We start from the raw sequence: 288,358 nt of genomic DNA, 5'->3' as shown, positions 1-288,358 counted from the left end.
CGAAGTAGTCCCCTTGGCTGTCTATACAAAGCTGCCAACTCTTCTTGCGGTCTTGGAAGCAACCTGGGAAATTTTCAAGTGCGCTGCTTGTAAGCTCATTTGTCACAGCCTGTTGGATGTCTTCAATATCCTGATGAAGCTTTCCCTTCAGTCACCTTTTCACTGGCGGAAACGAGAAAAAATCCCAAGATTGGGCGAATATGGCGGATGTGGGATGGCGGTAACAGAATGTCAGGCCAGATACTCGGTAACAGATACAGCAGTATGGGGCCTAGCATTGTCATGCATAAGAACCAGTTCTGAGAAGGCCAAAAACCAGGACGGCGATGTGGAATTATTTGTCGCAAACGTTTCAAGGCTTCCATGTAAAGAGTTTGGTTCAGTGCTTGACCTGGAGGAGCATACTCATGGTGAACTAATCCTTTACTATCAAAGAATGGATCAACATTGTCTTTGTTCTCGAAGGTTGTCTTTTGACTTTTTTCGAGGCTGGTGATCCAGGACTCGTGAGGATCATACTGGTAACACCAACTTTCATACCCAGCTATAATCTTTGCAGAAAAATGGGATCTCGTCTGCCTCTATCCAGAAGTTCAGTAAAAACTCTCGGTCTTTCCTCCTCCTGTTAGTGTGTGAGAGACGAGTTTTGCAACAAATTTCCGTTTCCCTAAATCTTCGCGTGAAGTCTTATGACACACATATGTTGTTGTTGTTGCGGTCTTCAGTCCTGAGACTGGTTTGATGCAGCTCTCCATACTCTATCCTGTGCAAGCTTCTTCATCTCCCAGTACCTACTGCAACCTACATCCTTCTGAACCTGCTTAGTGTAGTCATCTCTCGGTCTCCCTCTAAGAATTTTACCCTCAACGCTGCCCTCCAATACTAAATTGGTGATCCCTTAATGCCTCAGAACATGTCCTACCAACCGATCCCTTCTTCTGGTCAAGTTGTGCCTCAAACTTCTCTTCTCCCCAATCCTATTCAATACCTCCTCATTAGTTATGATTCAAATTAAGTTGTTCTGATTTCGTACGCACACTTCTTACAGTAACTGCCTCACACGCTTCACGTTTGCGCCGATATGTGCTATAAATGGACGGTCAGTTCTCGTATCGTCTTCCACTGAATGTCTGCCTTCAAGAAACCTTGTGCCACTCGAAAACACGACTTTCTGGAAATGTCTCGCCTGCATTTGCTCGCTTAATCATTGTCCTCGTTTCATTAGGAGTTGTCCCGAGTTTAATAGAACTTACTGTTCGCTCTTCACTCACAATCAGGATTCATTGTGTCACCGTGACTAACACGCCAATAACCCAAACAATGTGTTGCTTAGTACAGCCTTGACACCTATTGAGTTTGCACGGAAACATGGCCAAAATCATTTCAAGGACGCACACCTACCAGGTAACATAAAAACAACATTTGTTCCTTTTTAGCATTGCAACCTAAAAAATAAAAAAAAAAGTATCTGTCCTGGAACTTTTCTGACAAAGTTGATATACAATTTGAACAACAAGGGTCCCAACACACTTCCCTGGGGCACACCCGAAATTAATTTTAGATGTGACCACGACCTTCCTTCCACGATAACCCGCTACGCCCTCCTAACCACAAAGTCCTCAATCGAGTCACCAATTTCGCTTAATACACCATATTATCGTACTTTTGACAATAAGGGTAGACGTGTTATTGAGTTTAGTGTTTTTCGAAAATCAAGAACTAGTAACACCTACCTGACTGCCTTGTTCAGTACGTTCAAATGGTTCAAATGGCTCCTCTGAGCACTATGGGACTCAACTGCTGTGGTCATCAGTCCCCTAGAACTTAGAACTACTTAAACCTAACTAACCTAAGGACATGCCCGAGGCAGGATTCGAACCTGCGACCGTAGCAGTCGCACGGTTCCGGACTGCGTGCCTAGAACCGCGAGACCACCGCGGCCGGCGTTCAGTACGTCAAGAGAGAAAAGTGAGAGTTGGATTTCACATGATCGGTGTTTTCGGATTCCAAGCTTGTTGGCATGGAGGAGATCATTCTATTCTAGATACCTCATTATGTTAGAGCTCCGAATATGTTCTAAGATTCTACAACAAATTGATATTAAGGACAATGGACGGTACTTTTGTGGATCATTTCTACTGTCCTTCTAATATACTGTTATGGCTTATGCTTTCTTCCAACTACTGGGAACGGTTTTTTGTCCGAGTGCTGTACAATAGATTAATGCTTGAGGGATCTGCAACAGATCATTGTTAGAGTTGGGGCTAACTCAGCCGCAAATTCAGTATACAATCTGATAGGAATTCCATCGCACCCAGGAACTTTGTCCAGTTTTAACGATTTCAGCTGTTTCTCAACGCTACTGACACTAATATTCATTTCATTCACCTTTTCAGTGGTACGAGGATTAAATTGGGGCAATTCTCTTGGGGTTCCCTTTGTAAAGGATTATTTGAAGATGGAGTTAAGCATTTCGGCTTTTGCTTTGCTACCCTCAATTTCAGTTTCTATCTCATTGGCTAGGGACTTAACATTAACTTTGGAAGCACTAACAGCCTTTACGTACGACTAGAATTTCGTTGAGTTTTGTGAAAGATTGCTGTTGTTGTGGTCTTCAGTCTTGAGACTGGTTTGATGCAGCTCTCCATGCTACTCTATCCCGTGCAAGCTTCTTCCTCTCCCAGTACCTACTGCAACCTACATCCTTTTGCAACCTGCTTGGTGTATTCATCTCTTGGTCTCTCTATACGATTTCTACCCTCCACGCTGCCCTCCAATACTAAATTGGTGATCCCTTGATACCTCAGAACATGTCCTACCAACCGATCCCTTCTTCTAGTCAAATTGTGCCACAAGCTTCTCTTCTCCCCAATCCTATTCAACACCTCCTCATTAGTTATGTGAACTACCCATCTAATCTTCAGCATTCTTCTGTAGCACTACATTTCGAAAGCTTCTATTCTCTTCTTGTCTAAACTATTTATCGTCCATGTTTCACTTCCATACATGGCTACACTCCACATAAATACTTTCAGAAACGACTTCCTGACATTTAAATCTATACTCGATGTTAACAAATTTCTCATCTTCAGAAACCCTTTCCTTGCCACTACCAGTCTTCATTTAATATCCTCTCTACTTCAACCATCATCAGTTATTTTGCTCCCTAAATAGCAAAACTTCTTTAGTACTTTAAGTATCTCATTTCCTAATCTAATTCCCTCAGCATCACCCGACTTAATTCGACTACATTCCATTATCCTCGTTTTGCTTTTGTTGACGTTCATCTTATATCCTCCTTTCAAGACACTGACCATTCCATTCAACTGCTCTTCCTAGTCCTTTGCTGTCTCTGACAGAATTACAATGTCATCGGTGAACCTCAAAGTTTTTATTTCTTCTCCATGGATTTTAATACGTACTCCAATTTTTTCTTTTGTTTCCTTCACTGCATGCTCAGTATACAGATTGAATAACATCGGGGAGAGGCTACAACCCTGTCTCACTCCCTTCCCAGCCTCTGCTTCCCTTTCATGCCCCTCAACTCTTATAACTGCCATTTCCTTTCTATACAAATTGAAAGTAGCCTTTCGCTCCCTGTATTTTACCCCTGCCACCTTCAGAATTTGAAAGAGAGTATTCCAGTCAACACTGTCAAAAGCTTTCTCTAAGTCTACAAATGCTAGAAATGTAGGTTTGCCTTTCCTTAATCTATTTCCTAAGATAAGTCGTAGGGTCAGTATTGCCTCACGTGTTCCAACATTTCTGCGGAATCCAAACTGATCTTCCCCTAGGTTGGCTTCTACTAGTTTTTCCATTCGTCTGTAAAGAATTCGCGTTAATATTTTGCAGCCGCGACTTGTTAAACTGATAGTTGGGTAATTTTCACATCTGTCAACACCTGCTTTCTTTGGGATTGGAATTATTATATTCTTCTTGAAGTCTGAGGGTATTTCGCCTGTCTCACACATCTTGTTCAGCAGATGGTAGAGTTTTGTCAGGACTGACTCTCCCAAGGTCGTCAGTAGTTCCAGTGGAATGTTGTCTACTCCCGGGGCCTTGTTTCGACTTAGGTCTTTCAGTGCTCTGTCCAACTCTTCACGCAGTATCTTACCTCCCATTTCGTCTTTATCTACATCTACATCCTCTTCCCTTTCCATAATATTGTTCACAAGTACATCGCCCTTGTATAGACCCTCTATCTACTCCTTCCACCTTTCCGCTTTCCCTTCTTTGCTTAGAACTGGGTTTCCATCTGAGCTCTTAATATTCATACAAGAGGTTCTCTTTTCTCCAAAGGTCTCTTTAATTTTCCCGTACGCAGTATCTATCTTACCCCTAATGAGATAAGCCTCTACATCCTTAAATTTATCCTCTAGCCATCCCTGCTTAGCCATTTTGCACTTCCTGTCGATCTCATTTTTGAGACGTTTGTATTCCCTTTCGCCTGCTTCATTTACTGCATTTTTATATTTTCTCCTTTCATCAATTAAATTCAATATTTCTTCTGTTACCCAAGGATTTCTACTAGCCCTCGTCTTTTTACCTACTTGATCCTCTGCTGCCTTCACTACTTCATCCCTCAAAGCTACACATTCTTCTTCTACTGTATTTCTTTCCCCTATTCCTGCCATTTGTTCCCTTACGCTCTCCCTGAAACTCTGTGCAACCTCAGGTTTAGTCAGTTTATCCAGGTCCCATCTCCTTAAATTACCACCTTTTTGCAGTTTCTTCAGTTTTAATCTACAGTTCATAACCAATAGATTGTGGTCAGAGTCCACATCTGCCCCTGGAAATGTCTTACAATTTAAAACCTGGTTCCTAAATCTCTGTCTTACCATTATATAATCTATCTGAAATCTGTCAGTATCTCCAGGCTTCTTCCATGTATACAACCTTCTTTCATGATTCTTGAACCAAGTGTTAGCTATGATTAAGTTCTACCAGGCGGCTTCCTATTTCATTTCGTAGCCCCAATCCATATTCATCTACGTTTCCTTCTCTCCCTTTTCCTATTACTGAATTCCAATCACCCATGACTATTAAATTTTCGGCTCCCTTCACTATCTGAATAATTTCTTTTATTTCTACATACACTTCTTCAAATTCTTCGTCATCTGCAGAGCTAGTTGGCATATAAACTTGTACTACTGCAGTAGGCATGGGCTTCGTGTCTATCTTGGCCACAATAATGCGTTCACTATGCTGTTTGTAGTAGCTTACCCGCATTCCTATTTTCTTATTCATTATTAAACCTACTCCTGCATTACCCCTATTTGACTTTGTATTTATAGCCCTGTGTTCACATGACCAGAAGTCTTGTTCCTCCTGCCACCGAACTTCACTAATTCCCACTATATCTAACTTTAACCTATCCATTTCCCTTTTTAAATTTTCTAACCTACCTGTCCGATTAAGGGATCTGACATTCCATGCTCTGATCCGAAGAATGCCAGTTTTCTTTCTCCTGATAACGACATCCTCTTGAGTAGTCCCCATCCGGAGATCCGAATGGGGGACTATTTTACCTCCGGAATATTTTACCCAAGAGGACGCCATCATCATTAACCATACAGTAAAGCTGCATGCCCTCGGGAAAGGCCAGATCAGTCAATCAGCCAGACTGTTGCCCTTGCAACTACTGAAAAGGCTGCTGCCCCTCTTCAGGAACCACACGTTTGTCTGGCCTTTCAACAGATACCCCTCCGTCGTGGTTGCACCTACGGTACGGCCATCTGTATCGCTGAGACACGCAAGCCTCCCCACCAACAGCAAGGTCCATGTTTCATGGGGGGGGGGGGGGGGGGGGGAGGTGTGAAAGATTATCTGACAATATTTGCTATGGTACTCATTGAAGGCTTAACGTATTACTCTCTTGATAGCCAAACACCTTTTATTCAGCATCGCTCTATTTGTAGTCCTATGCTCTGTTTTGCATCTATTATGTAGTACGCTGTGGTTCTTTAGAAGTTTCATTACAGTGACTGTTACCATGGAGGTTTCCTCCCATTATGAACTGTTCTACGCTGAGTACACATCTAGTCTTTTAAACTTGTGCCGTAGTTTCTCTATATGCTCCTGCCCTGTGCCGAACGTTTTATGTTCCTCATTGAAATATGAAACCACTAATGTTTTATCTAGTTAACTGAACATATATATCTTTCTGCTTGTTTTAGTTGTCATTTGTAAGTTGGTAACTATTATTGCCACAACCGCGTCATTGCCATTGATACCTGTTTCAATATGAACTTCCTCAATTAAGATCATATCTATTTGTTGCCTTTAGATGCAGTGTATTTCTATCATGAGTGGGATTCCGAACTGTCTGTTCTAGGTAGTTTTCAGAGAATGCATTCATTAAAGTTTCACAGGATGTGTTATAATTCCCATCACTAATAAGACTGTATTTTACCCAATTGACTGTTGGACGATTAAAGTCTTCACCGATGACTGCAGTATGATTGGGCAGCTTACCTAAAAGAGAATTGAGGTTTTTTCCTTATGTTCTCGGTTACATCAATAGATGCGTCAGATGGGCGATAGATGGATCCTGCTACCATTTTTTGTCCACCCCTGATACTGATTCTTGATGAAACGTTGTCTACTGTGATAAAATACACCGGCTCCATTTCCCATTAGCCTATCCTTTTATGTTGCGGTACTTGACTCGCCTCCGTTACTGCATCTCGATCGACACAATACAACCTCTGTGAGGCGCGACAACGCGCGGTGAAGCGCCTCAGGGCTCATCAATGAACTTCACGGCTGCTTGTTTTTAAGCGAACGCCACCGTTTCAGTCGTTATAAGTGGAGTCCACAGGTGTGGGAACACTCGGTCGCAAGGACCGCAGAAAAAGGCCGGCCAGAGGAAACATCGGAATGGTTGCCAAGTAGTATACTGAAAATTACGGACGGGTATCGGAAGAATATTGGACAGTAACCTGCAAGTAGGGAATGTGATTCAATATTGAAGCATCCATGAAAGTTTTCTTCTAATCTCGTGGCATGAATTCTTACTATAATTCAATAATAGTTTTCGACAAAGAGCGTAATAAACTAACACTATCTCAATCGGTTGTGCTTAATGAACTTTACCGGACCAATCATGAAATAATTCTAATGCTGAAACATCCCACAGTCGACAATGAGGTAAGTAATTATTAACATCAACGAAATGAGCAAGCAATAGCGCTTATATACTACAGTAAAAAAGGATGATTCCTTCCAAGTACCGGAAATCACAGGCGTCCGATCGTATCGACAGCTCACTAAGCCGCTCACGGCGAGACACGGCAGCCGTACGTCTTACTTACGAACTGCACCCATGACAGAGGGAGTGCTGCTCACAACATGCCCACACGGAGCCAGAGGCGAGCACTTGGACGGGCACTTGGCCGTCTCTTTCACATGGTTTTATAATTAATACAATAGCGGGAATGTATGACTGAATTGGTTATCTTTTATGTTTATCTTGACAAAACAGAGCGGCTGACGGAGTCAGACATGAAATTTTCATCATCAGACGATAGTATTCGTTTTATACACTGAAGCTCCAAAGAAACTGATGCAAGCATTCGTATTCAAATACAGAGATATGTAAACAGGCAGAATAAGGCGCAGCGGTCGGCAAGCCGTATACAATACAAGTGTGTCTGGCGCAGTTGTTAGATGAGTTACTGCTGCTGCAATGGGAGGTTATCAAGATTTAACTGAGTTTGAACGTACTGCTATAGTCTATGCATGAGCGATGGGACACAGCATCTTCGAGGTAGCATTGGAGTGGCGATTTCACCTTACGACCATTTCACGAGTGTAACGTGAATATAAGGAATCCAGTAGAACAACCAATCTGCGACATCGCTGCGGCCGGAAAAAGATCCTGCAAGAACGGGAACAACGACGACTGAAAGCAATCGTTCAACGTGACAGAAGTGCAACCCTTCCGCAAATTATTGCAGATTTCAACGCTGGGCCATCAACAAGTGAGAGCGTTCGAACCATTCAACGAAACATTATCGATATGGGCTTTCGGAGCCGAAGGCCCACTCGTGTACCCTTGATAACTGCACCTCACAAAGCTTTACACCTCGCCTGGGCCCGTCAACACCGACAATGGACTGTTGATGACTGGAAACACGTTACCTGGTCGGACGAGTCTCGTTTCAAATTGTATCGAGCGGATGGACGTGTAAGGGTACGGAGACAATCTCATGAATCCATGGACCCTCCATGTCAGCAGGGGACTGTTCAAGCTGGTGGAGGCTCTGTAATGGTGTGGGGTGTGTGCAGCTGGGAGCGATATGAGACCCCTGATACCTCTAGTACTACTCTGACCCGTGATACGTACGTAAGCATCCTGACTGATCACTTACATCCATTCATGTCAATTGTGCATTTCGACGGATTTGGGCAATTACAGCAGGACAACGCGACACCCTACTCGTCCAGAACTGCTAAAAGAGGCTCCAGGAACACACTTCTGCTTGTGCCCACCAGACTCCCCAGACATGAGCATTATTGAGCATATCAGCGATGTCTTGCAACGTGCTGTTCAGAAGAGATCTCTATCCTGTGGTACTCTTACGAATTTATGGACAGCCCTGCAGGATTCATGATGACAATTCTCTACAGTGCTATTTCAGACATTAGTCGAATCCATGCGACGTCACGTTGCGGCACTTCTGTGTGCTCGCGGGGGCCCTTTACGATATTAGGCAGGTGTACCAGTTTCTCTGGCTCTTCAGTGTATAACTCCACCGTTCCATTTTACACGGTCTGATGTGGTGTTCACATCGGTGATCAAGTGTCATTATGATCTGATATAAAAATTATGTATAAGACATAATTGTGAAGCACAAGAGCTCACCACGACCCTTTCGTGTATCCCGATATGACGCATTTCTCTCACACTGCCAGCTAGCGGTCTTTTAACAATGGCACAGAATTTTGCATATAGGTAACACTCACAAGAATTCATTTGTTCGTTAAAAAGTGCTCTGAGTTATTGTACTGCCGACTGGGAGGAGGCTTTAGGGTAGAAAGCAGTTGCAGTTAGCGCTAGTTAAAATAATTTGGGTAAATGATATACACCACCTGACAAAAAAAAGTGTAGCAGCGAGAACGGGAGGAAGAAACAAAGTGAATGTTCACAGATTGAGAGGGAGTGTGATATTATTTCAGTGATTACAAAAATCGAGTTACGTTGTAAGGCGGTCATGTCATTTTAATTTTGTATGTTATCGATGTGCACGTCAGAGAGAACAAGTTACGTTGCTGTTTAACACTCTTTGGTATTGTGGTACAGTTTTTACATCTATAGTCTTAGCTGAAATGTGGTAGGTGATGGACGTATTCTGTAGCGCTGCTTTGACTTGGGATTGTATCTGCTAGATGAAGATAGATTGATGGTGAAGGACAGCAAGGATGAATAAGATGTATGTATTAGAAAGCGAAAAGGATATAGATTTTGAATAATGTTGTTATTTTTGAAGAGAAGTAGTCTGAGGTAAGACTGCAGCACTGCGCAGCTAGGAATGATTATTGTCAGCTATTTAACTTGCCCAGAGCTGAGAGAAAGACTACCCCACTTCCCTGAGTCATGCATTAACATATTAACTGATTAAGCTGTTTGATTTTTGTAGAAATTCTCTGTTAACTCATCGTTCACTTTTTTAAGCATAGTATTCTTCACGCACATGTTATGTCTTTTTGAACATATACTTCATTCTGAAATTGTTGTCTTGGAATATCATTTCATAGGAGTAGTTACTCTCCACATCCCACTGTTTATTATTACGCATTATCACACCTCAAAGTTTGAATATAGTTTGGAAATTTTATTTAGAAACAGAAATCTAGCTTAGCCGTTGCCTGCTTGCTGTCTGCTGTCGTGCTTTCGAGAAACCTGCAACAATATTGCCAAGAAGCGAGGTAAGTGGAAATTTTGATTAGGGTCAGATAATTGTTTTACTACCGCTGCGCATTTAATATAAAGACAAGATGCATTCAGATCAGTTACAGTTCATTTCAAATTAGGTAGTGTTTAGTCAAGCGTCAGCATACGAGTTTTAAGTTGTATAACAACCTGTGGGACATAGTTTTGGTAATACGTAGACTCTTATAGAGTGGGAGGTAAAGTTGGGCTAAATTTCAGACAGAAACAAATGTATTGGAGAGGTTATAAAATTTACAAAGAACTTGACAATCTGAGCCCACTTGCCAGTACGGCTTTGCATTTTATCCTTTCCTGAGGATATCTGTAACTCGTCCTTGATATCGTCGATAGTGGCACTGGGACAGAGTTGAGGCCCGAGCTGGAGTCACACACCTTCTGTCGGCGACACACCTGAGGGTGTTGCCGGACACGCAGACATTTCGTAGAGACTTGTGCCGTGTGTGGATGACCATTGTCCTGTTGAAAAATGGCACGACGATTCTGTCGCGTGAGCGATAACACATGGTAACGCGGGATTTTCGTGACGTATCGCTTTGCCGTCAACTCCAGGAGTAAAAAGAAAGAGTTAAACAATGGGACCTGTTTCCAGGTCAACATCGTACTCACGAACGGTGGTCATCCGGGTCATGGCAGAACCGCGATTCATCGTTAAACAACTGCGACACCATACATGTATAGTTCACGGTTTCCGGTCACGAAACCACTCCAAACGCATCAGTTTCTGTTGTGGTGCTAACGCAGGCTATGTGTGAGGCGGCAATTTCCCAGTCCGGGTGCTGTTAGTCTCTGACAAATAGCACGAGATGACACTAAAGCAACAGGGAGTCCATTAGTTGTTCTCTGGCGTACAAGTGAAGGTGTTACGACGTGTTACGTGCACGATACGGTGATCCTCTCTTGTTGTGGCCAGAACGCGTGGAGTGCAAACTTAACGACGGGTATGCGTGCCCTCACATTCTCATGCAATCGGGACACTGTCACACCGAAATCCGCAAAAAACTGAATCCTGCACGATTCGACCAGCTGACCAAATGGAGACCCCGAATGAAGCCACTCTGAAATTCTCTCAGGAGCTGATAACGTTTTCTCACGTGAATACGCGGCATCTCCGTGTTCTTCACAGTGATCACTCGACGTCTGACGTTGGCATGTCCCTTATAAATCCTACCAGGCCTGGTAACAACACTATATATATACGCCAACAGCGTACAATGCAGAGAGATTAGCTCCATGCCACCAAGGTGCGCGCTCATAAAGTGCAGCGTGCCCAGAAAACGATGGAGAGGTGGGTGCTGGACGTCACTCTAGGACGGAACTTAAACGGCGGGAAAACACGGCTGACAGGTGGACAAGGGAGAGACGCCAATCTGAAGTGACAGAGAGCCGCTCAGGTACCGTGGCAAAGCTCGCTATAGGTGGACGCACAAAATCCTTTCCCGGAGAGATTAAGTGTACAAATAAAGCATTACAGTACCCTACAAGAGATGACGTCAAGAAGAGAGCTGGAACACGGTGAATCAATACTCATATAGAACCTAGTGACATGCGACAGAATGAAACAGGCTTTAATTCAGCAGTGAATGGGTCACGCTAGAGAACAATACCCTGAAAATGTGAGGATCTGAAATGTAAATCCCAACGGCAAGAACTAATCCATAATGGGTAATTGTAAAGTTTTAATTATCAGTTCGAAGTAACGAAGTTATGGAATCAATACTTTGTTTGGTTTCAATTACAGGTCCGTAGTCCTGTTGCATACAGAAATTCCTGCATCATAGTTACCTCGCAGCACGCCGTTAGACCAGAAACAAAATCAGATGACAAAAGTCATGGGGTAGCGATATGGCGGTAGTATCGCATGCGTAAATTATAAAAGGACGGTGCATTACTGGAGCTATCATTTGTAGACTGGTGATTCATGTAGAAGGATTTCTGATGTGATTATAACTGCATGACAGGAATTAACAGACCTTGAACGTGGAATGGTAGTTGGAGCTAAGCGAATGGGAAAGTTTGTTTCGGCAATCGTTAGGGAATTCAATATTGCGAGATCCACAGTATGTAGAATGTGCCGACAATACCAAATTTCTGGCATTATCTCACCACGGAGAACGCAGTGACTGACGACGTTCACTTAACGACCGAGAGCTGCGGCGTTTGCGTAGAGTTGTCAGTGCTGACAGACAAGCAACGCTGCTTGAAATAGCTGCAGAAATCAATGTGGGACGCACAGCTATGGCAGCAGCTAGTAAGAGCTGATGGTAGAATTCGAGTGTGCCGTAGACCCCACGAAGCCATGGACCCAGATTGTTAACAGTGCACTTTGTAAGGTGTTGGTGGCTCCGACGTGGGTTGGCATTTACATGGAATGGACGGAACCGATCAGTGACTGGAAACGGTTATGTCTGGCTACATGGAGACCATCTGCAGCCATTCATGGACTTCATGTTCTCAAATGACGTTGGAATTTTTATAGATGACTATGCGCCATGTCACTGGGCAACAACTGTCCGCGATTGGTTTGAAGAACGTTCTGGACAATTCGAGCGAATGATTTGGCCACCCAGCACTCCCTAAATGAATCCCATCGAAGAGTTATGGGACAAAATCGAGAGGTCAGATCGTGCACAAAATCCAGCACCAGCAACACTTTCGCAATTATGGACGGCTATAGAGGCAGTATGGCTCAATATTTCTGGAGTGGACTTACAACGACTTGTTGAGTCCACGCTGCGTCGAGTTATTACACTACACCGGGCAAAAAGAGCTCCGACGCTATATTAGGAGTTTCACCCTCAACTTTTTTCACCTCAGTGTAGAGACAAGCTACGCCGTTACGTTTTCATTCCCGTAGTGCCGACTACTGAACTGAAGCTGAGGGATTTCAGTGTGCACTGTCAGTGTAGACAGTCAAAATATTTATTACATGACTGTTTTTTTTCTGTGTGATGACTAAAACTTCGTGAGCTTCTGTAGTTGATGGGGATGTGGCTTGGTGGCATAGAGGGATCAGTGAGTCATAATAATTTATCAGTAATGGAAGGCAATTAGCTTAAATGAAAATATTTTGGATGTGTAATTCTGTTATTGAAATATTGATCAATAACTAAAGCACACGATACTCGCGCAAAATTACCGGTTTCGGGTGTTACCAGAAGTCGTCCCGGGAACATATTTCCTAGGCTGTCCACTAATAGATACTTCAATACTGAAGTCATATTTCCTCCAAATTGGAACATCCTGTTAAGGTACTGCCAAGGCATATCCTGGATCTTTAAAAATAGCTGCTTCAACCACAATAATGTCAATCACAGTATTATATGCACGACGCATTTCTCGGTAACACGCTGCAGTCATCAAGCAAATCCCATACCAAAATCTAAACAGACTTCCACAAAATAAATAGCAAATGTAAAATAAGACCTGATTTCTTATGCTGCGACAGGACGGATTTTAAAAAAGAAAAAAAAACTTGACAAAAGCACGATCCCCCATCCAGTAAAAATTGACAGAATTGAAATGCAGCAACACGATCTGAACTTTTTATCAACTGTATGGTAACTATGTGGCTTAGGTAGGGAATATGCAATACTTTGAAATATACCAAATCATGATTGGTTCGTTGATTGGTTGACTGATTTCATGTTGCATGGATCATTTATACAATTAATCGTAGTGATGTGAAACGAGTCATTTTACATCCACATTACACGTTAATGTGTAAATATGGCTACAAGCTCACAATTTATATGTGGCTCTCCCTCCCAGTCTCTTCATTTTAATATATTCGGATATGAGTGTATAATTCCTACCCATCACCTTTCACACATTACAAAAATTTTAATTCTGCTATGGAACAGGAGGACTTGTGGAAGACAAAGTTTTTCAGCTTGCTATCTGCGAGGCATTTTTTTGTCACTGGGTATCCAGTTAAAGATTCTGGTGGCAGTACTCCACATCCCTTTTTGGCCTGAAGACATTCATAATGTGAAACAGTGAATGTCATTTATCCATATGGTATTGTAATTATGTACATCATTGCTCCTTTTGACCTGTAGTGGATTATTTACAATTAAATTCATGAGGGAATAAAAATATTCCCGCGATGGTCTGGTTCTGCGTTCGAGACAGTTTCACGTTATCGCACAGAGAACAAAATATGTGCGTACAGGATAAAGGACATCAGACCAGATGATCAACTAAATTAAATGAAAATTTTTGAAGGAAATGCGATATTGTACTCGTGTACGAGTAACCTTCACTGCACACAGTACAGTGGCTTGCTAGTGTATTTATGCAGATATACCTGTTTATTCTGTTTATTCTCTCTCTCTCTCTCTCTCTCTCTCTCTCTCTCATATATATATATATATATATATATATATATATATATATATATATATATATATATATATATATATATATATATCCGCATTCTGTAACTACTACATTCGAATACTAACCATATTACGGAGATGACAGCAGAACTTTTTGTGATGGCCACCATGCTAGTGCGAGCGTGGAGAGCGTCCACTCCCAAGAAAAAAATTTCCTCCTTCCACGAGACATAACACGATCTTCTCAGGAATAATTAATATTCAAGTGCGATTTACGAATGGGAAACGCTTTCCTTTTGTATAGAATATATATGGCGTTGTTCCCTCCGTATGGTCTCACTGAAATATTGATCATCTGCTTACCGGAGCACCTCATGCAAATTTGACATTTGTAAAATTACGCCTTCATCGTGTCGCAATTTTAATGGCCAGTAGCGTATTTATTACTGCTGTGAGCTCACAATGCATGTGTAAATTGAATTGCAAAGACATTCTGAAATTACGAGAAACAAATTTAACCAGCAAATTCGGAAGAATGATATAGAAGCATACATCTGTATAATTTTAACAAAGGAAAATTTCAGATCAGTAATAAGATTCAAACCAAGTGGGGACGTGATAAAAATTGAAAGGAAATCATGTAAAGCTTTCATTAAGCAATGAAATATGATACAAAAAGTTAAGACTCCAAATCTCGGGCCACTAAGCTTGCGTAATATCGAATTATAGCTTACTACAGAAACTGAATTGCCTTCTACCAGAAAAATAACTAACGTCAAACATTGTGGCTCTCTTGAGGGTTGTGACATATACAAATATACCTGTTGGAGATAACCAAAATGCTGTAGATCAACTTGTGTTTAACAGGAGGTCGAAGATGTCAATGCTCACAGTGAGACAGTTGTTGAGCAAAAAAACACAGTTCCTGATATTGATAACAAACAGTTCAAATGTTTTTTTTCTGCAGCAAATATTGATTGGATCATTATGCTTCATATAAAGACACACAAAATTATGAAAATCAAACGCAAACGATTCAGTATTTGCTAACCACTTACCCGACGGACCACTCGCAAAATAAGCGGGAATAAAAAAACTGATCACACACTGAGAAATATTTTTCATACATAGGTCGTAGTTTACGGAAACATACCGTTAATCACAAGAAAAGTGCTACAATTTCTTTCGTTTAAACTAAAATACCTACACTTCCAAATAAACTGCATATCTGGCGCTCGATGCACTTTTGTTTTCCCAAAATACACTGTACTTACATGCACGGGGGGAACAACCAAATACACGTTAATAGCTGCAAAAATCGTCGAAACAAAAGACCAAAGACAGCAGGGTTTCTTAAGCACTTGCACAATTGTACACAAATCACGAAAGGGATAAAGAGGCAGTTAATTGCAGTTATTTTTCAACCCCCTGACTAGGATGTAATTGGGAAGTATGGATAGACAGCCGAAGGTATTAAAGACTTGACAAGTACTGTAAGCTACACTACACTTTTTTCAGGACTCCTCCGAATAGACGCGATGCTTATTTTGTGGCAGTCCCTTCATCTCAGAGTAACATTCCCAGCCAACATTTTCTGTTCTCTGTCTTACCGTACAATTTATATTCTCTATCGATCCGTCTAGCACCATGGAAGTTTTTCTGTGACACTTCACATATGTCACTGTATTCTTTGCTGTGGTTATTCTTTTCCGTATGTACCTTTCTTCATCGATTTGTCGTAGAACTTCTGCATGTACCTTATGAGAAACCTAATTTTCAGCAACCTTGTATACCACTCTTCAAACGTTTTCATTCTCTTCTTTTCCGGTTTTCCCACAGTGTGTGATTAACTTTCACACACTGTTGGGCTCCAGGTTTATATTCTCGACAATTAAAGCCTTTGTTTGATGCTAATATACTTCCTTTGGGGCGACTGCGCTCTTTTTCTGTGCCAGTCCCATTATTATATCATAATACCTTCCTTCGTGGTGCGTTGTTTTTTGTTTCAGAAATAGCAGAATTCCTTCGTTTCATATTCATTTGATATTAAGTTTACCGTTAATCTCTTTTCTGTTGCTTCCTTATACTGCCGTCGTTCACTGTTTTATTCCCAATCCATTTTCTGTGCTCAGTAGACTGTTCATCACATTCTACGGGTTCTGCAATTGTCCCTCATTTTCACAAAACAGAGCAATGTCATCAGCGAACTTTATCATTTATATCCTTTCATCCTTCATTTTAATCCCTTTCCGGAACGTTTTTATTACCTGTATTTCACTGTACTACGCTTATCGCATACTCGCGGAGAATTAATGATACGGGGCGCCCCTGATAGTCAGTGGACTGCTCCTACCAGAGTGTTTGGCGTGCAGCCTACACGACCGCTGCAGGGGATCTACAGCGAAGTGGACAAAGGCCGGGAACACGCGGCACTCTCTTTACTGAGACTCACTTGTTGCGAGTGATCGCTTTGGTTGCACCTAGTCGCCAAAATTGCGGATGTTCAGAATGCAGTGTGCTGTGCAGTATGGCGGACATATTTTTAGTGTTGTTCAAGGCTGCTGGCTGTCGCTGTTTTACACCTATATCTACTTTATTTATGTGCGTGCATTTGCATACAACATACTCCATTCTGAAACTGCTTAACACTATGTTTTTCGTAAAACATGTGACAGTAGAACTGCTTTTACAGAATTATTTGCTGTGTTATTAATTATGGAGAATTTTTTTTTTACAGGTGTATGAAGAGAATAGGACCACATAAAGCACCCTCTGAGAAGACTCTTGGCTAGATTGCTGTCCTAATGCAGATTTAACAAAGATGCTAGCATGTGGAATAGGTTCCCAGATAGGTGAGTGGTTCGAAGGCTTCGTAAGTAATAGAACCCAGTATGTTGTCCTCGACGGCGAGTTTTCACCAGAGGCAGGGATATCGCCACGAGTGCCCCGTGGAAGTGTGATAGGACAGCTATTATTTTCTATATGCGTTAATCTTTTAGCAGACAAGGTGGGTAGAAATCTGCGGTTTTTTGCTGATCATACCCTGGAGTACGGGAAAATTTCGAACTTGAGTGGTGGAGGAGGATACAAGATGACTTAGACAAAATTTATAGTAGTTGTGGTGAATAGCACTGTAGAAAAATTTAAGTTAACGCAGGTAACAAGAAAAAACAAACACCTAATGTTTCGGATACATCATCAGTTGTGTCTTGTTTGACACAGTGACGTCATTTAAATATCTGAGCGTAACGCTCCAAGGCGGTATGAAACGGAACGAGAGTGTGATGACTGTAGTAGGGAAGGCGAATGATCGACTTTGGTTTATTGGAAGAATTTTGGGAAAACATGGTTCATCTGTAAAGGAGACTACATACAAGACCCTAGTGTGACCTGTTCTTGAGTACTGCTCGAGTGTTTGGGATCCGCACCAGGTTTGAATAAAGGAAGACATTGAAGCAGTTCAGAGACGAGCTGCTAGATTATTACTGGTAGGTTCGAACAAGATGCAAGTATTACGAAAATGCTTGGGGAATTCAAACAGAAATCCCTAGAAGGAATGTCGCTCTTTTCGAGGAACACTACTGAGAAAATTAGAGCACCGGCATTTGAAGTTGACTGCAGAACGATCCTACTGCCGCTACCATACATTTCGCCTAGGGACCACGAAAATAAGATACATCAGGGCTCATAGAGAGGCGTGTATTATACGTTGTTTTTCCCTCTATTTGCGAGTGGAATAGGAAAGGGAACTTCTAGTAGTGGTTCCCGGTGCCGTCCGCATCGCACCGCAAGGGCAAGGTGGCTTATGGAGTATGGATGTAAATGTAGATCACTGGTGACAAGTCGATGTTCTGCTATAGTGGATTTACTCGGCTCTTGTCAGCGTAAGTGACAATGCTCAATAGACCTGTCCTTATGGTATAACCAATGTATGGCAGATCACAAAAGTATGGGATACAATAAAGATCCGTCTTACAAATACTAGAAGGATCCCTTAGTGACCCTAAAAGGGCCCTAATCTTAGATAGTTATCGCAAAAACTACTTCTCTTCGTGTTTCTGCAGGACACAGGCTATCCAGTAGGAAATGCTTCCTGCGTAAGAGGTAACGTGTTTTATCGGCTACTGTGGGAGTCACCACGGACACAGACGAAGGAAGGAAGGAAGGAAGCTGCAATGACCAGCGGTACGAATCCAAAATTATCTGTACAAAACACTTTCTGATGAATAGAAAACTTTATTTCTGTTAAGGAAAAAAAGAAATAACTTGATTCCTGTGCCTCCTACGTACTAGTACTTTACACTCTATTACTACTCGCAAAATTCAAGCCAAATATCAGATTCGTAATACTCAAAACTGATGCTCTCGAAATCTGCTACCGAACTGGGCCGACGAGCGATGCGGCTGGTTAAATTAGTGTGGACAGGGTGTGCTGAACTTATCTTCCTGGAGGTGTGGCACTGCTCGCTCTTTTCATTGGCGTGCAAGTCAGCGCCTTCTTGATGCAGTTTCGTGGCGCTGCGCTGCTCCGTGTGCAGTCGATGCTGTAGGACCGCACATAAGGGCCGCAGACTTGGGCGCCAACTCGTTATTTTCATCACTCAGCCGGCTCACAGTCGGTAGATAGTGCGAGAAGCATCTGATTTGTCTTCCACTGTAGCCATCCTGCCGAAAGTTGACTTCGAGGTGGGCTAACTGACCTGTCGCAATACATACAGTTCGAAAATGGTTCAAGTGGCTCTGAACACTATGGGGCTTAACTTCTGAGGTCATCAGTCCCCTAGAATTTAAAACTACTTAAACCTAACTAACCTAAGGACATCACACACATCCATGCCCGAGGCAGGATTCGAACCTGCGACCGTAGCGGTCGTGCGGTTCCAGACTGTAGGGCCTAGAACCTCTCGGCCACTCTGGCCTACAGATAGTTATTGAAGACCTCACCCTGCTGCATTCCCTAAGTTGTTTGAATATTGTTTATGTCACGAGAAGTTCATGTTTCATAGTGTAAGTGATCAGTTGTGCAAATTCAGTGGATGTCAACGAAACTTAGTTCATACACATGGTAAAATGTATGTCACTGTAAATTTGACAATGAAGGAGGGGAGAAAGATTAGGGTTTAATGTCCCGTTGACGACGAGATCAGCAGAGGCGGAGCACAAGCCCAGGCTAGAAAAGAAATTGGCCGTACTCTTCCAAAGATCCCCTCGGCTTTCGTATTGGAAGGTTTAGAGAAATCACGGGAAAGTTAACTTTGCATGGGAATTTGAATAGTTGTCTTCTGGTTGGTTGGTTGGGTGTGGGATTGAAGGGACCAGACTGCTAAGGTCATCGGTCCCTTGTTCCACGATAAAATCACACGAAATAAAAACTGTCAGTCGTTAAAAACGGAGAACTGAGAGAAGGGACGACACAATACAAGAAAGGCAGACAAAGACCAGACAGACGGAACTAAAATCGCACCGAGTGTGAAGGTGGTTGGCCGACCATGAAAATAAGGAAAAGCCAACCACCAAATGACATTAAAACCCACAGTTTAAAACCACAGGCCAAAGGCCCAAGTCAATACAGGAAATAAAAGGACAAATACTCAAATCATACGATAAAAACCCCCTGCCCGAATAAAACAACACGAGGTCCGCCATAGCATCGTCATCACATAAAAGGGCAGGGAGGGTATCAGGCAGCGCAAACGTCTGCCTGAGTCCTGTTAAAAGCGGGCAGTCCACCAAAATGTGGACCACCGTCAGAGCTGCCCCGCAGCGACATAGCGGTGGGTCCTCCCGGCGCAACAAATGGCCGTGCGTCAGCCACGTGTGGCCAACGCGCAGCCGGCAGAGGACGACAGAGTCCTTCCGAGAGGCCCGCATGGAGGAGCGCCACACACGGGTCGTCTCCTTCACCGCCCGAAGTTTGTTGGGCGTGGGCAGGGTGCGCCACTCGTCACCCCAGGCACCAAGCACTTTCTGGCGCAAAAGCGACAGGAGATCACACTCCATAAGGCCGAGTTCCAGAGCCGGTGAACTCACTGCCTGTTTAGCCAGCGTGTCAACCCGCTCATTGCCCGGGATGCCGACATGACCTGGGGTCCAAACAAAGACCACGGAGCGGCCGCAACGGGCAAGAGCATGGAGCGACTCGTGGATGGCCATCACCAGACGGGAACGAGGAAAGCACTGGTCAAGAGCTCGTAAACCACTCAGGGAGTCACTACAGATGACAAAGGACTCACCTGAGCGGGAGCGGATACACTCTAGGGCGCGATAGATGGCAACCAACTCGGCAGTGTATACACTGTTCCCGGGTGCCAGCGACCGTTGCTCACAATGATCCTCTAGAGTAAGAGCGTAACCAGTGCGACCAGAGACCATCGAACCGTCGAACCGTCGGTATAGGCCACGGCAGATCCGGGAAACTCGGCAAGGAGAGAAACAAAGCGGCGGCGGAGGGCCGGAGGAGGGACCGAGTCTTTCGGACCCTGTGCCAAATCCAGCCGAATGCATGGTCGGCGCACACACCAAGGGGGCAGACGGAGATTGGCCCGGAAAACAGGCGGGAGAGGAAAAAACTCAATCCCACACAGTAGAGCCCGGATGCGAACCGCGATCGTACACCCTGACCGGGGCCGCCTGTCTGGAAGATGGACGATCGAGTGCGGGAACAGGAGACGGTAGTTGGGATGCCCTGGCAAGCTACAAACGTGGGCAGCATAAGCGGCCAGAAGTCGGTCGCGCCGGATCCGCAATGGAGGAACACCAGCCTCCACAAGTAAGCTGTCAACAGGGCTTGTCCGAAATGCTCCTGTGGCGAGTCGGATCCCGCAGTGATGGATGGGATCCAGCAATTGCAACGCTGATGGCGACGCCGAACCATAAGCCACACACCCATAATCAAGGCGGGACTGGATCAGCGCGTGATACAGCCGGAGAAGGGTGGACCGATCGGCACCCCATCCGGTGTGGCTAAGGCAACGGAGAGCGTTTAAATGCCGCCAGCATGTTTGTTTAAGCTGCCTAATATGAGGCAGCCAAGTCAGCCGGGCATCAAATACCAGTCCCAAGAACCGATGCGTCTCTACCACAGCAAGAGGTTCACCGTCAAGGTAAAGGCGTGGCTCAGGGTGAACCGTGCGACGCCGGCAGAAATGCACAACGCAGGTCTTAGCGGCCGAAAACTGGAAGCCGTGCGCTACAGCCCACGACTGCGCCTTGCGGATAGCGCCCTGCAGCTGGCGCTCAGCAACTGCAATGCCAGCGGAGCTGTAGTAGAGGCAGAAATCGTCTGCATACAACGAAGCTGCGACGGACGATCCCACCGCCTCAGCGAGCCCATTGATCGCAATTAAAAACAGGGAGACACTGAGGACAGACCCCTGTGGGACCCCGTTCTCCTGGACCCGGGAGGAACTATGGGACGCAGCAACTTGCACGCGGAAGGAACGAGACGACAGAAAATTCTGAATAAAAATCGGGAGCGGGCCCCTAAGACCCCACCCATGAAGTGTGGCCAGGATGTGATATCGCCAAGTCGTATCGTACGCCTTCCGCATGTCGAAGAAGACGGCAACCAGATGTTGGCGGCGTGCAAAGGCTGTACGGACGGCAGACTCTAGGGAGACCAGATTATCGACGGCAGAGCGGCCTTTGCGGAACCCACCCTGAGACGGAGCCAGAAGGCCTCGAGATAGTTGTCTTCTGAAATACGAGGTCACTGTCTTACTTGTGCGATACCTAACTTGGTTAACTGAACAGGGGAAAATTATTGAACAGGGGAAAATTATTGAACAGGGGAAAATTATTGAACAGGGGAAAATTATTGAACAGGGGAAAATTATTGAACAGGGGAAAATTATTGAACAGGGGAAAATTATTGAACAGGGGAAAATTATTGAACAGGGGAAAATTATTGAACAGGGGAAAATTATTGCCATCACGAGGTCAGTTACACATGTCAACGTTAGTAAAACAGTTTTAAGCCCATATGGAATCCTTTTGTTGCCCGTCTACTGAGTGATTATACTTTTGAAGAGCACTTTTCGATACCTTTTTTATGTTTCTACACATAGGGGTGGTGGTTGTTGTTGTTCAAGATTCCAATACACCATTTTATTCCCCACTCTTATGGCTACAAAAGATTTTACTTCCTCAGCAACCTCCCGCGATTGCATCCTTCGTTGGACCAAACAAATGGCAAATGTTTCTCTCGGGTGCGCCGACTGGTGTGAGACATTGCGTTGTCACGGAGAAGTTCGTCTGCATTTTAATTGCGACGAACATGCTGATGTTTCTTCAATTTCCTGAGGATAGTACAGTAGACTGTTGATGCCTGCGCCATGAGGGAGGACATCAAACAGAAAAATCCCATCATTGTTCCAGAAGGCCGTTGCCTTGACTTTCCCGACTGAGGGTGCGGCTTTTTAACTTTTTCTTCGCAGGAGAGGTGCCGTGGCGCCACACCATGGATTGCCGTTTTGTTTCGCGTTCGATGTGATGAACCCATGTTTCATCGCCTTTTGTCACAATAAGCCTCGTAACGCACAAGGAACTCCGCACAGATGGTCTTGTGTTAGGCAGCTAGGAACGAATGGGTGCACACCTTTGGGTAACCCACCTGATGGACGAGTGTGTCGGCACTACGAACACAGACGTCCAGTTGCGCAGCAAGATGTTTGATTGTGATCCGTCGATCACTTCGGATGACAGTACTTTACATTGCAGGAGTCACAGCTTTGTTCCTCCGGTGATACGCGGGAGATCGGGAGGATTGCAAGATCTTGTTGCGATGACAGACCCGACCCAACAACTCACCGTGCTTTTGTTTACTGCCAGGTCTCCGTAGACATTCCGCAAGCACTTATAAATATCTGCGGTGCTCTATTTTCCCACGCCGTTTTGATTACGTATAGCGCCTCCACCTATTGCAATTTCATGAAACTATATAGGCTCACGCAAGAAAGTACCACGATGTCACACAAGTCCCACATTTTTGTCAGCCGAAATTGGCCGAGAAAATTGTGTTGCATTACTTACTGAACAACGCTCGTAGAAGAACTACTTTTACCGAACACTGTTGTTATCTGCATTTTGGTCACTTTTTTGTACCTGGAATATATAGCAGCCTCTATGTAATGCAGCAGTCATACTTTCAAAATATCACTGTGCACAGAGGGTGTTGGACTGTTGTCCTGGCCAGCACATTCTCCACACCTGTCGCCCAGTGAAACACTCTGGTAGCTCGCCACCATCGGCCAGCCACTACGACAGATGAACTGCGGCACTGTGCTGAAGCACCATGTAACGACGTAACCGTGTCTGTCATCCAAGGTCAGTTCGAACCGATGGACAGCCAGGTTAGAGGCGTTGTTTATGCCAGAGCTGACAGATCGGTGTACTAAATTTCGAAACATGAGGACCCCGAAATCATCTACAGATATAATCATACTCTGCTCTCTGTACTGCAGAAGCACGATGAGTAAACTGTTCATATTTTATACTCTTCCTGGTGTTGCTCTTTTAGTGACAAGCAGTGTACGTTAAATGGCTTACCAGGTAGTAAACAGCCCTAAGATTGGTAGATAACGATGCTGTCGTTTACGTCTGCTGTCGAATGAAGCACAGACGATTGTAAGGGAATGTAAAATGACTTAGACCATTGGTCGTCAACTTTTTGGCTCAAGAGCCAAAATTGACATCGTAGGTCAATATCTGGGGGCCGCTTATGTGCCGCTCTCATTATTAATTGATAACCTATATAAATTAGAACGTTATGATCCCACAATAAACTAGCAATAAGGATGGCGCGATAAGTTGGCTGCCAGGCCCGCGAGTACAGATCGCTAAATGTCGGGCACTATTCGGAACATTTCGGTCGACTGTCTTTGGCGTCCCCAGCAACCACGAAGTTGTGATTCTGTAACTGCCTGATGTGGTGGTGTGTTGTTTGCGTGAGCGGATGATTAATTAATAACAGTAACTGTACTTACATTTATATGCATTATACGAGACATCACAATGTTTACTAAATGTTTTGAAAGTCATTCTTCTTCTACTCATTGCGTGTTATTACGACGGCCTTAATTTATTTTTACATTCTTTGCTACAAATACGTACCGCATTTGAAGAAGACTGTGCCTATAGCGCGCATTAAGAAATCTTCTGCTTGAAATTTATACCGTAGCAACTGATCAGAACGTGTATCGCACATCCGTGAGTTGACAGAATTCGAATAAAACGTTCTCTCTCTTTAGCTCACTGTCGAATCCGCCAACGCCAATCACAATTAAGGAAATCTTACAACATTACTGTCTCTAAATATTTTTGTTTGTTACTGACAATGAACAGGTAAACTACGCTCTTATGATCTAAACGTTAACTAATGTCTTTGGATTTGGCTGTTAGTTTCTAGATGCGTATTGGTATAAAATATGGCTGAGAACTACTGCCCGCACATTGTAGATTACTGACTTAGGACGCGTATCTACTTTATGTTCTGAATGGCAGCCTACTTTCATTGTGGAGAAGTAGAATAAAATGTCTATTAAAAAAAAAAGAAAACTTTCAGCACTATGCGAATAGTTATGTAATGGTATGCGAATACTGCGTCAGTATTAGGGAGGCGAAAATAATCCATACATTTGTTGCGCTTGTAAACGAAACCGCTAGTGCGACCATCTGTTTCAGGCTTCGGAATCTCTATCAACCAAGCATGACGGCAGACATCTAACGAATTGAAACAACCGCTGCTTGGATCTTAACATGACGATAAAGCCAATACGAAGGTCTTAATGGAGATGTCCAGCAAAATAAAATGGGAATTTTGGAAAAAAAGATGACTTCCTTCTCGTGAAGCCTTGTTGGATAACTTCAGAGGGCTCCTCGTTCTGGTGGATGAGGCGCAAAGTCCATGAGAATAGATTGAGTAAGGGATGCACATGAGGAAAGATGCAGCCATTTTTTTTCTAGCACCTTACACGAATGGAACAGGCTAGGAAGTCGTCAGTATTCGTGTGAAGTATCTTTAAGCATGCATTGTACAACTCATTGCGGAATGATTATGTAGACATGCTGTGAAGACCATTTGCAAGTAAGGCACATGACAAGAGTACACTTACTAGCAGCAGTTACAACATTGAGCAAACCTGTTACCTCAAATGTCTCCACAGCCTACATCCGTAAGGCCCGAGGACATCATTCATTCTGTATCAACTGCTATTACACAGATCACATTAGTGATCATAATGATTAAAATACTGTAGTAATGTTTGCATTCCTGCTCGTGTGGCTTGTCCTGAATATCTGTAAACCCGAGATGAATTGTTCAAATTCACTGTCTGAGCGGCAAATTATAACTACTGTGTACAAACACGAAATGTCTGCCCACATACAATTAATGTTAAACACACTGCTACCACATAGTCTCCACAGTGCACATAATCAATATTGTTGCCAGGTTTTATTACGCAGGAGGACGCCTTAAAGTGACCTACTGCAAACTTCTTCAATGGAATCACCATGGATGAACCTGTACACCCAGAGAATATCAAACATCAAAATAGAAATTGGCAGCAGACATGGCAATACACTGAAAATCTGCAACTCACCATGGACATACGAAACAGATAGTATGAATTGACATACAATACAAACAAATGAAACATATTTGAAAATTAAATTGCCTGATTCAGTATGTTGTGTCACAGTGTAGAGGTAATATTTATTCATTTGTGTCAAAATGTATACAAATGACTCCAATGTCATAGACTGTCTCCAACCAGCCTAGTGGCCCCAAAAACCAAATACAACACCAATATTGGCCTTTTTCTATTATTTTTTACATGTAACCTCCATCTCAACTTCAGTCCCGCCCTTGTCCCTACCCTTGCTGCATTCCAGTTGGTGAAATGTGATTTGGACTGTCATCATCCAACCTAGAAACTGTGGATTCAACACCAAATAATTGTCATAGGGAATGTTCTTTTGTAGATGTGTGGGCTTAGCCACTATGAATTTCTTGGAAGAAGTCGTTTTCCTGCGCATGCTTTTTTATTGTTGAATTATTTATTTTATTTTATGATATAACAATTAGCTAATTTCATCCCCCTTGGACATTTCAAGCCACGTGGCAGCAAAACAATTCAGAGGTTACAGCAAAAGAGGAAATGAGAGTTAAATCAAAAGTATGCATATATAAAACTTTATACCTCTGTTACTAACATTACGGAAAAAAAATATTGTACTTGTGTATCACTGGGCTGGAGAGTTCACAATTTTGTTTTATCATGTGCATGGTAAACAACAACTGATGGTGGTGTTAAAATAATTACTTCCTGCAACCATGATAGGTACAGGCACAACCTGTGTATACTCTGTGCATCACTATTTAGCAGCATAATTCAAATAAAAAATATAAAAATAAGATTTTCATAAGATATTACTGTCAAGTGACATTACAACTTACTACTTCACATGTGAGGTCCACACGTAAAAGAGAAAAATGGTCCCTCACACAAGTTTTTGCCACTGTGCCTCCATACAATACTTTAAAACATTTTGGTGTAGCACTTAAAATGAAACTATGCATGGTGTGGTCAACATTTTAAAATCAAATGGACCGAATGTCAACAAATTTAACAGCAGAATGTGTCAATAAAGATTTAAAAATGACTTACTGCATATGTTAAGGTTTATGGAAAATCTTTTAAGTTAATCATAATTCTGTCAAAGACATTTGGAGCTTAAGAGTGAGGAAGGATAGAGAGAGTACAATTTTTTGATTATGTACATGGAGTGTAAAATACCAGCCAAATCACAATAAAGACCACCACACAATAAAAATACTAGAGGATAGTTCAGTCATGAAGCTGTCATAATACGTGTTTGGGACAAAGGTTTGTGTCTTCCAAGTCTACACCCAACTTGGCACAAATAGAGAGATAATTTTAAAAATTAAAAAAGGGGCCTATGCAGAAAATGGCTTCCCCCAAGTAAAGTGATTCTAAAGTTTCTCCAGTAATACGTAATCTAGCAAACCTCATCTCCAAAATGAGAATGTTTTCTCCTACTTATACACATTAGTGCTACTTTTCTTTGATATGCAATAGTGTGCCTTAATTGTATATGTTAAGCAAGTTAACTGTGCTGAGCATACGTTAAGTGTAATATCAAGCATGTATTGTCTTATAATGTAGGTTAAATTCTAAGTTGGACAACTTATTTCTATCGAAAGACATCTACAACATGATGGGTTTGATGGCATTGTCACTGGCCAAAACATCAAAAATAATGTGTTACACCCTTACTCTGTAAGGCGCTGAAGATCTTTTCAAGGAAGGAAGATCAGGGTATAATAATCTGCCAAAACCAAGACCATTAGAGACAGAGCACAAGCTTGGATTGTTTCGAGGATGTAGAAGGAAATTGGTCGTGCACTTTCAAAGGAATCATCCTGGCATTTGCCTGGAGTAACTTTGGAAAATAACAGAAAAACTAAATCTGGTTAGCCGGATGCATGTTTCAATTATCATCCTCCCAAATGTGAGTCTAGTATGTGTATCACTGCTCCACTGTACTTGGTGAAGATCTTTCCAGATTTTGATAATGGAATTTCTGTCTATTACTAGTATTTAGAGTTATCCTCTGTACGTGAAAAGCTTCTGCATCACTGCAGTTTCACAGCCTTGGCCCTGATGAAATATACTCAAGTCTTGCAGAAGTACTGTGGAGAAAGAAACAGCAATACACATGAAAACTAGGTATCCAGGAGCAAAATGTAACTAAGAAAACAATGAAATTATTGAAACAGATAAGACACATTTATTTGTTATTTTATTATTGCCTAAGTATTGCTATTTGTTTCACATAAAATATTATCCTGAAGTAAATAGACCAGATAACTACTGAGAGGATACGCTTGTGAAGTCATGTCAAAATTACAAGTACAACAAATACATCTCTGCAAAAAAAAAAAAGGGGGGTTGTAAATTGATATAGATAAAAGTATGTAGAGGTAAAGCTGTCCACAACTTGAAGATGCTTTGAGCACTGCTATGCTTTATGGGTATAGTGCTTTTGGAGGTGGTATATTTTTGCTTTTCTATGACCTTTGAACTCAACTCACCAAGCCAGTTACTGGTGATCTTCAGTTAAAAATATATTGCAAACCATAATGCAACTTGACATTATTCACACTAACAAATCAATGCCAGAGGCAAAAGCAGGAATAAGTGTCGGAAAAAAGTTCTGAGACTTAATGGAATCAAACATCAAATCTTTGAATCATGTAGCACGCCACTTAACCAAGTCACCATGCATTTATTTACTTTGATAAAGCATTGTGAGGAATTTAATTGTGCTCAGTCACAGTGAACCTTACAAATGTCAACTCATGGAAACTAAAGCAAAGCAATAATGGAAGTGAGAAACTTCTGACTTCCTGAATGACAGACAGTACAATACAGCCCAAGATTATGTTGGCCCCTAATAGATATTTAAAGCACAGATGTTGAAATGTGACACAAATATATGTTTCTGTGCGTTACTACCATTAAGGAACACGATCATGTTAAGCGAAAAAGCCATATATATAAGTACCCATATCAGATGAGATGTTGGCTACAAAAAATTTATTTTAATAATAGAAACAGAGATAGATTAAACTGGTAATGAAGGCAGAAGAAAAACTGAGAGAAATAAAGTTACAAATAATTTAGTAATACCATATAAATCAGTAAGTAGAAAGAATTCCAAGTACGCAAATAAAGAGCAAAGCAAAACAAATACAGACGGATGAAGTCTACATTAAAGTAGGTTGTACGTTGGTATCAAAAGAGGAATAAAGAAATAACTGACAAGAAACTGGTGGAAAGATTAAAACGAAATAACTGGCTAAACCAGCTGTCACAAATAGGAAATATCATACAGTGCACATTCAGAGTGTCCTTCAGGAAACTGTTAATTATAAAGTATGTGCGTTAGTAATACCTAGGCTTAACGTATGTCTGGGATTAGCCTGGACAGCCCTGGTCATCTTGTGCTGTCCAGGGTGATGTTCAAGGTTGCAAAAATGTCTACGGTTTGGTAATTTTATGACTGGTGAGGTTTTTTTAAATTTTAGACCTGTATGTTTGACAACACATTTTTAAACATTCGTCATCTCTCAACTGACATTGGAGGAAGCATTGATGGAAATACTGGAGGAAGCATTGATGGGGAGGTGTGGCTACTGGTTCTGCCATAACTTTTCACTTGCCAACACAATTGGGGCAATGTGTTTATGTTATTTTCAAGGGCAAAGTACCTTATCTACATGTATTTAACCATTTTTCTTCTATTCATTTCTTGTCTTATCATTTAGGAATGGGCAAAAGAAAGAGGGTGTTTAATGTTAACCTGCAACAGGAACACAAACTTTTGAAATTGCGTAATGACAGTAATAATGCGCACATTTGTTGCGCACTGTGTACTGATACATTTTCTGTTGCACATAAAGGAAAGGGCGATATTAAAGATCATGTGAAAACAGCTATACTTAGGAGTGCTATTAATGCTACTACTTTATGAAAGGCTGGATAACAATTCTGATAAAGTTAGTAAGTTTCAGTTGATAATTTATCAACTGAACTTGCCCTGATTGATTTAGAAGAAAGTGCACAAATTATTAATAAAACTGTAAAAGATCAATAAATACTGATTATGTGTTTCGTGAATGTATGTTGTTGAACCATATAATTCCAAAACAAAAGGTTTGATTGCTATCCAAGTTCTGAAAAAGTACCAGATACTACTGAAGAAATGTGGTAAACCATTCTTAATGAGTTCCAAAGAGCTGATATTTCACGTTCAAATGGTTGAGTCTGCATTGTCTTTTCCCAGGACATCTGGTTCAGTTGAGAGAGATTTTTCAGTTACTGTATGGTGAACATTTGATCTGCAGCAAGAGAGAGAATTTCAGTCTCATCTTTTAAACATCTGCTAAATGTTAAAATTAATTCTAAGCTTTATTGTTGTGTATTTTACTATGTAAGTGAAAATAAACAAAAGAGTCATGTCTAGTGAAAAATAAAACTGAATGAATGAAGTTTAATGTTTCAGTAAACTCTTAATAATTTTTAGTAATTTCAAAAATATGTTCTTGGTTGTATCCAAAAAACAATACAATAACATGTTCTGGCTTGGACCAAAAAATGTTCTGGCTTGGACCAAAAAACTATGGTAAGCCTATTAATAGCAAATGCAGAAATTCTCCTGAACACAGTGATCAACTGATGAACAATAAGTAATGTACCATTTACTTACAGTCACATGCAATGTTATTCTGAAGTACTTGCAGGGTTTTAAAACACAACTGCAGGAAAACTACAAGACATACAGAGAGAGACACATCAGCAGACAGGGCATTTCTCCACATTCTTAATTCACAATACAGGTGCTCAATACAGGCAGTGTTGTGACGCAGAAAACATCAGTACGTGCATGCAAAATATCTGTGTGTGTGATGACAGCAACTTTGGAAATCTGTTCACAGGGTTATCTATCTGCAGGTGTGAACTAATCCAATGTGCATCATCTGTCTAAGTATTTCAACACACATGCCCTCTAGTGGTGCACTCTGCTACTACATCACAGTGCATATTATGTACCGAAATTTGGAGAGATGCTATACTCGGCAATGTGTGTCCTTTTATGTATGTCTAATAATTCTTGTGCAGTCTCTGGAAGTACTTTGAATAACCCAGTGTAATTTCAAAATTTCAGAACCATTTCAAAATGACTGTATGCTAAAGGGGTTCTCATCAGATAATTTAGTTCTCTTGAGGACCACATACTTGATTCAGTACTCATCTGAACACTGCAAAGTTCAGAAAAAATATAAAACCGATTGAGGTGACACAGTGGTTAGCACAATGGACTCACATTCGGGAGGACCACGGTTCAAACCCGCATCTGCCCATCCTGATTTAGGTTTCCTGTGATTTCCCTAAATCACTCCAGACAAATGCTGTGATGGTTCCTTTGAAAGAGCATGGCTGACTTCCTTCCCCATCCTTCCCTAACCTGATGGGGCCAATGACCTCGCTGTTTGGTTCGCTCCTGCAAATCAACCAACCAATTCAGCAATTCAGTCTAGGTGAGAAGAAAATTGCTCATATGTGTACACTATTTTCCATTTTCTGCCCTACAAGGATTACTACAGAAAAGCAAGCAAAGGCAGCATACAGCTAATTTCAAATTCAGTGTATGATACTGCAGTGGGTGAGGAATATTGTCCATCATATTATGATAAAAAAAGTATAACTAATGATTTTCAGCTCAACAAAGAGCTACATATTCCCTGAAATTTGGGAAAGAGTTCACAATTTATCTTCTGTGTTTTATTTGTAACAAGTTCCTCATCTGTCGAGCACAGGAGTGTCAGGATAAAGGAGGGAGAGGAGGTTGGAGAAAAGTATGAATGTGTGTCTCTTCACTTAAGTCCTGTGAATGGCTTTTGCTATGGTCACGGCCATGCTATGCCATTCCATGCAATTGTGGGAAGTTTCATTCGTGCTCAAAATCTACACACACTCAGCAACATGCGGCGCACAAAACAAACTGGGCGACATGCTGATACTGCATGGCTGATACTCAAAGAAATGTTTACAGTTGGACTTGGGTCATTCCTAAACAGTACAGCAGTTCGAAAACTATCTTAGGAGGAGTTGACAGCCTATGGCAAAAGAAACACAGTTAAAATATTAATTATTCCTATAGCCTATCAATGATTGATGCACTGCAGCAATCTAAACACTTTTTTGAAAGACCCGAAGACCTGACACAAAATTGGAAAATATACACTGATAACAATACACTACCTCCCATTGCTTCTTTGCGACTTCTACAGGCAATCTCCACAAGAATAAAACAGAGTAATTGTTCAAAGCACTGTAGATCAAGAGTCACACTAAATATTTACAGTTTCCATGGAAACAAAGGTAATGTATTAGCTTAATTAATACCCACCAAGAGCATCACTTCAATTAAATCACCACTACCAGCCATTTTTATGTTGCTGTCTGAGGAATCAATGGCAAGTAATTAATGCAGTGCGTAATAAGCACATTGAATATACCAATAAATGCAGGAATAAAAATGAGACACACAAAAAATGAATCACACGATGCAGAAAAATACGAGGGGAGACAGATGTGTATGGGAGTGAGGAAAATAAAATTAAAATATAAGGAGAAATAAAAGGGAACTTTAGATAAAAAGATGATTTAAAGTTTTTATCTCATTATAATATCTAGAATCAAGGATTGAAAAACCATTTGTCAGAAGGTACGGTAACTTTTAAAACTGCATTGTTCATATGGAGAGCTGTTTATGTTACTTCACATGCTTTGTGTCTAATATTGCACTGAGTGGCGGCTTTGACATACAAATAAGTAGTGGAAGTACTAAAGAGAGGCACTTTTATGAGACAAATAGCTATGGGCTGTTTGTAGCAAACCAACTCCCACAAAGGAGTGATGCCTGCCTAGACATAGTTATCACCAACCTCAATACGAGGTATTATAATATCACTGTAGTAAAACAAATGATTGCAGATCACAGGGCATTAGTAATGGAAACCATAAGAGTAAACTGCAACCAATCACATGGCATTCAACTTGCAGTTATACAGTAGAAGTCACACAAAGGTATTTAAATCTGAAAGCTTTTGGAGGAAGGAAGAGGGATGAATGAAAAGGACTTGAGGTTGAGGGGACTCATCTGTGTATACCAGGGGAAACCTTGAAAAGATTGTCAGGTTTCTAAACAGTGTAACTAAAGAATAAGGTTTATAAGCCCATATAACACATTCCGTCTTTTAAGACATCTTTTGGGAAAATTTTTATTTATGAAACACAGCTTTAGCTCTGACTTTTTTAAACTGTATTTCTTGTTGCACATGAAATAAACCACACTAATTATTTATGTACATCATAGGTACAAATTACTTAAAATACAAACAAAGTAGAAGGTTTTTTTCCCGTAAGTTCTTTACACTATAATCTTTAAAGCAGACTATTGAAAAAACGGTGCTGTCATAAGTTATGGCAAAAAAATTTTGAAGTATAATTATCAAACATCTTGGAAAATACACTCCTGGAAATGGAAAAAAGAACACATTGACACCGATGTGTCAGACCCACCATACTTGCTCCGGACACTGGGAGAGGGCTGTACAAGCAATGATCACACGCACGGCACAGCGGACACACTAGGAACCGCGGTGTTGGCCGTCGAATGGCGCTAGCTGCGCAGCATTTGTGCACCGCCGCCGTCAGTGTCAGCCAGTTTGCCGTGGCATACGGAGCTCCATCGCAGTCTTTAACACTGGTAGCATGCCGCGACAGCGTGGACGTGAACCGTATGTGCAGTTGACGGACTTTGAGCGAGGGCATATAGTGGGCATGCGGGAGGCCGGGTGGACGTACCGCCGAATTGCTCAACACGTGGGCCGTGAGGTCTCCACAGTACATCGATGTTGTCGCCAGTGGTCGGCGGAAGGTGCACTTGCCCGTCGACCTGGGACAGGACCGCAGCGACGGACGGATGCACGCCAAGACCGTAGGATCCTACGCCGTGCCGTAGGGGACCGCACCGCCACTTCCCAGCAAATAAGGGACACTGTTGCTCCTGGGGTATCGGCGAGGACCATTCGCATCCGTCTCCATGAAGCTGGGTTACGGTCCCGCACACCGTTAGGCCGTCTTCCGCTCACGCCCCAACATCGTGCAGCCCGCCTCCAGTGGTGTCGCGACAGGCGTGAATGGAGGAACGAATGGAGACGTGTCGTCTTCAGCGATGAGAGTCGCTTCTGCCTTGGTGCCAATGATGGTCGTATGCGTGTTTGGCGCCGTGCAGGTGAGCGCCACAATCAGGACTGCATACGACCGAGGCACACAGGGCCAACACCCGGCATCATGGTGTGGGGAGCGATCTCCTACACTGGCCGTACACCTCTGGTGATCGTCGAGGGGACACTGAATAGTGCACGGTACATCCAAACCGTCATCGAACCCATCGTTCTACCATTCCTAGACCGGCAAGGGAACTTGCTGTTCCAACAGGACAATGCACGTACGCATGTATCCCGTGCCATCCAACGTGCTCTGGAAGGTGTAAGTCAACTACCCTGGCCAGCAAGATCTCCAGATCTGTCCCCCATTGAGCATGTTTGGGACTGGATAAAGCGTCGTCTCACGCGGTCTGCATGTCCAGCACGAACGCTGGTCCAACTGAGGCGCCAGGTGGAAATGGCATGGCAAGCCGTTCCACAGGACTACATCCAGCATCTCTACGATCGTCTCCATGGGAGAATAGCAGCCTGCATTGCTGCGAAAGGTGGATATACACTGTACTAGTGCCGACATTGTGCATGCTCTGTTGCCTGTGTCTATGTGCCTTTGGTTCTGTGAGTGTGATCATGTGATGTATCTGACCCCAGGAATGTGTCAAAGTTTCCCCTTCCTGGGACGATGAATTCACGGTGTTCTTATTTCAATTTCCAGGAGTGTAATTCAGGGTTTTTCTTAAAAAAAAAAAAAAAGAAAAAAAAAAAGAAAAAAAAAAAGAAAAACCATGTTACTTTCAAAGTTAAGTCATAAGAGTAGTCTACTTTTTAGTTAAGCATGTTTTAAGGCAGTATACAAAAATTTAGCTCTCTATCTTTATAGTAGTTTTTAGCCGAAGTGTACCAGAACATGAAGAAAGTTAAAGCTTGCTTTTTCTATTAAACTTGCATTTCACTAATGCATCTTGTTTCCTGTGTCGTTCTTCCTCCTTTCTCTTTTTCGCACTTCTTCTTCTTATTCCTGCTTCTTTGGTGGCTTCCAAAACTGATTTTCTGTTTCGAAGAGTCTCCTTAGGTAAAGGGCTATTAGAGCTCTATGCATATTTAGTCCACCAGGCACTTCCGTCAGCTCCATAACACTAAGCCTTGACACTGTACTGCCATTGAAACACAGAACAATGTCTAGCACACCTATTTTCAAAGTATTTAGTTCTGCTAGGACAGTTTTTGGAATCCGGTCCCATATACAATTGTTGAAACTTTCATTTGGATTTTGAGTAATTGTTGTTGTTGTCTTCAGTCCTGAGACTGGTTTTATGCAGCCCTCCATGCTACTGTATCCTGTGAAAGCTACTTCATCTCCCAGTACTTACTGCAACCTATATCCTTCTGAATCTGCTTAGTGTATTCATCTCTTGGCCTCCCTCTACGATTTTTACCCTCCACGCTGCCCTCCAATGCTAAATTGGTGATCCCTTGTTGCCTCAGAACATGTCCTACCAACCGATCCCTTCTTCTAGTCAAGTTGTGCCACAAACTCCTCTTCTCCCCAATTCTAATCAATACCTCCTCATAAGTTATGTGATCTACCCATCTAATCTTCAGCATTCTTCTGTAGCACCACATTTTGAATGCTTCTATTCTCTTCTTGTCCAAACTATTTATCGTCCACGTTTCACTTCCATACAAATACTTTCAGAAACGACTTCCTGACATTTAAATCTATACTCAACGTTAACAAATTTCTCTTCTTCAGAAATGCTTTCCTTGCCATTGCCAGTCTACATTTTATATAATCTCTACTTCGACCATCGTCGGTTATTTTGCTCCCCAAATAGCAAAACTCGTTTACTACTTTAAGTGCCTCATTTCCTAATCTAATTCCCTCAGCATCACCCGACTTAATTTGACTACATTCCATTATCCTCGTTTTGCTTTTGTTGATGTTCATCTTATATCCTCCTTTCAAGACACTGTCCATTCCTTTCAACTGCTCTTCCAAGTCCTTTGTTGTCTCTGACAGAATTACATTGTCAACGAACCCCAAAGTTTTTATTTCTTCTCCTTGGATTTTAATACCTACTCCGAATTTTTGTTTTGTTTCCTTCAGTGCTTGCTCAATATACAGATTGAATAACATTGGGGAGAGGCTACAACTCTGTCTCACTCCCTTCCCAACCACTGCTTCCCTTTCATGCCCCTCGTCTCTTACAACTGCCGTCTGGTTTCTGTACAAATTGTAAATAGCCTTTCGCTCCCTGTATTTTACCTCTGCCACCTTTAGAATTTGAAAGAGAGTATTCCAGTCAACATTGTCAAAAGCTTTCTCTAAGTCTACAAATGCTAGAAATGTAGGTTTGCCTTTCCTTAATCTATTTCCTAAGATAAGTCGTAGGGTCAGTATTGCCTCACGTGTTCCAACATTTCTACAGAATCCAAACTGATCTTCCCCGAGGTCGGCTTCTACTAGTTTTTCCATTCGTGTGTAAAGAATGAACATTAGTATTTTGCAGCAGTGACTTATTAAACTGATAGTACGGTAATTTTCGCATCTGTCAACACCTGCTTTCTTTGGGATTGGAATTATTATATTCTTCTTGAAGTCTGAGGGTATTTCACCTGTCTCATACGTCTTGCTCACCAGCTGGTAGAGTTTTGTCATGACTGGCTCTCCCAAGGCCGTCAGTAGTTCCAATGGAATGTTGTCTACTCCAGGGGCCTTGTTTCGACTCAGGTGATTCAGTGCTCTGTCAAACTCTTCACGCAGTATCGTATCTCCCATTTCATCTTCATCTACATCCTCTTCCATTTTCATAATATTGTCCTCAAGTACATCGCCCTTGTATAGACCCTCTATATACTCCTTCCACCTTTCTGCTTTCCCTTCTTTGCTTAGAACTGGGTTTCCATCTGAGCTCTTGATGTTCATACAAGTGGTTCTCTTATCTCCAAAGGTCTCTTTAATTTTCCTGTAGGCAGTATCTATCTTACCCCTAGTGAGATAAGCCTCTACATCCTTACATTTGTCCTCTAGCCATCCCTGCTTAGCCATTTTGCACTTCCTGTCGATCTCATTTTTGAGGCGTTTGTATTCCCTTTCGCCTGCTTCATTTACTGCATTTTTATATTTTCTCCTTTCATCAAACAAATTCAATATTTCTTCTGTTACCCAAGGATTTCTACTAGCCCTCGCCTTTTTACCTACTTGATCCTCTGCTGCCTTCACTACTTCATCCCTCAAAGCTACACATTCCTCTTCTACTGTATTTCTTCCCCCCCCCCCTTCCTGCCATTTGTTCCCTTACGCTCTCCCTGAAACTCTGTGCAACCTCAGGTTTAGTCAGTTTATCCAGGTCCCATCTCCTTAAATTCTCACCTTTTTGCAATTTCTTCTGTTTTAATGTACAGTTCATAACCAATAGATTGTGGTCAGAGTCCACATCTGCCCCTGGAAATGTCTTACAATTTAAAACCTGGTTCCTAAATCTCTGTCTTACCATTATATAATCTATCTGAAATCTGTCAGTATCTCCAGCCTTCTTCCATGTATACAACCTTCTTTTATGATTCTTGAACCAAGTGTTAGCTATGATTAAGTTATGCTCTGTGCAAAATTCTACCAGGCGGCTTCCTCTTTCATTTCTCTCCCCTACTCCATATTCACCCACTATGTTTCCTTCTCTCCCTTTTCCTACTCTTGAATTCCAGTCACCCATGACTATTATATTTTCGTCTCCCTTCACTACCAGAATAATTTCTTTTATTTTTATTTTTTTTCGTAAACATTTCTCTAATAAGCTTGTGTCATTAGGATTCCTTTATATAGCTTTTATAACTTCCATTATAGCAAATGGCAAAGAATGTGTATGGTTGTGGGTGTCGCCTTGAGTAACAGCCCTCTGGTAGCCACAGCATGAATCACTGCCAGGTGGGTAGAGTGAATGACATGGGTTGTCATCTGTGGAGGCCCGTACTGCCTTTTTTTACTCCCTCAAGGTCATTTTTATATTGTCTTTTGGCTTGTTCATAACAATACTGCAACCTGTTTATTTCTTCATCTAAGCCGATCACATCCACTAATGCACATACCATCAGCTAATCTCTTTCCCTTCAAATTCCTTAAATTTGTACCTAACCTTTACTGGACATGTCCAACACATTCCATTTTTGTGTCAGCGTAAGGTCTGGATTCACAGACTTTTTGATACCCTTTTGAGTCTCTATCTCCTATGTTTGTTGTATACATCACACCTCATTTCTCCACTGACCTGTGAAATATATTTACACCACCTTCAGATTCAACTCCTCCACTATAACCACTAAAATCAAACAAACATTTATGATTTTCAGTTCCACTAGTACAGCTGTGACAGTATTTGGTAATAAATTACACATCAGTGACTTACCATTGTTCAAGAGGGTAGCTGTCACTATACAATTTAGGGAACTATGGCCTCTTCATTGCCAGGATGCACCACGGCTGCAGACCTACATGTATTGCTGTCATTCGTGTCTGCACTTTCCTGAACAGCATTTTTCAGACTATCATTTGCTACTTCTTGTAAAGTCTGCACAATAATCTTATTGTACCTGTCAAACCTAGGAGGAGGAGGAAAGTCCATACAGGCACATAAAATTTGTGCACTTCTGTACCCTTTGCCTATACACCTCATAGCGTAAGGAAGTTTAATATTTGTGTTATACACTCTCTGTTTAGTTATGCCACAAGTGTAACCACATTTGCTTAAATCACAAAAATTACAAATGGTTTTTAATTTTGATGCACAACCTCTTCTAGCAAGTATCTCCACAACTACCTTCTCACCACTATTGACACATTCCTTACACTGCAAAGCTTTAGTTGTTAGTCCAGATAGAGCAGAGAGTTCAACAATAACACAACCTGAATTAATAGTTGGTGTCTATACGATCAGCATTAATACTGTCAAGCCCACTGTCAAAATATTTCAGTTTTAGCTCCGAAGTACTTCGAGTAGCTGAACCTGATTCAAGTGTTGTATCACATTGTGTTTCAGTATTAGCAGAGTTAATCCTTTTGGTGAACTGACTACCATAAAATTTTATTGTTTAACACCGAAATTTATAATTCTTCCCATTGCTTTCAAGTGGAATAAGAAACCCATGCAAACAATAAGAAAAACACACACACACACACACACACACACACACACACACACACACACACACACACACACACACAGAGTTGCTTCACTGCAAATAAAATATTTGCACGAAAACAACAGCAAATAAGGATTAAACTCTCTGTATAAACAAAAGATAAGGAACTGTAAAGCTTTCACAAGTTAGCCAGCTTAAGGGAGTGAAAAGTCATAAAAACAGAACAAATGAGAGCGAAACTTGATTTTTAACAGAGCCGACTGTGTGCCATTGGGACGTTGTGGTGTGTGCAGCCACTTTTAAATCCCTCTAATTTTTGTACTTCCTGTGGTCCATTTTCCTGGAAGTAAATTTTTCTTGTTCAGAAAACTTTATAAGACAAAAAATAAAAAATTAAAATTTTTTTTGAGCGTTATTCAGATAGAAGTCCTCTGAAGGAAATGGGAAGAGTTCGAGAAAGTTGGCCAGAATCCTGAGCTAGGGGATACTTATTGGATGAGATGAGAAGGAAAGTGATTTTTGGCGCACTGCAACTGACAAGATTTGAAAATCTGAGATCTTAAAGATGGAAGATAGGGTAATATGCAAGACAGTGATTACTACCAAAAACATTGTGCACGAGTTAATAAGCATGAAGAGGTAACTGCATTGTTTATTATAGAGATAGATGGTGGAGGGGGGGGGGGGGGGGGGAATACACTGGTTAGAAAATGAATGACGTAGAAAACTAAAAGAGAATGAGGAAAGGGATTGTTACTGTGAAGAAATGCTGAGAACACAGAAGTTAATGTGAATTAAGGGCAGATGGATGGTGATAACCAAACTTGTTGTAATGCCAATTCCTACCTGCAGAGTTCAGATAAACTGATGTCTGGGAGGAGAATCCAGATGGCATGTGTGGTGAAACAGCCACGAAGGTCATGACTGTTATGTTGTAGAGCATGCACTGCAACAGGCTATTTTGTGTTGCCATTAGACACACTGTCTATGCCCATTCATTGTAACTGATAGCTTGCTGGTAGTCATGCCGATGTAAAAGGCTGAACAGTATTTACATAACAGCTGGTATATGACAATGTCATTTTACAAGTGGCACTTTCTTTGATAGATAGTATATGTCGTGCCAGTTACAGGGCTGTTATAAGTGGTGGTAGGAGGGTGCATAGCAAGGTCTTACTGTGAGATGGTCACAGAGGTAGGAGCCATAGGATGGGGAAATTGATGCAGGAATGTAGAGACTGACAGGGACACTGCGGAGATTGGGAGGGCGACAAAAAGTTATTCTAGGTAATGAAATTTTAAACATTTTATTGGCTGTGCTCCAGCAACTGTACACTGTTTTATTACAGAACATATGTACAGCCACTACGGTTGCAGAAAATTCTGTCAACTGACCATAGTTTCGATTGCACTAGGGCAATCTTCATCAGATTAAAAAGTTACATGAATACATGTAATCAGGGGCACCGTGGTTTAAAATGTCTGAGTAAAAGTGCTCTTGTCAAACAGAAATGTCATTGAAATAAAAGCTAAAATTATTATATGTTCTGTAATATTCTAGGTATGGTGTGCAAAATATCAGAGTGAACTTCATTTCAGTGCATGATTTTAGGAAGTCATACCCTTGTCAACGTCACTGATTAATACATTACAGATCAGTATAATACAGAGTGTCAGGAGGTCTACTCCTAAGTTGGTTTTTGGAGGGATCAGCAGTACCAGGAGTGGATGTGATGGCCCCACAAATCTACTAGACTGGTGGGGTAATTACTTCCAGTGAAGGCTGAGATGAGAATGGCACTGTATTGCTGTAAAGAGTCTGCATATGTACAAATACATTTGACTCAAATGCCAAGGCTGTATGGGAGGGAATGTTGACATAGGAAGCAAGGCACAAAATGCAATTAACTTTCTGCTCTTATTAATTTGTGCATAACGTTTTGGCAGTAATCTCTGTCTTGCGTATTTGCATGTTACCATATCTTCCACCTTTAAGGCCTCAGGTTTTCATATCTCATCTTGCACAGTTACAAACAACCACTTTCTTCGCCCCGTCCGGTAAGTCTACCCTGACCTGGAATTCTGAGCAATTTTTCTAAACTCTCCCCGTTTCCTAAATGTCGCCAATCCTTTTTCCTCACCCTATTCCTTCCCCTTCAACCTTTCTGCTAGAGCCGGCCAGAGTGGCCAAGTGGTTCTAGGCGCTACAGTCTGGAACTGCACAACCGCTACAGCTGCAGATTCAAATACTGCCTCGGGCATGGATGTGTGTGATGTCCTTAGGTTTAAGTAGTTCTAAGTTCTAGGGGACTGATGACCTCAGAAGTTAAGTCCCATAGTGCCCAGAGCCATTTGAACCTTCTGCTACATAGAGGCTCTGGCTCCAAAAGCTTGCTAATTTAAGTATCTTTATGTGTGTTTCTCCTGCCACCACTTGATGAGTAGATTTTTCAACTCTCCAGTACATTATATTTTCCAAAAGTTTATTATTTGTGTTAATACATTCAGCAGAAGGATTATTCAAGAAGAGAGACTAAATGACCTGAAAGCAACAGTGTCTGGTTTAAACTGGCAGCACAAAATTGCAGAATGGGGGCCAGTGACTCATTTGAATGTCTGTTGCAAACCTTAAGAACAAAATTTGATGAGATGTTCCCAACAGTCCCCAATAAGAATCCTGTAGACAAATCACAAGGCAGGAAAAAACAAATTAAAAGAAAGATGTGTAATATGACTGAATTTGATAAATTAAAATGTGCTGTCATAATGTTCAGGGACTGGATGAAGACAGCTTTAGATCTTTCACCTAAAGAGCTTGTAATGCAGCAAGTTATTACAAGGTAACATTCATTGCAGTAAAGCATGCAGCTATGTAGCAGGATTGTGTCTTTGCTATGATTTACAGCACAACTGATGCTACAAGCTGAGAGAACGGCCTCCGGTAACATCTATTAGGAATGTTAATTCATACTCCCTATCAATCTAAATAAACCATAGTAATTATCATTCGATTTTGCTCAAACTTGGTATACCATTTTTTGTTATTAAGGAGAAGAACTTGTCAAAATTTCAGAATTTTATCTATTATAGTTACAGAGACTGAGAAAATTACTTAAATGTCAAAACTCAGTTAGAAACAATAACAGTTTGTCTTATCACCACCTAAAGACGTAACTTGATAGCAAATTTATGTGCGTCCTTAAGAATAAAAACCAGTTTACTAAAATTTCTGAAGGCTTACTGCAGGTAAACTGCATTTAGCCAATGCCCAAAATTTGTTAAAATGAACTTACAGGAATTGGTTCGCAACTTGAGTTATGTGGCCTCTGTATGGTAGGTATTAGGTTGTGGTTTCATCAACACTGCTTTACACATCTAGTGAGTGAGTACTAGTGCAGAGTGAAGGGACATCATAAGGAAGCTGTGCTGAGGTAGGTGGACGATGAAAGAGAGTGTGTGTGTACAATCGAGTATTGACGACAAACCCTGCCCCGCCGCAAGCTGCTTCATTGCAACTGCTTAAGAGCCAAGGGAATTTACAGAAAGGGAGTGGGGGACTTAAAAAAGAAATACAATGGAAGGTTTGTAAAAGAGGCTCACAATTAATGTAATGCAGCTTGGAATCTGGTAAATAAGCATACGCAGAAGCATACTTCTACCTTAAATTCCTTTAGTTCTGATGTCTTCAATCTGTACTTTGTCAGGGTAGTGAAAAATACCGTAAGTGAAATACCGGTCATGTTTATATCCTACACCTCATATAAAAAATATGCAAGCTATTACACTACTAAAAACTGGAATGAAGTGCACCCTAAGGACATTGCAGAAATAGTGAATTCGTATAAGCATTCAGAGAGTGCAGACACAGTATCTATGGCATATCCTGCATAGCCTGGAAGAAAATTATTCCAGAGCTTGCTCAGTCAGTAGCGACAGTAATCAACAAATGTTCACTCTTTGTCGTCTTCCCAGAATTCCTGAAACTTGTACGGACAGTATCAGTAAAAAAAAAAAAAAAAAAAAAAAAAAAAAAAAAAAAAACCAACACACACTTAAGTGTACAGTTTTAGTCTAATTTCAGTAATCCCAGTTTTAGCTAACTTATGGAGTCTGATCAACACCTGATACTAAGTTACTTTGAAGACAAACTCTCCTTGGACACACAGCACAGCTTTCACAAGGAAAGTCAATGGTTACAGCAGTATTTGACTTAATTACAAAGCTAAGGCACGTGTTTGAAGGCAGAGAAAGTGTGGTACTAACACTGTGACCTTAGCAAGGCACGTGACTGCATGTTGCACAAGACAATACTTGATGAACTAAAGTGGTGTGGTGTTTGAGGTGTTGTTCTGGCAACTATTCAACGTTATCTTGAAAACTGAAGGCAGGCAGTATCAGTCTATGGAACACTCTCCCAAGAAAAAAAAATTGGAATGTGGCGTACCCCAAGGATCTGTCACAGGACCCCTCCTGTTTCTTATTTATGTCAATGATATAGAATGTAACAACCACCTATTACAGCTTTCAGATGATTCCACCTTTTTTGCCACAGGAAAATCTGATCAACAAGATACAGACATACCTTTTGAAAGGTTCATAAAAAATAAAATGAAGATGAACAAAGGAATAACACCTCATCTGCTGCTGGATGCAGGATAACGTAAGGCTATCAAACTGCTGGGTTTTGCGGCTGACAGCAAACTAACAATGAATGAGCACACAGTGTATGTATGCTCCAAACTCTCCTGAGTAACGTACATTCAGAGGACACTAAAGGGTATTATAACTGACAAATACTTCATAATAGTGTATTATGCACTATTTCATAGTCACATTAAATATTGCCTGCTGTTATGGGAACACTATTCAGTTTGCAGCAACGTGTTATTCCTACAAAAAGAAAAAAGCTGCCAGGATCAGCAAGAGATTGGAGCACTTCAAGCCTATATTCGCCCACATAGGAATAATGACCATTTTCAGCTGTGTGTGTTTTTGTGGCTGATCAGTGCAAAAGAAAACCAAGGCACTTTCAGCATGAGGCACAAAATTCAAAATTATGACATCTGCAATGAGAGTGACATTAAATACCAAGCTGTCAGCTGTTAGAAACACAAGATATTTTTCCAATGGTTGCTCTAAAAATGTTCAACACACAGCATTGAGAACTGTAAAGTCTGCCACTAGGGCCATTCCAAAGGAAAATTGTACAGGACTTGAAACAGCACCCTTTATTCTCCAATGGAGAATTTTTCAACAGTGACCACAGTAACTGGACAAAATAATACTGTTTTCATCTGTTATACATTTCCTTACTGTGAACAATTTTGTTCATATGTTATATGGAAAATTGTGAAAATTTATGTACGTATGTGTGTTATTTTGATTCAGTCTGTCCAGTCTTGACTGGTAAACAATGAAGATCTAGTAATATAAGTAATAAGGTATGACAATTAGTAGTGCATTGCAAATGGGACTCTGGGTTACAGATGAAGGTTTTGTCTGATATGTACCAATGTATTTACAAACTTCCAGAAGGAAATGCACAGTAGTTATTTAATATAAAAGAGGTATCAGCTGTTTTTATCAAAGTAGTTTCTCTCCTGCTTATTAACTGGTGGAAATGGAAATAATAATAAAGAGTATAGAGGCATTGCAGGCTGGTCCATAGGTGTTGAAGCATCCTTCTAAAATGAAACTTTATTATGCAACATGACACCCAGCTTGGAAGCTGCCATCTGAGATGCAACTCAATTTTCAAATGGAAATGAAGCAAGTAGTGTATCGGACACACAGAGAATTTTGCAAAAAACAATGTGATCTTTCATTTGAATTACTGATGGACTGCAATTTATCTAGATCTAAATCTACACTCATACTCTGCAAGCCACCTGACTGTGTGTGGTGGAGTGTGCCTTGAGTAATTCTATCTGTTCTCCCTTCTATTCCAGTCTAGTATTGTTCGTGGAAAAAAAGATTGTCGGTATGCCTCTATGTGGGTTCTAATCTCTGATTTTATCCTCATGGTCTCTTCGCAAGATATACGTAGGAGGGAGCAATAGACTGCTTGACTCCTCGGTGAAGGTATGTTCACGAAACTACTTCAAAAGCCCATACCGAGCTATTGAGTGTCTCTCCTGCAGAGTCTTCCACTGGAGTTTATCTATCATCTCCGTAACACTTTCGTGATTACTAAATGATCCTGTAACAAAGTGCACTGCTCTCCGTTGGATCTTCTCTACCTCTTTTATCAACCCTATCTGATATGGATCCCACACCAGTGAGCAGTATTCAAGCAGTGAGTGAACAAGTGTACTGTAACCTACTTCCTTTGTTTTCGGACTGCATTTCTTTAGGTATCTTCCAATGTATCTCAGTCTGGCATCTGCTTTACCGACGATTAATTTTATATGGTCATTGTGTTTTAAATCACTCCTAATGCCTACTCCCAGATAATTTATGGAATTAGCTGCTCCCAGTTGCTGAACTGCTATATTGTAGCTAAATGACAAAGGATCTTTCTATGTATTCGTAGTACATTACACTTGTCTACAATGAGATTCAGTTGCCATTCCCTGCACCATGCGTCAATTCGTTGCAGATCCTCCTGCATTTCAGTACAATTTTCCATTGTTACAACCTCTCAAAATACTACAGCTTCATCCGCAAAAAGCCTCAGTGAACTTCCGATGTTATCCACAAGGTCATTTATATATATACTGTGAATAGCAACGGTTCTATGACTCTCCCCTGTGGCACACCTGAAATCACTCGTACTTCGAAGGACTTCTCTCCATTCAGAATGACATGCTACATTCTGTTATCTAGGAACTCTTCAATCCAATCACACAACTGGTCTGACAGTCCATATGCTCTTACTTTGTTCATTAAACAATTTTGGCGAACTGTATCAAACGCCTTGCGGAAGTCAAGAAACACGGCATCTACCTGGGAACTCGTGTCTATGGCCCTCTGAGTCTCGAGGACTAATAGCGCGAGCTGGGTTTCACATGATTGTCTTTTTCGAAAAGTCCCAGAAAAGTCATTATACTCCAGCACAATACGTGTTCCGAAATTCTACACTGATCGACGTTAGAGATATAGGTCTATAGTTCCACACATCTGTTCGATGTCCCTTCTTGGAAATGGGGATGACCTGTGCCCTTTTCCAATTCTTTGGAACACTACGCTCTTCTAGAGACCTACGGTACACTGCTGCAAGGAGGGGGGCAAGTTCCTTTGCGTAATCTGTGTAAAATTGAACTGGTATCCCATCAAGTCCAGCGGTCTTTCCTCTTTTGAGCGATTTTAATTTTTTTTCTATCCCTCTGTTATCTGTTCCAATATCTACCATTTTGTCATCTGTGCAACAATCTAGGTAAGGAACTACAATGCAGAATTCTATGAAACAGCTTTGAAAAAACACATTTCACATTTTGGCCTTTAGTCTGTCATCCTCTGTTTCAGTACCATTTTGGTCACAGAGTGCCTGGACATTATGTTTTGATCCACCTACTGCTTTGACTTAAGACCACAATTTCTTAGGATTTTCTGCCAAGTCAGAACACATAACTGTACTTTCGAATTCATTGAATGCTTCTCGCATAGCCCTCCTCACACTACATTTCACTTCGTGTAATTTTTGTTTGTCTGCAAGGCTTTGGCTATGTTTATGTTTGCTGTGGAGTTCCCTTTGTTTCTGTAGCAGTTTTCTAATTCTGTTGTTGTACTACAGTGGTTCTTTTCCATCTCTTATGATCTTCCTTGGCACATAGTCATCTAATGCATATTGTATGATGGGTTTGAACTTTGTCCACTGATCTTCAACACTATTTGTACGTAAGATAAAACTTGTGTTGAGCCATAAAGTACTCTGAAATCTGCTTTTTGTCACTTTTGCTAAACAGAAAAATCTTCCTACCTTTTTTAATATTTCTATTTATGGTTGAAATCACCGATGCTGTAACCGCTTCATGATCGCTGATTTCCTGTTCTGCGTTAACTGTTTCAAATGGTTTGGGTCTGTTTGTCACCAGAAGGTCTAATGTGTTATCATCATGAGTCGGATCTCTGTTTAACTGCTCAATGTAGCTTTCAGATAATACACTTAAAAAAATTTCACTGGATTCTTTGTCCCTGCCACCCATTATGAACGTTTGAGTCTCCCAGTCTATATCTGGTAAATTAAAATCTCCACCCAGAACTATAACATGGTCGGGAAATCTACTAGAAATATTTTCCAAATTTTCCTTCAGCTGTTTTGCCATGACAACTGCTGAGCCAGGGGGCCTAGAGAGACATCCAATTGCCGTCTTTGAGCCTGCTTTAACTGTGACATTCACCTAAATTATTTCACATTTTGGATGTCTGTCAATTTCCTCTGATACTAATGCACGTTTAATCGCTATAAACATGCCTCCCCCTTCACTGTCCAGCCTGTCTCTGCGGTATACATTCCAATCTGAGCTTAGAATTTCATTACTGTTCACATCTGGTTTCAGCCAACTTTCCGTCCCTAATCCTATGTGGGCATTGTGAGCATTTATTAATGAGAGTAGTCCTGGGGCCTTTCTATACATTTTCAGTATCAGTATGGATTAATCATGATTTTTTGAAACTGTTGCTAATGTGTGTGAGGTCACAGTACAGGTCCTAAGTGACATCTCAAGATGTTAGTAACAGTTAACATTACAACAAAAGGGCGTTCATAGATGGAGGGACACTCACACCAGCAAGGTATTATGGTGTGCAAAACTTTAAATATATGTCTTGAATTACGCATGCCTCGCAGCAACTTTTTTATTTTTACTTCTAAGTACAGTACATGCTCAAATCTTTGTGTTCGTTTTCACCTGTTTTGACTGCAGAAGTAAAATGTGTATATGATTCACATTTTTGTTTCAGCAGTCAAGACAGCTGAAAATGGACATATCCTTAATTTTAAGTAAAAATAAATAAAGTTACAACAGAAGCACAAGGACTGCGTTATGCAAATAAACATTTACTTTCACCGAACTATATTAAAAGACATGCAAAATCGACAATATGAGAGTGTTGAAAATTCCTACAAGAAAAGCCAGAAGGAAAAAAGATATAATTTCAAACTTAAAAAAATTAAAAACAGGGGAAGAAACTGATTGGTCTTGGTAAGTTATCTGCACAATATTATAATATTCAAGAATACAGAAAGATGAAGATACTTAAATGCTGAAAGCAGATGAGCAACATGATAGTTCTCTACATAAATTCGCGAAATACCCACTCGTTACTCTCTTATACAGCCCAAGGTAATCTTGACTGCACTCCAGAAAACTGGTTGTCGTATTTCTGGTATATGAAATCAACTTCACTGTACAGGGCCACCAACGTTCACCTGCAGTTTTCATTTCAATAATGGTCCAAAGACACCTGTGGGCTCGTCTATGATCAATCACAGGCCAGAGACAGCCTTGGAACTACAGTTTGACCAATTGTGAACTAGAGCATCTAAGTACAATAAGTAAATACTTGATCTGTGGAGTATATAGTCTTTTTCATACTATCTGAAAACAACTAATAAGCTTACACATAAAAAAGCAGTTCATCATCCGAGTGACATAGGATGTCCAATGAATCTAAATGTAGTTCAACGATTATACACAGAACAGAATAAAAACTGAACATTTGACATTGGCCACAAGTAATTATAAACATGAACAATCCCGATATGCTTGCATCCCCAGATCAAATGGAACTGTGATAAAAATTCTCTGATTTCAAATAACTCAAAAACTGAAAGAAAGCTGATGGTATCAAAAGTAAAATTCGTCTGAGGAAACTATTAAATTATTGATAGAATAACCAACCAGTCCTTACCTCCAGGAGGCAAAGTATCAGTACTGATCAAGCATCTTGTTTCTTTGTAAAAATATACAAATATGTACATAATGGAAAATGACATACATCTTACACATAACAACAACAACAGGCCTCTTTACTGAGAAGACAACATACGATCTCTCATACTTAAGGGGAGTTGGAACGCCTTATCCCGACAATGTTAAATTTAGTGACTTGGCTTACCTATATTTCAGGAACTACTGTAGCCATTGAAATGAAACTTTTACAGGACATTAAACTGTATGTTCCGAGTCTAATGAACTACAATAATTGCATTTCAGCCACTGCTTTTTTCAATTACACAGTTAACATTTTGTGTACTTTTTTGTACATTATCCTAAATAATTTTAATTATAAAAAACATTATGTTCTTTTAGTCCAGTGGACTCAGGATATGTATGTTATTACTTCCTGAAAATCTGAATACTCTACTTTAAGTGCATTCTGAGATTTAGGGGAAAATGCAACAAAAAATGCAAATTTTCAGGTATGGCTTCAAAAAAAAAAAATTAACTTGCTTAATACATACTTATTAGATTTTTTTTCGTCACTTAGAAGCAGCCTGCACCATACTGTGCATCATCCTCTTTATCTTTTTCTATGTTTTTCTTCCCCTCCTTTTCTTCTTTCTGGACTCCTTAGTGGCCAACTGCGCTGCACACTTTGATTTATCAATGTGAACCTTGTCCATCTGTTCAAGTTCTCTTATGCAGTTTGCTTAAGGATTAATTCCCATATGCTTTAGCCCTTTCACCATACCAATGTTGCCATCACTAAAAGCGCAATAACAGCATCACTGACACCCCATTTTAGTGTCTTCATTCCAACAAAAACATTTGTTGGTAAGAGAATCCATATAAGATTATTGAATGACTCATTGGAATTTGGAGTCTGACCATGCAGACACTTCTGTAGTAATTCAGGATTTGCCAGGTCTCTTTAAATAGGTTTTATGATATCCATGACTGCTGCTCAGATGGACTGTTTATGGCTATATGAACTGCTTGAGTACTGGGCATTGCGTTTATTGCACCATGAAGCAGGTCCAGGAGGGCAAAGGTGGTCTACTGGTCTTTCATCAGTTGACAGTCTGTGGAAGAAGGTAGCCCATACTGCCTGCTTCATTTTCAACAAATCCTCAGTATTATTTCTAATGGCAATCCCATAATACTGCTGTAGTTCATCATTCATTTCATCTGTCAGCCTGCCTCTTGTGGTTTTACCATCCGAATGTTTCTTGTCTCTCAAACTTTGTTTCAACTTCTTTAACCTGGTGCCCATCCTCTTCTGGACATGACCAAGACATTCTAGTTTTGTGATAATCTTCTTACCATAAGGTTGAATGGCTATTACACTTTTATACAGTTTTCAGTCTTCTTCACCTAAGAACTTAGTGTAACACACTCACCTTTCATTCACAGATCAACTAAAAATTTCAATAGCTGCAGAGGCCTCCATACCACCACTTGTTTCTTCATAATTTCTGTCACAGATATTCCCTGATTTACACTTATAACAATGGTTGGTTAAAATCTGGAAATCTATTACCTTTCCAGTATCCGCACAGGACTCCATAGCAACAGAATTCTTAGAACTGTAGCCACACTTCTGCCAAGTGCCATCAAAAGCTACTGGTATGTCAGTCATACCATTGTTTATTTAAAGAGCTTCATTTGCAGCACCCTTCATTGACTCATGCATCAGATTCAACAGCAGCGCTAATAAATCCTGCATAGTAGTTGTTTTTACAAGGTGGGTGTGGCATATTCATCACGGCATACATTCTTTCTGCTGCAATGTGTCCTTTGCCATTAGCTCTCAATCCATAAAACCACCTGACATTTACATAAAATAATTATATTTACACTTATCAGAATTCGAAAATGAGTGAGTATATTTACAACTGGCATAAATAATGATAAGTTTCCTGCGTAGTCCATTTGATACCTCACTGTCTTCAACTAAACTAACTGGCCCTCCACACATTTTAGAACACACACATTCACCTAACATCCTTGTTAGGATGTGTAAATCTATCAGAATATAACCTAACCTACCATTGCATCACCTTTGTTTTGAGAAAACTGCATAACACAATGTTTTATTTTAAGCTTCAAAGCACTAATGAGTGTTTCTCTAGATACTGACGAGTTTGCCTGTATTTCAGTGTATGTAATTTCATACGCCACATGTTGAACACAAATGTTTTCCTTTATTCGAAAATCTATTACCACGAAACCCACCTTTCTTAAAAACACTTTGTTTTGGCATCATACTTTACTTTTTGAGCAATTTACCAATCTATTAATCACTTTTCCTTGGAAAAATGTTAGCACTTCGACATACAATGTGTGTTTACACTATGAAACTATATGATATTGTTTTTGACAGTGCTACCAATACAAACAAGTACTTTAACCTTAATAACACAGCAATCCACAGCCTCCTATATAAAAAATTACTGATTTTTATTAGATCTTGAATTAATGCACATAAATTTTTTTAATGTTTTCAACCGGTGTAGGTTATATTTAAAAAAAATAATCATTTTATTCAGAAAATTGGAAATTTTATAATCTGATAAAAATCCGAAAAAAAGAAAAAATTCTGTTCTAACTCCCTTTAAGTCTAGTAGAGCTAAACAAACATATTACCTGTTCACATATTCTGATATCTTACCAATGCCCTTGATTGTGTAAATCATAAAATTCTTCTAGAGAAATTAAAATATGCCTTTTCCTTGAATAGATTAAGTCATATCTTATTAACAGACAAGAAAGGTCCACCTTAGCAAATGATATGTCAAGAATAGGATTCAGTGCAGAGTTGGAAAACATTACATATGCTGTGCCAGAAGTTTCAGTGCTTTATCCATTCTTATTCCTTGTCTACATAAATGATTTATCCAAGATATTGGAGGACTCTTCAAATATTGATAAAGGGAGCAAGCACTAATGCCAGACACAGTTAGGAGAACAACACAATATGCTTACAACTGGTCAATGGCCAAAAGCTTTACAAAAAGTCATGTTACATAATTCAATACAAATAAAAGTTACTTACAGGTACCAGCAGTAAAGATCAATGGTCATACACTAGATGAAGCTCCACATGTAAAGCTCCTGCTCATCCAAATGCATAATAAAGTGAGGGGACACCAGCATGTGGACACAGTAACCAAGAAACTCAGTCCTACCTGCTTCACATTCACTTCTGTGCTGTCAGTCTTCTGGGGTTAAAGGAAAAGTATTTATGCTACATAAGGAAGCAGTAACAGTACTGCATCAATGTCGATAACCAAGCATTTTACACAAGCCTTTTCATGGCCCTAGGAATTTTTACATTCAGGTGCAGAAGTCTGCAACAGGTTACCAGCATACATAAAGCAGGAAATCTAAAATCTGCAACAATTCAAAAATAAAGTAAAAGAACACCTTTTTAGCCACTGCTTCTACAATTTATTACAATACCTGGGTTCCAATGTAAATTCTGGATAACCAATATTTGTTGTAGATACATCCTGATGTTATCACTATATAGATGGCCGATATATTTGTCTGTGTAAAGTAACCTGAATGCTATGTTTGAAGCAACATAAAGAAACAGTGTTTGGTGTTGCTCATGTTTCCTAGTGTTAACAGGCTCGGTGGGGGTGTATAAAGGTTATGAATGTTACCAGATATTGAGTGATCATTATGAAGGACAAGGAGATAATGCCATCTCTCATGAGTATACAGTATCAACACTAACTGTTTCAATGGAGCCTCACTCTGGGTCTCTATTTGGCTGTCTGGTAGAATCATGCAATATCCAGATTTGGGGGCATTCAGATGTGACAGTGGTCCAGTGTTCAACTGCTTGGGAACATGGGGGCAGGCATACCCCTCATCAAGGATCTGTTCAATCATCACAAAGGAGTAGCTGGACCAGGTAATTATGTTCTCCAGCCTGGGCTGTCATTAATACAATGCAAGTGGCTGCGTTTAGCATGGTGCTGTGACTGGAAAGCATGGGCACTGGAGAGTAGCATCCCATTGTGTTCAGCAGTGGATCACAATTTTGCATTACCCCATGTGACCTGCATCAGCAAGTATGGCGGCAACCAGAGGAGCGTTATAATTTTTCTCCAGTTTTGGCAATGCACAATGATGATGTGGGAAACCACTAGACATCACTTTATATAAAGGCTGATAGTGGCTGAGAACTGACATCACAACAGTGAATCACAGGCTTGCTGCGTCCCCATACGTTATCTCTCATGCAACAGTATAGTGGTGCCATGTTTTAACAGGACAATGCTTGCTCACATGACACGGGCCTCTATGAACTGTTTGCATGGTTATGAAGCACTCGTGTGCCTGGCAAGATGACCATATCTGTGCCTGATAGAACCTATAAGGGACTGGGGCTACCTCAGACATCAACTCCATTGCAGCACTAATATTTAGAATATCAAGGACCATTTATAACAGTTGTGGACCAGGCTGCTCCAGGAGAGGGATACAACAGCTTTATGACACACTTCCAGCCAAATCAGTGCATGCATATGGGACAATGGAGGCGAATGTCATACTGATAAGTGGACTCATACTGTCAATTTCTTTGTAAATATGACTCGGTTTTACAGTCACTGAAATAACATCACATACTCTATGCGTGAAGTTTCATTTTGTTTCTTCCCCTCCTTCTTGGTGCTACACTTTATCAGACAGTGTTTAAAAAGTAATCAGCTAGAAATTATGCTATTGATTAATTTGAGTGATTAGCACTAGTAAGTTTGTTGGTAGTATACTTTACAGAAGCAGCCAGGAGTGATGATTCTGCTCGGTAATGCATTACTTGACTCATATCACACCACTGAAGGGCCTCTTTCAAGATAACATTTATCAAACACTGTGTGATTAAATGAATGAATGAATGAATGAATGGGAGAGACATTCAAGTGTGTTGGTGTTATGAAGATTTAAATGAAGTACAATGAAATCAAAGCGCTGCATCAGTCATATTAGGACATATGCCAGTGTTTTAAATTATTCTGCTCATAAAATATTTGGTGTCCCAGCATTTTTAATTTTTTAGTAATGAAGAATTAGCTGACAATCCTTTCACTTATGGAAAATGCATCAAGAGCAACAGAAACTATCTAGAATTACTGTTTTGGAACCAGAAACAGTGTTTCATTAGGAAAAACGAATTTGATACCTGGTTGTTAACAAGGTTGTGATAAGTGTGCCATTCACTGTTTTATCCGGCAATAATTACTATTTGTCAAAGTGTAAATAACTTAACAATAACGTAAGTACATAAAAAGTGTCTAATGTAAAACAGACACCACAGTGCCACGAATCAGAAAGGAAACTTGTTAAGGGCATTCCAGTGATAGACTGAGGATGGTAGCTGGAGGGGAAGGACTACATCCTGAAAAAGGTATCTTTGTAAACCGAACTTACATCCTCCCCACCACCACACACACAAATGTATGTTAGTATCAATCAGAACGTGTAACATACAATGACTAGTAGCAAGCACACTCAGAGCAATCTACTGTGAAGTCTCGAAACTATTTTGTCATTCATTGCAAAACCAACAATGACCTTAACAAAGCACCACCAAATGTTCCTGGGGGGCTGTGATGAACATGTTGCCACATGCCATACATTTTAAATGGGCAACTAGTCACAGAGGCAGTGGTATTCACAGAAAAGGGCTTTGATACTTTTGTTTCTTGCCACAAATGACAAAGCAACATCCTGCAGAGAAATCATATGTGAAGTAGCCGAAGGAGGGGCAGTGCCTCAGGCTCTAAAATCTCCCTTACATACCTTTTGCTGTTCCAACTAATTTCTACATGAAGAATTTGATATTTAATGCTGTATCCAATGTCACCTCACATGTAGTTCAACAATGGAGGCTTTCAGACAGATGTCACTACAGTAACCTCTGATTACGCAGGCAACAGCATGAGAATCTTTGAAACAGGACTTTTGTACAAAGACTACATTTTCCCTTGCAGATGATCAGAAATGGGGTTCACAGGCCCACTGCAGTCCAATACATTTACCGTTCCCGGACAACAGACGCTAACACACCACACGCTTTTCACGAGTACAATCTGCAGTAAACAACACTGACCTGTATATAGACACAGTGTTATACCTGCTACTGAGATAACACTTTTTTTTCCACACTGCAAGATCCAATATGTGCCCACTTTAGAGCACAGCTCTTCTATTCACAAATTTTACACATGCATCATACACCACTGTCACAGATAATTGCTCTATAGAAATGCAAACATTATGGAATAACAAATCCATTTTTCCTGGAGAACTACAGTTCTGCCTGTTTTGAATTTTCCCACAGGCTGAAACTGTGTCTAGATACTTAGGAGATGAACTTCCATTTGTGATAAAGCCTCCATCTTGTTTCAACAGGGCCTCAATGGCTGAGCTTTACTTAATGTTGATCAAGAAGTGATGTCAATACTAGATTCATCTTAATAGGATGTGTGTAAATTAGCTTGTAGTTGAACATGCAGTTATAGGTGACAGAGTTTCTTCCAAAACATGTTTAGGGTTGATTTGTAATAAATTATTTTCAAGCTGTGCCCAAAATTTTAATAAAAATCTTCAGCATAAAAAGCAACAAAGTTGTGGCTTCTGCAAAAGATGCAATATTTTTTTTCTTTTATATTTGATATGCAAGCAGTTCTCCCTGCATGTTTTATGTTGTTGTTGTTGTCTTCAGTCCTGAGACTGGTTTGATGCAGCTCTCCATGCTACTCTATCCTGTGCAAGCTGCTTCATCTCCCAGTACCTACTGCAACCTACATCCTTCTGAATCTGCTTAGTGTACTCATCTCTCGGTCTCCCTCTACGATTTTTACCCTCCACGCTGCCCTCCAATGCTAAATTTGTGATCCCTTGATGCCTCAAAACATGTCCTACCAACCGATCCCTTCTTCTAGTCAAGTTGTGCCACAAACTTCTCTTCTCCCCAATCCTATTCAATACCTCCTCATTAGTTACGTGATCTATCCACCTTATCTTCAGTATTCTTCTGTAGCACCACATTTCGAAAGCTTCTATTCTCTTCTTGTCCAAACTAGTTATTGTCCATGTTTCACTTCCATACATGGCTACACTCCAAACAAATACTTTCAGAAACGACTTCCTGATACATAAATCTATATTCGATGTTAACAAATTTCTCTTCTTCAGAAACGCTTTCCTTGCCATTGCCAGTCTACATTTTATATCTTCTCTACTTCGACCATCATCAGTTATTTTACTTCCTAAATAGCAAAACTCCTTTACTACTTTAAGTGTCTCATTTACTAATCTAATTCCCTCAGCATCACCCGATTTAATTTGACTACATTCCATTATCCTCGTTTTGCTTTTGTTAATGTTCATCTTATATCCTCCTTTCAAGACACTGTCCATTCCGTTCAACTGCTCTTCCAAGTCCTTTGCCGTCTCTGACAGAATTACAATGTCATCGGCGAACCTCAAAGTTTTTACTTCGTCTCCATGAATTTTAATACCTACTCCAAATTTTTCTTTTGTTTTCTTTACTGCTTGCTCAATATATACAGATTGAATAACATCGGGGAGAGGCTACAACCCTGTCTCACTCCTTTCCCAACCACTGCTTCCCTTTCATGCCCCTCGACTTTTATGACTGCCATCTGGTTTCTGTACAAATTATAAATAGCCTTTCGCTCCCTGTATTTTACCCCTGCCACCTTTAGAATTTGAAAAAGAGTATTCCAGTCAACATTGTCAAAAGCTTTCTCTAAGTCTACAAATGCTAGAAACGTAGGTTTGCCTTTTCTTAATCTTTCTTCTAAGATAAGTCGTAAGGTCAGTATTGCCTCACGTGTTCCAACATTTCGACGGAATCCAAACTGATCCTCCCCGAGGTCTGCATCTACCAGTTTTTCCATTCGTCTGTAAAGAATTCGCCTTAGTATTTTGCAGCCGTGGCTTATTAAACTGATAGTTCGGTAATTTTCACATCTGTCAGCACCTGCTTTCTTTGGGATTGGAATTATTATATTCTTCTTGAAGTCTGAGGGTATTTCGCCTGTCTCATACATCTTGCTCACCAGCTGGTAGAGTTTTGTCATGACTGGCTCTCCCAAGGCCGTCAGTAGTTCTAATGGAATGTTGCCTACTCCGGGGGCCTTGTTTCGACTCAGGTCTTTCAGTGCTCTGTCAAACTCTTCCCGCAGTATCGTATCTCCCATTTCGTCTTCATCTACATCCTCTTCTATTTCCATAATATTGTCCTCAAGTACATCGCCCTTGTATAAACCTTCTATATACTCCTTCCACCTTTCTGCCTTCCCTTCTTTGCTTAGACCTGGGCTGCCATCTGAGCTCTTGATATTCATACACGTGGTTCTCTTCTCTCCAAAGGTCTCTTTAATTTTCCTGTAGGCAGTATCTATCTTACCCCTAGTGAGATAAGCTTCTACATCCTTACATTTGTCCTCTAGCCATCCTTGCTTAGCCATTTTCCTCTTCCTGTCGATCTCATTTTTGAGACGTTTGTATTCCTTTTTGCCTGCTTCATTTACTGCATTTTTATATTTTCTCCTTTCATCAAACAAATTCAATATTTCTTCTGTTACCCAAGGATTTCTAGCAGCCCTCGTCTTTGTACCTACTTTATCCTCTGCTGCCTTCACTACTACATCCCTCAGAGCTACCCATTCTTCTTCTACTGTATTTCTTTCCCCTATTCCTGTCAATTGTTCCCTTATGCTCTCTCTGAAACTCTGTACAACCTCTGGTTCTTTCAGTTTATCCAGGTCCCATCTCCTTAATTTCCCACCTTTTTGCAGTTTCTTCAGTTTTAACCTACAGGTCATAACCAATAGATTGTGGTCAGAGTCCACATCTGCCCCTGGAAATGTCTTACAACTTAAAACCTGGTTCCTAAATCTCTGTCTTACCATTATATAATCTATCTGATACCTTTTAGTATCTCCAGGGTTCTTCCACATATACAACCTTCTTTCATGATTCTTAAACCAAGTGTTAGCTATGATTAAGTTGTGCTCTGTGCAAAATTCTACTAGGCGACTTCCTCTTTCATTTCTTAGCCCCAATCCATATTCACCTACTATGTTTCCTTCTCTCCCTTTTCCTACACTCGAATTCCAGTCACCCATTACTATTAAATTTTCGTCTCCCTTCACTATCTGAATAATTTCTTTTATTTCATCGTACATTTCTTCAATTTCTTCATCATCTGCAGAGCTAGTTGGCATATAAACTTGTACTACTGTAGTAGGTGTGGGCTTCGTATCTATCTTGGCCACAATAATGCGTTCACTATGCTGTTTGTAGTAGCTTACCCGCATTCCTATTTTCCTATTCATTATTAAACCTACTCCTGCATTACCCCTATTTGATTTTGTGTTTATAACCCTGTAGTCACCTGACCAAAAGTCTTGTTCCTCCTGCCACCGAACTTCACTAATTCCCACTATATCTAACTTTAACCTATCCATTTCCCTTTTTAAATTTTCTAACCTACCTGCCCGATTAAGGGATCTGACATTCCACGCTCCGATCCGTAGAACGCCAGTTTTCTTTCTCCTGATAACGACATCCTCCTGAGTAGTCCCCGCCCGGAGATCCGAATGGGGGACTATTTTACCTCCGGAATATTTTACCCAAGAGGATGCCATCATCATTTAATCATACAGTAAAGCTGCATGTCCTCGGGAAAAATTACGGCTGTAGTTTCCCCTTGCTTTCAGCCGCTCGCAGTACCAGCACAGCAAGGCCGTTTTGGTTAATGTTGCAAGGCCAGATCAGTCAATCATCCAGACTGTTGCCCCTGCAACTACTGAAAAGGCTGCTGCCCCTCTTCAGGAACCACACGTTTGTCTGGCCTCTCAACAGATACCCCTCCGTTGTGGTTGCACCTACGGTACGGCCATCTGTATCGCTGAGGCACGCAAGCCTCCCCACCAACGGCAAGGTCCATGGTTCATGGGGGGGATGTTTTATGTAATCCAGCATTTATCGCAAATCAACTCATACAGAACTATATTTGTAGGCCACAAGTTGCCATCATCCTGCGCAACTTGGTAGTGTCCTATGCTCTTTGGTGCATAGAGCACATGTAGTCTCACATGCCGACAGTCTACCTGCTGAGCTAAAACACCTGAGAACGGTATTCCAACAGAATGGCTATTCCGATAGGCAGATACGCCATGCATTCCGTTCCAAGCAATCTCAAAGCAGGGATGTAAATGAAGATACGAAGGCACCCACTGCAACAGCGTTTTTGCCCTATTTTGGCGGCATGTCTTTGAGAATAGAAAGAATCCTCAAAAAGCACGATGTCAAGTACGTTTTTCGGCCACCAGCAAAACTGAGGAATTTGTTGTTCTCAGTCAAAGACGACCTTGGCCTCAGGAAACGTGGTGTGTATAAAATCCCATGCCAGTGTGGAAAATCTTATATGGGACAGACATGCCAAACTGTGCAAGAACGTTGCGTCGAACATCATCGTCATACATTCCTGGGGCAACCTGATAAATCAGCGGTAGCGGAGCATTGCCTGGACACGGAACATCGTATTCTTTACGAACAGACGGAAATTTTATCCCCAGCATCATCTTTCTGGGACTGTGTTATTAAGGAGGCCATACATATCTGCACAGCGGACAATCTTATTAACAGGGATGCAGGTTTTCAACTGAGCGCCGCCTGGAATCCAGCACTGGCTGCCATTAAATCAAAAACAGGGAAAACAAGAACTTACGTTTCGTCAAGTGACGCAACGCATAGTTGAGATTTAGTTCATACTTTAACCGCAGGAGTGCCCGGCAGCACAGTCATTGCCCATAGCACTCGCGCAGATGGCCTTTCTGTGGCTCCCAGCAGGGGGAACCAGAAGCGCTGCTTTCCTCCATCTACGAGCGTCTTCCCGCGCACGCGTATTGCCTGCTCCCATCATGATAAATTCCGACGCTGCCACGTGATTATCATCAGTCGTGCCTTGCAGCAGTGACAGCAGCAGCTACCACCACCTGATCATGTCGAGCAGTTGCATTGAAGAAATATTGTGCGATTTACAAAATACGAATCGGCGGCAAACCCGAGAAGCGTATTTGTAATCCATAATTGTTAACTGAAAAGTTGAACATAGCCAAATCAAACATTAAATAGCATTTACACTAGGACATGTTAGATGTTGTCCCTAAATACCTTAGGCTGCATGATGCTCCATGTGTTTGTCATTCTCCTTATTGCAGAGTGCTACAGCTATACCATAATGTAATTCCTGTCAATTTTAAGAAATATCTCAAATGGAAACAGTAGTGAATATTTATGACAGAATTTCAAATAAAATGCCAAAATACAGGATGCAAAATGTTGCTGAAAACTTGTTGCAACAATAGCTGACAAGCCTTCCCTACAAACTTTATGAGAATGAAAAATGAATATTGCAGTAACTGCTAAAGATAAAACTTGTTTAAATAGCATTTTAATATTACAAATATATGTAAAAAGCTTTTCACTGTTTTTTTAAGAGCATCAACTCATGGTCACTTAGAAGACAGAATATGAAGGACTTATCAACTGATGAAGATACATCATGGACTGAAATTAAGTGAAGTCTACACTGGGACATTGCAGAAAACGGTCCCATACACTATTGAAAAAAGCATGCAAGATGTAAATGGAAGAAACACATGAGATTAGCGAGAAAGAAGTAAGGGTAATGTGGCAAAGAGTCAAGAAAAAGACAGCCTGATATGTGAAAAAGATCATAAAGGATTGCTGGTGTTAAATAACAGCTTTCCATGAATGTAAAACTAAGAAGGGAGGCAATAATAACCTCATTCATAAGCATAGCAACTATCAGTATTTGGAAGGATAAAGATGAAAAAGGAAGAGAGAAATTCAATCTCTATTAGGATAGTAGGCAAAAATGTTCACTCAAAACAAAGATTACAGGGAAAAATCTCAAAGCAACTTTAAATTGATATAATGTGGAGGAAACAATGGTGTACTCCATAAATTTATTGACAAGAAATGTATGAACAATATTCAAAGCACATTATTATCTGTGCTCATATAGTAAGTATTCTAATCTTATTATGGCTGTCATTTTTCTCACTGCAGTTGCTAATGTGCATATGCCTACACTTCAACCCTTAAATCAGTCTTGCAATTCACCGTGTACTTTTTCTTTGACAAAGATTTGTGTTTTTTGAAGTCATCAAGCCCCAACAGTGATTTCTTTGCATTATTTTGCTGTCCTGATACAAATAGTAGTTTAAATTTGTTTGTCCAAGTCTTGGTTTTTTCCTTCTCTCTTATATACCATTTTACTACTTCTCTCTTATACATACCATGTCGTGATTCATGCCTATGTTCTGAACAGATATCCAATATATCTGGAATGAATACATGATGACAAACAATGAATTTTTTGTTATGGAATACATGGTGGTCAACAACAGAAATGTGGGATTTCATGAGCAGCTTACAAACAAAATATTTATTGCTTTAATTACTTCAAAATATAAAAATACAATCTATATAGCAGCATGCTGCAATGCTATAACAATTATTTAAGACACTTTTATAATTTCAATTGACTGCTGTACACATCTCAACCATTACAGAATTATTGAAGTTGTATGACACAACTGCCCAATTTTGGGCAAAAGATGGAAAAGTAAGAACTTACAACAAAGTATGTTATTCATACTTTCTGTCAGTAGTAGAAACATATTAGGTACAAATAAATAAATTTAAATATTCAATTGACTGTGCATTTACATATACTCAACTACGAAAATAAATTAAAAGCTACACAAAAAAAATAAAAATAATTCCTCAATGTGTAAACAGAATTAACATTATAATTTAAAAATCTATTCTGTTATTAGAATTTTTAAGTCCTCAAAGCAGTCTTAAATGAAGCATCAATTCATATGAGATTTTTGCCAACCACGGCTGCTGTAAAATTAAATGCAATAACAGAATGCAAAGAAATGAGGGTAACAAGAATAGTGTAGAACAAATAACATCCACACAAGAAACAGAAACATGCATTTGTGTACAAAGACTTCTGATGTTGGATGATTACACCAACTTCTGTACTTTTATCTGGAAGCACTTAATTTATTACAATTGGTTCCCAAAGTGAAGTAGAATGTGGCAACATGAAAAGCTTGTTACAAACTGCAAAGCTAACTGTGCCAGCACCAGCTACAAGGATTACTCTGCAGCTGACAGCTCCTCAATTTTATGTGCTTCTTCTGAGGGAGGCTGCTTCTCACCGTCCTCTGCAGGAAGCTGAGGGGCAGAATCAGACTCTTGCAGCTTACTCTTCACATTCTCCTTGTCTCCACTGTCATGCTGATCACCATGTACCACACTCTCTTCTACTGGTAGTGTAGAAGAAGATGATGGTGATAGCTGCTTTTTATCTTCATCTTCAGAGGAGGAGTCTGACCTAGATAAACGCTCAGACTCACTGTCTGTGGGACCCTCAGACGAATCGGCGGTATGAGGTGGAGGAAGTGAGGGGAGAGTTCCAGGGGCAGCGGGTGGACGGTCGATACCATCAATACGAGGCGGTGACAGGCGCACTTTGCGCGCTGGATTCATTGCATAACAGTAACAGCAGCGGAATGCAACAAACTCGAACTCCTCTTTGAGAGCCAAGCCATTGTGCGACTGGCACTGTTGACATATGAGTGCATATCGGTTGCTTGGGCCATCAGCTATAAGAAAATCAACTAGACGGTCAACAACCGATCGCTCACGAGGTGCTATTGGCCGGGGCAATGGCGGGCCAGGGGCAAGCCTACTCTGGCCAGTATAGCCACCGGGATAGCGACCACCCATTGGTGCAGGGAATATAGGTGCTGACTGCAGAAGAGTGGGAGAGCGACCCCTAGGAACAAGAGATGTCTTTGGTGGCTGGAAAAGTTCTCGTGACTGCTGCTGCTGTTGTTGTTGTTGTTGTTGTTGTTGCTGCTGCTGCCCCAGAGGACGGCGTCTGAGATCTGGCGCTGATGAAGATGGGGAGATATTATCAACCTTCTGGTTGGAGGCTGATGTCTTTGCAGGCAGTGGTGACACCACAGCCAGTTCCTTTTTTGGTGCAAATCTCTCTAAGATCTGTTTGGCAGTCTTATAAGTTTCTTTGTCCATCACTTCTTCAAGGATATCTTGCTTCTGTTTTTCCATTTGTGCCAACTTTGTCTCACTGTTCGTTATTTGTCGCTTGAAATACCACACGATTCCACGTCTCAGAAGTATCACAATCAATGGGAAGACAAGCAATGGTGTTATATAGAAGATTTGTTCACTGAGAGAAGCTGGGAAGAAAAAGAAATAGAACACTAATGCTGCAATAATATAGGTGCCAACTGAATACAGCACGAGACGACCGATAACGACGCGATGTGTCTGCTCTGTACTGGCACGTCGCTTTTCCATTTCCTTGATACGCCTGTCCAGATCCTCCAAAACTTCAATCGTTGTCCGCTTCTTGCGGAAACGACCCAGCACAATCCCCATAGTGGCTGTATGGTGCCTGTTTTGTCTCTCAGGAGTCAGCTGGTGATTGCAAGCATTCTCACCTGCAACAACGAAAAAGGGATATATGTTACTACACACACACACACACACACACACACACACACACACACACACACACACACACACACACACACAGAGAGAGAGAGAGAGAGAGAGAGAGAGAGAGAGAGAGAGAGAGAGAGAGAGAGAGAGAGAGAGATTAAAACACGTGTGTAGAGGAATTTTTCATTTAAACACTTAAATTCTCACTTCTTTTACAGATGGAGCATGAAAAAAAAGAAAATTCTTCTAGAAGATCTGCAAGTAAGTTACTGAGACTAGAAAAGGTGCATCCCATTTGTGGACACAAGTCAATATTACAGGCACATCCAGGATGACTCTGAACTCAGAGTTAAAGTGGGCCAAGATGGGTTGGGTTGTTTGGGGGAAGAGACCAAACAGTGAGGTCATCGGTCTTGGGGCCAAAAACTGATTAAAATGTCAAAAGATTCAGATCTTGTGTGATCTAACCACTAGTTAATAGAAAGATTGTTTGGGAACAGTTTAAGTATACTGACATCAGCAATCAGTAGAGTTTGATAAATTGATTTGAATGATGAAAGGTTCCAAAACATTACTCTGTATACAAAGCAGACACCAAAAGGGGGAAAGTGGAGTCACTGAGTGACATAAGACAGATGTATAACTGAGTGCACAGTAGTATTAATTTTGGCATGCCAATGTATCAGCCTTTTAGTCCATTACATTACCACCAATTTCAATTTATGAGAAAGAGTACTTTTACTGCTGTTTTAAGAAATATGCAATAACCTGTCTGTTGAGGTACACTGCATTTGTTTTTTCTTTTACATTGTACCTGATACTGTATAGTACAATACTGATTTTATACAGTCATACTGTATAAATGTTTTCTAGATGTGAAGATGGTAACATTGATTTCAAAAACTGGTTATCGAGTATAACAATATTTATTATTGATCTTGACAATAAGTCAATCTTTTCTAATGTGCCATCACAGATCACTCTTTGCAGCTCAAAATGAGTAAACTAAAGGGGAATGAGCTTTAAGTACATGCAGTTATGAGTTTTTGATCACCAGTGTGTTGTTCATATTGAATTTTTATCCTTCGATAGTAAATCTACAAGGCTGCTCACATGGGACAAAGTATTGTAAGGAGTCATTTGTAACAAGTCCTTGGAATAATCACGTTATTCCTTTCTGATGCACCGCTCAGGGTAATGTAGTGTTTTCTATAAATCTGAAATCCGTTGCCTCAACCGTTAAATTTGAGAAATTATAAGCATACAATGTAAATGTGAAGACATATTATCTCAGTCCAGACTTAGCCAAGCATTGCAGTCCCGGTAGTTTTTGGTAATTGCTGGAAACACTAATTAGATATCGCAACATCTATTGTCTTTTTACTAATGCTGCTGGTCTAGTATCCAACCCACATCTGGGTTAAGATGTGTATTTACAGAACTTTTATATTCACATTTTATGTTATAGTCACTGGTAGTTACTCTTAACAGTGACCAATTATATTAGAAGCAAATGTTTAATTAACCATTTTTATGTCAGAATTTTCTATCCCAGTCCTATTATGGTACACAATTTAGCATGTATAGGTTAAGTTTCTGTATGGTTTCTTATAAAAGGATTCCTCAGTCATTGGTTATCCAACTGTACCACATTGTATATTTAGCACTTTTAGTATTTGCACCTTTGATCATGGTAAGGTTTTACTTTTTGACCAGTATAAACCATTCTCAAACTATCTGTGAAGGAGAAATAGAATGGCAGAACTGCAATTAAATATTCATTAATTAGCACAAATCCACACGAGTTTTACATCAGTCGTGGCCACATGCATACAAGATCTAGGCCATAATACAAGATCATTTTGACAAATGGGCCCTGAGAGGATAAATAGCAAATAAGGTCATATGGACTTACAGCCAGAAAGATATTGCAAGTTAAAAAATGTTGACAGTGAGGGTTCTAAAGACAGAAAGCACACATGAGAAAACACCAATCAAGTGGGAATGTTCTGTCTGTACTAATGTTTCAGTGGTATGGTGGCAATGAACCATCAGCACAAGTTTGGCTTCAATGCATGGGCAAGGATTATTGGCAACCACTTCAACAGCCCAACAATCCTTCCACAATGCCTCACAGGTGAGGTATAACTGCACTTCCTCTGGCTGACCTGCCTCCCCTGCTGAAAGATGTGCCTCGAGTGGTATAAAGGGTACGGTGACTACTATACGATTGTGCTACAGCTCACTTCCGACATTTCTGTGCAGAGGCATCTCGACAGCATCTACAACAACCACATGCTGAGGATGAACTAGTGCTGAAGGTTCACTGCTACTTTACCACTAAAACATCAAAAACATCAGTACAGACAGAATATTCCCACTTGCCTAGTAGGTTTTCATATATGCTTTCAACTACTGAAACCTGCACTGTCAAAGATCTTTTGTCTCCACCTTCAAGTGGGTGTACCTCCTTGGGAACACATTTCCAGCCCTATGTCCACTGTATCCGTTTTGCGTCTTATTCTCAAATGTTTGTTGACAAGCTTGCAACTAAATAACTTTAAATAATTATCTTTTCTATTAGTACTAAAACATGTAAAATACTATTTACTGCAAGAGTAAATGGAAGCTTCAGCTGCTGAGTCTTGCGAAGATTTTGTAGTCACTCTTGATCAACAGTGAAACACATAGAAACCAATGACTGTTAGTGAATTTGTGGGAAGATGAGGTACAAATGGCATACGTTTTCATTATTTACATGTTTCTTGCATGGCAGAAGAAGCAAATGGGCAACTTGCTGCAACCAAGTACAAAGCAAATGGAGCTGCACAGCACTGTTTCCTCCGAGATTATAATTGCAAAATGGTTTAAACAATAATGTCGAATGGCTAGGTTCAGATGCCTGGTACAAGAAAAGGGTTTACTTAAATCCAGGTGACTGTTCTCTTAACTTTAATTCTGACAGTTCCTAAGATTATTTCTTGTTCGTGTATTTAGGACTCTCAAAGGTGAGTTTATGCACACCCTTCAAATAGTTAAGAGACAAATGTACTTAAAATATGTAAAATTCGAAAATGAATATGACACATTCTTACTTAAACTCTTACATTTACACACAATCGATCAGTCACATCAATTGTTCACAATGTAAAACTGACTACATTGATTTTATTCCAATATCTGCTGAAAATAAATAGATTTTGATAAAAAAGGGTATTAAACATATTCAGGAGCTAGATACCTAGGCAAAACACAAAATTTCCTCACCCATAACAGCAACAAACTTCAAAATATTATCACATTCATGAGCTATACAGTATGTCTAGGAGTAAAATAACATCTCTCCTTTCTTACAAACATAAAATTCAATGTTTTAAACTATGGGGTACTGAAATATATATATTACAAGCACCAAATGCTGACAGATCCTTTCACTGGAAAAGGATCATTTTGAACAGCAGTGTCCAATCTAGAGGCATTGTAATAATACTTTATTAAGCTTCAGAAATTGGAAGATGCAACAACATGGCCATAAAGTTAGCTTCACCCAGACTTAGCTTCTGATCTACACTTACTGCTTCTCCTGCTACTCACAGGAAACCCTGTGCCTCATGAGCAAGGTTACTGCATGAAGGCGTCTTTACACTTTGCTGTAGCAGGTACTATGCTATTATCTATCTGCTGTGTGTGTTATTTCACTATCCCAAATTCCCACTAACCCTGGTAGCAAGCAGAAGCCCATCAGCTTCAGACGGAGTCTTCCCCGTTATTGTTCCTGGTTAAGATTGATTTTGCACGAGGTCTGTGACTGACTACTGCACATGTGCATTTCATTGTGTACTGTGTAATGGTTATGTTTTGAAGTGACATCTGGACAATGACATCTGTGGACTCCAAACAAAGCACTCTAGAAGCATGTTTGACATGCCTTATCTTTCAAAGTTTTGAACATAATTTTGAGATAATATGCCCTCAATATCTAGTAAGGCGTGGAATTGTCAGGAACTAAAAATAAGATAAAAAGTCTACGGCCATGTTACTGTAAAAAAGACTAACTCTCCAGCTATAAAAACAAAGGAGGAGCAGCTGCCAGCAAATTTATGAAAATTGTATGTGAAAACTGTGGATGCACATTCATCATTTGGTGAGTTAAAAGACCAATAACTGACGAGACTGACATCAGTGCAACAGAAAAAATATGCCATAACTGGAGCTCCTAAGCAGACTACTAGAAACTGTGATGAAGGAACTGAAGATACAAAAAAATTGCAAGTTTGGAAAACACAGCCTCCATCATGTTGTATTCTAGGGCCTATGACATTCTTGAATTTGTCTCGTTCAAGGATGATTATCTATAATCTTTGAGTGAAGTCACATCAGTATTTTTTTATAAAATAAATAAAAAACTAACTGGCTTCTACAGACGATTTTACAATATTTTCAGAAAATCTGACAAAATTAGTCACTCAAATTTTCTGGAAAAAACTGCAAACATTTATCAAATTCTTGATAAATATAAAAAATCCTCTCCAAAAATACATATAAATGCATAAAGGGAAAATACAGCAAGCTAGTAAATTTAAATATATTGAAGAAACTTTACAGCTGAATGAATCAGAAAAATCAGTTGTAGATGCAATGGGTTACAAATAGTACATGGCCAGGAAGAAAAAAAAAAATCAACAAGAAAAACATATCTATGGAACGAACAATGTTACAGTGGTAAGATCAGAACGTATATATGCACATGAATGCTTAATGATTAAGCATAAGCTGGACACAATAGAGGACTTCGAAAGACTGATTATTAGCAACATAATGTCTGCAATACAAACCCCAAATGTTTGGAGGATGAGAAGTAATTAGGAAATCTATGAAAGTAAAGAGAAAAGTATCAGAAGTAACGGCAATGCGAAGACTGATCTTATTTGCACAGATTACATTCTACGACTAAAAAACACACAACGCACCACAAAGGAATTATCTGAATGAGACAGGAATCAGTAGATCGTGATGTACATGTACGACAAACAAATTATTACAGTTTCAAAAAACTGGACGATCTGTTCAAGAGAAAGAACTTTACAAGCTGAGCAGGTCAGTAACACATTGGTTCACCTCTGGCCCTTATGCATGCAGTTATTCGGCAGACATGTTGGGTATCCTCCAGAGAGATATTGTGCCAAATTCTGTCCAACTGGCGCAGTAGAAACGCTCTTCACAAGTGGGCAGGCTTTACCTTTCTGAAATGTAAGCCCCAGGATAGCTTGACATAAATGGCAATAAAACGGAGTGTAGAATATCATCGAAATACCACTGTGTTGTAAGGATGACATGAATGACAACTACGGGGTCGTGCTATGAAATGAAATGGCACACCAGACCATCACTGCTGGCTTTCAGGCCTTACCCAGACTGAATGTGCCTGACATCACTGCAGACGGCCTTCTTGGTGTTTAGTGTGCCAAAGCTTACAATTTTGCATTTTTCCAAAACTCCATCATGGTGTGCCTCTTTTTTTTCTTTAAAAAAAGAAGAGTGTAAATGAGAACAGCTCAACTAAACAATTGCTCCCATATTACCGGAAAAATAAAGCAACAGCACCATGGATTGTAGAAATAAGAAAAGAAAATAACAGAAAGAAACCTTTTTAAGAACGAAATACTAAATTTAGATGGCTTTCACGGCAGAAGAAACAAGAAATTGGGAAAGATTTGGATAAAAGAAAGGAAAAGACAAAATGGGGAGAAGATGAGGGAATGCCTGCAAAGCAGGAAACAACAGTAAATAGAAGAAGAAATATAATCGTTACGTGATCCTAGTTTGGTCAACAGGAAGATAAAACCGTACAAATGACGTAACGAAAGCCAACCAACATTCGTATAACCATTAACAACATCTGTTAAGTATTTCCAGGTTCCTGGCATAATCACTGAAATTCTTTGTAAGGATATACGAAATAAATAACTCAAACTGGTATACAAGACGCCGTTTGACAAATAACGACATATTATTGTCAGCCTAATCGCTGCATAACGTGTAACATCTTGCCTAGAGAAGTCTGTTTCCAAAAACGAAAATCAAAATCCCGCTATGAACTATTCCTGAAATTTGGAAACAAAGCGTCGCCGTCACTTTGCATTTGACGCATTAGTACCTCTGTTCTTTAGATACTGTTGTACCTATAATGCCTTAGTGTTTTCTTTTTCTGTCGCATTTCATCACAATAAATGCAGCATAAAGTGCTGAGCAAAGAATTGGGAGTACAACAGGCTATTTTAACGATCAAGCAATGTATGGCCACGAGAACTCCCATGCGTGCAGCAGACTCTTTCCACTGATTTTTCTGCATGCAGTTCGTTCCCATGCGGCTGCCATCATGTGGACATTACTTAACGGCTGCGTTCACAGTGACACCGACAACGGTCGCCTGAAGTCGTCAGATAACATCAACGGACTGCTTGGTCACAGCGCGTCCGACTGACTCATCCGTCAGTTTCTGGCGGGATTAAGGAGGTTACAATCTGTTTTGTCACGGAGGTTAGAATCTATTCTAACTTTTATGTCTCGAAACAAACGTGCAAGTACTGTACTCTCTTTCCTCAGCTATTAGAATAACCAAACAAAGTTTTACGAATCTATGAGATGATGAAAGAAACGTTCTGTTACGTACTGGAGGTGATCGTGATGACATTGAAAAGCAGGATTACAAACATTCTGCACAATTTCAAATAAATTCATAAAAACAAATATACGCCAATTAACCTTCCATGGATGTCATTCAGCATACGCGAGAGAGGCAGACGAACAGTTTAGAAAAGATACATCACATTTGCAAACCATCTCATGAGAGAATAACCATTCTACTGGCATAGAAACACCAGTAAGCAGTAATAATAATTCGTAGACAGCTAATGCCAACCTACCAAAACCCTACTACAGTAACATTAAGCATGTAAATTGATATACGCCCCGTTTCTCACTTGAGCACACACTTTCTTGTGGCTATAATCTAGACCTATGATTTTCGACAGATTTTGTTCGTGTTGCATGTGATATGCTGCGTTAAGTACACGCACAGAAAATGCATACTGTAATACAAGGTAACATTCAGTTAGTTGTTATTAAATTTTTACATTCCTCGGAAGGTGTTATTTCAAATAAAGTAGCGGTCTGAGATATAGATTCCGAGGTATATCCTATTATGGTATTTCTCGTCCTCAGCATGTCACAAACTCCTTTCTTCTATAAGTATTGGATTCGGGAACGTCGGCAGACTCGACTGAAGAAAAACTGGTATGAATTCCATCGAGCATCGTCCGAAGTCTACATGCTCGTGCGTGACATCTGTTGCATAGTGACCGTGCACGCACTGGCGTTCTGCTTTGAAAAGATCAGCCGACTTCGGCGAAATCCGCCTATGTCGGCGCCACTGCGACCGCAGCCTAAGAGTAATACGGACGTAACTTATCAATAGGAACAACGATTCAACCTTTCGCGGATGTCTACTTTCTGCATCAAATGCTTTGTTATGATGAAAGGTATGCTATGAAGTTCGACGAACATACCTTGCTAAAGTCGCGTGGCTTTCCCTCCCACCTAATTTCCACCTGCTCGCGGTTTATTGACAATAGTAGTTTGTCAAATCTTCCATATACTGAAGCGACTTTACACCAATAACATTAAAAAATTCTCCGTTAACGAGGTTCTACGAGGTTAAGATGTCGGAGACCAAAAATAGTGGGTGCTGCAGTTGTATTAGCTACGGCTTGCAAGCAACAGTAAACAGTAAAAAAGAGAAAATGTGCACCAGAATGTTTTTTAAAAAAAGGAGGGAACTGGTCACATGTTAATTTACTGACAAATCAGAACCACGGACCGAAAATATTTTACCAAATTATTTCCCGATGAGTCAAACATCGTGAAGCAATCGCACCAATGCTAATAGGAGATAAAATAGAGATACGTTAATGAGGGAGGCTATCGGTGTCTACGAGAGATTCGGGGCAAGTCAGATTTTTGGTGACAGGCAGATCTTTCAATTGTTCGTGGTTTTGTTCTATAATATCAGCAAACGCAATTAGTAAAATTCTACGGAAACCTGTGATGCTTTCAAAGCTTCCTGAGAAGGATGTCCAGGTAATGAGTGTAAAACGTCTTTATTGCCGTACAAAACGTAGAAAAATTTGGTGAAACTAACATTTATTTCATTGACCTCTTAGTACTATAGGAGAAATTTCCCGAAGTCGAAGCAGTTTTTCCAAGCTGCTGTGTAGCTCACCAAGGAAATTTGAAAAATTTAATCCGAGATGTGATATGCGCAAAGGCGAACTGAAAACACGAACTGTGCACACCAACGCCATGTGGCTGGTTCGTGAAGCTCTCTCAACAACTAAATAGAGAATGTTTTCAAACCGTCAATACTTGACATCACACGTTCAGTATGTATGGACAATACTGAGAATATTTTCAGGGCCATCAATACCGCATGTCAATATTTCTAGTACTGACAGTACTTCAATATATTGGTTTGACAATATTACTGAACGCGTGAGAGACACCTTAAAGGTACGTAGGGCAAATAGTGGGCGTAGTGAGTGAGCGAGTCAGGTGCGGGGGCCGGCAGCGGTCACCGCCGTAACCGGCACGGCGAGTCACACACCGTGCCGCATACCGCGGAAGGCAGGCGCGGCCCTTGCGCTCGGCCGTCACGGTTACGGCTCCACCAGCAGTTAACCAGCCCTGCTCGCTGTGCTCTAACCAGCCGGGCATCCAGACGCTTAACGCTTTCTCAATAAACCCAACAACTCAGACGACAGTAACATGAGCACTCCCACAATCTGTGATTACGTATCTTCCTAGATCACGCGGAAGCGAACAACCGGACGATTCAGATTGAAGCGAAACTTCATGTTATCAGTCTTTCACTGTCAGTTAGGCAGATCGGACAGAAAACTGGTCACTCCGGACACATCAAAAGAAAACCGCGTCGCTTCTAGCTTTGAAAATGGCCTCAATTCAGAATTTGTTCAGGTATGCTGGAAAGCATTTGCAACGTTGCCCTAGTGCAGATTTAACGAAGGTGCGAGCATGTGAAATAGGTTCCCAGATACGTGAGCGGTTCGAAGACTTCTTAAATAATAGAACCCAATATGTTGTCCTCAACGGCGAGTGTTCGTCGGAGATGAGGGCATCGCCAGAAGTGCCCCAGGGACGTGTGATACGAACGCTATTATTTTCAATATACAGGAAAGATTTGGCGGACAGGTTGGGCAGCAATCTGCGGTTGTTTGCTGATGATGCTGCGATGTACACGGACGTATCGAAGTTGAGTGACTATAGGAGCATACAAGATGACAGACAAAATTTCTAGTTGGCGTGATGAAAGACAGTTAGCTCAAAACGCAAGTTAATGCGGATGAGTAGGAAAAACAAACTCGTAATGTTAGGATACAGCATTTGTAGCTCTCTCCTCGAAACTGTCGCGTCGTCTAAATATCAGCATCTAATATTGCAAAGCCATATAAATTGGAACGACCGCTTGAGAACTTGTTGAGTAAGCGAATGGCCGGCTTCGGATTATTGGGAGAATTTTGGAAAAGTATGGTTCACCTATAAAGGAGACGACATATAAGACGCTAGCGCCACCTGTTCTTCAGTACTGATGGGGTTTTGGGATCCAAACCAGGCCAGGTCAAAGGAAGATATTAAAGCAATTCAGAACTGGACTGCGAGATCTGTTACCGGTAGGTTCGAACACGACGCAAGTGTTACGGAGATGCTTCGTGAACTCAAATGGGAATTGGAGAAACATTACATAGAAATTTGGGAGAACCGGCATTTGAAGCTGACTGCCTGAACATTTCCGTTGACGCCAACATACATTTCGCATAAGTACCACTAAGACAAGACAAGAAATTAGGACTCATACGTAGGCATACAATCGTTTTTCCCTTAGTCTATTTGCGAGAGAAAAATCAAGGTACAAGGTACCCTCCGCCACCCACCGTGCGGTGGCTTGTGGCGTATGTACGTAGATGTACATGTCTTATCCAGATGAAGCCATACACTGATTACATCCTTTATAGCTGTCAAACTGCGGGGATGTAGAATCTCGTTTCACCAGCTTTTCCAAATAGTGCCACAAATTTTCTACAGTAATACGACTGGGTGTTTTACGGGAGCGGTCAAGGTGCGGCATGCCCTACAAAAATAGGAACATGTGAGTCATTTTGGATCATGCGAGTGTCCACTTCATATTCATCATGAAGATGTAAACGAAAGGGCAAGGGGTAATCGAGAATGTTGAAGTAAACATCCTGGTTCATGTAACCAATGAGTGGGCCAAAGTCATGGTACGGGAAACACTCCCAAAACATCGCAGAACCACCTCCGACTTTAACTACACGTTCTCATTTAAGAGTTCTTTTCACTGCATACTTGTCGGATGGTCTTTGTAGAGTTTAAATGGTTCAAATGGCTCTGAGCACTATGGGACTTAACTTCTGAGGTCATCAGTCCCCTAGAACTTAGAACTACTTAAACCTAACTAACCCAAGGACATCACACACACCCATGCCCGAGGCAGGATTCGAACCTGCGACCGCAGCGGTCGCGCGGTTCCAGACTGTAGCGCCTAGAACCGCTCGGCCACCTCGGCCGGCATGTAGAGTTTTGTCACTGGTTATATTCAAACGAAAATATCAATGGGGTGAAGAAACATACGTGTCCCACCGGTCTTACTGGATGGGACCAAATGTTTCATTGACTTCTCAGTAGGGGATGAAAGAATAGCCAGTAGTGCACACATTACTTTGGAAAAAGATGTAAACAATGTATATTAATATAAAGTTCATCGTGTTTATGTGTGATAAGGCGTAAATAATTTTTTGCACAAATTGTTTTGGTTCTTTCTTCAACCTTAGTTGTTGCGCATATTGTACACCGTCTCCTTGTATCTTCGATGGACAAATGGTCAGCTACATTGTTACCTCTGATGGGTTACCTCTTTCTCCCACATTGTTTTACATGAGTATTTTGTTTCCCATTCGCAAATATTTTTTCAGCGAATGGGACAAGAAACTGCAACAACCTTGCATTCTTTCTGGTGATTTCAGTTAACAGAATCTGTCACACAAGCCTTTAAAACCACTGCAATAGTTAAGAAAGAGGTGTAAACAGATGTTTTCCTCCTCACAAAAACCCAAGTCCTCCCACCCATGAGAACTTTTTCAAACTAAACATGTGTTAGGTTCTGAGAACCAGTGGGACGACAACCTGTGAGGTCTGGATTAACTTTTATCCCGTTGGCACGAACACTCTCCTCATGGGACACATGCTGATTTAACCCTTTCACTACAATCGCGCTTCAGAGGCCCGTCTGTGTTTTTTTATCTCCTCTGTTAGTAACTATACATTTTAATGAAATTTTAGAACTTTTCCTAATTAGTCTTGTTACTCATAATTTTGCAAAATAATTATAAAAAATACCTATTGCTTTGTGTTAAGGTTTTGGTTCACGTTTCCTCCCGCACGGGCCTCGCAAACTCGCGCGGTTAGATGCAATTTTTGAGCAAAAAGGTGTCCATCTGCTCAGGGTCTTTTAAGTCATTTTCTACTGTTGACTCGCGTTGTGATTCTTTCAGTGTTTAACGGTTCTCCTTGTTATAAACACATGTTTATTTTGGTGCATTATTTCATAACAGTTGTCTGGTCTACAAACTGAAAATGTTACGGAGGACACAGTTGATAAGATAAGGGAATTAATGGAGCAGTCACCTCGAAGTGAACTTGAGTTTTCCAATGATAATGAGGTAGACGTCGCTGAAAACTCAGAACATGACGACGATGAATACCTTTACGAAGAAGGAAACGAACAATTTAGTGCGAATTCTGTTAAGTGCGACTTTCTATTTTCTCGCAGTAGGAATGAAATATGGGCTCAGTCCCTCAGGGTGTAATTTCTGGTAGGCAGAACGAAAAGAATATATTAAAGGAAGACCAGGGGTCTACAATGTGTTCCATTAAGAACTGTGATAATGAGGAGTCTCGTTTTACGTTGTTCCTTCCGGTACACTTCATTGAGAAAGAGTGTATTTGGGCCAACAACGAAGGTCGAATGATTTACTAGGACTCCGTATATAGATTTGTATGAAATGAAAAGTTCCTTGGTGTTCTAATACTCACTGGTGCTTACAAGACAACAAATGAAGGTATCAGTCACCTGTGAAGTGATGAGAATGGCCGACCACTGTTCGATGAAATTATGTCTAGTAACCGCTTTTGAGGGTGCTTTGAAAATGTAGCAACCCGACGTAAACATATTGGCCAAGTGACAAAATGGAACCAATCTGATAAGTTTGAGATGCGGGAAACTACCCTGAGGAATATCCAGGTTGGTGCAGACTGCGGATGAACAGTTGGGCACATTTCCAGGCCTGCATTCACTGACAGTAGCAATTCCTGCCGGGTTTGGAAGAGATTGTCATTGACAAGGTGCAACACTCGCCTGCGTGTAGCACATCATTCCTCGTAGACAGACTTTGTTAACACATTAACTTCACTCGCTGTGTGTTCATGGGCACGTCCTAACATGACTGTTCCTTCCTGACCTCATGTCAGGTCTCCACGTCGACCCGTCTTACTGCGCTGGTTCCATACAACTGACTGCAAAGACACACACAGACACACACACACAGACACACACACACAGACACACACACACAGACACACACACACAGACACACACACACACAGACACACACACACACAGACACACACACACACAGACACACACACACACAGACACACACACACACAGACACACACAGACACAGACACACACAGACACACACACACACACACACACACACACACACACACACACACACACACACACACACACACACACACACACACACAGACACACACAGACACACACACAGACACACACAGACACACACACAGACACACACAGACACACACAGACACACACAGACACACACAGACACACACAGACACACACAGACACACACAGACACACACAGACACACACAGACACACACAGACACACACAGACACACACAGACACACACAGACACACACAGACACACACAGACACACACAGACACACACAGACACACACAGACACACACAGACACACACAGACACACACAGACACACACAGACACACACAGACACACACAGACACACACAGACACACACAGACACACACAGACACACACAGACACACACAGACACACACAGACACACACAGACACACACAGACACACACACACACACACAGACACACAGACACACACACACAGACACACACACACAGACACACACACACAGACACACACACACAGACACACACACACAGACAGACACACACACACACACACACACACACACACAGACAGACACACACAGACACACACAGACACACACATTCATTCATTCATTCATTCATTCATTCATTCATTCATTCAGGGTTCAAATGGCTCTAAGCACTATGGGACTTAACATCTGAGGTCATCAGTCCCCTAGACTTAGAACTACTTAAAGCTAACGAACCTAAGGACATCACACAAATCCTTGCCCGACGCAGGATTCGAACTTGCGACCGTAGCAGCAACGCAGTTCCGGACTGAACCGCCTAGAACCGCTCTGCCACAGCGGCCGGCACTTCATTCCATCACTTACGTCAGTGATGGAGGGCCGTATGACCGCCTGGTACCTGTTCAATAACGTCTACAGCACTCCAATCAGTGTGCTCCTTTAGGGGGAGTGACTAAGATTTTGTCCCGTGAACTTAATTTCGGGTTAGTGTACCTCGTTAGGTATAGTTACATACGCATGGTTACAGAAATAAAGAAACCACCGTTTCTGCAAAGCTTTATGTTTTGTAATGCTAGGTTCTGTCACATTAATATGACCATTTGTTAGAGCCTCAATAACCACCTTTCGCAGCACGAACAGCTGCGAGACGTAGAGGAAGAGAGTCAATGAAGTTGTGGAAGGCACCGATAGTGATGTGCAGCCACGTCGACTGCAGTGCCGTGTCCAGCTGCGCTGGGTTTCTCGGCTAAGGACCCAAGGCGCAAGCAGCCCGATCGAGGTGGTCCCTTAGATTCTCGATTGGGTTTAATCCGGTGAATCTGATGTCCAGGAGAGTACGGTAAATTCATCCTGGTGCTCTCGAACCGTGCATGCACAATGCGAGCCGTGTGACAGTTACACTCTCCTGATGGTAGATGCTGTCGTGCCGAGGAATAACGAACTCCATGTAGGGGTGGACATGGTCCCCAAGGATAGGTGCATACTTTGATCCACTGTGCCTTCCACAAAGAGATCATCCAGAGAACGCCAGGAAAACATTCCCCAACGATTGCTGCACGGTATTTGCTTCCAGACATTTCAAGTAGTGACGCCAACGGCTATCCGATGGAGCGTACATCTACATCATGCTCCGCAAGGCATCTATTAGTGTGTGGCGGAGGTTACTTTCGATACCACTATCTGATCCCGCCAACTTGTTCCACTCGCGAATAGTGCGTGGGAAGAATCATTGTCGGTAACACTCTGTATTGGCTCTACATAAGCCTCTTCTTTCGTGGATGAGTTACATTTCCTTAAGATTCTTCCGATGAATCTGAGTCTGGTGTCTTGCTTTTCTGCTTTTCCCACTATCTGTTTTATATGGTCATTCCTCTTGAGGTCGCTCTGTATAGTTACAGCTGTTTGTTATCAATAGTGTATCAGCATAATAGTGGGTTTCTTTTCCTATATATGCGCGCAAAAAGTTACGTTTATTTACGTTCAGGGTCAACTGCCAGAGTCTGCACCATTCATCAGTTCTCTGCAGGTCGTTCTGCGAATTCTTACTATTTTCTGGCGCTGCTATTTTGGTAGAAACAACTGCATCATCTGTGAATAGTCTTAAAGAGCAACCGACGCTTTCTACTAGATCATTTACATATATTGTTAACAGCAACGGTCCTACCACACTTCCCTGTATTACTCCCGATATTACCTTTACATCTGTCGATCTAGTTCCGTTAAGAGCGACGTGATGAGTTCTAGCTGCAAGATAGTCTTGAATTCAGTCGCAAGTCTGGTCCGATACTCCATAAGCTCGTATTTTTTTTTCATTAAACGGTAATGCGGGAGGGTGTCAATCACCTTACTGAAATCAAGTAAGTACGGCATCAATATGAGCGCCGTTGTCCACTGCGCTGTGGATCTCATGGAGGAACAGAGCGAGCTGAGTTTCGCAGGATCTCTGTTAGCGAAATCCATGTTGATTTTTATAGAGTAATGTTCCTTTTCCAAGAACGTCAGAATTCTTAAAGCGTGATTTATCTGAAGAGGCCAGCAGTCGCCACTCAGTGCGACTGCTGCTGCGATACTAACTTGCAAATTCCAGCCTTCGTCGCCATGAACAGCAGTCAGCCTGGATGTATGAACCAGTTGTCTGCTGTGGAGGCCCACATGCAGCAACGTTCACTGAACGGTCGTTGGACAGACGCTGTTGGTAGCCTCTTGGTTCATCTGGGCGGTCAGTTGTTCAACAGCTGCACGTCCATTTGCCAGTACACATCCCCGCAGCCGTCGTTAACTCCTGTCATCTATGGATAGCATCATTTCGCCATGTACGATGTACTTTAACCAAGGCGGGACAAGAAAGTTTCGGAAAGCCTCCACTCTTGGCCCGAAAGCCAATGATCTTGGACTTTTGGACATCAGGTAAATCGCTGCGCTTCCACATTACGACGACTGCACTATTTTCCGCGTCCCCCCCCCCCCCCCTTACCCCGCGATACGCTTTATGTACCCTACACTGCCAGTGGTGCCACATGCCGTTTATGAGTGGCTTTTGCACGCTGACGTACTTAGGCGGATGTCACATTAATGTGATTTAACGTTATGTTCTGGGCTCTTGGCAATACACTTGCATAACACAAGAGAGCGATCAATTAGAATATCTAAAAAGAAGTTATTCGCTTACTGATGCAATAAGCTAGTGGAAGTTCGTGTTTAGTGTAAAAGATTTATGAGTGTGTGTTGCCTGAAGCTCTGCTTACCTGTCTGTAAACGCTAATTACCAGTGAACGGAGGGAAATATGTCCTCGATTCCAGATTTCGAAGTGTTACATGCACTTCTTTCTCCAGAAATAACGTGTCAGCGGTATATTTTGCAACTCAATATCGGTGCGATGTGGTGCAACTTTTGTATAGTCAACATTTTAGCGGCAGTGAAAAGAAGCTGTGCGTCATAGGGAGGTGCGTAATACTTCCAGTGTATAAAGGAAGGGTACTGTAAACGGTTCCGACGTTTTCCAAGACTATTTTCTGGCATTTAAAATTGTCAGGGTCAACGTACAATGGTAACGTTCTCTGACGTTACTCCAGAGCATATAAAACACCACACACACACAACTTTATAAGGTGATAATTTCTCTCTCCGATTGTTCTCTGCTCTTAACTCTGTGAAATTTATTTATTTATATTTTTTTCCAATTTTCATTACATCGGTTGTTGCTTCTGGCAGTCACCCAGGCGGATTTTGATGTTTCGGCAGATATTTGCAACATCGTTTTTGCAAGTGCAGCTGGAGTCATCCCAAACAAATACTGCTCTTCATGTGTCCAAGTGTCGACGGAAAGTTTCAGTTTGTTTCCCGTTACAAACAAAAATGTTTAAAGCGATTTTACGTGTCCGTTTGATACAGCCGTCCCAGACCGGTCTAATATGATATTTGTTTTACCGATATGCATTAACAGGGACAGAAAAACACCAAGAATAACCGGTACTTCAGTAGTGACTAAGCAGCGCTGGTGCATGGCGATAGCAGGCAGCATGAGGCCAGTGTGGTGCTGTCACTGCTGGAGTACTGGTTATTCTTGGTGTTGTACTATCCCTATACTCATCGGTAAAACGAATATCGCACTACATTAATTTGGGACCGTCTATCGAATGGGCACATAAAATTCCACTTTAAAAATACTGCTGCTTGTAACGGTACCAAATCGACGATTTTCGTCGACAATCGGCCTCGCATGAAAGATGAAATGAGCAGAATTTGGTTGGACTTAGTCCAGGCCAGGCTCATTTTGCAAAAACTATGTTGCAAATACCCGCCGAAACATCAGAGAAAATGAGCCTGACAACTCTTACGAGGGCCCAAAAATGTACACACTCTAACGTCTCATTTTTGGTAGTGTAATAGCTTTTTGTTCTAACAATGAAGTGCGACGCGGGTTGTCTTATAGGGGTTCGATTGGGCCGTTTTTCTTTGACGACACAGTTGCCAGTGAGGTGCACCGAGATAGGCTGGAGAAATCTATTTTACCTGCCATCTGTGAGTTGTATGGAGACAAAAGGGTTCACCTTCAAGAAGGTGATGCCCTATCTTACCCCATACTTATGTCAGGGAGTACCTCAATGAAAATCTACCTGCTCAGCGATTAGGCCGAAGAGGTGCCGTCGAGTACCCATCAAGTTCTGAAGACTTAAAGCATCTGGTTGGTTGGTTGGTTGATTCGGGGGAGGGGACCAAACAGCGAGGTCATCAGTTCCATCAGGTTAGGGAAGGATGGGGGAGGAAGTCGGCCTGGTCTTTCACAGAAACCATCTCCGTATTTACCTGAAACGATTTAGCGACATCTCGGAAAACTTAAATCAAGATGGCCTGACGCGTGTTTCAACCGTCGTCCTCCCGAATGTGAGTCCAGTGTGCTAACCACTGGGCCTCGCTCGGTTTCAAGCATCTGGACTTTTAGCTATGACGGACACTAAAAGAGTTTGTTTATTGACATAGACCATGCACATTGGATGAACTTCGAGAATGCATCAAAAAGTTTTCTACAGCGTCGTTTCCTATGCAAACAATGAGTAACTAGCGACCGAAAAGACTTTCACGTTCTTCAGCACACATCAAACATTTTTTCACTAGCAAGCCAGCCCCCCCCCCCCCTCCCCGCCCCCAGCTAAATTACCTTTGTGGATTTTGTCATTAAAAAAAAGTAATTATGTGATAATTGTAGTCTTAACAAATGAATGAACTCTTTTCGTAAAGGTATCTTTTGTGTGTCTAAGAAAATTATTTCCAATTATTTACATTGTTTCTTTGACAGGTACGTTTGTGTACAGGTGCCAGCTTTGCTGTCTTAGGCATCAGAATGTTCTTTACGCAGTTAATTAGATCGTAAATGTTCTCAGCCGAGTATACTCACTCATGTTCAGAAAAAAACATAACACCTTGAACGACATGTACACTAGTATATTTTGCAGAAATAATTAGCAGTTTGGCGTGTGTCCTGTTGCTTAGTAGGCACAAGGTCCACCATGGGCCCTGGTTACTTGTTCCATGCTTGAGGACATCGACGCCTATACGACGCGAATGGCGTCCAGTGGTGTAGCCATCCACGCTGCATTCACCTGGTTCCGAAGTTCGGCTGTGGTGGTTGGCACTAGGTCAACGCTGCACCCGTCGTTTCACCATATCCCGCAGATTTTCGATTGGCGACAGGTCTCGTGATCTGGTGGGCCTGGCTAAAACACGGACGTCCTGTGACACCAATAACGGAGGTGTTGTGCAGAAAGGGTATGGCTACGGATCGCAGGATGTCATTCACGTAAGTCACACTGGGCACAGTGTCCTGGACATGCACCAACTGTAACTTGTGGTTGTACCCAACAGCACCCCATACAATAAGGCCTTGAGCTGGCGCTGCATGTCTTGTGCGAATGAAGTCACTGTGATTCCGCTCCTTCCTATTTGCGGCGAACCAAAATGCGGCCATCGATTTCAAACAAACAGAACCTGGATTCGTCCGAAAACACTTCCTGATGCCATTCCTGTCCCCAGTGACGTCGTTCCATACACCACTGCCATCTAGTTTCTGCACATTCATCAAAGGTACGCAGAGAAGTGGACGACGCGCACGTAACCCGTGTCGTAATAAACGGGGTCGGACGGTTATCACTGACAGTGTACGTTGTGTTACAATATTTCACTGTTATGCCAGAGTCGAGGAGGTCGCAGATTTGCCTGCAATGTCATTCGGGTAAGGTGTTTATCTTCTCGGGGGGTGGTCAGGGTGGTGCGACCTGACCCATTCCGTCGTCTTCGACGGCCTTCCGTGAACCTTTCTGCAGACACCCATTGCACTGCCGAAACAGCAGTTTCCCGGATGGCTGCATCACATTCTCTCATGCCAATATCGGCCCTCTTTGAAACTCACTGATTTGACGAAACGGTTCGCGCACACGTTTGCGAGGCATCCTGCACGTCTGCTCAAATCACACTGATCCATTACCTTCGGTTTAGAGCGATAACGGGAGCCGCAGGCACATTTTACCGGTTGGTGATGTTACACCGCGATATCGATGTTGATCTCGAACTCACGGGCCGACATGGTTCAAATGCTAACCTGCAGAACATATCAATGTACAGGTCCTGTGATTATGAATGTGGTATCTCTAGTCGTTCGAAGTGTTCTGTTTTTTTTTCTGAACATGAGTGTACCTTCAAATTGCTGTGTGGTGCGAGGAATCTGATCCAGTTTTCTGCTGTTTTGTAAGATGGACTGCTCTGACAAGTTACAATATGCCATACCGGGCAACTTAAATTTGTAATATATATATATATATATATATATATATATATATATATATATATATATATATATATATATATATACGCGCGCGCGCGCTCAAGTAGGCCACATGGCGAATACTGTGCTCCATCTGACCATCAATGAAGTTAAAAATGTGTGCGCTATAAATACAAATGCAAAACAAGGGGCAACAAGTTGCAGAATAAAAGGACATCTAACTATTAATTAAATATTAATGTACAAGTTGGGAAAGATATTGGCTACCGAAATTATGTACAGGGCTCCTGTAACGTTATATGTGCAGTCGAAAAAACCCTACTACTGATGAAGATATAAAATGTATTACACCTACTGAAAATCGGTCAAAAGCCGAAATACATCTTAGGGCATATATCAAATTATATAAAAAGTGGCTTGTGCTGTATTTCACGATATTTAAACCACAGCCATAGAGCGCAGCCACAATCATCATGCATAAATTAATTTTGACACTACTTCACCAAATACTGGCTAAACCACAGCAACAGAGTGCAGCCACCATCACCATGGGTAAAGTGACGTTAACATTATCTCGCAAAGTAGTAAGTGTTTTATACACGTTCAGAAAGTGTGTGAAAGGAGTTATTGCCCAAAGGTTCATCAAAAACTACGAGAAAGTGATTCCGAAATATATCAAAGTGAAATCACAGTTAGGCAAATCAGCAAAAATTGCTAAACAAATAGATTTTGTGATTCCAATCAGACATTAGAGAACAGCAGAAAAGAAAATAATCTGAACCAATAGTTTTATACAATAATCAGTTTACACTACACAATCAAGCCAAGATCTACATAAAAATATTACAGACCGAATTGTAGTCACTATAACAGCCTGTGACACAGCCAAATTAAGCTAGATTGACCAGATTGTCACAGGCTACAAAGAGAACAAATTCATCACTAAAGAAACAGAAAAATAGTAAGAACAAGATACCAGCCCTGTAGTACTCAATAATTAATTTAAACTGAGTAATAATAATGCTTTAACGGTCAAATAAAATAAAGTAAACTCTACAGGTGAACCACAAGGAAGGGCCAAAATTCGCGGATATGACAGGAAAGATCATTCGAAGCGAAAAAAATGTACTAAACATGTGCTTTAAAAGTCATACATTAAGAGCTACGAGCACTTGTACTGTAGAAGAGACATGCTTCACAGTATCGAAGATGAAGTGCTGGCAGCTCTTAAGGGCAGATGTAGGGCAAAATTGTGAAAAACTGCAATTATTTTTAATTGTGTAGTTTATTAGATTGATTCTTAATAGAATTCTGGCTAGAAATATGTTTCAAAAAAGTTTGTTTATGCATCTACACATGCCACGCCCACTCTTTCTATGCTGTGATCCACACCTTTTCTACCCTAGAAATTGTGTGTGTGTTAATTTTTCATTCACACAATCGAAAAAAACTGCAGGTGAGTCGAATAAGCTGAGAGAAAGATTATCTTCGCTTGTTCCTATGTTTACAATGTGGTTTTTAGAAGATGGAAAGCTACTGAGAAGTGTTAACAGACTGACAGACTTTGATTTCCTTAAATTCACACTTTACAAATATATTATGGAAAAGCTTTCAGGAATAACTTGCATAGTGTGAAAATAAATAATGCAGCAATCCGTGTGGGTAATCTTTTTTCACAAACTTTCCACAGGTGATAACCCTCAACATTCTCTTTGTGACATATCGTGGTCAAATATCTTCAGGCAGAAGCCAGTGGAAAGCCATACGTCCCAAAACATGATTAGCCACTTGCTCGTTCAGATATTATAAAACCAACTTTCAGGTACCTATCCAATGATGAAAAAATGTGTACATGGGAAACACAAATACAAATGAGAGCTACAATCACCTTATTTGGATGCGCTGTCCAAAACAGTATTTTTGTCCTCAGTTGTTGTGAAGAAGAGTGCATATGACGCCTGTCTAGTGTTCAATAGTGGAAGTGTATACCTACATACATAAGTTCATACACAGATTAGGCCTCCATCCAAGTGCAATCACACTGAGTATACTCAAGAGGCATCGATGAAGTGGACTGGACAAAGCTCAGGCGCAGAAGGAAAAAAAATGCAAAAATTAGCTAGGCAAAGGAGACGGAGGAAGAGATTGCTACAGAAAGATGAGGAAAAGAATAAAGAATATGGATACGGACAGCATTAGTCACTTGAGGTATAGCACAATTGTCAAAAATTGAAATAAAAATGTTAAATGTTAAATGCTAATTGCCATAAACTGACTTTTTTTATCTACAACGTATCTTTTCTCAGGAACTATAAAAGCTAACATCCTAAAATTTGCCTTATTTCTTAAGAATTACTTACTGCACAATCCTTTGCAGCACTTTTCTACTAGCTTTTCTCTGAGAAAAGATCTTTAAAATTTGAGAAAAAAAGAGCAGTCTCGGGTAACACAAAACTGAAAAATTAATTTCAAAGCAATTATGACCTTAAACAAAAAACTATACCATATATTTTATTAGCCTCTTATGCAGATGTAAACTGTGAAATTCCAGTTTTATTGCTTGATTATTTTACAAGGAAAGGTACATTACAGAAACAATGGTAATTAAAAATTCAAATCCTTATAAAATGTTTGTCGATGCACATTTTCAGACAAAACTTGGACAGAATATCAATCAATATGTTGCACACAATAGTCTCAGACTTTACAGTTTTAGCTGTAATATTTTTGGAGATTATATATAATAACAATAATACATTTTGCCCATGTTTACTAGATTTTTTCGCTTCCTGTCATATCCATGAATAATGACTACTCCTGGCACACCCTGTATAATTGTAATGTATCATAGAGAACGTGTCAGAAAAATCAAAGAATTCTTCAACAACATAATAAAAATGGAGTCCGCTCCTTCTTCCACACTGTTGTGTAAACCTAAAAATCTGATGCTGACGACTGACTTCTTCGTAACTGCAACAAACATATATGACTGCATCGTGTTTACTGGTTGTGTCCAAAATCCACAAACCGAGAGCTTAATGTGGATCTCTGGGAGAATCATCTGAAATACGATCACCCGCAGGTTCTTTTGCGTCTATTCGTCAAGAGCCTTAGCATACAGAAGTCTAAGCTATAATGCTTACCCTATTGCACTAATAAAAGTCATTACACAGTGCTTCAGGCGCACGCCACGCCGTTCGACACTCATTTGTTTTTCTGAGACCGCTCTGTTACTCTGTGAAACGCACATTCTCTGTGTTTTTAAACGCTCGCCGGCGATCGAACTCGTTATAAATCGCAGCGCAGCATCAACAGTACTTCAGAAGCAGCTTTGAGTCGAGGCAGAAGTACGTGTAACAATACATCTCGTAGCATCTGGAGAAGAGGACTGGGTATCGCGCATAAAAATGGAATCAACAAGTCGGATTAACACCTAAGAGCACACTATTAATCAAGGATGCTGAGAGAACCCTAGAGACTGCGTGCAATCTACTAAACCGTGTGATTTCGCTTAATGTTTTAGCGATAAATCTATATCTGACGCGATAATACACTAGCATATTCTCAGCAGTACTACGGTGGGGTGAATAGAGTACAAGAAAGATTCTTATGGCATCGTTTGCTGTCAGACCCCGACTGGTGGGTGAAATGTTTAATATGGAACATATTTACTTTCTTCACACCCAGTTACGTCTTATCTTAGCGAAGGTCGAGAGTTGTGCCTTCCGTGTGTCCGTTGACTCTCTCTCTCTCTCTCTCTCTCTCTCTCTCTCTCTCTGTCTCTCTCTCTGTCTCTCTCTCTGTCTCTGTCTCTGTCTCTGTCTCTGTGTGTGTGTGTGAGAGAGAGAGAGAGAGAGAGAGAGAGAGAGAGAGAGAGAGAGAGTCGTTTGCTGATGAGAGAAGGTGAGGGGGTGAAACGAGCAGCTGATAAACAACCTGTTCTTATCGAAAGAGGTCGGATCACCATTAACAGTGTCACACCGCCTCACTTCATGAGATAGCGGAGTTTGAAATTACATCTAAGACACTGACACTAAGTCTAGCGATCAGGAACAAAGCACTACCGCTATCTTTCTTGATCCTCAAGGGCACATAAGTCTGCCCCCAGTAGCTGAGTGGTCAGCGCGACAGAATGTCAACCCTAAGGGCTCGGGTTCGATTCCCGGCTGGGTCGGAGATTTTATCCTCTGAGGGACTGGGTGTTGTGTTGTCCTAATCATCATCATTTCATCCCCATCGACGCGCAACTCACCGAAGTGGCATCAAATCGAAAGACTTGCATCCCGTCGGGAGGCCCTAGTCACATGACATTTATTTATTTTACAGGCAATTAATAGCAGTAAAACAAGATTCGAACGGGTTATTTCAGGATCGAATGCAACGCACGCACAGACGTGCGTTAGCGATGTCTGCTACGTAGGGCGCGTTCTGAACAGAGTGAGGCTGCACTATGATTAAAATACTGGATTAGCAACATTATGTAGGATCACTGTTATCCAGACTTATCTTTCCGTGGATTCTCTACACCACTTTAGCGAATAATTAAATGGTTCGTTCGAAAGGTCACGGTAGATTTATTTCGCATCTTGTTCAATCCGATCTTGTTCTTTGTCCCTAATGACATAACAGATTGGACAGGAACCCTTATCTACCTTTTACGGGTGTGATAATATGGCGCGAGGTTTCTGCTGGTGCCTCGAAATGGAGACAAAGATGCTGAACATAGCACACTTGCAATTTTGCTGTTACTGTAGTAATAATATTTACGATACGTGGCCTAAGATGAAGAAAACCACGTCATCTAACGTACTGTGGTGGGTGACATAGATCGTGACTGTAATACTGTGTAACATAGAAACAACGCAGTGACTCAGACATTTTCTCGACATCCAGGTATTGTCCATGTGCGTTAAGTGCGCGCATTCGTGTCGAGCAGGTTTGCTGCAAGCACTCACCCAGACAGCTTTACTTGTACCGACGCTGCACGCACAGAATCGTGCGCCACGACTGTCCCTCTGTACACAAGGACACGCGTCACGAGTCGATCGCCACTCCCACGAGTTACATACATTTCATTGTGTGTAAAGCTGTCCGCCCACCGTCCTATCTTATTCATCACATCGCTGCAGGCATTACTACCGCCGGTATGCCGAATGTGATACTCCTTTCAGCCCTCTTGCGTACTGTACTCATTTGTCTTCTTACTCCACCTTTGCACCATAAGATTTGGTCTGCTCCGGGCTGATTTACTATTGGACACTATTTGCCGCACCATTGCAAGGAGACAGACAAGCACGCCAAAGTAGTGAACAGGTTTAACTAAAATGCTCAACGCCACTAAATTACAGACGTATGTACAACATGTTGCTTACTACAGGTAAGATCTGAATTGTTCCCACTGCAGCAGGAGCGATAGCAAGGCTATAAATACTGGAACAGTTATATTTTTTATCTACATCTTTAATCTGCTTAAAATTCTTACAATGGAGTTCAGAATTAGCCCATCAATTTGTTAAACCCTTGAATTTACAATAGATTATATGTATAAGTAACATTCAGAACTACTAAGGATTTAGCGCATCTCTCATTTGCTGACAAATTCTCTGCGCATTAAGAAACTGCTTCCCGAGATCGCAGCAATCCCATGAGCGTGTCATGAAATCATTCTAGTCAAAGTGTTGGGACACAAGGCGATTACTCAAGTGCATCAAACGGTGGAAATCATTTGAAGGCAAGTCCAGGATAAGGGGAAATATTCAAACACGTCCAATTCGGTATGACATAAATTATTCTTATGTCGGCCAAAATGATTGGCAAACTAAGAGACACAAAAGGTGTGTTCATCTTAAATAGCGTCGGAATTGAAGCTGCCAGCGACCGTTGGTTGGGTTAGAAAATTTTTTATAGTAAGCGAAAACACTGCAAAAAAAAAGAAGAAAGAAAGCAGTGCCTGTGTTATTAAGAAGTACACTATGTGATTAAAAGTATCCGGACACCTGGCTGAAAATGAAGTACAAGTTCGTGACGCCCTCCATTGGTAATGCTGGAGTTCAATATGGTGTTGGCCCACCCTTAGCCTTGATGACAGCTTCCACTCTCGCAGATATACGGTCAGTCAGGTGCTGAACGGTTTCCTGGGGAATGGCAACCCATTCTTCACGGAGTGCTTCACTGACGAGAGGTATCGATGTCAGTCGTTGAGGCCTGGCACGAGGTCGGCGTTCCAGAAAATCCCAGAGGTGTTTTGTATTATTCAGGCCAGTCCATTACAAGGATGTTATTGTGTAACCACTCCACCACACGCCGTGCATTATGAACAGGCGCTCGATCGTGTTGTAAGATGCAGTCGCCATCCCCGAATTTCTCTTCAACAGTGGGAAGCAAGATAGTACTTAAAGCATCAACGTAGGCCTGTGCTGCGATAATGGCACGCAAAACAACAAGAGGTGCAAGCCCCCTCCATGAAAAACAGGACCACACCGTAAAACCACCTCCTCCGAATTTTATTCTTGGCACTACACACGCTGGCAGATGACGTCCACCGGGCATTCGCCATACCCACACCCTGCGATCGGATCGCCACATTGTGTATCGTGATTCGTCACTCCACACAACGTTTTTTCCACTGTTCAATCGTCCAATGTTTACGCTCCAAGCGCGGCGTCGTTTGGCATTTACCGGCGTAATGTATGGTTTATGAGCAGCCGCTCGACCATTAAATCCAAGTTTTCTCACCCCCCGCCAGACTGTCATAGTGCTTGCAATGAATCCTGATGCAATTTTGAATTCCCGTGTGATAGTCTGAATAGATGTGTGCCTATTACTCATTACGACCCCCTTCAACTGTCAGCGCTGTCTGTGAGTCAACAGACGAGGTCGGCCTGTACGCTTTTGTGCTGTACGTGTCCCTTCACGTTTCCACTTCACTATCATATCGGAAACAGTGGACCTAGGAATGTTTGGGACTGCGGAAATCTCGGGTACAGATGTATGACAAGTGACACCCAACCACCTGACCTCGTTCGAAGTCCGTGAGTTCCGCGGAACGCTTCATTCAGCTCTCTCCCGATGTCGAAGGTCTACTGAGGTCGCTGATATGGAATAACTGGCAGCACAACGCATTTAATATGAAAAACTTATGTTTCTGGGGGTGTCCGGATACTTTTGATCACGCAGCGAACAATGCAATGTGAGGAGCACTGTATTGTAATTGTTAATAATAATATAGGCACTCGTATTTCGTATTTATTCGTCAATACCAGGCCCCTGGCTCACAATAAATATGTCCTTCCTATATGGGAATACACGTAACGTATAAGTGCATGTTGTGACACATGAACAGCGACATATGGGAGTTTGGGTCTGGCCTTAATTCGCGGGCAGAATGACGAGGCGGTTAAAGCCGGAAGAGTGCGGTTCAGGCACAAATTTTAATTGTCATTCCAATATACAGCCGATGGTAGTTCACATTCGCATCTACGAATACACTTTCTAAAACGTTGCATCTAACTTCCGCGTTAACCACACCTCAATGATGCTCATGATAACGCCAGGATGGGTTGCTCTAAACTGAGGTGCGATGACGTCATTTTCAGTGTCGAGAGCAAGTTTAACTGGGGCGAATAGAATCAATTTTAGTACTACTTACAAGATTTTCCTTTGGTGGACGTAGTCCACACCAGCAGAAATAATCTGACAAATGCTTACCCTGGATTCACAGCTGACCCGAGTGAATGAAGAATTTGGCGATAGTCTAGTTTTCCAGTTTTGTAACACTACCATTCACGTGTAGATGAATACGAAGGAATGTCTCGACAGAAGGAAATCCAACTCAAGACACACAAAGCTGGATGGAAGGAATTAAAATTAAGTTTTACCGCCCCGTAGTGAATGAGGTCATTAGAACGAGTTCAAGTACGGATTGGAGAAGGGCAGCGAAGGAAACCAACTGTGACCTGTTCAAACATCACACATCATAACTACGGTAACCGTACATAATGTTTTGACCTCAAAAGATTAACGGAAACCACGGAAAACGTAGCGCTGGATAGTCGGACAGAGGTTTGGACCACCACCCCCCCAAATGTGAGTCCAGTGCCTTACCACTGCGCACCCTATTTATGTGAAGCAGCTCGAAGTACCGATTCAAAACCCAGTAGCGTATCTAAGGGATTATGGCATGGCGTATATGACGCAATTGACACTAATCTGACATTCTGTCTCAATTGAAAAATTCTATTCGGAAAGAGCAGGGTGAGTTTTCAGCGGATAACTAACATCCCCATACAATCAACTGCGTAGAGAATATCTCCACTGATACAACAGAAGTTCTAGTAAATACTAGAACTCTAGCGTGAAGTTTATAGTGGTTCTTAACTTCTTCCTGTGCTACTAGTGCCTTCACAACAGTTTCCACCTGATAAAGGGATTTTGTTCGCTACCATCTCATATTCTAACACGAACAATATCAATATACACGAAGTGACATATTCCCAGTAACAGTACGTAATATTTGACAATTACGATGTACAAACAAAACATCTTGGCCGTGATCCAATGTCTTTATATTAATTCCTCTACAATTTACAAATCTGCTACAACATTTCTCGTTATTATCCATATCGTTCTTATCTAGTTTACGAATGAATACGATAACCAACGGCCTAATAGCAGCTCAGATTCTGCCTTTTTTTTTAAGCAAAGACAAAAAATGGCCTCGACCATCTCTACCGATGATTATAAAATCACAGTAGAAAATTCAGTCTGTGCTATTTGTGCCCTTAATCTCGTCATAAAGAACAGCATAAAATTCTACAATCTGTTTCCTTACTCAGAGTGTTTCAGCTGTATCTAGCGACGTCGTTTTATGCGACCCACCAAGTTATATCTGGCCTTCATAAGCCACGCACGATGTTTTCATATTCCATCGCTCGCTACGCGTAAACTACAACTATTATAGAAAAAAATGAACAGGGCCTTTTTATAGGAAATATAATGTAGTTAAATTTTGAGCCGGGATACGTTTCCGCTGAAGGTCAAGGTTTTTGAGTTATTCAAGGAAAACGTGCAAAAGTGACCTTCAAACGTACCTCTAACAACACTCTCCACGTCACCAATCAGGATTTTTAGTATGTTGTTCGTAGCACTCCCTCCTCCCATTGTACAAAAATTTCTGATTATAGGAATGATCACCAATATTTGATCGTTTTTGGTCTCTATTGATTGGGCCATGACGCCAACAACATAGTCGGCTATTTCGTTAACATTATTAATTTAAAAGTGCACGCTAGAGTAATGAAGGAGAAACGGCATTAGTAAACGTTGCTCTGTAAATAGTTACGTTAACAGTTCGATCCAAACTTAGCCCTTAGTCCAAATACCTGATGAACACAAAGATGCAATTTTTTTATTTTGTGCTGTTAAAATTCACTCAACTGTTCGACAAAATTTACACACACGTCAACTTCATAATTTAAGTGCTGGACTAAGCCGCTGGCGTAATAAGGCCAATCAATGAAGGTCAAATGTGGGAAATAATTCGTGCTGTCGCAAATTTTTGTACAGTTGTAGGAGAGAGTGTCATAAATAAGATAAAAATCCTGAACGGTGCAAGCTGACTGTGGGGGTGCATATGAAGATCGCTTTCGTACCTTTTTTCTTGAATAAGTCTACAACTACGGCCTCCAGCGTAAACGTCCCCAGAACAAAATTTAACTAGATTAAATTTCCTACAAGAATGCTCTTTTTTCTGTACGACTAAAAGTTTGCGCTTAGCAAGCAAAGGAATATGAAAACCTCGCGGGTTTTTGAAGGCCCGACATAACATTGCGGATTTCGTAAGATGTCATCGGTAGTGGCAGTTTTATCACCCTGCTTACTGTGAAAGCATTAGGCCTACAGTACTGGAAAGTTTAATTTATATTTCCCCATCGACATAAAACGTATACCAGGAGACTCCAGGTCTGAGATGTACAGACCACCTGCTGTATACGTATTAGAAAGCGACACTCATCTATATAAAAATCGGTAGTTATACTATTTTGTTTCCTAAACGGTTTCGTTTAACCAATAAAATTTACTGATGTTCCATTACTGTAACATTATTGTTGTAAAATACTTTTTATAAATGTTTTTCAAATATTTTTATCTAAAAAATATTTTTATCTTAAATCGTTACAGGTCGGAGGTGTGTTGCCTAATGTATATTTACGATGGTTATTAAAACGATGTTTCTTCTTTGTTCTAAGTAACTGCTTCTCATTCTGTACCAAAATTGGTTCTGTTCAGTGAAATACCCTAAATTGATGAATAGTCAAGCTGCTATTAAGTCAAAACAAATTACAGTTCCTAAGTAGCAACATAGGAGAAGAGGTAGCGCTACCAATTTCAAACGTGGCGGTACAGCGAAAGGGCAGTTTTCTGGCCTCCGCCCAGATTTGCCAGCAGACTGCTCCTTAAAATCTGGCGGTTCTTTATTTGCGGCGGGCAGACGGCCCCGTTCTGGCGATAGCGGCAAGGCATGCCAGGCGGCGTCTGGCCGGCGCTGGCGCTCATGTAAATCCAGACATTGGGCGTGTCCTGCCTGTATTTATAGGAACAGCCCGGACTCGAGCGAGGCCTTCAGGCGCCTCCGCGGAACGATGGCAGGCTTACCGCCACGCCGTGCTTCTAATTGTACTGCGGCATTTCCCCGCTGTCGCGACAGTCCAGCTACAGCCACCCGATTTTCCCTGGCCCTGATAATTCCCTCCAAATAAATTCCTAACTAGTAGAATGTGCCCCCGCACCCCCCTCCCCTCCAAAAGTAATACAGTAAACAGCTTTCCCCAACAGCATTCAGTCCAGCGTACGCACTAAAGAATATTACAACCGAATATTACAACCTCCATGTAACCACTGATGCTCCTCTAGGTAAGGAATGAAAGATACGTATAAGTGGAGTTACAACATATCAAAAAGTTACTACTGAAACGCGTTCCCTTCTTCAGTTGTGATCCACACGCAGCTGTGTTCACTTTGAGGCACGGCCGTTGCGTACAGCGTTTACAACCAGTGAAATCTTCGTAGTCAGATATAATCTGATTCGAAGGACCAACTCTGTAGTTGGGATTTCGCAGATAGCACACACCACCAATAAACCAACGAGGTTTGGCATTGTCTCCTTTCACTGTGTTGCCACTTCCACTGAACAAACCATTGCCCTTGCGCATCCTGAAGTGCGAAACTTTACAGAGCACGAAAAGTTCTCCCATTTCAAGAAAAAGCGCAACTACTTTCCTAAATAAATTAAGGAAGAGATTTTCGACATGCTCAAAATGTTAAAATTATCTATAACATACACGAATTTACGTGGCTATTATAGGAGATATTCATACTCAAATTTCATACGTATTACGAGTTAATTTCTAACCGAATAGTAAAAAAAAGAAGAGTCCTCTTTAGCTTACAGATAGCAAAGTCCATTGTAATCTGCAACTTCGGAAAGCTCCGTTGCCTTGCGAAATTCTTAGGATCATCAACGGAAAAAGCATTTATTGAGTTCAATAGTTCTAGACGTGTGGTGTGGTAAGTTCGAGACGTTTCCAGGACGTGAAAATTCCACTCATTTCAGAAAAATTAAACTCACTCCTGCCCTAGACAAAAATTATGATTTTTTACATGGTTAGAGAGGGAATGTAAATCTATATCACATGTAAATTTTATATTTTTCGTATGATCTTTATAGGAGACAGACCTCTAAGCGATTTTCTGTCGCCATGGACAGCGGAACGCAGCGGTGGCCGCCTGCAGACCGTACGTGTCGCGGCTACGTCGCAACTTTGGATGTCAACTCATTTAACTCAGATTACAGTTATCCGGGTAACGTAACCCTTAACAAAACATTATGCAGTTTTCTCCCGCCCTGTCCAGTTCCGAGATCGCAATGTTTTAAGTTGAATCAAAATCATATCGTGGGCTCACATTCTGAGCTTACCCAAAAGAAATAACGCGGGACGATCACGCAAACTGTCATACAAATACAACCTGAAATTTAAATTAGCGATAAATTACTTCTTCGGTTTTTTAACGAATTTATAAATATCTCTCTCTCCCCCTCAGCTTTTTATTTTTATGCTGTTTCGTAAAGATATTACACTGAGATACAAATGGGAGGCTCCCAGTTTATATTCAATAAATAATCTCTTAATGTTTTGTGGCTGAAAGCATCTTAGACGAGTTGGTGCAGAATAACGTCACTAAAGGTGGATATTGATAGTTATACTAAAATGCAGCTTTGCTTATTCGCGATTAGGTTTGATAATTGCGTGTTTCTAATCTTTTGCGCTTGCTAACAACGTGAGAACACAATGTCTATTTTGCGTGGAGATCGGTAAACGCTTTTTTCCCTCTATATCGTTTGTTGGCAGCTCTACTGGTAGCGTTCTGTTTCATAAGACAATGCGGCATTATTCTGCTACTATACGCCATTTATCATATGCATACCTTAAAAGCTACGAGAAATTTTTCATCTTCGATACTGAGAAACAAATCTCTTCTACTGCAAGTTCTTTGCTTTCCATATTTTGGGAACTGGTAGTATGGACCAAAACAAGAAATAAAAGTCCAGGAAACATGTGCTCTAAAATGCATTCCTTAAGAGCTATGAGCATTTGTTCATCTTTGCTACTTTGAAACAACTCGTCTAATGATCAAGTGCTCGTAGCTTTTAAGGTATGCGTTTTAGAGCACATGCTTGCTTGACATTTTTTTCTTCTTTCGGTCCATACCACCACTTCCCAAAATATGGAAAGCAAAGAACTTTGTTTCACAGTATCGAAGATGAAAAATTGCTCGTAGTTCGTAAGGTATTCATTTTCGACCCTATGTTTACTGAGACTCTTTTTGCTTCTAGTATCGTGTACTTTCAAATGTATACGTTTATGTCATTAAGTATAATACACCCTATATATACGTAAAGGTCGCAGTCGATATAAGAATGATGGAACGCGCACAACAGGAGAATTTAGAACAGCGGTGTGACAATAGAAATATATCTATTATTGTCACGCCGCTGTTCTAAATTTAATGTCACCGGGGACACAATTTTGTTGGCACTGCATTGGCATAAGAGTTTAACCGTAAATAGTGATGTGTCATTTTGCGTGCAAGATTTATTTCCATTTAAGTTTCAGTTACCATCTAGCAGAGTAAATTTTCCTCATTCGTAATTCATACCATATCACTGTCCTGAAAAACAGTTTGCAAAATAGCGTAAACGAGACCTAACTAACAATTCTTATTCGCTTCATTCTAGCATGAGGCAATGTGGTCGTGCGAGTGTTTCACGCTTCCTTTCTTGTACTTGTGGAAGTTCAGAATTTTCCAAATTAGGTGTGGGAAATGGTCTCATCTGTAAAGCATGGCTTATTTCATCTGAAAATCAATCATTTTTAAAGGAAATAGTGCGATTAGGTAGCAGGTATTTGTTTACTAGCACTGAAGGAGTACTTTAAGCCGTATGCCTTCAAACACGCCCCCTTTGTGTGAAATTTCAGAGTTTCCGTGATACGAGATTTAAGTCAGAAATTATTATACAAGAAATGACGCCCAAAACACAGTTCTCACTGCCTGAAGAAGGTAAGATTATAACTCACCACAAAGAAGGATGGAGGTAGTGGCAAAGCTTTCGAATATACTGACAGTCCAGAAAAGTCCATATGTAACATTACTGGAACAAGAACAGTATAGATCGAAAAATATTCAAAACAAGAACTAACAACGAAGTGATCGAATTCCGGCGAGTCAAAATGTTATGTAAGTAGAAGATCAATTCGCTGCATATATAGCCTCATAGCGAATGACCGAACTAGAAAAGAAATGATCTGAAATATGAAGGTGAGGGAGCTATGGATTTGAACTTAATCGATGTCTTGATAGCATCAAAGAACAATGGTACGGGTTTAAAGACACATATTCTGGTTAATGCACTGAAGTACAATTTCACGAAACTTTCGCTCATCCAGCTTTGTAAGGATGCATAGTATTTACACAACAAAGATAACGCATTTGACGCCGTCTTCTAAGAGTTATGTCGATTTATGTCTATCTGCTTCAGTTCTTTCGTACTTTAATCATTATTAACTTTAAATCCCTCCTCTTTCGATTACGCGATAAGTCACACAAATTTGAAGACTGTAAATTCAACTAAATACTTAGGGATTACAATTACAAATAATATAAGTCGGAACGATCACATGGATAATGTTGTGGGTAGAGCAAACCAAAGACTGATTCATTGTCAGAACACTTAGTAGATGCAACAGGTCTACCAAAGAGACTGCTTATACTACGTTGGTCAGCCCTATTCTGGAGTACTGCTGTGCGACGTGGGTTCCGCATTAGGTGGGACTGACGGATGACATCGGAAAAGTACAAAGAAGGACAGCGCGTTTTGTATTATCGCGAAATAGGGGAGATAGTGTCACAGACATGATACGTGAATTGGATTGGCAATCATTGAAACAAAGACTTTTTCGTTGTGACGGGATCGTCTCATGAAATTTCAATCACCAGTTTTCTCCTCCGACTGCGATAACATTCTGTTGGCACCCACCTACATAGGGAGAAATAATGATCACGATAAAATAAGGGAAATCAGGTCTCGCGCAGAAAAATTAGAATGCTCGATTTTCCCGTGCGGCGTTCGAGAGTGGAACGCTAGAGAGACAGCTCGAAGTTGGTTCATTGAACCCTCTGCCAGGCACTTCACTGTGAATAGTAGAGTAATCGAGTAGATGTAGACGTAGATGCAGGTCGTCTTTCTGCTGGTAGTTCTCTTTATCTGTATTTACTTTTACCGCACTCGTCTTAAATTTTTGGCTTTAAGTACTTCTGTTTTGATTACTTACCCTGCTATCACGTTGTTCTTCCCATGGAATTTTGTTAGTGTGAGGTACAAGTACACTGTATTCGTTATTGCTTAATTGGGGCAGGTCCGTTCCTTGTTTAGTAACGCTTGATCTTTCCGTAGAATTTTATGTTACTTTTGTTCATCTCACAAAAAGCGAGATTCAGAGTCTGCAGTGTGGCAAGATGTGGACTCACGTCGTGGTATAACGTCAAGTCACGCCACCGGCAACTGTTCCAGTGTGCCTCTCTTTACTCGAAGCTACAACAACAATTAACGGAATTTTCGTACCGTATGTGGTAGAGATTTTCCCATTATGTCTACCATATACGAGTGTTCCATACACCTCACAACTCCTACTGGCCTCCCGAGAATCAGATGATGCCGTGCAACAAGCACAACAAATATGTTAAGAGACTTACAAAATGAACTGGGATAATTTTTAACTTTGCGTTCTATGTCCGACAACAGCGGATGCACTGAAAAAACTTTTACTTACTGACTTTCGACGATACAACAACAAATCCTGGATTATGTAGGTGACTGAAAATTTACAGCTCAGTGGAAAAGTCTCATGGCGACTACTTTAGCCTAGCTCGACACATATATCCATAGAAGAAGAAATACCAAAAATAAGGAAGTTTGTTTACTTCTCCGACCCGCGACATCTGACATACTGAACAGGGTTTGGCAAGGAAACAAATTGAGAAGGGTTGGGCAAGGAAACAAATTCAGGAGAGGTCCCGTATCAAACCTTAAAAACCAAAAGAGTAAAAACAATGTATATTGCTACAGAATGACGCCAGAAACAGCTCCTTGGGCAGTCACAACAAATTTATATCCAACTGAAAATTTGTTAAGTCTGTACTGAAGCGTCCCAGGTTACTCACGGCAAGAACCACATGCTTCACACGTTAACGAGGAGGTGGCTGGGGTTGTGGCTGGTAATGAAATAGGAAGAGCCAGGAGTCGCTGCAAATGTGCTATTAACCCTGCATAATGTCATTACACGTAGTATTGCTTCTATATGAATAAGTTAAACTGCTATTTAACTATCAATTACGGTCATTGCTCACATACGACTACTGAGACGTAAAACGAAAATTCTATAGGAAATATTAGCGTCTAACGGTTCGCCGAGAAGCAGTATTTAGAGACTATATGGGAACCACGAAAAACGTGAAACAGGATAGTCGGACGGAAATTCGAACACTGTAACTCAAGCCAATGGCTTAACTGCTGTAAAAAGGATCTGGCTGAGAGAGCTGTTGCACAATGACAAGTGCAGTTTATCAGAGACCAAACAGCGAAAACTTCACACACAAAATAAAGTTTCTCAGGGGCACACAGAAAAGTAGTTTAAATTTTTACCGCAACTTAAACCACTTGTAGTTAAAGTGGTGCAATATTACTGAGGCTATGGTACAGAAGGAAAACGAAAAAACTGTCTGGGGAACAGTCAGGAACATCTGAAACGTAAGGTCTGTGACTGTATTCCGGCGACGATGTTCAGCATACAGCTCAGATTTCTATTACTGCCAAGAGCCGACTATTGCTTTCACTTAGGCACGGTGGCATGAGAAGACTAGCTTTTGCTTAACTTACGTAAATGTAAACAGGCAGGGCAGTGACTGTAGTCGTTATCGGTTTCTCCCAGGGAGAATCATAGAAATTTTGTACTTGCTGAACCTGATGCACAGTTTACAAATATATGACAAAAGTTTTAGGATGTAACAACACACTACGAAAAATCTGCTAACAGAAAATCATATACATGTCGAACAGCACCCTGGAGGCCAACAAGTTTAGTGCCTCCCTCTGCAGAATTAATCCCCCATAACGCATATGACGCAACCCACTTCGATTTACAGTGAAGGGCTGCGTTCACAAAGGCACCGACAACGCTCGTCAGACGTTATTGCCAGAGGTCGCCCAATAACTTCGGCCGACAGCTTGGTCACAGTGCGTTCGATCACCAATTTTGGACGGGGTCGTAGAGGTTAGGTTACAATCCATTCTATGTATGAAGCAAGTTAGATTTTAACCTCCTAGTGTTGGGTGGATACCATGACGGCTCTCGTCTTGGAGACGAGAGCTTATTGTGGCTTTAGTTATTAGAAAGTCGTCAAATGCATGTGAGTGAGTTACACCTGTCTCAAAAAGAATGTGGCGACCACTGTACAGTGGAATTAGTTATCAGAATAACCAGATAAGTTTTACGAATATGTAAGACGAAGGGTGAAACGTTCTGCTACATGCTCGAGCTGATTCGTAGTGACCTCGGAAAGCAAGATTAGGCTATAAACACACCGTTTGCTGTATTTATTTGCAACTGTGCACGCATAACTCAACCTTCAATGACTGTCATTCAGCATACGTGTGAAAGACACGCATTAAGTTTAGAGTAAGATACTCTAAACACCTAAAGCACTGAACTGTGGAAACACATACACCACGTCTGCAAACGGCTTCACAAAACAAAAAGACTACCCTACTGGTATAAAAACGACAGTAAACAGTAATAATAATTTGTACACAGCTAATCCCCACTTATAGCCACAAAAATTTCCACTAAAGGGACTTAAAGCGTAAGATCCACCACCATTCTCACTTGAAAATAAATAAATACATATTTTAGGTTTAACGGTTTAACATTTCTGGTAAAAGTTTTGCCTACTTTTCGTTTCCAGTAAACTGGCAATTTCAGTCCACAGGTTCCAAATACATTCCGATGATTTCTTTCCTCTTCAGGATGCCATAATCTCACTTTTTCTTGGGCTAAACTTACCAGTTTCTCACAGTCTTCGGTCAATGTCGGTCATCGTCGGAATCCACCGATATCGGTACCGCTGTGACTTATAACGTTTCCTGGTAAAACATGCTTTATAGCTATGCAATTACAATTTTATTTATATGTATGCACTGATCACGTCTGTGGACTCTGAATAATAATAGAAATAGAGACAACTGAGTTATATTTTGTATTTGTAAAGAATTCAGTAGTGGATTTGTGAAAAAATATCTATGCCGGAGAGTTCTGAAACCGCCACAGAAAAGAATTAATAAAGAAAAACTAATCAGCCATTGTATAAATAGTAGTGTAAGAATAATAATGTCGTTGTCTTCTTGGAGTCACGTAGAGAGGAGGAACCTGTGACGCTGTTTAACGCATAGGTAGCTTTCATTTGTCAAGATTGTAAGCTGGACGCCATTAGGAGCTAGAAGGCGCTTTAGAAAGGTGTGTGAACTTATTATTAGAGTTTTAAATATAGTTATTTAATGAGAATTCGTATGGTATTATTAGAAAGCTTGCCTGGTATTTTACCCATATATTTAAGACATTCCTAGCTTTTTAAGCAGAGTTCGTGGTGTAGAGCTGGGACACGGCGGAACGAGCCGCCGCCGCGGCAGATTCAAATCTGATGATAAAGGCAATCATGCCGCGGTCAGGTAAGAAGTGAATTTAAAAATAATTTCTTAACAACAAGCAGCAGATTTTACGTTGTGTTTCACATGCGGACGCGGGCTGCTAATATTGTAAACTTTAACAGTGTCAAAGTTAAAATACTGTCATGTTTCAAAAGGAAATCTTGCTACGAAAAATTTTTTGGACAGGTAAAAGTTCACGAAAAATCCACTGCAAAGTTTGAGGTTGTTTAAGCATTACGTACGGTGACTTCATTATTTTTGATAACAGAAATAATTTCAGAACATTTTTACGACAGTTGTAGCAGAGATGGATATATTGTGCATTCTATTGATTTACAGTAACAAAATAGTTCATTTAATAGGAAGCCACCTCCAGTATAACAATAATAAATCTCATTTGTTCGCAACATACAATTAACCAAAGTAAACCAGTGCACAGAAACAACAGTGGAGCACGAAAGACTGCAGCCTAAGGCTCACAGACACAAGAATAACGATAACATAACCGTGCAAGTAAATGTAAGTACAGGATGCATAATGACATTTCCTCCATATTGCATTAAAACCAGTACTAACAAGTATTACTAATGAGGGATTAACATCATCAGATTTTAAATTTCACTTATTAAACTTGAAATCTCCGAAATGGGAGCATTTAAAAGTTCAAATGTTCGTGAATTCTTAAGGGACGAAACTGCTGAGGTCATCGGTCCTTAGACTTACACACAATTTAAACTAACTTACGCTACAAACAGCGCGCACGCGCACGCACGCGCACACACACACACACACACACACACACACACACACACGAGGGAAGACTTGATTCTCCGATGGGAGAGTACGCGCAAGGGAGTATTTAGTTTAACACTTTACCCTCATGGGAAATTGAATTAACCAATCAGCTGTTGTGTGGAAGCACGAGAGGACTTCTGTAGCCATGTCCAAATAAATACCACGTCGTACTAGTTTTCTTCTTTTTTGTTGCTTGTGATTCATCAATCTGACGACTCGAATACCCATCCGGTGCCAACCTTTTTATCTCAGAGGGGCACTTGCAAAACACGGCCTCACTTATTTGCTCGATGTATCCCAATCTCTATCTTCCCCTACTGTTTTTACCCTATACTGCTTCCTCTAGTAAGACAAAAATTATTAAAAATTATTCCCTGGTATCTTAACAGATTTCGTATCATGTCCCTTGTTCTTGTCAGTGTATTCCATATATTCCTTTCTCGTCGATTCTGCGGCGATCTTCCTCATTCCCTAACTTGTCAGCCTACCCAATTTTCGACGCTCTTCTTTAGTACCCCATCTTAAATACATCTATTCTTTTCTGTTCGGTTCCCAATAGTCCATGTCTCACTGTCATACAATGCTGTGCTCCACACGTACATTCTCAGAAATTTCTTCCTAAAACTAAGAGCTGTGTTTGGTACTAGTACACTTCTCTTGACCAGGAATGTCCTTTTAGAATCTGCTAGTCTGCTTTTTATGTCGTCCTTGCCCGTTTTGCTGACTAAGTAGCAGACTCCCTGATCATGATCTACTTCGCGATCACCAATCCTGATGGTAAGTTTCTCGCTGATCTTATTTCTGCTGCTCCTCACTGCTTTCGTCTTTCTTAGATTTACTCTCAATCCATATTATGTACTCATTAGGCTGTTCATTCCATTCTACAGATCCTGTAATTCTTTTTTACTTTCACTGAGTATAGTAATGTCGCCAGCATCCTTTCACCTTCAATTTTAATACGTCTTTTGAACCTTTCTTTTAATTCCGTCTTTGCTTCTTCGACGCACAGATTGAAAAGCAGCGTCTAAAGACTACAGCCTTTTCTTACATCTATTTTAATCCGTGAACTTCGGTTTTGGTCTTCCATTCTTATTGTTCCGTCTTGGTTCTTGTAAATATTGTATATTACCTGTCTTTCCTTATAGCTTATCCTTATTTTTCGCAGCGCTTAGAACATCTGACGAGAATGCTATTTTCAGGTCGACAAATCCTATGAACAAGTCTTTATTTTCCTTCAGTCTTGCTTCCTTTATCAACTGCAACGTCAGAACCGCCTCTCTGGTGCTTTTACGTTTCGTAACGCTAATCTGATCGTCATCTGACACAACCTCAATATTCTTTTCCAGTCTTCTCTATATTATTCTTGTCAGCAACTTGGGTGTATGAACTGTTCTGCCGATTGTGCGATAATGCTCGCACTTATGGGCTCTCGCAAACTTGGACAGTGTGCGTATAATGTTTTTCCGAAAGTCTGACGGTATATTTCTAGTCCCCTACATTCTACATACCAACGTGAATAATGGCTTTGCTGCCACTTCCCCCCAAAGATTCTGGATATTCCGGTGGAATGTTATCTATACCTTCAGCCTTATTTGATATTAAGTTTCTAAAGATCTTCTAAATTCTGATTCCAATATTGGATCCACTATCTCTTTCCTATCGAGTCTTGTTTCTTCTCCTAACACGTCATCAGGTAAGTCCTCCCCGTCAAGAGGCCCTCAACGTACTCTTTCCACCTATCCGGCCTCTCCTCTACATTTATTAGTGGAATTCTCATTGAACTGTTAATGTTTCGCCCTTGCTTTTAATTTCAGAGAAGGTTGTCTTAACTCTTCTAGATGGTGTGTCAGTCCTTCTGAGTCACTCTTTTTTCGAAACTTCCTGGCAGATTAAAACTGTGTGCCCGACCGAGACTCGAACTCGGGACCTTTGCCTTTCGCGGGCAAGTGCTCTACTCTTTTTTCGATTTATTCACCTTTTCAAGCTGCCATTTCACCTCAGGTTCCTTGACTGCCTATTTATTTCATTCCTAAGAGACTTATTTCTGTATTTCTGAAGTACCCTGATCATTTTTGTACTACTACTTTCATTACTTCTGTTACCCGAAGGTTTCTTCGCAGTTATCTTCTTTGTACCGATGTTTTATCACACTTCTTTGCACAATGACTCTTCCTGACTAATCTCTAACTTCACCCTGCCCTTTATCATTACCAAATTGTCATCTGAGTGTATGATGCTGGAATGGGTACAAACACTGCGTCTACCGTCGTCCTGTGTCCTTCACAGAATGTGTGATGTGAGTGTGGCTCAACACATGGGACACTGTCTTCAAGGCCTAGAATGCATTGGGATTTTTATGTGCCAGTGTTCCAAGAGCGTTCCGCGAGTACTTTGACACAAGGAAAACTGTCAGAGACAGTCCACTGCCATGGGCAACAATGTGTGGAAGTCAGGATCGCAACCGACTATGGACGATTGTAACAGACTGGTTAATCACTCGCCAATGAAGTACTGGGTGACAACAATCCCAAAAACCACCACCACAAACAACTGCAGCAATCCAAACACGTAGCCATACTAACAGCAGCCACATCGTTGCAATTAGGTAACCCTATACGACTACCTGAGCTCATTGCACGCCATTGAATTCTGATTACCGTGGTCCCTGGCTCACTGCCACTGAACACTAAGAACAGAAGACCGTCTGGACTCCACGTACACATCGGCGGTACAGTAAGAGAACGGGGAAAACCACGTAAGGCGATGTCTCCCGCTTGCCTACATAGTACTGTTGTGCCAGAAGACATTTGGTGCGCATGATGTTTACATGGGATGAAATAGGACCCTTGACATGTTTATCACACCTTACATTAGCGTACGATACAGGAATCTGCTATATTATGAGCATACGTTTGTTCGCCAGTAGCCCTTTACTTATAACCGACTAAGCGCATGTGAGAGGCCATCGGGTGAGATGTGCACGCCGTAGGTCCAGCTGCAACTAGCCTCCGTGTGTAGGTCCGCGGTTAAGCACTCTTGGATAAACTCAACGCTTCCGGCTTATTCGGTTCGTACGACGACATATCATACAGATAAGCTACTGACTGCGCGCATAAACGAGCGTCAACAAGAAAGAACTTGCGATGTTCGCTTCTAGCCAGTCGCGCGATGCGTATATCATCCGCCGTAGAAGTGATCGTAATTTAGCACAACTGCAAAGCGTTTCACAAAGATCGTTATCGAACCTGCCAATTTACCTTTACATCTACATCTAAACTCAGCGACAGTTGGCTGAGAATCGTCGTGACGCTTTGGGGCTTACAAAACGAACCCGTAAAGAAATCCTATGCTCTTCGTTGTATCTTCTCTATTTCATCTATTACTCATGTCTGGTACGGATAGCAGACAGATAAGGAATACTGAAGTGTTGGTCGAACGAAGGTTTAGAAAAATGCCTCTTTTTCTGGGTGGACTATAGATCCTGAGCATTCCTCCAATGAATCTCAGTCTAGCATCTGGCTTACCTGCGATAAGTTTCATGTGGTCGTTCCACCGTAAATTGATGCGTACACATACTTCCAGATACTTCAAGAATGACTGCTTTCAGTGATCGTTCTGCGATCATGTAACCATTCGGTACTGGGTCCTTCTGTACATGAGCAACGCGTTACACGAGTATGTGGACGGTCAACTACCAATTCCTGTACCACGCCTTGATTGTCTACAGGTCTTCTTGGATTTCGGTATAATTTTCTAGCGTTGCGACATTTCTGTACACAACAGCATCACACAAGAAAAGCATCATCGAGCTTGCGACGTTATCCACTAGGTCATCAAAATACGAGGGTCATTCAATAATTGGATAGAAAAATTGGTCTGGAGAGAAAAAAGCTTTTATTTTTACACAAAACTTACTTTTTCTTCTTTTCAACATAACCCCTTTTAACATTTATGCACGGGCTACAAGCTTTTTTATTCGGGCTGCTAAGAACTCTTTATCTTCACGTTTGAAGCAATTTCACAAACTTTTTCACGTCCTCGTTGGCCTGGAACCTCATCCCACGTAATGCCTCCTTCAGTGCACAAAAAAACAAACAAAAATAATGGAAATCACTAGCTGCTAAATCAGGACTGTAAGGGTGGATGTGGCAGTACTTCCCAGCCCATTTTGTCGATGGTTTTACGAGTCAGTGGAGCAATATGAGAACGTTCGTTTTCTTGCTGGAGAATCACACATCTCCTCTGAGATCCACGACGTCTCTCTCTCAAGGCGGGCTTCACCTTGTTTAAAAGCAAATCCGAGTAGTACTGGCTGTTCATTGTACGTTGCTCTTCGAGATAATAATAATAATAATAATAATAATAATAATAATAATAATAATAATAATAACTGGATCTTCAACATCCCAAAACACCGTCAATATGACTTTTCCTGCTGATGCTTGGGTTTTGAATTTTTTGTTGAGAGGTGAGTTGGTGTGCTTCCACTCCATATTTTTGTCTCTCTGATTCTGGGTCATAATAGTGAACCCACATTTCATCACAAGTTAAAATTTTGTTGAAGTGATCACCTCTTTCGTAACTTTCCTTTAATCTGTACACACACTCAATCTTGTTTCCTTGTGTAGCTGCGAGGCGCGTCAAGTCCTTTGGGACCCATCTTGCACATGTTTTGCGGTACCCCAGCTTGTTACAGGTAATGTTATTAACTGTACTTGTGCTACCTTGAACCTTATCAACTATCATTTCCACAGACACACGGCAGTCGGCTGGAATAATGTCATCAATTCGACTTTCAAGTGAGGGAGTTGAAGATGCAACTGGTCTAACAGAACGGTGTTCGTCAGTCACTCAGTCGCGATCATTTTTGAACAGCTCTACCCACTTGTAAAAGTTCGCACGGTTCAGACAACTTTCACCATAAACTTTAGACATTCTACAGTATATATTCACTGGTTTCTCGTCTGCAGCAAGTAAAAAGCGAATAACAGAACGTTGTTCAACTAATGTGGACGTTTCAAACGGACTCGCCATCTTGAAATGAATTTTTGAGGTTATAAACAAAACAATGTTGATTCATCAACTTATCTGAGAATGACAGACTCCGTACTGTTTGCTAGAAAGTCTTCAATTCAATGGCACATTCAGCATGACATTACGTACGCTCTTATTTTGTTCATTAGGCGGCCTTCCGGAAGTCAAAGATTATGGCATCAACTGCATTTACTGGCTTTATGGGTCCCGTGGACGAACATTGAGAGTTGGATTTCACACGATCTTTGTTTCTGGAACCCATGTAGCGTTCTACAGAGGAAATTTTCAGTCCCCAAGAATCTTATAATACTCTAGCACAAAACATGATCCAAAGTTCTACATCAGATATACATCAGAGACAGATACCTCTAGTTTAGTGAAATTGTTCAACGACCGTTTTTGAAAACTGGAACGACTTTTTCCCAGTCACTAAAAACGCTTCGAATCTCCGGCGACACCTAGTACAATTCCTTCTAAAAGATGATAAAGTTCTTTAGCTTACTCTATATAAAATGGTCGTGGTGCCTCACTCTGTTAAGCGCTTTCTGTTTCTATTCCGTGGTCATTTATTTTGATATATCATTTTGTAATTCGTAAGACTATCTGAAGGGGAAACAATATTACTGTAATGAATCAAACGTAACCTGTAGTCGCCACGCCGTGTTCCGGACGCTGGCCGCCGCAGTCAATGGCCCTCTGCTGCACAAGAGCCTATGCAGCAGCGGGCCGCTTCCGCGCTTCAACATAATCCTCAAGGCAATTAACAGATCCTGTGACACTGACCATCCTTCGAGACGCTTCCGCCTGACTGAGTAATGGAGCAGTGCTACTTCTTCCGCATGAGCAGCTCCAGACGGCAGTACTTATATCCATCACCCCTCTCTTAGCCATCCAGCCAGTCATCGTCGACATCCGACAGTAGGGCTCTATTAAGTCTCCTACATTGTGTCAAAATCTGACCTGAAGACTGCGACGCATCTATGACGCTGTGCCAACACCGGCTCCTAGCCTCTAACACTCGACCACTACCTAACCGCGCATGCTCTTGGTAGCCATTGTGCACTGCCGTCGCCGCAGGTCTATTCACCGGGAGCCAGCCGACTTCATAGCTTCCAGTTTTCGAACTGAGGTCCCTTCAGCCCTGCACCGCTGGGGCCTGATGCACTCAGCCGTACTCATACATCCTCCGGTGCAGACTTCGCGGAACTGGGTCGCCCTGCCGCTTCCTCTTGGGACAGCAGCGGAGCCTGTATGGGGACCTGATCACAAGAGGCGTCTACGGGGCACTGATGCACAATCAGCGGAGGCACTATATGCACTACCGCTGACAAGGACGACTTTATAAGAACAACATGCAGGGAGACGTGGAGGCGTACGAGTATCTCCTGCACTCGCCGTGGTCACAAATCAGCAATCCAAGAGTGAATGATTGTAAATAACAGACAGTATGGATCGTTTAGACCCACGAGCTGCGTTCTTCCGATGCAGCCATATCTTTGGTAGAGACTCATTTGTCCACTCCAAGCCATTCCAGTACCTCGTCACAGTATTATCGTCCTTACAGTGAAAATATCTAAGAACCTCCAAAAGTAATGCGTAAATTTCGAAACTAGCATCACGCCGACACTGAAAATCTTCATAAGATCGTTGTCAATGTAGCTCCTCTTTGAAGAACCATCCCATCAATTGCCTGAGGCAAGTTGCGGAAATTATGGGAAGTCTGGGTTGGAATGGTCGGACATGGGATGTCAACCAAGCTCGCGCTGCTCCAATGTTTTCAAATGTTTCTTACGAGGCAATGCGCGAGGCTTTACAGCGGAGTAGCCCTTGTCTAACAAAGGACAAGGAGCCTTGTGTTTAGCCGCCTGGGTAGCCGCGCGTGTTAGCACGCCGCTTCCGGTATTCGGACAGGCGCGTCGGCCACGTATGGAATCCGTCGGGCGGATTAACGACGAGTGCCGGTGTGAATACTGGGCAGGTACCCCACGTCCCGTCATCTGTCACACGATTTGCGAACGATTAGAAAACGTTCGCACACGTTCAGACAAATAACATTGGACACAGAGTCTCGGTACACAAATTCCGTACCTGGGGCTAAAAGGGTGGCCACGAAAATAGCAACCAGCCAACCTGTAATATTAACGATGCCACATCCGATAATCACAATGCCGACCCGTGTAGGTACGGGATAAAGACAACAGAAGAAGCAGTCTTGTGTACTACGTGAGGTATTTTCGATGAATTCAGTAATTTCAGAATAGCATGAAACACGGTAGTGCAGTTAATAGCCAACGCCGGCCATGAAAGATTGGAAAGACGTTACCATGTACAATGGGAACAAACATTGATGGGTTGGAGTGACAGCATTAAGTGAAATCAGCGTGTTGTAAGTAATTATACCGAACAGCGATCTGCGTCAGTCATGTATTTATTTCACATACCTAGAACGCGACACCAGAACTTGTAACCATACCTTCAACAAATACATATTAGTTTAATATGTGAATTTTTGCTGTATACAACCAGAAACTGGCTTTAGGGTTAATTCTGAAGCTGTAAGCCACACTCCAGACATTTGTTACGTACATTTGTAATGTTGGATGGCTTACAAAAGTCCTAATATCATCCGCAGAAGTAGTACATAGTACTTCAAATACTGAGAAGTCAGTATCATCAACAAAGTTAACCAATTACGGACACAATTTATACATGCCATTGATCACATGTCGACTGCACGTACGTAAACACAACTTTTTATTGATGATGGTTACTGTCATATATCCATTTTAAGGACGGTGAGATACGTTCTGGATTACTAGCTTCTGATTGCTGCAGGCAAGACACAATGTTAATAATGATATGTACATCGGCTAAGCTTTTCCTTTTTATAGGAAGATTGCCGCTATATAAAGACCACAAAGTTTAAATTGCATATAATGAACGTGTTTTTAAAATCATTGTACAAAACTGGTTAGTATTTAGTAACATGTTATTGCCGTTATCCCTAACGTAACAAAAAGTAAGAAATCCAGATGTGACCTATCACTGCTTAAAACTGGTTCGTTGTAAAATAAGTATCAAATTAGAAAACAGGTATAAGCATATTATCTGTATCCTTGTTTAGTCACATAAAAATGGTACTGCTCTGTGACTTACCTCTATCAGTGAAGTCATTACATGCTCTTCGACTAGCGAAGGGCTTCCTATGTCTACTTATAGGCCTACGCTCTTTGGACTGTATCTGTTTGCAACTCAAGTGTTACAAATGTGTGTTTATGTGATAATAGACTCCGGCACGCAGTTTACTCCAAGATCTCCTAACTAAATCTAAGATACACAAAATATATTGAGCACAAAAATCCTGCATCGCGTTACTAAAACTTGTGACTGTCACAAGTAACTGGTTTGTGTTGCATGATTATCTGTCGCAGCTTTCCAAACATTCCAACAGAGGTGGAAAATGGCTGAAGGTAATCTGTCGCTGTGAAACTCAAGCGACACACACGTGAGAGAGAGAGAGAGAGAGAGAGAGAGAGAGAGAGAAGGGCGGAGGAAGGGGAAGGGAAAGCGTTCCATTCATACATTCAGTGTTTTTGAGTTTTCTTGAACTATGCATCATTGTTTGCTATATTGTTGTACCACATTGTAAAGGTTGCAGGACGATATGATCTGTTAACTACAGCGTTCCCCCGGCAAAAGAGACGCAATATATAAAAGCGCAAAATTATTTCAGTTTTACAATATTTCTCACAGGGAAATGCCACAGTTCATAAACAAGGATACGAATCGGTCAAGTTTTTATTTTTTTAAATTCAATATTGCTTCAACACAGAAACTCTTCTCCATTGAGAAAGACAAATACGTTCTCTCGCTTTCTTCTCTGAAACTAAAGCGGTTCAATACATTACATTCGGGGAACACGACAAACTTCAAAACAGTGCAAAATAATAAAGTTTCACATGCAGATAATTCAACTACTTTAGCAAATGACGTCAGAATTAGAGTTAAATGACTATCAGATCGGAACGTCAGCCGAGAGGCACAGGCTCAGGGACAACACTGAATGCAGGAGTTTTAAAAGTGGTACTCCGTGTACACAAACACACACACACACACACACACACACACACAACTTCGAAGAAACATCTTTACTTACTACCTCCTCCATTTGACTAAAATAAGTTGCCAATACATCCTGACGGATCTAGGATTAAGCTGGTAATGGTAGGAAGTGATAGGAGTAAAAAAATTCAAGACGGAGATAAGGCTTGAAATATCTTAAGCAGGTTCAAATACTTGCAATTTTTAAGCAGGGACGAAGAGGCTACCAAAGAACACGCAAACATGGAGAGCTGCATCAAACCAACCTTCGGACTAAAGATTACAACTACTTTCATTGCTGTACGAGCTGAACATAACAGACAGGTTCTTTCAAAGACTTTTAGATGGAACTTCTATGGGGAAAATTTTTATCTGTAAAATGACGCCGAAAAAAAAAATCTTAAGAGTGTACTTCAGATATACTCCGAACGTCGTGGTATTAATTCTTTAAAACTGGATATAAACTGCCTGAGATGAATTCTCTGAGAAAGTACATGATCACCTGTGCCCTAAACATTGGCTTTTAAGTTAGATCAGCGAGCTTTCATAGGTTGAAGGGAATATAAACCTGGAAGAGTAATTTTTAATTGTTCGAGTCCCTGTTTTCGCATTTAATGCTGACACCTACTTAGAAAAGAAAAAATAAAGGAGGCAGCATGAGGCAAAGGCACTGGCTTGTTCGGCAGAAGATACAATAATGAGAAATGAAGTTAACTGTATAATCCGAAGCTACGAAACTAGGTACTCTCATTCTCTCCTATACTTGCACGTCCATGGGCAAGTACTCCGACCGTTCAGATTTACCCCTGAGACAGTATTCCGCATCAAGGCATTACACGACTCGCGAAGAAAAATTCTTCACACTCAACAATTATTTTATTTACAAACCAACTAGTGAAAACGAAACCGAAGAATTACTGTTCTGTCTCACTGTTTACACTACCTGTTCAAAAATCTTACATTATTTCAACCAATTAATTTTGAATACCTTGCTGAGGATAAAGTATTCAGTGACAATTACCAGACTTTTGAGTTCGCAGCGGAGATAATTGCAACATAAAGGTCGGTTGGTTCTCTTCCTGCCTCCTTTCTCTGATAGGGCTTTCCAAAGTAACGGAATGGAGAAATTCGCAGTTCCTCCACGCTAATAGCAGTGATCCGTTGCAAGTGCGCCCTAAGACGTTCCCAGTGTTCGATTGATACAATTGCAGGGAGCGGCTTGCCCCACTTTTTACTTAAATGGAAGACTCATTACTTGCTGATTGAACTACACGGCTCACTTACGCATTTTTTAAGTAATCCCCCATTCTGCACGGAGATTCCTCCGGCATTTTTGAGGTTTTATGCAACTTTTTTAGTATGTTTCCTCTGCAGGTATTAATACCTGTCATTTTTTGAAACCCTCTCCGGTGGATTTTTTTGCCTGACAGCGTGCGTGCTCTGCGGACCACTTTAATTACTTTTTGGTGAAGGATGTTTACGACTCGTGGCATGTCTAGATGGACTTCTAGTAGACGCAGTGGCCTAGAAAACATATACTCTCCTTTTAACAAAAATATCAAGAAAAAATAGCAGGCCCCTTTGCTGGAGTAAGTGGTGTTATGCACTGAAGCCGCTAACTGAACACTTTAGTAAAATTTTAATGCGACGCGCCGAATTTTCTCGCTCTTACATTTACCGTCCAGACGCTATTTCCCACTGGACGAAGACTACCCTTTACAACGGAAAAAGGAAGCAAACGAAATGATTAAGTAACCTGGAGAAAGTGCACGGTTCGAGAAGCATGTACCAGATGTTGACCAGCGGAGCTAACAACGTTAAGTGGCTCGCCGCTAGAGAGAAGACACTAATTTTCTTCTGCGAGCGCCGGCTTATTAGCTTCTAGAATACGGTGACCGATCACTGCCCCCGTCACGCGTTGGTTCCTCGCCTTATGGTACATTCGGTTCACTGTTATCCAAAGCTAAACAGTACATTCTTTTGTAAGACAATGAAAGCGAGAAATTGCCACGTGCACATGGACACTTCTAGCAAATTTCCTTCAGCGCTCTAAACCTGTTCCTTCCGAAACTGAGTGAGTTACCACAACGGTTGAAGCCACTTAACTCGTATTTTGGAAGAATCACGTTCAAATCGCGAGAAGGGCATCCTCATTAATGATACCGGTATCGAGAGAGAGAGAGAGAGAGAGAGAGAGAGAGAGAGAGAGAGAGAGAGAGAGAGAGAATCTCCAGACGATGGGCGCTGAGTTCATATTACACAGACTCCACAATAACATCAGCAAGGCAACTTCCAGTCTCGGTTTTATTAGATGTCTAGTACTGACAACACAAAATTCAAAGAACCCGATGATACCAAATGTGCAACTTTATACGTCTTTGATTAAAAAGGTATTAATGCACCAAAAGGTATTTCTCAATAAACGGTTACGACGATATAAAAAACCATCAGTATTGTGCCTACGCACTAACAATTCAACAAGAGACCTAAAGACTAAAGGTTTTTTTCAGAGAATTTCACAGACCAAATTTTCTCGGGAACAGGCAGATTGGGGTTTAGCATCCCACCGATGAAGAGGTCATTATAATAATTTTCTCGGATAATACCCCCCAGAAATACTACTAGGACCCTTGTGAGACGAATGCTGTCGCTCCAAGTATCGCTGAGACAATCAGAGTAAATACGTTTGGCAGGACGTAAACAGCCACCACGTCAATACGCACTAGCGTGCGCCCGCGAGACCGCTCTCCAGTCACTTTCTAAGCGATGCCACTACGAGTTGCACTAAGCTTAAAAACTCTCGTAGTATAAAGCCTTATCTTTCACAGTCTGATTTTGGTAACGAGCATTCGCCAAAAAGCGGAGATATTTTCTTGTAAATAGCAAAAACTACATCACCTTAATTCATGTCCAACACTTTCCGTTAATGTGGCGGTGTAAACACTATTACCTCGTTCACTACTAAAAAATGGCTCTGAGCACTATGGGACTCAACTGCTGTGGTCATCAGTCCCCTAGAACTTAGAACTACTTAAACCTAACTAACCTAAGGACATCACACACATCCATGCCCGAGGCAGGATTCGAACCTGCGACCGTAGCAGGCGCACGGTTCCGGACTACACGCCTAGAACCGCGAGACCACCGCGGCCGGCTCGTTCACTACTACTGTAAATGTAATTAACTCTTATGTCCACCACCATTGACTTTCCTCTTGCGAGCTCACACCATTTACCAACATTCGCAATCCCATTACTCTTACCTAATTCCTTAGCATATCTTCTTGCAGAATGTTCTTAAGATTTGCCCACACTGTAAGAACTTCATGAGTAATGTGCTATAAGGAAGGCAATGTCTATTTGTAATTGGTACACAAACTGTCTATGAACAATGTACGACACTCTTAACATTAGTAGTTGTTAGAGATACTGACATTTTGATCTAGCAAGACGAAAACCCAATATCTCCTAATACAGCTCAAATGTACCACAGTAAATCTGACTATTCCTTTTGCTAAACACAGTATGAAAAGTTTTATTCCGTATTTGTGAGTTAGATGTGACTACCAATGTATCTTTCCAAGGGAAGTGTTTCATCGATGACAAAATTTTCCTTTACATAAAAAACTTCCTTAATCTTCTTGAGCAATATATCCAAGAGTCTAATTATTTTCTCCAATCTTTCACCTGGCATTATGTCTTCATTATCTGGGAACTGAATCAGACAGGACGGAAGTTCAAATCTGTTGTGAGAATTTTTCCTAGAATAGTAATCGCTATTTTGGTTAGGTTGACCAGAAAGACTGAATACTGCACCATCCATATGAGCACTTCTAAAAACTTCGTATCTTCTTTGTCAGAAGATATTTACTGTCTGTGCCATGGCGAGACATTCTGCTGCTACTAGTAACTTGCTTCGCATATCTTTTAGCTTCCATTACTTCACTGCCTCCAGACAGAAAAAAGGTTTGAAATGGAGAATTTTACTTTGAAATATATTTTTGCAAACTCTATTTTCCTGTGAAAACAAACGACTTGTGCCATCTCTTGTATTCCATGTATTTCACATTTTTCAATTCAAGGGTGTCAAACTTCTGCTTCTTTGGAGTGTACCGTTCTTCCTCTGCTTTCATCACATATATCCAATCCGCAATAGACTCATTAAAAGAACTGTCTCGCTCATCGCTGCTAGCTTCTAAAATGCTAAGCACTCCCTCATCAGTCAATGTCTGAGGAGGAACTGCAGGCCATTCTTCCTGAAAAGCCAAAATCAGGGAAGATAATAATGTTGGACACTGGGTTTTGGGAGAAAGTCTACGTTTTAACTCATCCCAAATGTGTTCCGTTGGAATCAGGTTGAGAATATGGGAAAGTCAGGAATGTCACTGTCAACAAACCACTGCTTCAGTGAGACTGCTTTTTGACAGAGTGCATTTTCATGCTGATACAAATAATCATCGTATATGAACTGTTTATCTGCTTTACGCAGTACCAAATATTGTACAATGTGTACGTATCCTTCCGCATTTAGCGTTTTCTTAAGTGCACGAAAGGGATCACAGTCCAACCACGAAAACACCTTGTTGCAGTAACACCTGCTCCGTGCTTCACTGTGGGCACCACACATGCCCGAGCGAGGTGGCGCAGTCCTTAGCAAACTGGACTCGCATTCGGGAGGACGATGGTTCAATTCCGCGTCCGGCCATCCTGGTTTATGTTTTCTGTGATTTCCCCTAAATCGCTGTAGGCAAATGCCGGGATGGTTCCTTTGACAGGGCACCTCGCTGTTTAGTCTATTCCCCCAAATCAGCCCTCAGCCTCCAAAAACGTGAACACACATGAACCAAACTAAAGCTGCAGTCTTTGCTCACTCATTTTTGGCAAGAGAACACCCACGTTATTGATTACGCCCGGTGATAAATCGGGTTCAGACTTTCATGACAGCACAGTATAACGTCACGTCAGTCGCAGGAGGAACTAAGAGGGTCATTTCATAAATAATACACAGGTTGGCAGCACTGTGTGGAGAGAGAGAGAGGTGTCAATGTTGACTGTGTCAGCAAAAGGCTTGAGGAGGAAGTCACATTTTGTTTTCATCGACATCATGTTCCGTTTTATAATACCAAGAGTGAGGAACGGCTCGGCATTGACCTCGGGTATTGTGACTGTTGAGGATCAAAGATCTTTCTTTCAGATCGAATCTTTATGGGGCAATGATCCGCTTACAATCCGCAGTGTTTTAACCAGTTTCTATTGAGGTATCAATGGACTGTAGTACAATTCCTCGTTGAGCTAATAGCTTTCTTGGTCATGTGAGTATAAATAACGACCCAAGACCAGGAAGTAAAACACAACTTGTAGCACATGGTCTTTAAGAATACTACGTGCAACAAACGTAGAAATTTCTGAAGGTACACAGATTCTATCAACATCAGTACTCCGTATTCTAACAATTGAGTCGAACAAGAGAAAAAAATATAGTGTCCACAATTAAACTTCCAGTTTCTAACGCTGTAGAAAGAGGACCACTGCTCAGAATGACGTCAAATTTGAACAGCATATTTTGACGCAGACGGAAGCGCAGCGGGGAAAAAAACTTAACGAAAATTTTATCAATGGATGGCGCTGTGGCGCTGAAAGCGCCTTAACGCAAATGAGGTCGCCTACAAACGGCAGCTGAATCGCAATGCGACGACTATTGTTTCAGCTGTACATTGCACCATCCGTATTGTTCAATATGCATAATTCCACATGTTATGCAGTGAACGGTTGTCCTACTGTTAGGTAAGCCCAACCACCACAGCAAGTTCACACATCCTATGGGGAAAATAGGTTTTTATTTGGCTTGAGGCCTTTTACCTCATACAAAGCAAAATGACACTGGCTTTTAATTGTCCTGTGGCCAAAAACCGCATAAAAAGCAATTTAACGTCGGTTTCTAACGATCATGAGACTGGGTGCAAAACATGTTCAGTATGCTGCTTACTATTTTCTGCCCACAAGTTGTTCTACAACAGATCGGAGTGTCTGGGGAGGGGGGTGTCACGTTTAGAACGTGTAGCGTAATCCGTGTCTTCGATTCAGCTACGTTCGTAATTGGAACGCTGGTCACAACATTTTTGAGATAACCCTATAGCCAGATGTCATACGGATGAAGATCAGATGGTCCGCGCGGCCTGGCCGTAGGCAAAGGATGGCTCATAGTTCTAGCATTTCCGATATGCCTTTGCAGCAGCCATTTCACTGGTTGCGCAAAGTGAGGAGGAGCGCCATCTTGCATAAAAACGATCCTACCGCCACATCCACACTTTTGAAGGGATGGAATGACGTTGGTGCGCAAAAGACTTAAGTGTTTACCAGTCACGGTACAGGTAATAGGACCAGCAGGACTCATCTACGTGGAAAAAAATACGGCCTTCCGCTAACCGATGCTGCCAACCCGCACCACAGTGTCACTTATGCAAAATAAAGTGGTACCGGTTGATGTGCAAGAGGGTTTCCGTTGTCCACACTCTGCAATTCTGCACATTGTTGTGTCTTTGGACGTGGAAATGGACTTTGTCTGTCAGGAGAATGTTCCATGACATTCATTACACGCTTTCACGCGAGCAATAAATTCCAGAGCGAACGTTTCTCTTGTTGGCAGATCAGCTGGAAGCAACTCCTAAATATGATGACTTTGTATGGATAGCAATGCAGGATGTTTCGTACTATTTTATGCACCGTGCTTGCAGGCATGTCCAATGTACGGGCAATTCAGAGTGCACGGCATGTTGCACATCACCGGTCGACTACTCCTGCAATGCTGTGGCCACATCTTCGACAGACGTCGGATCACCTACTTCCCTCTCTCTGCCACATTACACTTCAAAAGAACTTATCTTTTCAACAATGTAGATTGCTACTTACCCAAAGATGACACGTTAATCTGCAGACAGGCACAATTGAAAGACATTTACACATAAGCTTTCGGCGAAAACCTTCGTCGGAAAAAGAAAGAGAAAAATATCATTCTGAATGCATTCTAGTCCCAGGTGGCAGAGCTGGCGGCCATGTGTGCGTGAAGTGTGCTTGCTTGCTTGCGTGAATGAATGGAGCGCGTTTCTTTTTCTGACGAAGGCCGTGGCTGAAAGCTTTAAGTTTAACTGTGTCTGTCGGCAACTTGCGTCATCTCTACGGTAAGTAGCACTCTATCTTTTGCCACATAGCTGATTTTCCAACGTGGAGTTTCCATTGTTTGAACCTGTCTTTTGGAATTTCGCAATCATTTTCTCCAGACCTTAGTGGACATCGGACCAATACCTTTTTTTTTCGTACCCTCGAGTGTCCGTTAACTTCTGCAGGGGTACTGACGCACAGTCATCGTTCTTGTAGAAGAGCTTTGCCAGCAGTGCGCGATGCTTCATGGAGACAGTCATATTAGCTATCTCGAATGCAGACGGAGGAACAACTGTGTGCCGCGCGTCTGTTGGTATGCATATTCTGACGCTTTCAGCGCCAGCTAGTGGTCAAATTTTCGTTAAAATTCTTTTGCTCCGTGGCGTTTCCCTCTACGTCAATAAAACGAGGGACGGAAGCTCTATTATTCCATCAAGGACGCAGCTTACCTGCTCACCTGTCGAACGTCTGTGGTAACGCTGATAGAAAGCTCTTCCAGAGAAAGGTAGCGACGTTGTTGTATAGGTTGTTTTAACTTGGGGAACAAGTCGAAGTCTGGTGGACTCCTCTCCGGATGGTAGGGAGGATGCGCCAACATTTTCCATCCGCATTCGCGCAGTTTTTGGGCTACAACACTGCCGATATGCGGGCGAGCATTACCGTCGAGAAAGGGTGACCCAGCCTCGATCAACTGAGGTCAGATTTTTCTGCTCAAGTTTTACATGAAGTTCGAGAATAGACTGCTGTGACATTTGTTCCACATGGGACTATCTGTAATGATGATTCCTTGGTGATCATAAGCAAAAGTCATTTCCTTGAGCTTTGACTGAGCCCGCCGAAATTTTTTTTTGGACGTGGATAATCTGATGCTCTCCACTCATTGGACGGCGTTTTCAACTCCGATTCGAAGTATCTAATTCACGTTTCATCAATAGCGACAATTCGGCACAAGAGACCTTGACTTTCACGGTCGAATTATTGTTTGAGTAAGGTTGCAGTGTCCAGGCTTTCCTGTTCCTCTTCAGCTGCAAAAAAGTGTAGGACACACCTCGCAGATATTTTTCCTGTTCTTCAAATCATTGGTCAGAAGGCGAAAACTGATATGGGCGAATTCCCGTGGCTTCAGAGAGAGCCTTCGACCTTCTTCAACACCATCTGCCACAAGTTTCCCACTTCATTCATTCGTTGACGTTTTTGGCCTTCCGGATCTTGGATTATCGTCTATGCTAATACGACCACCAAGCAAACGATCAACCGAACGCGAAACTGTACTGTAGTCCACAGTAAACCCAACACTAACTTCACTTTACGTACTGTGGGTTTGTCGGAATTTTGCGGCGTGAAGTTTCCATCTTTACGTACGACCTCTCGTCTTCAACACTCAGTACCCGAGACCTCTGCAGGGTCCATTTCTACCTCTCGCCACTTTTATGTTGCAGTACACAAAAAACACGTGCTCTTCCTCAAGCTCCCAATTACACCTGACGCAATTTTCATTGTTGTTGTATCGAATAATCCACAGTAGTACCAACGTGTGCACTATTTATGAAATGTTCCTCGTATGCTCTCCAAGTTTGACGTCATTCTGAGCAATAGACCTCTTCCCTACAGCGTTTTAAAACTATAACTTTAATTACGGACACCATGTATAAATTCCTCCTAATTATATTTACATGTGCCTATCATTCTCTACAATGGACAAACGTTTCTTGTTATGTTGACGTTATCTCGATATTCGGAACGTCCACTTAATCTTACAAAGTTGAGTAGTTGCCTTTTACATATTCGTTGGGCACACATTAGCTGTAGTCCTTAGGTATTGGATGCAGTCTACTTGTCTGTAATTTCTCTCTACCTGAAAAATGGGCAACATAAAACTACATGATCAGCGGAATCTTCGTCCCCATATTCACAGATCTGTATTTTACCACACCCCATTCGATGCAGATATTTGGGATATGGACGGTGAAATATATCTCGAGAAGGGGGACTGCCGTACAGTTTGAGCCTGTTTCTAATGTTTGGGAATACGCCATATAGACGTCTTGCAGTGCTTCTAGTGCCCCAGTCATTTAACTTCAAGGCACGTAAACGTGTTTTATTAGTAATAAGAGTGTCTGTGGTTTCGTACACACTATCATATTGTTGACGTCCCAACTAATACAACGCTATTCTGTAACGTACAGCGATATCCGTCGTACATGTCCCGAGAATCACCTGTAAACCTTCGACAGATGAGCGAAAGGCACCTGTGACTACCAGAATTATACTTTGTGATCAAAAGTATCCGGACAACTGGCCGAAAATGACTTACAAGTTCGTGGCACCCTCCATCGGTAATGCTGGAATTCAATATAGTGTTGGCCCACCCATAGCGTTGATGACAGCTTCCACTTTCACAAGCATACGTTCAATCAGGTGCTGGAAGGTTTCTTGGGGGATGGCAGGCCATTCTTCACGGAATGCTGCACTGAGGAGAGGTATTATGTCGGTCGGTGAGGCCTGGCACGAAGTCGGCGATCCAAAACTTCCCAAAGGTGTTCTATAGGGTTCAGGTCACGGCTCTGTGCAGACCAGTCTTACAGGGATGTTATTGTCGTGCAATCACTCGGGCACATGCCGTGCATTGCGAACAGGTGCCGATCGTGTTAAAAGATGCAGTCGCCATCCCCGAATTGCTCTTCAACAGTGGGAAGCAAGTTAGTGCTTAAAACATCAATGTAGGTCTGCGCTGTGATAGTGACACGCAAAACAAGGGGTGCAAGACCCCTCCATGAAAAACATGACCACAACATTACATCACCGCCTCCGAATTTTACTGTTGGCACTACAGTCACTGGCAGATGACGTTCACAGGGCAATTATCATACCCACACAAGCAATCGGATCGCCAAATTGTGTATCGTGATGCGTTACTCCACACAACGTTTTTCCACAGTTCAATTGTCCTATGTTAACGCTCCCTACACCAAGCGAGGTGCCGTTTGGCATTTACTGACGTGATGTGTTTTCTCACCTCCTGCCTAACTGTGATAGTGGATGATGATGCAGTTTGGAATTCCTGTCTGGTGGTCTGGACAGATGTCTGCCTATTACACATTACGACCCTCTTTAACACGTTTCCACTTCACTGCCACATCAGAAACAGTGGACCTAGGGATGTTTAGGAGTGTGGAAATATCGCGTAGAGATGTATGACACAAGTGACACCCAACTACCTGACCACGTTCGAAGGACGTGAGTTCCGCGGAGCGCCCAATTCTGCTCTCTCACGATGTTTAATGACTACTGAAGTCGCTGATATGGAGTACCTGGCAGTAGGTGGCAGCACAATGCACCTAATATGAAAAAGGTATGTTTTTGGGGGTGTTCAATACTTTTGATCACACAGTGTATTTACAGGGGCAGTGAGAGCATCTGAAAATCTAGTATGGTGTTTACTATTCGCAGGACGCAAATGGTCTAAGATATTCACGGAATTGGAAAACAAACTCTGGTCGCCGTTTGCGCACGGCTAGATGCTACGGCCTACAGGCTAGGTAAGACGCTATGTTCCACTGTTACTCCACTTTGTCAGTATTTATCTCTTTCGCTCGTTCAACCCTATAATGGCTTGGTTAATATTATTTTGTAACTTCCATTTTTAACTGATGCTTGCGCACGAGTGAAACGTAGTATTGAATACTATACTGATATTGAATGCTATCTTTTCTCCCAATTTCGGTGCTTAATAATTTTTCCATGTTTTTAAATATTAAATGCAGAATATATTTCAATTAATGAGTCAAATTTGCGCTTTTCTCATTGTTTGGACTGTGGCACAGCTCTTCTGTTCCCCCATACCCGCACCCTAAGCTTTGCTTAATCATAACTAGGGCCGAGCCAGGTCTTTCCAAGGCCGCACGATACGGTATCAATTTCCTTTGGTTCCACTTCTTGGAGGAAGCTGTGTAGCAGATGTGGTGTACGACCACAAAGTCTGCTCCTCCCGAATTGAAGTCCTGGGTTTTAACGATAAGGCCCACTATCTTCCTGTCCACAACCGCGGTCAGCGGGTTGCCTCTAGAGAACCTCGATGATTTCGTATTCTAAAGGTTTATGATTCTAATTTTGATTCAACAATCACGATCGAAATTTTCAAATGCTCCCGTAAAGCTGCATGCCGGTATGTTTCTTTCAATACATGTGCAAGCTAGTCCTCACCCTCTCCCCTACCGTGATCCGAATTAGTAAATACATACACATAGAAAGACATTGCTTCGTCTCGCACAAAAACTAAATTGAGAGAAAGCGCAGTAGTTAAGTATTAACTACAGTACTAACCTTATGGTGAACATTTCCCGCTTATTCCTCGAATCAGAAAAAAGGACGTCAAGTCTCTGCATCTTTTGTCGTCGTCATTGCATGTACTAGAAAGTATGGAAGCACCATGCCTAATACGCTGCAGGAAAGCGCATGCGAAACAGCTTTCAGTCGTCTCGCAATGGATAAGTACAGGTCCTGTATGGTTTTAAAGGGAACCTTATTCTTTCAGCAAAATTCTATGACGCCGGTAGATAGCGATCTCGCACCCTTCTTTCCAATGTGGACCACAAAGACTCAACAATATTGAGATCCAGTGACTGTTATAGCCAGGAGGGACGTGAAAATTCATCTTCGTGGTCACAAAACCAGTCCTGGACGATGCGAGCTGTGTGAACTGAGGTCGTATCGGCTTGGAGCACACCCACACCATTGGGGAGCAAACAATTTATCGTGGCACGGACCTGGTCAGCCAAAACGGTCACATAATGCTTGGCAGTAATACAACCTAGCGGAGTACCCGCGAGGCCCACGGAATACCACGATACGTCTGGCCAAATCATCACCGACCCCCGCCATGTTTCACTGCTGGGACGTAAATTCGGCCACAAGTTGGAACCAGCGTGAAACAAGACTCATTCGACCAAACGAGTCTTAATGCGATATTACAGTGGCTGTTATTCCGAATTACGATGCAAAGTTCCATCGGACGTGTATAATGTCCGAACTTCGCTTCATAACACACACACTGCAGTAACTTAATTACACGCCGAAACGGTAAGGCAATTTCAATTACAATGTCTTCCCTGTATGGGTCTACATAACGGATGTGCGAATACAGGTTGTAGACACGTGCTTGACGACATACCGAAGTTTGGGTCTGGCCATGAGTCGCGCTCGTATAGCCAAGTGGTAAGGCCACCGCCCGCAATAAGCAGGAAATCCGGGTTTGAGTCCCGCTGCTGTACAACTTTCCACTGTAATTCTATTATACAGCTGATGGTTATCCATGTTCGCAATTGCGAATACATTTAATGTATTATTCTACTGCTCGACGTTTTCCTGTTACGGGTATTTACATCACTGGTGAGTGGTTTGGGAATTCTAGCTCGCCCTGCAATACCCTGCTTATGGAACTCCCTTCGTGTTGTTTTAGTGCTAATAGGGTTCACAAAATTGACATTCGGTTCTGCAGTGACTTTTGCAGCTGTCGCCCTCTTATTTTTCGTCACAATCTTCTTACATGACCGTCCGTCACCCTCACTCAAAACACACTTTCGTCCGGGTTGTGAACTTAGCCGTTGATTTCTTTCCGCTTTCCCTGTATGCGGTATAAATCTTCGATACGGTGACCCTTGAAAGACCAGACACTTCGGCTCCCTTTGTTACTGAAGCACTCACCATACGAGCACCAACAATCTGTCCACGTTCGAATGCACACAGCCCTGAGAAAGTAAAACTACAGAGAACACTTCTGATTACGACTGGCGCTGGTAAGGTATTGAGGACACTGTACGGATGCTTTCGTGGTGAAAATGCAATAGGGCAACCTGCAGGCTTAGCTAGCATCTGCGTTTATGTTCAAGTATGCATTTCTCACGACGTTTCGATATTTTTATCCAACCACTGTACATCGCTTTGATTAAATGTGAATTATTCATGCGAAAACCGAAGCATTGCCCGTGCGAACTAATTAATTCTTTCTCACTACTAGCTGTTATTTGAGAAAATTATAATTTCTTCAACAGATGTACTCTGTTTCTTGTTCCGTCGAAACCGACTACACCTCAGTCCAAATACTAGTTCTATTGGGCAAGCGAAGTCAAGGAGGAACTATCCTAACTAAAATTTAATCATTGGCTTTAAGTGATTTAGAGGAAATCATCAAATTTTCATGTACGTATGACAGCCTCCGAACGCGAACCCGATTTTCATGAAAAAGGGTCTGACCTTTCAAGCCAGCCGCACTGAACTTAGTGACGTCAACTTGTTGAAGAGTGTGAGTATTCTACCCACAAAATGGTGGAGCTTAGTTTGGAATTTGAATAGTTTCTTATGCACCACACGTAAAAGTTTCAAAATTCCTACATCTTACTGTGTGCTAACCAGAAGACAAACTTAGATACGCACTGCGTAAACCAGAGACGATGACACATCTCGTTCCCGAAGCAAGCCAGCAAACATGCCTGCACGGCCACCCTTATCGTATATGCGCTTATCTTACGAGGCGGAAGTAGTATGCTCACCGAGCACGTCTGCGGTCTGTCAGCGTCCTAGAACCATTCGCATCGTTCGCGCCACTCAAAAGCACTGCTCTTTTTAATTTTCACATTAGTATAGCAGTCATATTTGCGAAAAGGATGTCAAATACTGATGACTGATTATAGACGGTCATAGGTGTTCACTACGCAAGACGAGAACAAAGTAAAAAATTCAAGTCTAGTACTGAAAGGGTGTGTTGCGCAGGTCAAGAAGGGTACTCATTTCCCGACGTTTTACCCTTTCAAGTCTACGCTCTTTGTCTGGTGTTTGTGGAGATAGTAGACTGCAATTCTAGAAGGACTGCACAATAACCGTCTATGGCTTTCTTTACATTATTGATCTAGTTACTAACTGAGAAACCTGGGGTTGCTCAAGTACGTATTTATTCCAACATGCTATCAGTCTACCCCTCCTCCCTTCTCTCTCTCTCTCTCTCTCTCTCTCTCTCTCTCTCTCTCTCTCTCTCTCTCTCTCTGTTCATTTTTTCCTTCCCACTCCCCACCTCTCCATCCACCTCCCATCCTCCGTATCCATCCCATCTCACTTTATCCATCTCTTCTCCCTCCTCACTCTATCCATCCCCCTTGTCCCCGTTCATCACCTCGACACCTCCCCCTCTGTCCATCTCCACCATCATCTCGCCTCTCTGTCCACCGTTTCCCCACACCCCACGATCTGTCCATCTCCTCCTCTCCCCTTTCTCTGTCCATTTCCCCTTCCCCTATGCCGGCCGCGGTGGTCTCGCGGTTAAGGCGTTCTGTCCGGAACCGCGCGACTGCTACGTTCGCAGGTTCGAATCCTGCCTCGGGCATGGATGTGTGTGATGTCCTTAGGTTAGTTAGGTTTAAGTAGTTCTAAGTTCTAGGGGACTGATGACCTCAGATGTTAAGTCCCATAGCGCTCAGAGCCATTTGAACCATTTGAACCTTCTCCTATCTCTCACGATCTCCTCTTCCTCCTATCTGTGCCTATGTTCTCCTTCCCCCTCTTTGTCAGTTCATATCGTTCTCCCTTCTCTCTCTCCACATTGTCACATTCGCCCTAATAGAAGGCTGGTGGTTCTTACCACTACAGTATCTCTCTCCATATTGCAACTAATGTGTGTACCAAATCTGAACGAAATCGTTCGAGGGGTTTAGGATGAAATTTTTACCCGTGGCTTTGCTTGCATATGCATATGACAAACATATTTCACACATATTTCACCTGTAAGTCCAGCGAATTTCACCCAACATTTTCATTTTCACGCAGCTTAGTATTTATGATGTATCTCCTGAACTGTGTCACAGAATGATACAATTTTTCTGGTACATGCGAATATTGTCTGCAAAATTTATCACGGAAACAGTTAATAGCAAAGAAGTAATAAATTAAAAAGTCATGCTTCATGTGACAATTTTACTGCATGATTAGCAAAAAAATGTAGTAAGCAACAAAGTTTTTTCTTTTCATCATTTTGTGTGTGTGTGTGTGTGTGTGTGTGTGTGTGTGTGTGTGTGTGTGTGTGTGTGTGTGCGCGCAGGGAGGAGGGGGGGGTCATCGACAGCGAGGAAAAGTTTAGCACATGTTTCTTATTATTTGTTAAAGTTTGTTGCAAGACTCTACGTGGTCTCATTCTCAAATACTGGGGTACGGGTATTTTTACGTCATAGACTTCACTTTTTTCAGCCCCACCGATAGGTTGGTGGTCCTTACTCCACAATGATTCTTTCCACACAGTGAATGATATGTGTACCAGTGGATTAAGAGGAGATGTGGAACACGAACAACCTTCATTCATTTTTATAATTTGTGTGGATATCTGGTTTGGGCAGCAGGGACCATACAGCCAATAGTAGTCACGAAAGTGCCTTATAAAAGTAATTGCAATTTGCGAAGCTGAATGATGAGAAAGAGTCCGATGCATATACATAAGTCCACAATGTAAAACAAAAATACTAGAAGACGAACACCGAACACCCGCAGCAGTTCAACAGTACCAATTTAACAGTAGTGCAGTTTTCATAATGGTGTGAAGTACAATAAAACGTGCGTTGCATAAATTAAATACACAAAATTACGCCCCAGGATTCGAACTTTGTGAGTTCCAGAGGAGAATGACATCTACAGCCAACTTAAAATGAAAGCTGGGCAACGACGTCGTTTGCAAAGAGAAGTTCTTAATGCAAAGGAAAACACAGACTACCCAGTTTTCGAACCGAGCTGGTTCCATGGGAAGACAAGATCCACATAACTTATAGAACAAAGTGAAAACGGGTGTCTTAAATAATTCTCGAGCAGCAGTTGCGTTTGTAGGGAGAAGGTAGCCCATCGCAATCAATGTTTTGTACAAGACCGCCTGTGAGGCAGAGTACATTGTACACGCCAATATGACGTGGTTCAGATTAGCCATAGCCGTTGTGTCCTGTTCACAGTGTCCACAAGCGACGATTTTCGACCAGTATATGCGGGCAGAGTAACACCTGTGTCCAAGCCTCATGCGGATGGGAGAAGTCACATGACGTTTTAAGCTTCACCAAGGTGAACCACGGTTGTATGGCCGCCATTATAGTGCTGGGAGACGAGCCATTCAAAATTACAGTCGTGATAAGCAGCTTTCTTGACCGTCGAGTTGAAATCCGTAGAAGTGATTGGTGTTGGGCGGAAGTGTCCTTACATAATTCTCCTCTTAGCGAGGCCGTCAACGTTTCCTTTTGGTGTCTGGACACAAATGACCAAAATCGACTTCCTAAAAACATCTCGTGTAGTCCCCATCCACAAATCGTGAAAAAAGATGTGGTAAACCCGAGATGTTCAGCGAAGGTAATGCAAATGATTGTTAAGATATTTTATGGACTGTAAGACACTACGGACTTTAAGACACACCTTAATTTTCGAACATTAAAAAAAAAAGACCATTACCACCAGACTGCAAACCCGAACTAAAAAAAAGTAGTTTATAAAATAAAACTGACTTTAAAACCTCTGAAAATCGTCATCTGAATTTTCTTATTCTTTTTCTTCGTTATCATTGTCCTCTTCATATATAAGATGGGCTTCACTGCCATCGAGAGCGTTAATTATGCCGCCCTTCTTCAAAACTTCAGCAATGTCTTCTGTCACTCTACACCACGACTGTTTTATCCCTGACACACTTGTTTGATTGTAGGTCTTTTAAAGTACCCTTCGGCGTGAATTCATACATACTTTGAAAAGTTTATTTATTGAGACATCAAGAGGTTGCTATTGTGAAGTCAGTCCTTCCGAACAACTGCAAGCTCTGCATTTCCTTGCCTCAATTTCTCTTTCACAGAATGTTGATTCAGCACAAGAAGAGAACACTGAATCAATAAAGCACTTTTCGTTCTCTCCCACACCTTGTTAATCCATATTTTCATACCAGCCTCGTTCAGCCAAGCCTTGTTATGTACGTACAACACCTCCTGACGGTATTTCAGAAGGTTTTGGCATTGTTTTGAGCTTGTAAACCATCGCTGGATTAAGTGCAGTACCGTCGACGCAACATGAAAGGACAATAGTGTAGAGCATTTTTTTTGTCCACTTGTTTCTAAAGTTGCACTTTTAGCACCTTTCATGGCAACAGTTCTTTTACTATGCACATCAAACGTCAGAGGAGTTTCGTTCATATTCGCCATGGCTTAGTTCCACAACGGTTTTCTTTCGATACTGAATAATAATGCGATGGAACAATAACATTTTATCTTCCGAGTTAGTATGGTTTTAGTTCATAAAACTGTAGTATTACCAACCAACTCCACCCTTAAAGTCTTAAGTTAGACTGTTGCGCTAGATTACGAGTGTGTATTGGAATCATTTTTGTATTAATTCCAATGCCAATTTGATGGTGTCCTTGAATCCATTTCAATACGTCGTCTTCTAGTGTTCGCATTCAGACCTCTATTTGCACAATAAGTCTTCCTCTTTTTTTCAGTTTTCTTTACTAGCCCGCCAATCGCGAATTGTTTTTTTCTGTTGGTGGAGGGCCGAAATGTCGCTCAGCCGCTCGGTTTCAATGTTGTTCTGCATATGGCACTTCTTTCGATTTATAGCACGCATCATATTTATTTTTTACCTTTAAGAAACTAACTACTAACAAAAATATTATACTATTACCGATAGTACAAATCGCTTTCAATCCAATTTCACTGGCACCTAAGACTGCAGTGATTTATCATAGGCTAAATCAGTGGTTCCCAATCTGAGAGCAATTACCTCCTAAGAGGTAATTTTCTGAGGGATAAAAACTAAATGATTCGATTCTGTTTCAGTCAGGAAAGTAAATTATTTTCGAAAGATCATTCCTATTATCATAATTTCGTAAGATTCTGATACTGATTACGTAAGTTATTAATAATTACGTTTTCTCAATTAGTAGGATTAATGCGGTGGAGGTTACGGGTTCCTAACACAGTCCATCCATTATACACATGTTGCGCTTTGTCCCGTACATCGCTGATGATAAAAGTGAGACATATACGTAACAAATGCTAAATATCTCAAGAAAATGTCTTCTCCAAGTTGTAGATAGTACCTGCACTAATTGCTTCTTATAACTAAAACACACACACACACACACACACACACACACACACACACACACTGAATATCACTCATATTTCATCATTTTAAAAAGAAATGTATTCCAAGGAGTCTGTCATTCTACGTTTAGTTAGGCGCTAAAGTTGTGATAATGCGGCGGGGGCAGGGGTGGGGGGCGGCAACAGATGGCAAGGGTGGGAGGAGGAGTACCAGCTAATGGTCTAAGGGAGATTGGGAACCACTGGGCTAGACAGTGTTCTGGGTTTGTGGTGGCGGTACAGGAAGGAGACAGTGTTAGCAATCTTGTGCATCCCCGCAAATAATGTTCGTCGCATCGGTGCTCTGCTGCTGCGACTTGAATCTACTGTTGCCAGACACAGATAGGTTTCCAGCGGTAGCGAATATATGTCCACTTTTAAGACTGTCGGGTGGAATTTTAAATCAAACAATGGACATTTTTATATTCATTTCGAGTACAAGTTAATTTTCGAGGCAATTTTCGAAAAAATGGTGCGTCTTGTAGTCCGTAAAACTAAGCGCCGCTTAGAATGATTATGTGAAAAGAAAAAAAACTATTGCCGGAAAAACAACTTGGATTTCGAAAAGGAAAATGGACAACTGAAATCGTTTTAAGGTGTTACTGACATACAGCTCAATTTCTCTCCGAATAATTACATCACATTTGTAGTCATAGACTTGGACTAAAGCATACGGCAAGACGTAAATTTTAGGGGAAAAAAATTGGAGGAACTCCAGATTTCAAATTTACTCGTGCGTAACAATGTAAGCTTTGTGAGAAAAGGAAGAGAATTATTTTGCAACAGGAAACTACACTGGGAATCAGAAATTTGCACTGATCAGTCTTGACTCCCTTATTATTCAACATTTACACTGCACAGCTTTATGACCTCTTTGCCAGTGACATTCAGATACTACAATGGCCAGACAACCTATGTATATATTCCGAATACAGTACTCTTCAGTCCTGTCATCTGAAAAAGCACACGTCTGCATGAGAGATGTACAGAAGGGGCCTTCAAAAGATCCAATACCAAATCTACTCTTATGATCTTTACTTGACATAGGATTCGACACCCCCGAACAATGCAACAGCAATTTAAAACGCCGTAAAAACCACGCTCTTCCGCAGACAAGCAGACACTCGAGTTACGTCATTGCTCTACATTTAGCCGGGCGGTTTGAAGCGCTATGTCATTGCGCGGTCCCTCCCGCCGCAGGTTCGAGTCCTCCCTCAGGCGTGTGCGTGTGTTTTGTTCTTAGCATAAGTTAGTTTAAGTAGTGTGTAAGTCTAGGGACCTAAGCAGTTTGGTCCCATAGGAATTCACACACATTTGGACTTTTTTTTTGCTCTACTTTTAACAACACAACAAAAACAAAATTTCAATTATATCAACATTACCGTGTGACGACGGCCTGAGAAATTTTCTCAATATCTCCTAGGTCAAATGAAGAGTCACCTTTCCGCGCGACACCGATAGGGAATTGTCACAGCTACAGACGGCAGAAGATTGTACCCATTTCGATTAATACTTAGTTTTAAGTTCCAGCTCACAGAGTCCTTTACGTCATCGGAATGCTGTCAACGGTATCAATTCCCTGTGGCGCTGAGTACAATGCGCTCGGTCGATTTATTTGAAGTGCAGCGTGGGCAGAACCGTAAATGGACGTAACAGGACCAACACCACTCCCATCCTTAGTGCAGACGCTAACGGGGCGAGCCTAACCTTCAGACTGCAACTCTCTACAATGCAACACGTCTAACCCTTCAGTGCATGAGCCGGGCTTCCGAGGCCAAGTGAATGTTTCGTACCACAAAATTTGCTGTATTCGGCACCATAGCTCACTCATCAGCCATACGGACGTCTAGGACTCGAGTGAAACATCTCATTATGTACAACCACCCCATAGATGTGAAGGTTCTTCCGCAGAATTGGAGTTAATCTTGGTTGATCAAGAGGCCGAAGATAAAAGGATAAATACTCCATTTACTGTAAAAATAGATTCAGCATCTCCTTTACACAGTGTTCGGTATATTCGGGGCAGTGACTGATATCTATTAATCTGTTGCAAAGGCCATGTGGCATTGGCTTTAGATTCCTTAGTATCTCCGTTGTCGAGCTTTGCAAAAATTGCCTTTGTACCGAACTAGGAGAACTTTACAGTAGTAAATGAAAGTGCAGTGTCTTAGGTGTCATTTTTGAGTAGATGGGTAACACGTGCTTTTACAGTGTAGCGTCATGTGTGGCGGTGGTGGTGGGAGACAGCGACCCAGCATCGGCAGAATATACTTCTAGAAAATGACATCGAAGTGGCTTAACATTCCCATTCGACAGTCAATACATCATCAACAGTATCGCCTGCTCTCAAATGTGCCCGGCAAGGCAACGTGCTATTGCGCCATGTACTTTACTGGCATACCACTGACTTTATTTCGGGAAACGAAGGAAAGCTTAAATTAGGATGGCCGGTGCGGGTTTCGAATCACGGTCCTCCCGAACTACGAACTAAGTCGGGCGCCTCAGAGCACTGTCGGTTTGCGCACTGTGCTGATCCTAGTGTAGAGGCCTATACTATACCCCACACTTACTTGTGCAAGTACAATGAGATCCTGATACGGGCTTACAAAGCGCTCAACGGGTACAGTTTCATGAACACCAACAGCTCTCTCCCAGACACAATGAGTCTCGCATCAAATTTTGCAAGCGACATTTCCTTATTTATCGATGTATGTATACGGCCCTTCACCCATAGAACTAAAAACGGTGCTACTACTTTGTAAACTTTCCAACTTCCTCTACTAAGTACAGCAGATGTGTATCACAACAAAATGGACTCTCAACAACAATCCAACCTTATAGCGCTCTTTATGGACAGTTCCCATCCCCGTAGCACAAGACGGGAGTTTTATTCTACCACTACCAAACCAATGTTACAGATTTTTAGTCCCTTACTCCTATCTCTATACAAGTTCCTATATAAAAGTTGTTTCTAACAAAGCACCGCTATATTGAAAAAAATCAGAACAAAAGGAATTCTGTTTTTTCTAGATGCGCTGTATTAACTCTACTTACTTTATCTGCAACTAAGAAGGTGGAGAGGTAATCAACAGCTCTCTCTCTCTCTCTCTCTCTCTCTCTCTCTCTCTCTCTCTCTCTCTCTCTCTCTCTCTCTCTTTCATAACGTATAACCAATACATACGAGCACTCCCGTCTCTATCATCTTTCTTGTCACATCCGGGATTGACAAGCTGACTGGTTGCCATACAGATTGGCCGAATCGCAAGTGGCGGCCTTTGCGCAGTCTGAAGTCAGCGTGAGACTACTACTTCAAAACGACAGCATGAAACCAAACCGTAACTAGCCACTGTCTTTCTCTTTGCTTTCGAAGCTTTAAATTCGGCTCTGGTGCGTTCTTCTTGAGCTTTTGCATATCTTTTAGAGCAGTCTTGTTAAGGTACTGCCCTGTTCAGGATCTGGTTTGTACCTGTTCAGGATCTGTATTTGATTATCGTTTAGCGTGGTTAGCAGCGTCTCCCATCATGCAACATGTGCACAGGACGGGCATTTAAGCACCACGTGCTTTTGTATTCCCTCTCTGGCTTCCCGGCCACATCACTATTCGGGCTTCTACTTATTGGGTGCAAATATCCAAGCCCAGCGAGAAACTGCAACATCCTTAGTCTTTCTTTAAAGCCACGGCAGGAATCCAAAGCCAAGTTTTCTAGTTTAATATGAATCCCAGATAATTTACTATATCTTTGTCGTTTTATTCTTTAGGTGTGTGATGTTTTTAAAGATGTACCCCATAATCTCTTAGATTAGGAAGGCTGTATTTCTTTAAGCCAATCACTAGTTCCCTTCATAATTACCTTGACAGTGGTGACAATTTATTAGTTTGTGTAAGACTCAGAAAACCATGTATGTGTAACCTATGTAGCACAAAATGTTTACGCCAATCAGTGGGTTTTGAGATTTACACTCGTATCATCAATGTCTGAAACATTCGGGGCATCACGACATAATATTTCTTGTTTTGTACCGATGTCAAATTGAAGCGTTGCATTTCTTCGGAAATGTCTGTCTTTGCTAGATGCTCTCGCTGATGTGTGGACTGCCTGTTCAGTCTCAAGTTGTTGTTGATAACCTAGAAAGCCGAAAAGCAGTTCACAACAAAATACAAAGTAAATATAATTGTGGAACAATAACTTAGAATGCGTAGAAATGTTTGAACATGCGGGGCAATACTGACCCTACCGCCGCCGTCAGTGTCAGCCAGTTTGCCGTGGCATACGGAGCTCCATCGCAGTCTTTAACACTGGTAGCATGCCGCGACAGCGTGGACGTGAACCGTATGTGCAGTTGACGGACTTTGAGCGAGGGCATATAATGGACATGCGGGAGGCCGGGTGGACGTACCGCCGAATTACTCAACACGTGGGCCGTGAGGTCTCCACAGTACATCGATGTTGTCGCCAGTGGTCGGCGGAAGGTGCACTTGCCCGTCGACCTGGGACAGGACCGCAGCGACGCACGGATGCACGCCAAGACCGTAGGATCCTACGCAGTGCCGTAGGGGACCGCACCGCCACTTCCCAGCAAATTAGGGACACTGTTGCTCCTGGGGTATCGGCGAGGACCATTCGCAACCGTCTCCATGAAGCCGGGCTACGGTCCCGCACACCGTTAGGCCGTCTTCCGCTCACGCCCCAACATCGTGCAGCCCGCCTCCAGTGGTGTCGCGACAGGCGTGAATGGAGGGACGAATGGAGACGTGTCGTCTTCAGCGATGTGAGTCGCTTCTGCCTTGGTGCCAATGATGGTCGTATGCGTGTTTGGCGCCGTGCAGGTGAGCGCCACAATCAGGACTGCATACGACCGAGGCACACAGGGCCAACACCCGGCATCATGGTGTGGGGAGCGATCTCCTACACTGGCCGTACACCTCAGGTGATCGTCGAGGGGACACTGAATAGTGCACGGTACATCCAAACCGTCATCCCGTCATGGAACCCATTCCTAGACCGGCAAGGGAACTTGCTGTTCCAACAGGACAATGCACGTCCGCATGTATCCCGTGCCACCCAACGTGCTCTAGAAGGTGTAAGTCAACTACCCTGGCCAGCAAGATCTCCGGATCTGTCCCCCATTGAGCATGTTTGTGACTGGATGAAGCGTCGTCTCACGCGGTCTGCACGTCCAGCACGAACGCTGGTCCAACTGAGGCGCCAGGTGGAAATGGCATGGCAAGCCGTTCCACGGGACTACATCCAGCATCTCTACGATCGTCTCCATGGGAGAATAGCAGCCTGCATTGCTGCGAAAGGTGGATATACACTGTACTAGTGCCGACATTGTGCATGCTCTGTTGCCTGTGGTTCTGTCAGTTTGATCATGTGATGTATCTGACCCCAGGAATGTGTCAATAAAGTTTCCCCTTACTGGGACAATGAATTCACGGTGTTCTTATTTCAATTTCCAGGAGTGTATTCGGAAATGAGACTCTTAAAGTAGTAAAGGAGTTTTGCTATTTGGGGAGCAAAATAACTGATGATAGTCGAAGTAGAGAACAAAGTGTAGGCTGGCAATGGCAAGGAAAGCATTTCTGAAGAAGAGAAATTTGTTAACATGGAGTATAGATTTAAGTACTAGGAAGTCCTTTCTGAAACTATGCGTGTGGAGTGTAGCCATGTATTGAAGAGAAACATGGACGATAAATAGTTTAGACAAGAAGAGAATAGAAGCTTTCAATATGTGGCGCTACAGAAGAATGCTCAAGATTAGGTGGGTCGATCACGTAACTAATGAAGAGGTACTGAATAAAATTGGGGAGAAGAGGAGTTTGTGGCACAACTTGACTAGAAGAAGGGATTGGTTGGTAGGACACGGTCTGAGGCATCAAGGGTACACCAGTTTAGTGTTAGAGGGAAGCGTGGAAGATAAAAATCGTAGACGGAGACCAAACGATGAATACCCTAAGCAGATTCAGAAGGATGTACGTTGCAGTAGGTACTGGGAGATGAAGAAGCTTCCAGAGGATGCGTAGCACCAAACCGGTCTCTGGACTGAAAACCATAACAACAACAGTGTGATTAATTTTTAATACATGTCTATGTTTTTTGACGTACCGACAGAATATTCACTAAAAATTTAGGGTTACACTAAGACCTAATATGAAGTGTTCATTACGTGAAATCAGTGTCAAAGAATGCAAATGGTAGACTTAGATTTGTTGGAAGGGTTCTGGGGGAATTTAATGCACCTGTAAAGGAAACTGCGAACAAGACGCCGGCGCGACCAGTTCAAGAGATTTCTCCCGTGTTTGGAGTCCTTATACACGTGACAACAGACATACAACGAATTCATAAGACTCGCTTTTAGAGTCTAACGGGTCGATATAGCCCTGTTAAAGGTTAAGATAGGTACACGGTCAACTTAAAGGGGTAGTTTTCGAAGGACATCCTATTCGCCGTTGCCTATCGATTTTATTTATTTCACAGGTGCAATTTCAGTATTGCGGTCATTATCAGGTAGTAGTGCAGAAGACTTAAAAATTTCCGACATGGATGTGTGTCATCGACTTTTGCAGTACTACTTGATAATGGCTGTAAGACAAATTTCAAATGTGAAATAAATAATCTCTACAGGCAATGGCGAATATGATGTTCTTTAGAAAATTGTAAATGACAATGAACTCCAACCACGAGAAGTTAAATGGCAATCCTTGATAGAAAGAAGTCGGAAGTCTCGCGAAACCCCGTTGGGTAAATTTTTGAGAACCTGTATTCGATGAGGATTGCGCGACCATTCTGCGGCAAAGATCGTGTAATATTGAGAATGGATCATGAGTAACACACAAGAAATTAGGGATCGTTCAGTGACTCATCTATAGTCATTCCCCCCCCCCCCCCCCCCCTCATACCACTAATGGAATAGGACAGAATATCGCTAATGTGAAATGAAGTACCTTGCGCCATTGCAGTGGCTACCTGAGTATATAATGTGTGGCTGCTTAGAATGAAGTAACAGCACCAGTTTTGATCAACAGCACGTAATCTGCTACACAAGAATATTTCAGTATTTAGTGCCACTTCAGTTTTTTTTAACGAAAATACCCTACAGTGCTTGATTTTTTTTAAAAAATAAGTGATGAAAAGTAGTCTTGTTCACTTACACACGTTCCAGTAGATGACTATTTCTTTTGCTGTGGTCCATGTGGTTTTCCAGATCGATGTATATGTTCTTAAATTCCACACGCTACTGGAACATAGGTAAATGAACGCAACTATTTTGTATCACATATAAAAATGCAAACACTTTAGTGTATTTTTATTAATGAAACAACTGAAAGTGACACTGAAGACTCAAATATTCTTGTACAGTATGGAGCACATGACATGTTGCTGATCAGAACATCTGTGTAACGAAAAATATTAGCCATCTGAAGTAGGCATGGTGTCCGAAACCGGTTGTGGGACTAAAAAAATTATTCACCAACTATCATTAACGGCTCAGGCGTTCACAAGATTCAACACGGATAAAATAACATTTCTTTAAATGCCTCATAGTTCAAGAGGAACTAGGATCATCTACAGTGCAACGAAAATAAAATTCCTGAATTGACTGCATATTCATAAGCCGGGTCAAGGCTGTGATAACTTTATAAAAAATGATATAGAGAAGACCTAGAACTCTATATCCGTCAGGCTCCCCTCCGCAGTGTAAACGACAGCTACGCACGCACATAAAAACATCTACTTTTAATTATACGTATGAACAATCTGTATTTAGAAGTGGGTATAGCACAACCGATCAATTTCATGTCATGGAAGAAACTGTAGAACAGAGCTATGAGTGTGAATTGCCGTTTTGTTTGAGGTTAACAAATTCTGAGAAAGTTTTGGACCCAGATTTAACAAAATCTTCACCGACCGTTCTTGAGAAATGGGACCTCTATTTAACCTATGTCAACATTTTAAAGAATATATACGCTAATGCTACAGTTTCCATTGCACGCCGTCCAGGTAGTGAGGAATTCAGAATTGAAAGTGTCAGGCAAGGATATTCCAAATGAACAAAACTAGTGTCACTAACCCTAGACAATATATTCAAATCCTTAAGCTGGAAAACTGAAGGAGGAATATGTATTATGGAACGTGCACAAACACCTTAATTTTGTTCATGTTGAACTATTTGTCTCTATTTCAGATACCGTTCGACCAAAAATGAAAGGTTTTAACCGAGTAACCTTGAAAATAAGCCTGAGACATCAATTAAACGAACACAATGCCTGGCTGACATACCGCAAATAAAATAAAATTAGCGATGTCAATAATAACAAATCTTACAAGTTCATGAGTGTGTATTTGAGCACGTGAAGAAATAGGACAGAAGTAAAAATCACCTGCAGTGCTTCTGGTAAACTAAATAGGGTTTTCAAAACATAACTTCTGATGTAATCGTCGTTTGGTTTTTAAGCTCTAAAAGCAGTAGTTCTGTAATTTAGTCAAATTACAGAAATTTAGGACTGCCTGTTATGCAAATAGCTGTTCTTTTGATGGGTCAACATGTTTCAGCATCCATCTTTGTGCAATCATCACTGGGTACTTTTAATTAGTTCTTATTCTCAGAATAATAGGCCCTCAGGCTCTCATAACAAGAGACTACGAATAGGTCCTACAGAATCGATCAGCTTGAAAATAATAGTTGAATGTAAGTACCCACTGACAGCACAAAAGTGCGCAAACATATTCGGACATTACAAAGAACAGCTATCTGCAAAATAGGGAGCCCGAATTCCCACAGTAAAGTTTCTGTCTCTAAAGGAAATTTTACACTAGTTGTGTTACCAGTTCTGGTGGAGAGACGTGTGATTTTTAATGTGCAAAGTACGGATAGCTGAACGACTGAGGAGAGTTGCACGTTAGAAACACTGGGCGAGACATGAAAAAGAACGGTCCGTGGAACAGACTGAAGTGGCATTTGAAATTATTATGGTGATGATACTTGAATAAAGGTTTTTGGGGATGGGAAGAGAGCTGGACTTCAAGACGAAAGAAAAGACCGAGACGACGACGTAATCTCTGATGGAAGATGAGTGGATAACATTAGGGAAGATTAAAAGATCAGTATGGATACGTACAGCTGGCCACCACAGCGCACTAAAACGTCTAGAGGCGGCTTTGGTCCAGCTGTGGATAATACTGTGGTGGTGGTATTAAGTAATAATAAAACCAGCTTATTACCGATGACACCAGAAATCTGTAACCACTTTATTGATCAACAATAAACTAATTAACATCCTTCTTCACAAGGCATCTGCACCAGTGCAAAGCTGTCTCATCTACTTGCAATTTCAAGAAGCTCTTCGCAAATAAAAACCACAGATCTCGCATGATCACACAACGTGCAACCCAAAATATCCTCAATTATTTTCTATATGCGAGAGTAGTATCTTATTAAACAGTCCTAAAGTGTGTGTCTTTTTGGAAACTGCTACTGAAGCCACGACCAAGTCCAACCGTGGGTACATCGAACTATATTGCGGCGACAGATAACTGCGCGAGGCGAAACCCGACTGGCCGCTCGACACCTGAATGGGAGGAAAGCAGATGCGATGCGTGCCACGAGACCGGATGTAAGCAGGTATGGAACGTAAGCTGCGCAGTCACGCGTGGCGTTGCCAGGCGACGGCTTGTCGGTCACCTGCGTCCTTCAGTTGCTCGGCAGTAGCCCTCACAGTAAAACGCAAGCAAAAAGTCCATTCCACGGAAAGCGAAAACAATTTTTTGTGGGCCGCAGAAGGGCAGCAAAAATCGCCAGCGGCCCACGGCCGAAAAGACCCCCACGAAAGGGGTGCGCTGGCCGACCTATGGACTAAGAAAGAATATGTTGTCGACCTTGGACCTCGGGGGCCACGCCAGAAAGAAACCTCAGTGGGGTCTCTCAAACGTTCGGCAGAAAAATACGGCAACCAGGAGTGGCATATTGAGTTACAAGGCCCGGCCGGGCGCGCGTGTTTACAACACGACACACCCCACCACGCGGCTTCCCTCCTGCGTCCGGTCGCACCGCTGACACAACAGCCGCAGCTACACGCGAAACAGAAGCTGCCGACTTACTTCAGTCCTGTTCATTCATGAAGCGCAGCCAAGAAAAACGCCAAAACTTTTCCTTAAAAGGCGACCCGAAAGAAATTAATTTAATGATTGATTACAGCAAGCGAAAAAAAAATTATGGCACTTTAATAGATCGGATTTGGAGCTTGTTTAGAAGGAATGGAATGCTAACAACAATTACAAACACCAATTGCTATACCTTTTCTTACTTCACATGGAAAACATTAACAATTAAAGGTAACGTAAAAAAAAAGTTGAACCATAGTACAGTGACAGTGTACCCGTATCTCGATTACTGAGCAAACTATATTCTCTAACGTCTCACTCTAGCTTGGTGTTTTTGCTGCCCTGCACTTACTTTAGCAACGCCTGAACACTGTTATCGACTGATGCAAGTAAAAGCAGCAATTATATAGCCACTGCTAACACAGGTTTCAAACCGACAGGTTCACCCTGAGACGGCTGTTTATATTTAAAGCTATATTATGTCACACATTTGAAGTTATCTGACTGGCGAAAAGTTCCTTGTGGTGGATTTTCAATGGCGCTCTCACCCCAAAGAACTTACGTCACAATCAGTGAACATCAAATACAGGGTGTTGGGGAATTCCCGTTACAAACTTCTACGACTTTTAGAGGGGAGTGCTACTGCCGTTTGAAAACATGTTTGCTAGCTAGGTATGAACAATGTACTCAAGGTGGCCTTAGTTACGTCGGATCGGCTGAAATCATTTGACGTCTATCCTAAATTTCTGATCTGGTTCGAGCCTCATTCAAGTGTGTTAGAGCAACATGAGTACATGTTTGCAGAATACACCGACATGATCCTTCTGAATGGCGAAGCTAAGGGTATTGAAGGGCTCCCAGTCGACTTTATCAAGATCGTTCTCCACAACGTCCGACTCCATCGCATACCCTTTTCGCCACAGTTACGCGCTGGCTTCGAGAAAGGGTACGTTCATCATCAGAAGGAGTGACTGTGGTAATCCAAGGAGACGCCGCACAACAGAATTGGAAGAACCCGTACTGCATCACCTTGAAGAAGAACACTCAACCAATACACGAGCAATTTCAGTGGTTATAAGTGAGGGATTGTAAAAAAAAGTCTGTACTGGGTCACGCCTAATCAATTACTTGTAAAATTGGTCGCTTTACTAACATGTTAGCGATATGTTGTAGAACGGAAAAGGTATTTTTCCGAACGTGGGTTCCAAGTCAAAATATCTAATTACTCCCCTCTACAAATCCTAGAAGGCTGTTACGATAACTTCTGAACACAGTGTACACAGAAAAATGTTGTTTTAATTGTGAACTGCAGTCTGCGTCTGTCCGAAACAGGTAACAGCTATTTGTTCCAAATAAACAGCATGCTTAGCTGTGGATGGTGGCTGTTTTTATTTTAGTGCGCGAATTAACCCGTATTTTCAGACAACCACAATTTCACGATGTCGATTTTCCACGAAATAGCAAATCTACCGAGTCCTCTCAACTTTTGGCCATCTTATGCGTCACCGTTTCTTTAGAGCCATACAGGGTGTTTAAAGGAACAGTTTCCTGCAGGATTAATGGTCAAGACTAGAATAAAAGTTGGTATAATGATATATCCGAAAACCAGTACATTTTGAGCTATGGGCCAGTCTGTCCTCTCATAACCATTACTTTTTTATGTAGAAACACACATTATAAGTAGTACTGCATGTGATTACCAAGCATTCTCACAGAGCCTGCAACTCTTCTTCGCAGTGAATCACAAACTCTTTCAAATACACATCGCGCCATTCGGACTGCACCACATGCATTGGTCACAGGCACTTGGAACGTCTACACTTTGTCGATGGGTTCGCCATACACTAATGCCTTTAAATGTCCCCGACGCCAAAAATTCACTATATCCAGGCCAGGTCTATGTGGAGTTCATTTCACCGGACTTCGTCGAACAATCGTCTATGAATTCGTTGCAGTGAGGTACTGTGGTGTCGCAATATTCACAGTATATGTAGTGGCGTCGCGTCGTGCATAAAACACAGTCGTCTTTCTGCACGAGTAACGGTCTCCCAACACCACTGGTAATCCACTGAGCAGAAATCTGTGGTACATAACACCTGGTGATATATTTGGTTTTGCGTATGTGCTTCTTTCATCCATAATTTGTGCCCACAGATTGGCACTGAAGCATGACCTTCATGGTATATATATATATATATATATATATATATATATATATATATATATATATATATATATATATATATGTGTGTGTGTTTAATGATCATTTATGTATATCAGATAGCAAGTATTTTATAGGTACGAAGGTCCCATGTTCACAAACATATAATTTACTGTTTCAAAACAGATTAACAGCTACATATATTTCCTTTGTCATTTAGAAGACGTCAAATTGCCTCTCCCTAGCATTCGTACAGTGATAACGCAAATGCATTCTTTTTCCTCGTTGAAACAAGAAATGTTGAGTACACACGGTGCTTATTGCTAAATAGCGCAACAGCTCTCTTCTCATCTTTACAGCTGTGCTAAATATGAAACGAGTCCTCTAGGTACTTCAACATTACTTTCGACCAATGGCAGATGATGAGAAAGGAAAAGATGATTTGAATAGGCGTGCCAGGACTAACACTTGTTCAAGACACTTCGCCCTCCCGTTGGCGAAGACGTAGGAGTATGTCGATGTAGAAATGACGATACATTCGATTCATCGCCACACAATGAGCAGACACGGAAACTTCGTAATAAAGACAGCTCTCCTTGTGTAATCTAAAGGAAAATCCACGCCTGTGGTCCCATGTAAAAAAAAAGCAGAACCTCTTCTAGATACGGGGAGAAAAGTTAGTCCTGAGTCATTTCTGAGAGTGCTACGCAGCTAAGTATACAACATTTGGGGCAACGAAACTACTGAAGTATTTATTGCACACGGGAAATGCCAATCTGATCAAAGGTGTAATATACAAAATGCCAGGAACTGAATCTTCTGTTTCGAAATACCGCTGTCTTCCGCACTTACTATGCCTGTGGTCACGCACCTGGGGCCCCTCCCATGTGAACACTTTCGAAACACTGGACAGCCTCTGATTTCCTAGAAGAGGAGGAGGGCACGTTGAGGGGGGAAGTGCGTCTGAAACCGTAGCTTGCTAGGATAATTCGCTGCTACTGCTGACATTTAGAAATCCAGACTGTAATCTAAGGTAGAGCAAAATTTCGTCTATCAGAAATTTTGTATCTGCGAATATACGAGTGGACTTCATAAAGTAATTTACACATTATTATGGTAGGCCAAGTAACTTCTACTGAATCCTGCACTACACTTCACATTGACACGGATACACGACGTTTTTTTAACATGAACAAGTCTCTGTAAACAACGGACGGAACGTTCTACCTATCATTCAGTTCCTCAACGACTGAAAACTGCTCCATGGTCACGGAACCATTCCAGAACCGCTGTGTGAACGTCTTCATCGTCGGAAAATCTACGACTGCTGCGAATCAATTCTTCGTTTGATTAGATATGTAGTAGGTGTCGATGGCCTTCCTAATCAGCGGCAACCACGTCTGTGCGATCTTGGTCGATTCGTTGGCACCATTTCACTTCGGGTGGGCACTACAGAGAGTTTGGTCCACATACCGCCAGAATTTCACAACGAGTGTGTGTGCAATTAGACGTTTCGCCCACAAGCATCTTCTATGTCACGCAATTCAATTACGGAGTAAGTTTCCAGTCCTTTCACTCCCACATTGTGACTCACCTGCTATCCGTACCGGAGAAGAACTGTGCAGGTAACCCACAATATGTATTCTCATCTGACAATGCGCCGTTCTTAATGCGCAATGGTCTTGACGTGAAACGACATGTATAAACCATTTTGCTAATAATACAGGTTACATCGAATTTTCAGATCTCACAGACTATGTCTGCCATACGGTGTGTGATGTGTCTCCCTCCACGAGCAACACATTTTCTGCTGTTGCTCCAATGATGATTTAGGTACACTGTCAAAAACTTACGCTAACCTAATGGCAATAGGTATGAGAAGGCCTGAGGTTGCCAAAGATATGTAGGAGACGGCTGAAAGCGCCGACCGCTTTATTTTAGCCTCAGACCAGACGCCGTGGAATTTATTTCAGGTTGCGGGCGCCGAGCCATGGAAGCCAGTGCGTTCCCCCAAACTATACTTTATGGCTACCGGCACTTGTTTGATCGAGCTCACTTTACGTTATTTCGTATTGGAGAAGCTGTTTTGTGTGTATCTCAATATACGTAATATTTCCAACGTAAGCAAATAGTCAATAAGAATGAGCAGCTTGCATATTATTAGATGATGCCTACAAATAATACCACCACTAAAGAGTCTTACGAGAATCCAAAATGACAGGAGTGCGATTTGCACAATGCGAAGTCCGACCTTTAAAATAGGAGCACTAAATAAGGTATTTAGATGTGACGTGATTCAACTGTTTTAAAATTTGTCATTTTTATTGTTACATAGCTATGGCTATGACAGCTCAGAAATTAGCTGAACACTTTATTTAGAGCGAGAGTTTAAGGAAAGAGTACTGTGAAATACTGAAATCTCACTTTAACATAGCCTTCACAAAGAAGCGTTTACAATTGGTCTGCAGAATTTCCTAGTGGTCACGCTTTCGTCAGCGATGAATTTCGGATGTTGTTTCAAAATATAAATGCTGTGTGCAACAACACTGAAGAAAACCAGCGTGTGATTTTTCGTGAAACATTGGAAACGAGGTGATTTTGATTCATTCTGCATAATTCGACAAGAGCCCAAAAACAGGCTAGCATCTGTGGGTGTAATACTTACAAAGGAGACGAAACTTGGACATACTCTTACAAGTCGGAAACAAAGCAGATAACTGCTTGGGTGTTGCAAGCAAGATAAATCTAAACCAGCAAAGGGGCTCGTTCGCGAAGTGTTTTAAAGACAGTTCTTTGGTTACCCCGGACCAATCACGAACATCGCTGTAGAGCATCGAAGATCAGTTCGTGATGAATGGTATATACTATCTGATCAAACATGTCCGGCCATCCCTATGCAATGATTAATTGACATCTAGATGTCACTACAGTAGGCCCTGCCAGTATAGGAGGAGGTTGATAGTATTGTGTTGTCGGCAGGGCAGCAGTAACAGCATAACGACCCTTAGCTGCCGCATTTCAAATAAAAAAAGGAAAGGGTTCTGTACAAACTTAACAACATATCTATATATTTCATCTGTAAGTTTTGACGAGTGAGTTTGTGAGTCTCAAAATATGAGACAAATGGCCGTATCTTTTAATCTTTTGCACTGACTTAGAACTCGTTACACCGGCAAGGGAGCGTAAACAGTATTTAACATAAATCTCAACTTGACACCTCTACCCCTTCATGAGAAAAAGGGGTATTAACAGACAGACAACAAAATTATCCTACAAGGGTTCCGTTTTTACACATTGAGATACGGAAGCCTCAGAAGTACGGGCAGGATGGGTCGGTCAGGTACTTCGTACGTGGACGAGACACTGGATGTCACGTGGTTAATAAATTGATCATGGGCATTTCAACTCTTTTAGATATGCTCGAGTCGACTGTTGTTGATGTGACTGGAGTGGAACCGCGAAGGTGCAACCATAGCTAAATCAAAGGAAGACTAATCTCAGGTACTGACGGGCAGGGACCGTAGAGCATTGTGGGGCGCGGGGTGGGGGGGGGGGGGGGGGTTGAAAAAAGTCAGCGGAAGTAATCATTCGTGGCTAGCACTATGGCTGTGCGCAGGGAGTTAAAATGGCGTACAGGAGTCGAGTAGCTCCTCATATGTCGCACATTTCTGTACTCAATGCGAAGCGACGCTCAAGGTAACGTAAGGAGTGCCACCGCTGGACACTGGATGATTGGACGCGAGGAATCTAGAGCGAGGGCTCTGAGCACTATAGGACTTAACATCTGAGGTCATCAGTGCCCAATCTGGAGCGACGAATCACGCTGTAGCCTGTGGTAAACCTATGGTAATGTTTAGATTCAGGGCGAATGGAGAGAATATTACCCGCCACTATGTGATGTGTCAACAGAGAAGTACAGAGGTGGTGGTGTTACTGTATGGGGCTGTTTTTCATGGTAGGGGCGTGGTACCCTTATTGCGATTCCGAAAATGTTAAATGCGGAATTGTATTAACACATTTTACAGCAATGTGTACTGCGAACAGTAGAGGAAAAGTTTGGAGACGGAAATGATTTTATGTCAAAATGACAGGGCATCTGGTCACAAGCAGCATCTTGAGACAATTGCATGTCGACAATCACATTCCTGAAATGGCCTGACCTGCGCAGAATCCCAACCTGAACCTAATGGAACACCTTTGCGAAATATACGATACTGTAGTTCCTGTGTTGTTCAGAAATACAATGCAAAGTTCCTTCGGACATGCACGCATTGGGAAGAGTTAGAACGCAGAATTCGTTTCAGACTCCAGCGTCTACCATAACTATCTTTTCTGGTTTTGGATCTTGAGGAAGAATGGGCGGCCATTTCTCCAGACATTCAGACGTCTCGTTCTAAGTGTCACAAGCACAGTTGCAGCCATCCTAAAGGCGAAGGACGGATACGCCCCATATTAATGTCACCCAATAGGTGTCCGGATACTCCTGATGACAATGTACAATTATTTCGTTGCCATAAGCCGCCTATTAAATCTGGAAAAACAATCCAAAACTTGCCCTCATTCTCCATCACGGCAACGCCAGTGTCGCACATCACGTCAAACAATATATTACTTCTTAAAGAAAAACGTTGAATTGAGGTCTCACTGTCTGTATTCACTTGAGTTAACACCTAACGACTTGTTTTTGATTCCCTATGTCAAACAAAAAATCTGACGACAATAATTTTCATTGCCTCAGGAAGCTGTTGACGATACTTCCAAAATCAAGTTTTTGAGACAACAAATGAAGAATGCAATTTTTTCCCAGAATTAGATCGAACGCATGCAGAAGTGTGCAAATTTCAAAGGCTAATGTGCTGAATAGCAATAAAATGATTTGTACAAAAAAAAAAATCTTTCATTGCTTTTGTACAACAGCATGTATTTACGTAAGAAACTTTTAAACCTATTGTCACAAAGTATAAACAATAGTAGCGCTAATGTCCCAGCTGTCGTACAGCCCAACACAAAAATCACTTCCACCACTATGCCACTCAATCATACTGATCAAATACTCGTATAATACTCTGAGGTTACAAGTCATGGGATAGCAAATGCACATATACAGATGGCGGTATTATCGCGTACTACGGGTATAAAAGTGCAGTGCATTGGCGGAGTGTCATTTGTATTCAGGTGATCCATGTGAAAAGGTGTCCAACGTGACTATGGCCGCACGACGAGAAATAACAAGACACTGAACACGGAACAGTAGTTGGAGGTAAGCGTATGGGACATTCCATTTCCGAAATCGTTAGGAACTTCTATATTTCGAGATCCACAGTGTCAACAGTGTGCCGAGAACACCAAATTTCATGCATTACTTCTTACACCGACAATACAGTGGCCGACTGCCTTCTCGTAACGACCAAGAGCAGCGCCGTTTGCGTAGAGTTGTCAGAGCTGACAGACAAGCAACACTGCATGAAATAACCGCAGAAATAAATGTGGGACGTACGACGAACGTATCAGTTAGGAAAGTGGGGCGAAATCTGGTGTTAATGGGCTATGGCAGCGGACGACTGACGCCAGTGCCTTTGCTGACAGCACGACATCGCCTACAGCGCATCTCCTGGGTTCGTGACCATATCGGTTGGACCCTAGTCGACTGGTCAGATGAGTCGATTTCATCTGGTTAGAGCTGATGGTAGGATTCGAGTGTGGCGAAGACCAATGAAGGCATGGATCCAAGTCGTCAACAAGGCACTGTGCAAGCTGGTGGTGGCTCCGTAATGGTGTGGGCCGTTGTTTACATGCTCTGGACTGTGTCCTCTGGTCTAACTGAACCGATTATTGACTGGAAATGGTTATGTTCGGCTGCTTGGAGACAATTTGCAGCCATTCATGAACTTCATGTTCCCAAACAACGATGTCTTGTCATCGACTACAGTTGTTCACTACTATTTTGAAGAACATTCTGGATAATTCGAGCGAATAATATGGAAACCCAGGTCCCTGAGATGTATCCCACGAACATTTATGGGACGTATTCTAGAGGTCAGTTCATGCACAAAATCCTGCACCAGCAACACTTTTGCATTATGGACTGCTATAGAGGCAGCATAGTTCAACATTTCTGCAGGGGACTTCCAACGGCTTCTTGAGTCAAAGTCACGTCGGGTTGCTGCATTACGCCGGGAGGAAGCAGGCCAGACACGACTTTAGGAGGTATCTCATGACTGTTAGTTTATATGACCTTGTGAAATTACACGAGGTGTACGACAACACACTTCCAGGAATGGTGCGCGTAGTGCTGCCATTTAGGAGAAATCTGAGGAAATATAGAAATATATAAAAAACGAAAACTGCGGCAGTGTCCCTTGTGTTTTACATCTCAGTATTTGGATAGCACCTACGATCTCCGTGACAAGTGACAAAGTAGAGAGCGAGGAAATTTAAAGTCTTATGTACGGAACTTCCGATAATGCGGGAGTGGTATGAAAATGCACAGTAACCTGCCGCTATTAAGTTATTGCCAACTGCAGTATCACCCTTCGTGGGTACTTCTACACCAATGGTTCCGAACCTCCTGAATGGTAAAAATCGAGGGGTGAAAACGGAACGGAAGTGTTCAATTGCATTTTAATCACAAAAGTAATTTTTTAAAAAACTGTCATTATCATTACTATTTCGCTAGATGAAATAAATAGTAGCATTAACGCATGACACAGCGCTGTGGGGTTACAGCATGTAAAACTAATCTGTAACATGTTTCTCACTTAGTTCACCCACCACACACCCCTACTTTGTTCCACGCATCTACTTTTTACGACAGTAAAATTGAGACGTAAACATCATGTATGTTTCAGTATCTCGTGAAATTGCCGTCTTTAGCTGTAGTTAGGTCCCGCAATACACCATAAATCGCCTCATTATTCGCTTCACAAAAATAAACGAATTGACAGCACAACAGCAATTATGTAATAGCTACTGCACTGCTGTATCACCTACACTTCACCACCACCACCACCACCACCACCACCACCACCACGATTATATTAGTGGCAGTGGTAAGACACAAAGCGTTGTCACTCTGAAGTCTTCCAGTCTACCAGTTCAGAAGAAAGGAGCTCATCAATCAAGTGATTTAAAATCAGTAATTTAGCGCACAGATTTTAATTGATTTTAAATGGAAGCACAGGATGTAAGTGAAGCTTCGCTAGTACAAGTAGTGTTGCAAAGGATGCATGTTTTTTTTAACAATTATCTACCCTAAATATGAATAGTTAGCTATTTCCCGGAGAAGGAGGTTTCGTTAACACGAGATTTATTGGGAACAGCTGCAATGCATTAAGAATTCCACCACTCTACAAAAAAACTGCTGTCGAAAATAAGTCGTACCAGTTGTCTCACGATTTAACAAACAAGTCTACAAAATCTAAATATCATTTATCTCATTTTAAAAGTTCTGAAAGAAAATTCTTTTTCATTTTGAAATGTAGTTACGTGCAGATGTTGATACGGGAGAGAGCGGGTGGGAGGGGAGGTGGGGGGGGGGGGGGTTGGCGAGACAAGCTGATCTTTAACTGCACTCGGGGGTAATAGTTTCAGAAAGGTTCGTAGCCATTCTTCTCGACTATGAAGCTGACACTATCATTATCGTATATGATGATACATTAAAAACAAAACTAACCATAGAAAAGAGCTATAATGGAAAATTGTGTAAATTATTAAACGACTGTCAAAGAACGTACCCGATTGAGTTCAGTGGAACCTGAGCCAACTGGAAAAGAACTCTTAACCATGAAAAACACTTATGACAAGTACGAAAGGGAAGAAGCAATGGCTAACATACTAACAACTTTTTGGGGAAAATGTTTATGGGTGCAGCTACTGCTACGTTAACCCAACTATTTCTAGGGTTTACTTTTTTAGTTGTGATTAAGTTCTGTTTTTGCATATAGAAAAATTTTATTATTTCGTTTCAATCGTCCAAAATGACTTTTCATCTGGATGAAAAATGGGGGAAAGGAGGCACTGGTATCTTTCTCTGAAATGACAATCTGATGATGTATTGGATAGGGGAATTCAAACGAGCGACGATCTTAACAATGAAATGCTGTGCAAACTGACGTCTAAAACGAGGCAAAAATGCGTGTGCTATAGTACGTGACAGGAGTGGGAAATTATTGTAACTCGGGGCCTGCTTTGTAGCAGCGGAGGGGCGCACTTTCTAAAAATTTTGCAGTCATTAGTTAACTTTGTATTAAAAAAAAACTTTACTGATTTTACGTTTCTTGTCGGAGGTTCATGGTTTCATTAAAGTTTGATATTTATATACGTACTGTTACACAGGTAATATGGAAGTAAACCAGACCAACCGGAAACGTCCAACACAACGTACTGTAGGCGCATATCACGTTGATTCTCTTGATACTAGGTGTTGTTGTTGACGGGGGCGAGTGTAAATTGGAAATGACATTATGGTCTCCCCCACCCGTCGCAGCACCGAGTGTAACTTGGTTTGCGTGAATAATACAAACACTGTACTTTCTTATTGACGTTCCAACGTTAACTGTGACTGGCATATTACTAAGATTAATGGTATTTAGCAATGATGCAACTAGTGCAAGACAGCTTTTTCTACTACAGCTGGTTAGTGGCTTTAGTTGGCTCAATGATATACCAAGGCTTGTTCGGAATCTCCTTGACTTCGGTGCCTGAGACGCTACTATAAGAACTACTTTATTCTACTTCTTGTTTGTGAATCTGCATACACAAATACACTCCGCAAGCCACCGTACAATGTTGGCATGGCATGTGGTAGCGATTACCTGACCTATTCCATTAGAGTATTATAGGAAGGAAATAACTGTCTATATCTCTGTTCAGATCACAGTCTCTCTTATCGTATTGTCAGGATCCCTTCGTGACAAGTGCGATTGTGGCAGCATAAAGGTCGCACAGTCTTCAACTACACATTCTCTAAATTTAACCGACACCATTTGGCGAGAAATAAATTGTCTTTCTTCGAAGGATTTCCATTTAAGTTATTCGAATATTTCTATTGGAGTTTAATAATTGCTATAGTTTATATAGTTGTTACTATTCTAGTAGCACGTCTCATTTCACTGAATGTCTGCGACACCCTGAGTACCTGAAAAGGACTAGAAACGTTGCTACTATAATACTGTGCTTTAGAACTGATCTAACTGTTTCATTATATGAAATTATCTTTACAGATGCACTGTACTTTCCCAGAACCCTTCCAATAAATTCAAACTCATCCATTCGCTTTTCCTGACGCTCATTTTATATGATCGAGCCATTCCACGTCGCTTCTTAGTATTACCGCTAAGATCCGAGGTGCTTAAGATTAATTATAACAACATCCCAAAAGTTATTAGCATTGTTGCACAGCTATTCTGCAATGCGCGCGCGCGCGCGCGCGCGCGCGCGCGCGCGCGCGCGCGCGCGCGCGCGAGAGAGAGAGAGAGAGAGAGAGAGAGAGAGAGAGAGAGAGAGAGAGAGGAGAGAGAGAGAGAGAGAGAGAGAGAAGGGGGGCGGCTAGTGTTTACTATGAAACTTGTGAGGTTATGGTTTGTCCCGTCGGCGACGTCGTCATTACCGAAGGGCACAACATCGAACTGGTGGACGACGTAAGCCACGTACTTTTCAGAGGAACCATAATGGCATCAGCCCTACTCGGTTTAGGGAAAACATGGACTCCACGCCTCCTCACTTGGTCGTATACTGTGGGAAATTTGAAAGTACAAGTGCGGTACTGAAGGTTTACTTCTGCCTTCAATTATCAGGTGCAAGAATCCTATGCCGTACCGGGGGCATTGCGAGACAGGCCACTGCCAAGGGCGCTGACAGAGGGACGCAAAAGCGGACAAAAACCAAAAAAGGAAGACGATTTAAGAATTAACCGGGAGAGGTACGCGAGTCGTCCTACGCCTTGTGTTTCCTATCTTCTACCTATTACACGAAGCCTTTCCCTTGCCCCAAGGCTGTAAAAGCATGCCGTTCAATAGCGTCGGTTATACAGTTGTATTTCGTCTGGACGTCTATTCCTAACATGATCTGTGTGGCAGTAGTACTCTTTGTCCACAGTGCCACCTCACAGCTGTTCATGTTCAACAATAAAGTTCTTCGCGCTACTTTGCTACGGCATTGTACTTTCTCAGAGATCGGCGACGCGTGCTGAAGCTAATATGTTGTTTGATTGAATTGTTCTGCTTTTTGCCAATTTCTGTGGACTGAGGACTGGAGTGAGACGCGACGATGGAGGAACTAAGTGAAAAAGGCGGAGGTGAAGGGGGTGATGTGTAATTTACTTGTCCCTCCAGTCAGTACTTCTGCTACTCCCAAGCTGTGCTCGATACTATCTGTAGTGTAAATAAAAAAAGGATTCAAGAATAAGCCAGGAGTTATTAGACGTTGAACTTACAGATTGATCATCTACGATGAATCCTCATATAAGCAAAGGTAAGATCTACCACTCCTCATCGGCTGCATTGCTCAAGCATTTAGTGTCTTTAAGACCATTGACAGTATGCCTTATTTACTTATTAAGTTTTTTGTCGTTCTTTTGGTGTGAATAAACCCTGATACATGTTAAACTGTTAAAGCATCGAAAATTTTAAAGTACTTTCCTAAAACTTTAACGCGTGTAACTCTTGTATCAAATCTCACGGAACAGCTGTTTCACTGTGCTTCATTTTTATTAAATCTACTTACAAACTTAAAATTTGTTAAACATGTTCACGAAAAATTGCAGGAACGTTTTTCTGGAGGGGGAGGGGTGGGGGTGTGGGTGGCCGGGGTTGGAGGTGTTCTAGTTGGGAACGTACCAGTTTGGTTAGTTGATTTGGTGGGAGGGACCAAACAGCTACCGGATTAGGGAAGGAAGCAACCCGTGCCCTTTCAAAGGCATCATCCCGGCATTTACCTGACGCGATTTAAAGAAAACACGGAAAACCTAAATCAGGATGGCCAGACGCGGGTTTGAACCGTGTCCTCCCGAATGCGAGTCCAGTGTGCTAACCACTGGGCCACCTCGCTCGGTAAACGTATCAGCTTATCACAGCCGTTGTTGCTGCTGCTGCTGTTGCTGCATGAAAACGGTATGTGACGTGATAATTATGGCAAGGACTGACGACGGCGCCCTCTCTCTTTGCATGGGACAGTAGAGCGGGAGAGATTCAAGCATTTTCCGAATTTATTTTATATTCAAACGTTACACTTCTGGATATTTTATCTGAACGTTGTTGCGACGTGTTGTTTTTACGAAAAAAAGAGAAAACATCGGAATACAAACGGCCAGTGTTTTGTGGATACGTAATATGAAATCGTAAACACTGCCCCATGAAAAGATTGCCGTTTAGCACGTGCTTCCTCTTTTACACTCTCAAATAAGAGTGTGCTGTTACTAAAGCCGGGTGTCCATTTGGTCTTGCTCGGTTATACGCTGGTCTTCCTGAACAAACAACAAATTACTAAAAGAATTCTAATAATGAATTTGTGTAGAATATATGACATGGCGTGAATAAAACATTAAGATTATACTAAACGTACTACGTTTCAACTTTGACACACCCACTCCGTATGTTTCACACATACTGTCGAACTGAGAGCACATATATCGATTTCAAATGCTTTTGATCCTTAGGTCCATGAGTGGCTAGTTTGCAAAAATGCAGAAGTGTCTTGTAAAATCCCTACCTCATAACAAATGTTACTTAAAACAGTATTAACGAAGTATGATGGGCCTGGTGAAACAGAATGAGTGAGACAGTGCTTATTATGATAGTGTGAATTTTTCTTTTAGCAAGGTTTAAAATAAAATATCAAATTACATTCTAATTTTTCTGAGACTGAACTACAGACTTTCAGATTTACTGGGCTCACTGCAGAAGTTGTGCTCTTTTTTTTCTTAAAAAAAAAGGCTCTTTATAAATGATTACACTACGTTCTTTGCAAATGTTTTTCGAGTATTTGCTCTATGTTTGACCACGTTTTCCTCTAATCGATTTTGGCACAAGAAAAATCTTTTCGGTGACCTTCCTTTTTTGCAATCTTCGGCTGTTGGCGAGTTACACTACACTGTGTCTTGGCTTGTGGAATATTCTTTCGGATACGTTGAGTAACTGACTTCTTCAGTCAGGACGTAACCTTTCTTGCCCTGATTCCTTGAGGAAAATTCTTTCATACCTGCCGTCTGTATATCAGGAACGTTGCTGTGAAAATAAATACAGGGCATATCTCATTGCTATACCTAATACATTTGCCCACAGAAGACAGCCCATCTTGGCTGTCTCTTGAACGTTTATGCATATACCCTCTGGTGAAGTGAATCAATTCTTGGCTTAGTTTTATTACAGAATACAAGTATCTCTGGTTTCTTTTTATGCCCTTCAGCTAATGTGGCACAGCCTGCAGCGAACTAAGCAATATGACTTATTCTTTTTATGCACATAAATTACATCTGTCAAATTGTCTTTGTAAACAAACAATGAAGACGGCGGTGAGTGAGTGCCGTGCCCTAGTTCAGCTCGCAAGTTTACCTGAAACTTGGAGGTGTTATTACGTAGTTAGGCTGTTCTATGTATTCAAGATTAGTGTGACTAATACCTTGTTCCACACTAACAATCCAACTGAGTATGTGTTACGCGAATCTGCTCTCAAAAAGGGAAACCGTCGAACAACGCGCAGGCACACAGGATGTTCACCAGGGTTGCCGCTCATCTCTGTTTGTTGTGTAGGTTAAGCAGTATCAGCTGCTTATTTCCGGCACCAATTTTCATTGTCGTTTTTTCATTCTACAGCTGATGGTTGTTCCTTATTCGCAATTGCAAATGCATTTAATGTATTTAATAACGGCTGTAGTCGCCGCAGTGTCTGTTCCTTTCGACATGTATGGATGTCCAAAGGAACTTTGCATCGTAATCGGAATAACACAGGCACTGCAACATCGCATCCTCTTTGCCTGTGTAAAGTGTTCACATTTCTTCGTGTGATCACGCTCCCCTTCTCGTGTTGATTTGCCTTCTCTTTACCAGTAATGCCGACAAAGTACTGTGCTGTCTTCATATCGCCCCGGCGCGGACGGAGCAGCTCTGCAAGTGGCAGCTGGTGCGGCTACGTAGGCACCGGCATCACGGCCACGATGACTCGCTGAAGTGTCTAGACGATGTGTGTGACTCGTTGGAGGGCCAGGTCGACAGAGGTTGTTCTGCTGCTGCTGCTGCTGCAGCTGCAACTGCAGCAGCCGCCACTGTGGGACGGCGCGGTGCGAGACGCGCGCGCTCCTGTCGCCCGCACTTCGCGTCAGTGCTCACGCCGCCCCCCCCCCCCCCCCCCCCTTCCCACCTGTGCCTGACCGTCAGGGCGCGGACGTCGCTTGGAGCTTGTTAGCTTCGGTTTGTAAGGCACGCCACGTTGTCGAGCCGCCGTAGCTTTCAGAAATTCACAGCTACGGTAACTCTCCACATGCGCGCCAACATAGTTTTTGCACTTTCGTTGGTGCGTCTTCTGCAGCGGACATAATTTGCTGGTGTGATTGCCCGCGCACTTAATGCAGTGGTGAGAGACATGCCTCGCAGCCTTCCAGCGAAAGCGCTTAACAATTCTTCACCCCTGTTATTGCTCTTTCCGTTCTTAATATAGTTTGAATGTTGTTAATACAGGGTAAGATGAGCAAAAAGAGAAATGGCAGTTATAATGATGAGATAAACTAAAATAGGTAGATCCTCTGTTGTCGAGCTATATTTCAAACACGGTGATGCGTAACCGTGGAAAGATAATTAAAAAGCTTTTGCGTCAGAACGAACGTTGTAATAAAATGATGCTAAAAAAACTGGCAGCGGACTTCGTAATGTGGCAACTGAACGAAGACAGGTTCGTTGTTGGAACGTGCAAGAAGCACGTAAGGCAGCGACAATCATCGTATTATGACGACCGACAACGAATACTTGCTGTAAGATATTAAGAAACTCCGATTAGGACAAGGAATAAATTAAAATGAATATTCATGACATAGTTAAACTGGATTGTACAGGACAGCAACTTTTAATCCACCAGTGCAGGCAGGAGGAGGCTAATGAAAAGGAGCGTAAGACGGTGCCAAAACACTTGTAGAAAAAAAATTCAAAACGGAATAAAGCCAGTGGATCAACTGACATGCAATTTACTATATCTCTGAAATCGGGAAGCTGTATGGATCATGTTAAAAGTTGTCTTATACTGTCTTAGGGACTCCACAGTGAGTGCGGGCCGCTCTCGTCAGCTGGAAGTGCTTCCTGCTCTCAAAGCTGTCCACAGCTACAACGAGGAGAGACGGCGATTTTCTATGATTGCAGGTCCTTGACGTGTGAGACAGTACGCAGCATGAAGCAGAGGTCCTACAATTCTTTTCTGTGGAAGTCTGAGAGTGCCGATCGCGGAAATCCTTTGAAAACTGTCTTGGGCAGTCGTTCCTGCACCGATAGGTCCGAAACTACCTTTGTCACCTACCGAAAATCATCGTTGGACGGATGAATACTAAGTGTACAGCGCGGTCGTGTTCAGAGTGAAGTTTGCTGCTATCTACTACTTCAGACAAGTTAGGAATCCTTTGTAATCGTCTTTGAATTCCAGGAGGATTGGTGGTGATTTCAGCTCATGACGCCTAGCTGTTGTTGGTAGCTGGGAGTTAATCAGTTCTTCATTTTTAGGTGTTTCCCTGCTGGTTTCGCGGCTGTTCCAGTTCGGGATCAGGATCCGTCGACGCAATAACATGGTTAGCATAGGTCTTCAACGATGCATCAGTTTTCGTGGCTGGCGCGGAACGAGCCGCACCGCGTTTTTCTTTACCTTCACCTGCGTCAGCTGAAGCGGACTCCCGGGATGTGGCATTCTTGGCCGTCACGTGCGTAATGCTCGTCCGACCACAACCGTCTTCCTCCAGCCAGCTGTAGAGACCATAAGTCGTCGCGGCTTCTTGCTGGTGGAGAGTGCTTCCTTCCTCTAGCATCTTCTCTGTTCTTGGAGCAGGCAGAACACTCCCGCCGTCGCCCTTTCCTCACCTCCGTAAAGGCTGCAACTGCGATGCGGCCTAGGAGGAGTGTCTCAGGAGGAGTGACTCATCTCAGATGAGTCGTCCATGTCCACGTTTGCAGGCCGTGTCGCCTTGGTTTGGGGCTCGGATGGCGCCACACCGCCAAAGCAAGTCTCGTCGGCAGGCGATGTGCCACACCCCGCGGTTGGTTCAGCGTCCTTTAAACAGCGGGCGCGAGCAAGTTAACTTACAACTGAGTTTCGAAGAGGCTGGGCACGCTCCGGAAAGGCACATGCCACGTCATAGGTGGTGCTGTCGTCTCGTCCCGTCGCATTTTATTTTATTGACTCGTCAAGTTCCGTAGGACCGAATTGAGGAGCAAATCTCAAAGGTCATGGAACGTGTCAGTACATGAAATTACAACATAAACGTAATACCAGTTAAAAATAAATGTTCATGAACCTTAAAAAGTCAGACCATAAGTTTAAGTAAATACTGTCAGCAATACAATAAAAATCAACTTAATTTTTCAAGGAACTCCTCGACAGAATAGAAGGAGTGACCCATGAGGAAACTCTTAAGTTTCGATTTGAAAGCGCGTGGTTTACTCCTAAAATTTTTGAATTCGAGTGGCAGCTTATTGAAAAATGATGCAGCACTATACTGCACACATCTTTGCACAAGAGTTAAGGAAGTCCCATCCAAATGCAGGTTTACTTTCTGACGAGTATTAACCATGTGAAAGCTGCTTATTCTCGGGAATAAACTAATACTGGTAACAAGAAACAACAATACGGAATATACGTACTGAGAGGCCAATGTCAAAATTCCCAGACTCGTGAACAGAGGTCGACAAGAGGTTCGTTAACTAATTGCTCGAACCGCCCATTTCTGTGCCAAAAACATCCTTTTAGAATGAGAAGAGTTACCCCAAAATATACCATACGACAATAGCGAATTAAAATCAGCAAGGTAGACTAATTTTCGTGTTGAACGATCACTCACTTCTGATACCGTTCGGATAGTAAAAATGGCAGTATTAAGTCTTGAACAAGATCTTGAATGTGGGCTTTCCACGACAGCTTACTGTCTGAACACACAACAATTTGAACTGTTCAGTTTCACTAATCATATGCCCATTCTGTGAATTAAAACGTCAAGTTTTGTTGAATTGTGTGTTTGAAACTGTAAAAACTGAGTCTTGCTGTGATTTAGCGTTAGTTTATTTTCTACAAGCCATGAACAAAGGTCATGTACTGCACTATTTGAAACCGATCCAATGTTGCACACAACATCCTTTACTACCAAGCTAGTGTCAATCAGCAAACAGAAATATTCTACAGTTCTCTGTAATACTAGAGGGCATATCATTTACATAAATAAGGGACAGGAGAAGCCCCAACACTGATCCCTGGGGCACCCCCACTTGACAGTACCACACTCAGGACCCCACACCACAGCAGTTATCAACACTGTGAATAATGACCTTCTGCTGCCTGTTGCTTAAGCAAGAGGTGAACCAATTGTGAGCCACTCCCCGTATTCCGTAACAACTTCTGGAGCAATATTTTGTGATCAACACAATCAAATGCCTTAGTTAAATCAAAAAATACGCCAAGCGTTCGAAACCTTTTGTTTAACCCATTCAGTACCTCACAGAGAAAAGAAAATACAGCATTTTCAGTTGTTAAACGAGTTCTAAAGCAGAACTGTACATTTGATAGCAAATCGTATGATATAAAATGATCAATTATCCTTTCATACATAGCCTTTTCAATAACTTTTGCAAACACTGATGGTATAGAAATAAGTCTAAAATTATCTACATTATCCCTTTCTCCCTTTTTATAAAGCGGCTTTACTACTGAGTACTTTAATCATTCAGGAAACTGACCATTCCTAAAGGAAAAATTACAAATATGGCTAAATACAGGGCTAACATGTGCAGCATAGTACTTTAACATTCTGCTAGACACTTCATCCTATCCATGAGAGTCCTTAGTCTTCAGTGATTTAGTTGCTGACTCAATCTCCCTCTTGTCTGTATCACAGAGGACTATTTCAGATATCAATCTCGGGAAGGCATTTGCCAAGAGAGTTATACGATTTCCTGTAGAAACTAAATTTTTAGCATGCGCTACGTACACAGTCGCAGACTTCGCTCTCATCTCCATCGCACACTCAGGCGCCCAGCAACGCGCAACACGGCCAACGCCGAGGGTGCTGGGGTCGAGCCGACAGCCGTAGCTGCGCCCTGCCCGCCCGGTATCGACGACGTCGCCGCACTCGTCAAGGCCGAGGTTACTACCGCTCTACAAGCGCAGGGCACGCTTGGGCTTGCTGTCCAAAACATCACTGATACTGTCATTGCAGCAATGACGGACAAAATACAGAAAACTTTGGAGGCGAATGCGAGAGAGATCCGGGCTCTGAACAAATTATTAAAAGAAAAGTAGGATAGAGCGCGACTGCTCCAACAGGAACTGGTAGAGAAGTCTGACGAACTTCAACAATAACAGAGATAGAATAATCTCAGACTGTTCGGGATTTCAGAGAACTGCAGATAGAACAAAGGCGAGGTTGACATTGAGAAGTTCATATAGTGCGACGTAGTACGTCAGGATCTACAAAAATGAGACAAATAATAGTGAAGTTCGTGTCGTACAGTAAACCTTCACAGTGAAGAAGAAATCCGTGAAGCCAGGTCTCACAATACAATGATGGCAGGATACTGGTGAAGACCAAAAATGGAAAAGATCACTCTGCAATGAAAATGGACTCTAAAGCCTGTGCTTTAGGAGCTATGGACATGTCAACTCTTGTTGCCGCTAGTTTGTGTATTTGAACTGTTATTGTAGATTATAGTTAGCCGTAATTTAACGGGTTAACTTCTGTTCTACTTAATTACTCATTCCTGTTTTTATTGTTTCTCATTTACTCTGTCAATTACTGTACCAACTTAGTCTTACTTCCTTTTTTATTTTCGCAATTTATCGTCACATTATTGCTGTTACTCATTATTAGCACCATTAAGAGCAAACCGTTTTTATTCTGTTTATCTTGGTTTGCAATGCTGTTGCGCATAAATTATTCTAGCTCTGTTTAGCTAGTTTCTTTTCCTGTGATCGGTCGGCTGCACAGATCGCTGCCCGTGACTACTGAACCTCCCTGGACATACTTGCCGCTCTCACTTCCATGGGCTCGCGCACCTACTTCGGTGCGCTTTGCTATGCTCTGTTAACCAGCCAGCAATGACACAGCGTCACTAATGTTCAGCAGCAGCATCCTTGCGAGTTTTGCACCTGAACGTACAAAACTCCATATTGCATACGCAAAAGTCCAATCTCTGCCAGCTCATCGCGATGAATTACGCCATAGACATCCATGTAATAATTCTCTGCCGGAGACCTAGCTCAAACCAAGTATTCCCACAAATTCGGTAAATATAGTTGGCTAAATCATTCTAAGACACAGCAGATTTAACACACTATGGGGAGGAGCAGGGGCGTACATAAGCTCCGATCTATCACCTATTGTGCTACACACATCCTAAAATAATGAAGATAAACAGCTATAATACTATATACGTTCATAGAGATTAAATCCCTCAACAGAACGTGCCCGATACGCGTCCACCACATACTTCCTAAAGTAAGCGGGTTTGCATCCTTAGAAACTGGTCTTTGAAGTCTCTAATCGACATAGGTGCGTGCTGTGAACGAAGCGCACACAACACTGATGTTATATTCTACAATTTCCAGAATGAAAAAGAGACGAGGTAGTGGCGGAAGTAAAGCTGGGAGGACGCGTCGTGAGTCGTGCTTGGGTATCTTAGTTGATAGAGCACTTGCCCGAGAAAGGCAAAGGTCCCGAGTTCGAGTCTCGGTTCGGCACACATTTTTGATCTGCCGGGAAGTTTTATTCTACAATATTTATTATTCGTTACACGAACCGGTTTTTCAACTGTTACGCTATCATCAGCTATGAAGATAAAAGTGTGATGCAATGGAATGATGTTAGATCATAGATTTTAAACTGGAGCATGTACAGAGCATCTCCGTTTCCAGAGATGAAAAATGTTAATGTTAGAATAAGGAATAAAACACGGGGGATTACTTCAGTGTAAACGCAATATAAGATTATGTAACTAGGAAGAAACACGTGAAGCATTAACTAATGAACTATAGACAAATTACGCTCGGAAATTGCAGAAACAACAGCTCAATATTTCACTTGCAGCAATTTACCTCACCAAATACGGAGTTGAACTCCACATAATATGGCGCCTCCTAACTTCCACTTCTGACATACGAGTAAGACCTATGTCTCGTCTCACTGGTCACGTTCCTCTCCACGAGTCAAAAATGTAAGCTGTCATATTCTTCATTTCACGCTTCACAGTGTAGGGGAACGTGGCACTTCACGTTGTGACGTCACCAGCTCCTCATCCACGTACGTTTGCACGTCCCGTGTGACTCCGGATGGTATAGTGGGGTTATCTGGGCGGGATAAACTATTCACAAGCTCGGCTTACACGGAAGTGACGTCAAAATGGCGTGTATATGTCCAGCAACACATTTAGAGTAAGCTGAGCGTGACGCTGACATTTCCTCCCGTGGGCGAGTCGACCCTCAGAAATCGCAGAAACAAAAGCTAAATATTTCACTCTCAGTAATTTTAGCTGTCCTCTTAGGTTCCAGCCGAACCACATACTCCGAAACCGCGACGTATTCGGAAAAATATTTGCGAAAAGCACGAATACAAATGTCATCGCTCGTTGTTTCATTCGCAGCAATTTAATCCTTAGTTTTCTAGTCAAACAGAACTCATTGCTGAGAGAGTGTGCTCTGATATGTGTGAGTAAATAACATCTAATATTGCAGAGCAAAATGTGTTAAAAACATATATATGTATATATATATATATATATATATATATATATATATATATATATATATATATATATATGCTTATAGTGGGACGTAAACGTGCTTTCTTCGACTCCGTAATGCACGTCCTTAACCACTAAATTACGCTGAAGGCATGAAACTTTCAAACCTCCACCTTTAGTGGATTCATCTTAGTACATCTTCCATGCTTTACCATCATTAACTGACAACTATAAGAAATCATATAAAAGGTAACGTGGTTGGTTGGTTGGTTTAAAAGGGCGGGAAAGGGACCAAACTGCGAGGTCACCGGTCCCTTGTTCCCAGTAGAAAAAACACCCAAGGGAAAGAAGAAAACAAAGAAGTCAGCACACTAACAGGAAAAAGGAAGAACCAGAAGAACGACAGAAGGACAACAAACACTACAATGGACAAAACAGGACAAGAAAAGCACAGAGACGCAAGAAACGGGGCGAAGAGACTAAAAACAAGAAAGGAGATTACCATGGCTGGCTGACCACGACAATAAAAAAAGGAGAAGCCAGCTACTCTGCAACACATTAAAACCCCCACCGTAAAAGCCCTAGAGTGGAGGACACAGAAGGACATAGGACATGCGTTAAAACTCGGATCAAATAATAAAACCCACACTCACCCAACACCGCAGGTAGGGTGCTGGGAAAGTTAAAAGTCCGCCGCAGAGCGGCTAAAAGTGGGCAGTCCAGCAAGAGGCGAACGACTGTCATTTGGGAGCCGCAGCGACATTGAGGTGGGTCCTCGCGATGGAGGAGGTAACCATGTGTGAGCCATGTATGGCCAATGCGGAGCTGACAAAGGACAACTGATTCCCTGTAAGGGGCTCGCAGGGAAGACTTTCACACATTCGCAGTCTCCTTAATGAAACGCAGTTTTTTGTGCATACTGTTATGCCACTTCGCCTCCCAAGGCCGAGAAACCTTGCGGCGTAAGGCAGAACGCAGGTCAGTTTCAGAGATTCCCACCTCCAGGAGTGGTTTCCGCATAGCCTAGTTGGCCAGCCTGTCAGCAAGTTCGTTGCCTGGGATTACGACGTGTCCTGGGGTCCACACAAACACACTGATTGACTGGACTATTCCACGGCAGAGATGGATTCCTGGATGTTCGTAACCGAAGGACGGCGAGAGTAGCACTGCTCGATAGCTTGTAAGCTACTCAGGGAGTCAGAACAGAGAAAAAACTACTCACCACAACAGGAACAGATGTACTGTAGTGCACGAGATATGGCCACAAGCTCTGCAGTGAATACACTGTAGCCAACGGGCAAGGAATGCTGTTCAATGTGGCCTCTGTGGACACAGGTGAAGCCAAAATTACCATCAGCCATCGATGTGAAAAGCTGGGGGATGTTTCCGTTACCATCACGCCTCATAAGAGCTTCCCCAGGGACCTTCTTTATCAGTCTGACGACGAACTACGCTCAAACTTAGAGCGACGAGGAGTTCATTTCATCCGGGGCATCCATCGGGGTCTGGGGGACAATCAAGCTGCCACCAATGCCTTCATCTTGGCCTTAGAGGGTGACATTACCCAAGAAGGTCAAGGTGATGGTCTACCGCTGTGATGTCAAGCCATATATTCCTCCCCGAAGAGGTGCTTTAAGTGCTGGAACTTCGGCCGTATGTCTTCTCGCTATACTTCCAGCATCACATGTTGAGATTGTGGACGTTTATCCCATCTCAATAATCGATGTGCCCCACTTCCAATCTGTGTCAAGTGCGGAGGGCATCATTCCCCTTGCTCACCAGACTGCACGATTTTACAATGAGAAAGGAAAATCGTGGAATACAAGACCCTGAACCGACTGACCTACACTGAAGCCAAGAGGAAACTTGAGCACCTACATACTGTGGCTATGACCACCTCTTACGCTGCCACTACGAGAACAGTTGTAACCCCATCAGTCCCACGAGTTCCAGTCGGCTCTTAGAGTGGAAGACTACATCTGCCCATTTGATGGTGGGGGGCGCTTCCCTCCCTGTTGCTCCCGCACCACCTACCTTGGGAACACTTTCCCAACCATCGAGGACACCAGTCCCCACTTCTGAGCCGGAGAAGCGCAAGTCTTCTTCGGCTACTCACGCTAGGAAGGGATCACTTGTGTCTCTATCTCCCCAAGTTTCTGCTAGTGGGAAAGATGACACCCGCCAGTGGCTGAAGTGCCCAGAAGCAGCTGGTTGTAGGGCTTCACACTGATCCTCAGTCCCGGAGACTGAATCAGTAAAGCCCTTCCAGCCAGAGAAACCCAAGGATCAGCGAGAGAAATCCAGAAAGAAGACTCCAAGACCAAGGGAACTGCAGTGGCACCCACACCACCGCTGCCTACAAGCTCTGCGTTTTAGGATGAGGGGTAGATTTTGCTGCCTGCTGGGGACATAGATCTCGCCAGACCCTCACACACAATGGATCTACATCTACATGACTACTCTGCAATTCACATTTAAGTGCTTGGCAGAGGGTTCATCGAACCACAATCATACTATCTCTCTACTATTCCACTCCCGAACAGCGAGCGGGAAAAACGAACACCTAAACCTTTCTGTTCGAGCTCTGATTTCTCTTATTTTATTTTGATGATCATTCCTACCTATGTAGGTTGGGCTCAACAAAATATTTTCGCATTCGGAAGAGAAAGTTGGTGACTGAAATTTCGTAAAAAGGTCTCGCCGCGACGAAAAACGTCTATGCTGTAATGACTTCCATCCCAACTCGTGTATCATATCTGCCACACTCTCTCCCCTATAACGCGATAATACAAAACGAGCTGCCCTTCTTTGCACCCTCTCGATGTCCTCCGTCAATCCCACCTGGTAAGGATCCCACACCGCGCAGCAATATTCTAACAGAGGACGAACGAGTGTAGTGTAAGCTGTCTCTTTAGTGGACTTGTTGCATCTTCTAAGTGTCCTGCCAATGAAACGCAACCTTTGGCTCGCCTTCCCGACAATATTATCTATGTGGTCCTTCCAACTGAAGTTGTTAGTAATTTTAACACCCAGGTACTTAGTTGAATTGACAGCCTTGAGAATTGTACTATTTATCGAGTAATCGAATTCCAACGGATTTCTTTTGGAACTCATGTGGATCATCTCACACTTTTCGTTATTTAGCGTCAACTGCCACCTGACACACCATACAGCAATCTTTTCTAAATCGCTTTGCAGCTGATACTGGTCTTCGGATGACCTTACTAGACGGTAAATTACAGCATCATCTGCGAACAACCTAAGAGAACTGCTCAGATTGTCACCCAGGTCATTTATATAGATCAGGAACAGTAGAGGTCCCAGGACGCTTCCCTGGGGAACACCTGATATCACTTCAGTTTTACTCGATGATTTGCCGTCTATTACTACGAACTGCGACCTTCCTGACAGGAAATCACGAATCCAGTCGCACAACTGAGACGATACCCCATAGCTCCGCAGCTTGATTAGAAGTCGCTTGTGAGGAACGGTGTCAAAAGCTTTCCGGAAATCTAGAAATACGGAATCAACTTGAGATCCCCTGTCGATAGCGGCCATTACTTCGTGCGAATAAAGAGCTAGCTGCGTTGCACAAGAGCGATGTTTTCTGAAGCCATGCTGATTACGTGTCAATAGATCGTTCCCTTCGAGGTGATTCATAATGTTTGAATACAGTATATGCTCCAAAACCCTACTGCAAACCGACGTCAATGATATAGGTCTGTAGTTAAATGGATTACTCCTACTACCCTTCTTGAACACTGGTGTTCAGCAAATAAGTCGGTGGCAGCAGTTGTCTTTGAGGCGTAGACTACCTCATTGAGTTTTTCATGCCTTCCCAGTCTCACGATCACGTCATCCTCCAATCGAATTGCGGCAGTTTTTCCCACCAACTAGCTGAGCTAAGGCAACTGTTAAGCTTTACATCTGCTTTCTGCATTGCCCTTCATGAAACCTGGTTCCCAGCAATGTGGACCACTGCCCTTCGCGGCTACAGGTTATATTACAAGATCCACATCGAATATAACAGTGTGTCCGATGGAGTTTGAATTTATGTTTTGAACTCGGTATGTAGTGAATCTGTGTCCCTTCAACCTCCTCTTGAAGCTATGACTCAGGATATGGACGACGCAGGAAATAACTGACTGCAACGTATACCTCCCTCCAGATGGTGCGGTACCCCTGAATGTATTGGCTGCATCAATTGATCAACTCCGTAAACCTTTCCTACTTTTGGGAGATTGTAACGCCCATCCATAACCCGTTTTGGGGTAGCACCATGTTTTCAGAACGTGGCCGAGATGTCGAAAATTTACTGTCCTAACTCTACCTCTGCTCTTAACTATTGGGGCTGCCACACATTTCAGTGTGGCTCACGGTAGTTACTCAGCCATTGATTTATCAATTTGCAGCCCAGGACTCCTCCCATCTATCCACTGGAGAGCACATGACGACCTGTGTGGTAGTGACCTCTTCCCCATCTTCCTGTCACTCCCCTGGTGTCATGCCCATGGACGCCTATGCAGATGGGCTTTAAACTAGGCAGACTGGGTAGCCTTCACCTCTGCCCCAAATGGTGACATCGATGTTGTGATTGAGCAGGTCACAATAATAATAATTTGTGCGAAGGAAAACCCGATCCCTCGTTCTCTAGGGTGTCCCAGGCGAAAGACAGTCCCTTGCTGGTCGCTGGAAGTCGCTGAGGCAATTAAAGAGCATTGACGAGCTCTACAGCGACGTAAGTGGCACCCTTCCCTAGAGCACCTAATAGCCTTTAAGTGGGTACGTGTCCGTGTTCGTCTGTTTATAAAACGACGGAAACAGGAGTGTTGGGAGATGTATGTGTCGACCATTGGGTGTCATACGTCACCTTCCCAAGTCTGGACGAAGATTAGGCGTCTTTTTGGGCACTGGAGCCCAACAGGTGTCCCTGGCATTAACAACAGTGGCGTGCTATCTACCGACGCAAATGCGATTGCCGAGCACTTTCCTGAGCACTGTGCTCGAGCTTCTGCGTCGGAGAACTACCCCCCTCCCCCCCAGCCTTTCGCACCCTAAAACGGCGTATGGAAAGGAAAGTCCTCTAGTTCACTAAACACCACAGTGAACCCTATAACGCCCCATTTACAGAGTGGGAGCTCCTCAGCACCCTTGCACATTGCCCCGACACAGCTCCTGGGTCGGATTGGATCCACAGTCAGATGATTACACATCTCTCGTAGTATTCAATCAGATCTGGTGCGATGGCGTCTTTCCATCGCAATGGCGGGAGATTATCATAATTCTTGTGCTAAAGCCCAGTAAATATCCGCTTGATGTGGATAGCTATCGGCCCATCAGCCTCACCAACGTTCTCTGTAAGCTGCTGGAACGTATAGTCTGTCGACGGCTGGCTCCATTTCAGGGGCCTACCGCCAGGGTCATTCTACCACTTTTTCTTCCTTTCTGTATTAGACCTCGAAACGGTTTTTTACTCACGAGGACAGAACATTCCGTGGTTCCATACTGGGCACTTATGACCTTACATGTTTTGCGCCCTAAAACCCCACAAAAAGATAATCTTGTGTCCCTTGAGTCTGCCATCCGAACAGTCTTTCCCAGATACTATCTGGTTGCTGTCTTTTTCTACTTACGTAAAACATACGACATGACCTGGCAACATCATATCCTTGCCACATTGTATGAGTGGTGTCTTCGGGCCCGCTCCCAATTTTAATCCAAAACTTCCTGTCGCTCTGTACTTTCGGTGTCCAAGCTGGTTACGTGAAATGTAGCTTGGGTCCTTTAAACGACTAAACGAACGCGACAAATTTTCCAAAACCACCTTCAAATTGGCGAGTAGAACTGATTATACAAAGTAGAATTGAAGCGAATTAATACTTGTCACTCTAGTTTGTCACTTTATTGTGCAGCCATACCAGCTGCACTGATGAATTCGTTGCTCTGTGTTTGCAGACAAGCTACGTTATACCCTATATACAGAGTTGGGAAGATTCCAATATGCTGGAGAGGTCATCTTTTCGACCTTGAGATTTCATACTTCCCCCCCTTTCTTCTACCGGATCTAGTGATGCATTTGGACTCAAAGATGGCTGTGTTCTTCAGAGTCTACTGCAATAGCAGATCGGTCCTTTTCTACAGCATAGTATGGACTGAACGACAGAGAGAGAGAGAGAGAGAGAGAGAGAGAGAGAGAGAGAGAGAGAGAGAGATTGGTGACACTGTCTTAGTACTCTTACGTAATAGTTCGCTTTCATCTTGACTGCACAATAGCGTCGAAGCTGCCACCACACAAAGGAATCGGCGTAATTTCTCGTGAATGGCGTGAAAACAGAAATACCAAAATATGTAGTCACTGCAAGAGTAACAGTATTTCCAGTCGCGTCCAGTAATTTTCAATCTGCAGTTCAGTAGAGTCGCAATCAGTGATTGAAAGTAGAATTCTACCGGGTGGATCAAAAAGAAAGAAGATTTCAATCGTTAATTAAAGGAAAATTATAAACGATAGAAAAACATTGTGCATGTCACTGGACAGAGGAAGGTTCAAAGTTTTGACACGCCTGCGTTGCTGTTTGTAGCATCTTGGCGACTGGTGGTGTTTGTACCAACTTCGCGACTACATCACAGGGAAATCACTTTGTGTAGGAATTTGCGCTAAGTCAATCCTCTGTTCATCCGCCGTCGATACAACAACAAAACTTATTGCATACGGAACGGGAAAGAACACTGGTCGGCCACGCACGTCTGATTAAAATGTCAAGCGTGTCCGAGATGAGCTCACACGGATTCCTGGGAAACTCGCGAGACAGATAGGCCAGGAACCTCAACTTCCTCAAATAACTGTGTGGCGTGTTCTCAAACGACGCCTACATATCAAGCCTTACAAGTTGCAGCTACTGCAGAAGGTACGAATTTTGCAGTTCAGTTTCCCATGACATGGCAGAGGATGCAGTTTCCGAACGACTGATTTTTCGGAAGAATCGACGTTTCATCTACCGGGCAAAGTAAACCGCCATAATGCAAGAATTTGGGGATCACAAAACCCTGGTGTCGTCGTCGGACATGAAAGTGTGTCAGCGAAACTGAATGTGTTTTGTGCCGTTTCTGTTCACAATGTTTATGAACATTTCCTTTTTGAGGAGGAAACTAACACATGTCATACGTGCAAAATTGTTTGTTTCCTCAACTTCACGAAGATTACAATGATTTCATTTTCATGTATAACGGTGCCCCGCCTCCCTTTCATCTTGAGTTGTGATGTTACCTTAACGCTATTCCACAGCGTTGGACTGTACGAGATAGACAACAAGATCTCGTGCATTGTTTTTGGCCTCCCAGGTCAAAAGACCTCACACCTAGCGATTTTTTTCTTCCTATTGAGGTACATAACAGACAGTCTTTGTCCCACCTATGGCAGCTACTCTTGACCGAGAAATCGAATTGATGAACCTATTGATTCTATAACCAGGGAGTTGTTGATTCATGTGTGGAATGAAACTGACAAACGTTTCGATGTTTCTCGAGCAACGCATGGTACTCAATGATGACTGTGGTTTGTGCGAACATAAAATTTTGAATATTCCTCTATCCGGTGACATGCACAATACGTTTCTATCGTTCACGGTTTGTAATAAATAACTGAAACCTTTCTTTTTGAATTATACTGTATAATGAATTACAAGACCTACCCAGATTGAGGGTCTTTGCGTCGAAGGTAAATTTAGAGAGATCGGTGTGAGGGAATATAATAAGTTAGAAAAAAGGTAGCAAAACAATGGGTTACATTACAAATATCCTGGAATTGGGAAGGTCTGTTTTCTGTGAAAAAGAGATCGGCGAGTAGTTTTTTCCCTTTTCAATAGAGGTGGTAGGCCCAATAATGTTCGAAAATTATGGTGTAAATTGAAAGCAACATTTATTTTCCCACTTTCCTAGGATGAAATTCATTCATTGTACCACTTTTGTACGTTATTATCAGCCATAGAGAATTTTTCTGTCAACAACGAACTGAATAGACAATTTCTCACAGACAACGAACGTGCAGCAAAATTTTACGACTGTTGTCAACCAAATTTCCAGCCGGATATAAGTTTTTAAGACAATTCGATAATGTTTATTAGGAACTCAGTTAATTTGAGGGACCTTAAAACGCACAAATCACTGAGTTTTTTTCACGTTCTCATCACCTGGTTGTATTTATGCAAAACGACATACTCTCTTCTTGCAATGCACATTTATACCTCATTTATACCACAAGACTTCTGACCTCTGAGCATACGCATCTGCTCTGAGATACATTTCGCGAACTCAAAGGTCGTAAATGCAACTAAGACTCATTGAAATACTATATAGGTGGAAATTAAAATGGGCTAAGGGAGAAACTGGGGCTTCTTTTTTCACATTATTTTACTTTCAATTTCTAGAACTGAATAACAATTTGGAGTTTGTGTAATATTCTAAGCTGGTGATTTCAGCCCAAACCACTGTTATCAGAATAGCACTGAAGCTCAGTGTGTAGTTAAGGTTGGGCTCAAAGCGGAACAGCTACGATGCTTGGAGAAACGTCAAGGTTCATGGCTGAAGCAATTTCTCCCAGCTCCTTTTCTCATGTATGTAGAACGATGGATGGAAGGTTAATGTTTAACGTCCCGTCGACAATAGGTTCAGTTAGGTGTGGAAAACACGCCCTGAGTAACCAATGATCTGACAGGAAATAGGCCGCGGTCTTAATGAAAGGATCACCTTAACATTCATCTTGCCAGATTTTGAGAAAACTTTTGGAAACCTTAAATCTGGACGGCCTGGCAGCGATCTGAAGCTATCCCACCGTAATGAGGGCCCAGTGCTTTCAACCAGTATGTGATATCATTCGGTCCTCGCCGAATGGAGTCTGTTTTTTGTAAACTTGCTTTGCTTATCAGAAGTTACATGAAAGTCTGCACACGTCATGCAGAAGTCACGAAACCGGCAATAACTCTGCGTCAAGTTAGGTTACCACATTTCTCCAAGTCCTTCCACGCGAAATGGAAGAGAGACACTGTATAACGTCCTGTCGACAACAAGGCGGCAATTGGAAACGAAGCTCGAGCTAGGGCTGGGGAACGATAGGGAAGGAATTTGACGAGTTCTTTCCTCGGGAACCATACCAGCATTTGCCTTACGTGGTTAAGGGACCCCCAATGGGAAACCTAAACATGGAATACTGTACGAAATTTTGAACGCACTTCTACTTCCGAATATGGAGACAGGACTCACTTGCCTCTTTGTAGGGAGGGGTTGGGCTGTCATTTCAATATTAAATAGCCTATACGAAAAAATGTGTTATCTGGCAAAACTAAGAGCCGAAAAGGTTTCTGGGATTAAAAAGGGGGGGGGGGAGAAGAGGTAGTCATCAAAAGACTTAAGGTCTTTACCCTTGCCTAAATAGGCAAGAAGGACCAGAAAAAAATTATCTACAAATTACTCAGCTGCCAGGATTTAAATTGTGAATACGGAATGCATCATGCCAACATGAAGGTGGCACTCCAAGAGGAAGGAGAATTAAGTTTAACTTTCTGTCAGTTGTGGTGTTTTTAGAGGCTGAGCACAAGATCAGATTGGGGATGGAATTCAGCTACACTTTCTCCAACGAACTGTCCCAGGATTTGGCTTAAACAATTTAGAGACCAGAAAACGATTCAAGTCCAAGATGTCAGTCAAGTCTTAACCAATGTGTCACCTCACTGTGTTTAAGAAGAGGGAGTGCATCATAAATCACCTTTGTTCCTCTAATGAAAATGGAGTCCCACTCCTACTACCAAGATAAGACAAAAAATAAAAAGCAAACTCAAAAAGGTGTTAGCAGTAGCATGCAAGGGCTACTTAACGACACATGGGCTTTGGCCAGCAAGGCACATAAATGTCACATCTACATTTCATAAACCAAAATTATTTCTTGGTACCAACATAATGCAGACTTGTCAGTTCCACACATGAACTAAATATACAGAAAATTACTTTCTACAGCTATCTGTATGTTTTCATGATGGGCTTTCTTTAAAGTCGTTTAATGTTTTCACGTATCGATTCCTGGTGTATATCACAAGTGATTTCCTATAGAACAAGAATTCCTCACTGTAACACAAAATGGCACATATCTGATAACTTTGCAGTTAAGTCCGTTCAAATCTGTTATATGACACTGTATGGTGGCAGATACTTTGCAGTGTATAGGAGTTTAAAAGCAGTGACTAGTGAAATTGCTGATGGGTTTGCTCAGCTACAAACTAATGGAGGTCCAAATGTGTTCAGAGGTCATTTTGGTTTTCGGTGTTAGTTGGCATATTTTTTCCTGGAAGTTCACTGATGACTGTTGCAGTTGTACCTGGTTCATATGTTAATTTTGAAGGTTTGAAAGCTTGATGAATGAGATACTGTCTTGTGCAGAAAATTAGTTTTTTATTCATTTATGTTGAAATAGTGGGAAACACCACAAAAGAACAGTCCAGGATGTTGTTTCAGTAGTTAAGCCATTTTCCTACTTTTAATTTCATGCCATTTTACATGTTTCAAAAGTGCAAATAAAGTTCTTAATAAATAATCACTAACTAACCTGATATTTTTCTTGCTGCCTTAATTCTTTGTCTAATTTGGTATCATATTGTGCCCAAATACCTATAGTGTGAATACATTGTGGACAACTTATTGTTCCTATAAATATGTTTTGGTGTATAGCTATCTTACTTCCAGATTTGAATATCAACATTGTAGAGAAAAGCTAGACTGCTACTCACCATAAAGATGGCACGTTAGTCACAGACAGGCACAACGAAAAGCCACACACACATTAGCTTTTGGCACGCACACACACACACACACACACACACACACACAAACACACACACACAAACACACACACACAAACACAAACACACAAACACAAACACACAAACACACACACACACAATGACTGCCACCTCCAGCAGCTCTGACCAAAAGACCTGTCCATGCTGCCAGAGATGGCAGTCATGTGTGCACGAGATGTACTTGCTTGTGTTAATGTATGTATGTGTATGAGAGAGAGAGAGAGAGAGAGAGAGAGAGAGAGAGAGAGAGAGAGAGAGAGAGAGAGAGAGAGAGAGAGAGAGAGGGGGGGGCTGATTTTGGCTGAAAGCTAATTGGTAAGTATCTTTTCATTGTGCCTGTCTACAAATCAACATGTCATATTGACAGTGAATGATCTTCCTTATATTATTGATATTGCAATGTGGTGTGCCCATACTTTATTTTACTTCCAGATTTTTCAGTTGACATGTCCCCCCCTCCTTCGTACTCAGGAGAATCATGACTGCTAAGATTCTTCAATAACTGACTACATTTCTCGTGTCTACTGCCATGCACACCTTGGGAATCACTCACAGAATTCTCTGTCTACAGAACAGTCCATGGAGATTCTATTAAAACTTTTATTCTATGCCATCATCTAAGGTTTAAGTTCAGTAAGTACTGAACAAATTTGAAGGTCTGAGGTACACTAGCAGCCACTGCAAAGACACTCCAGAAGTTTACAAAAACAGAAAATTCCAAAGTTCAGATTTCCCTTATTCTGACCCAAATTGAAGAGCAGACAGAGGTTCAGAGAATTCTTGTTACTGAGAAGTGAAACTCAACCTGAATGCAGAAGTTCTAAAAACTGCCAATAATGGATGGCTACACCCTGCCAAAAGAAACCACCCCATTATCACTACAAGCACAAATTAATATATGGACAGTGCTATTATTCTGCAAGCAAAATTAAGGAAGAAAGGAAGGCTCTTGTTTAGTAACTCATTGATATATAAGCCACTAGACACTTTGCACAACTATACAAAGACAAGGAGAAAGACTATTTGTTTGAAGTAATCTTCACAGTGTAGATCAAAAAGATTTTGTTAATAAAAAATCAAATTCGTTGGCTGGAAAGTTTTCCAGCTCCTCCCAAATATAAGTTGTTTTGACTGCTGACCTATTTTACTCAATGTTAAGCAAAAATGAAAGCACTGAAACCTACTGTTGAGCATATTTCCACTCCACAGGGCAATCCAATAAATATGAAATATTAAAGAAAAACCATGAGGACATTTAGGAATCAGTAAATAAGAGGACGTGATAAAAATCTGGAATTCACTGACTCAAATGTGGCACGAGAGGACTGACAAATGCATATTCAACGAAGAAGAGAAGTGAAGGTTGGTGCAAAGTAATGAGAAATGACAAACTGTAGGAGTCTCCAAAAGTCATCAGAGATATTCTTGGTAAAGACCAGCAGATGTTGGCTGGATCATGGTCACGATAAGCTTTTGAAACCAGATGTTACACAAAGAGATACCAACTTACGGAAATTCAAAGCAGAATGCAATCATGTTGAAACTGGACAGTAAAGCACAAGGTCTGTTCAAAAAATTCTGGGATTTTGTCCACAAAATTTTTCTACACTTACCTTTTACTTATTGCGCATGATCTCCTTCGAAATATTCTCTTCCACAACTGATACACCACTCCCAACATCGTTTCCACTTCCAGAAGCAGTCTTCGTATGCCTCTTGCTGGATAGTGGGATAGTGTCAAGTGCAATCTGGGAATTGTCTTATCTCGTCTAACATTACACACCTTTGTGCTTTCAACGAGGTTTTCAACTTTGCAAAAAGTTTTCAGGGGCCAGGTCTGGCAAGTATGGAGGATGAGACAGTGATTTTGGTTTTTTGTACAATAGTCATGCACCAACAGGGATGAATGTGTGGTTGCATTATCATGATACAAAGAGTAATGAATTGTCTCACCACATTTTAGGCCATTCCCTTCTCACATTATCTCCAAGGCATCCAATCCATTCCAACAGTGCCATCAATTAACAGTTTGTCCCTATGGCATGAATTCCTGATGAACTAATCTTTCAAAGTCAAAGAAAATGTTTAGCATGGTCTTGACATTGACCTCACCTTACAATCTCTTTTTTTATATCATGGAGATCTTTTTTTTTTTAATATCTTTCCTGATCCATTGTGAAGATTGATCTGTGGCCTCAGCATCAAAACCTCAGACTAACGTCTCATCACCAGTTATGATTCTCTTAAGGAACATCCCGTTCTCATTTGCATGGTCCACAAGCTCTTCGCTGATTGTGAGGCGAAGGTCTTTCTGGTCTTGACTCATGAGCTGTGGGAAGAACTTGGCAACAACATGATGCATTCCATGATGTTGTGTCAGTATTTCATGACACAATCCAACTGAAATGTTGTAATCTTCTGCAATCTCTCAGTCAGTCAGTCTTTAATTGGCAAGCACAATTTCACTGATGTCCCTGACATGAGTGTTGTTGGTGAGCTGTCCAAGAGTGACCTGAATGAGGTTCACCTTTAACTTCCGTTCGGTCATTTGTAAACCGTGTGAACCGAGTATGGATTAAGCACTCATCACTGTAGGCTTCCGAGCATCATTTGATGCGTCTCTGAAGGTTTTCTTGAGTTTCAGGCAAAATTTAATATAAACGCGTTGCTCTTCTAACTCTGCCATCTTGAAATTTGCAAACCGTGCAACCCAACATTCTTCTCACTACATCAATGAACAAGAACTGACATACAACAGTGAAGCTTCCAGCAGTTACACATTAAACACAGGCTTATGCAGAGATACCAACCATATTCCATTGCAACATACCATTGGTGCGAAATTATGAATGTTCAAGAATTTTTTGAATAGACCACATAATGTAAAACCCAATGGCATGATTGACTGTGGGATCCCAAATGGCGGCTTCAGCCACCTGAATTAGGAAGGTATTTTCTATCTTTTGCACTTGTGAACACCTTTCCTTCATGAAGTGAGAACTCTGTATGTTGTTGAAATTTTATTTCCTCCCTCCCCTCTCTAACTGTCTGCAAAAAGAAAATTCGAGAAATTAGAGCTAATACAGAGGTTTGCAGGCAATTGCTCTTCCAATGTGCCATTTGTGAGTGGAACAGGGAAGGGGGTGACCAGTTAGTGGTACTAGAAATACCATCCACCACACACCATCAGGTGGCTTATGGAGTATTGATGAATATGTAGAAGTGTACCTGACTGTAATTGTGTGTATTAGTGTGATGTCACGTATATGCTGGATGATGAGGAAGGGGGGAGAATGAAACCCTGTGCCAGCGCAGTCTACTCCTCTCGAATATCGCAGAGGAGGCAACCGAGCTCAACATTCCCATCTAATGGGCAGATCACTGACAGTGTCACATGACCTCACTTCATGAGACACTATGAGAGTCTTTTGAATTGAATCCACAACACTGGTGCAAGGACTGATGATCAGACACTTCCCACCATCACACTCCTGTCTCCTCTGTCACAAAGCCACAGGGAAACCTGACAACCACACGTGGCATGACTGGACCGTCACCCATCCACGTACTGACTACGTCTGATGGTGCTTACCTTTGATGAACTGGGGGGAAATGGAGTATTCACTGTGACACTGCTATTGACAACAGGACAATGAATTATTGTTTTGTGGAAATGAGAATAAAAATTAATGTTTCATGACAAACGAAAATTTTCTTACGAGATTTCACCTTTTTCATTTAATATGACTACAGCTTCATTATTGCATCCCTTTCATTCATTTTACAGAATCTGTTTAAACTGATGAGAACAAAAAGGTGTTAGAATCAGAAGTACAGACGAGTATCACTTAATTTAAAAGAAATGTGATTATCATGGGGAAGTTCACTGAAAATCTGTATGTTGGAGAACTGCTCTGCTACATCTCATTGGAAGAGAAAGCACTTTCACTTGAGGATAAAAGGGAGACGAGAGGGAGGGGAGGAGGGGGAACATTAGAGTTTAATGTCCCATCAATGATGGGGACATTAAAGATGGACCCGAAGCTTCAATTCACAAGGATGGGGGAAGAAAATCTATGTTCTCTTCAAAGAAACCACCCAAGAATTTTTCTTACATAATTTAAGTAAGTGATTTAAATGTGGATCCGAGGGTCTATATGGAGATTTGAACTTTGCTGCTCCTGAATATAAAATCAGGGCCTTCACCACTTAATCTTTAGGAGGGGGCTGAGGGTGAAAGTCAGCAGTATGACACAAAAGTCAAATATCCGATTCTCACAAAAGAAAGCTAGTACTGATGAAATGCCTTCAGAGTTACTAAGATTTGTCAAAAGAACGACAACAACAAAATCATTGACCATAAACTCTGGTAAATGGCTTCTCCTGGACAAAATGATATTTCTATGAGGAATTTGGGAATACAATCAGCTATATCAAATCCCATAGTAATGTTGTTGGGCAGGTGGGTTGTGGGTTGGTTGGTCAGTGAAGAGGACCAAACAGCAAGGTCATTGGTCCCAGGATCTAAGATGGCAGAAACCAAGGGAGGAAATACACAAATAGCACAGTCCAGTACAGGGGAAGTGAAAATGGGTAAACAAAGATGTAAGAGGAACATTGGGACAACAGAGAGAGTACAGAACAGAAAGGGGGAAAGACGAGAGCAGGGGCACTTCAGAGACACTAAGCACATTGGGGCACCAGCACCGGCACCAACCCTTCCCGATATCCACACCATGATCATGACGCATCGATGATGACACCAGGGTAAGCATACACATAAAAATGGAAAATAAAACAGCACAAAACACCAAACAAAATGCAGGGAAAAAGGGGGGAGAACCTGGCCAGTGTGGGGACAAGGCCGAAGCCTCCATAACAAAGGCCAATGCTAATCAAGGGATTCCAACTCAATAGGGAAATCTAGATACTTAAACCTGGGAAGAGAGACTACTTTAGTGAAGAAAACGGATGACAGATGTAACCAAGAGTGGGCCATCTAGTAGTAAGCAGGACGAAAAAGGTCAAAGGGTGTACTCAGTACGAAGGGTCAAAAGGCGGGGGTGTCCTGCAAAATACAGACCACCATGAGGAGAGCCCTGCAAGTACAAAATGGGGGCAGGAGGGGACAGGCAGCTCATTGTGGAGTGAAAAACCATGGGTCTACCTAGTAGGGTCAATACAAGGACGGTAGATTTCTGCTAGGAGAGGCAGAGAGAAGAATTCCACGTGATGAGAATCTCCTTAATTGCATGAAGTATATTAGACAGTCAGTACAAACGGATTTGAAATACAGTTGCAAATACACCTCTGTGAGGGTCACAGAGAATGGAGTGCAGAAGGCCACCCTCACACCTCCCTCCCAGACAGATGACCGGCAAATTCTTTACATAGGCTACCCAAGAGGCTGGGACCCCAAAGGAAACCAATCCAACAAGCAGCAGTGCCAAGATCGGCAAGAAAATCAAGGCAAGGTGGCAGAGACCTAGGGGTGGAAGGAGAAACACCAAGCGACAGGCTGACAGCCACTCATCGAGTCTGTACATACAAAACTCAGGACCATTTGATAAAGCAGTGGGCCCGATAGATGGCCATTAATTCTGCAGTAAACACCGCCCCCCCCCCCCCCCCAATATGGTAGGCAAGGGAGAGTGTTCTGGGTCAACAGGAGACATGAAGACATATGCCAAAGGATTGGCAGATTTAGAGTCATCACTGTAAAGAAACAACAGCATCGTGAAACTCTGGTAAGAGCTGGTGCAACAAACAATGGAACACCATGGGAGCGATGGATACTTTTCAGATTCTCGAAGAGATCCATTCGAATCTGGGGTTGAGGAATTAAAGGGGGGCAGGGGTTACAAGAGAATGTGGGAAAGAGGACAAGAAGGGGAGTTGGCAACTGTGACAGAGAGAAGCGGACAGAGCCCAATTGGTAAACCTACCTACAGTGGCCAAGTGAAAAAGAAAAAAAATTAAAAAAAAAAATTCTGCAGCGGGATGGCAGCACTGAGAAAAGGCCTGCTGATCTGCAGTTTCCAATCAAAGTAGATGATTGATTGGAGACGGTGGAGACTGTTTCTCCCAAAATCGCACTGATAAGGAGATAAATGGTTCCAAGGCAGATGGACAGGAGTCTGATGCCAATGCTGTTGCAAAATAGATCTGGAGGTGTTCCGCACAACTGATGGATTCATACAAGGGCCAACTGGAAAGGCAAGGCCCAGAATGTAAGACTGCCACTGAGAACCTTGCATGGTGCGGAGTGTAGCCCACACCCATGACAAAGGGACAGAAGGACCTAAGGAGGAGACAAAGCATTCCCAACACACCCATTTGCTCTGTTTGGTAAGTAATGGGCTTTAGCATGAAAGCATTTATAGGTAATAAGATCGGTGAAGGCCGGATGTCACTTAAGATGTAGCAACGTGCAACAACAATCATAGATGGTGGTGGCAATGGCTGAACAAGACCCTCTGAGCAGGGAACAGCAACGCTGACAGCATGAATTATCTTATCGGACACATCACGAATGAATTCATCAATTACAATCTGATAAAGAAGGTGCAAACATGACCTGGGAGGTATATAGAGGCCAGTCAGCATGATGGAATGCCCAGTAGGCTAACCTGGCCATCAGGTGATGGGAATGGGGTGAGAGAATCAATGGGAAATGGTCACCACCACAGAGATCAATGAGTGGCAACCAGTGTTAGGAAGGAAGAAGGGGAGGGAAGGGGAAGTGAGTGAAAGATCTATAGCATAGACAGTGTCATAAGCGACACTAAAATGAGTAGGGGGACTATCATTAAGAAGGCTCATATCATGGTCCGCAAGAAATTCATCTATGAGGAGCCCCTGATTAGTTGAAATAGCCCTGCTCCATAAAGGATGATGGACATAAAAACCCCCATGGAGGAAGGAGGGAGTTGCTGTAGGAGAACAGTTAGGGCAGCAAGTGCAGGTGGCTTGTAATGAGACAGACAGAGATTGCAGACTGCAACCTTACCGCACAGTCCAAGTGGACCCCGACAGCAACTGCTTCCAATGTGGTACTGAAGGGGGATCAACGTACTAATAACGTCAAAGCGAACCAATGTGCAAATGCCACTGGAAGCCCTCAAAGGGCTGCCCCAGTTCCGACAGAATGCATGGAACCCACGAAGGGTCGGTGAGTGAGCATCAGTAAAATGAGATTCCTGGCGAATGACATAAGCTACTGAGTAAAAGGACATTAGGGATTGCAATTCCAATACATGGCAGTATTATCCATTACAGTTCCAATGAATAATCGGAGTAGGGGCCAATTATCCTGCCAAGTCACCATCTGTCACCAACAAAGAAGGAGCTAGATTCAGGTAGCTAGGTGGGGAGATGGCGCCTCTTGGGGCACTGGAGATACCTTGTCCTGGGACTTTTATGTCCTCCTCGTTCTTATTCTTCTTCACTTTCGTAGGACGGCAAGCTTTGGCACGAGCCAGAACAGAGAGAGTGGGTGGCCTCAGAATGCATGGACTGTGGGTCCTGCAGTCGAGTTGTGGCAGCAGGCCTCCGGCTTGGGAGATGCCGGGGAGAGGAGTCCCAGGAGGCGGCCCACCACTGGCAGGTGTCAAGAAGGGGGACAGTTCTCCATGGTTGTGAAACTTCTCTATGGGTGTGAAACACTTTAGGTTACTGAACAACTACTGAGGTAGCAGCAAATTTTTGTCATCAAAGGCCTGCAATCATTGCTGTTAGATGGCCAAATCTCACATCAAAACAGGCCTTCTGGTACCTCGCTTAGAGTACAACAATTGTTATCACAATGAAGAAGTGAAAAAGCATGCTGAATTGGATATACTCTGAAAACCAGAATATGGTATCACACAAAAGATCCAACTACAAGTATGCTGGCAAGTGAATGAAGAATCAAAGACACTACATTGAGGAAAACAAGCAAAAAAGAAATCAAGAGCAATGACACAAACATCGACAATTACTTTCAGCATTTGTACAAGACTGAACTGAATGCAAAACCTTTATATTTAAATGAGGAATAAAAGGGTACAGTTAGAACACTTAATCTTAATCTCCAAGTCTATGAAAACTGAACAAACAGCTTATGGAAAAAACACTAGTGAGGATTTATAATTTCATTGTTGCCACTAATACATCACTAACTTTAAATGGCTTACTAGAATAAAGTTTGTCTAGGAAACCATGCTAGCCATCAGACTATTCTTTGAAGTGTGACATACTGTATTATGTGGGAGGCACATATGGTGTTTCTGTTTGTATCCTTTACTGCTGTTCTGTTTTGACATGTGACATTTCTGTCGGGACTTTTTCTTGGTAACACAACCTAAGGTCTGGGTTGGTTTGGAACGTTACAGTTTGGGTGAGAGTTGCATATTCCATAATTACACTTATATCTCGAGATGAAAACCATTTTACCACTGTGGTCTGATATTTAAGTTTTTAATAAGTTTGAAGGCATTAGTAATATGAATATTCCTGGACAAAATCCCACATTGCTGCAGAGGTCATTCTATTTGGTCAATTTTTATTTTGCTTATGTTACTGTGTGGTTAGTGTCATTGTCACTTCTCGATACTCATAACTCAGCAATGTTAATGATGTCATCAGCATAATATTGGATCTTCAGCTTATCACACAGGAAAGAGGCCAAGAATATTTAGAACACACTGTCTGATGATCAGCAGGGCTCCACTATTATTTTGAAAGCAATTTGAGTTCTATTTTAGAAATGAAACAATAAACCTTGTATCTTTTTAAAACATTTGATTTGTGCAAATAGAGGGCGCCTTGTACAATAAATCATCATATAAGATACACAGAACTCAAAGAGAATAGAGCTAAGTAGAGAGTAATTCTTCAAATCTAAATGAACTAAGTGGGGTAGAGAAAGGAAAGTGAAAAAAAAAAAAACAAGCTTGTGTTAAAAGAACAATGCAGTGTTCTTTCATATTGCAGCACCAGCATACTTTGTAAAATGACATAAAAGTTCAAAGGGAAACACATATCAATGAAATGGCTGCCTATACCTATGTTCTTGCTGGAAGTAAGAGGTATTTCAAGAAATGTCAATTGTCATATAGGACTGTATGCAGCTTCATCAAAATACACAGAGGGCAACTGCAAAAAAATTGACATGATGGATCTACCTACTAACAAAAAATTAAAGGAAACTGGTACAATATTCACACGTAGGAGATAAACAGACACAAACTAGTCAATCCATTGAAGATCCGATTCATACAGCAAAACAGTACATATAACGTAGCATTAAAACTTGCTTATGACCGACGATTATGTTTCTGAAACTAGATTTCTTTCTCTGCACAACATACCTTCACCAAAAGGACACATGAATTGACAGGATAACTAGAACTAGGTCACATCAGCAACAGGAAAGTAACTGATAATGACAAAGCTTTCATCATGTAGGCCTAATACCATAGATTACCAAGGTGCACCTGCACACAGGGTATGGAAAGGGGTGACAGCATGAACAAACTTATGTTTGACTCCTGTGACCACATACTGCAATAGTAATACATTTATGCCTCTATTGTCCTATCCTCATAAAACATCCATATATATTCTTTGTGTATATTTGAGCTATTTATTTTCATTGGATTATGAATTATGACAAATCTTACATCATTATCAGATGATCTCTGGAGGAATAAATGAAAACTGTGCTTCTAATGTGTTTAAAGCTAAAAAATTTTGTTCTCAAAGTGCAGTTTCTCACCAACAGAAACGCCAATAACTGGTTGCACTCCACAGTGCTTTACTTGGCATGAATGTGTTACAACCATACCTCTGCACATCTTGTGAATAGACTTATCCAAACTTATCAGGGGGCGTACAGTTGAAAATGGAATACAAGCCTATTAATTGTAGGTAAACAAAATTTACGGACAACTGTCACTTTCGGCATTCACTTGGCAGTTTCTCCTGTGTCCCAAAGACACAGTCGCGGGAACGAGACAAGAGTCTCGCAGTCGACACATAGCTGTAACAGTCCAAAAAATGAATGACGTATGTTGTGACTATTCAATCCATTACTGTAATTTTCATTCCGTTCGGTTAGAAGTAACCATAGGGAGGTAAAATACGTTTTACATGCCTCTACTTCCCAATGTTACACTACGTTTTCCTAGTTCCAGAAAACTGTTACTATGTAAACGAAACAGTGAATAATACGAGGTACATTCTGCAGCGGAGCAACTGGTCACGAATGTAGCGCCAGACTTCGCTAATAACGTACCTACACTGGCTTGAAAGGTAATCCTCACGAAGCTAAAAAAGAGCAGCACCAGGCCTACTCATTTTTCTAATTCGTATAGTAATCACAGAAATATATTTTTCCGGAGCTAATGTCTAAGAGTAAACAAGTTTATTCCTCAAAATTTATTCCCACAATGGATAAATTATACGGCTATTCTGTCTCAAATGAGCGGCACTGCTATTCACAAATGCAGGTCGGTTAGTTCTTACCTCAGTCTTCCTTAACGTCAGCAAATTTACCTCCAAAATTGCTTTGAAAGCAATAGGAGGGTAGTTCCAAAGCCTCAAGGAAATTTACTGCTTCCACATACAGAATGTAAGAACACAACACTGACGAAACAACGCCGGTGCATGAGCCAGTAATCCAGTGATCCACAGCCTCGCCGTCATTAAATGTTCTCACACATCTGGTACCGGCTATAAACAAAACAGACGTTACAGCACAGATGCCTATGTCCAATCATAGCAAAGAACTATCAATGAAGATATAAAATGTCATTTCTGCTCATTTGTTTTCCGATGGAAGGAAGTTATCATTGTCGCAATTTCTCTGTTCGCCGAACTGCTGGAAACATTATTAAAACATTTGTTTCCTATCGATCAGACAGACTTGCGTTCTATATATGATTATCAGCTCGTGAGCAGACATAACCTTTGCGTGATTGTGAACCTTCTAAATTATTTGCGGTCGTTGCGTTTAAGTAGCTGGAGAATCGTAACTCGATTTTGGACGAGGAACATTATTCTTGACCTTTCTCAATTATTTATTTGATGTTTACTCAATACATTTCCGTGATTCGATAAGTGCCCTGCTTATGAAAAGAAACATTGGCTAAACTGCGGTCCGCGTATAGTCTGTGAATGTAAACAGTACTGTCAGGAGACGTGAAATAAACAAGTTGTTTGTTGACGAACATGTTGCGGAGTTACTTCAGTGTTTATTGTAATGATTGTTTTCGTTTGAATGCAGTGGCCCTTAAGCTGCAGCATCGAAGTTTTCATGTACGTTGACATTGGTATTTCAGCATTGAACGACTTATTTAATGTGTGGTTGTGAAGGTATACATCAGATTACAGTGAAAGAAACCATTATAAAAGCATTTTTTTTAAAATACTAAAGTAAACCTCAAATCTTCTGAAGATGAATATACATGATGTCATATGTTTTTAATTTGCTGAATTTGAGTTATGGTCATGTACCAATTTTTTTTGCGATACTAACCAATTTGAAGATTAGGATTACATGCTGGGGAAAAAAAAGTCGGTGGCCTGCATCTCAGTAGGAAAGGAAAGGGTAAATTGGCCGGGAAGATACTAAACTTGAAGCGGGAGAGGTCATTGAAACATACAGGAGTACCTCATTTTTAGGCTAAGATCAGTGTCCAGTGATTCAACATTGAACGAAATTAAGCTTGATGAAGAACTCAGACAGGCAGGGGATAGATGTGTTAAAATATCACAAGACTCTCATCAAAATACAGTGATTAATAATGTTAATATATTTCATCAGAATATTGGAGAATTAAAAAACAAAGTAGGTGAGCTTGTTTGTTTAGAAGATTTACAAACTGAGGGTAGAATAGATGTATTATGCTTGTCTGAACATCATATGGTCACAGATATGGGAAAGGTAAAAATAGTTGGATATAAGTTTTCAGCACATTTAAGTAGAGACACTAAGAGTTTAGAGATAAAGATAAATTACACAAAACAACATTAAAAATCTAGATAATGTTTTTGTAGATCAAGATAAATTTAATCAATAACTTTTCCTGTTAAGAATGGTCTTTCTGGTCATGATGCTCAACTTGTTACAATATTTGACATAGCTTTCTACAGTAATACAAAACAGTCCTCCAAAATAGTGCATTCAGTTAATGGTTTAACAACCGCAAATTTTAGGGAAAGCTTGCAAGAGTTAGACAGGGATGAGGTGTAAAAGGAACCTGATGCTGATTTAAAATTTAACCTATTTCATGGTACATTTATGAGTATATTCGAAAACAATTTCCCCTAAGAAAACAGTGAATTATAATTGTAACAAAGTATTAAAAATCCATGGCTTACTAAAGGGATAAAAATATCTAGTAAACAGAAAGGGGAAATGTATCTTACAGCTAGAAGGTACTCACCTCGCCTACTACTGAAATTACGAAAATGAAAAAGTCACTGAAAAGTGAAAGCTTACAGAGTAGAAACTGTGGTCCATCAGAAATGATTTCAGCTTTTTTTTTTGAACAAGCTATCTTGTTTTACCAACTTGATGTTGTTAGGAAGGTGGTTATATAATTGTGTGCCTCAATGAAGGACACTCTTCTGGTAGGCTGATGTTCTGGCGTATGAGACATGAATGTTATTGTCATTTCTTGTTGTGTAATTGTGCACAGAGCTGTTCAGCTGATAAGGCATTGGAGGTTCTTAAATATTCTCTTACAAAGACTATTGTTTCAAATATATGTAGGCATAGAAGGTTCAGTATCTTTGGAGTAGGAAAAAGAGTGTGACATGAACCTTGCCTCTTTATGTTGAAGACGATTCTGATAGCTCGTTTCTGGGTTTTAAAAACAGATTGACTACAGGGTGCATTCCCCCAAATTATTATTCCATATCAGATGGCTGATTGGAAATGTGTGTGATATGCCTGTATTTCTGTTTCTCTATTACAGCTTGTGCTTAGTATCCGTAGCATATAACAGATTGATGATAGCTTGGTTGTAAGAGCTTTAATGTGTGTATTCCACTTGAGATCACGGTGCAGATACACCACTGGCCATTAAAATTGTTACACCAAGAAGAAATGCAGATAATAAACAGGTATTCATTGGACAAAGATATTATACTAGAACTGACGTTTGATTACATTTTCACGCAATTTGGGTGCATAGCTCCTGACAAATCAGTACCCAGAACAACCATCTCTGGCCGTAATAACGACCTTGATATGCCTGGGCATTGAGTCAAACAGAGCTTGGATGGTGTGTACAGGTACAGCTGCCCATGCAGCTTCAACACGATACCACAGTTCATCAAGAGTAGTGACTGGCATATTGTGATGAGCCAGTTGCTCGGCCACCATAAATGTCTGCTTGTGCAGATGGATGTGTGTGTGTGTGTGTATGTGTGTGTGCGCGCGCTAGTGTATACCTGTCCTTTTTTCCCCCTAAGATAAGTCTTTCCACTCCCAGGATTGGAATGACTCCTTACCCTCTCCCTTAAAACCCACATCCTTTCGTCTTTCCCTCTCCTTCCCTCTTTCCTGAAGAAGCAACCGTTGGTTGCGAAAGCTTGAATTTTGTGTGTTTGTGCGTCTATTGACCGGCCACATTCCACGTGGGAAAAATATATCTGAAAACAAAGATGATGTGACTTACCAAACGAAAGCGCTGGCAGGTCGATGGTCGATAGACACACAAACATACACACAAAATTCAAGCTTTTGCAACCAACGGTTGCTCCATCAGGAAAGAGGGAAGGAGAAGGAAAGACAAAAGGATGTGGGTTTTAAGGGAGAGGGTAAGGAGTCATTCCGATCCCGGGAACGGAAAGACTTACCGTAGGGGCAAAAAAGGACAGGCATACACTCGCGCGCGCATACGCACACACACGCACACACACACACACACACACACACACACACACACACACACACACACACACACACACACACACACACACACACATATCCATCTGCACATACACAGACACAAGCAGACATTTGTAAAGGCAAAAAGTTTGGGCAGAGATACAGTTCCATAAAACAAATTGGATAACACCATTGATGACTTTGAACAGAAGCATGTTGCTAATTCAGAATATTCAAAATTTCTGGGTTTGTGCATTGATGAGAAATTGAACCAAAAACAAGAATAAAACACATTGATGATCTGTTGAAACATTTAGGTTTAGCTACTTAGGCTATTAGGGTTACTGCAAAATTTAGTGATAAACAGATCATTAAATTAGCGTAATATGACTATTTTCATTTATTGTGTTCATACGGCATCATATTTTGGGATAATCCAACACTAAGACAAAAAGTATTCATTACGCAAAAGAGTGTGATCATAATAATAGCTGGAGACCACCCAAGATCACCTTGCAGACATTTATTAGGAACTTAAGATATTCACAGTACCTTTCCAATATATATATTCACTTGTGAAATTTGTTATTGATAACCCATTCCAAATTAAAACCAGTAGCAAAGTGTGTAGCGACAGCACTAGTAGGAAGGATAATCTTCACTATTCTGGGATAAATCTGATTTTGGCGCAGAAAGGGGTGAATTATCCTGCCACAAAAATGTTGGATCATTTACACAAAAGCATAAAAGTCACAGATAGCTAACCACCATTTTAAAACAAGTTGAAAGAATTTGTGAATGACAACCTTTGTACCCAATATATTAATTTTTAGATATGAAGTAGTAAGTGAACGTTAAACTGACCTGATGAAATGTTGTATTCATGATCTATGGAACTAGTATTAGTGTAATGTAATGTAATGATCTTTGTCAGCTTGCAAGGTTTTGATTTGGTGACAAGGTGAATGAAGCCAAAACATATGACTGTGAAATACAGGTTATAAAGACTGATTTATATCGTAGCCCAATGTCTGCATTCGTACCATATTTAACACTTGTTTCATTATAAAAACCAAAACTGTGAGGTATGCAGATTTTGCATTTTACGTGAACCACCACCAGAATGAAAACAAAGAGTTTCTGCTAGATTTAAATGTACTCTTTTCACTGTTGTGACTAGTTATAAAATTTGATTTGACTTGATTTATTTTTTAATTAAAGGATTGTTTCACAATGATATAAGATTTGTTATTGTAATACAAATAAATGCTCAAAATATACATACCCATGGAGTGTATCAGTATGGTTCTATGAGAATAAGACAGGGGTAGGTCATGACCTTGAAGGGACTACCCTGACATTTGCCTGAAATGGTTTAGGAAAACCCAACTGAGGACGGCTGGACAGAGCAAACTCCATTCCCTAGAATATATCATTGTCGTAACAACTGCACTGCCTCATTTGTTGGTCCTGTTGTACAGTGCTATTTGATTTAGACAATTTACAACAAATAATGAAATTTTCGATTCCACATGCTAATGACACCCTCTGGTGAATCTTGGGCCATGAACATGTTGCTATGCCCCTTGCACTGCCTTCTCTCTGCTCATAATTAAAGGTATCAGATTTTCAATACATGATAGATAAAATTTGCTGCATCTAACATTTTGTTTAGTCCAGAGGCAGTTATAAAAGTGAATACAAAGGTCAGGTTAAATAACTACAACAAATGCATTTGTTGAAATGTTGATAATCAACTATTTTTTTTGACAGGCAGGCAGACAATGTGGGCTGACAAATTGCCATTCACTTGTAGATGTCCTATAGTTTTCCAATATGAATTAAGTTAAACGTCAGGATGGTTTCTTTGAAAAGGACTCTATCAATTTCGTTCTCCATCGTTACCCAGTCTAAGTTTTGCTGCATCTCTAATGACTGTTTAATCAATAGGAACTTAAACCCTGATCTTTCTTCCTTTTTATCAGTCCGTTCAACATCACACTGCTCTCAGAGAAAGATTTGCTGATCTGCTGCGCATCCCACAGTCCAAAAACTATTACCAAAGATACCTCCAAACTCCTAGCATTATCATCTACATAGTCTCCAGAGACAAAGAACACATTGAACATTGTCTAATTTTGTTCCAACCTCCAACAGTCATCCTGCATCCTCCCCTCCCACATTCACCTTGCATGGTATCCTTCCAGGAATTCCTTGCCTCCAACTAGATTTTGCCAACTTTCCACAGATCCCTCCCCAATAAATCCAACACCACAGGTATGAAATTAACAGCTATTAAAACCAATCCTGATGTAACCATTATTATACAGTATGACTTGCAATAACTCATCAGTACACCAGGTCATTTGCAAACCCTGTCACCTTAATTCATCTCTCTGTAATGACAAACCACCATACTCTCACCATTTATGTGTTCCAATAGAATTGCAAACCCACTAGCTCAAATAATAAATCAGTGTTTTGAAGAGGGCTGTTTCCCAGAGGCACTGAAATATGCTGAAGTCAAACTACTCTTCAAGAAGGGATCAAGAGAGATAATGGGAAATTAGCATCCTATCTCGATTCTCCCAGTTCTATATAAAATATTTGAAAAACTTGCTGTTGCACAAATCCAAAACTTCATTGCAAAATATTATGTTATTTTAAACAATCAATTTGGTTTTCAGCAAGGGAAAAACACCATAGATGCAGCAAACACTTTCAGTGAGAAAACAATTATATAATTAGACAAGAGAAATAAGGTAGCAGGAATTTTCTGCTACCTCACAAACGCGTTTGGTTCTATAAACCATGCATTGCTTGTTTACAAACTTGAAAAGTATGGCATTAGCGGCAGTGCCCTACAATGGCTTAAATCTTACTTATCCAACAGAAAAGCATTTCTTCAAATGGCACATATCATTTTTCTGACAGGACAAAAATGTCTCAGGATGTTCCACAATGCTCCATATTAGGCCCAGTTCTGTTTCTATTTTATGTTAATGACTTACCATTAAATATCAGCTCCCAATCAGTGCTGTTCGCAGATGATACTTCTGTCTTAGTTGAAGATCAGGATTCAGAAAAAAATTCCAAATCTGTGGTCAGTACTTTCAGTACCTTAGAAACTTGGTTTCAGCTAAATGGGTTGAATCTAAACACATTTAAGCCTTGCGTGATGCAGTTCAAAACCAAAAAGTTAAAATGTGAGCAGATTAAGAATGTACACAACAACCAAGATATAGAAGAAGTTGACTCAGTCAAATTCTTAGGTTTAAATGTAGATAAAAATTTGAGCTGGCAGGCACACATTGAATACCTGCCAAACAAACTGAGCAGCATTTGCAATGTAAATATTATCAACTGCAACTGACATAAACACATGAAAAGTAGCATATACAAGCTGCTTCAAATTAAGTATGTTATTGTTTTTGAGGTAACTCGACAAACATAGTGCGGGCACTAAAAATACAGAAAAAATCATACGAAATATATGCATTGCAAATCACAAAGGACCATGTGACAATTATTTAGAAAACTTAAAATGTTAACTCTGCCATTCTTATACGTATATGAGATTATTATATTTTTGTACACCATACATGAATTATTTGAGGGAAACCATTTTGTCCATTCACATGATACTAGAAACAAGGAAAATTTTATGCTCCTCACCCACCGCCTCAGACTGTTAGCCCAGCGACCTCAATACATGGGAATGAAAATCTTTAATAAATTGGAAGGGAACAAATTGATGCGGATGAATTTAGGTTCACTTAAAAGAAAGCTGTTTGAAGTACTGACACTGAAGTGTTATTCCTCAGTGGATGAACTAATGCGGGACAAACTCGATAAATGTGTTACTCATCCAAAGAAATATCCTTATAGTATTGTTATTTGTTATACCACTATTATTTATTAATGTAAAAGTCATTGTAACTGTTTTACAAATTTTTGACATGTCTCCTGTACGCAAACCAAATGGATTGCAAATGTATGTCATGAGATGAATAAAACACGATTCACAATTTCACCCTTGCTGTGGATGCTTTAAAAAACCTTTTGCCTTCAGAAGCCCTACGTATGTATGTCACACTGTTGGGCTTTAGCAGCTAGAGTTATTACGTTTTACTGAAGCACTTTAATAGGCGAAAGAGAGAGCAGTGTTTAAATTTTCATAAAATAACAAGATTTTGTGTTGTTTTTGAATTGGGAACTTTCATTATAATTTTAGATATACAATCTTGTCTAGTTTTGTTTTTTAGTAGGACCTAGCCATTGGGTCTACCTCAGTAGAGAGAGAAATTTCTACTCCTAAAATAATGCTTCAAAAATAATACTGAATGTATTGAGGACATGAACTTTCTGTAACTTCTGGCATTCAGTTATTGTGCTGCCTATCAATTATTTGTCTTACTGTAAAACATTGTCTCATTCGACCATACAGTTGTTTTCCTTGACCTAATTACAGCACAGAGATTTCGTTGTTTGCTGCACAGTGATTTATTTTGTGCATCTGCTTCTGGACATTCTGTTGGTAGAGCACTTGCCCGCGAAAGGCAGAGGTCCCAAGTTCAAGTCTTGGTCCGGCACACGGTTTTAATCTGTCAGGAAGTTTCGCAGCAACGCACACTCCACTGCAGAGTGAAAATCTCATTCTGGAAATATCCCCGAGGCTATGGCTAAGCCATGTCTCCGCAATATCGTTTCTTCCAGGAATGCTAGTTCTGCAAGGTTCACAGAAGAGCTTCTGTGAAGTTTGTAAAATAGGAGACAAGGTACTGCCAGAATTGAATCTGTGAGGATGAGTCGTGAGTTGTGCTTGGGTAGCTCAGTTGGTAGAGCACTTGCCCGTGAAAGGCAAAGGTCCCCAGTTCAAGTCTCGGTCCATCACACAGTTTTAATCTGTCAAGAAGTTTCATTTCTTGATAAAATTTCAAGAAACTTTGGAAAAGTGTTTTTTCCTAATCCAGTAGTAACAGTTGAGGCATCAATAATTAAAGGCAAAAGCAGTCTTTAGCAATATGCGAAAAAAAGAAGAATAAGAGGAATGCAGTGCGGATTTCGGCTGATAGATCAGGGTCTGCTTTCAATAGGAAATGTAGTGCAGAAACTTCTCGTAAAACATCCAGCAGAAGATCTAAGGGGAAAAAATTCTGGAATTATATTGATAATTATTTTACCAGATAATATCCAGTGGAAGATAGTAGGATTGTAAGCATAGGCATATAGAATCTGCTTCAGTTCACATAAGATGTATTCATGAAGCACGGAGAACATGAGTGGTTTATCAATGGCTGCATCGCAGACATCAAGTGGCAAGATATTAGAGTGACTGATACTATCAAATTTTTATGATTCCAGAAAAATTATTCGTGTTACAGAAGAGCAAAAAGTAGTGGTATTAGCATTGGTGTGACATATCTTGCAACTATGACTAACTACAATAAATATACAATTTTCGTTGTTAAATTTTATGTATGAAACTGCAAAAGTAGAAAATGGCAGTAAAGATATTTGTTAAACCCATTATTAATACTGCAGATGTAAATGTATTTGCCCTTCACCATAATCTATGGTTTCAGTTCAGTGACTAACTGTGAAGAAGCTTCAAATACACTACTGGCCATTAAAATTGCTACACCAAAAAGAAATGCAGATGCTAAACTGATATTCGTTGGACAAATATATCATACTAGAACTGACATTTGATTACGTTTTCATGCAATTTGGCTGCATAGATCCTGAGAAATCAGCACCCAGAACAACCACCTCTGCTCCTAATAACGGCCTTGATACTCCTGGGCATTGAGTCAAACACAGCTTGGATGGTGTGTATAGGTACAGCTGCCCATGCAGCTTCAACATGATACCACAGTTCATCAAGAGAAGTGACTGGCGTATTGTGATTAGCCAGTTGCTCGGCCACCATTGACCAGACGTTTTCAATTGGTGAGAGATCTGGAGAATGTGCTGGCCAGGGCCGCAGTCAAACATTTTCTGTATCCAGAAAGGCCCGTATAGGACTAGCAACATGCGGTCGTGCATTATCCTGCTGAAATGTAGGGTTTTGGAGTGATCGAATTAAGGGTAGTGCCACGGGTCATAACACATGTGAAATGTAATGTTCACTGTTCAAAGTGCCATCAATAAGAACAAGAGGTGACTGAGACGTGTAACCAATAGCACCCCATACCATCACACTGGGTGATACGCCAGAATGGCAATGACGAATATACGCTTCCAATGAGTGTTCACCGCAATGTCGCCAAACACAGATACGACCACCATGATGCTGTAAACAGAACCTGGATTCATCCGAAAAAATGACGTTTTGCCATTCGTGCACCCAGGTTCGTCGTTGAGCACACCATCACAGGTGCTCCGGTCTGTGATGCAGCGTCACGGGTAACCGAAGCCATGGTCTCCGAGCTGATAGTCCATGCCGCTGCAAATGTTGTCGAACTGTTTATGCAGATGGTTGTTGTCTTGCAAACGCCCCATCTGTTGACTCATGGATTGAAACATGACTGCACGATCCATTAAAGCCATGCAGATAAGATTCCTGTCATCTCGACTGCTAGTGATACGAGGCCGTCGGGGTCCAGCACTGCATTCCGTATTACCCTCCTGAACCCACCGATTCCATATTCTGCTAACAGTCATTGGATCTCGACCAATGCGAGCAGCAATGTCGCAATACGATAAACTGCAATTGCGATAGGCTACAATCCGACCTTTATCAAAGTCGGAAACGTGATGGTACACATTTCTCCTCCTTATGCGAGGCATCAAAACAACGTTTCACCAGGCAACACTGGTCAACTACTGTTTGTGTGTGAGAAATCATTTGGAAACTTTCCTCATGTCAGTACGCTGTAGGTGTTACCACCGGCACCAACCTTGTGTGAATGCTCTGAAAAGCTAATCATTTGCACATCACAGAATCTTCTTCCTGTCGGTTAAATTTTGCGTCTGTAGCACATCGTCTTCATGCTGTAGCAGTTTTAATGGTCTGTAGCATATATTGAGTCAGGCTTTGTTAGTATTAGACTTTTTGAGGTTATTGTCTTACAACATTGTCTACAACATTTTGTCAAGAAGTGGCAGCCAAATGTGTTGATAGAATTAAGACAGATAAGTGTTGAAGTATCAGCTGCAGTGGTCTTTATGAATATTCGGGGTGGTGCGCGAAATGTGTCACCATTTCTTTTTGACATAATTTATGAATTGTGCTTGGTACCCTGTTAAGCAGTAGCAGTAGAGCTCGAAGAAATAGAGTTACAAAATGATGTATAATTCACAGTACCATCACTAGGAGGCTAGTGTTTACAACATGCTCAACAATGGTCAACTAACGACACATCAGTGGTCCACAGTTGTTACTTTTTCACAAAATGAGGAGTCCTATTGCTACTCAGAGGCAGTTCCGATAATGGTTTAACACACAGTAACCCCCTTGTAAGAGACAAAATTACAGGCTGTATGATCAATTTTAATAGAGGCCGTATGATCAATTTGTATGGAAAGGATCAATACTGGAAGTGATGTGATCTTGGCTGAACCCTGTATGTTGCCAGGTAGTAGTGAAGCAGTACAAGTTGCTCTACCCAGAGATGCCCTGACAAACTGCAGAAAGGTTGCAGCTGGGCATATACAGATGCTCCGTCAGCAGAGTCGTGAAAGTAACACCTCGATATAACTGTACGAGAAGGTCACTGCAGAACACAAGTGGCAGGGGCTTCTTTTTGGGTTGTGTGGATAGCAAACAAAATGTATGCTTTTGGGCTACTAAAAATCTGCAAGTGCATCATGAATGACAGCATCATCCTCCAAGAATTACAGTGTGGGTCACAGTTTCCAATCATGGGCTTATTGGTCCTTTTTTCTTTGAAGAAATTGTGAACAGTGTGCATTATATGAGTATGCTCTACAATAATTTTGGTCCACAGCTTATTGCTACAGCATTGCTGTTCAACATGCAGTGGTTCACGCAAGATTAAGCAAGGCCACATACTGTAAACACACTGTTGTATTTCTTATGTGAGCATTTTGATACGTAAGTCATTTCACTCAGATTTCCAATTCATTTCAATGGCAGACTATTTTGGTCCCCAGTAATCCAGACCTCAACCCAAGTAAATTCTTTCTTTGGGATATGTAAAGGAAACTTCCAGTTGAGCCACTTTCACATGAGAGTGACAGCCCACAAACTATTGAGGCATATTCCACATTTAAGATACATTTGGTCACAAAAAAAAGTTCATGAGAAAAGGGTTTTGTTGATAGTGCTATTTTACTACATATCTAGTTTACTTTTCCACATAATGGCTGTTCACATATACACTTTTTATAATATTGCACCAGCTTCTTTAACCCCACAACATGAAAGCCTGCCGCCAGGAAACTGAACCAGTTCATAATGCTAATCTCTAGTTCATCATCGTTTTGAAATCATCGTCCTCCCAGCCACAGATCAGTGAGAATTTTTGGAACTTGCCTTGCACACAATTTGTGATATCCAAGCTGTTCAGTGACAGTCCTGTAAATTGAGGTTCAAACAACATTCTATAATCTTTATCGCTCATCATTTCTCGTCCATACGTTAGGCATACCTTTTGACAGCAAAAATCTAATCACACTGTGCACTTCACAACTGGCAGAATCTACAATTTTCTCAGTCAGTAAGATGTGCTCCCACCGATTAGTGAATGACTACTGAATCAGACCAACACTACAGTAATTTTGTAAAGGATTGGTAGACAGTGCTGCATACATGAAACTTCATTCAGGCCACCACTTAGTTAAATATTGGTCACCGGACCTTAGTTGCGGAATATGCCTCATGAATCACTGAATGTGCTCAACCAAGGGATATCACAATCCCACTGACAGTTGTCAATGTACTAGATATGGTAGGATTTTATAATACATATCACATCATTGAATGTAAAGAAAGAACATTGTCACTATCTCACTATGCAAAATGATGACAACTTTAATTACCTAATTAATACCTTGTACACACTGTATGTCATAAAAATCTCAAAAAAAAAAAATGTTTAAGACATTTAAAATGAAAAACTCCATTTCTGGAAGTCATAATTTCTTTGCATCATGGAGTCGCAAGACAGTGGGTTGTTTTGTGTTGCAAAGAGCTAAGTTAAATACCAGAATGATTCCTTTGGAAAGGGCTGGACCAATTTTAAGTTCCCATTCTTGAACTACATCTATACTGACCCACTTGCCATTGGATGGAAGACATCAATCTTCCATGTACTTTCACAAGTTGAAAGGCATTATATCATCAACCTGACACTAAGCAGGCTCAACAAAGGGCTTTTCGTATAACTTATGTGGGACTCATTGGAAACATAAAGTGGTATTCCTGTGTTTGTGTTCTTTTACAGTAGTTGCCACTTAGAATGTAAATTTTCCAATGTGTTTAGCAATTCAGCTAACAGTGGTTTTCAATTTTGTGGGCTCATTGATAAAAATATTGTAGAGTCCACCCATTCTTGAGAGTTTGGCATGTGTGTAGCAAGTATAAGAAATAGAATGAAAGAACACCTTTGCAGTGACTTCAGGCAGTCTTCATGAAAGGCAAATTTTCAAAATCCAAAGTTTGATAATCCATTTGGGTTAAACTTCTCATTTCTCATACACACTATTTCATCTTCTAACCTACTAGCTGTCCCTTTTAGGTGATATCACTACGAAACCTGTGAAATTGCCAGTAATGAAAAATGTGATGAGCTCCAATGGCTCATCTGACCGAAGCAGCCAAAGAAATTAATGGTTACTCAGTGTTACATGGCATACTGTCATAGAATTAGAAGCAATGTATGTGAAATTTTTTAAAGTGCATAATATTTGCCATTGACTGTAGAGATTATTTCACAGTTACAATTTCAACCTTAAAGCTGTTATCTAGTGGTACTGCAAAATATTTTGGTTCACATGTGTCAGACTTTAAAATCCTCTGACCAATTCATTGTAAAAATATGGCCGCACTAAATGAGTGTGAAGCTCCATACACTGTGAAATGATGTAAATTACATGAACTATTGCCAGTGTTGGCATTTTTTATACAAAATGCAGTGAACTGATGTTCTTTAGCTGCATTATTTTTACAGTGAAATGGCTCAGTTCTGATGATTACATATATACATGCTGGAGACTTTTTAAGTTTGAATCTGTTGAGGCAAAATCTTTTGCAGAACCTTTTAATAATGGTCTAAATGCCGAAACTGCAGTTGTTAAATGAAAAATCTCTATAGTCAGTAGCGAATATGTTGCCCTTTAAAAAACTCTACTGTCTGTGAACCCCAACTACAAGAAGTCAATATACATGATAGCTCCAAGTTTGTGAGAGGATGCTTTCAAGATCAAGGTGTCAAAAAGACATGTCACAGGGGCACAGGTATCAGCTTAAGTAAAGCTTAAACTCTGACACATTCTTAAGAGGTCTCTGAAGACTGAATCACATCTTCTTGACAAGCAACTACGGAGGTGCCACTATGTGGGTTGCTGCTGTTGTGACAGCAGGAATTAAACCTGCTGGTAAAAAGGGTCTGGCACATCAGCGAGGAAATCTTGCATCCCGGTCAAATCCAGAACTGAACACATCTCAAACCACTGTTCAGTTCAACACTTTTTATATGCAAATGTATAAAAATACCCTGCAAACCAGTGTGAAGTACATGTCAGAGGGTACTTACCAATGTGCTACAAAGTAGGTCCAGTTCCATTCACAGAAAGATTGTGGGTAGAATCATTGACTAAATGCCTGTATGCATGCTGTAATTATCCTAATGTCTTTGTCGTCTGTTTGGGAGCAACACTAACGGGGTGGTAGTATATTCCTAGATTCCTCATTTAATAGTGGTTCTTAAAACATTGAAAGTAGGCATCAATCCTAATATGTCTCCCAGTTCAGGTGTTTCAGCAAATTCGTGACACTCTATGTGTGTTGGTGAAGATGTAGTATTGAGGTGTATGGTTTTCAGACGTCAAGAAATACTGCATCTACCTGACTGGATTTTGCATGTTTTTGAAATTCATAGAGTTTGGCATGGCAGAGGTAATTCTGTTCGAGATACCTCATTATGTTTGAGTTCAGAATATGAGCTATAAAACCCGTGGGAGCTTTTCTGTTACATTTTTTCACAATTCATATGATATGAAAGAAATGAAACTAAAGGAAGTAATAAACCGCCATCATAACAGTAATGAGACAAAAACTAATTAAATGACTGTTTAAACAAAACCTCTAAAACAATAACAAATACTAGATTTTCAGAGACAAGCAAACAGTTTTAGAGAATCAAGTCAGTAAAATAAGAATAGGATAAACTAATATAATCAGTTTGAATGGCAGAGGGAAGAAAGGATAAAGTTGAAAGAGTGTGTAGAGTTAATAGGACATGATACATTGTGACATATTAAAACTGTTTGCCAAATGAGATTCAAAACAGACAGCTTTGCCTTTCGTGGGCAAGTACTCTATCAACTTGGCTATTCAAGCTCAAGTCACAACTCGCACTCATAGATTTCTTCTATGAGTGGATTCATCTCTTATCTTCCATACTCCACAGAAGCTTCCTACATGAAATTAGTACTCCTGAAAAAAAGGATATTGCAGAGACATGGCTTAGCCACAACTGTGGGCTATTGTTTCCAGAAAGAAGTAGGACTATAGTGAAACATTTCATGTTTCTCCACCAAAAGACATGAAGCTTGACAGGATGAGATGATACTGGAATGCAACAGAAAAAAATCAGCAAGATCAGGGAAGGAAACCAGAAGAAAAACACACATGGGAAGCTCTGCTGTTGAAGAAGAAGTAGAAAAAGAAGTGGTCAAGAGGAATGAAAAGAAGTCATCTTTAATATAGTAGATTCAAATTCTGAGAATGAATTTGGATAAAGGTGAATAAATACAAGAAGAAGGGCAATTGTGATGAAAGAACAGAAAAGGAAAGAACTTTATTACCTGTGGTACAGATCAAGGAGAAACACCTTTAATCTATGGTAATGGATATTTCTTTATATCTAAGTACATTATATTTCTTTGTACTTATCAAAGGAAGTGGAGGGAATTTGTTTAGGGGGGAGGTATGAGGGCATGTGGTTACATGAATTGGGATGGGGAGAATATAAAGAAAGTAGAGAAACAAGCTGGATGGTAAATAACAAATAGCTACTGTCCAATAAGTGTATTGTCACCCAAAATTCTGTGCTAATACTGGTGTTCTATGCCTCCCAGTGGATTAAATTAGATTTGATTTTCATTGACTCCAATACTGTTTGACATAGTGAGTGGAAGTGTTTCAAGACTTATACCAATAAATTATGAGTCCCAGATATTTTCGTTTCTTTCTTTTTTCAGTACAAAGTTCAGTATGAAAGGAAATAGTGTACTATCTGATCTCAGTAACACTATAATATGTGCACTATCTGATCTAAGGCATGCAGACACCTATTCCTTGACATTGATATGGGGTGTGTCCATACTTCGCCTTTATGCAAGTTTCAGCTTGTCCAAACACACTTTCAGTGAATGCTCTGGACTTTGAATCCAATGATCTGAGTTTCAGTATTGGTAGAACCATGTGATGTGTTTTGGAATCGTTTATGGAAAAGTGGCAAGCTGGTTGTTGAAACGGTGTACGCTGAATTTTAGTTAGGACAATGTAAAGCAAATTCTCATTAGCAGTCCACAGTGTGCACTCTGGGTGCAATCCAATAGTTGCTTTACAAAATATGGTTCCAATTACTGATAACTATTAATGTGATGAAATGTTTCAGTGAGTCAAGTAGCACACTTGGAAAACATTTGCAATCACCACAGATTATGGAATTTTGCATTACAGGATATAGAGATAACGTTTCAGTAGATTTGTTTGTTAATCACATAACCTTGTTCAAAATGCTTCTTTGTTGTTTGAAAGTAGCGAGAAAGTGAGTAAAAATCATAGTGGGCTTTTAATAGAACGAAATATTATATAAAGTCCTATTGAATGACAACTGCCAAGTAGAGGCCTACAGGAAAGGGGCATTCAAATGAAACCGCGTCACTAGTGTAAAATAATGGAAATGATTTTATTAACTCAAAAATGTAGTGATACACAGTACACATACTCAAAAATAGTTACTGAAACTGTTGACTCATTTATCTCATTGCTACACTAGCCAGTCGATTCCATTCTTGAAGAAGCTAATAGGCTGCTGTCGGATCCAGACCTTGATCCAGTCGTACACTTTGTCGTCCATTGCGAATCGATGTCCATGAACAGCTTGTTTTAGAGGTCCAAACACAAGAAAGTCACACTGTGAAAGGTTGGGACTGTATGGTGGCTGTTCTAGCATTTCCCACCAAAAGTGCTGCAATGTTATCTTTACTGCATTGGCTGGGTGTGGGCAGGCATTATCATGAAGGAGGATAACGCCACTGGACAACATGCCTTGGAGTTTCGACTTGATGGCTAGTCTAAGGTTATGTAAAGTGGCTTGATAATGCTGGGCATTGATGGTGGTTTACCATTCCAGGAACTCAACATGCAGTGGGCCCTTGTGGTAAAAAAAGGTCATCCTGACCTTACCAGAACTGGTGTGCAAGGCCCTTGATTTCTTTGGAGGTGGTGAAGTCACATGTTTCCACTTCTTGCTCTGACGCTTGCTTTCCGGTTCAAAATGGTGACACCATGTTTCGTCACCTGTGGCAATACATGACAGAAAGCCATATTCCTCTGCATGATAAAATTGAAGATGACTCAAAGACAACACCATTCGAGTATTGCGCTGTCTGGCAGTCAGTTGGTGGAGAACCCACTGCAAACAGATTTTTCCAAAGTTCAAGTGTTGATGCATTATGGTGTGGACGGTGCCCATTCTAATACCCAGTAACCAGCGGATCTTGTCCATGGTGATACTGTGGTTGTCCAAGACTAAAGCATTCACTTCCACATCCATTTCCGGTGTGATGACGTGATGAGCCTGTCCAGGACGAGTATCGTCTTCCAGTGACTCGCACCCCCCAAGGAATCATTTGCACCATTCCACAACACATGAATGACTCAGACTGTACACACTGTACACAGCCTTCATCCAACTATACATTTCACGGCCTCCAACTCCCTCTGCCACAAAAAACTAAATCACCCCTCATTGTTCCTGCTTACTCGTCTGCATGTTCGGTAGTGGACGAAAACTTATGTGACCACTTTCTTTTTGGCGTAAAATCACACTGGCTCTATGCAACATCAAATGGTGTGCATGCGTCAGTCTCTTTACCAATAAATGGTGCTACCATACCCGCAGTTATGTGGTGCCACCTTACATGTAAGGCAAAGGTAGACGCACTGGCCAGGTTTCATTTGAATGACTCTCATAGTTTGAAAAGAAAGTGATTTCAGGGACGAGCTGAGTTCCCATATCAGCCACTGAGACATGACATTGTATGAGAAACATGACATCAGATTTCTAGCTCTCTGTCGTCACTGCACCCACCTACTACGGCCTTTGGATGTCTGGCTTTTTGGACACCTTAAGCAAGTATGGTGCAGGGTGTTGAATGAATGGAAAAAAGCCCACAAGGGAGGAGAGTGGCCAGCCTTTCAAAATCAACTAAGTACCTGGGTGTTAAAATTATGAACAACTTCAGTTGGAAAGACCACATAGACAATATTGTGGGGAAGGCGAGCCAAAGGTTGCGTTTCATTGGCAGGACACTTAGAAGATGCAACAAGTCCACTAAAGAGACAGCTTACACTACACTCGTTCGTCCTCTGTTAGAATATTGCTGCGCGGTGTGGGATCCTTACCAGGTGGGATTGACGGAGGACATCGAAAGGGTGCAAAAAAGGGCAGCTCGTTTTGTATTATCGCGTTATAGGGGAGAGAGTGTGGCAGATATGATACACGAGTTGGGATGGAAGTCATTACAGCGTAGACGTTTTTCGTCGCGGCGAGACCTTTTTACGAAATTTCAGTCACCAACTTTCTCTTCCGAATTCGAAAATATTTTGTTGAGCCCAACCTACATAGGTAGGAATGATCATCAAAATAAAACAAGAGAAATCAGAGCTTGAACAGAAAGGTTTAGGTGTTCGTTTTTCCCGCTCGCTGTTCGGGAGTGGAATAGTAGAGAGATAGTATGATTGTGGTTCGATGAACACTCTGCCAAGCACTTAAATGTGAATTGCAGAGTAGTCATGTAGATGTAAATCTGAGTTTCCCATGCTGTTGAAGAAACTGGTAGAGGAAATGGAACAAAATGAAAGGAAATATGCAGGAAGGTTTTAGAGGAACTGGGATCCATTGTACCAATTGGGAGCACGTCCTGAAGAAGTTGTGTGGTGGTAGGCTGCAAAATGAAGATGATGAGGTTTCAGCAATATTTTCCAGATTTTCATCAATGAACTAAAGGCTTACAGACAACAGGCCATAGATAAGCCAGCATGAGGAAGGAGGAGGAAGATGAATATGCCACCTCACAGAGGCATTAGCCTTGAAGACTCCAATTATGCAGATCTTCAAGATAGGCAGCCTGGAATGTCGAAGAAAAACATATAAGGGAAAGTTACAAAATGGTTAGCCAACACCCAAAGAAAGGGGAGGAAAAAGGGGCAGGAGACTGGGTTGTCCAGCAATGAAGACCTTTTGAGTGAAGGACACTTCATTCACTGAAAGTGAGAACATCATCCAATCTGTTGTGGCTTGTCACCTGCATGATGATGCCAATGACACAGATGTTGAAGATAACAGATTTATTGGTGTTGTTCATCCCATCTACAAAATCATTGCAGCTGAACAAGCTACTACAAATAATGACAAATCTGAGAAACAGGACGGAACCAACAATGAAGTGAAGTGTCCACTGCTGTCACCTCTCTCAATGTTGAACGGGCTCTTGTTTCCAGCCACCTTGTTCACCACCCACTACTTGATGCTGTGCAAAAGAATTGTCTCTAAGTAGGTGTGAAATATTTTGGGAAATTATATTGTGGGCTCAGGCTTCCACTCCTGCCAAGATAGGAGATGCACCATTATCAGCCATGACCAAAGTAGGAAAATTCTTGATGTGGCCCAATCCTCGCAATGCTGTGTGGTGCTAGGCAAACCAAATTGTTCACCAAGTGGATCCACTACAAGAGATCTCACCAGGTGTCTTTTCGTGTGTGTGTTTGTGTGTTTTCCTATTCCTGCAAGAAACATTTGATTTGTGTATAAGATTCCCCACCTTTTGTGTAAGAGATGGCTTTTTTGGAAAGATAGAATTTGAGGAAACAGATGTATAGCTATGTTGAGTAAAATCCTTTAAGGAATTTACATTTAACAGACCTAATATAGTGTCACGAAGTTGGGGAGTAGTATGATACTGGGTGTTGTTTTATGTAAGATGAGAGCTTGTTGAATATATTCCTACTAGCATACATAGTTTCACTCTGAACCCCAAACAAGGAGGCTAAGGCTTTGTAAAAATTAGTTTTTTATCTTGTATTGTGATTGTATAGATCACAGTTTAGTTGCAACTGATTTTTGTTATGCACAACAAAAACCATTGAGGAGTAAATGTGTTGGGCAGTGTATGTAAGAACTTAAAGTTCCTTAAAAAAGGCATTGAGAAAGTGCAATTATTGCTTTACAAAGTATTCTTTTTGGTCACTTATGTTGAATAAACACATTATTTAGTTCAGGTGCACTGTCCCAAAAGATAGTTGGATAAGACAACAAGGAGGGAAAATGTGCTAAATGTTGCCCTTAGGTCAGTACAATGAGACATGCTTCTAAGGGCAAAACATGCTGCACTGAAATTCTTGATTAGTTTATTTATGTGTTGTGTGCCATATCCGTTGACATTTTATCCCTGAAGATGCCCTCTGTAGTCGAAGGTGAAATATCAGAGAGAAGTTTTATGTTTCAACTACACTCTCACAGCTAAGAAATTTTGACAGAGGTAAACACCAACTGTGAGAGCTTACATTGCTTGATTAACTGTTAAACTGTTAGCTGTGAACCACTTGCAAGCCTGTTCAGTTATCTCCAAAAGTTGAAATTGGACCCTTGATTATTATGGTTGTGTCATCAGCAAACATTACAGATGAGACTAGAAAATCATTTATTTAGTTTAAGAACAAGAGCATGTCCAATACTATCCTTGTGGGATCCCATGTGTTATGTTCTCCCATTCTGAGTTCAGTTTCATGTCTTTGACACAGTCTGTTAGTGAGACACTTTGTTTTCTGTTATGGAAGTAAGAATCTGTACATGCAAGAGGGATGCCTTTGATGACATAATGCTTTAGTTGCCAAGCAGAATTTTGTGATACACTCAATTGAAGGCTTTGGAAAGCTCACCCAGTATGTCAATGGAGTAATGCTTCTCGTTTACCTCTGCCAAGACTTCATTCATGAGGTCGTGCATTGCTTTATGTGTAGAGAATCCTGTACAAAAATGAAATTGTGAGGTAATTAACAAGTCCTGATGAGTAAAATTAGTCAGTATTCTATCATTGGCCAATTTTTCAGGCACATTTGAAAAGACTGAAAGGACTGAAACAAGTCTGTAATGAGAAGTGGTTTGCTTATTTCATTTTATAGCTAGGTGTTATAACAGCAGATTTAAGTTTGATTGGTTAAAAGATGACTTAAAGGTAATCCTGACACAAGAACATAGTTAGCAAATTACTATATTTTAGTGACCTGATGAATTCTAGAATCTCTTTATAGATTGTATTTTAGACAGTATTGTCTTAGTGATACAGGCAGTGCCCGTTAAAGTAAATCTAATGCATCTGTATTTGTTTGTTTATTAAAGGGTGCAATATTGTATTTTGTGCCAGTCTGAGGAATCAGTCATTGATTGTCTCACTTACTGAAGCATTGGCCCCTCTTCCTAGATCACTTTGGATATTGGTACATGAATGGGCAGAGGTTTATACCTCAAGCTCCATTCATGAAAGTCTTTTCGATTTACAAATATCTATGTAAGTAGCTGTAAAATATATGCAGTGAGTCCCACCTAAACTTTTCACCATCAATATCTCTGGAGCCACACTAGATAGCGACAAATGACTTTCAGGTGTATGAACATACGGCAGCGGTTCACAAAAGTAAATACTATGGGAAATTCTAAAGTATCTGCAAATATTGGTTTCAACACAGACTTATGTTTTTTTTTTTTTTTTTTTTTTTTTTTTTTTTTAAATGGACACCCCATCTTATTCCATATGCAATCAATAACATGAGAAATCACTATAATACTGGATGTTGGTCGCATTGTAATACATCAATTACATTGCGAGAAATTGGAATACGAAGTTGACACATGAAAAGAACGAAATGCACCACTATTGCACTTCCCGTGATGCAATAGTGGTCCAAACACTGCTCATAACCGCAATATGATTGATGTACTTATTGTTACTTTCACTGTTATCGTGAGGGCCAGAAGTAATAATAGGGCTTCCTGCCACAAACATTGATGTGTACATAATTATGTCCCTCGTGCATGTTGTATTTGTATACATACAGACTATGGAAGAGTACTGGCTGCTGTATGCCACCCTGTTCCACAGCCCAAGTCAACTCTTTGCCTCTGCAGTTGTGTTCAGGAATGGGTCACAGTCAGCGCTGTGTGTGGGAACGACACACTGCGAAGCAGGTTGTTCTGTGTGGAAGTATGTACAGGTATTTGCCACTTGTATACTGTGCAGTGTAATTGGGGTCACTGTTGTAATTGTGGTATTAATTTATTTGTCCATCAGTCCTAGGTGTTTGACATGGTATTCACAAATGAGGAAATGGTTGAAATGATATTATTGTATGGAAAATGTCACCAAAATGGCACACATGTGGCACAGGTGTATGCCCAGCGGTACGCTAATAGACGTCATCCGACCTGCACTATCTCCATGAATCTTGTTTGGAAAGCTTCATATGACAGTGAAGTTGCCTTAACAGATGCAGATCTGGAGCAGAGGCATAACACCTGATGCAGCAGAAGTAGCTGTTCTGGCGACCAATACAATAAAGTATTCGTGAAATGGAGAGACAGATGGGAATCCCTCGAACAAGTGTGATGCATATTGTGCACTGGCATAGATACCAACTGTATCACATGGTGCTACATCAAGGCCTACATGGCAATGATGTTCACATTCCCATAGGATATTGTTTGTGGGTTCTGTGGTAAGGCCATGACTTTATGCGTAGGGTACTGTTACCTGACGAGGTCATATTTGAAAACCATTCAAACACCAACTTTAACAATATGCAGTACTGTTTATCAGAAAACCTGTATTGGATTAGCTGGGTTGGACATCAACCTCAGTGCAGTGTCAATGTAGGGTGTGGTATTGTAGGACCCCGCATCATTGACCAAATTTCATTGATGGCACTCTTAACGGGCAACAGCCTTAGCAGCTCTTGAGATGTACTTACTTGGACTGATGGAAGACCTGCCCCTTCACTTACATCAAATAATGTTGTATCAACATGATAGGTGCCATGGTGCACAACAGGTGCTAAATCAACAGTTCCCACATCAACAGATTGGACGGGGCAGTCTCATTCAGGGATATCCAGCATGATCACTGAACCTCACGCCCATGGAATTTTTTCTCTGAGGACGTGTGAAAGGTGTGTATCAGTAGGTCCCAATAACAATGACCAACATGAAAGCACATATTACATCTGTATGTGCTGCAATAACACCACAAACACTAACAGCTATGAGTGGATCCATGATGGAGCCCACATAATGATGTTGCCAAGCAAATGGTGATCTCTTCGAACATACCTTGTAGCATTTTGGCTGTGAGACATGTGACTGCACATCGGCATACATTTTATGTATTACAGAGAAGAAGTATGTTTATGTATGTGTTGCATCATCTGCAATGATTCAATTCTGTCTCAGTCATTAAAGATGTTCAATGAAATGTCCTGTATGTGGCACGATGTACAACTTCATACAAATAGCATGTATCCCTCTGTGCGACCCTTTTACAGCCATTAATTTTGTTTACTCTGACTCATGGTTATATGCATTTTGTTATGTCCATTGCAGTACTGCCGAAAAGTTCAGTAAAGCACATATGAGTAAATTGTTTCCTTGTTTTCCTTGTGGGTGATGGGACATCCATATGTTTCCCAGATCACATACTAGCAATGTACGTAGCAGTATGTAAGTACACCATTTATTGCATCGTAGTATGTCATTCACATCACAATTATGAGCAATGTGCAGGTCGGACTTGTATCACGGCAAGTGCAATAGCGGCGTGTTGTGTTCATTTCACATGTCAGCTTCATGTCCCAATTTCTCAGGATGTAACTGACATTTTGCAATGCAACAAATACCATTATTATTATGATTTCTAATGTTATTGACCGCGTAAAGAAAAATATGAGGTGCAATTAAAAAAAAAAGTTTGTTTGTGTTGAAAACAATATTTGAACACAGTGTAGAATGTCTCATAGTATTTACTTTTGTGAGCCCCTGCCGTACATTCATGCCATGTAAGCCATTTGTCAATATCTATTGTGGTTCCAGAGACATTGGTGGTGAAAAGTTTAGGTATGTATAACGGACAGGGTGAAGGTTACAACTCACCGAATACTTGAGGTGTTCAGTCATTGATAGCCACATAAACAAGGCTGAGAATGTTGCTAGCTTTCAAATGAATCCCCTTCTTCAGAACTATTATGTACACATACACACTAATACATGTGCATAGCTGCATTGTCCAGGTTGAAATATTGTGCTGACACTGCAACTCTACTGGTAAGAGGGATTTTATTGAGTGAAGTGAATGAGGGGAGAATGAAGCTGGGGAGCAGTTGGGAGGGTTAGGGAAAGGTGGCTGGTGGTTAGGAGCAAGAGACAACGTGTTCATGGGATAGGATTGTAGAGATATGAAAATGGCACAAGTGAGCTCATTCTGGCCTCAGGCAGATTCAGTTGTATGTTGTGCGCAATTATGCAGAGAAGAGGATTGGCAATGGGACATAGAAGAAAGGAAAGGGGAAGAGCGAAGAGGGGATAGGGACTCTGTCGGTGGGAGGGTGGGAGTGAGGATTGGATCATGAGATGCAGGGGTGTAGGTGCATGTAGGGCAGAGGCTAGTGGAGGTTGTGGTCAGGAGGATTATGAGATCAAAGGATGCGTTGCCATGACAATTCCCATCAATGTACTTCAGGGAGACTGGAGCTGGGAGAAGGGGGGAGGAGGGGGGTGGGGGATGGAGAGCAAAAGTTCCAGATGGCACAGGTTGTGAAGCAACCACTGAAGTGAAATATCTTGTTCACAGCATTATGTTCTGCCACTAGGTGGTCAGCTCTGCTTTTGACTACAATTTGGCAGCAGCTAACTGCGAGGCCTGTCTAAAAGGTATCCGACCACTGGCCAGAAAAAATATTTCAAATACCTAATGGGGTTGGGACCCCAATCCCCTTCAAAGTAGGCCCCTTGTGCTTGTACACACTTAGCCCACCAATCCTTCCACTGCTGGAAACACCTCTGGAAGTCTTCTTTTAGAGTGGTGTTCAGCTCCCTTGTCGTGTTCTGCATTATCTCTTCTCTACTATCAAAACGGGACCCTTTCAGTGGCATTTTCAAGTTTGGAAACAACCAGAAGTTGCAAGGAGCTATGTCTGGAGAGTAGGGAGGTTGGCAAACAGCTATAATTCCATATTTGGCCAAGAAATTTTGGATCGAGTGGGATGAATGTGCGGGGACGTGGTTGTGATGCAGTTGCCAGTTTTTCACCGTGCACATGTCTGGTCTTTTGCACTGAACTGCATCACATAGTCACCAGAGAACATCTTGATAGTACTCCTTTTTCACTGTTTGTTCTTCAGGTGCATATTCATGATGCACAATTTCACAGACACCAAAGAAGCCAGTCAGCATCACCTGGATTTTGCTTCACACCTGCCGAACTTTCTTTGGCCTTGGAGACTCGGGATGCTTCCTTTGCAATGACTGTCTTTTTGTTTCTGGGTCATACCCGTACACCCATGACTCATCTCCTGTTATCGTGGTGTTCAGAAATCCAGGATCAGTGTTGGAGGTGTCCAGAAGGTCAGAACGTCAAAACAGAGGCCTTTTTGTGCCAGTGACAACAACTTGGGCACAAATTTCACAGCCACACTGTGTATGTTCAAATAATCATGCGAAATTGCATATGCAGTATCTTTACTCACTCCAACCTCTTGGGCAATCTCCTCCACAGTCAAACGATGATCTTCTATCACCAAATTTTGCACCCTCTCAACAACAGCTGCACTCCGATCAGTTTGGGGCATGCCAGAATGCTGGTCACTCTCCACTGATGTGTGATCATTTCTGAATCAGTTGAACCACTCCTTAATTTGTGTTACACCCATTGCATCTTCTCCAAACACCTGCTGAATCTTACGAATTGTTTCACTTTGGGAATCCCCAAGCTTTTGACAAAATTTGATGCAGTATCTTTGCTCAACACATTCTATCATCTTGAGAGAATTGGTAATCCGATGAACATGTTGTGTAGCACCTCTCTCAGTGACTGACAGGCAGCAACTGACACGCTGGAAGGCGGGGACAAAATTCATGCTTGCACATAAATGTCCCTTCCTTTACAGTGTACAGTGGTGCCGCACTAACATCTCTATTTTGCACGGGAAAATCAAAGGTCGGATATATTTTAGACAGACCTCGTGTTTGCCATTTTGTTGCCTTCTTACAAATGAATTTGAAGTAGACAGTGCTATCAGTTGGGGACCAATATTGTTTCTGTATTCCATAAAGCTTATTGCTTGTTTATAGTCCGGGTTGTATAAGTTTCATTCTGTACTGGATAAAGTGGTGCTGTCGCAAGTTCAATACCCTTCTAACAATGCTTGATCCCTGACTACTTGGGTTTTCACAGATTATGAATTATGTGTGGCTGCTTCATAATAGACTGACATCCTGTATGATAAGCCCCCTTTTTAAATAAATGAACTTCCCTGTGTAAAAAGAACAAATAATGTACCATAACAAATGCCAAAATGTCACACATATTATTAGGAAAGTGATAGGAGCTATTTTAAATTGTCAGTTGACCAGATTTGGAACAATACGGTCCCTCATTTGTCACTCACCTCAGTTAACTAATTTAATGTGAAACTTCTTGTGTTATGCAGCTAGTAACTCATTAGCTCCTGAAAACATGATACCACTCAAAAGTATTTCACACAAAAGGCAGAAGAGTTGCAGGTTGAACTCTTCCATCAAACATTTGGGCCTGTTTATGGTATTTAAAATTTTTCATGTAATTATTAAAATTTATATATTGCATAACAGTCATATTGCACAGCATTATCACTGATAACCGAGTTTAATGCATAAACTTGGTGAATACAATATTCATGCAGATCCTCTAAAGTGCTGTTATTGCAGCTTTAAAAGTAATAATATACTTTTTGCAAGTGTATCAGTTGATATAGAAATTTGAATTATTCTAATTCTGTGTATTGATCTTATGGATACATCTTACTTGACAGCGAAGTGTGTGCCTCTTTCCCATTGTCATTGTGGTGGACTATAACAGCATGGAGGCACTCACAGGTAAATGTTACTGAGAGAGTTTAAAAATTTCTAAGTTTATTGAAATTTACCTTCTTTCCTTTATTACTGTTCAGTTCATTGGGCCTCATTTAATTTTGTGTTGTCACATGCTTTTTGCATGTTCATAGGAGAGTCTTTCAGTACTGCTGCTATTCAAATTCATTTGACTCTTAATGGTGATAAAGAGCATTTTATTTTATCAGACAAGTAAAGCACTTTTTCCAGAAAGTTGTGAACAATGACATGAGTAAAGACAATACTAATCATATAGTGAAAGTTTTGAGCACTAGATAGGTACATAAAAATGGCTATGTACATTACAACTCTTCTAATGAAAGCCTTGAGCACCAGGCAAGTGCATAAAAAAGGCTATATACATTATTGCTCAGCTGTCGAATATGTTTCTCTCTTCACAGCACACACGTACAATGCAAACACATTTACATTTCTGACGGATGAAGAGGAACCCATGATTGAAATCAGTTTTGAGTGTTAGAACTTGCACCATTTAAAATCATTTCTAGTTACAGTTATGTCAATATTGAATCAGATAGTAACCTTTAAGTGCTAATTGATGATTTATTTTTTTAGGCTCCAGCAGCCCCCCTTGTTGTGCCAAAAATTCCAGAACATGTCACAGCTGAGAATCAGTATGAATGTTTAGCAGAGGTTGTGACTCCCTTGTGGCGGATTCCATATGAACAGCAACTGGAACTGAAGTTTCAGTGGACTAAACATGTAGTTTCACTTATCAAATCTAAGCTGAAACCACATTCTCATAAACATAATCACTTGAAAATGTGCCGTGTCAATAATGTTCTTCCTTCAGTAAGTACAATACTTTCTTTGTTGTTATTGTATTTATTTTGATGTGTATCAAACAACTAATATACATTGTTTTCAACCAGCCTGTCACACAAGAATATAGGAACAAAGATGAGTTCAATGTTCGGTGTGGTGTAGATGGAAATCCAAAAACAGTGGGATTTTTTGTTGGCAAAACAGCAAAACATGAGTATGTGTGTGTACCACCAACATATATTATTAACATGAAACAAAAGCATAAGGATGTGGCTACAGTAAGTCTTGTTATCAATAGAAAAATCATGCAGCTATCAGAAATATGCACATTTATGATATTTACAATTATCATTGTAGGCATATCAACAGTACATCAGAGAATCAAAATATCCTGCTTGCCATGACTTTCGTGATGGTGGGCACTGGCGCACATTGCTTGTTCGATCAACTGCAGCTGGAGAGACAATGGCAGTTGTGCTGTTTCATCCTCAACAGCTGCATGAGGAAGAGCTTCAAGAAGAAGCACAGAATCTCAAGGAATTTTTCACTCAAGGGCCTGGTTCACATTGCAGTCTTACATCACTGTACTTTCAGGCCTGGTAAGGTATGCTTTAAATTGTTCTATAAATTAAGTGTCCATTCAGCTGAAGGTATAAGAATTTTTGGCTAAAATTGGAAAATAGTGGCAACCAGACAACCCTTAACCATAGACACATTAGTTAACTAAAATGGACAATGTTTTCATGCAAACTTACAAATATAGATTCTCTTTTGTTCACCAAGAGTGTATTGATGAGATTTTTCACTTCTACCCATTTCGTAGCCACGTACCTTGCACAATCATTCAGTACGGGCTGAGGTCTTGTGGTATGTACACAGAGACAACTGCCAAAATCTGTACCTAGATAAGGTTTTGTCATGTGACTTTAAACAGCCTAAACACAGTACAAAATTCCACCTTTTTAAGTTTTTTCATTCTGCAGCCATATTTATTTCTAGTTGGCATTGATATATTTCATGTAGTTGTTAAGGTATATTTTTCTGTCATCTGTGTGTTTCAACCTCTATACTCTATTTTTGCCTGTATAAAAATTATAAACCATGGAAAAATTAGAGCATCTAAAATGGATATACCAAGTTTTGAGAAAATTCTATCAATGTTTTATGTTTAGAAACATTTATGTTTATTATCGTATTGCTCTTTATGTAACATTCTGTTGTCACAAGAAATCTATGTCGCATAATCATAAAATACAAAGTAATTTATTACTGTGGCATTCACAGGAACCTTCACTTGCAGACTGAAAACCAGTGATGGTAGTTGCCATTTTTCAAAAATTAATTTCATCCAATCTCATATTCTCATAGACTACAAACCCTTCATGAGGAACAGTATTGCCTGCACTTGTAATAATATATGTTGTAATGTGAAGTACTAAGACTTGACTTAACCATGCAATTACAATACTAACTGAACAGTGTTAAGACAGTTTAAGGTAATAGTGGTGCAACTGGAATTCTTCTATAATTTTCATTCATAGTTTTGTCTTATATAAAAGGAAGTAGCAGTGATTATTTATCATGTTTGGGGCTGTGAGGTAAGGACATTATCTACTAATATTGTGTCTCTGATAAGTGTTTTTAGCAACTGTGTCATGTTGTCTGCTAACAGCTCTAATACTCGCTGCACAAATGACCAAGCTCCATTTCAACTCTTATATGGTGAACCATACCTAATGGAGCATTTGTGTGGATATAAATTCAGAATATCACCGGACTCCTTCTTCCAAGTCAACGTTGCGGCAGCTGAAGTTCTGTACAATGCCTTGTTTAATGTGGCTGGATTAGATCAGAGGACTACTGTTCTTGATATATGTTGTGGAACAGGTATGTAACATGTTTCATTTCTGAGACAAAGTTTTACTACAGTAGCAACTTAGCAGTTATGTTCTCTTGCGTCACTGGAGTACATTTCATTTTTAGCATGAGAACAAATTGTGTTTAAGGCACTGCATTTCATCCCAGTATCTTCTAGGTTGGGTAGTGTCAGAGTGAACCATGCAGTTCATAATTTTTTCTGTACCAGTAGCTAAGACGGTAACCAGTAGTGGTGTTTGAGACAATAAAAACTTCTTGCTTTGAAAAATAGCTGTTTTAATTATCATTTGGCTGTTTAAATAGCTGTTTATAGCAAATCTTAAGAAAGGAGCTCTATTTCATAATATTGTATTAGTAAGAATCACTTTTGCTGTCCACCTCTTCCAGGATTAGGCTATTAGCCTGCTCCCAGCTTAGTTTTATTGTCTTTGGTTGACCACCTCTCTTCTTCTGGTAGGATGATGTCTGAGTACAGGTCTCCATTAGGAGATTGGGAGCTATTCATAAAAAGTTTGACTCCCTATTGTGCTGTCTGTCAGAAAGAAGAAGTTGTTAATCTGTGGTGATTTCACTTTAAACTTTCTAAGCAGTTCTGATAGGAAAAGTGAACTAGAAGTGTTATAATGACATATAATTAGAATCAGTGATCAATTTTCCTACATGTATAGCTCAAGATGGCTGGCTCTGAGCACTGTGGGACTTAACATCTATGGTCATCAGTCCCCTTAGCTCAAGATAGTAGTACTCTAATAGATAATACATTTGTACAGCAAGAGTATGTAAGACTAACACATGCTTTCCCTTTGATAAATAGATTATAGAACCATGATGCACAACTGATTATCTTACAAAACCTAGCAGGGTGTACAGTTCAGAAACCATGAAGTAAAAGTGTAAGTTTGCTCAACCTGTTATCTATAGAGCACCTCAGAGAAAGTTTAAGGAATGTTAAAGGGGGAGATGTATACAGGAAGCCAAATGCTAATAATAAATGCAACACACACATATCAGTAAAAATTTTGCATCACGCCTGTTCCTAGAACTCCCAGAGATAGATGCTGACTGTGGATTTTGAATCACAGACTCAGTGTCTTTGACTGTTCAGAGACATCACTAAACCCACACAAATATCTAAACAACAATGCTGCCTATTAAATGGAGGGGATCCAACAGCCAATCAGTTCCAGCCATTCCACCAGGATCATGTCCGCATTGTTACTTTGTGCCAGGAAGGGCTCTCAGCAAGGGAAGTGTAGAGGTGTCTCGGAGTGATCCAAAGCAATGTTTCTCAGCCATGGAGGAGGTACAGAGAGAAAGGAAATATTAATGACATGCCTCACTCAGGCTGAACAAGGGGTACTACTGCAGTAGATGACCACTACCTACAGATTATGGCTCGGACAAACCCTGTCCACAAAATTTTTCTATGCCTACCTTTCCTTATTGTGCATGTTCACCTTTGAAATACTCTCCTCCACAATTGATACACCACTCACAATGCCGTATCCACTTCTAGAAGCTGTGTTGGTACGCCTCTTGCTCGATCTATGATCTAATGTGTTACATGTTTTCTTCCTTATTAAGGTGTTCTTGGCTGATTCTATTATGCAAGTAATGTTTTGATAGAAGCTTGAAAGGTGGTCCAGGAACTCATCCAAAATTTATCTTCTCCCCAAACCATGAATACATAATTGTTAAAGTGACTGAGGTGTTTGAGTTTGAGCCCGGCAGTTTCAAGTGACATTTTCCCAAAGTGTTCCATGTAGATTTCGGTGAAGAGTGCCTGGAGTGGACAACCACTCTGATGAGTGATGAGTGCAGTTGCACTCTATGGGGTGAGTGGTGGTGGCAGTGATGGACTGTTGGTACCAGTGTAAACACTGCTGGCAGTAAAGAAGACTTTATTCAATCTCAGTTTCATTGTGACTCGGAGATGCAAAACACATCTCACTCTATTGACCCTGGCCAACGCTGACACAAAGGCAGCGGCTTCTGCCCTGGCGAGAGGCATGCCACACTGCTGACAGCACACTGTGGATAGTTGGTGGCCTCTATAGGGCACAGTCATGACGTCAGTGGCACGCTACTGCTGTTGACAGCAGACCGTGGATGGTTGGTGACCTCTATAGGGCACAGTCATGACATCAGTGGCACACTACTGCTCTATTGGTGATGGTGCTTTGGACAGCCCCTCGGCTCCACTTGTGGCCACCATGGCAGTGTGTGGAGACTGCATGTGATTTAACCTGCTGCTCCCTGGAAGGAGTCAGACAGTGGCTGGAACTGTGCCACTAAGTCCTGGGTAAGAGAGGGGAGGGGATGGAAAGGGGTAACTCATTGCTGGTGGTAGCAGATATGTATGGCAGGTAGGTGGTGCTGTGGCACCAGATTCTGTGAGGAGCTCTTGGTGCTGACAGCAGCAGGCACAGCCCAGTCTAAAACATATTATATAGCTGCTGGTGGCAACACCCAGTTGTCTTGCTGTCTGGTGTAGTCATGGCATGGTGGTGGTGGTGGTGCGGCTGCACTATGGTGACGAGAAGTGCTTCTACCTCAAAGTTCAACCCTATTTATATTACTCTGAGGTGCATTTGCTTCACTAAAACATGGCACCTAGTCACATCACCTGTAACAAGAGACTTATGCTACTGTGTTAACATCAACCCGTCCACTATTGTCATTATCGCTGTGTGATGCAGTTATCCAATGAAGGTCGCTAGACTCATCTCGCAATCCCCTTGTGTGTATGTTATTCTGATCCTCATGTCGCCACACTGCAGCTAAAGGCCTGTGGCAGCTAATGGTGGATTTCTCATTAGTTCTTGTTACTTTTGATAACAGTCTGGGTAACGTCACTACACTGCTCCCCATCCATGGAGAAGACCCGGTCCCTCTGTCCTCACTTTGACCCAGTTCTCTGTTGAAATAACCTTTATCGTTAATCCTTAAAACAGGTACATGCTACTAGATTGACTCTTCTCAACTTCTATACAATTATGATACTAATATTTAAAAGTCCATAAACTTACTTCTTGTTTCTTGCTCATACTGCTTAATCCCACAATATCTGTCAAGCATCTCTTGCCCTCTCAATAGCTCATATTTCACTGGTAGGCCTTTTGCCATGGTTATGATCAAAAAATTACAACTCTCCATTCCAAAATGTCACTCTTCCTTCCTCAGTAAATTATCCTTGACATATCAACTTTAACAAAACTTTCTCTGGCTTCATTAAACTCATGTGTAGTGCATCATCTGCCTATCTGGTGGTTTTTTAACCCTTTATTTTCGGAGAGTTTTCAGGACTTTTTCCTTGTGACTACAGTTCTCCTAATGCTTCCCAAGACAACACACTCCAGAAGCTATTCTTATGAGAAAATCCCATACCTTCTACCATTCACAAGTAGCCCCACTTACTCCTCCTCTATTAGCACCAAACCAAATTCTCAAAATATTGGTTTTCAGGTACTAATGATCAACCAAAACAACTTCCTGGTTCTTGGTGAATTACTGCTTAATGTATTTATACACTTTTTAACTGATTTGTCTTGTACAGTAGATGCACCTTGTGATGGCTCACACTGGCAACAGCTTTTTGTCATTGAAGGTTAACTTTGGCCTCATATCCCATCAAAACATGTAGGCTCACATTGCACTCTTCATACTCGTTGTGGCCCAGTATTTGTGCTTGTGCCACATTCTGAGCATTTTGTAACAGATTCAGTCCAGTTGATTAGATTATCCACTTTACAAACACATTGCCTCTTCAATTTCCTCCATCATCCTGCTTCTCAGGAAATATGTGTACCTCAACCATGTCTGCTCCATATCTGCAATGAAATTATCAACCACTTCTCGTGCACTCCCTGTTGTATCTAAAACATCATCATCCTGTGCAGTTCCACTCTGCACAATGCAAAAATCACCAGCCTTGTCGTACCCTGTGCATCTGACCAAGGCTCTCCAGCCACAACACAACACCCATTATCACCAAGTGTGACAGGTACTGCTGCACTTAAATTAACCATTTTGCTATCTGCACACATAATGACTTCAGTACACCCCACACTCATTCCATCTGGAATTAAAGCCAACTTATACTCCACATTTCTACTTGATGTCAGAGGTAGTACCTCTCCTTAACAATGACGTAATTGCCTTGTGCATGGTGTGATTTCCCGGGACCTTGTATTATAACACCATCAACTAATTTAATTTTCCTACTTATAAGATCATCCATCCGTATGTTATGTTCTTCCCTAGTCTTTACAGGAGTGACAAGTTCTGCTACATTAACGGTAGTCAGCTGCTCTGCAGTAAAATATAAACTATCCACAACCCAGCTCTTCTCCCTTTCAGCTTCCTCTTTACCCCTCCTCTCTGCCTTGTCCTCTTTCTTTCCATCCTTTGCATAATCAACATATTTCTCACATCCTGAGGGCCACTTTCCATTGTCCAGTCCTCATGCTCTCTCTGCAACTTCTGTCGGTACTCTGGAGTTTTGTAATAAATTATTTCCCTCAATCTGCTTCAAGTGAAAAAACGGGCACTTAACTGTACTACTACCCCAACAGTACCCACTACTTTACATTCTGAAATACTGAGGTATAGTCCGTGTTATGCACAAAGAAAATCAAATTATGAAAACTCTTAGAAATAATAATATTATTCTTATATTATATAATTATATATATTATTATAATTATATTATATATATTACCATAAATACTATATATATTATATTATATAATAATAATATTATTCTTCACTATGACTTAACTACTCTCGCCTGAGAGGCTGCTCATAACTGAAATGATGATTTAATTTAGCTTCACCTCCCGAATTACTACTCACGGTTCATAACATGTACACTGCTTGACACTGAGCCACATGTCATGTTCTTGATATCCATATTGCCCATATCAGCCAAGTGAAAACCAACACTTAACTTTACACCTCTGCAAAAAACATGCTATCTGCATTCATCTGTCACCTACTTAACTTACAAGTGCAACTTAATCCCTGGAAAAACCCACCAAATTGCCATGACACTTGCAGTTGAACAAAAACAAAACAGAAAGACTGCTCTTGTCTCACAGTGAAGATATGGTAGGCATTGTTGCTCTCTCTGGTGTCATGAAATGACGTAATACAGTTTTAAAGATCCCACTTTTGACATCATTCTGAAGAGTATCTGAAGGAGATGACCACTCTTGATGAGTGCAGTTCCATCGGTGGGCGCGTCCGGCCATCCTGATTTAGGTTTTCCGTGATTTCCCTAAATCACTCCAGGCAAATGCCGGGATGGTTCCTCTGAAAGGGCACGGCCGACTTCCTTCCCCATCCTTCCCTAATCTGAGACCTATGACCACGCTGTCTGGTCTCCTTCCCCAAACCAACCAACCATCGGTGGGGTGAATGATGGTGGTAAAGGGGCTGAAGGCCCAGGGAAAACACTGCTGACAGTAAAGAAGACTTTTTATTCAATCTCAGTACATGCTTCATCATGGCTCAGTGAAGCAAAACTCGCCTCACTTTGTTGACCCAGTCCCGCACTGATGTACAGGCTGCAGCTTCCCTGCTGCTTAGATGCCCTGTAATGCTGACAGCAGGCCCGTGGATCGTTGTTGCCAACTTTAGACCATGAGCACGACAGCTATGGAGTGCTACTGCTCTATCAGTGACAGTACCTGGAATGGCCCTTGAGTCCACCCACGGCTGTGCATGGGATTCACCTGCTGCTCCCTGGCAGGAGTTGGAGGGTGGCAGGCTCTGTGGCATTAAGTCCCAGTGGGAGACCTCAGTACTGGTGACAGCAGGTGTGACCAGTAGTTTGGCGGTACTATGGCACCAAGTCCAGTGAGGAACCTGGTGCTGACGGCAGCAGGGACAGCCCGGTCTCAAACCCATGGTTACAGCTGGCAATGCCCATCGTCTTGCTGTCTGGCATCATGTTAGTGCTGCTGGACTTTGGTGATGAGAAGTGCTTCTGCACCAAAATTCAGGCTTATTTATATTGCTCTAAGGTGCATTTGTTTCACTAAAACCTGGCACCTATTCATGCCGCCCATAACAAGAGACATGCCCTAGTGCATGGTGACATCAACCTGCCCACTACAGTCAATACTGCTGTGCGGTGTATTTTCCCCCTCGGCACAGCTTCGTATAGCAATTATGTGTATGTTATTGTGACCTATATGTCGCCACACAGTGACTACTGCCCTGTGGCCGCTAATGCAACACTTCACGGTGACTTTCTCGTTAGTTCTTACTACTTTTGCTAAAAGAGAGGGTACTGACACTAAAGCAACAATTATGAGTGCCATAGACAGATTCTAAGTAAGTTACTGAATCATGTTAACAGCGTCTGTCAGAACATTACTTTCACTGTGGAACTCGTAGAGGGTGCAGATCTTCCTTTCATATTGTAGGAAGAAGATATACAAAGATTCATGCCTATGTACAGTCAACTGTCACCATTCAGTACAGTGGTGCATAGTTGAATGTGCTTAACACTGTGGCCACAGGGCCTGTTCAATCAATGATGACAACAACCTCCAAACCAAGCTTCAGCACATGAAAGATCTATTCCACTGAGACAGGTGCAATGAGGTTCAGATTACATGTGTCTTTGAGAAATGAAAAAAGACACACTCAACTACATAAAGAGAGCAGGGATGTCCTTATCTTCTATATGTAGGACTGTTCTCACTACAAAAGAAACTGCTGTACCCCATACTGTGAAAAAAATAATATATTTCTCCAATTTTAATTATATTGTATCTTTGCTGTCTGTGTAATCCTTGTGAGTAGGCTTAATAAATTTTTAAGGGAATCAGAAAATACAATAATATTTATCAAAATCTGTCAGCAAAAGCCAGACATATGACTGAAATGAGCTTTAAAACCCAACATAGTACATGACAGTAAACAGACTATTAGCATTAAGGAACTGTATCTGATTGCTAACTTTGAGAGTTTTCTGGCTGAGTATTCTACCCCATTGTAATTCAAACACTTACTGACACTGCACTGTCTTTGAAATAGAGGAAGCATGGCAACATTTGCTTTTACATTTCCTCTTCATCTGGTGACTCTTTATTTACTGAACTTGCCAGAACACCGATTTCTCTGGTCACAAGAAATTGAACATTGACCATCGTGTACAATCTTGACCATTTATTGGTATTACACTATGTTACAAAATCTATCACCTTGTAGATCTCTGAGTATTGCAGGTATGTTCAAGATGTCAGATATTCTCTGTGATGGTTGAGAAGTTCTCCCTCTCATACTGGAAAAAACTTGACCTGTTGGTGTCACGTGAGATAGCTCAGGAGCTGACTCAGAAATGAAACAGTCCTCAAGTTTTGTGTGATTAATAATTATTGTATTGTTGCTGTTATCAGCAGCCAGAAAGAATCCCAGAATGAATTACAGAGAATCACCTGGTTTGACCAACAAAGTACCAAACTTATGCTTCATTGTTTTCTGAGTTAGTTTACTAAAATTTTCTGTCCCTAGTAGCATGCTGTAATGTAAGATCCAATAAGAAAATGTTGCTATGGACGCAATATTTTGCAAGTTTTGTTCTAAAATCAGAGGAGGACTGAGACACTACCTGAATTTACAACAGCATTCACCACTTTACAAAAGTTCCATTGATGTCTCTGCACTTTACTATGGTCTCTCCTGATAGAACAAGGCTTCACTTATAATACGGAATGTACTTTTTGAGACCCCTTTATACAGATGGATGAATTTTCATGAGTTAGATCTTAGTAAATGCCACACTTTCCCCATTGATTTTAACTAATGGCCCCACACTAAAGATACTGTTTCCTTAATAAGAGATAGTATGTTTCTCTGATCTGATTCTAATATTTGGGGATGGAATATAATACTCTTTTTAAAGATATGCATACAAATGCAAACCAAGTGGTGAAGTGTGCATATTGCTCGTGAGCAGTACAGGAGCATTCACCTGCTGTTGGTTTTTCTGTTGAGCGCAAAGTGATGCTCTGGCTGAATGGTACCATCACCTTTGTCTATGCCCTTAAGGGTATTGTAGTCACACAATGCTTAGGCAAGGCTCTCCATATTAACTGCTCAGATGAAGGCTGCTCGCAAGTGTGTACCCACTTTAAGAAATTATTACACATTACACTTCATTTTCTACTAACTTCCACCATGTTAAAAAACAGTATAGTATGCTTCAAAGCCAGAAAATGTTTAAAGGGATTTTGTTTTGGAGCTCAACAATTAGACAAGCATTGATTTTCATCATATCTTTTGTGTTTTGAAATCTTCTTCATTGTAAAGGTGCATAGTAATATTAATATTATTAGTAATAATAATAATAATAATAATAAACCCCGTGGAGGCCCGTGAAAAGAATAGGCCTCCGGTATGTTCTGCCAGTCGTAAAAGGCGACGAAAAGAACAAACCACTAATAGGGCTAATCCCCCTTTTAGTGTGTTTAGTTGGATCAGGACAGAACTAAAGAAGCATCAGACAAGCGCCGTCATGGTCGGGGGCGATGCTTGAACCCTATGTCCACCCACAATGGTAACAACACTGCTAGCCAACTGGAAAATGATTTAAATCCAAATAGAGGTGTTTTGCAGGGTATGCTTCCTGCAACCACCCTAGAAGGAAAACAAAGACAGAGGATGAGATGGTCAGATGAAGTTAATCGACACCTCATGTTCTGATATTACCAAGCAACAAACCTAGGAACCAACACAACTGGATACAGATCACAAGTATACACAACATTTATTACCAGATACCCAGAATTAAAATTTTTAACAGAACAATGACTAGCTGATCAGATCCGTGTAATAATAAAAAATAACAGGATACCCCAGTCAGAATTAGAAAACATCAAACAACAAGTACAACAAATATTGTAACAAAATAATGGGCAAACAGAAGAAGAAGAAAATACGGTAATGGACTCAAACAAACAAAGAACAACACGCATCAATTAAACAATCAGAGGGAAACGAAATCTTAATACAGCCACCAGAACAAGCACAAATAGAACACGAAGTGACACACATGTTAGATATAGAAGAAAAATTTCAGCTGACATATGTAGAATACAAAGACACAAATACAGACATTAGACTATTCTTGCATAGACTGCCAAAGAACCCACAAGTTGAAACAACAATAAAAACTATCAACACAATCATACACAACAAAATAAATGAAAACACAACTATGGAAGAGTGAAACTACTGGTTTATATAGGAGCACTCACTACACTAAATATACACACTAGACAGAGATCAGAACCAATCAACACACGGAAGAAACCCACAAAACCAGCATGGCAACACAGGCTACAGATCAGAATAGATAAACTGAGAAAAGACATTGGACAGCTAACACAATTTATAAGGAATGAAATGTCAGGAAAAAAACGAAAAAGGTTAGGTAAAATCTCACAACAAGAAGCGATAGAGCAATTGGTAGAAAAGAAGCAGAAATTACAAGCATTGGCCAAACGCCTTAGAAGATACAAAAAAAGTGAAAATAGAAGGAAACAAAACCAAACATTCAACACAAACCAAAAGAAATTTTACCAGACAATAGATAACCCTCACACTAAAATAGACAACCCACCAAACATAACAGACATGGAACACTTCTAGGGCAACATATGGTCAAACCTGGTACAACATAACAGGCATGAACGGTGGATACAAGCAGAACAGACACATACAAGATGATACCACAAATGCCTGAAGTGATAATTTTGCAACATGAAGTCAGCCAAGCAATTAATTCCACTCACAATTGGAAAGCCCCTGGAAAAGATAAAATAGCAAATTTCTGGCTAAAGACATTCTGGCAACACATTCACATCTAACTAAATTATTTAACAGTTACATTGCAGACCCATATACATTCCTTGATACACTTACACATGGAATAACTTATCTGAAACCTAAAGATCAAGCAGACACAGCAAACCCAGCTAAATATCGCCCCATAACATGCCTACCAACAATATACAAAATATTAACTTCAATCATTACACAGAAATTAATGACACATACAACACAGAACAAAATGATAAATGAAGAACAAAAAGACTGTTGCAAAGGAGCATGAGGATGCAAATAGCAACTGATAATAGATGCAGAGGTGAAATATCAAGCTAAAACTAAACAAAGGTCGCTACACTATGCATACATTGATTACCAAAAAGCTTTTGATAGTGTACCCCACTCATGGTTACTACAAATATTGGAAATATACAAAGTAGATCCTAAATTGATACAGTTCCTAAACATAGTAATGAAAAATTGGAAAACCACACTTAATATCCAAACAAATTCAAATAATATCACATCAAAGCCAATACAGATTAAGCATGGAATATACCAAGCAGACTCATTAAGTCCTTTCTGGTTCTGCCTTGGTCTGAACCCACTATCCAACATGCTAAATAATACGAATTATGGATACAATATTACTGGAACATACCCACACAAAATCACACAACCAACCAATTACTAAAGATAACAGAAGTATTCAGCAATGATGTAAATATGGTTTTTGGAACAGACAAATGTAAGAAAAATAGCATAGTCAAGGGAAAACACACTAAACAAGAAGATTACATATTGGATAACCACAGCGACTGCATAGAAGCGATGGTAAAAACAGATGCCTATAAATATCTAGGATACAGACAAAAAATAGGAATAGATAATACAAATATTAAAGAAGAACTAAAAGAAAAATATAGATAAAGACTAACAAAAATACTGAAAACAGCATTGACAGCAAGAAACAAGACAAAAGCTATAAATACTTATGCTATACCAATATTGACCTACTCATTTGGAGTAGTGAAATAGAGTAACACAGACCTAGAAGCACTTAATACACTTCACAACCACAATGCCACAAATATAGAATACATCACATACATTCAGCAACAGAAAGATTCACATTAAGCAGAAAGGAAGGAGGAAGGGGATTTATCGACATAAAAAACCTACATTATGGACAGGTAACAATTTAAGAAAATTCTATCTATAATGAGCAGAAACTAGCAAAATACATCAACTACACCACTGCAATTTCATAACCACTTCTACAACCCTTTAGATCACATAACATCAACAGATACGAAGAAAGTAAATTGGAAAAGTAAACACTACATGGCAAGCACCCGTATCATCTAACACAGCCACACATCAATCAAGACACATCCAACACATGGCTAAGAAAAGGCAATATATACAGTGAGGCAGAAGGATTCATGATTGCAATACAGGATCAAACAATAAACACCAGATATTACAGCAAGCACATTATTAATATCCCAATACCATAACATATAAATGCAGACTTTGCAAACAACAAATAGAAACAGTAGATCACCTCACAAGCGGATGTACAATACTAGCAAATACAGAATACTCCAGAAGACATGACAATGTAGCAAAAATAATACATTAACAGCTTGCCTTCCAACATAAACTTATAAAACAACACGTTCCCATATACAAGTATGCACCACAAAATGTACTGGAGAATGATGAATACAAATTATACTGGAACAGAACCATTATAACAGATAAAACAACACCACATAACAAACCTGACATCATACTCACCAATAAAAAGAAGAAATTAACACAACTAATCGAAATATCCACACCCAATACAACAAATATACAAAAGAAAACAGGAGAAAAAATTGAAAAATACATCCAACTGGCTAAGGAAGTCAAGGACACGCATCAGGATAAAGTTGACATTATACCAATTATACTATCAACTACAGGAGTCATACCACACAATATCCACCAGTACATCAACGCAATACAGCTACATCCAAACTTATATATACAACTAAAGAAATCTGTAATTATTGATACATGTTCAATTATCCGAAAGTCCCTAAATGCAATATAACATATACCGTACAGTAAAAAGAAAGTCACGCTTGATCAAGGTCCGCGTCACTTTCCATTTTTGAGACATAATGTCTGAGAAAAGAAAGAAAGAATAATAATAACATAAAAGTCCTTAAAGTTATTCATTATTACTGCTAATATAAATCAATAAAGAATCCTTACATTAATTTTATTGGTCAAACTCATTCTGTATTTAGAGTGTTTTCATTTCATAATGCAGAAAATACTAAATACAGCATAATTCTTGCTTAATTGAGTAATTACTTTTAATTTTTGTTAGGCACAATCAGTATATTGGCTGCAAAGAGAGTTAGAGGAACAGTGGGTATAGAAGAAATTCGAGATGCTGTTGTAGATGCAAGACACAATGCACTTGTTAATGAAGTATTCAATGCAGAGTTCTTTTTCGGTAGAGCTGAGAAAGTAAGTATCAATGTATATTCTTCATTTTTCTCGTAATATTTGTGTGGGAATACTTATTAGATTAATTGTTCTGGAAAATTTGTGTCCACAGTGTCATGAGGGATATTCTGTAACTGGTTATGAAGAAGTATTAAGCAAAGGAATAATATTATAATTTATTTCTTCTTATAAAACTAGACAAAAGATGAGGGAAAAGGAAAATCTAAAATCTTAACAGAGATTGCAAAGAGTTGAATGTTACTTAGGACTCTGAATTCAGACAAATATTAAGATACACACATCAAAAAAAGTTTTGCATCACTCTGGTTTCCAGAACTACTGAAGGTAGTCATTGACTGTGGATGCTGTATCACAGGCACATTCCGTTTGACTGTTCAAAGATGTCACTAAAGCCACCCAAAGTGTAAACAACCTTGCATCAGCAGTGCCTATTAGATGGAGGGGGTCCGACAGCCGATCAGTTCCAATCATTCCACCAGGAAGGAGGTACAAGGCTCATGTTGTCTGCAGTTCAGCCATGCCTAGATGATCAATACTGCAGTTTGATCATGTCTGCATTGTTAGTTTTTGCCAGGAAGGGCTCTCAACAACGGAAGTGTACAGGTGTCTCGGAGTGATCCAAAGCAATGTTTCTCAGCCATGGAGGAGGTACAGAGAGAAAGGAAATGTTGATGACATGGCTCACTCAGGCTGCACAGGGGGTACTACTGCAGTAGATGACCACTACCTACAGATTATGGCTCGGACAAACCCTGACAGCAACAACACCATGCTGAATAATGCCTTTTGTGCAGCCACAAGACATCATGTTACGACTCAAACTGTGCACAATAGGCTGCATGATGCGCAACTTCACTCCCAAAATCCATGGCGGGGTCCATCTTTGCAACCATGACACTATGCAGCACGGTACTGATGGGGTCAACAACATCAGGATTGGCATCATGTTCTCTTCACTGATGAGTGTCACATATGCCTTCAACCAGACAATCATCAGAGATGTGTTTGGAGGCAACCTGGTCAGGCTGAACGCCTTAGATACACTGTCTAGTGTGTGCAGCAAGGTGGGGGTTCCCTGCTGTTTTTTTTTTTTTTTTTGTGGGGGGGGGGGCATTATGTGGGACCCATGTACACCATCGGTGGTCATGGAAGGGTCCGTAATGGCTGTACAATACGTGACTATCACCTTCCGACCGGTAGTGTAACCACATCGGCAGCATGTTGGTGAGGCATTCATCTTTATGGATGACAATTCGCACCCTCATCACACACATCTTGCGAATGACTTCCTTCAGGATAATGACATTACTTGACTAGAGTGGCCAGCATTTCTTCAGACATGAACCCTATCGAACATGCCTGGGATAGATTGAAAAGGGCTGTTTATGGATGACATGACCCACCAACCACTCTGAGGGATATACGCTGAATCGCCATTGAGGAGTGGGACAATCTGGACCAACAGTGCCTTGATGAACTTGCGGATAGTATGCCATGATGAATACAGGCATGCATCAATGCAAGAGAATGTGCTACTGGGTATTAGAAGTACTGGTGTGTACAACAATCTGGATCATGACCTCTGAAGGAGTTGCTGTATGGTGCTAGAACATGCAATGTGTGGTTTTCATGAACAATAAAAAGGGCAGGAATGATGTTTATGTTGATCTCTATTCCAATTTTCTGTACAGTTTCCGGAACTCTCAGAACTGAGGTGATGCGAAACGTTTTTTGATGTGTGTATATAAGAAAAGCACATTGTACATAGGTCTTTCCTTTAATTGCTTACAAAAAATTAAATATGTCATAGTAGTAAATAAATTACAAGTTGTTGAAGCTTTCTAAGAAAATAATAAAGAAAACCCTATGTATTATTGTTTTTGGCAGTAACTGTAGATTGGTTTTAGCATTATACATATTGAAGAACAGATTTTATGTGTTCCTTGTAAATTATCAGTAGTGCATAGATTGATCTAGAAATAAAATGTTTATGATTAAGAGTTGATGGAATATTCCTTTGCAATTGTAACGTGGACACTCAACATAACCAAGAATGTTAACACAACGTTATTAGCCTGTGGCATGTATGCCAATCACCATAACATATACTGAACACAGTAAGAGAAGGCAAATATATGCAAGCAGTAATAACATGATAATTGAGTGTGAGCTTAGCGAGGCAGTTTTTAAATAGGCACTCACCCATGGTGGACTCTTTTGGGAGTTCACAGTTTGCTCTTTTGCAGCACACTCTCACAGTTGACAACACACTGCTAATGTGTACAGCTTTCAAATGTGCACATGTTACTTCATTCCGCTTCCCCTGGGGAACAGGTCAGATATGTGAGATGTCCGCAGCATTTTCCTCTGTGAGGTTCTGACTGAGATGACGTGCTGATACTGGGGCATTTTGTCGGAAGTAGTTGGGGCGCGGGCAGTGTTGTGGTTCGCCTTATCATGTGACATCAGCATGAGCTCCATGTCCACATCAGGTCCAGGGCCTGGTTGTGGTGGTTGTGCTCTGCAGTAGGTGGCTGAAGCGGAGGAGACGGCTCCGGTGTGGAAGGCAGCTGCATTGGTATTAGTAGTGATATTGGAGAAGCTGCACTAGTTTCATCCACCAGTGATGGGGGATGCGGCCACATCAGGTGATACGTCAAGTGATACAGATTGGCATTGTGACATTGGTGTCCCAGCTGGGGTTGTCTGGTTATCCATATGCAGGCACAGCTGGTTGCAGTGATGTGCACAGAGGCCCTCCTCTGTATGGACGTTGCAGAAGGTGGCCACAGCATCAGGAGATGGTGGCAGGAATCGATTTTGGGCAATGACCACGTCTGCATGTCCAGACAGTCACCCTGGGCTGAAAACAGGATGATGGCTGCTCAGGTGTGCATCCCCGTCCAGGCTGCAGGAGATGCAGGAGTGTCCAGGGGTGACACACCCATGGAGCAGTTTGGCGGGGCTGTTGTCGTTGAACAGCGTGAACCAGTAGGAAGACAGTAACTGATTGGAGGCAATGTCAGATGGTTACCGAGGCACATACTTTTCCATTTGCATTTTGAATGCTTGAACTAACTTTTTTGGCCTCACTGTTGCACTGCAGGTGGAAGGGTGGGGTGAAAAGGTGGCGGCACATCTCACAGGCATTGCAGGAGGAGGCAAACTCCTGCGACACAAACTTAGGGCTGTTGTCAGAGACCAAAATTGCCAGAAGAACATGATGAAATTTTTTTTTGACAGGTTTGCCATAGTGGCAGAGGCTGAAGTTGAGTGGCAATGAACAACATATGGGAACCAAGAATATGTATCAATTACTATTACCCAGTCTGCATTAAGGAAAGGGTGAGCAAAACTGATGTGGAGACAATGACAGGCCGGTAAAAGTTGTGGCCATAGAGACAACGTTGCCCTCGGGGCAGCTTCCGGCAGTGCACATTGAGAACATTCCGTAACCAAATGAGTGATGCCGCTGCCCAAACCAGGCCACAAAACATGATGGTGGGCTAACCTTGGTGCATGACTCTCCCCAGTGATCAGTGTGCAGCAATTGCAGAATCTCCGAATGGAGAGCCGAGGGAACAACTATTTGAGGAGCCGAATAATCCATATCAAGGAGTGGAACACCATCAGAGAAATGATGCTGAAACACGTATTAGTTATGGAGGGTGACAGATCCCTACCGATGGAGACTCCTCAGGCCAGCCATGTTGCGTGCAATGTATCACTTTCCATAAAGTAGGAATTGGTAGCACCAGCCTGCACTGTTCAAGTACAATTGAAAACCATCAACAATTTGTTGAGTGCATTCATCAGCATGGAAACAGAGTAACTCCTTCTGATCAAAAACTGGGTCTGGACTTGTTGGAAGACGGGAAAGTGCATTAGCGTTCTCATGTTTAGCCGTGGGGCAGAAGTGAATCTCGTAGTTGTACTGAGAGAGGAACAGTGCCCAATGTTGAAGGCGCTACACTGCTTTGTCTGTCAATGATATGAAGGGTTGAACAGCAAAACAATGGCTTGTGAGATGGAATTTTACACCATACAGGAAAACATGAAACTTCTTTAATACATAAATAATGGCAAGTGTTTCTTTTTCTGTTTGTAAATATCTAGTCTAAGCCGAATTAAGTGTCTTCAACAAGATGCAATAGGCTGTTTGGAGCCACCAGGACATTTATGAGCCAACACTATCCCCATTCCATGGTGGGATGCCACTGTTACTAACACTAGATGTTGACTCAGTTGGTAAGCTATGAGGCAAGGCGCAGATTCTAACAATGACTTCAGTTTGGAAAACACTGTTTCACATGCTTGCGACCAGTGGAGAGATGTCCCCTTATGCAGCAAGGCTTGTACGAGTTGTGCAACCAATGCTGCCCCCCAGCAAAAACTGATAATAATAAGCAATCTTACCTTAGAAAGAATCTGGAGGTCTTTGACCAATGCAGGACATGGAAGAGATACAACAGCATAGACATTCTGATAAAGCCATTTGATACCAGCACTAGAGACCTTAAACCCAGGATAAACAGTAGAAGGTGAAAGAAGCTGCACTTTTCCAAATTGCATTTTAACCCGGCAGCCTGTAACATCGAAAAGAGCATACATAAGCAGCGGAGAAGTCAGAGACCACAGTATTATCAAGATAGTTGGCACAGCTTAGCACAGACCTCATGAGTTGTTTGAGAAACTGTTGAAAAACCGTTGGGCCACTGGCCATGCCAAATGGTAACTTCAAGTATTGATACAAACCAAAAGGCATGTTATTGACTTAGAGCCATTGAGAGTCAACATCATTGGGAAGATGTAAATATGCATTGGAGAGGTCAATCTTGGGAAAATACTGACCACCAGTGACTTTAGCAGACGTTCATCATGGCATGCCAAGGGACATGTGTCAATGATAGACTGGGCATGGAAGGAAAATCTGAAATCACCACAAAGGCTTAACTGTCCTGACAGCCTCTTCACGATGATTAAGGGGTAGCCCATTCACTGGGTGTGATCGATTGGACAACCATGGGGGCTGTGAGGCAGTCAAGCTCTGCCTTGACTTGGTCACAGAGTGCCATTGGCACCAGGTGAGCCCAAAAGAAAGGGGTGTGGCTGAAGGTTTCATGGAGATGAGGGCTTTGAAATTATTTGCACAACCCAAGCTAGCAGAAAACATGTCAGAAAATTCAGGGCATAAAGAGTCGAGTTGTGTATAACGCACTTGATCAGAGATGAGGGTAACTCCATTGGAAGTAGTAAACACAAAAAGGTTAAAGGTGCCAAATCCAAATAAATTTTTGGTGCATGCATTGTTCACCACCACAAAAATCAGCAGATGAACCACTGATTTATGTCTAACTGGGGCTGAGAAACTATTCAGTATCAGAGTGTGTGTTTATTGTAGGCGACTAATGTACATGGCACTGTCGCTAAATGGGGAGAACCAAAGTCCATGTAAATTTGCAAGTTGAGTAATGACACAACAGCAGCAATGTCAACAGGCATGAGCACAATCTTCTGATGAACCTTGACATCAATAAAAAACTTATTGTATGCAATGGAGATTGCCGTTATACAATTGACATTCATATCGGTGTCTGCAATAGGCTGCTAGAATTTTTTGTTAAAAACAGGAGGAGTGTGGCCTGTTTTGTTGCACTTGCTGCCACTGTATCATCTTCCTGTGAACCACCTGACAAACGGTGGGGGGATGCGGGTTGAACTTCTACAATTTCACACCACAATTTGAGTACCTGCAGCCCTTGAAACCTCAAATGATTTTGCAATAGTCTGAACGTCGGAGAGGGAGGGGTTTTCATGTTGAAAGGCCCGCTTGCGAACCTCACGATCAGGGCCATCCGAATCATTGCATCATGAAACGTTCGTTCAGCATATGACTCCTTATATATATCAGTGACACAGTGACAATGATGGCTTAAATCATGAGGCGCAGTGCCCACGTGTTATGACATGCTTCTGTTTACAGTAGTATTTCAAAAGAAGGTTACACATGTTATAAAAGATAGTGAAGATAGATCCTGCAGGGGGGCCAGTTGGCAAAGGAGTTGATACATGTGAGGTGATAACCAATACACACAGAAAGCACAGCATAAGGTAACATCAGACAATCCAGATGCATGAAAATGCTGCTGCAACCATTTTTTGTAGGCTTCCCATTCTTTGACAGACTCAACATAAGCTGGAAATGGTGGGGGATAAGCGACTGGGATAGCAACAGACAAAACAGGAGGTGGAAGGGGTGATGCAGCAGGTGGCGTATATTGAAGCAGACATTAACTGGTCCAAACAGAGGCAAGTGTTTGCAATACCTGCGTGTGGTGTGTAGCACTGTGGCAAATGCCTCCTGCTGCTGACTGAGATGCTGCAATGCTGCAGTAAGAACCCCTTGCTGATCAACCAGCTGGTGTAAAAACTCATCCGTAACACCGTCATACATTGTAGACACAACAGTGGATCAACCAAAGATTGAAAACCATGCAGAGAACAATTCCCCACTCGTCTTCACTTGTGTTGTAACTTGGACACAACACAACCAAGAATGTTAGTACACCTTATTGGGAAGTAAAACTCGTTGATTAACTGAAATCAAGTTTAACAGTTGTATTGCCTGTTAGTAGGAGAGCTAAATTTCACAGACTTTCATCCACGATCGATCACAAGTAGTATTTTTATCATCTTTAATTTGTTGCAGCTGCATTGACAAGACACTGTCGTCATTGGCATTGTTATAAATATCTTCAGTGCTAATTTGGTGTTTGGGTAATCATCTCTTAGGCCATACTTTGAAAAAAAAAAAACGTTTGAAATATAAATATCCAAATGGGAGGCCGTGCGGATGCTATTCATTGTCTTCTTTACTTGGAACTTGAAAGCAGCTATTTCATTTCCTTAACTACCTCCACTGCGTCAATGCTTGTGTTATATTTGGCTCAAAAATCAACTTCAGTTAAGATATAGATCTTTCATTTAAGGTGATTAGTATCAGAAAATTAAAGTCAGATGAAGTGATATGATGTGCGTGAGCTGTTTTCTCCATTTCCATTACTGTTCTATCAAATACTCCAAAGCCTTCTAGATTAAAAAGTCTTGCTCTAGCCTCAGTCAGCAGAAAGCCTCAGTCAGCAGAAAGCAGAAGCCTTTGGTCAAATACTATATTTGATTCAACACCTGCTCATCACCTTTGAGACCTCCATTGCTGAACATGAGTGAGTTGTGAATCAAGCACACCATTGCCACGTACAATATGTTACCAGTAAACATCATCTGGTAGTAGTTATTTCTGTATGATGCTACTTGGGCAACATGACATTGTTACAGTAACACATGTTTACAGATGTGGGCAGGGTCAATGATTAATTCTCATATTCAGAAGATAGGAACACAAGAGGCAGGAGAGTGCATCTCTCCCAGATAATTCTTAAACTGTCCTTTTCTTTTATGGACAGTTTTAGCGCTGCCTCTGTGCATGAGCCCTAGATAGGAGCCTATCACACCATGCTCTTGGTAACACCTCTGTGCATATGCTGTTAAAATTTGAAAAGAAGCTGCTACTTTGGGAAAGAATTGCTGCTTCCTCAGTTTTACTATACAGCTGCTGCTTATCTCATAAGGGAAGTTTAATATTAACATGACTGCATTGGTAATTTTCAAAGAAAATAGTTACATACATCTACAAATACAAAGTCCTAGTTATGGTATATTACTACTTTTCATGCAGCTATATAATGACTACTGCTACCTTCAATGTATAAGGGGCGTCAAATGAAAACAAGACAGATGAAAAAAAGTAAGCAAATTGTTTATTAGTTCAAAAGTAAGCACCATAACAGTTAATACATTTATTCCACTGGGGGACAAGATGGTCAATACCTCCATGGCAAAATTTTACGTGTGCCTACAGTACCATGATAGTATCCAGGCACCCACCTCTTCCTCCAAAGCAAATCAGTGGTCACAAATGTCTTTCTCTAGAGCTCCAAAAATGTGGAAATCTCATAGGTGCTTTTTGGAGAATGTGTAAGGGCTTCCCAGCAAAACTTTTGCAGTGTAATCAAAACAGCAGGCATACCTGCTCTGGTAAAATCACAATGATCTTCTTCTTTGACTTCAAGTGCTCACTGCTCATTAACATTCTGGAACATGGCACCACAGTTAACACACAGCAGTACATTGACACGTCCCATATATTTAAGTGCACCATCAAGCCCACATCCTCAGAAACGGCATCATTATGTTGCAGAATAAAGCCCACCCATACGTTGGCAAGTTTGTTTCAACTATGCAGCAGAAGTTTTGGTGGAAAGCCCTTACCCATTCTCCACACATTTTCAATCTCTCCCCTTGCAATTTCTTTATTTTTGGAGCCCTGAATAAAGACATTCATGGCCATCGATTTGCTTCAGAAGGAGAAATGCACACCTAGGTCAAATCATGGTTCCATAGGCAACCACTAAGATTTTCAACTGAAGGCACTGACCATCTTGCCTATCAGTGGGATAAATGTATTAACCATTAACAGTTATGGCAATTGCTTTTGAAATAATAAAAGTTTACTAACTTTTTTTATCTGTTTGACCTCCATTTGACTGCCCCTCATAAGTAAGTACCTATCATCTAGGGACTATTTCATTAACTATAATTTGATTTTGTTTATTCTGATTTGCTGTGTTTCTTTGAAAAGGACAATGCAGAGCATAACATTATAAATTGAGACATTTATCATTACTGTAAACAAACCAGAGATGATTAGAATCTGATGCTAAGTGATAAAAGAGCTACCAATCATAATTCACTTGCTGGTTGAAGATATTCCCCTAACAGGTTGCAAAATGATTAAAAGCAAATCCATAGAAATCTTTCTGCAGCAAAGTAAAATGATTTTTGATTAAGAGATGTTTATACTCACTTAAAAATTGTGATATGCCATTATCTGTGTATAATATTTTGTATATATCCAGATCCACTGTATTAGTGATAGTATATATTTATTTAAAGATATCCAAACTACATGTGTCTGTTGCATTGTTGTGTATATACATCTACATCTGTACTCTGAAAACTACTGTGAAGTGCCTGGAAGGTGGTATGTATATACAAAGACAATCCAGAAAATAAATGCCATTCGGTTATACAAAATGAAAACCTCAATAGTTATTGGAAAAAGTCATATGAACGTTATAAAATTCTAATCAAGCAACTGGAGTGGATTTTCATTAATTGAACAATGATTGCAGCATCACCACTCTCCAAATATGGAAAAATGAAATAATAATTCTGGTACGTACTTTACTTTGCTTTTCTACATAATCACCTCCTACATTTAAACATTTGTTGTATCTGGTCATGAGCTTCAGAATTCCCATGTTGCACTTTTCTCCTGCCAGTTCAGTAAGCTAAGTGGTCACTGCATTCTCCAACTTTTGATCTGTGAAAACTACAATGAGCTATGCATGATATGAGGCAAAGAATGCTTTCTTAAGGAAATGTGCATTTCACCTTAACAGTGCTCACCCTTGCACTGCTGTTGCAAGTCAAGAATTTCTGGATCAGTTTGGGTGAGGAATTTGTGATCATTCACCCTATAGTCTTGATTTGTTCCTTCTGATTTCCACCTTTTTCTTAATCTGAAAGAGTTTCTGGTAGGTAAACATTTTGGAATCAGTGAAGAACTGGTTAATGCAGTGACCACCTGCCTTAATGAGTGAGTAGCAGAAGAGTATAACATACAAATTCTGAAGCTCGTGAGCAGATATGACAAATTTTTAAATGTAGGATGTGATTATGTAGAGAAGTGAAGGAAGCTTCATTTATGTAATATAATTTTTTTTCAATAAATATTGTGTTTTTCATTAGTATAACTATTCCATCTGTACTTTCTGATGACCTCAACATTTTATTACAACTGTTGTGTGTTTATATTAAGGTGAATGTATAAAAAACTGAATATGTTAAAGGCTTTAAGTTATTAGGGGAAAATAAAAATTAATAGTATTGTAACATCGAAATTATATCATGATATTAAGGAGACGTAGCTGTAGGAAAAGCAGCTTGATATAGCTGATAAAGTGAAGAATAAATTGTGTTAGAATGTTCCACTGAGCACTAAATATTAGCCATTGGTATTGTTCAGAATATGCTGTTATTTAGCACACTTTTGTTGGCTTTTGGACTGTCTATATTTGATTCATTAGTGCTGGAATGTGTCATGAAGCAGCCCATTACAGGTCCTGCTTGCAAATCTTTCTCATATAAGAAATATTACCGTAGGTGCTCACACTGAGGCACAAAACCTGGATGTGGTGCCCACATAGCTTGAGAGAGATGGGTCCTGCTCCTTCTACATCACTCCTCTCCCCATAGCAATTTGCACATGGCTGAAATGCTACATCTCCCTCTGGGATCAGCCAAGTTAAAGTGTATGCATAATATTATGTCACCACTGATCAGCCATTTAGTTAACAGTTTCTGCATTTGGTTTCACTGTTGCGTGCATTCCCAAATGCTACCTGATACACAACAATTGATATTACAGGAAGGATTGTGTTTTTTTAAAATCAGCTCCCTGAATTGTTAGAGCTCACAGGTGTGTCATATCTATTCTTACCAAATTATCCATAGTTGTTGCCCCCTCCCCCTTTCCTGCTCAACTTTTTATATTTAACCTGTAAATGAAACACACATACATAATAAACACACAATTCACTGTGTCTACAGGTGGCACACTACAATCCACAAGCAAGTCTGTGATGTTGAAGTTGACTGAAATACAGCTACAACAGCTGGAACATACAAGCAGCTATTCCATGGACCTGCTCTGTACCTTGATATTAAATCCATTTTAATGTTGACAAAAATTGGTGTACTTTGTGGTCAGAACCTGGTTAATGCTGCAGTTGTGTGTGGGTATGTGGATGATGTAGTATAACATCATTGGAAAACATCCCTTGATGTGATGTCATTTCCTATCAAACACTGATGTGCTTGGAGATAGTATGGTACAATTATGCCAGAACTAGAATGTTTGTTGCCTGTTGCAGATGCTGGAGAGAATACAATCTTTGAGATACTGAAGTTACCAGAGATAAAATACAGGAAGCAAAAGCTGATTTACAACTTGTACAGAACCAACTGTAGTTTTAAGAATCAAAGAACATGAAAAGGAGACAGTAACTGAGAAATGAGTGGGTTGGTGCTATAGCCTATATTCCACCTTATTCAGTCTGTGGACTGAGGAAATAGTAAAGAAAACTAAGGAAAAATTGGGAATTGGAATTAAGTTCAAGCACAAAAAATTAAAACCTTTAAGGTTTGGTGATGACATTGTAATTCTGTCATACATGGCAAAGGACTTGTAACATTAGTTGAAAGTAATGTATAGTATCTTGAAAAGAGGGTGTAAGATGAAAAAAGTAGGACAAGGACACCGGAGCGTATTGGAATTAAATTACATAGGGCTGAGGGAATTAGATTAGGATATTAGTTGCTGAAAGCAGTAGAAAAGTATTGTTATTTGGTCATAAAAATAACTGACAATATCAGAAGCAAAGAGGATACAAATGTAAACTGGCAGTAGTAAAACAATATTTCCGGAAAGATAAAAATATTGTAACATCAAAAATAGATTTTTTAGAAAATATTTTTATGGCATGTAGCCTTCTGTGGAAATGAAATAAGCACAATAAACAGTGCAGACAAGAAGAGAACAAAAGCTTGTGGAAAGTGGTGCTATAGAAAAATGCTGAGTATTAGATGGGTAGATTAAGTAACTAACTTAACACTCACTTTTGGGATAATACCATTTATTGAATACAAATAAACTTTTTGTAACAACAGATTGAATATCCCCCCATGAACCATGGACCTTGCCGTTGGTGGGGAGGCTTGCGTGCCTTAGCGATACAGATGGCCATACCGTAGGTGCAACCACAACGGAGGGGTATATGTTGAGAGGCCAGACAAACATGTGGTTCCTGAAGAGGGGCAGCAGCCTTTTCAGTAGTTGCAGGGGCAACAGTCTGGATGATTGACTGATCTGACCTTGCAACATTAACCAAAACGGCCTTGCTATGCTGGTACTGCGAACGGCTGAAAGCAAGGGGAAACTACAGTCGTAATTTTTCCCGGGGGCATGCAGCTCTACTGTATGGTTAAATGATGATGGCGTCCTCTTGGGTAAAATATTCCGGAGGTAAAATAGTCCCCCATTCGGATCTCCAGGCGGGGACTACTCAGGAGGACGTCGTTATCAGGAGAAAGAAAACTGGCGTTCTACGGATCGGAGCGTGGAATGTCAGATCTCTTAATCGGGCAGGTAGGTTAGAAAATTTAAAAAGGGAAATGGATAGGTTAAAGTTAGATATAGTGGGAATTAGTGAAGTTCGGTGGCAGGAGGAACAAGACTTCTGGTCAGGTGAATACAGGGTTATAAATACAAAATCAAATAGGGGTTATGCAGGAGTAGGTTTAATAATGCCAACTAGCTCTGCAGATGATGAAGAAATTGATGAAATGTATGATGAGATAAAAGAAATTATTCAGGTAGTGAAGGGAGACGAAAATTTAATAGTCATGGGTGACTGGAATTCGTCAGTAGGAAAAGGGAGAGAAGGAAATATAGTAGGTGATTATCGATTGGGGCTAAGAAATGAAAGAGGAAGCCGTCTGGTAGAATTTTGCACAGAGCATAACTTAATCATAGCTAACACTTGGTTCAAGAATCATAAAAGAAGGTTGTATACATGGAAGAATCCTGGAGATACTAAAAGGTATCAAATAGATTATATAATGGTAAGGCAGAGATTTAGGAATGAGGTTTTAAATTGTAGGACATTTCCAGGGGCAGATGTGGACTCTGACCACAATCTATTGGTTATGACCTGTAGGTTAAAACTGAAGAAACTGCAAAAAGGTGGGAATTTAAGGACATGGGATCTGGATAAGCTGAAAGAACCAAACCAGAGGTTGTACAGAGTTTCAAGGAGAGCATAAGGGAACAATTGACAGGAATGGGGGAAAGAAACACAGTAGAAGAAGAATGGGTAGCTCTGAGGGATGAAGTCGTGAAGGCAGCAGAGGATAAAGTAGGTAAAAAGACGAGGGCTGCTAGAAATCCTTGGGTAACAGAAGAAATATTGAATTTAATTGATGAAAGGAGAAAATATAAAAATGCAGTAAATGAAGCAGGCAAAAAGGAATACAAACGTCTCAAAAATGAGATCGACAGGAAGTGCAAAATGGCTAAGCAGGGATGGCTAGAGGACAAATGTAAGGATGTAGAAGCTTATCTCACTAGGGGTAAGATAGATACTGCCTACAGGAAAATTAAAGAGACCTTTGGAGAGAAGAGAACCACGTGTATGAATATGAAGAGCTCAGATGGCAACCCAGTTCTAAGCAAAGAAGGGAAGGCAGAAAGGTGGAAAGAGTATGTAGAAGGTTTATACAAGGGCGATGTACTTGAGGACAATATTATGGAAATGGAAGAGGATGTAGATGAAGACGAAATGGGAGATAAGATACTGCGTGAAGAGTTTGACAGAGCACTGAAAGACTTGAGTCGAAACAAGGCCCCCTGAGTAGACAACATTCCATTAGAACTACTGACGGCCTTGGGAGAGCCAGTCATGACAAAACTCTACCAGCTGGTGAGCAAGATGTATGAGACAGGCGAAATACCCTCAGACTTCAAGAAGAATATAATAATTCCAATCCCAAAGAAAGCAGGTGTTGATAGATGTGAAAATTACCGAACTATCAGTTTAATAAGTCACAGCTGCAAAATATTAACGTGAATTCTTTACAGACGAATGTAAAAACTATTAGAAGCTGACCTCGGGGAAGATCAGTTTGGATTCCGTAGAAATATTGGAACATGTGAGGCAATACTGACCTTACGACTTATCTTAGAAGCTAGATTAAGGAAAGGCAAACCTACGTTCCTAGCATTTGTAGACTTAGAGAAAGCTTTTGACAATGTTGACTGGAATACTCTCTTTCAAATTCTGAAGGTGGCAGGGGTAAAATACTGGGAGCGAAAGGCTATTTACAATTTGTACAGAAACCAGATGGCAGTCATAATAGTCGGGGGGCATGAAAGGGAAGCAGTGGTTGGGAAAGGAGTGAGATAGGGTTGTAGCCTCTCCCCGATGTTATTCAATCTGTATATTGAGCAAGCAGTAAAGGAAACAAAAGAAAAATTTGGAGTAGGTACTAAAATTCATGGAGAAGAAGTAAAAACTTTGAGGTTCACTGATGACATTGCAATTCTGTCAGAGACGGCAAAGGACTTGGAAGAGCAGTTGAACGGAATGGACAGTGTCTTGAAAGGAGGATATAAGATGAACATCAACAAAAGCAAAACGAGGATAATGGAACGCAGTCAAATTAAATCGGGTGATTTTGAGGGAATTAGATTAGGAAATGAGACACTTAAAGTAGTACAGGAGTTTTGCTATTTAGGAAGTAAAATAACTGATGATGGCCGAAGTAGAGAGGATATAAAATGTAGACTGGCAATGGCAAGGAAAGCGTTTCTGAAGAAGAGAAAGTTGTTAACATCGAATATAGATTTATGTATCAGGAAGTCGTTTCTGAAAGTATTTGTTTGGAGTGTAGCCATGTATGGAAGTGAAACATGGACGATAACTAGTTTGGACAAGAAGAGAATAGAAGCTTTCGAAATGAGGTGCTACAGAAGAATGCTGAAGATAAGGTGGGTAGATCACATAACTAATGAGGAGGTATTGAATAGGATTGGGGAGAAGAGAAGTTTGTGGCAGTACTTGACTAGAAGAAGGGATCGGTTGGTAGGACATGTTTTGAGGCATCAAGGGATCACAAATTTAGCATTGGAGGGCAGTGTGGAGGGTAAAAATCGTACAGGGAGACCAAGAGATGAATACACTAAGCAGATTCAGAAGGATGTAGGTTGCAGTAGGTACTGGGAGATCAAGAAGCTTGCACAGGATAGAGTAGCATGGAGAGCTGCATCAAACCAGTCTCAGGACTGAAGACAACAACAACAAGACTGAATATCTGTATGCATTAGCAACTCAAGACTTTTGTCAAACCTCTCCCTAAGGTGATAGGAGAGATGTCAATAACTACTGACCTGTTTCACTGCTGACATCATTTTCCAAAATTTTTGAAAATGTGATGTATTGTAAAACAGAATCTCACTTGAGCAACAATAATATCCTCTGGAAATCACAGTTTGGAATTCAGAAGAATTGCCCCCACTGGAATGCCATTTACATGTTCACCCACCAAATTTTACAAGCATTAAATAATAAAATAGCACCAGTTGGTATTTTGTGCAATCTGTATAATGCATTTGACTGTGTGAATCACAGTCTTCTCCTATAACAATGAAAACAATCAATTTTTGACAATGTAATTGGATACATAAAAATCTACTTACCAAGCGGCAACACAATACGCAGATAAAAGAAGGTTATAATCACGCAAACTTTTGGAGCTAGTGGCTCCTTGTAGCAGAAGGATTGAAGGGGTAAGAAGAGGGTTGAAGGAACAGGACTGATGAGGTCTAGGAAAAGGGGTAAATTTTTGAAAAGTGACCCAGGACTTACCGGACAGGATGAGAATGAAAGACTGATTGCTGGGGACTGCTTCAGTCTAGTAAACCTCCTCCCCCGACATATGATTCTGGATGATTTTGCAAAAATCTACCCCTTTTCCTAGACCTCTCCAGCCCTTTTCCTTCACCCCTCTTCCTACCCCTTTCATCCTTCTGCCGGAAGAAGCAGCCACCAACTCCAAAAGTTTGTATATTCTGCCACTGCTTGGTGAGTATATTATTTATGTATCCAATTACAGCATTCTCCTAGATAAATAAAAGTTTTATGGGCCAACCAACGGATAATTTCATATCTAATCAAAAGAACCCAAAAGTTGTACTTAGTAAATCAATAAATGTAGTCCTGGGACATTATTCTGACTGGGAAGAAATCACGTGTGGGGTTTGCCAAGGCTTAGTCTCAGGTCCGCTATTGTTCCTCGTACAGTGTACTCCCCGACTATTTGGGATAATGTGGGGGAGAAGATGCATGAATAATCAAAGAACATGAATGGTCGAGATATTTTCAAATACGTATTCTTTGTTCAAATCTTCATCCAAGTTCTGTTTGTTGGTACTGTAGGCCTGTTTATTTCTTAAGATGGTCTGTGATGTCGGTCTGCTTTGAAGAGAAGTTGACATTTCTCTGCACAGAATTTCTAATTTTTCTTGCAGAAATAATGCCATTGTACTGAAACCCCTCAGGCTCATATAATCTAGAGATTATCAACACATTGGAATGTGGTATAATGACTAAGAAGGCTACTGTCTTTGTCCCCACTTTCACATTCACAATCATCTTCTTTGTTTTGGTGTGAAGCAACAGTCACTGTTTTGCTATCATTCATGTACTGGAAACCAAGTTCACACGTCAATCTTCACAACTCACTAAAGTTTTCTTAATCGACATCTTCAAAACTATTTAAATGCATTGTTTTTGCAGTCGTTATTTCTTCATCACTGAAACCTTGAAAATCGCTTCCTTGTACATCTTGAAAAATTTTCGTCCATGACCGAACTAGTGTACATGGCTTGACTTCCTGCCAGGGATCAGAAATCCCATGTATAGCATCTTTAATGCTGTTAACTTCTTCCAAAATGCCACTAAATTATCTTCATCAACTAACATTCTCAGTAGGCCAGCCTCGTAGTTCCATTTTACTGATGCAATTCTGCCTTGGTCCTTTAGCTGTGTCATGGCAGTCATGTTAGGAGATAAAAACTCTGTTACAATGAAACAATCATCAGGTACAAGAATCCTCTCATTGGGATGTGAAGTGGCATTATAAAACAATAGAACAGCCTTCTGTGGCAATGCTTTCTCTTCTTGAAATCACCGAACTTGTGTTACAAAATGTGTGTGGAACCAGTGTTTGAAAATTTCAGTATCCATTCATATGTCTTTGTGGTTGTAATAATGTGCAAGGAGATCTTTAGCTGCAGTATTCTTGAATGCTCTTTTTTCCTCCAATCACTAATAGTTTCACTTTGGGGTTCCAAGAAGCATTAGCAGTGCACAAAATTGTAATGTGTTCTTTAGATATCTTATATCCAGGAGCACAAACCTCCCTGTTAAAAGCAAGAGTTCTGATTGGTTGACATTTCCAATACAGACCACTTTCACCCATATTATGTGTGTGGTCTGGTGTGAAATTCTCTTCTTCCACATATTTCTAGAACTCTTCCTGGAAAGAATCAGCTGTCACAGTGTTCAAACCAAGCCACCCTCCTTGCAAAGTAAGTTTGCGAGTTCTGTGATGTTGTTTGAATCTGGTTAACTTCCAGATGAGGTTATAACTTCATGAAAAAATTAGCTTTTTTGGCACACATCACGCCTGGAGCAATGGCACCTTCTGCTCATTTTTGGTTAAACCGTTGCAAAAGACCAGCATCTAATTCAACAACTGTAGAACTCTTTGTGCCTTCTTCATGCAGACGATCCAGAACTAGAATCGTATTTCCTGACAAAATCTTATATTTTCTGCTTATTCTTTTTAATGTTCCAAACAATCTGCATTCAGTACCAAAATCAGCACTTAGTTTTGCAACAGTTTCCCCCTTCTCAAATCTTTCAGTTAATTCTAATTTTTGTTTTAATGTCAACATGTTTCTTTTGTTTCTCCATCTCTTTCACAAGTCTCTTTTAACTTGCTTAATTGACACTTAAATGCCGATTAACATCAGGAAACTGAGTTGGTTTTTGGTTTACACAGAACAAACTGGCTGGTACCAATGTGGACATTTCTCTGTTGTCACCTGGCAGTCATTTAAATGATGGAAATGACACTTATTTTCCCATGTGGTGGATTGTTTATTGCTGTTTGCTAGAGAAAAATATTGCACTTTTTTAGTTGCACAAGAAATTTACAAATCAGATAATCTGCACACAAATAATTTGGAGTACACTGTATATATAAACGATCTTCCATGTAATATACAACAAGCAGAATTAGTACTCTTTGCAGATCACACTAGTATTGTGATCAATCCAAGCGTATGTACAGTGACAGAAGAAATGGTAAACAATGTTTTAAAAAGTATATTTGACTGGTTTTCTGAGAATGATCTCATACTCACCTTTAAAAAGACACAACATATTCATTTTTACACATCTAGGTGTACTACCCTAGAGGGTGACACATGGTGAGAAATAATAAATAGGGTGAAATCTTTGAAATTCTTGTGTGTCCATATTGATGAGAATTTAAACTAGAAAATGCACATTTTGGCTCTTCTAAAACAACGTAATTCAGCCACATTTGCATCTAGAATCACTGCAAATCTTGGGGAGAAACAGATCAGGAAGTTGACATATTTTTATTCAATAATGCCATATGGAATAATGTTCTGGGGTAAATCATCTATAAGAAAGAAAGTCTTCATTGCCCAAAAACATCCTTTAAGAATAATGCACGGTGCTCATTCATGATCATCTCGTAGAGATGTGTTTAAGGAGTTGGCGTTCTAACTACTGCTTCACAATATATTGATTCCCCCATGATGTTTGTTGTAAAAAATTCATTGGAGTTCACAAGGAACAATCATATCCATAATTACAGTACCAGAAGGACAATTGAAATTCATTGCTTCACATTAAGGTTGTCTTTATCACAATAAGGGGAGCACATTGCTGCAACTAAAATTTTTGATAACTGACCCCGAGATAAAAAATGTGTGACAGGCAGCAAAGTAAAATTTGAAAACAGACTGAAAAGCTTCTCTTTGACAATGACTCTTGTTCCATAAAAGAATGTCTATTACTGTAATATTTAAGAGGTGTTTGGTGGGAATTACTAAAAAAAATATGTTAAGCATGTAGCCCATTTACAATTAATTTGTGATGTGAATGTAAAATGTCTCATTACACATCGTTACCACTTGCTGTGTAAATGATCCATGGAACATGAAACTAACTAACTAAACTGTATCAGTCCACAAACTGAACAATAATAGTTCTTTATAGAAATAATATAAACAATAGCTCCTGACAGAAACTGATATAAAGTCCAGGTAGTAGCAGTAGTGGTCATAGTTCACTTGCAGAGGCAAGTTGGATAATGGCAAATGAGGGTGAGTCTGTCACCAGGCTGCCTTACCTTTAACTGCTGTGGATATTCATATGACTAGCCTGTGACAACATCAGCTTTCCCACTGCAGGCAGCTTCATTGGATGTGGGCAATGTAACACAGTAAATATGTCCCTATGTTCCTTAGTCATGGGTTACTCACGTGACTGGCGGGGTTACTGATGTAACTGAGGCAATGAATCAAACTGTAGGAAAAAAATCTGTCTTGGCACAGCTTGACTGAAGGGAGGGGTGGAGACTGATAGGACACATTGTGTGGCAGCAAGAAATAAATTACTTGGTAATGAAGGGAACTGTGGAGGATAAAAATTGTAGAGGGAGACCAGTTTTTGAATACATTTGTTAAAACATTTTAGGTTATTCTTTACTGTGACCATTATTGATATCAATTGAAACTACAATTTAGTATTATCAATCACAGTTGTGACTTACAACAATAAACTTGAAGTTTCAGTTAATACAGTAAGCAAGTTTGAATGGATGTAAGATTCTGTAGTTATGCAGAAATGAAAGGCTTTGCACAACATAGACTATCATGGGGAGCTGCAGCCTGATGACAAAAACAATAAGTAATCATGGTACCAAAATATGCAATAAACATGGTACACAGTGTAATCCCCAAGCAAATAGGCCAACTAGCAACAAGTTCACAATGTACTATTTGTTTTGTCATTGCAAGGAATCAATATAAAACTGTGATAATCATAAGAAAGGGGAGGACTAAGAAAGTCAGGACACTTCATCACAATATTCTGTGGATGTCATTTGAGCTAGTAGTTAGTACTGGAGCAATTTGGCAGACATAATATGTTTTTGTAATAAACTGAATCATCAAAAATAAAAATAAAAACTCCTCCGCTTCTGCAGTTTTGTGTATCTTTCACGTACCAGTGACTGTGATACACATACTGGAGACATACAACCTTGTTGGTAGGGCAACAACACCTATGAGTTATCATCGTGGATTATAATAAACCTCTTCAGCTGTATTAGTCCTTTATTTTTTAAATCACTACCAGTTTAATGGCACTAAAAGCCCATTGCCAGGTGAATATATAACTAAAACATTAAAGCTAAAATGCTCGGAACTCTGTATCCAACATTCATTGTCCATCAGAACAAAACACTACTAAAAGGTGGTACGTCATTGTTCGCAATTGCATATAGACCAGAGAAGTTGATGCATGCACCATATTGGATTGGAATCTGGCGGCTTTTTTATTCAATGACATACCATGTTTTAGCAGTGTTTTGTTCTGATGGACAATGTATGTTGGGTACAAAGTTCTGAGACCTTTAGCTCAAATGTTTTAGCTATACGTTTACCTAAAGATGTGGCTTTTAGTGACACAAAACCAATAGCGATCTACAAAATAAAGGACTAAATACAGCTGAAGTGGTTTATTGGTACCCAAAATGAACATACTGAAGAGTGCAAATGTAACGATCATGTAAGGTAGTTGGACATGTCTCACTACTATGAAATATCTGTGATGTAATTTTAGAAATAATAATCGGTATCATTTACTTGTGTCTCCTTGTCATAACATCAAGATTCGACCCAGGATTTATGCCTGAAGCATTTGTAAAATCCTACATGTTAATATAATCTTATTTTTATCACACTTTAGAGACTCCGAAAAGTTCTTGAAGACTTGTGTCTTGCCTCAAGTATTGTTGCAGTACTGAATCCAGGAAGAAGAGGCGTTGGTAAGTTTGAATGTATATGAATAATTAATTACACGAAGTGCATTTTCCATGTTGTAAACACTTTTCATAGATGTAATGAACAGTCTTATGTCGACTGTAATTTTGTACACCAAATAATGGGGATTTTAGAATGAAATTGTTGAAGAAATAATTTTTCCGTGCAAAGGTGGCATGTGCCTGTAAGTCACAGCCTTTTCAATTCTTCCACTGTGTTCCACAGATCCCATCAAGATGGAAAACGTTCAGAGATACAAAAAAAGTCAATACATAAATAATCATAAGACAAAGGCATCATAGAAATTTAATCTGTGTATTGTGTTGTATTAACAATAGACTAACAGCCTTAAGCCTCTAAATTTATCTGAGTAACTTAGTGAGAAAGCTGCCACTTACAAAAAGCTTTTGCCTTCCCAGTTTTACTGTATATGTAGTTGGTGTTCATCTGCCATTAGGAGCTTAACATTTACTTTGCTACAATGGTATTTCTCTAAGCAAATATTTGTCATATCTGTAAACACTGAGCCATATTTATAATATGTTATTGCTTATCATACAGCATTACAACAAACACTGCTGCTTGCCATGTAACTAACAGAACTTTTCAACCTCTTGAATCAAGGTAGGGATATATTTTGCAGAAAGAGTGGCTAATGAGGTATGTTTTTTATTTCCTTCTGATTTGTTAGGGATTGCCAATTCCTTGCTGTATGTTTGATGGGAGCTTGTTGAATCTCTTACTGCCAGAGTACATAACTACTTTCTGAATCCTGGATGTAAAGCCACTGCTGAAGCCACATGAAAATCGTATTATCTTTCAATTCATGTGGTGACGGTCAGCATGTCTACAGCATTCGTAAGACACCTATGCCTCACATGGGTGTTTCTAAATGGCAAATGCAGTTTTTCCAACGTGAGGGTTGATAAGTGATACCAATTCATCAGCACATGTTCCAGCAACAGTTGTTATGAGTAATAATAAGACTTAGCTTAACCAAGCAAAAGGGTCATGATCAGGAAACTCACAGACAAACAAACCAGACTGCAAATGAGAATCAACAAAAAGACAATAGGAAGAGTGATTTCTGATGAACAAAAGAGGATGAGATTCGAGAGAATGAAGAAGTACTGGGCTGACAGGAAACTGAAAATTTCTGTGAATAAAGTTGGCTAGAGTGGTCTAATGAAGGCCATAAAATGTAAATAATATAATAATAATAATAAAAATTAAATGGCCTGTTGTGGCTGGCTATTTATACTGAACTGTGTTAATGGGCAACTTCTAGGACACTTACATCATTCTTCTTACATCAAGGTTATTCAGACATGGGATTCTGTCTGAATCAGCTTTATTGTTTGTGTGAACCTTCCAGAACTACAGATCGGTTATGAAAGAACAACACAGCTATGTCAAAATGCTTTTATTGTAGGATAAAAGGAGCGAATTTATAATGAAGTTCCTTCTTGGAAGTGTTAGGTGATTGTTGCAGAGCGATGGCCTAAGGAGCCGAAAGTCGAGTCACAATGAACTAATAAATAATACTGTGGAGTTACATTGCACCATCAATTCCACTGGTGGATCATTTCGCATAAAAATATTGTGAATGAATATCTTGCTGAATAACATAAGAAAAGAAAAAAAAGAAGCAGCTTTTGAAACACAAAACAGTGTGAAGCCTTACTAAAATCTGAAAAAACAGCAATTTTTATTTGGACATTTAATACACCTAATACATGCATCAACAAAAATGTTGCATTGCCCTGGGGTTGGGTTGGATTGTTTGGGGGGAAGAGATCAAACTGTGAGGTCATCAGTCTCATCGTATTAGGGAAGGATGGGAAAGGAAGTTGGCCGTGCCCTTTCAAAGGAAGCATCCCAGCATTTGCCTGGAGCAATTTAGGGAAATCACGGAAAATCTAAATCGGATGGCTGGACGCGGGGTTGAACCGTCGTCCTCCCGAATGTGAGTCCAGTGTGCTAACCATTGCACCACTTCAGTCGGTCATTGCCCTGGTATCTCGTACAGATGTGTTGCTATTGTGACTGTTGCTGTACTGAATCGGAAGACCACCCCTTATGTTCTGTGTAAACATACTCACAGCTACGAAGACCACTATCTAAGTGTAGAACAGCACACTAGAAAGGACTGCAGCATTTCAGTTGAAAGTAAACCATCAATAGGGACATATTACAGATGCCTGTGAAACGGTAGAGTGAACATTTATCATGCCACTAAGGACAATGTAGAACAATGATTTGAGTCTGTGTATCATGTTATGCCCACAAGGCTTATTAACCAGGGACGTTGCTTGACGTGTGCACCTGAGTCAAAGTGATGTGATGCAGACATGGAATCAGTTCCATCCCGCAGGTAGTGCTGAGGACTTACAGTGCATAGGCCATCCACATTGACAGGTGCACAGGGTGGTTGATATCTACAACTTTTGAGTCAAAGCAACTGTGAGCTGAGTGATCTAGAGCTGAATTCAGCGTTTAAAGAGGCTGCATGTTGTGATGTATCACATCAAACTGTTAGGAGACAATTGCATGACGTGTATCTCCATTCGTGATGCCATGACGAGCACCACCTCGTATATCACCACACCATAGCCTCCATTACAGGTGGACAAGAAATCTTTCAGAATGGATGCTTCAGGATTGGTGTTGGGTGTTGTTTATGAATGAAACTTGAATCTGTTTGTACCCTAATAACAACTCACATGTTTGGATACAACCTAGTAATATCAAATGCTCCCAACACTGTTAGCTAATAGGAAGCAGTAAAGCTCAATTCATTACAGGTACTGAAAGCTCGGTAAAGCCAGAGATAAGCTCAACTGAAAGTTTCAAAAAGGACCTAACAAGTTCAGAAAGGATAGATTAAATATATATGGTTGTGGTCTGTTTGTTGCTGTTTGAAGAAGTTTATCATATAATGAAATTGAAGTAGACAGGTCTTGTGAGGTAGTATAGATAGAGGTTATGCTTGGCAACTGGAATAAATTAATAATTGGTCTCTTGCTGACCCCCCCCCCCCCCCCCTCCCCCCTCTTCCCCGTTATGCAGATGATTCATTTATTGAACAGTTCTAAGAAAACCCAAGTTTCATCTGAAATAGGTACTCCAGTGTTACAGTTATAATTGGTGATGACTTCAGTCTATCCCCAATATGTTGGCAAAAATACATATTCAAAGCTGGTGCTAGGTATAAAACATAGTCAGAAATTGTACTAAATGCTTTCTCTGAAAATTATTTTGGGCAGTTAGTTCAGGAGCCCACTTGAAGTGTAAATGTTTGTGAAAATATACTTGACCTCATAGCAACAAATAATACTGAACAAATGGGAAGTATCACGACGGATACAGGGATTAGTGGCCACAAGGTCATTGTAGAGAGACTGACCACAGCAACATCCAAATCCACACACACACACACACACACACACACACACACACACATATATATAATGATGTAAATAATGGAATCTTTGTTATATATATATATATATATATATATATATATATATATATATATATATATATATATGCTTGTGTCTGTGTATGTGCGGATGGATATATGTGTGTGTGTGTGTGTGTGTGTGTGTGTGTGTGTGTGTCCTTTTTTTTCCCCCTGAGGGAAGTCTTTCTGCTCCCGGGATTGGAATGACTCCTTACCCTCTCCCTTAAAACCCACATCCTTTCGTCTTTCCCTCTCATTCCTGAAGAAGCAACCATCGGTTGCTAAGGCTAGTAATTCTGTGTGTGTTTGTGTGTTTTGTTCATTGTGCCTGTCTGCCGGCGCTTACCCGCTTGGTAAGTCTTGGAACCTTATATACCAAGCGGGAAAGCGCCGGAGACAGGCACATGAACAAAACACACAAACACACACACAGAATTACTAGCTTTCGCAACCGATGGTTGCTTCTTCAGGAAGGAGAGGGAAAGACGAAAGGATGTGGGTTTTAAGGGAGAGGGTAAGGAGTCATTCCAATCCCGGGAGCGGAAACACTTCCCTTAGGGGAAAAAAAGGACAGGTGTACACTCGCGCGCACACACACACACACACACACACACACACACACACACACACACATATCCATCCGCACATACACAGACACAAGCAGACATATTTAAAGGCAAAGAGTAAGGGCAGAGATGTCAGTCGAGGCGGAAGTACAGAGGCAAAGAAGTTGTTGAAAGACAGGTGAGGTATGAGCGGCGGCAACTTGAAATTAGCGGAGGTTGAGGCCTGGCGGATATTGAGAAGAGAGGATATACTGTAGGGCGAGTTCCCATCTCCGGAGTTCGGATAGGTTGGTGTTGGTGGGAAGTATCCAGATAACTCGGACGGTGTAACACTGTGCCAAGATGTGCTGGCCTTGCATCAAGGCATGTTTAGCCACAGGGTGATCCTCATTACCAACAAACACTGTCTGCCTGTGTCCATTCATGCGAATGGACAGTTTGTTGCTGGTCATTCCCACATAGAAAGCATCACAGTGCAGGCAGGTCAGTTGGCAAATCACGTGGGTCCTTTCACACGTGGCTCTCCCTTTGATCGTGTACACCTTCCGGGTTACAGGACTGGTGTAGGTGGTGGTGGGAGGGTGCATAGGACAGGTTTTACACCGGGGGCGGTTGCAAGGGTAGGAGCCAGAGGGTAGGGAAGGTGGTTTAGGGATTTCATAGGGATGAACCAAGAGGTTACGAAGGTTAGGTGGACGGCGGAAAGACACTCTTGGTGGAGTGGGGAGGATTTCATGAAGGATGGATCTCATTTCGGGGCAGGATGTTAGGAAGTCGTATCCCTGCTGGAGAGCCACATTCAAGGTCTGATCCAGTCCCGGGAAGTATTCTGTCACAAGTGTGGCACTTTTGGGGTTCTTCTGTGAGTGGTTCTGGGTTTGAGGGGATGAGAAAGTGGCTCTGGTTATCTGCTTCTGTACCAGGTTGGGAGGGTAGTTGTGGGATGCGAAAGCTGTTTTCAGGTTGTTGGTGTAATGGTCGAGGGATTCAGGACTGGAGCAGATTCGTTTGCCACGAAGGCCTAGGCTGTAGGGAAGGGACCGTTTGATACAGACTGGGTACGGATTCCAGGCGTTCGAGAAAGTGGTTGGTGTATTTGATGAAGGATGGGAGACTGCATGTAATGGGTTGAAGGTGTTGATCTACGTAGGCAGAGATACGTTCTATGGGGGCTTGGTAACCAGCTACAATGGGGCGGCCAGGATGTTTGGGTTTGTGAATTTTAGGAAGTAGGTAGAAGGTAGGAGTGCGAGGTGTCGGTGGGGTGAGGAGTTTGATGGAGTCAGGTGAAAGGTTTTGTAGGGGCCTAAGGTTCTGAGGATTCCTTGAAGCTCCGCCTGGACATCAGGAATGGGATTACCTTGGCAAACTTTGTATGTAGAGTTGTCTGAAAGCTGACGCAGTCCCTCAGCCACATACTCCCGACGATCAAGTACCACGGTCGTGGAACCCTTGTCAGCCGGAAGAATGATGATGGATCGGTCAGCTTTCAGATCACGGATAGCCTGGGCTTCGGCTGTGGTGATGTTGGGAGTAGGATTAAGGTTTTTCAAGAATGATTGAGAGGCAAGGCTGGAAGTGAGAAATTCCTGGAAGGTTTGGAGAGGGTGATTTTGAGGAAGAGGAGGTGGATCCCGCTGTGATGGAGGACGGAACTGTTGCAGGCAGGGTTCAATTTGGATAGTGTCTTGGGGAGTTGGATCATTAGGAGTGGGATCAGGATTGTTTTTCTTCATGGCAAAGTGATATTTCCAGCAGAGACTACGAGTGTAGGACAGTAAATCTTTGACAAGGGCAGTTTGGTTGAACCTGGGAGTGGGGCTGAAGGTGAGGCCTTTGGATAGGACAGAGGTTTCGGATTGGGAGAGGGGTTTGGAGGAAAGGTTAACTACTGAATTGGGGTGTTGTGGTTCCAGATTGTGTTGACTAGAATTTTGAGGTGTTGGGGGGAGTGGAGCTGGAAGTGGGAGATTGAGTAGATGGGAGAGACTGGGTCTGTGTGCAATGAGAGGAGGTTGAGGTTTGTTGGTAAGGTTGTGGAGGGTGAGTGAGTTGCCTTTCCGGAGGTGGAAAACCAGGAGATTGGATAGTTTTTTGAGGTGGAGGGTGGCATGTTGTTCTAATTTGCGGTTGGCCTGTAGGAGGATGCTATGTACAGCCGGTGTGGATGTGGGAGAGGAAAGATTGAGGACTTTGATTTGGGATAGGAGTTGACGGGTGTGTTCATTGGCCGAGTCGATGTATAGGTGAAGGATTAGGCGGGTGAGGGCTATGGATTGTGCTGTTTGGAACTGGTATAAGGACTGATGGAAAGAAGGATTGCAGCCAGAGATGGGAACTTTAAGTGTGAGGCCTTTGGGAGTAATGCCAAATGTCAGACAAGCCTGAGTAAATAAAATATGGGAGCGTAATCTGGCTAGGGTGAATTCATGTTTGCGGAGGGAATGTAAATAAAATTTAATGGGGTTGTTGTAGGGATGTTGTGAGGTTGACATGGTATTAGTAGGGTAGGTGGAAAGGGTAATATGAGGTTAAACTGAAAGTAAATAGAGATGTATATAGGGAGAGATAAAGGTGTGAAAAAAGTCGAAAAAGTATTGGTTTGAGATGAGCTATGTTGATCATGTGCAGAACTTAGGTTGGTGAACAACAATGGGTGCATAGGTTGGGTAGTTATGTTGTCTCCAGATCACGTTAAAGGGTGGGGAAATTCAAGAAAATTTCGAAAAAAATTTTTTCGAAAAAAGTTTCGAAAAAATAATTTCCGAAAAAATATAATTCGAAAAAATTTTTCGAATAAAATCTCGAAGAATATGTGTGTAAATGTATTCAAAGGACTGGTTATGTACTGGCAGGTTATGAGAATGAGGCTAACAATTGTTTGATGAAGAAATAATAACGTGTAAACCTGTGGGAAGCTGCTAAAAAATGATCGGTTATGTGGGAAAAATGGGAATGGAAATAAAACGAAATTTGTTGGAAAAAACTGAGATGGTTGTGTAATGGGTGAAAGGAACTGAAGCTGTGAAATAGTATTCACGAGTTTACACGAAATGTTTGTAAACTTGGAACAATTGATTTTATAGCAGCGGTTATGTTGAAAGCGTTGAAAATTTTAGGTTATGGTTTGGAAGTAAATTACGTATTATTGAGTATAATTAGGCAGGATAAAATGTATGGTAGATTACGGAAAAATGGAAGATGAATACAAAGTGAAACTTCTTGTACAAACGAAAAGAGAAAGTAAGACGATAGAGAAGATTTCGAAATGCAACAGAGACAATAACAAACGTAATTGTTGGGTTCAAATTAATGATGATGTAAATAAAATAGAAAGAAACTTCCACATGGGAAAAATATATTAAAAACAAAGATTCTAAGACTTACCAAGCGGGAAAACGCCGGCAGACAGGCACAATGAACAAAACACACAAACACACACACAGAATTACTAGCTTTAGCAACCGATGGTTGCTTCTTCAGGAAGGAGAGGGATAGACGAAAGGATGTGGGTTTTAAGGGAGAGGGTAAGGAGTCATTCCAATCCCGGGAGCGGAAAGACTTCCCTTTGGGGGGGGGGGGGGGGGATGGGCAGGTGTACACTCGCGCGCACACACACACACGCACACATATCCATCCGCACATACACAGACACAAGCAGACATATTTAGTCAAAGAGTAAGGGCAGAGATGTCAGTCGAGGCGGAAGTACAGAGGCAAAGAAGTTGTTGAAAGACAGGTGAGGTATGAGCGGCGGCAACTTGAAATTAGCGGAGGTTGAGGCCTGGCGGATATCGAGAAGAGAGGATATACTGAAGGGCGAGTTCCCATCTCCGGAGTTTGGATAGGTTGGTGTTGGTGTGAAGTATCCAGATAACTCGGACGGTGTAACACTGTGCCAAGATGTGCTGGCCGTGCACCAAGGCATGTTTAGCCACACGGTGATCCTCATTACCAACAAACACTGTCTGCCTGTGTCCATTCATGCGAATGGACAGTTTGTTGCTGGTCATTCCCACATAGAAAGCGTCACAGTGTAGGCAGGTCAGTTGGAAAATCATGTGGGTGCTTTCACACGTGGCTCTGGCTTTGATTGTGTACACATTCCGGGTTACAAGACTGGAGTAGGTGGTGGTGGGAGGGTGCAGGACAGGTTTTACACCGGGGGCGGTTAATAGGGTAGGAGCCAGAGGGTAGGGAAGGTGGTTTAGGGATTTCATAGGGATGAATCAAGAGGTTACAAAGGTTAGGTGGACAGCGGAAAGACACTTTTGGTGGAGTGGGGAGGATTTCATGAAGGATGGATCTCATTTCGGGGCAGGATTTTAGGAAGTCGTATCCCTGCTGGAGAGCCACATTCAGAGTCTGTTCCAGTCCCGGGAAGTATCCTGTCACAAGTGGGGCTCTTTTGGGGTTCTTCTGTGAGAGGTTCTGGGTTTGAGGGGATGAGGAAGTGGCTCTGGTTATCTGCTTCTGTACCAGGTCGGGAGGGTAGTTGTGGGATTCGAAAGCTGTTTTCAGGTTTTTGGTGTAATGGTTCAGGCTCTCCAGCAGGGATACGTGTACCAGAGTGCTGGTAGTGCTGGAATGGTAATAGGGAAGGGGCTAGATGGGTAAGAACAATGAATAACCAAGGTTGAGGCCAGGAGGGTTATGGGAAAGTAGGATATACTGCGGGGAGAATTCCCACCTGTGCAATTCAGAAAAGGTGGTGTTGATGGGAAGGATCCTGATAGAACAGGCTATGAAGCATTCATTGAAATGAACGTCATGTTGGGCAGTGTGCTCAGCAACAGAGTCATCCAGTTGTTCTTTGCCAGAGTTTGTCATTGGCCTTCATGCCAGCTTGTTGGTTGTCATGCAATGTAGAAAGCAGCACAGTGGTTGCAGCTTAGCTTGTAGGTCACATCACTGGTTTCATAGGTAGCTCTGCCTTTAATGGAATAGGTGATGTTTGTGACCGGACTAGAGTAGGTGGTAGTGGTAGGAGGTATGGGACAGGTCTTGCATCTAGGTCTATTACAGGAATATGAGCCATGAGGAATATGAGCAGCAGTTGTGGAGGGAGGAACAAGGATATTGTGTAGGTTCGGTGTGTGGAGAATACCACTGTGGGATGGGTGGGAAGGATAGTGAATAGGACATTTCTCATTTTAGGGCCTGACCAGCGGTAGTAAAAACTCTGGTGGAGAATTTAATTCATTTGCACCAGTCCTGGATGGTAATGAGTCACGAGGGGATTGCTCCTCTGAGCTGGATGGTGGGACTTTGGGAGGTGGCGGGTGACTGGAAGTATAAGGCATGGGATATCTGTTTTTGTACAAGGTTGGGAGGGTAATTACAATCTGTAAAGGCCGCAGTGAGACCCTCGGTACATTTCAATAGGGACTGCTCAGCACTATCGAAGCAATGGCCATGAACGGCTAGGCTGTATGGAAGGAGCTTCTTGGTATGGAATGGGTGGCAGCTGTCGAAGTGGAGGTATTGCTAGCTTATAGGTTTGATATGGACAGAGGTACTGATGTAACCATCTTTGAGGTGTAGGTCAACATCGAGGAAGGTGGCTAGGTGGGTTGAGTAGGAGTAGGTGAAGGAAATGGAGAAGGTGTTGAGCATCTGGAGGAATGTGGATAGAGTATCCTCACCCTTGACCCCTATCACGGAAGATGTCATCAATGAATCTGAACCAGGCGAGGTGTTTGGGATTCTGGGTGTTTAGAAAGGATTCCTCTACATGGCCTATGAATAGGTTAGCATAGAATGGTGCCATGAAGATGCCTATAGCTGTATCCCAGATTTGTTTGTCAGTAATGCCTTCAAAGAAGAAGTAATTGTGGGTGAGGAGATAGGTGGTCATGGTGTCTAGGAAGGAGGTTATTGGCTTAGAATCTTTTGTGGGTTGGGAAAGGTAAGTGTTCAATGTAAGGCCATGGGCATTATTGATGTTAGTGTAAAGGGAGGTGGCATTAATAGTGATAAGCAGGGCACCTTGTGGCAAAGGAACAGGAACTGTGGAGAGTCATTGGAGGAAATCGTAGGTATGTTTTGTATTGGAGGGTAGGCTGTGGGAAATTTGCTGAAGGTGTTGGTGTACGAGAGCAGAGATTCTCTCAGTGGGGGCACAGCAACTGGCCACAATGGGGCATCCTGGGTAATTGGGTTCATGGACTTTAGGAAGCTTGTAGAAGGTAGGAATGCAGGGAGCGGTAGGGGCGAGAAGAGAGATGGACTCTGGGGAGAGAGTGTGGGATAGGCCCAAGTATTTGAGGAGAGACTGGAGATCCCACTGGATTTCTGGAATGGGGTCAATGTGGCAGGGTTTGTAGGTTAATGAATCTGGTACCTGGCAAGTGGTGGAGCCTTTATCAGCAGATAGGATTGTAAAGTTGGAATCAGTTTTTAAGTGGTGTAAGTGGTGGATTGTGGTTCTTTCTGTGGTTAGTTTGCACGTTGAGGAATTTGGGGTATGATGGTGAGGCAAGGTTCAAGGTTAAGAAATTCTTGAAAGTTAACGGGGGGGGGGGGGGGGGGGGGGGTAACGAAGTAATCAGCTAAAATGCCATACATAGGTAAATAAGTGATCAAAGTGATATCCACTATCATCAGTAATTAATGAATTCAGAACAAAAAGAAAAGGAAAGGAAGAAGGGGCAAATTTTATTTCAGTGGCATGCAGTGCATGAAACAAATGCATGAATAAATAAATACCTTACATCTTTGTAACATCCAAAAATAGTTTTATGTTTCACATCTGTATCACATTTAATCACTACATTCATGGATACTCCGTTTTCTTATAAATACTTAACCAGCACAGTAAATACTTGATATGGGATTCACAGTGGCGTCGCCGCTCCACATCATGTGGATTTGTTAATAAACACCCCATTATCTATGGCCTGCTGGGTAGGGTGACTGCACACAGAGACACTCTGGTGGAGTGGGGGAAGAGGGGTTATAGTTATTGCACCACTCGCTGTAGTACAGCGATGATGGTAATGTAGCGTGGCTAGATGTCGCCTTGTGCCACTTGGCGGAAAACTCATAAACTAGTGGATGACTGCTATGTTCACTGAAATGTGTTGCTGGCAGTAAGGTAGCATGGCTGGTTGTTGCTGTGTGCTGTTCGGTGGTGAATTTGTAAACTGTTGGATGTCGTGTGTGGTGATGTTGGTTACTTCCCTTGAGCCAGCAGCTTGCGTGCTCCGATGTAGTGGTGACATAATGTCACTACGTCACAGTAACACGATAAATACAGAAAGAAAAGATGCAGCAGGATCACTTCACTTTAACAGATCATGCCACGACAATAAATAATCATCACACACAACAGTACAGTTCAAAATAGTGCAATGACAAAATTGAAGCACATTCACATTGTAATAATCCACAAAAAATAAGTTTGAAAACCATCATATGCAATATCACTTCACTGCACTTGCAGAAAATCAAAATTTTCATAAATCACTGTTATTAATATCTTACTAACAGATCACAGGGAAAAAACTCTACCAGTTTTTTATCCCAGCTCATTGAGAAAAATCCTCAACAGTCTGTTCTCATCTTAAAGGTACAACAGGAGTCTCAATCACTATCACACTATTCTTCTTCATTTCCCTACATCCTCTTTGGATATAGTTTAATGTTTTTGACATGATGGGTCCAAAATATTTTTCACCATTTAAGTTTTTTAACAGAGTTGGGTTGTACTGGTCTCTGAATTCGAAATGCTCCCAAATAGTAATGTAAAACCTTCTTAATTTTTTCCTTTGCTGCTGACAATTTAAGATGGGATCATATTAATACACAATCTTATACACAACAGGTTTCACTAAATCTTTTTTTTTCTTGTCAGTTCCATCTTCTCCATTTGCTTCAGGCCTATCTGTTATTTTTCTTCAGTGGTCAATGCACTTTATAATGGAAAATCAATAAATTCATCGAAGATACTTTCAGGTTCTTAACCATGCAAAAAGGTACAAGGTGGCACAATTAAAAGGTCATCAACATACGCTGTTATGTCCTGTAAGAGGCGTTTTCCAAGAATCTTATCTAGGGCACTTACAGTTGCTGCTGATGAATGTTTAAGCCAAATGGCATCCATTTGAAATGATAACACCGTCCTTTGTACAAAAACACAGTACTTTCAGCTACCTTCCTCCAGTTCTAGCTGCCAATAGCTAGCCATGTCAAGGCTACTGAGGTAATAAGTACCAGCAAACTTCTGCAAAATCTCCTCAATGTTGTTAGGATGATCCCTCATGGGCAAAATAATGCAATAAATAGTTTCAGTATCCAGTGCAAGCCTGATAGATCCATGCATGGATTTATCAGATTGCAATATTCACTACCTGATCTCTCAATTAAATCATTGTGCAGCCTGTGTTTAATTTTCTCTCCTATGGCTGCTCTTCTAGCTAAGGATATCAAATATGATTTAATTTTAAATGGGTCATGTGACCACTCTTTAATATGACATTTATATCCCCTCATAAGTCTCGGTTTATTTGGAAATACTTTGGCATGCATACATAAAAGTTCCTGTAATTTTTCTCTATAAGAAGAGGGGGGGCACATTACTTAAGTACCTGAATTTTTGACATTACATCTTTAACTACTTCTTCCTTTTCTCTGGATACAGTATCTTTCATATATATTGGTGCTTCAGTTCCATCATCTGTTTTCTTCTGAATCATACTATTTCATAATACTGCAGACACACACTTTTTTTCTTCTACCAGACTGACAAAATTAACCTCCAATTCATCATCCCCATCACAAATGTTTAAACATCCTCTTCCACAATCAATCTTACATCTTCTTTCTGACAGCCAATCATTGCCAAAAAAATACCAACCCACAATCAAAGAATCAAGAATCAATAGCACCATGTTGAAAAAATGTGTATCTAAAATCTTGCATCTAATGAGTGTCTGTCCAGTAAAAACAATACTTCTTTGCTGTAATGATTTGCACACTATTGACAGGGAAAACAGGTACCTCTTCTATTTGATGAAGCTGTTCATACAAACTTTTAGACATCACTGTAGTATCACTACCAGAATCTGAAATTGCTGTAATTTTCGACCACATACACTAACTTCAATCACTGAATTCATCACATCATGTACATGGTTTGTATCTTCTCTCAGTACTTCAGCCGTAATATCTTCAATTTCACATTTAATCATTTACATTCTCCCATTTGAGAATTAGACTGTACAGACATTCTGGAGTGGGTGTCATCTGAAACGACTTCTAGTTTACTGGAGATTGCGTGTGTTGTCCATGTCTGTCATTCATATTTCTGCTTGACAAATGATCCCAAACTCTTTCATCATCTACTGTCTGCTGGTTATATGTGCAAAAATCTTTTTTTCTCTCCTCTCATCGTCATTATTACGTCTCATCATTTCGAATTTGGTCATCATTACACCAGTAATTTCTCAAATGTTCATCTCCTTGCGTGTCATTGTGTCACTGTTGATGGTCGCATTGTTGATCCTACGATTGATATCAGTAATTATCTTGCTGCGGTGCATCATGTCATTGAAACTGTTTATTACAATGAGTCAAATTTTGCTCTGATACATTTGGGATTCCTCCATTATCTACATCTTCTAAATGATCAACAACTTGTAATAACTCATCAAAATCGTCCAATGTTCGCATAGCTGTTTTCTTGCTTTCCATGGTAAATGCTTTATCAAAATTAGGATCAAATCATCATCACTAATAAGATTGTCCAGATAACTTTTGTGCTCCCAGTGTTTTTGAAGGAGGTCATGCATCGACTTCTCAATATGATTGCAATTAATTTCTCTTTTATACTTCGTTGTTTCTTGCATGGCAAGTATTTGCAGAAAAACGCGCTTTCAAAGTCTGCAAATGTAGTACACTGATCGGATACACAATTTCCCCATGTCCTAGCACCTGCATTCATGAGTCTTACACAAATATTGATTTTTTCTGATTCATTTTGAATTCATGCAAATACAGTTTTAAATTGTTTCATGAAATCCATGGGATGTCATAGTTTATATGGGTCAAATTCTTTAAGTTGTGCTTGACCAAGCACACTGTTAACAATGTTTTCACAACAACTTATATCACAATTTTAGTGCATTAAAATTTCTATTTCTTGTCAGATAATACTTGTATTTACTGGGGTAGGGGTTATTATTACAGTCTTCATTATGCCTTCCAATGTCTGTATTTTTGATTCTAGATCAGAACAGTATTTTTGCACACCTGATACTACTTTAATGACTGGTTTTCCTCTCATGCAGTTTGAGCCCGAACTACCTCATTATTTGTAACAGTGTTCATCAGTAATTCTTGTTTTACTACCACCATTTGTGAGTTGACTTGTTTCTGAATCTCAGTTTCATCTGCTTCGATCTTTTAACACTGTGTTGCAACCTGATTGTTTCTTTTTAAGTGATTTTCTGCATTCCTGAACGAAATTATTAAACTTACTCTGAAACTCATTACAAAAATTCACTATCTTTTGGTCTAACATTTAGTCCTGTTTGTTACTTTGTTGTTCAGATTTCGCTTATGATCATCGAGTTTTTTGTTCAAATCAGCATTCATTTTTTGTAAAAACTGCCTCAGCATTTCCTCTGTTCCTACAATCTCAACCCTGTTGTTATCCGTTCAACATTTACATTCAAGTTTTTATTTTCACTTTCCTGGGCATCTTCATTTTGAATTCTACCAGGTAGTTCAGACTCATTAACAAGCTCCATATCACCACTTTCCTGATTAACACTGTCCTCTCCATTGATTATGTTACCTTTCTCTGTTTCATTAGGCATTATTGTTCAATTGTATACTGAACATGCAAAATATAATTAATATGAGATTATTCACTGCCTATCATTCTATCACTCTTTTCCTGTCGATTTTTGCTTGGAAGGCGAGGCACCACTAAAAACGTCTAATTCACTCACAATACTTAGACACTAGCAGTCAGACTCCAGATCCGAAGATTGTTGCAGGATGTGATGTGCTCATCATTGGTCTCCATGTATAGTGACCCTGTTGGTATTCCTCCCGCTATATAAGGGCAGTCTCTCCTTACTTTTCAAACAAACTCTCCTTTCAGCTAATGTCATGAAACAATTCCTCCAGGGATACTATGATGACTGTTTCAAGTGAGAACATCGATTGTTAACTGGTAATGAATCATAATTTATTGAAACACTCAGTAAACATTAACACTTTTGATCAGATTCAGCATTTCAATCTACATGCCACAATTTTCTGCCAATTGCTTTCACACTTAAAATTAAGTAATGACTGACCATGGCACAGACATGCTAGAAAAGCATTAGGATGGGCACTGAGCGGTCCTGATGAATACACCATCCAAGGTCAGCTCACTTCATCCTGGTCGAGAGCCCAGCAGCAGCTAGCTCACACCACAACAATAACTAGTATGCAGCATATTGCCAACAAGCAAAGATTAACGTAATACTGCTAGCCATGGCTATAACATGCCCAATGGAGAATGTGAGCCGAAAAGTCCACTGCTTTCCTGCTTCCACGTCCAAATCACAAATTGCATACAAAGCCTATCAATGGCATCACAAGGTATTCTCGTCTGATGAATCTACCAAAGCAAAAAACTGACAGTGTTTGACAAACCTAATTGTAAGTGCCATTAATTGTACATGACCTAGAAGAGGCACCATGATGGCTGTGCCCACAGCTTTAATAGCACTACGCTGAGCAAGAGGGGAAAGAAAAGAAAATAAATAAGGAAGTCCCCCTGTGTATTTTCAAACATCTGAGCATACTTGGCCATTCATTACTTTCTTTGGTGCCTCAGGGGTTTTTAAGCTATAGAATGATGATGCAAACTCAGGACTTGCTATGGTAACCACTGTTAGATATGGAGGAGATGGAAAGCTCTTGAGATAATAGTCATTAGTTGGCAAACTCTAGGGCAACTACCACACCCCAGTTGTATTATGGCTGTCATGCTGACATTTTACCCTCATTTCCCAGGTACATGTGTGATGAAGATGCAGTACTCAGATTACTTTCTTTTAATTTCTAAAGGGTGGGTTGATGTTGGTGGAAATTAGCCTAAATCTGCCAAGAGGGTTTCAGTGCGTAATACCTGCGATCAACATAAAAATAAAATGAAGGTAAAAAATTGTAACAGGGCAATACAGTGTTAAAATCAGTTTACTATTATTAAAAAATGGGGTAGCTTTGTTACATCAATATTTTTTGTAGAAGGCTTGTAAGGAATAATTAATACATTGAAATCCACAGAAAAGCTGTGTTGCAGCCTGCTTCCAGCACAGCGGACTCAGTGAAGTCAAAAAGATATGGGGTATAAGGTTAATGGCACATTAGAGAACATAGCAGCATTTGTACAAACTTTTAATTCACTTACATTACTGAAGAAATTTGGAAAGCACCATTAATTTAAAAAGCTTTTTACAAAAACAATGAAATAAAAACAGTCTTGGGTACAAATAATTTTATTGTTTCTCAAAATACCCACCTTCAAAATTAATACAATTTTGTATGAATTCAAACCAATTCTGCAAACTGTTTTCCACTTTGATGTTGGAACCTGAAAAACATCGCTCTAGGAAGATTCAACTTTCTTGACATAAGTGAATGAAAAGAAATTGTTAGGTAGTAAATCAGGTGAATATGGATGACGAGACATGCACTGCCAAGTTTTCTCTGCCATTGTGATGGTGATAATTTCATTGACAACATTTTGAAAACCAGATGTTGTATACCATTTGGCTTAACTGTTCTTTGATCCCCTGTGGTAGGCTGTTCCAGCCTGAGTGTTCACCCGCAGGTGCCCAACCACCTGCAGGCAGCAGCAGACTGGGGTATGTGGGGTGAGATGCTTTCTAACAGGGATACCGTGTGGGTAGTCAGGCGGCCACACTGTACTGTACATGACTGTGTCACCGAGGACTCACTCGTGCGAGCAGGGGTTGCACATGCACAGAATGCATACAATAGCTACACTGCTTGCCCTCCTGTCCAAGTCCCATGGGAAAGCATTGGAACAGCCTACAGTAAAGCAGCTTATACAAATGCATACAAGTTAGGTCTCTTGTAATGTTGTATAAAGATTTTGTAGTACCTGTAAAACAATGTGGAGTCAGTGGGGAATAGCTCATTTACACAGCTAAATCTTAATGCAAAAATAAATGTACTGCAGTCTTACAAATGCCAGAGTATGCTCCTGTCTCATGGTGAGTCACATGCTGAACTTCTTCAGTAGTCAACAAAGACAACATACCCACACACACTCATGCAAATGCATCTCACACACACGTGGCCACAGTCTCTGGCTGCTGAGGTGAGACTGTAAACAGCAGCACATGATGGGACCAAAGACTGTGGTCATGTGTGTGTGTGTGTGTGTGTGTGTGAGTTGCATTTGCCCGAGTGTGTGTGGGTGCGTTGTCTATTTCCAATATGGCCTTGTTGGCTGAAAGCTTACTTTCTGACAGTCTTTTTGTTGAGCCTTGCAACTCAGCATCTCCACTGCATGATGAATGGCAACTATTCTTTTCATAATATTGTCAAATCACCTATTCAATTTTTACAAACAACCACTAGATGACATTATTGAGACGTGACAATTTTTTAACTCATTAGGGCTACCTATGGACCATGGTGCATTTCCTGTGCTGTTATCATATGCTATTACTGGTGTTTTGTTGCAATATATTAGGTGTTTTCTTATTGGTACCTTGAGCTTTACTGTTAGTCCACTATTTCTTCATTTTCATGTTGAACTCTATCTTGCATTTCTAGGACCATTTCTACATCTATGTCTACACCTAAACTTTACCTGCTGCATGTATTTCAATCTGTGTCTTCCTCTACAGATTTTGCCCTCTACAAATCCTTCTAGTACCATGGAAATCAGTCGCTGATGTCTTAACAGATGTCCTATCATCCTGTTGCTTGTCAGTGTTTTCCACATATTCCTTTCCTTTCCAGTTCTTTGCAGAACCTCCTCATTCGTATACTTACACTCTGCAAACCACTGTGAAGTGCATTTCAGAGGCTACATCCCATTGTACCAGTCATTAGGGTTTCTTCTCGTTCCATTCACACAATGAGTGTGGGAAGAATAATTATTCAAGTACTGTAATTAATCTAACCTTGTCCTCACATCACTATGTGAGTGATAAGTAGGGGATTGAAGTATCTTTCTAGAATCATAATTTAAAGTTGGTTCTTGAACCTTTATAGATAGGCTTTCTAATGATTATTTACATCTGTCTTCAATAGTTTTCCAGTTCAGTTACTTTAGTATCTCTGTGACACTCTCCACAGACCAATCAAACCTATGAGCATTTGTGGTGCCCTTCTCTGTTTGATATCCTCTGTCAATCCTATCGGGTCCCACACACTTGAGCAATATTCTAGAATTGGTTGCATGAATGATTTGTAAGCAGTCTCCTTTGTAGATTGATTTCACTTCCCCAGTATTCTACCAATAAACCAAAGTCTACCACCTGCTTTACCCACAACTGAACCTATGTGATCATTCCATTTCATATCCCTACAAAGTGTTACACCCAGGTGTCTATATGCGTTGGCTGGTTCCAACATGCCTCATTGCTATCTTAGTAAAAGGGCACTATGTTTTTTCGCTTTTAGAAGTTCACAATTTTGCATTTCTAACATTTAAAGCAAGTTGCCAGTCTTTGAACCACTTTGAAATCTTATCAAGATCTGACTGAATATTTCTGCAGCTTTTTTCAGACAGTACTTCACTATAGATAACTGTGTCATATGCAAATAGTCTGAGGTTGCTATTAATATTGTCTGAAAGGTCATTCATGTACAGCACAATCAGAAGGGCGCCAACACACTTCCCTGGGGCACACCTGAAGTCACTTCTAAATCAGACAATGACTCTCCATCCAAGGTACTTGCTGTGTCCTTCCTACCAAAAAAAAACCCTCAATCCAGTTACAAATTTCACTTGATAGCCCATATGATCATCATTCTGATAGTAAGTGTAGATGTGGTACTGAGTTGAACACTCTCTGGAAATCATGAAATACTGCATCTACCTGACAATCTTAATCTGAAACTTTCAGTGTATCATTTGGGAAAAGTGTGAGTTGGGTTTTGCATGGTTGATGTTTTCATAATCCATGCTGGTTGGCACGAAAGGGGTCATTCTGCTCGAGATATCTAATTATTTTGGAACTCAGAATACATTCTATGATCCTAAAATGAATTGATGTCAAGGATATTGGATGGTAGTTTTGTGGATCACTCCTACTATTCTTCTTGCAAATAAATGTGATCTGTGCTTTCATCTGACTGTTGGGCACAGTTTTTTATTTGAAGGGTGTATGACAGATTATAGTTAGAAGGAGGGCTAACTCACCCTCAAATACAATATGGAATCTGATTGGGATACCATCGGGCCCTGTAGTTTCATTTAGTTTTAACAATTTCAGCAGTTTCTCAATGCCACTGACATTAACCCATATTCCCCTCTTTTTTTTTCTCAGTGGTATGAGCATTAAATTGGCGTATTTCTCCTGGGTTAAGCATTTCAACTTTTTTATTTACTACCCTCAATTTCACTTCCTGTATCATTTGCGAGTGACTGGACACTAACTTTGGTGCTGCAAACAGCCTTTACTTTTCTTTGGGTTTTGTGAAAAATCATTTAACAATATTCTGCTGTGGTAGTAATTGAAAGCAAGCTTCACTCATTGCTTTCTTTACAGCCAAATGTGTTTCATTCAGCATGTGTCTATCTATAGCCCCATTATTTTTTTACATGTATTATGCAACAGCCTCAGTTCCATTAAAAGTTTCTTTATGGTGAATGTCCCCTTATGAACTGTTCTACTGCGTACATATCTATCTAGTGCGTGGCTAGTTATTCTTTTAACTCTGTGCCACAGTTCCTCTGACTGCTCTTCCTGTGCTGGAAGTTTCAAGTGTCTCATTGAGATATGACACTACTGCTTTTTTATCTACTTTACCATTTTACGCCCATCCCTGATACTGAGCCTTGCCCAAACAGTCTCACATACAGTTTCAGTTTCTATTTGAAAGGATTTGAGTTTCTTGTCTACTGCAACAAGTACACCATCTACATTTCCCAGTAACCCATCCTTTCAATAAACACTTAAATTTTCCACCCAAAACCCACTGCTATCAATTTCATGTTTCAACCAGCTTCCTAAATTCAATAGAAAATGACATGTATTTGTGTATATGACAACTTATCCATTACTTCACAATATGGAGTCGACTGTGATTTTCTTGCTTTTTACTACTGTAAAAGTCATTAAGATGTAAGTATGTTCTAATTCATTGGGGGATGGGCGGGCATGCAGTGGTCAAATTGCTGCAGGCATAACTAAATGAGTTTGTTTCAATATGGAACCAGATACTTTCAATGATGTATGGTTACATTGAACAAAGCAAATATAGCACACTAATAAATTGTGAAAACTGTGTCAAAAGATTTCTCAAAATCTATTAATCCCAAATGAAATGTTCAATTAAAAACATCTTATTTTGTGCCTGACTTGCATTTTGTAGTGCACTGAATGTAGCCTAGAGATAAAACCGAAACTAAATATAATGACTTGAGTACTTGCAAGTGCAACTGCCATGATTGTGTCATGAACCATCATGAGTGATAATAAGGAGGCAACAGGGCAGATAATCTATCAATAATATGCAGGAGAGCTGTTCAAAAAGTTGTTGTTGTTGTGGTCTTCATTCCAAATACTGGTTTGATGCACTCTCCATTCTACTCTATCCTGTGCAAGCCTCCTCTTCTCCGAGTAACTACTGCAGCCTACATCATTCTGAATCTGCTTACTGTATTCATCTCATGGTCTCCCTCTATGATTTTGAACCTGCTTCCTGCTTCCCTTCAGTACTAAGTTGGTGATCCTTTGATATCTCAGAATGTGTCTTACCAACCAATCTTAACAAAGAGATAGAGGGGCTGGCCAGTACTTACCTCAGCTCAGTACAGCCGATAGATACACAAAAAACAACAAAAAATTTACGTTCCTAGTTTTTGGAATAAATGTTCCTTCATCAGGGAGGAGAGAGGGGAAAGAAAGGGAAGAAGGGAAAGTGGATTTAGTTACTCACAGCCCAGGTTATGAAGCACCAGGGAAAGGAAAACTGTGAGGGTAGCAAGGATGGAGGCATGGTTGTCAGAGGGAAGCCAAAGATATTCTACTGTAAGTACTGTGCCAGCTTCAAACCAAAGAGGTAAGTACTGGCCAGCCCCTCTATCTCTTTGTTAGTAATTGTTTCACATCTTTATATGAGATTTTCCATTAATTATTTACCAACCAATCTCTTCTTCTAGACAGGTTGTGCCACAAATTTCTTTTCTCCCCATTTCTATTCGGTGCCCTCTCATTAGTTACGTGATCTACCCATCTAATCCCCAGAATTCTTCTGTAGCACCACACTTTGAAAGCTTATATTATCTTCCTGTCTAAACTGTTTCACTTCCTTACATGGCTACACTCCATACAAATACAGGGTGACACATGGGAGATGGGCAATTTTTAATGAAATAATACTCAGCAAACTGTAAAATTAATGCACGTTTATTTACACAAATCAAAGCTAATTATTTGCCATTTTAGTTAACAAAGTTATTTGTGAAAAATAATGTTGTCAAGGTGATGTCCATCATTTTGAATGCAGGACTCAAGGCTCTTCTCAAAATCCTCCATCACACGGACTAAAATCTCTGCAAGGATGGCAGCAATTTCTTGAATGATTGCATTCTTCCACTCATACAAATTTCGTGGTTTGTACTTAGAGACACAGTTCTTAAGGTGCCCCAACAGAAAAAAGTCACATACTGACAAGTTGGATGACCTGGGAGGCCAAGGAACATTGCCAAAACGTGAGATAATCGAGCCAGGAAACATGTGTCTTAGAACTGTCATTGAAGTGTTTGCGGTTTGCGATGTTGCCCCATCCTGCTGGAGCCAAACGCGTTTTAAAGGGATTCGTTGTCTTCTTAGTTCTGGTTTCAAGAATGTTTCAAGCATACAAATGTAACGAACCGAATTAACAGTAACTGTGGCCCCGTTCTCCTAAAAAAAATAAGGTACAATAATGCCAACAAGGCCAAGAGCACAGCAGACTGTTAATTCTTCTGAGTGTAGAGGACGCTGGTGGATAAGGTGTGTATGGTCTGGAGCCTAGTAATGTAGGTTTTGTTTATTCACGATCTCATTTAAATGAAAATGAGCTTCATCGCTCATCAATAAAATTTACTTTTCATTCGATCCCAAAATCACTTGCATTCTGTAAGTGAAGTCTTCTCATACAGCAAAATCAGTTTCCTTAAGTTATTGGACAATGAGCATTTTGTAAGGATGGAGTTTTAATTCTTTTTGCAAAATTCATCTAATTGATTCACGATTGATTTGTAACTCACTAGCATGATGTCTAGCTGACCGTCCTGCGCTTCTGACTGCTGCTTGCCTTACCCTTTCAACATTTTTTGGTGCTTCTTATCCAGTATGTTTCTAGTTGATCTGAAGTTTTCCACCCATCTGAGGATTGTGTTACGGCTTGGAACAGCTCGATGTCGACCGACATTAAACTGCGCATGAAACAATCGCTGCATAGCAATAATAGACTCACCCCTTTTCACGAAACTGTCGTAGACAAACACTTGACATTGCAAGTCCCACTGCACCATAATGACTGAGTAAATGAAATGGTGTCTTGTGTGGATCAGAACTATCCCCATCACGATCAGAACTATCCCCACCACGACCACCTCCCACCATCGCGCCCTCAGTACTACGCAGTTCAAAACCGTCCGTCTCCCATGTGTCACCCTGTACCTTCAGAAAGGAGCTCCTGAAACTTAAATCTCTGTTTGATGTTAACAAATTTCTCTTTTTCAGAAATGCTTTTCTTGCTACTGCCAATCTACATTTTATATCCCTTCTTACTTTGACCATCATCAGTTATTTTGTTGCTCATGTAGCAAAACTCATCTACTGCTTTAAGTTTGTCATTTCCTAATCTAATTCTCTTGGTGTCACCTGATTTAATTTGACTACATATCATTATCCTTGTTTTGCTTTTGTTGATATTCATCTTAAATCCTTGTTGCAAGACACTATCCATTCTGTTCAATTGCTCTTCCAAGTCCTTTGCTGTCTCTGACAGAATTTCAATGTCACTGGCAAACCTCAAATTTTTTATTTCTTCTCCCTGGACCCTAACTCCCACCCCATATTCATCTTTTTTTTCCTTTACTGCTTGCTCGATATACAAATTGAATAACATCGGGGACAGGCTACAACCCTATCTCGCTCCCTTCTCAGCCACTGCTACCCTTTCATGGCTTTTTACTCTCATAACTGCCATCTGGTTTCTGCACAGATTGTAAATAGCCTTTCACTCCCAGTATTTGCTACTGCCACCTTTAGAATTTGAAAGAGGGATTCCAGTCAGCATTGTCAAACGCTGTCTCTGAGTCTACAAATCCTATAAACATAGGTTTGCCTTTCCTTAACCTATCTTCTATGAGGAGTCTTAGGATCAGTAGCGCCTTGCATGTATCTATATTTCTCCAAAATCCAAACTGATCTTCTCCAAGATTGACTTCTACCAGTTTTTCCATTCTTCTGTGAAGAATTCATGTTAGTATTTTGCAACCGTGTTTTATTAAACCCATAGTTCAATAATCTTCCCACCTCTCAGCTCCTGCTTTGTTTTTAATTGGAATTATTATAGTTTTCTTGAAGTCTGTGAGTATTTCTCGTACATCTTGCTCACCAAATGGAAGTGTGTCATGGCTGGCTCTCTCAAGGATATCAGTAGTTTTATCAGAATGTTGGCTACATGCAGGGCCTTGTTTCAACTTAGGCCTTTCAGTGACCTGTCTTGTATCGTATCTCCCATTTTATCTTCATCTACATCCTCTTCCCTTTCCAAAATACTGTCCTCAAGTACATCGCCCTTGTATAGACCCTCTATATACTCCTTCCACCTTCCAGCTTTCCCTTCTTTGCTTATGACTGGTTTTCCATTTGAGCTCTTGATATTCATATGGCTGCTTCTCTTTTCCCCAAAGGTCTCTCTAATTTTCCTGTAGTTGGCATCTATCTTTCCCCTTGTGATATATGCTTCTAAATCCTTATATTGTCCTATAGCCTTTCCTGTATAACCATATTGTACTTCTTGTCATTGTCATTTTTACACACTTGTATTCAATTTGCTTGCTTCATTTACTGCATTTTTATACTTTATCCCTTCACCAATAAAATTCAGTATCTCCTGTGTTATCCCATGATTTCTACTAGGACTTTTTTTTTACCGATTAGATTTCCTGCTGCCTTCACTAGTTCATCTCTCAAAGCTACCCATTCATCTTCAGCATTATTCCTTTCCCCTGTTCTTGTCAGTCATTGTCTAATGCTCCCTCTGAATCTCTTGACAGTCTCTTTCAGTTTATCCAGGTCCCATCTTCTTAGATTTCAACCTTTTTGCAGTTTCTTCAGTTTTAATCTACAGTTCATAACCAAAAATTATGGTGAGAATCCACATACATCTGCTCCTGGAAATGCCTTGCAATTTAAAATCTGGTTCCAAAATCTCTGTCTTACCATTATGTAACCAATCTGAAACCTTGCAGTGTCTCCAGATCACTTCCATGTATATGGCCTTCTTTCAAAATTCTTAAACTAAGTGTTAGCTATGATTAAGTTATGCTCTGTGTAAATTTCTAGCAGGTGGCTTCCTCTTTCATTTCTTTCCGGTGGTCCATATTCAACTGCTATTTTTCCTTCTCTTCCTTTTCCTATTATTGAATTCCAGTCCTCCATGACAATTTTAACTATTCAAATCTTTTTTTTTTTTTTTTTTTTTTTTTTTTTTCCTTGTCTCATCATACATTTCTTTACTCTTCATCATCTGCGGAGCCAGTCGGCATATAAACTTGTGCTACTGTGGCAGGTGTGGGCTCCATGTCTATCTTGGCTACAATAATGTGTTCACAGCTGATCATTGTAGCTTATCCGCATTCCTAGCTTCTTATTCATTATTAAACTTACTCCTACATTACCATTATTCAGTTTTATATTTATAACCCTGTATTCACCTTACCAGAATTCCTGTTCCTCCCACCACCAAACTTCACTAATGCCCTCCATATCTAAATTTAACCTATCCATTTCTCATTTTAAATTTTCTAGCCTACCTGGACATTCCATGCTCCGATTCGTAGAATGCTATTTTTGTTCAAAAAGTATCCGAGCTTATTTTATATTGTTGAAACTAAAAATGGTATTGAGGCGCACATGCTCTTTATGTTTATAGGCATATGTAATGCACTTGCCTGATTTTTTTTTCATGACTGCAGAAACAACCAGTCAATGGCTAGCCATTGACAAGTGGACACATGTAAGTGGTAGTCTTTGGATTTTGCGTTGTGGAAAAATGACAGAAAAAGTGGAATAGTATTAGTGTATAAAATTTTATTTTAAGGTAGGCAATTCTCAATTGAAACAATCTGCAAGATTGACAAGTGCTTGGGGATGAAGGAATGGGTGCAACACAGTAGTGGTACAACTGCTTCAAAGATGGCTGCTCTTTAGCAAAAGTGAATGGCATTCAGGCAGTCCCTCAACATCTGCAAATGAGGTTGCTATCGATCATGTAAGGGCACTGGTGATGCAGAACAGACAAATCATGATCAGAGAAATTGCACACTAGGATAAAGTTAGTATTTGATCCATTTATCCCATTTTAACAGAAAATTTAAACCTCTGGAGGATCTCAGCAAAATTTGTGGCAAAATTGCTAACAAGTGAGCAGAAGCAACTTTCTTCAGAGATTGCAGCACTTGCAGGATACTGTGAACAGTAATTCCAACTTTCTTGACACAGTGATCATTGGTGATGAGCCTAGGTTCACGAGTATGACACAGAAACAAAGTTCCAGTCATTGCAGTGGAAGCAGCCATCATCCCAGAGACCCAAAAAAGCGAGGCAGGTCCGCAGTGATAGGAAAGTCTTACTGACCACCTTTTATAAATACAATGGTGTGGTCCATCACGAGTACATCCCAGAAGATATTAATGTTAGTAAGGAGTACTAACAAGAGGTTCTGCATCGCCTTTGTGAAGCAGTGAGATGCAGACAACAGGGATGGGGGGCAGCAGGCAGTTGGCACCTTCACTATGATTATGCACTCTTTCATTGTTCTCAGTTAATTCAGAGTTTTTTGGCCAAACACAACATGACTGTGGTTTGTCAACCTCACTGTTCCCCTGACCTATCTCCAAGTGACTTCAGATTTTTTCCTAAACTGAAAAAGACACCGAAAGGGAACAGATATCAGAATAGCAAATACATTATGAAAAATTTGATGGAGCAGCTGCCCACCCAACCTAAAAAGACTTTCCAGTGGTGCTTCCAGCAGTGTTGTGAGAGGTGTGTAGAAGCTGAAGGGGTCTACTTTGAAGGTGACTAATGCCAAACAATTGTATCTGATTGAAGATTGATTTTGTTAATAAAACTCAAGTACTTTTTGAACAGCCTTTGTAAAGTCTCCAGTGCAGCAAAGAGACACACTCCACAAATAATCAATTTGGAATGTGGGATGGTGCAATTACAGGAGCAAATGGACACTGTCAGGAGAAAAGGATGTCATGGTCATTACACCTCTTTGTGTGATAGGTAATGTGTGTGTTATGTTTGTGAAAAATCGTTGTTCACAGTATTACTTGGCAGTCTGGCTCAGCTGAAATTGCGTGAATAGAGCAAACTGAACTGTGAACAATTAGTGATATACATGCCTGTTTCAGACAACTATATAATTGCTAAACTTCACACTTTGAAGGGAAAAAAAGACTAACGTTTACAGTTTCACCTATTTTAATTTGGCTTAATTTAGTTACATATTTATCTTCAATATGAGTGTGTCCCTTTGTGTATGTGTGTGTAAATAGCTCAGTAATCACTTGCTTGAGAATTGCCTTTAACCAGAAATATCTAACAGGAAAATGTAAAATTTACCACTAAAATAAAATATTGTTTAGTCAAAGGTTTTTACTGTTCTTGTGTTAACTGAACAATGTTTGTTCTGTTTCAGGTCCAAAAGTTGTGGATGTGCTGAATAATTGCCCACAAATAAAGAGAGTGGTCTATGTGTCTTGTAAAGCAGATAATCCCAACACTCTTTCAAATTTTGTTCAGCTTCAAGAATCTGGGAAATTTCAGTTACACCAGATAATTCCTGTTGATATGTTCCCACATACATTTCATACTGAATTAATTCTTTTATTTGAAAGATGATGTCAGTGCCGTATATTTTTTATCTAATATTGTTTTAATAAAGACAGAAAATCTCTGCTGTCATTTATTATTCTTGAATGCTTTAAAAGATATCTACAGTGACAAATTGTGAGATGATAAAATGATACTTTTAATTTACTGCCAAAATTACTCACAAGTTCTCTTCCATGAATTCACAATCATTAACCAGAAATACTGTTGTGTTAATATTATCTTAAGTTTTGGAACAAAATAGTTGCTCTCTTTGAAAGGAAAGAGGCACGAAGAGGAAAGCAGAGTTAAAATAAAACAAATCAACTCAAAATTTTAGTAGTAAAGGGAACAATTTAGCACATAGAAACCGAAGTATTGAAAAAAGGGGAACATGGCTATCTTTTCAAAGATAACTGCATTCATACCATCTGATTCCAACTATGAGTTAGACATAATCCCATTCATAAAGTGGATAAAGTGAAGATTAATTGCAGTTAGTGAAACAGGATTAAAAAGTAAGAAAAAGTACTAGACATGTAGGGACTGGAAGTAAAATAGCAAGAAAGGTAAAAAAGTATAGAGGTGAGTTAATCAGATTGGTTATTAGCAGAAACAAGGACCGCACAACAAAGACTGAATAGGGAACTTAACTGTGACGTAAAATAATTAAATGGTTTTGAGGAGTGGACTCAGTAGGCAGCAGTTGAGGCTAATCTGAACTGAGGAACATTATTTGTGGGCTGATTGTAAAAAATTGGCAGAAGCCATTTTTAAACGTTTCATATGGCATTCTACAGACTAAGAGCAGGCATTCCATATATTTAAGGCATGTCCATTAACATAATTCCATCCTGGAATCGTAGCTGGGTTACCTTTGTTTTTGAAGACATTCCTCTAACTGAAAACTTGCCAAGACTTTGCTATGCAAATTTGTATGTGTAGATAGACCCAATATAACAACTGAAAATCCTGGCTAGGGAATGATTAACAGAATGAGTAAAGGCAATAAATAGCTTTTGTTGGTGTGTTCCACAGCTTTGATAAACAGTAGAAATGCCATATTGTAACACGTGAAGCTGCTGAGTAATTAATTTTAATTGTATGACGGTTTTGGTTAGAAACCATTTTCGAGTACTTGTACAATTTTATGGATACAAGATAAGTTTCAGGCAAAAATAGGATGTATACAGAACATGAACGTCATGAGAGTCATGAAAAAATAATGAAACTGAACTGCTTCATTGAGCCTAGTGAAAATAATGTATAAATTGTAGCTCTGGCCGAGACAGTGCCAACGTCTTGTGTGTTACTAGAGGAGTTTCAGTTAGAACAGCTGTTTTTTTAATTGTGTCCACTCCCATTTCTGTTTAAATCTTTTGAATCTGCATCTTTTTTGGAAAGAAATTTCCTCAAAGATTTTTAATAATTAATATAAAACTATTGTGATTTTAATCTTGTTTTATAGGTGATCATCCTGATCAGAGTAAAATTGATTTCTTACTAGCCAAAACATTTCCCACACTAGATTAGTGCTACTGATAGACTATAACTTGGCATCTGTTGATTGGGGGGGGGGGGGGAGGAGGAGGGGGGAGTTGGTGGAGTACACATTGTTTGCTGCAGGAACAGGTGTAGTGCAGGAGTGGGGATGGGGTTGAGGGAGGGAGGGAGGGGAATACTCTCCACCTCCCTGTACTGTAAGTACACAGTGCAGGCAATACAAACTTGTGCTTCGAGTTTCCATGAAAGAGCATTGGGAGTAATGGATGGTCTGTTAAATACTTTGTGGTATTGAAATTGAGATTGCTGTTTGTATTGATACGTTAAATAATGAAGAACAATGGAAATAGTGCAACAAAATGCAGATAGTAACTGCACAGTTCAGTAACAAGCAGACAATAATGCAGTCAACACTGGTTAATAGTACACTGCACAGTTGTCAATGAATATCAACAAATCAGTACAACTGCTAGTAAGAAGGAAGATTAAAGGACAAGATGGCTGCATGTGTTGATGTAGTAATAAATCGCTCTGTAAACTATGAGTATTTAGTGTCTACAAAGTGCATATCGTGTGATAAAATAGTAAAAAGCGGTATTAGAACATGCCCAGTGATGCATATGTTGTATCATCGACACTGCTTTGCGAAAGTAAATCTTGAAAACATATCGTGTGCTTGTGGACCAAAGTGCAATGGTTGTCTAGCTGTGACTGGAATGTATCGTGAAAATTGCGAAACCAGTGTATTAGAAACACTGCAAAAAGAACTCCAAACCACAAGAGACCATGCTCTGCTACTGGAAAGCAGGATCAAAAACCTTTCTGAACTGCCGCATAAGGATAAAGCTGTACAGTGATGTTGTGTTAAATATTTGTACTAACAAAAGAAATGACGCCCCATTGAAGAAGAGTGAACATGAAAAATGTGAAACAGTAAACAAAGGTAACCTACAAAGTGCTTCCAAACACTTCTTGTGTAGTTTAAAAATGGATAAGAAAAATGACTGAAGTAAGTTGTAAACAAACACGAACATAAATCAGCTTACAAATAACAAAAAACAGGTACTGTTACTTTCAGATAGTCACAGTAGGAACTGTGCAAAAGTACTGAACGAAATTTCAACAACCAGCTATAAATTTACAGCTTTGATAAAGCCAAATGCTATAGTCAAAGAAGTAACATGCAATATACAAAACAAAACGTCTAGTCTAGGACAAAATGATTATGTTGTCGTCTTAGCTGGTGCAAACTATATTAATGGATCAAAATGTGGTTTTATGACATCACTAGATGAAACCATTGCAAAAACTAGGCACATACATCTAATTCTATGCACAATACCATATAGATATGACATGCCAAATGAAAACTTCAAAATCTACCAAATGAACAGTTACATGATGCAGAAGGCACCTTACAGTGAACACATCAGAGTTTTAGATATAAGTAGCTTCCTCCAACGGAAAGACTTCACTAGGCATGGGCTTCACTTACATGAAAATGGGAAAAAGAAACTGTGTGTTAATCTGCTGAATGCCATCAGAAGTCCACAGGTAACAAGAAGTGCCATAAAACGTGTTACACCAGGACATCAAACATATTTGTGGTCCAATGAAGCTAATTTGGTGGACAATCTCAGAAGAATGAGCAATACTGCAGCTGAACCAACAACACAAGGAGCTGAAGAGCCATCAGTAACAGCAACAAAAGTGAATATGCAGTCAGGATCATCAAGGAAAACATCAGAAACAGTGTTAGAAAAGAAGAAGGTATCCATAGTCAGCACCAAGTCACCACCAGCATCCTGTGCAAAAATCTCGTCTAGTGCCACAAATCAGTCAGCCCACGACATCCAAGTGGAAACAGCAAAAAAAAAAAAAAAAAAAAAAAAAAAAAAAAAAAAAAAAAAAAAAAAAAAAAAAAGTGCAGCCACACTCCAAATGAATACCACTGGAAACTGTGACAAGATCTTCAACACAAAAATGCAGACCTCCAGCCTACAGCCAGGATTTTTTATGGGCAAGAATAGCAGTAGCTCCCTGCTAGCAGCAAAGCAAAGGAAAACAGATGCAGAGCAAAATCTTCATGAACCAAAACTACAAGAAAACCCGGTGAGTGGTGTCAAAAATCATTCCATTGAAAATAGTCACTATTATCCTTTAAAAAATTACACCATAATGTGCAGTCAATGTTTAATAAGTTACTAGAAATAGATCCCTTCAAAAAAAAAAAAAAAAATAAAGTCACATTTAGATGTTCTCTGTACTACTGAACACTGGTTAACAGAAGACACAATAAAACAACAAAAAAAAACAAAAAAAAACAAAAAACGCCAATGGCGACTTTACTCTAGTTGGTTATTCTTGTCGGAACAAAAGTAAGGGAGGTGGTACAGCAATCTATGTCAAAAAAAAAAAATTTAAGCTACAAAAGCCTCACAAAGTACGATAATATGCAAATAGAAACATACTTTGAATTCTCCTTAATTATCTTAACAGACTATAACCTATTTATAATGAATGTATATAGAGCCCCTGATGGGAACATCCAAACCTTCAATCACTCCCTCGAAGCACTACTCACAAAAATTCACTCACTAAACAAAAATCTATTAACAGTGGAGATTTTAATATTTACTTCCTCACACCTGGAAAAAACAAAGATGAATTGTTGAATATTACAAGTTCATTCAACCTATCCCCAACTGTAAACACACCAACCAGGATCACAAAAAATTCAAAAGCAGCTCTAGATCAGATTTTCATAAATGCAGACAAACTGCACCACTCAACCGAAGTCATCAGCACAGGTTACAGTGACCATGAAGCCCAAATAGTAATGGTGAATTTAAATTACATAGGACAATATCCCACAATAACTAAAATGCAAAGGCAATTTAATGATGATAATATAAGGCTTTTTAACTATCTGTTAAGGGCTGAAAACTGGGCAGAGGTCTATAAAGGAAATGATGTAAACTACATATTTAATTCCTTCCATGAAACATTTCTCCACCAGTTCAATACTGCATTTCCACTGAAATCCAGGAAAAACGGAAACAAACACACAAACTCATAGGTAAGAAAAGAGATACGAATTTCCAGCCAAAAAAAGTGTGAGTTACAAAAATCACCTGAAACACCATGAAGTAGCTGATCAGTTTAGGTCATATTGTAAGACCTATTTTGCAATCTACAGAAAAGTAATCCAACAATCAAAAAATTGTGCAATGATAAATTTATAAAGAAATCTAACAATAAAATGAAAAGCTTGTGGACAGTTGTAAAAAAAGAAACAAACAGTAAGCAGCATGTTATAAACAAAACATTAAAACTAAGCCTAAATGATGAAGTCACATCAGATCCCCAAAAAATAGTAAATGGTTTTAATGACTATTTTAGCAAAATAGCAGAAAACCTCATAAAGAAAAACTGCCACAGACCAAATACTCAACACCAAGCACTAATAGAAACCATACCAGTACAGGCATCAATGTTTCTTCACAGTCTCCAATGCTGAAGTACTTACAGCTATAAAAGGACTAAAGGATAAGTACTCCAGTGGCAGTGACAACATTCCTGATTTAATTGTTAAGAAATATGGAGAATCCATTGCAGAACCCCTAGTCCACATAATAAATGCAACCTTTACAAATGGAGTTTTCCCTGACCTACTAAAGACTTCTAAATTTACCCCACTTCACAAAAAGGACCCTAAAAATGTTGTAGCCAATCACAGGCCTATAGCACAACTCAGCTCATTCTCAAAAATATTTGAAAAATTATTTTACATCAGATTGGAAGACTTTACTAATAAACTAGCCTTATTAACAAAACACCAGCATGGTTTTAGAAAGCAAAAGACAACTACCACAGCTATTTATGATTATCTCAACAAAACCTTAAAAGCACTGAATAATAAGGAAATCACTACTGCTGTCTTTTTAGATTTATCCAAAGCCTGTGATGTAACTGACCATACCATGCTCCTTAAGAAGTTAGCAAATAAAGGTATAAGAGGAATTGCAAACAAATGGTTAGAATCTTACCTGTCAAACAGATTTCAAAAAGTTGAAATTAATATTGAAAAAATGAATACAACCACCCATCAATCTACTGTCCACTCCTCTGACACAATGCCTATTAGATATGGTGTGCCACAAGGCTCAATCCTGGGACCCATACTGTTTCTGCTATACATTGATGACATAAGCACGAAGCTTGTTACAGGACATACCACACTATTTGCCGATGACACAAGTATACTAATAACAGGTACTGATACAGAGGACCACAACCAAAAAATTAAACTGCTTATATCGTCACTCAACAAACTGTTCAATGAGAACAAACTAATTATAAATATACAGAAAACAATTCCCGTGTGGAGTTGATAGTCTCCCATCGGGCGCCTCTTCAGGTGGCGGATAGGGGAATGCTCTCCAGATATAGAGGGTACCGGGGAAATAAAATACCCGGGGTGGACCAAAACTACACTCCTGGAAATGGAAAAAAGAACACATTGACACCAGTGTGTCAGACCCACCATACTTTCTCCGGACACTGCGAGAGGGCTGTACAAACAATGATCACACGCACGGCACACCGGACACACCAGGAACCGCGGTGTTGGCCGTCGAATGGCGCTAGCTGCGCAGCATTTGTGCACCGCCGCCGTCAGTGTCAGCCAGTTTGCCGTGGCATACGGAGCTCCATCGCAGTCTTTAACACTGGTAGCATGCCGCGACAGCGTGGACGTGAACCGTATGTGCAGTTGACGGACTTTGAGCGAGGGCGTATAGTGGGCATGCGGGAGGCCGGGTGGACGTACCGCCGAATTGCTCAACACGTGGGGAGTGAGGTCTCCACAGTACATCGATGTTGTCGCCAGTGGTCGGCGGAAGGTGCACGTGCCCATTGACATGGGACCGGACCGCAGCGACGCACGGATGCACGCCAAGACTGTAGGATCCTACGCAGTGCCGTAGGGGACCGCACCGCCACTTCCCAGCAAATTAGGGACACTGTTGCTCCTGGGGTATCGGCGAGGACCATTCGCAACCGTCTCCATGAAGCTGGGCTACGGTCCCGCACACCGTTAGGCCGTCTTCCTCTCACGCCCCAACATTGTGCAGCCCGCCTCCAGTGGTGTCGCGACAGGCGTGAATGGAGGGATGAATGGAGACGTGTCGTCTTCAGCGATGAGAGTCGCTTCTGCCTTGGTGCCAATGATGGTCGTATGCGTGTTTGGCGCCGTGCAGGTGAGCGCCTCAATCAGGACTGCATACGACCGAGGCACACAGGGCCAACACCCGGCATCATGGTGTGGGGAGCGATCTCCTACACTGGCCGTACACCTCTGGTGATCGTCGAGGGGACACTGAATAGTGCACGGTACATCCAAACCGTCATCGAACCCATCGTTCTACCATTCCTAGACCGGCAAGGGAACTTGCTGTTCCAACAGGACAATGCACGTCTGCATGTATCCCGTGCCACCCAACGTGCTCAAGAAGGTGTAAGTCAACTACCCTGGCCAGCAAGATCTCCGGATCTGTCCCCCATTGAGCATGTTTGGGACTGGTTGAAGCGTCGTCTCACGCGGTCTGCACGTCCAGTACGAATGCTGGTCCAACTGAGGCGCCAGGTGGAAATGGCATGGCAAGCCGTTCCACAGGACTACATCCAGCATCTCTACGATTGTCTCCATGGGAGAATAGCAGCCTGCATTGCTGCGAAAGGTGGATATACACTGTACTAGTGCCGACATTGTGCATGCTCTGTTGCCTGTGTCTATGTGCCTGTCGTTCTGTCAGTGTGATCATGTGATCTATCTGACCCCAGGAATGTGTCAATAAAGTTTCCCCTTCCTGGGACAATGAATTCACGGTGTTCTTACTTCAATTTCCAGGAGTGTATCAACCGAAATCCACTAACGTCTGCCTGGTATCCAGCAGTTAGGGGTCAGCGTCTGTTCGCCTAGATGCTGCGGCTGCAGCAACCTTGTTGATCTCAACAATCAAGTCATGTTCTTCGTGATCTTTCATCGGAAGGACCACCACTAAGTTAGTTTTCAACTTGAAAACCAAACATGATGATAACACAAGGAATGAATCCACTACCCCGGGCACCAGTCGCAAGGCTGGCTTTACCTGGTCATTGGATTCCGGGGGACCAGGAGCATCATGTTACACCTAAGGTTGAGAATCAGACGACGTCCAAATCATTACACACAAAACAAAGGCACTTCATTGGTACACTTAATACTAATACTCTCTTCAAACTGGGCAAGATCAAACAACTTACAGACATGCTGCAAAAATTCCAGATCAAAATCCTTGCAATCCAGGAAACATGATTTACGGACGAAAACAATTTTGACACAGACAACTACAGGATCTACAAAGGAAAACCAGCAGTTAAAACTAATGAGAAAGGACTCAAACAGTTTGGTACAGCATTTGTAGTCCATAAATCTATCAGCGACTCTGTCATTGACTTCCAGTCTGCCTCAGAACGTATATCATCGCTCTTCGTCAAATCCGTCAACAAAGCATATACCTTGATCAACGCACATCCACCCACAAATAACTATAACACTAAGAACTGCCAGAAAGTGGATGACTTCTGGAATGACCTTCAAGAGACGACAAACAAAATTGCCAAACACCATGTAACAATCTTGTTAGGCGACTTTAACACACAATTAGGCAAAGAGAAAAAATACAGGAAAATCGCCGGAGTCCATACAGCTCACAAGAGTACTAACAAGAATGGGGAAACATTGATAAGCTATTGCGAAAATTTTGGCCTTGTAATTATGTCAACACAATTCAAAAAAACCAACCAGGAACAGTATACTTGGAAGTAGCCCAACACAATGCTGGGTGAATTCCAGATAGACCATGTGGCCATCTCCAAGAGTAACAAAGCAGAAATTCAGAATGTGAAAATGAGAAAAGGATTTTTTGTCTCAGACCACCATCTTCTACAGATACAGACCAGAATACAACCCAATAGAAAAAAGCCAAAACTAAACAAAGTGCTGAGACCAGATCCCGAATACATAAAACTCAACAAGGAAAACATCTTACAGGATATTAGTCAGACAAACACCACAAACTGGACAGAAGTTGTGGACGTCCTCAAATCCACAATGAAATTGGGTCAACCCCCGAGAAGGAGAAAACACAGGTGGTGAAATATAATATGTGATCAAGCAATAGAAGAAAGGACCAATGCCTGGAAAAACTTTAATAGTCACAAAACATCAGAAAAATGGCAACAATTTCTAGTAATCCAAAAACAAACATCGAAAACTATTCGGAGGGAAAAAAAAAATTTATGACAAACGGCGACTAGATGAGATAGAACAAGACTTTAAGAAGAACAACACCAGGAATTTTTATAAGACATTTAAAGAACATATTGCACGATACCAGCCACCCAATCTTTGCTTCAAGAAACTGGATGGTACACTAGAAACTAACACGAAGAATAACTGCCAAATCCTCGCAGCCTATTTCAACAAACTTCTTAACTACAGAAGACCTACAGAGGATATTCACTACCAGATGTCTACACCAAATCCCGACGCTAAACTGCCAACCATCAATGAAATAGTAGCAATTATCAAGACACTGAAAAACAATAGAACCCCAGGAGAAGATGAAATTATTGCAGAACTATGGAAACTAAATGATGAAAGATTAACAGGAAAAATTTACAAAATCACATTAAACATTTGGGAAACCGAACAGATTCCTTCTGAATGGAAATGGACACTCATCCATCCACTTCACAAAGAAGGGGACAAATCTGAACCAAATATTTACAGGGGTATCTCACTCGTACCGGTCACATATAAAATCCTATCAAAAGTTCTCATGAATAGCTTAGAAGAACAAGCTGACCCACAAATAGGAGAATACCAGGCTGGTTTTCGCAAGGGATGATCATGCATAGAGCAGATCTGGAATCTGAAAATGATTCTCCAGATGAGAAACACCCGAAACACAGTGGGAACTATTGTAGATTTTAAAAAGGCCTACAACTCAATAGACAGAATAGCACTCTCCAAGACACTGGAAGAATTCAGCATTGACAGAAAGACAAGAGCAATCATTTGGCAAACATTAACTGACACAGTCTCCAAGGTTAAATTTATGGGAAATATCTTGGAACCATTTGAAATCCAAACTGGAGTGTGACAGGGTGACAGACTTTCACCATTACTCTTTAATATCATTCTTGAAAAAATTATCAGGACATGGGAAAAAGAAGTCAAAATAATCCAAATTGGCATTAGAAAATATAATAGATTCAATGCGAAGTGTTTAGCTTTTGCAGATGACCTTGCAATGCTTACAAATAAGAGAAAAGAAGCCACTAACGCCATAGAGAAGTTACACGAAATTGCACAAAGAACTGGCCTGCAAATCTCATATGAAAAGCCAGTACATAGAAAGAGTGCCACAAGACAAATTGCCTATTGTGACAACCCATGGGAAAATTGTACAAGTATCACATTTTAAGTACCTGGGAGAAATCATCCAGCCATCAGGAATCAACCTTAAGGCCAATGAGGAAAGAATTTAAAACTACAGAAAGCATATAAACTCACCTGGAACTATTGTAACAAAAAGTCCATATCCATTAACGCAAAATTGAGGCACTACAACACTGGCGTACTTCCGGAGGCACTGTATGCATCTGAAACAACACAAATAGGTGGGCAAACTAAAATCAAAGAAATAGAGAACCAAGAAAGGAAAATTCTCAGGAAATTAATTGGCCCAAGGAATCTGGAAGAAGAGACCAACATCAGAATTATATAAATACGCAGACAAGATTACGGATACAATAAGGAAAAGAAGAATTCAGTTCTGTGGAAATATCCATAGGATGAATGAAAACAGAATTTCAAAGCGAATTCTTAAAGTCATCAACTCACGCAGGGGAATAACAAAATGGATAAACGAAGTTGAAGAGGACCTCAGACCAGCACACATAACAGTAAACGATGCAGAAAATAGAACTGAATTCAGGAACATCATCAAAAAACATAAATGTGACACCACAACACAGAAGAGATCAGGATGCAAATGGACAGCGGAGCGAAAGAAACAACACAGTGAACACATGAAGAAAATTTGGGCTCAGACAAAACACAAACAATCATCGTAAAGGAATTCAAGTTCAAACACTCTCTTTAAATGGGAATAATCGAAAATAATAATAATACAGAAAACAATGTACATCAACTTCAGACTCTCATCGCAAAAACAATAAATGCCCAATGTGATTCTAAATAACCAGGAGCTTATGGGTATGTACTCTGTCTAGTTTCTTGGCATATGGCTTGAAGAAAATCTTAAGTGGGAGACTCACACAAATTATATCTCAAAAAAGCTGTCAACTGTGTGTTACATTTTAAGGATACTCAAAAAATCAATCACAAAATTTGTTCTCATACATGTATATTATGCTTACTTCCACTCTACATTACAGTATGGAATCATATTTTGAGGGAACTCACCTGGAGGTAGATATATTTTCAAAATGCAAAAAAAGGCAATATGTATAATAGGTAACCTAAGACATAACGAATCATGCAGACAACATTTCAAAACAAATGGCATTATGACACTGCCCTCTGCTTACATTTATAATATCGTCTCATTTGTGAAGTCATACCTGTTAAACAATGACTGCACATTAAAATTCAGTGGAGGTGTTCATAACTATGGAACAAGGCAGCAATCTGACCTACATATGATTCAGTCCAGAACTACCTGCTACCAAAAAAGTGCTTTAAATGCTGGGATACAAATGTATAATAATTTATCAAATGAAATCAAAGCAACAATGAGCCCAAGAGCCTTCACACATAAGTTAAAAAAATATCTCTTGAACCATTGCTTTTATGCAGTTGATCATTTTTTTGAAAGGGGTTAAAATTGTAAACAATTTTATGATACATGTTCAATTAGGTCTGAAAATTATATACTGTGCATGTCTACGAAATACACTGGATTATTATATATTGTGCATGCCTATGAAATATACTGGATTATTTCACTATTACATTTGTATTGACTGTTTGTATTTTACTATACAACATTTGTATTTACTGTTTTGTTAAAGATAGCTAACTTCCTCATTACAAAATAATGTAAAATCAGTTTATTAAAAATTACTTGTAAATATGTTCTCTTGAACTGTCCAATATCATATGTACAACCGTACAATTCTGTGATTTGTATTAACTGTTTTGTTTAAGATAGATAATTTCCTTGCTACAAAATAATGTAAAAATCAATTTGTAAAAATTACTTGTAAATAGCTCTCTTGACCTGTCCAATATCATATGTACAGCTGTACAACACTATGATTGCCTGGATCAATAAAAATACAATAAAATACAAGAACTACAAAGAAAAGTATATCCTTATTTTCAGACATGAGTGCACAAGTATTTGCAAAGTCTGTAATTAAAAATTGCTGAGAATAGCCCTTTGAAATTAAAGACAGTCAAAAGTGGCTCATGTTTATCACCTGAAGTTATGCAGACGTCCATTTTGAGAAATTCTTGAGTGACAATTCTGGTTGGAGGATATAGATAAAAAAAAAAAGGACTCCATCAACAGCTAATATAGTGAAGAGTGAATACTTTAAATTTTGTGAATATTCTGAAAAACAACTGAAACAATTCAATCCTATGAAGGACAAGCTTCATCACCTTCTGAAGAATTTACTGCAGAGTGTGAACCATGATTTCATCAAATTTGTGCAGAAGCTGGTAAGTGTGTTTCATGGGAATGCTGAAGTTGAAAGAGACTCTTCTGTTAACAAAAACATTTCAGTTGAAAATGTAGAAAAAGAAACAATTGTTACAGAAAGAAGTGTTTACAATGCAATACAATCTTTAGGTGGTTAACTTAATAGTGAGGAACAACTAAATGTGGGCATTACAAAATCAATGATATTAGCCATGATGAAAGCTTCATCAAAAAGAGTAGAATCTGTAAAAAAAGAAGAAGAAATAGAGTGAAGATGAAGTGGCCAGTCTTAAAGAAGAACAGTTCAAGAAATAAAAGGACTTAAAAAAAGTTATAGTAAAGGCAAAAGAAGCAGCTGAAGTTTTATATGTTGATATTTCGATTTTAACAGAAACTTAAACACTGAATCTTTTACTGTGAAATTTAACATTTTACAGAAACTTTATACTTTCAAAATTGTTGGATTGTCTAAAGGAAAATTGTAAGTTTCCACTACATTACTATGTTAGAACAATTTGTATTTTAACTAATGTAATGATAAATATATCTGGAAATAGTCATACCCTGACCTATGTGAGAGTTTAATGTTTTTATTGCATTTGACAAATAATATACTACGAATCACACATAATTACATTATTGATTGTGAACTACAGTTAAAGTGATACAAGAATTATTTACATTCAGCTTTCATTTCAACCAGCCTTCAGGTTCATAAAAAAGTGTTCTTGTCATTGTACCACTAATATTTTTGAGAGGTCATGGATATAACTAAAGAGATAATAAAAAAAGTCATGAAAAGGTCATGAATTTGATCCTCTACAAATCTGTATACATCCTGAAAAAGGATATTTCTGCATAAAACTTGTCCTGTATCCACAATGTTGCACAACAGGCATTGCTAAATGATCTGCGACCAAAGTGACTCATACCATTAAAAATAAATTATTCAGCAGCTTGATCTGTTACAATATGTCATTGTTAAGTTGCAGACAGGCACAATCAAAGGCTGTTACATATTACAGCTTTCAGCTAAAGCCTTTTTCAGCAAAGAAAGCAAACACACATTTTCACAAACAAGTACACCTCATACACACAAGTCTGATAGCACTGGCAGCTCTCATTGGAATGTGACTGACTCGTGAATAGAATTCTGAAACGGGCAGGGAAGGGGTGGGAGGGGGGAGAGAAGAGTGCTGTCTTCTGTGGGGGCAGGGGTGCACGGACTATATCACAGTCTGATGAGACTGGAGGCACAGTGTCAGGAGAACACATGAGTGGAAAAGGAGAGGAACAACACAGAGGTAAGGACAGGTACCACACAGTGAGGATGGTGGCATAAAATGGGAGGAGGTGATAGGGCAGAGGGGATGAAACTATTGGTTGGAGAGCAGGTTACTATAGGTTGAAGCCAGGATAATTTCAGGAGTGGAGAATCTGTTGTAAGAATGACTCCCATCTATGCAGTTTGGAAACGCTGGTGGTGGAGGAGAGGATCCAGATGCCCCAGATTGTGAAGTACCTATTGAAATCAAGCACGCTATGCCCAGCAGCATGTTGTGCCACAGGGTGGGCTACTTTACTCTTGGCCACAGTCTGGTGATGGCCATTCATCCTGGTGGACAGCTGGTTGGTAGTCATACCCATATAAAAAGCTCTGCAATGGTTGCAGCGGAGATGGTAAACAACATGTCTGCTTTCACAGGTGACTGGGTCTTTGATGGGGTAAGATAAGACTGTGACAGGACTGGAATAGGTACTGTCATGTGGGCAGGTCTTGCATCTGAATCTTCCACTGGGATGTGACACTTGTAGCAAGAGGTTGGAAATGGGAGTGGCATAGGAATGGACTAGGATGTTGGGTGGGCAATGGATCACCACTTTAGGAGGGTGTGAAGACACCACTTTAGGAGGTTTGGATGTCCCTCATTTCAGGGCCTGATGATAGATAATCAAAGCCTGATGAAGGATGTGGTTCAGTTGTTCCAGTCCAGAGTGGTAATGGCTGATGAAGGTGGTGCTCTTTTGTAGCTGACACTTGGAGGTGACAGGAGAATTGGTGATGTGTGCGGAAATGGCATGGGAAATCTGTTTGTGGAGTAGATCCAGGGGCTGGTGCCTGTCTGAGAATTTCAGCATACTGGGAAAAAGAGTACTTGTTAATGCTGATACGCCATCCCTGGAGTGGAAGGGGTGGCATCTCTCAAAATGCAGGTACTATTAGTGGTTTGTGGGTTCAGTGTGGACAGAGGTGTGAATGGAGTCATCAGAGAAGGAAAGGTCAATTCCCAGGAAAATAGCACTGTGGCTTGAGGGGGACGGGAGAGAAAGTGTTGAAGTTGTGAAGGGATGGGGATAGGGTGTCTTGGAACTGAGTCCATATCC

At 41.0% G+C, this 288,358-nt stretch overlaps 2 protein-coding genes across 3 annotated transcripts; one reads left to right on the top strand and one right to left on the bottom strand.

Annotated features, from left to right (window-relative positions):
- Positions 1-61,629: 61,629 nt before the first annotated feature.
- Positions 61,630-183,678, bottom strand: LOC126334552 (endoplasmic reticulum junction formation protein lunapark-A). 2 transcript variants are annotated; one of them, XM_049996925.1, is made up of 2 exons: positions 183,447-183,678; positions 61,630-63,755 (listed from the first exon to the last, which is right to left on the bottom strand). In XM_049996925.1, the coding sequence occupies exon 2, from the start codon at positions 63,691-63,693 to the stop codon at positions 62,383-62,385; it is 1,311 nt and encodes a 436-aa protein (XP_049852882.1). In that variant the 5' UTR covers positions 63,694-63,755; positions 183,447-183,678; the 3' UTR covers positions 61,630-62,382. The 2 variants fall into 2 exon arrangements, with proteins under 2 accessions (XP_049852882.1, XP_049852883.1); XM_049996926.1 differs by lacking the exon at positions 183,447-183,678 and adding an exon at positions 88,334-88,387.
- Positions 183,679-184,151: 473 nt separating this feature from the next.
- LOC126334551 (tRNA (uracil-5-)-methyltransferase homolog B-like) lies at positions 184,152-273,787 on the top strand. The gene is made up of 8 exons (XM_049996924.1): positions 184,152-184,238; positions 211,008-211,244; positions 211,325-211,495; positions 211,575-211,816; positions 212,890-213,104; positions 225,322-225,464; positions 246,275-246,353; positions 273,517-273,787. Exons 1-8 carry the CDS (start codon positions 184,152-184,154, stop codon positions 273,717-273,719), a joined length of 1,377 nt encoding a protein of 458 aa, XP_049852881.1. The 3' UTR covers positions 273,720-273,787.
- The last annotated feature ends 14,571 nt before the right edge of the window (positions 273,788-288,358 follow it).

Source organism: Schistocerca gregaria, chromosome 2 (genome assembly GCF_023897955.1).
Source record: "Schistocerca gregaria isolate iqSchGreg1 chromosome 2, iqSchGreg1.2, whole genome shotgun sequence".
Lineage (NCBI taxonomy): Eukaryota > Metazoa > Arthropoda > Insecta > Orthoptera > Acrididae > Schistocerca > Schistocerca gregaria.
This window is presented reverse-complemented; position numbering and strand designations above follow the sequence as displayed.

What these genes read in the sequence shown, in the direction of transcription:
- LOC126334551 (XM_049996924.1), top strand. Translation starts at nt 184,152, where the DNA reads ATGTTGCGGAGTTACTTCAGTGTTTATTGTAATGATTGTTTTCGTTTG. An exon ending in TCAATAATGTTCTTCCTTCA is followed by an intron (nt 211,245 to 211,324) that starts GTAAGTACAATA and finishes GTTTTCAACCAG; the next exon opens with CCTGTCACACAAGAATATAG. An exon ending in TCCAGGAAGAAGAGGCGTTG is followed by an intron (nt 246,354 to 273,516) that starts GTAAGTTTGAAT and finishes GTTCTGTTTCAG; the next exon opens with GTCCAAAAGTTGTGGATGTG.
- LOC126334552 (XM_049996925.1), bottom strand. Translation starts at nt 63,693, where the DNA reads ATGGGGATTGTGCTGGGTCGTTTCCGCAAGAAGCGGACAACGATTGAA.